Source organism: Ovis aries, chromosome 24 (assembly GCF_016772045.2).
Source record: "Ovis aries strain OAR_USU_Benz2616 breed Rambouillet chromosome 24, ARS-UI_Ramb_v3.0, whole genome shotgun sequence".
NCBI lineage: Eukaryota > Metazoa > Chordata > Mammalia > Artiodactyla > Bovidae > Ovis > Ovis aries.
The window spans coordinates 27,315,265-27,571,857 of NC_056077.1; the positions used below are offsets into that span (position 1 = coordinate 27,315,265).

The 256,593-nt window shown below is 48.9% G+C and overlaps 10 protein-coding genes, 4 long non-coding RNA genes and 3 other non-coding genes across 32 annotated transcripts; 9 read left to right on the top strand and 8 right to left on the bottom strand.

The window, feature by feature from the left end:
- Nucleotides 1–28,240: 28,240 nt before the first annotated feature.
- Nucleotides 28,241–32,050, bottom strand: LOC105604737 (uncharacterized). Its single transcript, XR_006057993.2, has 2 exons — nucleotides 31,489–32,050; nucleotides 28,241–28,904 (listed from the first exon to the last, which is right to left on the bottom strand). It is a non-coding gene; the product is annotated as an uncharacterized LOC105604737 (transcript).
- SRCAP (Snf2 related CREBBP activator protein) lies at nucleotides 31,736–62,756 on the top strand. 6 transcript variants are annotated; one of them, XM_042240532.2, is made up of 34 exons: nucleotides 31,736–32,040; nucleotides 33,474–33,547; nucleotides 34,101–34,363; nucleotides 35,540–35,791; nucleotides 37,879–38,064; nucleotides 38,302–38,442; nucleotides 39,214–39,436; nucleotides 39,552–39,829; nucleotides 40,463–40,553; nucleotides 40,694–40,783; nucleotides 41,272–41,460; nucleotides 41,551–41,879; nucleotides 41,983–42,160; nucleotides 43,022–43,158; nucleotides 43,379–43,548; nucleotides 43,804–43,996; nucleotides 45,496–45,632; nucleotides 45,721–45,907; nucleotides 46,927–47,096; nucleotides 47,464–47,729; nucleotides 47,945–48,232; nucleotides 48,777–48,941; nucleotides 49,217–49,402; nucleotides 49,621–49,887; nucleotides 50,222–51,729; nucleotides 54,604–54,869; nucleotides 55,006–55,208; nucleotides 56,983–57,152; nucleotides 57,310–57,506; nucleotides 57,603–57,717; nucleotides 57,928–58,047; nucleotides 59,125–59,319; nucleotides 59,469–59,552; nucleotides 59,662–62,756. In XM_042240532.2, the coding sequence occupies exons 3-34, from the start codon at nucleotides 34,310–34,312 to the stop codon at nucleotides 62,350–62,352; spliced, it is 9,726 nt and encodes a 3,241-aa protein (XP_042096466.1). In that variant the 5' UTR covers nucleotides 31,736–32,040; nucleotides 33,474–33,547; nucleotides 34,101–34,309; the 3' UTR covers nucleotides 62,353–62,756. The 6 variants fall into 6 exon arrangements, with proteins under 6 accessions (XP_042096466.1, XP_042096469.1, XP_042096468.1 ...); XM_042240535.2 differs by having other exon boundaries at nucleotides 57,931–58,047; XM_042240534.2 differs by having other exon boundaries at nucleotides 31,736–31,814.
- On the top strand, nucleotides 40,246–40,376 carry LOC114110705 (small nucleolar RNA SNORA30/SNORA37 family). Its single transcript, XR_003586946.1, has one exon. It is a non-coding gene; the product is annotated as a small nucleolar RNA SNORA30/SNORA37 family (small nucleolar RNA).
- A 378-nt stretch (nucleotides 62,757–63,134) lies between the features above and the next one.
- TMEM265 (transmembrane protein 265) lies at nucleotides 63,135–66,435 on the top strand. Its single transcript, NM_001304278.2, has 3 exons — nucleotides 63,135–63,337; nucleotides 64,373–64,543; nucleotides 65,951–66,435. The coding sequence occupies exons 2-3, from the start codon at nucleotides 64,376–64,378 to the stop codon at nucleotides 66,110–66,112; spliced, it is 330 nt and encodes a 109-aa protein (NP_001291207.1). The 5' UTR covers nucleotides 63,135–63,337; nucleotides 64,373–64,375; the 3' UTR covers nucleotides 66,113–66,435.
- Nucleotides 66,436–69,782: 3,347 nt separating this feature from the next.
- Nucleotides 69,783–69,889, bottom strand: LOC114110689 (U6 spliceosomal RNA). The gene has a single exon (XR_003586932.1). It is a non-coding gene; the product is annotated as a U6 spliceosomal RNA (small nuclear RNA).
- A 1,716-nt stretch (nucleotides 69,890–71,605) lies between these two features.
- PHKG2 (phosphorylase kinase catalytic subunit gamma 2) lies at nucleotides 71,606–80,900 on the top strand. 2 transcript variants are annotated; one of them, NM_001142889.1, is given in 10 exon segments: nucleotides 71,606–71,711; nucleotides 72,042–72,154; nucleotides 75,597–75,772; nucleotides 76,030–76,084; nucleotides 77,244–77,309; nucleotides 77,393–77,556; nucleotides 79,709–79,799; nucleotides 79,900–80,053; nucleotides 80,126–80,251; nucleotides 80,349–80,900. In NM_001142889.1, coding segments are annotated over 9 exon segments (1,221 nt in total). In that variant the 5' UTR covers nucleotides 71,606–71,711; nucleotides 72,042–72,059; the 3' UTR covers nucleotides 80,643–80,900.
- Nucleotides 76,781–84,831, bottom strand: CFAP119 (cilia and flagella associated protein 119). Of its 2 annotated transcripts, XM_004020911.6 has the most exons (9): nucleotides 84,526–84,831; nucleotides 84,165–84,196; nucleotides 83,525–83,590; nucleotides 83,179–83,348; nucleotides 82,587–82,657; nucleotides 82,276–82,392; nucleotides 82,126–82,195; nucleotides 81,959–82,048; nucleotides 76,781–81,204 (listed from the first exon to the last, which is right to left on the bottom strand). In XM_004020911.6, the coding sequence occupies exons 1-9, from the start codon at nucleotides 84,727–84,729 to the stop codon at nucleotides 81,026–81,028; spliced, it is 999 nt and encodes a 332-aa protein (XP_004020960.2). In that variant the 5' UTR covers nucleotides 84,730–84,831; the 3' UTR covers nucleotides 76,781–81,025. The 2 variants fall into 2 exon arrangements, with proteins under 2 accessions (XP_004020960.2, XP_011959783.2); XM_012104393.5 differs by lacking the exon at nucleotides 82,276–82,392.
- A 423-nt stretch (nucleotides 84,832–85,254) lies between these two features.
- RNF40 (ring finger protein 40) lies at nucleotides 85,255–97,838 on the top strand. Its single transcript, XM_004020912.5, has 20 exons — nucleotides 85,255–85,306; nucleotides 85,415–85,618; nucleotides 86,029–86,196; nucleotides 86,615–86,756; nucleotides 87,408–87,614; nucleotides 88,139–88,260; nucleotides 88,378–88,524; nucleotides 88,623–88,697; nucleotides 89,800–89,919; nucleotides 90,016–90,195; nucleotides 90,383–90,518; nucleotides 91,336–91,457; nucleotides 91,544–91,971; nucleotides 92,058–92,175; nucleotides 92,301–92,450; nucleotides 92,639–92,851; nucleotides 92,932–93,057; nucleotides 94,149–94,289; nucleotides 94,383–94,484; nucleotides 96,572–97,838. The coding sequence occupies exons 2-20, from the start codon at nucleotides 85,487–85,489 to the stop codon at nucleotides 96,746–96,748; spliced, it is 3,006 nt and encodes a 1,001-aa protein (XP_004020961.1). The 5' UTR covers nucleotides 85,255–85,306; nucleotides 85,415–85,486; the 3' UTR covers nucleotides 96,749–97,838.
- A 3,459-nt stretch (nucleotides 97,839–101,297) lies between these two features.
- ZNF629 (zinc finger protein 629) lies at nucleotides 101,298–109,950 on the bottom strand. Of its 3 annotated transcripts, none has more exons than XM_004020915.5 (3): nucleotides 109,790–109,950; nucleotides 107,277–107,384; nucleotides 101,298–107,121 (listed from the first exon to the last, which is right to left on the bottom strand). In XM_004020915.5, the coding sequence occupies exons 2-3, from the start codon at nucleotides 107,347–107,349 to the stop codon at nucleotides 104,588–104,590; spliced, it is 2,607 nt and encodes an 868-aa protein (XP_004020964.1). In that variant the 5' UTR covers nucleotides 107,350–107,384; nucleotides 109,790–109,950; the 3' UTR covers nucleotides 101,298–104,587. The 3 variants fall into 3 exon arrangements, with proteins under 3 accessions (XP_004020964.1, XP_042096471.1, XP_060261825.1); XM_042240537.2 differs by lacking the exon at nucleotides 109,790–109,950 and adding an exon at nucleotides 109,104–109,387; XM_060405842.1 differs by lacking the exon at nucleotides 109,790–109,950 and adding an exon at nucleotides 108,584–108,958.
- Nucleotides 109,017–120,319, top strand: LOC132658564 (uncharacterized). Its single transcript, XR_009598370.1, has 3 exons — nucleotides 109,017–109,087; nucleotides 115,606–115,682; nucleotides 117,090–120,319. It is a non-coding gene; the product is annotated as an uncharacterized LOC132658564 (long non-coding RNA).
- Nucleotides 120,320–132,545: 12,226 nt separating this feature from the next.
- BCL7C (BAF chromatin remodeling complex subunit BCL7C) lies at nucleotides 132,546–172,113 on the bottom strand. Of its 2 annotated transcripts, none has more exons than XM_042240468.2 (6): nucleotides 171,862–172,113; nucleotides 171,240–171,318; nucleotides 170,773–170,881; nucleotides 170,516–170,677; nucleotides 168,333–168,418; nucleotides 132,546–141,492 (listed from the first exon to the last, which is right to left on the bottom strand). In XM_042240468.2, the coding sequence occupies exons 1-6, from the start codon at nucleotides 171,951–171,953 to the stop codon at nucleotides 141,286–141,288; spliced, it is 735 nt and encodes a 244-aa protein (XP_042096402.1). In that variant the 5' UTR covers nucleotides 171,954–172,113; the 3' UTR covers nucleotides 132,546–141,285. The 2 variants fall into 2 exon arrangements, with proteins under 2 accessions (XP_042096402.1, XP_004020965.2); XM_004020916.5 differs by lacking the exon at nucleotides 132,546–141,492 and adding an exon at nucleotides 167,386–167,581.
- Nucleotides 172,114–174,157: 2,044 nt separating this feature from the next.
- LOC121817892 (uncharacterized) lies at nucleotides 174,158–199,005 on the top strand. Its single transcript, XR_006057985.2, has 5 exons — nucleotides 174,158–174,343; nucleotides 186,237–186,403; nucleotides 189,335–197,152; nucleotides 197,995–198,089; nucleotides 198,443–199,005. It is a non-coding gene; the product is annotated as an uncharacterized LOC121817892 (long non-coding RNA).
- CTF1 (cardiotrophin 1) lies at nucleotides 174,517–178,471 on the top strand. 5 transcript variants are annotated; one of them, XM_042240467.2, is made up of 4 exons: nucleotides 174,517–174,706; nucleotides 175,727–175,845; nucleotides 177,225–177,249; nucleotides 177,338–178,471. In XM_042240467.2, the coding sequence occupies exons 2-4, from the start codon at nucleotides 175,820–175,822 to the stop codon at nucleotides 177,800–177,802; spliced, it is 516 nt and encodes a 171-aa protein (XP_042096401.1). In that variant the 5' UTR covers nucleotides 174,517–174,706; nucleotides 175,727–175,819; the 3' UTR covers nucleotides 177,803–178,471. The 5 variants fall into 5 exon arrangements, with proteins under 5 accessions (XP_042096401.1, XP_042096397.1, XP_042096399.1 ...); XM_042240463.2 differs by having other exon boundaries at nucleotides 174,517–174,695; XM_042240465.2 differs by having other exon boundaries at nucleotides 174,517–174,555.
- A 12,596-nt stretch (nucleotides 199,006–211,601) lies between the features above and the next one.
- LOC132658565 (uncharacterized) lies at nucleotides 211,602–215,181 on the top strand. The gene is made up of 3 exons (XR_009598371.1): nucleotides 211,602–212,454; nucleotides 213,305–213,399; nucleotides 213,753–215,181. It is a non-coding gene; the product is annotated as an uncharacterized LOC132658565 (long non-coding RNA).
- An 838-nt stretch (nucleotides 215,182–216,019) lies between these two features.
- Nucleotides 216,020–222,025, bottom strand: LOC114110595 (cardiotrophin-2-like). The gene is made up of 3 exons (XM_042240686.1): nucleotides 222,007–222,025; nucleotides 218,970–219,106; nucleotides 216,020–216,478 (listed from the first exon to the last, which is right to left on the bottom strand). The coding sequence occupies exons 1-3, from the start codon at nucleotides 222,023–222,025 to the stop codon at nucleotides 216,020–216,022; spliced, it is 615 nt and encodes a 204-aa protein (XP_042096620.1).
- A 10,840-nt stretch (nucleotides 222,026–232,865) lies between these two features.
- LOC121817824 (uncharacterized) lies at nucleotides 232,866–235,915 on the bottom strand. Of its 2 annotated transcripts, none has more exons than XR_009598372.1 (2): nucleotides 235,479–235,915; nucleotides 232,866–234,403 (listed from the first exon to the last, which is right to left on the bottom strand). It is a non-coding gene; the product is annotated as an uncharacterized LOC121817824 (long non-coding RNA). The 2 variants fall into 2 exon arrangements; XR_006057875.1 differs by having other exon boundaries at nucleotides 232,866–234,561.
- A 3,830-nt stretch (nucleotides 235,916–239,745) lies between these two features.
- Nucleotides 239,746–244,530, bottom strand: LOC121817918 (cardiotrophin-2-like). The gene is made up of 2 exons (XM_060406325.1): nucleotides 244,316–244,530; nucleotides 239,746–241,481 (listed from the first exon to the last, which is right to left on the bottom strand). Exons 1-2 carry the CDS (start codon nucleotides 244,528–244,530, stop codon nucleotides 240,974–240,976), a joined length of 723 nt encoding a protein of 240 aa, XP_060262308.1. The 3' UTR covers nucleotides 239,746–240,973.
- Between the last annotated feature and the right edge of the window lie 12,063 nt (nucleotides 244,531–256,593).

Below are 256,593 nucleotides of genomic sequence, written 5' to 3' on the forward strand. Positions count from 1 at the left end.
AGGGTTGATTTCCTTTAGGATTGACTGGTTTAATCTCCTTGCAGTCCAAGTGATGCTCAAGAGTCTTCTCCAGCATCATAATTTCAAAGCATCAATTCTTTGACACTCTTCTTTATGGTCCAACTCTCACATCTATACATAACTACCAGAAAAAAACATAGCTTAGACTATACGAACCTTTACTGGCCAAATGATGTCTCTGCTTTTTAATATGCTGTCTAGGTTTGTCACAGCTTTCCTTCCAAGGAGCAAGCATCTTTTAATTTCATGGCTGCAATCACCATCTACAAATGATTTTGGAACCCAAGAAAATAAAGTCTGTCACTGTTTCCACTTTTTCCTTTCTATTTGCCATGAAGTGATGGGACCAGACTAGGAAAGGTCAGTTTTCATTCCAATCCCAAAGAAAGGCAATGCCAAAGAATGCTCAGACTACCACACAATTGCACTCATCTCACATGCTAGTAAAGTAATGTTCAAAATTCTCCAAGCCAGGCTTCAACAGTAGGTGAACTGTGAACTTCCAGATGTTCAAGCTGGATTTAGAAAAGGCAGAGGAACCAGAGATCAAATTGCCAACATCCACTGGATCATCGAAAAAGCAAGAGAGTTCCAGAAAAACATCCGCTTCTGCTTTATTGACTATGCCAAAGCCTTTGACTGTGTGGATCACCACAAACTGGAAAATTCTTAAAGAGATGGGAATACCAGACCACCTGACCTGCCTCTTGAGAAATCTGTATGCAGGTCAGGAAGCAACAGTTAGAACTGGACATGTAGCAACAGACTGGTTCCAAATAGGGAAAGGAGTACATCAAAGCTGTATATTGTCACCCTGTTTATTTAACTTCTATGCAGAGTACATCATGAGAAACACAGGGCTGGATGAAGCACAAGCTGGAATCAAGATTGCCGGGAGAAATATCAATAACCTCAGATATGCAGATGACACCACCCTTATGGCAGAAAGTGAAGAAGAAAGAAGTAAAGAGCCTCTTGATGAAAGTGAAAGAGGAGAGTGAAAAAATTGGCTTAAAGCTCAACATTCAGAAAACTAAGATCATGGCATCTGGTCCCATCACTTCATGGCAAATAGATGGGGAAACAGTGGAAACAGTGACAGACTATCTTTTTGGGGTTCAAAATCACTGTCCTTGGAAGAAAAGTTATGACCAACCTAGACAGCATATTAAAAAGCAGAGACATTACTTTGCCAACAAAGGTCCCTCTAGTCAAAGCTGTGGTTTCTCCAGTAGTCATGTATGAATGTGAGAGTTGGACTATAAAGAAAGCTGAGTGCCAAAGAATTAATACCTTTGAACTGTGGTGTTGTAGAAGACTCTTGAGAGTTCCTTGGACTGCAAGGAGATCCAATCAGGCAATCCTAAAGGAAACCAATCCTGAATATTCATTGGAAGGACTTATGCTAAAGCTGAAATTCCAATACTTTGGCACCTGATTGAAGAACTGACTCATGTGAAAAGACCCTGATGCTGGGAAAGATTGAAGGCGAGAGGAGAAGGGGACGACAGAGGATGAGATGGTTGGATGGCATCACCAACTCAATGGACAAGAGTTTGAGTAAACTCCAGGAGTTGGTGATGGACAGGGAGGTCTGGGGTGCTGCAGTCCATAGGGTCGCAGAGTCTGAACTGATGGGACCAGATGCTATGATCTTAGTTTTTTGGTGTTGAGTTTCAAGTCAGCTTCTTCACTCTCCTCTTTAACCTTCATCAAGAGGCTCTTTCGTTCCTCTTCACTTTCTGTCATTGGCGTGGCGTCATCTGCATATCTGAGGTTGTTGATATTTCTTCCAGCAATATTGATTCCAGCTTGTGCTTCATCCAGCCTTGCATTTCCAATGATCTACTCTGCATATAAGTTAAATAAGCAGGGTGACAATATACAGCCTTGATGTACTCCTTTCCCAATTTTGAACTGTCTGTTGTTCCATGTCTGGTTCTAACTGTTGCGTCTTGACCTGTATACAGATTTCTCAGGAGACAGTGAAGGTAATCTGGTATTCCAATCTCTTTGAAGAATTTACTACAGTTTGTTGTGATCCACAGTCAAAGGTTTTCACGTAATCAATGAAGCAGAAGTAAATGTTTTTCTGGAATTCCCTTGTTTTCTCTATGATCCAAAGAATGTTGGCAATTTGATCTCTGGTTCCTCTGCTTTTTCTAAACCCATCTTGTACATCTGGAAGTTCTCAGTTCATGCACCACTGAAGCCTAGCTTGAAGGATTTGAACATAACCTTGCTAACATATGAAATGAGCACTGTTATATGGTAGTTTGAACATTCTTTGGCATTGTTCTTTTTTGAGATTGGAATGAAAACTGACCTTTTCCAGTCCTGTGGCCACTGCTGACAAATTTTCCAAATTTCCTGACATGTTGAGTGCAGCACTTTAACAGTATCGTCTTCTAGGATGTGAAATAGCTCAGATGGAATTCCATCACCTCCACTAGCTTTGTTCATTGTAATGCTTCCTAAGGCACACTTGACTTCACACTCTAAGATGTCTGGCTCTAGGTAAGTGAGCACACCATCGTGGTTATCTGGGTCATTAAGACCTTTTTTGCATAGTTCACCAGTTCCTAGGATGTTGATGTTTCATCTTGCCATCTCCTGGTTGACATGTCCAATTCACCGTGATCCGTGGACCTAACACTCCATGTTCCTTTGCAATATTGTTCTTTACAGCATCAGATTTTACTTTCATCACCAAACACATCCATAGTTGAGCATCATTTCCACTTAGGCCCAGCCACTTCGTTCTTTGTGGAGCCATTTGTAACCGTCCTCCACTCTTCCCAGCAGCATATTGTACACCTTTGGACCTGAGGGCTCCTCTTCCGGTGTCATATCTTTTTGCCTTTTCGTACTGTCCATGTGGTTCTCCAGGCAAGAATACTAGAGTGGGTTGTCATTTCCTCTTCCAACGGACCATCTTTTGTCTGAATTCTTCACTATGACCTGTCTTTCTTGGGTAGTCCTATGTGGCATGGCTCATAGCTTCACTGAGTTATGCAAGCCCCTTTGCCGTGACAAGGCTGTGATCCATGAAGGGGAAAAACAAACTTACTAATATATAGTTCACATACCATACAAGTCACCTTGTCTTTTACAACTGGCTTCTTTCACTTAGTATTGTGGTCTCAAGGTTCGTTCATGTTCTAGCATGTGTTGGTACTTCATTCCTTTTTATTGCCAAGTAATATTCTCTGTTGTATGAAAATGCCACATTGTGTTATCCGTTCTTCAGCTGATGGATATTTGAGTTGTTTATTTATACTATTATGAATAATCCTGCTGTGAATATCTGTGTACACCTTTTTGTATGAGTGCCTGTTTTCAATTTTCTTGAGCTGAGCTCAGTTGCTTCAGTCATTCCAACTCTGCAACCCTGCGGACTGCAGCCCGCCAGGGTCCTCTGTCCATGGGATTCTCCAGGAAAGAATACTGGAGTGGGTTGCCGTGTCCTCCTCCAGGGGATCTTCCCCACCCAAGGATTGAACCTGGGTCTCCTGCATTGCAGGTGAAGGCTTTACCACTGAGCCACCAGGGAAGCCCTTTCAATTTTCTTAGGTATATCCTTTTTTGGGGGGGATTTTTTGGCTATATATGCTGGAGTTTTCTCTGCTTTGCATGGACTTTCTCTAGCTGTGGTGAGCAGAGGCTACTCTCTAGTTGTATTGCATGGGCTTCTCACTGCAGTAGCTTCTCTTGTTGCAGAGCATGGGCTGTAGGTACTCAAGCTCAGTAGTTATGGTGTATGGGCTTGGTTGCTGGGCTTGGTTGCTTCAAGGTGTGAGGGATCTTCCCAGATCAGAAGTCAAACCTGTGTCCCCTGCACTGGCAGGTGGATTCTTAGCCCCTGGACCACCGGGGAAGTCCTATGTATATAATTTGCGTGGAATTGCTGGATCATACTGTGGTTTTATGTTTAATATTTTGGGGAACTGCCAAACTAGTTTCCAAAGTGGCTGAACTATTTTACATTTCCACCAACAATACATGAAACTGGAGCCTTAATGGGTTTTTTTTTTTAATATTACTCTATGAATTCTCCATGTTAATAAGCACCAAGTTCTGTGCCTGGAACAGGGTACTTGCAGAATGATTGCTGGTGATGGCTTTCTGGTCAGGAACCATAAGAAAGAACTTAAAAACGTTTGTATAACAAAGGAGACCATAAACAAAACAATGAAAAGAAGACCCTCGGAATGGGAGAAAATATTTTCAAACAAAGCAACCAACAAGGGACTAATTTCCAAAATATACAAACCAATCATGCAGCTCAATTAAAAAAACAACCCAATCAAAAAAAAAAAAAAAACAGGACAAATGACCTAAAGAGACAATTCTCCAAAGAAGACATACAGATGGCTAGAAAGCACATGAAAAGATGTTCAACATCAGTAATTATTAGAGAAATGCAGACCAAAACTACAATGAGGTATCACCTCACACCAATCAGAATGGCCATCATTAAAAAATCTACAAACAGCCACTCTCTCTTTTGAAATAGCTCACATTCTGTCTGTAGAGTGTGTTTCTCTCTAAATAAATCCATTTCTTGTCTATCACTTTGTCTTTCACTGAATTCTTTCTGCGCAAAACACAAAGAACCTGATCCTCAGTAAGTCCAGACAGCAGTAGGAACTGAGGCCCCCAACCAGGTGGAGGATGGTAACTTCAGGCTGAGCACAAGATCTCTGAAACACCACCCTGTTACCTCACCACCAACCAGTCAGAAGAAAATCTTCACACAGAGGAAAATAATAAAAACTCTGACCTCCTCCCCAAATGATCTTCCCTTTTAAAACTTTCCAAAGATTTTGGTTGAACAGAATCTTGTGGAGTTGGCTTCTGGACATGAGTTCATGTTCTCCCTGGGTTGCTGGCTTCCTGAATAAATAAACTTTTCCTTTCCATTTATACACACACACACACACACACACACACACACACACACGCACAATTCTGGAGACAATGTGGAGAAAAGGGGACCCTCCTACACATTGTTGGTAGAAATGTAAATTGGTACAGCCACTATGGAGAGCAATATGGAAGTTCCTTAAAACACTAAAAATAGAGCCACCATATGATCCAGCAATCCCATTCCTGGGCATATATCTGGAGAAAACTACAGTTCAAAAAGATCCATGCATCTCCGTGTTCATTGGAGAACTGTTTACAATAGCCAGGACACGGAAGCAACCTAAATGTCCATCAGCAGAGGAATGGATACGGAAGACGTGGTGCACATAGACAATAGAATATGACTCTGCCATGAAAAGAGTGAAATAATGCCATTTGCAGCAACACACATGGACCAGAGATTATTATACTGAGTGAAGTAAATCAGGCAGAGAAAGACAAATATCCTATATTGTTTATTCAAGGAGACTATAAGGGTACAAACGAACTTATCCGCAAAACAGAATAGAGTTACAGATGTAGAAAACAAACTTATGGTTACTGAGGGTAAGGAGGGCGAGGGATAAATTGGGAAATTGGGATGGATATACATACATATTACCATATATAAAACAGATAACTAATAAAGATCTACCGTATAGCACAGAGAACTGGGAAAAGAATCTAAAAAAGAGTGGTTATATGTATATACCTGATTCGCTTTGCTGTACAGCAAAAACTAACGCAACAGTGTAAACAAACATATTCTACTCCAATAGAAATGAAGAAATGTAAGAAAGAGACTTTTAGAGATCGAAGAAGGAGAACGCTTACTTATAAGCAGTTTTTCTGGAAAGGTACGTCTTTCAAAATAGGCTTTGGGATGGGCAGCATCTATTGACAGGCATAAAAGAGTGAAGGAGGGGTCTGAGCCAGTGAAGAACACAAGTTCAGAGCCTTTTACATCAGACACATTAGGGTTTGAATCTGGCTTCCACCAACCAAAGCTCTGTGACTTTGGTCTAGTTGCAGCCTCTTTCCATGAAGAACAAATAAGAAAAGTAACAGTCTCAGCCCAGTTTCATTGTGATGTTTACACGGGGAGAATTCACGTGAAGGGTGCCCAGCATAGTATTTAGTACACAGTGAACACCACTACTAAATGAGAGTGTTGTTCTTTTTTGTTAAGTATTTATTTATCTTGCTGTATTGGGAAGGAAATGGCAACCCACTCTAGTACTCTTGCCTAGAAAATCCCATGGACAAAGGAGCCTGGTGTCCATGGGGTCGCAAAGAATCAGACACGACTGAGCAACTTCACGTTCGTTTATTCGTACTAGGCCTTAGTTGCCATACGGGAGATCTAGTTCCCTGACCAGGAATTGAACCTGGGCCCCATGCATTTTAGAGTGATGAGTCTTAGCCATTGGACCACCAGGGAAGTCCCCGAGACTGTTGTTCTTGATTGTATAATAGTTGGAAAGATTCAAAATAATTTCCCTATTTCAAGATGAGTAAATTGAAGTTGAGAGAAATTATATGACTTACAGAGTTGGGAAAAGGAAGGAGACATACTTATTTGGGGAGGTTAAAAAAGGAACTTTATTATTAGAACAGTTTTATTTTAACAGAAAAATTGCAAAGATCATATAGAGGGGTCCTATATGGCCCTCCCTATTCACTCTCCTCTATTAACATCTTACATTTGTTATGGTTCATGAATCAGTATCGATACATTATTAAGTCCATACTTAATTTAGATTTCTTTAGTTTTTACCTAATGTCCTTCATCTGTCCCAGAATCATTAGGTCTCCTTAGGCTCCTTTTGAATGTGAGTTTTCTAGGTGTCCTTGTTTTTGATGATCTTGACAACTCTGAGAAGCATTGGTCAGGGGTTTTATAAAATGTCCCTTAACTGAGATTTATATATTAGACCAAAAGTTATGGGTTTGGGGAGGAGGCAAAGTGCCATTTTCATCTCATCATATCAAGGGTACCTGCCTTCAGGATGATATCACTTTTTTTTTTTTTTTTAGATTTACAGTTTTTTTCAGGTTGCATTTATTTATTTATTGGCCACACCTCTCAGCATGTGGGATCTAAGTTTCCCAAGCAGGGATCCAACTTGTGCCTCCTGCAGAGTCCTAACTACTGGACCCCCCAGGGAAGTCCCAAGATTATTTATCATTGTTGATGGGTAACCTTAATCACCAGAATGAGGTAGCGCTTGTAGATTTCACTGTGAAATCACACTTTTCCTCCTTCTTTCCATATTCTACTCTTAAGAAGGAAGTTACTTGCACAGCCCATACTACAGGAGTTAAAAAATTATGTTCAGCTTCTTTGAGAGCAAAATATCTACAGAAATTATTGGAATCCTTCTGTAGAGGAAGAACTTATTTATTTGATCATTTATATATATTACATTATGATGGATTCATGGATATTTAATATTTTAGGTTAAATTTCAGTACTACTATAATTATTACACTCCAGTTCTCCTTTGGCTCTTGAGTCTCTTTCATGCTTTTTCATCACTGTGTTTTTTGTTTTGTGGTGAGGAGTGGGGAGAGGGGGTGGCAGTTTAGCAGACTTACTTCTTATCCTTTAGTATCTTTGGATTTTGGTTTCAAGTGTGTGTAAATACTGCTGCTGCTGCTGCTAAGTCGCTTCAGTCGTGTCCAACTCTGTGCGACCCCATGGACGGCTGCCCACCAGGCTCCTCCATCCATGGTATTTTCCAGGCAAGAGTACTGGAGTGGGGTCCCATTGCCTTCTCTATACTATCCACTTCTAAAAGTTGAAAACAATGCCTAGGGTAATTAACATTAAAAGTTAGTAGCTTAATTTAAAAGGTAGAATACAAAGTCATCTTCCTTCCCCTGATCACTCCTCCCCAGGTCCATTTCCCCTTCCCAGAGACATCATGTTGATTTCTTGTTTGTTTCTGCATGACAATTCCTTTTTTCCCCCTTCTTTAAAACAAATATTTACTTACAGTACACACTGTTCAGCATACTACTGTTTTCGTGTAGTAATCTCATGTGGGTTATTCCATTTCAGCACATAGAGATCCATCTCCATTTTAGCCTCTATATAGTATTCCACTGTAAAGCTACACCATATATAGCTTTACTTAACCAGTCTCATGTATTCATACACTTAACCAGTCTCCATCAATGGACATTTATGCTCTTTCTTATCTTTTACTAGAACAAGGAGTGCTGCAGTGAATGTTCACATCTTTGTATCCTTGACCAAATAAATCTGCAGGATCAATTTCTAGACAAGGAATTGCCACATCAAAGAGTATTTCAGTTCAGTTCAGTTCAGTTGCTCAGTCGTGTCCGACTCTTTGCGACCCCATGAATCACAGCACGCCAAGCCTCCCTGTCCATCACCAACTCCCGGAGTTCACTCAGACTCACGTCCATCAAGTCAGTGATGCCATCCAGCCATCTCATCCTCTGTTGTCCCCTTCTCCTCCCGCCCCCAATCCCTCCCAGCATCAGAGTTTTTTCCAATGAGTCAACTCTTCACATGAGGTGGCCAAAGTACTGGAGTTTCAGCTTTAGCATCATTCCTTCCAAAGAAATCCCAGGGCTAATCTCCTTCAGAATGGACTGGTTGGATCTCCTTGCAGTCCAAGGGACTCTCAAGAGTCTTCTCCAACACCACAGTTCAAAAGAGTATTTAGATGCTGCTAAATCTCCCCCCACATACTTCTGACGAACTTTCATCTCACCAACAGTGTATGAGAGGACCTGTTATTCTACACCCTTGCTAACATGGAGAAGTAACAAGTTTTTTGACCTTTGTTAATCTGATAGGTGAAAGATGGTGACTCATTGAAATTTTAATTTGCATTTCCTTTGTTATGAGTGAAGCTGAACATCTTGCCAGTCATTTACAAATCACTTGTGTTCTCCTTTTCTGTGGATTGTCTCTTCAGATTCTCTGCCCATTCCGCCTTCCCCTGCCCTTTAGACTTGTTCTGATCTTTGTTTTGTGCCTCAGTGAAATCTACTCATCTGTTTAATCCATCAGTAAATATTTATTGATTACCTACCGTGGTACAGCAAAACGGCAGTGAATAGAAAGGACAAAGGTATTTTTCTCTGGATGATTAACATTCTAGAGGGGGCAGACAGAGTACAGAAATAAATTTATGAAATTTATGTCAGTTGGTGTTAACTGTTATGGATAAAGAGTAGGATATGGCCTATAAAGTTCTGAGGGGCTCTTCTTTTCTAAAAAATAATTTTGTTTACTTATTTTTCTGGCTGCCCTGGGTCTTTATTGCTGTGCGGGTTTTTCTCCAATTGTGGTTAGTGAGGGCTACTCTCTAGCTGCAGTGCAGGGATGTCTTATGGCAGCAGCTTCTCTTTTTCAGAGCTCAGGCTCTAGGGCACTCGGGCTTCAGTAGTAGGGCACGTAGTAGGGCACGTGGGCTCAATATCTGTGGCTCCCAGGCTCTAGAGCACAGGCTTAACAGTTGTGGCTCTCGGGCTTAGTTGCTCCGCATGTGGGATCTTCCCAGACCAGGGATCGAACCCGGGTCTTGCATTGGCGGGCAGATTTTTTTTTTTTTTTTTTTTAACCACTGAGCCACTAGGGAGGCCATGCATAGAGTATTTCTAGAAAGATATTTGAGAATTTCTCAAGAGGAACATCTAAGGAGTGGAGACAGTTTCACCTTTAAGGATCATGTTCTACTTTCTCTACTTAAAAAAACCCACAAATATTTATATGTATAACTTTTATAAAAACATAAAGTATTTATATGTATAACTTTTATAAAAACATAAAATGGAATTACCACAACAAAAATTAAAAATACAAAAAATTGGGAGAGGAATGCTTTAGGCAGAAGGAGCAGGGGTGCCCAGTCCTAGAGGTGAGAACAGGCTGGGGAAGCTGGAGCCCTCAGCCAGGGGCCCTGTGTGGCGGCTGCCGGCTCCCGAATGAAGAAGAGCCTGGGAGGGTTGTTTGTGGAGCACTTTCCACATGCCAGGCATTTCGTTGTGGGGTTGTGTGTGGGCAGTGGTGGGTAAGACTGACAAATGCCTTCCCCAAGCTCCTGGCTCCTCCCTCCTCCTCCCACAGTTGGTGGGAGGCCCTGCCCTGGCTCTAGCAGAGCATCCTCGCTTGCCTTCCACCCCCTCCCCCTGCTTCGCTCACCTTTTCTTTAGGACCCATCAAATCCAGAGGAGGCAGGAACCTTGAGTTGAGTGACCTTGACTTTACCTCTCTGAACCTTAGTTCCCGCATCTACAAAATGAAAGCCATAATAAAGCGTATCTCAATGGAGCGGTTGTGAGAATTACTGGTGTTCTAAAAATGGTTAGGATCGTTACTAATGTTAGGCTGCCTCTAGCACCAACTTGCTGGAGCTGGTTATTTAATACTAAGAATATAATGCCCACAAAACTTGCTTGCAAGGCAGAGAAGACTGGTCTGAGTGTCCCCATTTTATACTGCAACCCAAAGATGAAAAGGGCCTATCCAAACTCAGTGAAAAATTCAAGATGCACAGACTTTAGGATCAGACAAAATATGAGCTTGAATTTCTGCTTTGCTAGCTGTTTGCTTTGTGATTTTAGGTTAGTTACCCCTCTGAAGCTGAGCTTTAACCACTCCTACCGAAAAAGGGACAAGGCCTTGGACCTCAAAAGTCTGGAGGACTAAAAATTGCTGCAAAAGAAAAAGGCCTCCGGCAGCTCTGGGAAAACAGTCAATGCCCAGGAAATGGCAGCCATTAGGGTAATTATTCTGTAAATATCCTGAATGATAATAACATTTATGGAAGCAGGTGTCAGACTCTATGTTAGGTGCCTAGATCAGATGAACTAGAGACGGGGGTCCTGTGGTCTCTAACTCCCTAATACCAGCTCCTGTCCTCCCACGCCCCACTGTGAAAGAAGAGAAGTCTTCAGTGATGCAAATGAGTGTTGACTTTTTTCACTAGCAAAACAAAGAGCCCTTGATTGAAAAGTTTAGTACTTTGAAAAAGGAGAACTACTGGTTAATAAGTGTTTGTTGATATACTCAGAGCCAGCTTTACTGTCAATAAACATTTCCCGAGGCTGGCTGGGACAACCCCCGTGTGAAGTCCAGTCGAGGCCTCTAAAATGCTGGGTGAACTAGGGCCTCAGTGTCTCAGAACAAAGTAGGAACAGCAGCGAGGTAATGATGCTCACCTCTCAGGGCTGGGCCAGAGTGGGCCAGTGATGAAATGAGTAGGAAGCACTTGACACCCCTTAGAAATGAAGCAATTTTTCTTATCTATCAAAACCACTTTAACTCCAGATCCCCCCCAGCTCACCCCTAGTTTCAGGGGAAGCAATTGTAGACTCTCTAGGGGACCCTGACCTCAATACTTGGGGATCACAAAGCCTCTCTTTGTGTCCTGGGAAGACACAGGGGGAAGGAGATGGAGATAAACAGGGACCAAGAACATCTAGAGCCATCATGCTGGGTGCAGAACAGGTTAAATATAGTTAGTAATAGACAGAGACTGAAAACAAAACTGAACACTTTTTCTTTATGTACATGAAGATATTCACTACAAGTTTGTTCACCAAAATATTATTTCTAGAGCTAAAGAAAAAATACCTGGAGTGTCCAAATTAGGAGATTGATGAAATATATCATTCAACATTCACACACGGTCTTTAAAAATATAAAGTAAATCCCAAATCTGGGATACTGTTCAAGATTTTATTATTAATAGGCAAGTGGGGTTATCTTGTGTTCACAGATAGGAAGATGATAAGGATACAGGTCTCTCGAAACTGATCTGTAACCATCAAGGCAATGTTAATAAAGCTTACAACAGGGTTTTTCCATGAAACTCAACAAGCCAGTTAAAAGAGATATACAGAGGAGCAAAGGGCTAAGAACAGATAGAAATTTCTAAAGAAGAATAAGAGAAGAGACTTGTTCTACCAGAATTGTTAAAAAGCTGTGGCGATGAAGGCAAGATGGTGTTGGCAGTGATAGAAATTCAGCAAAATGAACTCATGAATATAAAAAAATTTGATAAATGACAGGGGTGGCATGGCAGACCTAACAAAGCACTATTTAATAAATGGAGCTGGAAAAAATGTCATCCTTATGGGGAAAATGAAGTTAAATCATTGCCTCACACTATACACAAAAATCAATTCCAGATATAGGGATTTAATTATCAAAGGCAAAACTTTAAAAGTTTTAGGAGAAAATATAAGAAAATTTCTTTCTGACCTTGTTTGAGTAATAAAGAATCTCAAACAACATACAAAAAGGTTAGTTATAAAAGAAAACATTAATAAATAGAACTATAGTAAAATTAAAACAAAATTATAAGCTACAAATTTGAAGATATGTGTAAACCCAAATAACCATTCAAAGATATATGTTGAGATGATTTAAAGACCATCTATAAGCCAAGAAAGGATAATAAGCCAACAGAAAAATGGGTGAAAGACTTGAACATGCATTTCAAAGAAGAGGAAGCACGGCTAAAAAGCTCTTGAAGAGATTTTCAACATCATTCAAGTAAATACAAATCAAGATCATAATGAGATACCCAGTCTACGGCATGAATTAAAATGCCAAGTATTGGATAAGAACAGTAGGTCTTCGATGCTTTGCTGATGGGTATATATACCCATACAATCATTTTAGAAAACAATTTATCATTTCTTTCTTATAAAATTGAACATTTACACACCTTGCTGCTGCTAAGTCGCTTCAGTTGCGTCCGACTCTGTGCGACCCCATAGACGGCAGCCCATCAGGCTCTGCTGTCCCTGGGATTCTCCAGGCAAGAACACTGGAGTGGGTTGCCATTTCCTTCTCCAATTCATACACCTTAAAAACTTAGCAATTCCACTCTTGGGCAAATATCCAGGAAAAGTCTTGCACAAGTGTTCCAGGAGACATGGAGATGAATATTCATAACAGGAGTGAATCAATAGTCATTAACCAGAAAGAACCCAAAAGCTCTTCAATAAGAGAATGGATAAAAACATTAGAGCAGTTTGATAAAAATGAAATATTACACAAGAGTGAAATTGGAATTAACCACAGCTACACCGTATGGACATCATGAATGAACCATTGAGTGTAAAAACAGAAAGTGAGACTCTGAGGACTACCTACAGGAGGGTCAGTTCAGTTCAGTTGCTCAGTCGTGTCCCACCCTTTGTAACCCCATGGACTGCAGCACCCCAGGCTTCCCCGTTCATCACCAACTCCCAGAGCTTGCTCAAACTCATGTCCATCGAGTCGGTGATGCCATCTAAACATCTCATCCTCTGTTGTCCCCTTCTCCTGCCTTCAATCTTTCCCAGCATCAGGGTCTTTTCCAAAGAGTCAGTTCTTCGTATCCGGTGGCCAAAGTATTGGAGTTTCACCTCCTACATCAGTCCTTCCAATGAACATTCAGGACCAATTTCCTTTAGGATGGACTGGTTGGATCTCCTTTCAGTCCAAGGGACTCTCAAGAGTCTTCTCCAACACCACAGTTCAAAAACATCAATTCTCCGGCACTTAGCTTTCTTTATAGTCCAGTTTTCACATCCATACATGACTACTGGAAAAACCATAGCTTTGAAGAGACAGACCTTTGTTGGCAAAGTAATGTCTCTGCTTTTTAATATGCTATCTGGGTTGATCATAGCTTTTTTTCCAGGGAGCAAGTATCTTAATTTCATGGCTATAGTCACCATCTGCAGTGATTTTGAAGCCCAAGAAAATAAAGTCTGTCACTATTTCCATTGTTTCCCCATCTATTTGCCATGAAGTGATGGGACCAGATGCCATGATCTTAGTTTTCTGAATGTTGAGTTTTAAGCCAACTTTTTCACTCTCCTCTTTCACTTTCATCAAGAGGCTCTTTAGTTCTTCTTCACTTTCTGCCATAAGGGTGGTGTCATCTGCGTATCTGAGATTATTGATATTTCTCCCGGCAATCTTGATTCCAGCTTGTGCTTCATCCAGACCAGTGTTTCTCATGATGTACTCTGCATAGAAGTTAAATAAGTAGGGTAACAATATACAGCCTTGATGTACTCCTTTCCCTATTTGGAACCAGTCTCTTGTTCCATGTCCAGTTCTAACTGTTGCTTCTTGACCTGCATACAGATTTCTCAAGAGGCAGATCAGGTGGTCTGGTATTCCCATCTCTTTAAGAATTTTCCACTATTTGTTGCAATCCACACAGTCAAAGGCTTTAGAATAGTCAATAAAGCAGAAGCAGATGTTTTTCTGGAACTCTCTTGCTTTTTGGATGATCCAGTGGATGTTGGCAGTTAGATCTCTAGTTCCTCTGCCTTTTCTAAAACCAGCTTGAATATCTGGAAGGTCATGGTTCCCATACTGTTGAAGCCTGGCTTGGAGAATTTTGAGCATTACTTTACTAGCGTGTGAGATGAGTGCAATTGTGTGGTAGTTTGAGCAGTCATTGGCATTGCCTTTCTTTGGGATTGGAATGAAAACTGCCCTTTCCAAGTCCTGTGGCAGCTGCTGAGTTCTTTTAGGATTTGAAATAGCTCAACTGGAATTCCATCACCTCCTCTAGCTTTGTTTGTAGTAATTCTTCCTATAGCCCACTTGACTTCAAGCCCAGGTTCAGTCCCTGGTCAGGGAACTAGATCCCATATGCTGCAACTAAGACCCAGCATAGCCAAATAAATTAATAAAAGAAATAGATGGCTAAAATTAAACCGTGTATTGTTTAATCATCATAGAAAGGACAAAACTATAAAACTAAAAGCAAGAAACCAATAAACCCAAAGTTCTAGATAATGGTTTCCTGCTTTGGGGAGGGTGTTGCTGTATGAACAGGACAAAGAGAGGAGCCCATTAGAAGATGTGAATTATTGTAATATGAATAAGTAAATATATACTTATATGATAATAAACAAATAAAACCATAAAACAACAAGTAAATAAATAGAAGAGGGTTACAAACAGATAATAACCATATGTCACAGACTGTGGATTTTAATTAATCCAATTCTTAGTATCTGAAGTCTTTTTCTGGGCTTCCCCCAGAGCTCAGTGGTAAAGAAACCACCTGCAATGCAGGAGCTGCTGGAGAAGTAGGTTCGACGCCTGGGTTGGGAAGATCCCCTGGAGGAGGCCATGGCAACCCACTCTGGTATTCTTGCGTGGAGAATCCCATGGATAGAGGAACTTGGTGGGCTACACAGTCCAGTGGGTCGCAAAGAGCCAGACACGACTGAAGCGACCTAGCATGCAGGCATAAAGTCTTTTCTAAACAAACAAACAAACAAACAAACCCATGTACCATATACCACTGTTTGTGTAAGAAACATTAGTGATGGAAATATTATCTATGCCTAGAAAATTTTACTTTATTTTTGATGTTTTTAAAATGTGTTTATTGTTTTGGCCATTTGTGCCCCAACCAGGGATCAAACTCATGCCCTGCAGCTGAAGCTTGGAGTCTTAACCACTGGACCACTAGGGAGTTCCCCAGAATTTCACTCTCATACAACAGGCTTTCACAGGGTAACTAGATTGGATTGGGTAATGGGCTAGGAGGTCATATAGGGAGACTCTCTTTTTATTGTATACCTTTGTATACCGTTTGGAATGTTTGTTTTATCTTGTGCATAGAATATCTTTCAAATAAGTGTTTGTGTCAAGATTAAAAAATTAAAATAAAATCAAAGGTTTTTATTCATAAGAATTGATATTTCACAGCAGATGTTTTTAAAACTTGACAACTAGTGATATTGATGAGGGGGCGGCAAACAGGCACCCTTCGTACACGTTGGTGGCAGTAGCAATTGGTGTAGCACCTTAGGAGGGTAATATTTAGCTATCTACGGAAATCTTACATTCACATTCACATATTCTCACATATTCTTTGACCCAGCAATTCTTTTACACTTTGAGAGTTTACTTGTACAACTCAAGATATAAATGAACAAGATTGTTCATCACAGCATGATACAAAGTTAGACAGACACCATGTTATATGCATACCACTGACTATTAGGTAGCTAACAAAAGTATGAGGTAAATCTGCATGTATTGACCCGGAAAGATGATACACATAGATGAAGTGTAAAAAGGCAAGATGTAGAAAAATATATACAGTATGATATCATTTGTAGGTGTAAAAGACACATACTCATGGAAAATTCCTGAGGAAATATGAGTAATTTAACATTGGTTGCCTCTGGGCAGTGGAATTTAGAAGGTAAAGGGAAGACATACCTCTTGATTTATACTTTGGAATACTGGATTTTATGTTTGATGAAAAGCAAACATGTATTACTGCTATTTAAAAAAAATTTTAAGAGTTCAAAACACAATGTCAATTATATCTCAATAAAGCTAGGGGGGAAGTTAATATATTAAAAGGAAGCGATGTATGCTCACTGCAAAAAAAAAAGTTTTTAAAGAAAATAAAGAAGACTATAAAGAAGAAAAGATCAACAGTTTTTGCCTTCTCATCTTCAACAAGATAATCACATTTAACAGTTTGTTATAGTCTTCTAAAATTTAGTCTGCTTTTTTGTTTGCTTATTTAGATTTATTTATTCTCATGGGAAATAGATGGGGAAATAGTGGAAACAGTTCAGACTTTATTTTGGGGGGCTCCAAAATCACTGCAGATGGTGATTGCAGCTATGAAATTAAAAGACTCTTACTCCTTGGAAAGAAAGTTATGACCAACCTAGATAGCACATTCAAAAGCAGAGACATTACTTTGCCAACAAAGGTCCGTCTAGCCAAGGCTATGGTTTTCCAGTGGTCATGTATGGATGTGAGAGTTGGACTGTGAAGAAAGCTGAAGGCAGAAGAATTGATGCTTTTGAACTGTGGTGTTGGAGAAGACTCTTGAGAGTCCCTTGGACTGCAAGGAGATCCATCCAGTCCATTCTAAAGGGAATCAGTCCTGGGTGTTCATTGGAAGGACTGATGCTAAAGCTCAAACTCCAGTACTTTGGCCACCTCATGCGAAGAGTTGACTCATTGGAAAAGACCCTGATGCTGGGAGGGATTGGGGGTAGGAGGAGAAGGGGACGACCGAGGATGAGATGGAGGGATTGAGGGCAGGAGAAGGGGACGACAAAGGATGAGATGGCTGGATGGCATCACCGACTCAATGGACATGAGTTTGAGTAAACTCCGGGAGTTGGTGATGGACAGGGAGGCCTGGGGTGCTGCAATTCACGGGGCTGCAAAGAGTTGGACACGACTGAGCGACTGAACTGAACTGAACTGATTCTTATGAAATGGAATCATATTCTATATAGGCTGATTTTTTTTTCTACATTTTACCAAGTTAGTAATATACACCAGCAGCATCATTTGTTTCCAAAACCATAGATAATGGTACTTTTTCTTCTGATTGTAAAAGCATGATTCACAAAGGAAATACCTCTGTAACTTTGTTGCTAAATAAGAAATGTAGGTTGTAGAACAACATGTACAGGATCCTCTCATTTCTGTTTAAAGGGAAAGACTGCGTGTAAACTCTGAAAAATGGACAAGAATAGCCATTAAGCTCTGTTTAGAGTGGTTTTGAGTGGGGAGAGATTGGATTGAAGCGGTATGGATTTTTACAGCATGTTGCTTTTATAATAATGATACATGCCTGGGACCAAATCTTTTTAAAAGTTCAGACGAGCTCACAAAAAGTTGAAATGATTCCAGATTCTACCACCCAGAGATAATCTCAGTTAACATACTGGTGAGCAAGCTCACATTTCCTTCTCTGCCCATAAGAATATATTCATCCTCTAAATTTTTAAATTACGATTATACAAAATACTGTACTCTGTACCCTGCTGTTTTCAATATGTTCCATGTCAGTACTTCATTTTAATGACTGCACATTATGCCACATAACTGCTACACTGTAACTTAATCAACCAATCCCTTGCTGTTAAATTTTTTTAAATTGTAAAATGCAACATATACCAGAAGAATATAAAAAGCATATGCACTTCTTAAGAAGTAATTATAAAGCAAACATTTGTGTTACCTCTATCCTAGACACACTTAAAAATTGTTTTAAAATTAAAAACAGAAAAGTATAATAAATACCTGTGTACCATCTCTTAGAATTAACAAACACACACTCTGTTCATTTTTTGCTTCCATTTAAATTTCTTTTTTCACTCACAAGACAACAAAATAGGATATATTTTATTTTATTTACCTTTTTAAAAAGATTACAGTACTCTGTTCACTATTCTGTGACTACTTTAGTGCAACAAGCCGAACATTTTCCTTTGGAGGTTTTAATGGTCTTAGCGTCAGCCAGTGGGAGCCCCATTTCCAAAATTCTCATGTTTTTCCAACAAGACTACGTTAATCTTTGAAAACTTTCTTTCTTCCTGGCTCTACAGGATGTTCCAAGCTTGCCTTGTACCTTTCAGTCCTCTTCTGCAATCAGCCCTTGTTAGAGACCATAATCTGGGTTCTAAGGTGCACTGTTGGTGTGCAGAATTGTTAAATAAAGTGTAACTTTACAGATAATGAAATGGTAATGTTATCACTTTTACCTTTCCCTGATTATTTAGGAGGGTGACCATTTTTTCAGTATATTTATTGATGACTTGAGTTTCTTATCTCCCAACTACTTCTTCATATATTTGTCTTTTGTGTGCGTGTATGTGTGGGGCGGGTGGGGTGGGGTGGAGTGGGAATCTTAGTTCCTTGATCAGGGATTGAACCCCGGGCAGTGAAAGTGCCAAATCCTAACCACTGGACTGCCAGGGAATTCTCTATTTCCTCTTGTTGAGACTTTAGGTCATGCCTTTTTTTTTTTTGCCTTTATAGACAGTGCTGTGCCGGACATCTTTGTCCATGCATATTTGCTCATTTTTCTGACTGATTCCTTAAATAAACTTCTAAAAGCATAATTTCCGGAGGAAAGAATATTTTTAAAATTAATGCTTAAAAAAAGTCTTTTAAAAGATCCAAGTCAAAAAGACTGTGCCCATGTACACTCCCCTCCACCCTGGGGCAGCATGTATGTGCCTGTCTTCCCATGCCTTTCCTAGAATTGGGCATCATTTTAAAGTCCATCTTTTAGGGTTTTATTTTATTTTATTTTATTGGAGTATAGTGGCTTTACAATGTTGTGTTACTTTCTGCTGTGTTGCTAAGTGAATCAGCTATATACATACACATACTCCCTCTTTTTTGGATTTCCTTCCCACTCAGGTCTCCACACAGCATTAAGTAGAGCTCCCTGCACTATACAGCAGGTTCTCCTTAGTTACCTGTTTTATACATAGCAGTGTATATATGGGGTTTACCAGGTGGTTCTAGTGGTAAAGAACCTGCTGGCCAGTGCAGAAGACCAAAGAGACACAGGTTTGATCCCTGGGTCGGGAAGATCCCCGGAGGAGGAAATGGCAACCCACTTCAGTATTCTTGCCTGGAGAATTCCACCGACAGAGGAGGCTGATGGGCTACAGTCCATAGAGTCACAAAGAGTTGGACACGATTGAAGCAACTTAGCACAGTGTGTATATGCCAATCACAATCTCCCAGTTCATCCTACCCAGGTTGGGGATGCTTTTGATCACTGTGTTAAGATGTGCTGGAATCAATCCATAAAGCCTCTGTGCTTGGCTGTGTTCTCATAATTTTCCAGTCCCCCCAGAGAGGAGAGAGGCAGCTCACTACCTTCTCCTAGCCTCCTGGGACCTCAACCACTATACAATTGACTTCTGGAGGCTCCTCTGGGAGGTCCTCCCAGAAGAGTTATTTGTTAAATATGGCAATCCTATCCCCAGGTTCCTATTCTATCTAAAAATTTTGATCTCCATTAACCTCTCACTGAGGTTACAGCAATCAGCTTCTCATCTCACACCCACAGTTCTTTCTCAACACTGGCTTCTGCTCAGAGCCCTCCTGCCACACTTAGACCTCCATCTAAACTCCTTCAAAAAGATCTGAGCTTGACCCTCCTCTTTGGTCTCATCTCCTACTGCTGTCCCGTGCAGCCTCCGGAGCCTCTTGGTTGCTTCCTTTCAGGATAAGCTGGGCAGCCTCTTTGTACTAATTACCTCTGCTTAGAATGTTCTTCCCCCAAAGCATCCTCTGTTCAAATGTCTGCACTGCAGAAAGGCCTTACCAGACTGCCTTATTCAAAAGAGCACCTTCCTGCCCCTCACTCTCTCTGTCCAACCCTGCTTTATTTTTTCATAACACATTTTACCCATCTTTACTTTATACTTTTATTTACTTATATATTTGTTCCTTGTCTTTCTCCATCAGGAATATGAGCTCAATAAGAACCTGACTGTTGAGTTTTCTACTGGTTTTCCCAATACCATCTCCCTGGTGCCGAGAATGGTGCCTGGAGCCTCATAGACCTGGCTTCGATAGGCTGTGTTGCACAGCAGTTGAGGGCACATGTGTGAATCAGTCTCTCTGGGTTCAAGTGCCTGCTCTGCTGTGTTCCAGCTGTGTCATGTGGGACAAGTTATGTAACCATCTTTAAAAAACATTTTTTATTTTATAGTGGAGTGTAGCTGATTAACAGTGTTGTAATAGTTTCAGGTGGACAGCAACAGGACCTATACACATACACGTATCCTTTCTCCCACAAACTCCCCTTCCCATCCAACAATGCCACATAGCACAGAGCAGAGTTCCCTGTGCTCTATCATAGGTCCTTGTTGTAACCATCTTTTTCTTTTACCATCTGTAAAAGCGGGAATGATGATCTGCTCGATAAGGTTATTGTGAGAAATAGGTGAATTAACGTGTAAAAACAAAGGTTGGTGCTTATAGTGTTTGTTACTGTTATAATTTTTTAATTATTTGGCTGTACCAGGTCATAATTTCGGCACATGGGATCTTCGATCTTTGTTGTGGCATGTGAGATCTAGTTCCCTGACCAGGAATTGAACTCAGGCCCCTGAATTGGGAGCATGGAGTCCTAGCCAATGGATCACCAGGGAAGTCCTGTCACTGTTATAATTTGAGTGAATTTTATGCATCTGGGTCATGGCCATCATGTACCCATGTAGACATCAACCAGTCCCTATCTTTTGATATTTAGTATATGTCTGTCTAAGGTCCGTCTAGTCAAGGCTATGGTTTTTCCAGTGGTCATGTATGGATGTGAGAATTGGACTGTGAAGAAGGCTGAGCGCCAAAGAATTGATGCTTTTGAACTGTGGTGTTGGAGAAGACTCTTGAGAGTCCCTTGGACTGCAAGGAGATCCATCCAGTCCATTCTGAAGGAGATCAACCCTGGGTGTTCTTTGGAAGGAATGATGCTAAAGCTGAAACTCCAGTACTTTGGCCATCTCAGGCGAAGAGTTGACTCACTGGAAAAGACTTTGATGCTGGCAGGGATTGGGGGCAGGAGGAGAAGAGGATGACAGAGGATGAGATGGCTGGATGGCATCACTGACTCGATGGACATGAGTCTGAGTGGACTCCGGGAGTTGGTGATGGACAGGGAGGCCTGGTGTGCTGTGATTCATGGGGTCGCAAAGAGTTGGACACAACTGAGCAACTGAACTGAACTGAACTGAACTGATATGTCTGTCACTCTCCAGACAATGGGCATAGACAAGTGCAGGTAAGTGAACAAGGCAGATGTGGCTCCAGTCTTGCCAGGACCCTTCAGGAAATCAAGTAATTGTTTCTAACGTTAAAGTGCCTAAAGGCAAAAAAAAAAAAAAAAAGGCACAGAATGTTCAAGAGATATAATGTAGTCAGAGAACCAGGGAAGGATTCCGGAGGCAGTGATGTACTCTGTGGGTTTGGTTTTGTTTGTATCTATTTTGGGGGTTGTGCCTGTCCTTGCTGTGTAGGCTTTTCTCTAGTTGCAGCGAGCAGGGGCTACTCTTGTTGTGGAGCACAGACCCTAGAAGAGTGTAAGCTTCAGTAGTTGTGGCACATGGGCTCAACAGCTGTGGCTCCTGGGCTCTAGAGCACAGGCTCGATAGTTGTGGCACACAGGCTTCGTTGCTCTGCAACATGTGGGATCATCCCAGATCAGGGATCGAACCTGTGACTTCCGCAATGGCAGGCGGATACTTTACCACTGAGCCACCAGAGAAGCCCCCTCCCCTGTGGGTTTTGAGTAGGTGGAAAGGAAAGAACCATATGTGCGAAAGCCCAGCGTGGAGAAAGAGCCTATAAAGGGACATGAGTGGGAAGACCGGTGTGGCTGGAGTGTGGAGGGCTGGGAGAGATGAGGCTGGAGAATTTGCCAAAAGCCACCAAACAGGGTATTGTGGAACTCAGAAAGGAATATCATGGGAACCATAAAAGGACTTGGAATAGTGACTGTCAGCTTTGCAGTTAAGAGAAGTTTTCCCTAGCTGCTGTGTTGAGGAGAAACCTCTATAGATCTCTGTTCCAGTTGCCACCTCACCGGAGACTAAAATGGCACATTTCCAGGCCCCCATCTCTGACCCCTCCTACCCTGACATCGTCCTACACTCTCCCACGCTTCTCCTTGGTTTGCCCCCACTGGAACAGAAACCCTGCAGGAGCTGGGTCTCCAGTGTGAGGAGACACCAGCCACAGATACAGACTGCTTAGGAGGCTGGTGCAGACAGCCCAAGCCCTGGAATGTTCCCTCGCCAGGAGAGTTAACAGCAGCTGTCTGGCTGGTAGAGGGCAGGAGACCAGGGGACTCTTCTCATCTAGAAGCTTGATTTGCATATAACTTTACATAAGACTGAGAAAACAGTCATTGTCCGCATCAAAGAATAGGGTGGGGAGGCAGTTAGAGATAGTAGTAGTGGTGGGGGAGGACTAAAGGCCCAGCAGTGGGACTTCCGTGGTGGTCCAGTGGTTAAGAATCTACCTCTGGACTTCTCTGGTAGCCCAGTGGTTAAGACTCTGTGCTCCCAGTGCAGGGGACTCAGGTTTGATCCCTGTGAGGGAACTAGATCTCACATGCTGCAGCTAAGACCCAGCACAGCCAAATGGATACATAAGTAAAGTAAAAAATAAAATTCACCCTCCAGTGCAGGGTGTGTGTGTGTTTCATCCCTGGTCCAGGAGTTAAGACCCCACATGCCTCGTGGCCAAAAATCCAAAATGTAAAATGAAAACAATATTGTTATAACAAATTCAATACAGATTTAAAAAAATGGTCCACACCCAAAAAAGTCTTAAAAAAAAAAAAATCCTAGAAGTCTCAACAAGCCAGTTCTTGGTACTGTCACTGATTATGTCATCAAGGGCTAAGAGTCGGGTGTGGGGCTGGAGGGAAATGGACAGAACTATCCATTAGAGAGAAATATCTCAGATGTAATGGAAAAAGAATTGGTGGCTGGATGTGAGGTGTGAGGGAAAGAGAAAGTGATTGCTCTGGTTTGAGCAACTGGGTGGATAATGGTGTACCTCAGAGCAGATTTTGTGGTTCAGATTATGCGTGCAGTCACTGAGTCGTGTCCAACTCTTTGTGACCTCATGGGCTGTATGTAGCCCACCAGGCTCTCTGTCCATGGGATTTCCCCATTGGAGTGGGTTGCCATGGCCTCCTCCTGGGCATCTTCCCAGCCCAGGGGGATCAAATCTGCATCTCCTGCATTGGCAGAGGATTCTTTACCATTGAGCCACCAGGTCTTCCCATCAGATCACAAGTTCAGTTTTAAATGTATGCATCCAAGGTGCCTGGGATGCCTGCACGAAGAATCCAGGAGTTCAGACCCAAGGATAGTCCTCCCAAGTCCTTGGTATAAAAGCCGAGGTGGTCATTGGACTGCAGAATGAAATCACAGCAAATGACTGGAGCCTTAGGGATTACTGTCTTTTTCTTCTGAGATCTCTCTAGGCAAATTAGCAGGGGTGCTTACATGTCAATGCTTTCTGGTTGCCACCTGGCTTTCCCACCTAGATTGTTCTGTATAACCCCTAGATACTTTGAACAATGAAGGGTTCCCCATAAGGGAGGGATCCTGAAGCTTCAAGGGTCATTACCTTTGGGATACCCACTTCTGCCCTTGAGAACGTGTTGGATGAGAGAAGGCAACTGAGGAAAGAATGTTGAGGACCCCCTACAGTTGATGGTGTCCAGGAGAAGAGGCCAGTAAGAAAGACTGAGAAGGAGCATCCAGGGAGGTAGGAGGAGACTGGGAAAGGCTAGCTTCACAGAAGGCTAGAGGAACGGCTGTTTCGAGTATCCTTATCACTAGCAATCAACCGTCTTGCCAAGTTCTGCGAATTTTCTCTGCAGTCTCTCCCTCCATCTCTACTGCCACCTGCTGGCTAGTAGCCCCCATTACAACCTGGTCACTTCCCCTGCCTCTATCTCCGGTCTTACAGCTATTAATATCTTTACAGCTATCCCATTCATTCTGTTGGTTTCTCTGGTGGCTCAGCGGCAAAGAATCCACCTGAAGTTCAGGAGACTCGGGTTCGATCCCTCAGTCAGGAAGATCACCTAGAGAATGAAATGACGACCCCCTCCACTATTCTTGCCTGGGAAATCCCATGGACAGAGGAAGAAGAAAATTCATTTTGTTGGATTGTCCTTTCAAAAGTGGTGGATGAACCATGTCAATTCCTGCTCAACGACTTTCAGTAGTTCCCTGTAACCTCTGAACGAATCCCCTATTACCTAGCCTGGTATGCTGGGCCTTTGACAGCCTGGCCCCAGTTGACCTATCTATCTCAATCTGCTCTGTCATAAAGAAGATAAGCTGATCAATTCTCCTTTAACCCTCAACCTCACTGAGGCCATGTCATTTTCCTGAAGTACCTACTCTTCGTGAATAAATTTTTTCAATGTCAGACTCAAATAGCAACTTCTCTAGGAAGTCTTCCCCATGGGATCTGACAAGACTCTTGACCACTGTGGCATCAAAACACTTTGCCCTGACTTTAACAAGCTCACAAACTCATTCCCCGATGAGACTAAGTTCTTGAGAGCAAGGACTGTGTCATCTTCGTTCTTGTTTCTCCCACTCACGTGTAAGAACAAGCGGTCACAGATTCAGCTGCCTTCAGCAGCCAGGCATATATGACAAATGTGTGAAATTGCCCAGGAAAAGACAATTAAAAATGGGCAGCAGGGCTTCCCTGGCAGCTCAGTAGTAAAGAATCCACCTGCCGACGCAGGAGACACGGGTTCGATCCCTGGTCCAGGAAGATCCCACATGCTGTGGGACAACTAATCCTGTGTGCCACAACTGCTGAACCTGTGCTCTATGGGGCCCGGGAGCTGCAACTACCCAGCCCACGTGCAGCAACTACCGAAGCCCGTGTGCCCTACAGCCTGTCCTCCACAACAAGAGAAGCCACTGCGTTGAGAAGCCCTCGCACTGCAACTAGAGAGTAGTCCGCAGTTGCTACAACTAGAGAAAGCCCACAAGAATCCAAGCCCGTGGCAGTGAGCTCACCAAGTTCTAGCCATTGGACGGCCAGGAAATTCCCCAAGACTTTATTTTCTAGAACAATTTTAAGTTCACAGCATTGAGGGGAAGTTACAGAGATTTCCTATATAGCCCCCTGCCCCCACCCCTCATCTTTAACATCTCTCATGGGAGTGGTACATCTGTTATCACTGATGGACCTACACTGATGCATTACTATCACCCAAAGTCCATAGATTACATTATGGCTCACTCTTGGTGTTGTCCATTTTATGGCTTTGGACTAACGTATAATGACATGTATCCACCATTACGGACTTCCCTGGTGGCTCAGTGGTAAAGAACCCACTTGTTGATGCAGGAGACATGGGCTCAATCCCTGAGTCAGGAAGACCCCTGAAGAAAGAAATGGCAACCCACTCCAGTATTCTTGCTTGGAAAATCTCAGAGGAGCCTGATGGGCTATAGTCCATAGGGTGGTGAAAGAGTCGGACATGACTTTGAGAGTTAACAACAACAACCTCCATTACAGTATCATACAAAAATCCTCTGTGCTCCAATTCGTCCCATCTCCCCACCCTCAGTCTCTAACAACCACTGATCTTTTGACTGTCTCCATGGTGTTGCCTTTTCCAAAATGTTATATAGTTGGAACCACACAGTATGTAGTCTTTTCAGATAGACTTTTTTCACTTAGTACTATGGGTTTAAGATTCCTTCCATGTCTTTTCCTAGCTTGATAGCTCACTTCCTTTCAGTACCCACTGTCCGATGCAGTGGGTACTGCATAGCCCATCAGGCTCCTCTGAGATTTTCCAAGCAAGAATACTGGAGTGGGTTGCCATTTCTTTCTTCAGGGGTCTTCCTGACTCAGGGATTGAGCCCATGTCCCCTGCATCAGCAAGTGGGTTCTTTACCACAGCTTATTTATCCACTCATCTATTGAAGGACATTTTGGTTGCTTCCAAATTCTGGCAATTATAAATAAAGCTGCTATAAACATCCATGTGCAGTTTTTGTGTTGACATAGGTTTTCAACTCCTTTGGGTGTTTAAAGTGATCCTTTGGGCAGTACTGGTTCATATTGTAGGAGTATGTTTGCATTTGTAGAAAAGAAAGAAAGTGAAGTCGCTCCCATGGACTGTAGTCTACCAGGCTTCTCTGTCCATGGGATTTTCCAGGCAAGAGTACTGGAGTGGGTTGCCATTTCCTTCTCCGGGGGATCTTCCTGACCCAGGGATTGAACCCAGGTCTCCTGTATTGCAGGCAGACGCTTTACCCTCTGAGCCACAAGGGAAGCCCAAAGAAACCATCAGATTGTCTTCTACAGCGGCTGTACCATTTCACATCCCAGCAGTGCATAAGAGTTCCCACTGCTCCATATTCTCGTTAGTATTTCGTGTTGTCAATGTTCTAGATCTGGTGCATTCTGATAGATATCTAGTGGAATCTCACTGATGTTTTAATTTGCATTTCCCTGATGACATATGATGTGGACATACACTTATTTGTAATCTGTTTATCTTTTTTGGTGAGGTGTTTTTCTTTGACCCAGAAAGATTGTTGACTGATTTTTTTTTAATCGGGTTGTTTTCTTATTTTCGAGTTTTAAGAGTTTTTTGTATATTTTGAACAACAGTCCTTTACTAGATGGGTCTTTTGCAAACATCTCCCCTCTCTCTGTGGTTTATGCTCTCCTTCCCTTGACGTTGTCTTCCCAGAGCAGTTTTTTCATTTCAATGATACCAAGTTTATCATTTATTTCCTTCATGGATCCTACCTTTGCTGTTGCATCTAAAAAGTCATCATTGCCACATACAAAGTCGCCTGGCTTTTCTCCTATGTTATCTTCTAGGAGTTTCATGGTTTTGTGCTTTATATGTAAGTGTGTGATCTATTTTGAGTTAATTTTTGTGAACTGCATAGGAACTGTGCCTAAATTCTTTTTTGCATGTGGATGTCCAGTTGTTTCAGCACCATTTGTTGAAAAGACTATCTTTGTTCTATAGAACTGCTTTTGCTCTGTTGTCAAAGATCAGTAGACTGTATTTATGTGGGTCTATTTCTCGGCTGTCTATTCTGTTCCACTGACCTGTCCATTCTCTTGCCAGTACTACACCATCTTGATTGCTGTGGCTTTATAATGAGGTCTGAAGTCTGGTAGTGTCAGTCTTCCAACGTTGTTCTCAATACTGTTTTGGCTATTCTGTTCTTTTGACTCTCCATACAAACTTTAGATTCAGCTTGTTGATATGCACACAACAACTTCCTGAGATTCTGACTGGGACTGCACTGAACCTATAGTTCAAGTTGGGCAGAACTGACATCTTGACAATATTAAATCTTGAAACATTTACTTTTCATTCAACCAAAATCTCATTTGTCTAACAGAACAAAAATCTCTTCATCACAGGGTTGTTTGAAATATTTTTCATAGATTAATTATCTAGAGACTATGAACCCTGTTGACAATGTCCCTGCTCTCAAGGAGTTCATCTTTAAGTGGGAACGGGGCAGACAATAAACAAGCATACAAATACATTAATAATTTCAGGTAAGGGTTGTGAAAAAGGCATGTGATAGAGAGACTGGCAGTGAAAGAGCTACTTAATGTCAGGGAATTTCTCTAAGGAGGCAACATTTGGACTAAGACCTTCATGAAAAGGGAGAGCTGGCCATGAGAAAGATTTTTAATTTTTATTTACCTTTATTATTATTATCATTACTTTTTGGCTGAGCCACATGGTTTGTGGGATCTTGGTTCCCCGACTCGGGATTGAACTTGCACCCATGGCAGTGAAAGCACTGCGTTTTAACCGGTGGATCGTCACAGAACTCCAAGAAAAGGTTTTAGACAGAGGGAACAATGGAGATGAAGGCTCTGAAAGCAGAAGTGATGGATGTTTTGGAGAAGAGCGTGGTGGCTATAGTACAGTGAAGGAGAGGTATATGAGGTTAAAAAAAATAGAAGGGATCATATCCTTTAGGGTTACTTTATTGAAAAAGAAAGTAAAAAAATACACGTTGTGAGATATACACAATGTACAATTTTAAAAATTATCTCTTTTTGGCTGTGCTGGGTCTTCGTTGCTGTGCAGGCCTTTCTCTAGTTGTGGTGAGTGGGGGATACTCTGTAGTTGTGGTGTACAGGCTTCTCAGTGCCGTGGCTCTCAGGCACGTGGGTTCAGGAATGGTGGCTCCCAGGATCTAGAGCACAGGCTCAGTACTTGTGGCCCATGGGCTTTGTTGTGCCACCGTATGTGGGATCTTCCTGGATCAGCGATTGACCCCATGTCTCCTGCGCTGGCAGGTGGATTCTTTATCACTGAACCACCAAGGAAGTCCTACAATTTTTTTTTTTTAGATATATTTTTCAAGATGTATTTAGTTTTGGCTGTGCTGGGTCTTCGTTGCTGCGTGAGAGCTCTCTCCAGTTTCAGCGAGGGGGCTACTCTCTAGTGGCGGTGCTCAGGCTTCTCATTGTGTGGCTTCTCTTGTTACTTTGGGCTTCAGTAGCTGTGGTTCATGGGCTCTGGAGCACTGGCTCAGTAGTTGCGGTGCATTAGTTGCAAGTATACAATTTTTACACGGACATTTTAGTGAAGGTTTACATCTGTATTCACCCATGGATGTGACCTTATCTAGATCGAGATATAAAACAGGAGTCAGCAAACATTTTTGGTAAGGTGTCAGACAGAAAATAGTTTAGGCTTTGTAGGCCTATGGTCTCTGGTGCAACTACTCAGCTCCACTATTACAGGAAGGCAGCCCTAGTTGCTATGTAATGAATGGGCATGGTCTGATTCCCATAAATCTTTAGTTACAGACACTGAAATTTGAATTACATGTAATTTTAACATATTACAAAATATTTTCCTTCTTTTTTCTTCAACCATTTGAAAATATAAAAGCCTTTCCTAGGACTTCCCTGGTGGTCCGGTGGTTAAAAATCCATCTGCCAATGCAGGGGACATGGGTTCAATCCCTGGTCCAGAAAGATCCCATAAGCTGTGGAGCAACTAAGCCTATGCACCACAACTACTGAGCCTGTGCCCTAGAGCCTGGGAGCCACAACTACTGAGCAACTACTGAAGCCTGAGAACCTAGAGCCCGTGCTCTACAACCAGAGAAGCCTCCACAATAAGAAGCCCACAAAGTGCAATGAAAGGTAGTCCCTGCTCGCCACAACTAGAGAAAGCCTTCACAGCAATGGAGACCCAGTGCAGCCAAAAATAAAAATATTTAAGAAAACACTTAGCTTGTCAGCTGTACAAAAAACAGGTAGTGTGCAGGACCTGCTCTTTGGGCCATAGTTTACCAACCTCTGATACATTTCTAGTATCCCCTTTGTGCATCTTTCCAGTTAAAACCCTTCTCTCCTACTGGTTATTGTTCTGATTTTTGTTAATTTTTGTTGCTCTTAAACCTTATATAATCTGAATCACATGTATTTATTCTTCAACTCCACATGTCTGTCCTATGGGAATGTTAAGCCATTATACATAATTTTCATGTAAGAGGACTAAGATGCCATTTGGGGATTTCAAGTGTGAGAGCATCATGATCTGATATATATGAAAAGGTCACTCTGGTGGCTGTGCGGAGAACAGAGTAATGGAAAACAGGAGTGGAACTGGGAGGCCCGGGAGTAATCTAAGCCACGGGATGATGGTGGCTGGACCACAGTTACAGCCATGGAAATGGAAGACAAATTTTAGACTTGAGCTCACATAACCAATATTAGTTATTTATTTTTAAAATAAGGTGTGATAATACTATCAAATTTCCTGAATAATCTTTCTGAGACTGGCATTGAGAATTGTCATGTATACACCGTGGCCCTACCTTCAAGGAGTTGACAACAGTTTTGGGGGTGGGGTGCACAGACTGCAAATCCAGATACAATTCAATCAGTGTTTTAAGAAGCCCAGGAGGCTGTGGGAACCAGAAGGGGTATTAAACCAGCCTGATGGTGGTCAAGAGAGATCACCTGAGGGTTGTGGCCTTTGAGCTAAATTCTGAAGGAAAAGTCTTGAAAAAGGATTAAAAAAAATTATATGGCAAGGGTAAGAAATCTGAGACTCTTGGAAGCTCAATGCAGTTCTATGATGGTGTCTCAGAGAATATGTAATCCTGGCTTAGAAAAAACACTTTGAACTGGGTCTAAATAGATGGGCATTTATCTACATTTTCAATCAATCCATCCTGTATGCTTCTGTGTGCCCTGAGGCTCCAGCAAAGAACAGAGGTAGCAAACTGACAGCCTGAATCTGATGTATTTTGGCCTACATTCCTGTAGGGCGACCACAGGAACAGTGGTTTGAACAGAGGTTATTACTTTTGGACAGAGCACATGGTCTCCTGTTCCTGGTATTCCTTATTTGCTCTCTTTGCTTTTACATTACCTTCTTGGCCCTTCTAGGTTTTTGTTTTCAACTCATGGTCTTTACTGTAAGAAAAACAGTACTTTAAATCACTTACACAGAGAGAATCATCAACTCTTCGAGTAGAATGGGGAAGACCTAAACTGAGTGAATGAAGAGAAGTTGAATGAGAGCTTTACCCTGGATTTCTAACCTGGCTTCTAGGGTAGGCTTTAGGTGGTAAATTTTGAGTGTTTGTATCCTTGTGACTTAGGCTGGTTGGCTATGAATTGGGTGAAGATATCAGATTCTCAAAGGGGGTACTCAACCTAGAAAGCTGGCAAACAGCATAAATGCTTAGGAATTATTGGGAATACTATCATAAAGAAGGCTGAGCGCCGAAGAATTGATGCTTTTGAATTGTGATGCCGGAGAAGACTCTTGAGAGTCCCTAGGACTGCAAGGATATCAAACCAGTCAATCCTAAAGGAAATCAATGCTGAATATTCATTAGAAGCACTGATGCTGAAGCTCCAATACTTTGGCCGCCTGATGGCAAGAGCCAACTCATTAGAAAAGACCCTGATGCTGGGAAAGATTGAGGGACGGGGGATAAGGGGGAAGACAGAGGATGAGATGGTTGGATAGCATCACTGACTCAATGAACGTAAGTCTGAGCAAACTCTGGGAAATAGCGAAAGGCGAGGAAACCGGGCGTCCTGCAGTCCATGGGGTTGTATCGAGTCGGTGACAACTTAAGAGACTAAATAACCCTTGTGTGAAATGAAGCAGGTCTACATAAGTGGACTGCCATATGAATCCAGAAGCCCATGCTCCTCCACTGCTAACTAGCTAAAAGTACCTGAGAAATTGCTTTGCACTCCGGGTGATCTATTAAAGTGAGGCGGACTCATCCGAGTTGGCAGCCGCAATGCAGCTCCAGCAGCAGGTTCCGTAGTGGATAAAAACGCTTCGTCGCGGGCAAGCGCTTTCTCCGCGCGGACTACATCTCCCAGCCGGCCTTGCGCTTCGGGCAGCGCCCTACGCTAGCACGCGAGCTTCCTCGCTCCCCCAACCTCCAGTTACTGTTTCTCGCGAGAGGACGGGCCGCGCCGGCGGTAGCGATAGTGAGCTGTGGTGGTGGCGGTGGTGTTGGTGGTGGCGGCCGAGACGGCGGCGGCCATTTTGGTGAGGCCTCGGAAGCGGCGGCGGCGGTTCGCTGCGAGTAGCGTCTTCCACTTTTCCCACCGCCCGCCCGCATCACTGTGCCGCGAGAGGAAGCAGTGGAAGCAAGGCGGTGGTAGTAGCCGCGGGCCCCAGGGGAATTTAAAGGCCGCGAAGGCGGCGGCCAAGAGGGGGCCCTCCCCCCTCCTCGGCGGGAGGGGGGGTGGTGCGCACGCCCCCGAGGACGCAGGTAAGGAGAGGGAGACAAGATGGCGGACGCCTCACAGTTCCCCCTCCCCTGACGGGTGATTGCGCGCGCATCTTTCCGCCACCGCCTCCCCTCCCACCTTCCCGGGATGCTGCGCGCGCACCTTCGGCCGGGGCCCCGGGGCCGGTGCGCGAGGCTGTCGGCGCGCGCCCATAGAGACAGGCTCAGGGGGGCCAGGCTGGCCGGCGCTGAGCCCGGGCGCGTCTCCTCTCCCCTCCCGCCGGTCTGCGCACGCGTACCTGAGCGAGCGAGCGAGCCCTGAGAGGACGGACCCAGGTGCGCTCCTGCCCGCCCACCAACCCCAGCCCCCTCTCAGGGGCGCGCGGGAAGAGGAAGGGGGGCGTGGGGCGAGTAGTCGGGGCGCGCGCCCACCATATCCAGTCAGGAGCTAGGACCTGGCGGCACTAGCCCTCCTTTATCTCAGCCTTTCGCGGTCTGGTGGTGGTGGGGGGTTGCTCCCTGACCGGCAGGGATGAAAGACTGCCTAGCTTTGCGACCCTTGTGTGCGTGGGTTTGGGTTCTGGCGGGAGCCCCCGGGCGGTGCGCGCAGCCGGCTCTCTCCGCCTCCAGGCGCGCACGCGCGGGCCCCTCCCCCAGTGGCTCACGTTGGGTGGGGTGGGAGTCTAGGAGGGGGCGGGGCCATCTTAGGGCTAGTGGCAAGTTGGGGCAGAGGTCAGGGGTCACGCCGGGTCAGGCTGTTGGGACACGCTGGGAGACGGTAATGAAGCCGGGGGTCGGGAGTTCATACTTCTTGATTCTGGTTGTTAGCGCGATTCCAGTGACTTGTGGAACAGGGAGTGAATCAAAGGCTGCGCCGTGGTTAAGGAATTTCCTTAAACACTGGGGAAACACTTCCGGGACTTTTGTGGGTTTACCCTGCCTATTTCCGGAGTATGGTTCTTTGCTTTCAGGCTTTCCTTACCTCTGAGTGCTACTCTAAGGTAGCTCTAGTTCTGGTGTTTGAGGAAGTGTCTTATGGGGCAGGTGTAGGAGTCGAAGGGCTCCCCTGAGGAAGGGTGGATTCTCCTGTGTTCAGTCCTCACTGGAAAGGAGAGCAGGCTGCCAGACAGCCAGCATCTTTTGAGCTTCTGGATGTGACAGCTTTTTTGGCTTTGTTAATTTCAGCGGTTGGAGCCTTTTACCCTTCAGCTTTTTAAACTTGTTGTCGAGGCTTCACTTGCCAGCTTCTCTTCCCCAGCCAGAATCTAATATTCCTAAGAAATTCTGTTTTCACAGCACATGGTTTGTTTTCAATTTTTGGAAATGTGATCTTTTTCTACTACTGTTAATTCTCTTCAGCCTTTGAACTGACTTGGGTTTATCAAAAAAACTTCAAAAGTTGGTGTAAAGAAGGCTTTGATGGGTGTTGGTAGATGTGAATTAGTTCCTCACTGCTGTTTTCCTCCCTGTTTCAGGCCTGATTCCCCTCAGTACGGCGGCACCGTGGAAGTGCAGACTTTCACAGGGGGTGTGGTCTCAGCTCACACAGGTGAGGGCTCAAATACCACTTCCATATACTGATGCTAATGGAGAGATGTTTAAGATAATGATTGTGGTGCAACACAGTACTGAGTCTATGGATAGAGATCTGAATCACAGCCTGCCTCCACCAGGGAGAGTAGCACATTCTTGGGTTTTGACATCAGACTGTCTTAGTCTGTTCTCCTCCTCCTACTTCTTTACTGTGTGACCTTGTGCAAGTCATTTGCTCTGTTTGCATTATGACTTCCTAACTTAGAAATGCTAGAATGTAAGCTTCATTTAAGTCAGCCATCTTTTCTGCATAGCTCTTTTTTTCAGCATGTAGAAGGAACTAAATAAACATTTATCATGTCTTGAAAAGTATCTGGTTTATAAGGAAGATGTGAGAATTATAGAACACATCAAGTAAGTACTAAGTATAGAATTCGATACATAATAGATGCTCAAGAAACTTAAGCTGTAATCACTGTTCAGTTATCTTTGTTAGTGTTATTCCTGGGTTTTAAAAAGATTATTTAATCTTTCTAAATCCACTTTCTACTGTTTTTACCCTACTTTAGGTGCTCCAGAGGCCGGTGGACCTGAGCGGAGGCTGGGACGCCCTAGTGGGCCCCGGGCCCTGGAAGGCGGGTCCCGGTGGCCTGTGGCCCAGAATGAGGCCAGCTCCCAGCATGCCCTGCAGCCGGACGCCAGCCCCTCGGCCAGCAGCAGTGGTGACAACGACCCAGTCGTTCTTCAGGCATCCAAAGAGGAGCCTGGGAGTGGGACCATGCAGAGCTGCCCCTCCCCTGCTCACCCTCAGCTCCCAATCTTGCAAACACAGGTTAGAAAGTGGGGTAGATTCCTTTTCTGCTGCTGCTTTGGGCTGCTGGCTTTGAGGCACAAGGAATGTGGCAGGTTTTAGCCATGTTTCCATGATCCTCGCTAGCTAGGTAGCTGAGTTTGGAGAGTTTTTGATACTCAGGTGGGCTGTCAAGCCTGTTGGATACACATATTCCTCTTTACATTAGTGTTTTGTTGATCACTAAGAGCATGGAAACTGCTTATTACCTGCAAAAGTTTGAATTAGGCCAGGTTGGAAATGAGTTTTGTGACAAAATGCTTTCAAGACTGTGCTTTGAGAATAGCTCAGTTTCTTTTGGAACTGAAAGGAGGTAAGCTTTATAGATGGGGTGTATTGATCTTTTCTTACATTGAGGGAGTGTTGGAGATTGGGGAAAAAAATCATGACTTTTAAAACTGGACAGACCTAGATTTCTGTACATTAGACTTTTGATGGTTATGGGTTTGATATTTATAATTTGCCTGGGAAATTCTGTGGCATAATATCTTTCATAATTCAGTTCAGGTAGGAATTTGAGTGGCATACTGTGAAGCTTGTGTGCCAGAGAGAATTTCATGAGTTCTTCACTATCCGCAATTAAGTCAGACTTTGTTCTCTACTTATTATTGTTTGTGCAGTACCTTGTAATAGGTAGACGTTTGAGAACAGTGACCAACCCTCCCTTTCCCTTCCCACCTCTCCAGTAAAGGAAACTTTAACAAGACTAGTGATGAACATATAGAGGTTTGGGTGATTTGGGGCTTTTTTGTTGCCCTTTAAATTTGGTGGTAGCTCAGATTTATTTGCATTGATGAATCTGCCATACTTGCTGTGAAAAGGAGGGAAGAATAGGGAGTTGTTTATTTGAACGGAATTCATGGAGGTTCTGAAAAAATCATTAAGATTTGAAGTCATGTGCTATCTTAGAATTTTTGAATTGAGGAATTATGTAAATGTCAGGCTATAATTCCTCTTGCATGATAAGTGTTTACTGGAAACTTGGACTTGCCATCCTGAATGCCTTATTAAAACTATCCCAAATGTTGTGTTCATAAAAATAAGGTTGATACCCTACTCCAGAATTTTTTCATGGGAAGATAGAATGAAGTAATGTACTTAAAACCCCTTAGAGTGCTACTAAGCATTCATTTTATCTCTCATTTCTGTCTTTTCTAGATGGTGTCGGACGGCATGACAGGCAGCAATCCCGTGTCCCCTGCCTCATCCAGTTCCCCAGCCTCTAGTGGGGCAGGCGGCATCTCCCCCCAGCATATAGCTCAAGATTCCTCTTTGGATGGACCTCCAGGGCCCCCAGATGGTGCCACAGTGCCCTTGGAGGGGCTCAGCTTACCCCAGCCTACTGACCTGGCTAACAGGGGCCCAAAGTGGGAGAAGAGCCATGCTGAAATTGCAGAGCAGGCCAAGCATGTACGTATTGGAAAGGCCTGTGAAGCTTCTTGGGAGTCGTCTTCCCTGAACTCCTGTGTCCCATGAGTACCTAACACTTCTTTCCTTGTCTTTGATTTAGAATATAGGCTCTGCTTTGACTTACATGATTTTGAGCAAGTTGATTGAACTCTGAGCTGCTTTTCTTTTCTGTAAAATAAGGATGGTGTAATAGCCAATGGGCTACTTAAAAGTTTAAGTTGGCACTTCCCTGGTGGTCCAGTGGTTAAGACTCCAAGCTTCCAGTGTAGGGGGTGATCCCTGGTCAGGGAACTTTGTTCCTGTATGCTGCATAGCCAAATTAAAAAAAAAAAAGACTCCACACTCCCAGTGTGGGGGCCCCAAGTTAGATTCCTATTCAGGGAACTAGGGCCCACATACCACAACTAAAGATCCTGCATGTGGCAGCTGAGACCCAGTGCAGCCAAGTAAATAAATAAAAGTAATTTTAAAACATTTATTTTTAATTTTTAAAAAAGGAGTTAAGTTAAAAGAGAAAATAGACATGAAAGTGCTTTGTAAGCTAAAAAGAAATTTAGCTGGTTTCTAAAATTTACTAGTTTCCACTTTATGTTTGTCTCCTATAATCTCTGTTATACTTAGCAGAGGTAAATGTGATCTCTGGGCCTGCAATATCAGCCTTATTACCTGGAAACATACTAGAAATGCAAATTCTTCACATCTCTTTTCTTCCTACCCATTTAAAACTCTAGGCATGGGGTCCAATACTCTTAAAAGCAGTACAGATGATTCTGATGCATGCTCAGCTTTGAGAGTTGTTGGTCTAATATCCATGTCTTTCTTGGTGTTTCCTTGGTGACCATCAGGCCATTTAATTCCCTGTCTCATATATTGCTGTTAGTTCCTTTGCTTTAACTTTGTCAGGAGAGGACAAAAATAATGAGGGCAGTTGTCCTGAGTTGTCCTGGGTCACTTCCATTAAAGAAAAATTTCAAGTGCTTTCATTTTTCTTAGAAGATATAATCAGTGTAGAAAGTGTCATAATTTTGTTACACTAATCACTGTTAATCTTTTTTGTGTATAATTTTGCAGTAATCTCTACAAAATAAAATAATGTTTTTAAAAAACAGAATCATGTCAGTTGGACTCTTAGCATAAGTATGATTACTCTTGTGTAAGAACTTACCAGCCTTGAAAAGCCCTTGTAGCTAGAGTTAGTAAGGAAGCTAGAGTTAGTAAGGAAGCTTGAGTTCTCTGGGAACCTCCCCTTGGGTTTTGTTTTCCCAAGTCTTGCCTATATTCATAAAGTGTGAAGTGTGAATTAACGGAAAGAGCATGAAATCTGGTGTTTGGACTCATTGGCTGCTGCTGCTAAGTTGCTTCAGTCTGACTCTGTGCGACCCCATAGACAGCAGCCCACCAGGCTCCCCCATCCCTGGGATTCTCCAGGCAAGAATACTGGAGTGGGTTGCCATTGCCTTTTCCAATGCATGAAAATGAAAAGTGAAAGTGAAGTCGCTCAGTTGTGTCTGATTCTTAGCGACCCCATGTACTGCAGCCTACCAGGCTCCTCCATCCATGGGATTTTCCATGCAAGAGTACTGGAGTGGGGTTGGAGTCACTGGGCCTATTTTTAATTCTCAGTCCTTATCACTTCCTACCTGTGTGAAAGTGAAAGTGAAGTTGCTCAGTCGTGTCTGACTCTCTGCAGGCCTGTGGACTGTAGCCCACCAAGCTCCTCTGTCCATGGGATTCTCCAGGCAAGAATACTGGAGTGGGTTGCCATTTCCGTCTCCAGGGGATCTTCCCCACCCAGGGATCGAACCCAGGTCTCCCACGTTGCAGGCAGACGCTTTAACCTCTGCACCACCAGGGAAGCCCTGTATAGTCTCAAGTAAATCACTTCATCTTTCTGAAATTCTTTTTAGTCACCTGAAGAGCATATAAGATCAACTCTTAGAGCTGGTATTGATAATGTTGACTCAAGACAAGCATATAATACTCAGTCCAGTCAGTGCCTATATGTAGTCATAGCCCAAGGATTCAGCCATGGTCATGAGATGAAGTATATGTCCAGTAACTTGATTGATCTAACTCTCCCTTGTTAGGAGGCTGAGATTGAGACTCGAATTGCTGAGCTGCGGAAGGAGGGTTTCTGGTCACTGAAGAGGCTGCCTAAAGTGCCGGAACCTCCCCGCCCCAAGGGCCACTGGGACTACCTGTGTGAGGAGATGCAGTGGCTCTCTGCTGACTTCGCTCAGGAGCGCCGTTGGAAACGGGGTGTTGCCCGTAAGGTATGTCTTCAACTGGGCCTAATACCTTGCAGTTTTGTTTCAGGGTTGCTTTTCCTTGATGGTTAGGTTTGTTGGAAGGGAACCAAACATAATAGTGTAGGGTGCTTAAAAATGCCTCTAGTCTCAAGAGGCAAGCTCTGACTCCACTGGATTCTTGGCTTTGATTTTTCTGTTTGCTCTTGACTTGGGGAGAGGCCAAGGGTCTGGCCTTGGAGTGTTTTCACTTCATTCCCACAGGTGGTGCGAATGGTGATCCGGCACCATGAGGAGCAGCGGCAGAAAGAGGAACGGGCCCGGAGGGAGGAGCAGGCCAAACTGCGCCGAATCGCCTCTGCCATGGCCAAGGATGTTAGGCAGTTTTGGAGCAATGTGGAGAAGGTAGGCAGCAGAGACTGGGAAAGGGAAATGCTTTGGGTTTAATGGGTGGGTAGCATGGTAACAGGAATGATCAGAAATTCTCCTTGAGAGAGTAATTATGATTTCCTGCAACGCTAATGACATTTCTGTTGTGTGTTGGACCTTTCAAGCATTGAGTGCTATGAGAAAGAGAATTACAGTGGAAAAATACAGGCCCTGCCTTTGGCGATTGTTAATAGGACTTTTTGACTTCTCTAGGCCATCTGTCCTTTGCAGGGCATTCAGCATGCTTTTTCTAAAACCTGTCTGTGCCATTTAGCTGCTTAAATAACATCTAAGTTCTCATTAATTGAACTGCTCCCATATATCAACATTAAGTTGTAATTGTTCCTTAAGTATTATCTGGCTTCTGTCTATATTTTTATTCTTGTGTCTTGCCAGTTCCTTTCCTTTCCACTTCAAACGTTGTTTTGTATATCTATGGCCATTTACACATGCTTTTCCTGCTGCTAGGAGTGTCTTTCTCCTCATTTTCACTTAGGGAACACCTACTTAATGTTTATGATTCAGCTCCAGATACATTTGTAAGTCTTTCTCCATCGCCTGAGACTAAGGTGGCTCTTCTCTCTCCTGTACTTCCTTTCTGCTTTCCTTGGAAGCATCCTTAAGGTTGTTTAGCTCTTCCCTCCTGAAAAGCCAGGGCCTAGCATACAGGAGGCTTCTCTAAATGTTAAGTAATAGTACAAAGTAAAAGGTTATTTTGGTGATCCCTCCATTTCCTGTTTGTGGCAGGTGGTGCAATTCAAGCAACAGTCCCGGCTTGAGGAAAAGAGGAAAAAAGCCCTGGACCTGCACCTGGACTTCATTGTGGGGCAAACTGAAAAGTACTCAGACCTTCTGTCACAGAGCCTCAACCAGCCGCTAGCCTCCAGCAAGGCTGGTTCTTCCCCTTGCCTTGGCTCTTCCTCGGCTGCCTCTAGTCCTCCACCCCCAGGTGCCCGGATGGATGATGAAGGTGTGTGTCCTCTTTAGCTCTGTTACTCTTCCTCATGTACCCTTTCCAGAGCTGAAAACCCACCCTGTGGCTTGCAGGGCCCCGTGGACTTTGTGACCTTGTTCTCCTGCTATAGATGGGGACTTCCAACCCCAAGAGGAGGAGGAAGAGGATGATGAGGAGACAATTGAGGTTGAAGAACAGCAGGAAGGCAATGATGCAGAGACCCAGAGGCGTGAGATTGAGCTACTTCGTCGTGAGGGTGAACTGCCACTGGAAGAGCTGCTCCGTTCCCTCCCCCCTCAGCTGCTAGGAGGGCCTTCCAGCCCCTCAGGAACTCCCTCATCTCACGAGAGTGACACCCGAGATGGTCCTGAAGAAGGGGGTGAAGAAGAACCCTCTCAGGTGTTGAAGGTATGGCCTAAGGGGATAGAAGGTGGATTCAGAGTAGGCGCAGAGGAAGAGCCTCAAAAGGACTGAGTTCTTCTGGTCTGTAAAGTTCGTGGTGGTTTTCAGGTGTTCTCCCTGGTCCGAGCAATTGGGCTCTCATTTGAGGATGGATAGGAAAGAATCTGGGTTTGGGCAAGTTACAGCCTGAGATGGGCATATTTCTGATGTGTGGAAGAATATATGCACTCTGCACTCTTCGGATTGCTGTGTGACCTTGAAAAAAAACATACCTTGGCCCTTGTCACTTCTGTGAAATGTCCCTAATACTCACTTGCTGGTTTGGACCTGGGATGGTAACCTTGAAGTCTCTTTTGGACCTAAGCTCTGTTTTTCCATATGTCTGAGTGCACGGGGTTGTTGTTGGGGCCTGTATTTCTTTTCTAGCACTTTCACAGGTCCTCCCCCAGATCGTGGGGCCAGGATTTGGTAGCTGGTGCTAAAATTGAAAACCCTTGATGATATCTTTGCCCTGAGATTGTGTCAGTGGCAACTGTCAATTGATGGGACAGAGAGTATTCTGACATTTTACTCAGTGTTGGGTCTTTCTCTTGCTACTCTAACCATAGACTTTCTCTTTTCTTACCGTTTGCTATTCAGGTAAAGCCCCCACCCTCTGTCACACAGCGCAACAAACAGCCTTGGCATCCAGATGAGGATGATGAAGAGTTTACTGCCAATGAGGATGAAGGTCAGACCTGTTCTCAGTCCTGTTGCTTCTTATCCCTTGAATCATCTGAACCTGATGTTTCGGGCTTTTTCACCTCTTCTACTTGGACTGTATGACCTGAACTTCTGTTCCGCTTGATCTTGTTTCATTCTCTTTCCTAGCGGAGGATGAAGAGGATACCATAGCAGCTGAAGAGCAGTTGGAAGGGGAGGTGGATCATGCCATGGAGCTGAGCGAATTGGCTCGAGAAGGTGACACCAGATGTTTTACTGAGTATCCACTTGGTCTTTCTGTGCAGAATGCCAGAGATAAAGAGATGAATAAGACACTTTTATCCCTCCTGGAGGAACTCCAGATCTAATGACAGATTTATAAGTGAATAGCTATAAATAGAAAATTATGACTGGTTATGGTGGAAATTTGAACATAGTGATGTGAGAGCAAGTGAAGGGAAGAACTATGGGAATATGATAGTGGCCTTGTTTAACCTGAACCTTAAAGGGGAGGTTCATCAGATTGATACCATCCTTCCCAGTGAAGGCAGTGCCATCCATTGTTTTGGCCCATGTTAAGGGACTTAGCTGAAAGTAGCTGGTGCTGAAAGTAAACTCTTTTGCCTGTCCTCTGACCTGGGCCTAGCAGTGTCTGCAGAGCCTGAAGTAAAATGAACTAGCGCCACTCAGACCTCCTGTTTTTCCTCATGAAGCACCTAAAGGCTTACTGTTCACGTCTCTTCCAGGTGAGCTGTCTATGGAGGAGTTACTGCAGCGGTATGCAGGAGCCTATGCGTCTGATGCCTCTGCCCCAGGTTCTGGGAGCAGTGAAGAGGAAGATGAGGATGAAGTTGAGGCTAACAGCTCTGACTGTGAACCAGAGGGGGCCACAGAAGCTGAAGAGGCTCCTCAGGAGGACAGTAGCAGTCAATCAGGTGAATGTGTGGTCATGAGGGACGAACTGGGAAGGGCAAGTACTTGAGGAGCAGGTATGGTGAACACTAAGCCTTGGTCTTGTGCTTTAGACTCTGCTGAGGAACAGAGTGAGGATGAGGATGAGGAACATTCGGAAGAGGAAGAAACAAGTGAGAGCTCGGAATCAGAGGAATCAGAGTCTGAGGAATCTGAGGAGTCCCAGTCACAGAGCCAAGCAGATGAGGAAGAGGAGGAAGATGATGACTTTGGGGTGGAGTACTTGCTTGCCCGGGATGAAGACCAGAGTGAGGCAGATGGGGGCAGTGGACCTCCCACCCCAGGGCCCACCACCACTCTAGGCCCTAAGAAAGAAATTACTGACATCGCTGCAGCAGCTGAAAGTCTCCAGCCCAAGGGTTATACCTTGGCCACTACCCAGGTATATCCAGGCCCAAGCTTCTGCCTTCTCAAATCTTCACTTTCCTGTTTCTCAGTAACAGATGCCTCAGTTCTGTTGTGATACCTCTCTTCCTCCCCACCAGGTGAAGACACCCATCCCCTTGCTCCTGCGGGGCCAGCTCCGAGAGTACCAACACATTGGGCTGGACTGGCTGGTTACTATGTATGAGAAGAAGCTTAATGGCATTCTTGCTGATGAGATGGGGTTAGGCAAGACCATCCAGACCATTTCCCTGCTTGCCCACTTGGCCTGTGAGAAAGGTAATTAGGCAGGGCCCTTCTTGGGTCTCCCTGGCCAATTTCCTGAGAAGCTTGTTTAATGACTTCAGCTGTAGCACCATGAAACCCTCTTGCTGCTAAGTAGCTTTATGGAATCTAATCAGTAATTGTATAGAGAGGTTAGTGTGGGCACTGGGATTCTTTTTTATTTTCTCCTTCAATTTTGATTTAGTTGATTTACAGTTTTGCGTTAGTTTCAGGTGTACAGCAAAGTGATTTGGTTATACATATATACATAATTCTTTTTCAGATGCTTTTCCTTTTAGATTATTGTAAGACACTGAATGTAATTCCCTGTGCTATATAGTAAATCCTTTTAATATGTTTTACTTGTAGTAGTGCATATCTGTTAATTCCATACTCTTAATTTATCCCTCCTCCTGTTTCCCTTTCGGTAAACATAATTTTGTTTTTTGTGTCTGAGTCTGTTTCTGTTTTGTGAGTGGGTTTATTTATATTATGGTGCTATGATTCTTAGGAAGGGACATTGGGGCAGAATGTTCACAGTTTATATGTGAGAACCAGAACTCCAAAGTTTGTATTTCTTAACCATCTTTCGTCATTTAAAAAATTCCTTTGCCCCAAATTTCTTCAAATCTTTATTTTTTAATGAGGTGTAATTAACATTATATTAGTTTCAGGTGTGCAACATAATGACTGAGTATGTATATTCAGTGTAAAATGACAATCTTGTAAGACTAGTTAACATCCATCATCATACATAGTTATAAAACATTTTGGTTTTTCTTGTGATGAGCACTTTGAAGATCTAGTCTCTTGGCAGTACAGTATTATTAACTGAAGTCACTGTGCTGTACATCTCTTAATTCTTTTGCTAAACAGGTAACTGGGGTCCCCATTTGATCATTGTCCCCACCAGCGTGATGTTGAACTGGGAGATGGAGCTGAAACGTTGGTGCCCCAGCTTTAAAATCCTTACTTACTATGGAGCCCAGAAAGAGAGGAAGCTCAAGCGGCAGGTTTGCTCCCCCATTGTGATCACTCCCCTCCACTGTTGATGCCTCCTATACTTTTAGGTCCTGTCCTCAAATGAATTTCTTTTCCTTCCTTTTCTGTTACCCTATTCTGCTCCTGGGACTCTTTTCCCAACCTGACTGCTGTCCCTTGAAGACCTTAGGATGTCTTCTTTTTGTTCATTCTTTTCACCCTACTTTCTGCTACTTTCTCTTGGTACTACAGGGCTGGACCAAGCCCAATGCCTTCCATGTGTGTATCACATCTTACAAGCTGGTGCTGCAGGACCACCAGGCCTTCCGCCGCAAGAACTGGCGCTATCTTATATTGGATGAGGCTCAGAACATCAAGAACTTCAAGTCACAGCGCTGGCAGTCATTGCTCAACTTCAACAGGTGAAGATGGAGATGTCCAGGATTTGTGGGAGAGTGGACTTGTCTTAAACCCACTCCAGTGTTCTTGCCTGGAGAATCCCAGGGACGGGGGAGCCTGGTGGGCTACCATCTGTCGGGTGGCACAGAGTCGGACATGACTGAAGCGACTTAGCAGCAGCAGCAGACTTGTCCTGAAGGGTGGGATGCTTGGAAGGTGAATGCTTGGAGGATGTTTTGCTGATCATCCTCCTCCTCATTCCATTTTCCTCTTTGCAGCCAGAGACGCCTGCTCCTGACAGGAACACCCTTGCAAAACAGCCTCATGGAACTGTGGTCCTTGATGCACTTTTTGATGCCCCATGTCTTCCAGTCTCATCGCGAGTTCAAAGAATGGTTCTCTAACCCCCTAACTGGCATGATTGAGGGCAGCCAAGAGTACAATGAAGGTCTAGTCAAACGCCTTCACAAGGTAGGGTCTATACCAGTTTTTCGAGGGCATGGGGAATAACGAACTAAGGTTAACAGCCGGAAAACCCTTAGGGAGAGGGACGGCAGTGCTGGGCTGAATATACTCAGTTGTCTGCAGTGTTCCAGTGTCTAACCCACAGCCAGATTGAGTGACCTCATCTTATGCATCATTCTGCTTGTTTTTTTTTAATGGTCGCATTTCTCTTTTTATTCCTTGAGTAGAATAATGCTGAACAGTTTCTGGCTTGGATTTCTCTTTACATGACTTGTCACAACTTCATATTTTTGTTGTGTTCCTTTTTTCCTCTTTGGTCTTTTCTGGCTCTTCTCCCTTTTCCAGTGTCTAGCTTTTAAATAACACTTCTCAGCATTCTGATCTTCAGACTTTTTTTTGTCTCTCAATTTACTTATCTCCTTTGCATACTTGTAAATTCCTTGACTATCTAGAACACTTAACCTGTATTTAAATTTCTAATGACGTTTTTAATTGAAAGTTCCTCTTTTTTTAAATTTATATTTTTGTTATCTGCCCCCAACCCCTTGATGATCCCCGTCTCGTGGACATTTTTTCAGAAAATAATAAATGTTTCCATCTCAGCTTGGTGCCATTAGTCTGATATTCTTGGAGTGCAAGAGGGATTTCCCTCTCTCCTTGGCCCCCAGGGCTCACCACCCTGCCTCTCGCCTGGGTAGCTCTTGCCACCCTGCCTGAAAGTTCCTCTTGAACTCACCCCGTTATAAGCCAAATATCTTAAGCTTTATAGCCTGTTATTTCTGTTCATTTTGGTCAGTCATATCGTTATTTTGGTAAATCAAAAAACCACTAAGTTTTTCTTAACTATACCTCCTCCTTTTTAAAATCTTGGAATATTTCAAAAACTATTCTTGTTTTATTGAGTTATAGTTGATATACAGCACTGTAAAAGTTTAGGCTGTACAACGTAATGATTTGACATATATATCATGAAATGGTTACCACACTAGGTTTAGTAGACACTATCACTCTTCACTTCTTTTCATCTCTCTCTGAACTTCTTCCATATCAACTTGATGACTATATCCTAGTCACATTTTCCCTCCTGAGGTCTCAGACTTGCCTTTTGTTTTCTGTGCTTCTGTCAGTGTCACAGATTTATTCTCAGCTTTTCGGCTGGATTTACTTCCATAATCTTGTGAATTTACAGTTACTCCTTTGGAACGTAGTTTGACTCATCCCTTCTGCGTAGTTAGTTGCTCTGTCCTTGGTGTTTCCTTTGTCACATATATTGTGGTTATCATCTTTATGTCTGTTTCTTTCATTATAGTAAATTCCTTGAGAGGAGGGCTTACACCTGACTCATTTTGGGTGGCTGGTTCCCGCTTGCTGCATGGCTGCATGGATGTTTACTAACGGGCTAAGCCAGCGCTCTGCTGGTCATCAGGCCAAGACCCAGGGAGAGGGTTCAGCTGGGACACAGTGCCCGCTCTTCTCCTGTCAGCCTCCTGCTTATTTGCTTTTAGGTTTTGCGGCCTTTTTTGCTGCGCCGAGTTAAGGTGGATGTTGAGAAGCAGATGCCTAAAAAGTATGAGCATGTTATCCGCTGCCGGCTCTCCAAGCGCCAGCGCTGTCTTTATGATGACTTCATGGCTCAGACCACGTAAGGCAGGACTGAGGGTGGGCTTGGGACCCCAGACTGGAGCAGGGGTGACTGCTAAGGTGCCCAGTTTATTTCTCCTTTCTCTCAGAACTAAGGAGACTCTAGCTACAGGCCACTTCATGAGTGTCATCAACATTCTGATGCAGCTGCGAAAAGTCTGCAATCATCCAAACCTATTTGATCCTCGACCTGTTACCTCCCCCTTCATCACTCCAGGCATCTGTTTCAGCACCGCCTCTCTGGTGCTAAGAGCCACTGATGTCCACCCGCTCCAGGTGAGCAGTTGTCCCCAAGATTATTGGCCCTACCCAACCCTGCACCTCTTTTCTTTAGGCTGGAGTCTGACCTTTAGCATCCTTACTTCCCCTGTCACCTCAGCACTGTTCCAGCTTCATTGTTTTCTAATAACGGTGTCTCTTTGGGCAAGATAACTATTAACTTTTAACCCTGAGTTTGCTTGCCCTTCAAAATTGGTGTCGTAAGGCCTATTTTGCAGTATATGTGAGAGAATTGTGTTAGTATTTTTTAGAAGTGCTTTGCATAATAATTAATACTTAAATATTACTTTGTTTTCCTGCTCCTTCCCTCTTTTTGACCACTTCCCCCCAAATTTTTGTTTTTATTACAGTAGAATACACAAAAAGTTTTACCATTTTAACCTTTTCTAAGCGTATGGTACAATTTCATTAATACATTCACATAGTTATACAGTCATCACTATCATCCATCTTCATAAATTTTTTCATCTTCCTAAACTGAAACTCCATATTCATTAAATTATAACTCCTCATTCTTCCTCTAGTCCCAGCACCTGGCAGTCACCATTCTACTTTCTGTCTCTACAAATTTGCTATTCTAGTATTTCATGTTTCATGGAATCACAAAGTATTTGTCCTTTTGTTGCTGGCATGTTTCACTTAGTAGAATGTCTGCAAGCATGTGTTAGAATTTCCTTCCTTTTAAAGTTGGGTAATATTCTTTTGTACATGTTTTTGTGTATATGCCTGTGTATGTTCACATTTATGCACGTTGTTATTTTGTTGTGTTGTAGGACTTTGTGTGTTCTGGTTGTTAGGCTCTTATCAGACACATGATTTGCAAATACTGTAATTTTGGTCCCATTCTATAGGTTGCCATTTACTCTGTTAATAGTGTCCTTTGGTGCAGTCCAGTTTATCAGGTCTTTGCTTTTGCTGTCTGGTATGATATCCAAGAAATAGTTGCCAAGTTTCCAAATCGTTGCCAAATCATTGATCCTTTTGACACTGTGCTTTTGTATTCCTTCTTATGTCAGCGGATAGACATGGGTCGGTTTGACCTCATTGGCCTGGAGGGTCGTGTCTCTAGATATGAGGCTGACACATTTCTACCCCAATACCGCCTTTCCCGTCGGGTTCTTCTAGAAGTGGCTACTGCTCCTGACCCCCCACCCCGGCCCAAGCCAGTCAAGATGAAAGTCAACAGGTACTAAGGCTGAGGAATAAGGGATGGGTTCCTAAAAAAAAAGTGGCTACAGCTGGCTGGGCGGGTGGGGGTGGAAAGTTGGAGGCTAGGCTCTACTGTTTACATGGATGGATGAAAAATGGGGGAGAGAATAACTAGAAGATGGTCCTGGGAGAGGCCCTTGTGTTTGTCACTGATCATTTCCCACCCTCCCTCTGCTTGGTGCCTTTTGGTTATTGGATTTTTCTCTTTTCTCCTTTGGGTCTTACCTTTCCCTTTTTTGCTTTTATAATCGGTCGGTTTTTCTGCCTCATCTTCCTTATTTCTTTCTTTTCCTATTCCTTACTCTCCCTCCTTCCCTACCCATCCCCTTGTTTTTTCCTCATAGGATGCTGCAGCCAGTGCCCAAGCAAGAAGGCCGGACAGTGGTGGTTGTGAACAGTCCACGGACCCCCCTGGGCCCTGTCCCAGTCCGACCCCCTCCAGGCCCTGAACTCTCAGCCCAGCCCACCCCTGGCCCAACCCCCCCAGTGCTGCCAGCACCACTGATGGTGTCAGCCTCGCCTTCCGGGCCCCCACTTATTCCAGCATCCCGGCCTCCTGGCCCTGTTCTTTTGCCCCCACTGCAGCCAAACAGTGGGCCTCTCCCCCAGGGTGAGTTGCAAGGGAGCCAGGATGCTGGGGGGTACTTCAGGCAGATTGTTCGGATTGGGGGAGAAGTAATGAAATTTAGTGTTTGAGGAGCTGGGTTGGAGACAGGGGTGTAGCGTTTGATGGGCTACAAGGGATTATGTATGGAGGCTTCTAGGAGCAGGCTAAAGCTTAATTGGTCAAGTTGTATCTGACAGGTGTTTGCTTTGTGTTTACAGTGTTACCATCCCCTCTGGGGGTCTTAAGTGGGACCTCACGGCCTCCCACACCAACCCTGTCCTTGAAGCCGGCCCCACCTGCCCCTGTTCGCCTGAGCCCTGCCCCACCACCAGGCTCCTCCAACCTGTTGAAGCCGCTTACAGTGCCCCCAGGCTATGCCTTCCCGAACGCTGCTGCCACCACCACCTCCTCCAGCACAGTCACTGCTCCCACTACGGCAGTGCCAGCTCCTGCTCCTGCGCCACAGCGCCTCATCCTGTCTCCTGACATGCAAGCCCGCCTGCCCTGTAAGTCCCCAGGGCTCTGTGAGGGTAAAGGACTTGAGCTAGGAGGAAGGCCTGTCTGTGTACCATGGAGCAAGACAAGAAAAGCTGGGGGCCAGGCATGTGTCATATTCTAGGTAGTTAACGTATATTATGTATTTTGCCAGACGTTGATAATTCATAATCAAATAAGAACCCTGAAGTAATTCACAGTCTCTAGCTGGGGAGGTGACCCATAGATGTGTAAATAATGGTCAGCCTGATAGTAGATAATTATTTGGGGTAAAAGGGCAGCACAGTGGGCAGGTGTGTATGTGTGTGTGATGAGCTCAGGATGGTGGAAGGCTGTTAGAGGATGTAAAGGAGATTGCAGATTAAACAAGCAGGATTGGAAGGAGTAGCATGTCAAAAGCTCAGAGGCTGTAGGTGGAGGCTGAGGTTCTGAGAACATGGTGAATTGAGTAGGGGACGGGTTGGAGAAACTGGAGACTCCCACCTCATGGAGGTGTGTGAAATGACGTTGAGCAGAATGAGCCCCATGTACATTAAGCCTCTTCTTTATTTGTAGCAGGTGAAGTGGTCAGCATTGGGCAGTTGGCCTCACTAACACAACGTCCAGTGGCTAGTACAGGGGGAAGCAAACCTCTCACCTTCCAAATCCAGGGCAACAAGCTGACTTTGACTGGTGCCCAGGTGCGCCAGCTTGCTGTGGGGCAGCCCCGCCCGCTGCAAAGTAGGTAAAACCCACCCCCTGTCCTGCCTTTTTCTTCCTCTTCCTTGTCCCTTTGTTTTTGTGGCTCTTTCCAGATGTCAGCCTTTATGTTTTTTTCCCCCTAGCTTTTGGTGGGTGTGGCCAAGGGGAATGGTTGAAGGGTTCTTTAGATCAAGATAGGTATGAGGTTATTCTGGAGAAGTTACTCCGTTTCTGTTCTTTCTCTTTTCTCTGGCCCCTGCCCTCCTCCGGCTGATAGCTGCTTCTTTCTCTCTTTCTCTTTTCCCTTAACCCAGGGAATGTGGTGCACCTGGTGTCAGCAGGGGGGCAGCACCACCTCATCAGCCAGCCTGCCCATGTGGCCCTCATCCAGGCCGTGGCCCCGACCCCTGGCCCCACCCCTGTCTCTGTGCTGCCTTCTTCGACCCCCAGCACCACCCCTGCCCCCACTGGCCTCAGCCTTCCGCTTGCTGCTAACCAGGGTGAGGCTTCTGGCCTTCCTACTTACTTAGCCCTTGCTGGCCTTGGTCCTTCCAGGCATGCCCTGGGCTACTGTCTGTCTAGCCTTCCCCCAGTGTTGTTTTCCCTTGCCAGTAACTCTGATATCTGTCTGCGACCCTCTCCTGCCCTTGGACTTCTTCCATCCTTTGGGTTTCTTGTTTCTTTTCTACCTTCCCCTCAATGTAGCTTCCTCTTGCAGTGCCACCAACCATGGTGAATAATACAGGCGTGGTGAAGATTGTAGTGAGACAGGCCCCTCGGGATGGACTGACTCCTGTTCCTCCATTGGCCCCAGCACCCCGGCCTCCAAGCTCTGGGCTTCCGGCTGTGTTGACTCCACGTCCCACATTACCCCCTGGCCGTCTACCCACACCTAGTCTGGGTACTGCCCGGGCTCCCATACCCACATCCACTCTCGTGAGGCCACTTCTCAAGCTGGTCCACAGTCCTTCGCCTGAAGTCAGTGGTGAGTCAGGGTGGCTGATGCCAGAAACTTTTGCTGGGAATGGAGATAGGGTGGCCCAGAGGGTATCTTAAGTCACAGTAGATGCTTTCATTATCAGCATACTGGTTTGCAGTGGCCCCCGCTGAGCCCTTGTCTGATTCTAAGATACATTGGTTGGAATCTGGAAGGAAAAGAAATGTTAAATTGTTCGATTCCTTGAATCTTTGACCTCATGGTGTGGGAATGAAGGTCTTCTGGGAAAAGGTGAACCTTGGGGGTAGGGGAATGGGTGGGACAGGGTAATAGAAGGAGCAAGAAAAGAATGTGGGGGCTAACTTATCTTCTGTCTCCACAGCTTCAGCACCCGGAGCTGCTCCCTTGACCATCTCTTCTCCTCTTCCTGTGCCATCCTCACTCCCTGGACCAGCCTCTTCTCCAGTGCCAGTTCCCAACTCCTCTCCCCTTGCTAGTCCTGTGTCCTCTACAGTCTCAGTTCCAGTGTCATCTTCACTCCCCATCTCTGTCTCCACAACTCTTCCTTCCCCAGCCTCAGCTCCACTCACCATTCCCATCTCAGCCCCCTTGCCTGTTTCGGCTTCGGGCCCAACTCTTTTGACTAATGTGACTCCAACACTGGCACCTGTTGTCTCAGCAGCCCCTGGACCTCCTTCTTTGGCACCAGTTGGGGCTTCTCCATCAGCGTCAGCCTTGACTCTAGGTTTAGCCTCAACTCCATCCCTGTCCCCATCTCAGGCACCTGGTCACCCTCTATTGTTGGCTCCAGCCTCTTCACATGTTCCAGGGTTGAACTCAGCCGTAGCCCCAGCATGTTCACCTGTCCTGGTGCCAGCTTCTGCTCTGGCCAATCCTTTTCCGGCAACACCAAATCCAGCTCCAGCTCAGGCTTCCCTTTTGGCTCCAGCACCTACTGCATCTCAGGCTCTGGCCACCTCTCTGGCTCCCATGGTGGCTCCACAGACAGCAATCCTGGCTCCTTCTCCAGCTCCTCCTCTGGCTCCTCTTCCAGTCCTGGCTCCATCACCAGGTCCTACTTCTGTCCTGGCTTCATCTCAGACTTCGGTTCCAGTTCTGGCTTCATCGTCTACTCCAGGAACACCTTTAGCCTCAGCCTCCTCATTGGGTCCAGGCCCAGCTGCTGCGTTGGCTCCATCATCAGCTCAAACTATGGTACCAGCCCCAGTTCCATCACCTCTTCCGAGTCCGGCTTCTACGCAGACACTGGCTTTACCCCCTGCTTTAGCATCCACTCTTGGTGGCTCGTCTCCATCTCAGACACTCTCTTTGGGCACTGGGAACCCTCAAAGTCCCTTTCCAGCTCAGACGTTGTCATTGACTCCAGCATCATCCCTAGTACCAGCTCCAGCCCAAACACTGTCTTTGGCACCAGGACCACCATTGGGTCCATCTCAGACGCTGTCTTTGGCTCCAGCACCCACTCTGGCTCCAGTTTCTCCGATGGGCCCAGCCCCAGCTCACACGCTGACTTTGGCTCCAGTATCATCATCCGCTTCACTCCTGGCCCCAGCTTCAGTGCAGACACTGACTTTGAGCCCTGCCCAAGTTCCAGTGCCCACCTTGGGCCCAGTAGCAGCTCAGACTCTGGCATTGGCCCCAGCCTCAACACAGAGCCCAGCTTCCCAGGCATCTTCCCTTGTGGTTTCGTCATCTGGCGCCGCTCCCTTGCCTGTCACCATGGTATCCCGGCTACCTGTTTCCAAGGATGAGCCCGAGACACTGACATTACGCTCTGGTCCCCCCAGCCCTCCCTCCACTGCTACCTCGTTCAGTGGTCCCCGACCTCGACGCCAGCCCCCACCACCACCTCGTTCCCCTTTCTATCTGGTAAGTTTTACTGCCTCAAAGGAGAGGGGACAGGAAACTGAATTCTTTTGGAGTATTGCTATAGAGTGGATGGAACAAAATAATGTCACTTTTATCTTGGTAAATTACAAAGCCTGTTTTTTTTGGACCTAATACTTGAGTGCCACTGGACAGAGCCCTCCCCTGGGCCTTTGCTCTTATCTGTAAAATGGGAATAATAATTCAGGTCCTACTTTTCACAGAGGAATAGTTGAGGACATAATGTGCTTTTAAAACTATTACTCACTGATGTGTTCAAGGCTTTTTTGTTACATTTGGTCTCTTTGGTTCTTGTTTAATCTTGAGTTAGTGTTGGCATATAATTGCCCCATTTTACAGATGAAACTAGCTCGTTAAATGATGTTTTAAAATTTACACAACTGGTGAGAATACAGATGTGCTGACTCTACTACTTTCTCTTCTGCACAAGAGGCAGTCTCAGAGACAGGAAAATTTTTCTCAGTTGATCACCATCGATATTTGAACTTGTAAGGGATAAAGGACACCATGGAATATAGTTCCCTAAAGATCATGAGCCTTGCTGTAGTGCTTTACCTTCATGGTGGTTAAGTGGGCAATAAAAATGACTTTTTTCTGTCCCTTCATGAGCTTTCTGGTAGCCATTTTTTTTCTGTCATGTGTATAGTTCTATGTATGTTTGGTTAAGTTAAAGTTGCAACACAGTAAGTAACCCAGGACCTAATAAGGAGAAAGATCTAGGGAGTCTCTCCAGGTCCTCTTGTCTTTTTCTCCCGCTGATAGTAGAGCTGCTGCTTATTCTTTGCCTCAGCCCCAGTCCCCCACCCTCCATCAGTGCCACTGACTCTGCCTTTGGTCTTTCTCTAATGCGGCCAGGTTGGTCTGGCTTTTTGGAAGTAGAGAGGAAAGCCTAGATCCTGGCCCAAGAGTGCAACCCCATAATCTGTGTTTTGCTTTCATTGCTCTGCAAGTATTAATAGGTAGCAGCTTCTTGACACTTTTCTAAAGAAGTTTGAGGTATAACTCACATACTATACAGTTCACCTGTTTAAACCATACAGTTTATTGACTTGTAGTATATTCACAGAGTTGTGCAGCTGTGACCATGGTCAACTCTAGAACCGTTTGCATGTTCTGTAAAGAAAACCCCACACTTGCCATCATCCTTAATACTTTCTTTTTCTCCTAAATAACCACTAGCCTACTTAATGTCCTACTTACTGAGTCATATAATATATAGTCTTTTGTGACTGGCTTCTTTCACTTATTTTAATGTTTTTGAGGTTCATCCATGTTATGCTATAACTGAGTTATATGTGTATATACAACAGTACTTCATTTAAAAAAAATTGTTGAATAATATTCTGTTGTATGGGTATACCATATTTTATATATCTGTTCATCAGTTGATTGGGGGACATTTGGTTTGTTTCTTCTTTTTGGCTGTTATGAATAATGCTATGAACATTCATGTATAAGATTTTGTATCTTTTCATGTGTTTTCATTTATATTGGATGTAACTTTAGAAGTGGAATTGCTGGGGTATGGTAACTGTTTGAAGAATTGACAAATTTGTTTTCCAAAGTGGCTGTACCATTTTACATTCCCTAGCACTTGTGGGGGTTCGAGATTCTCTACATCTTTGCCAAAAACTTGTCTGTCTTTTTGATTATATCCATCCTAGTGGGTTTGAAGTGGTGCCTTGTGGTTTTGATTTGCATTTTCCTGATCATTAATGATGTTGAGCATCTTTTCAGAGGTTGTTAGCCATTTGTATATTCTTCTTCAAAGAAATGTCTATTCAGATCCTTTCCCTTTTTTATTTGGGTTATTTTGTTTCTTTCTGTTACTGATATGTAAGATTTCTTTATGTATTCTGGATGCAAGTCCTTTTTCAGATAGATGATTTGCAAATACTGTTTCCTTTGCTACTACTGTTGAAAGCTGGCCTTAATGATTTTTCCCTCTAAGATGCTTTCCTTCCTCACTTAGACCACCAGAAGCCAAGAGGTCAAGCTTAAGATAGCAGTCAGGAAGGGAAATGTGGGACACTGCTTTTTTTCAGGACCATCTTGTAGATTCTAGTCGTCTTCATTATTTGTGCATTCCAGTAGCAGATATTTATTGAGAGCCTACTTTGTGCCAGATAACAAGCTGAATATCAGATGAATACGGTGAGCAAGATCAGATATTTTTCGTGTTATATAGGTCTTACAATTTAGTGGATAGAAGATGTTAAAGAATCATAGCCATGTAAAACTTCCAAGAGTGATAAGTGCTACAAGAGTTAGGTGACTTGATAGCCTGTGAAACTGGAAGCACAAAAGATGGGAAAGGATTGGGTCAGAATCATATAGATTTTCTGCCACTGGGAAAAATCTCCCCTCCCCTTTTCTCTCTCAGGGTGATGGTACCTAGATGTCTGGTTAGCTGTTCCCATCCCACCCCATTCCAGTCTAACCTTTGACAGAGACCTGCCATGGATTTGGTTAGCATCCCTGCATCCTGCTCAGTGCTTTGAGGAGGGATTTTAGTCATTGTTTTGGATCTACCACAAGAAGATAAATTAGGGTATTCTGGAGTTAAGTGTTTTATGGGAAAATCCACATATCCATTCTATAAGTTGATCGAATATATGGATCTTAATTTTGAGTATTCAGACATTTGCTTTGGTAGCATACACGGAAGATCAGTTTTCTCTTTCAGAGAAGTCATTTCATTCAATCTGATGAAAAGAATAATTCCCATATTGACAACTTGGGAAAGCTTAAATAGTGTGTTCTTGAATCTTTGGGTTTCCATAAATTATGTTTTAATTCTGGGAGTTACTGCCAGGTTTTCTGTAAGGATGCTGATGACTCTTTCTATGTTTTTAGGACTCTCTGGAGGAAAAGAGGAAGCGGCAGCGGTCTGAACGCCTGGAACGGATTTTCCAACTTAGTGAGGCTCATGGGGCCCTGGCACCTGTGTATGGGACTGAAGTCTTGGATTTCTGTACCCTGCCCCAACCTGTTGCCAGCCCCATCGGCCCTCGTTCTCCTGGCCCCAGCCACCCCACCTTTTGGACTTATACCGAGGCTGCCCGCCAGGCTGTACTGTTTCCCCAGCAACGACTAGACCAGCTGTCAGAAATCATTGAGAGGTTGGCAGGGCTAAGTGCTAATGGGAAATGGGTCTTGGGGCCTCTAAGTGGATATAGTGGTTAGGGCTGTTAAAGGTGCTGACTTCTGGGGCCATTCAGAGTTCCATATTTTCTACAGCTTGGCTTCTTTTTACAGGTTCATCTTTGTCATGCCTCCTGTGGAGGCACCTCCCCCTTCCTTGCACGCCTGCCACCCACCTCCTTGGCTGGCCCCACGTCAGGCAGCCTTCCAAGAGCAATTGGCTCGTGAGCTCTGGCCTCGGGCTCGTCCTCTGCACCGTATTGTGTGTAACATGCGTACCCAGTTTCCTGACTTGAGGCTCATCCAGTATGATTGTGGTGAGTTCACTGGCTAGTGAGGGTCCCTTGATCTCTTTTCTTGTCTTAGTCTCAAGATGGTTATACCAGAGGGATGCTATACATAAAGTTTCTGTGGGTTTCATTAAACATTAGCTGGTCTGTTAGGTTATATTTATGGGTGAGATGAAATGTAGGCCTTATGATGGATTCTTGGCATTTGTAAATTTGACTTTGATGAAAGTTGAAAGTATTTGCTAACTCATTTATTTAGTGATTATTTTGTGACCATCTACTATATTGTGTATCATTTAGGATACAATGGCAAATGAGATAGTACAGCATGGAGTTTTTAGATTTATGGGGAGAGGCGTGTGCTAGTACAGGACTGCACAGTAAATAGTAGATTTAGGGGAATTCCCTGATGGTCCAGTGATTAGGACTCTTTTTACTTTTTTATGGCTTTTACTGCCAAAGGCATGTTCAATCGGTCAGGGAACTAAGATTTTGTAAGCCACATGGCCAAAAAAAAATGTAAATAGTAGATTTTATTTTGGGAAAGTAGTTGGATGAGGATCCTTTTCTTTTGGTTAGAATCTTATTATTTAGAAGGAATTTGGCTGCAGGTAATAAAACCAACCAAAGGTGGCTTCAAAATCATTTATTGTTTACCAAGTCAGAAATGCTGAGAAAGATGGTATATAACTGGTTTAGCAGTTTACTGGTGTCTTCATGGACCCAAGACTTTGCCTACCATCCTTAGCTTGTATCTTTTTATTCTCATGGTTATTTCCTTGTGGTATTAAGATGATGTTCCAGGGAGCACACCAGTAATCCAAGCAGAGAGCAAGGGGTTGAGACAAAATACTCCTAGCAACACTTCGATTTTTTTTTTTTTCTTCTGGGAAAAAAAAGCCCACCCAGTTGACTTTGATTCAGAATTCATTGACTCAGAACCATATGCCGATCCCTAGAGTAATCACTGACACAGGCAAGTCAAAGAGGAACTGTGGCTTATTTATAATGATTCATCTTCTGGAGTTGGTTTGAGGCATGCCTTCCCTGGGAATCAAGGGATCTCTGCCAGGTGTTCATAGGATTAGTTGGGTTCTGTTAGTCATGAATGATACTAGTGAATAGTTTCTGCTGCAGTTCTGCACAGATACTTCTATAGTAACATAAAATTTGGAGATTTCGTAAATGTTTTAGAACATAAGAAAGGCAGCAGAATTTTTAATAATATGTATTTAGTAGCTATTTTAGTAAAAAAAATTATAATTTTATAACATTTGAAACCATTCAGAATAGGTAAAATGAAAGTCTTTGTTGAAAGTGTTTAAACTGACTGAATCAGAAATGTTACAGAAGTTGTTTTCTGCTTGGTAGGTTGAACTAGATAACCTCATATGATCCTGCCTCAGTGGTCTGATCTTAGTGACCTTCCATTCCCTGTACCCCTTCAAGACATCAGCGGATTTGTTATCTTGTGAATTGCTTTTTTTGTGTTTCAGTTGGTATAACTCAGTGTAGTGCTTGAAGGTCTCTTGCTCATACACCACTAAGGATTTCTTTTTTTACCCCGAGGGGTCTGTATTACCCTTCCCCTAGCCTGAAAGAAGTCAGGTCTAAGACAAGAGCAGACTTAAGAGGAAGAACCCTTAAGGGAAGAAAATATATGTTAAATATTTTTGATCCTCTGGGTTAACCAAAACCCTGGCGTAAAACGTTTCTCTCTGAGTACATAGGCTTCCAGTGCTAAGTGTTCTCCTCACTCCAGCTTATAGCTCGTTCCTTGTACCCCTTCATATCTCTTCAGGAAAATTGCAAACGTTGGCAGTGCTTTTGCGACAGCTCAAGGCAGAGGGCCACCGGGTGCTCATTTTCACCCAGATGACCCGAATGCTGGATGTATTGGAGCAGTTTCTCACCTACCATGGCCACCTCTACTTGCGTCTGGATGGGTCAACTAGAGTTGAACAGAGACAGGTAACCCAGGCACCTGCAACCCTTAGAGGCTCGCCTCAGCTCAGTCTCCTTTTCTAGGGCTCAAGAGTCTCATGAGGGGGTCCCACTAAGCCTTGGTCTGTTTTTGGAGATATGTCTCCCAATACTGTTCTTTTTTTTTTTTCCCTTTTTTCTCTAGGCTTTGATGGAACGATTCAATGCAGACAAACGCATATTCTGCTTCATCCTTTCAACTCGGAGTGGGGGTGTGGGCGTGAACCTGACGGGGGCAGACACTGTTGTTTTTTATGACAGCGACTGGAATCCTACCATGGATGCTCAGGCCCAGGATCGCTGTCACCGAATTGGCCAGACCCGAGATGTCCACATATATAGGTGTTGCCTTGTCTCCCCTTACCTTACTTTTCCTTTGCTTATAGGGTTTTATTGATGTATTTGACTGTTTATACATGTCCTTCATCACCTGCCTAGGCTTATCAGTGAACGGACAGTGGAAGAGAACATCCTAAAAAAGGCAAATCAGAAGAGAATGTTGGGAGATATGGCTATTGAGGGAGGCAACTTCACCACAGCCTATTTTAAACAGGTACTAAGATCTTCAGTCTGTGTAGGAGAGAACTGCTGTGCGTATGGGAATTACTGCTGCTTATTATTAGAAAGGATGTTTTGACCCCCACATACCTGCCTTTTCAACCAGTGATGCTTCTGATACCACTGATAGCTACCAGCTTCATAGCTATAGACCTGAGACCAGCATTCCTTTGGCTCTGACACTCTGTGTATGTTCTTTCCAAAGCAGACCATCCGAGAGCTGTTTGATATGCCTCTGGAGGAGCCGTCTGGCTCATCTGTACCCTCTGCCCCTGATGATGAGGAGGAGACTGTGGCCAGCAAGCAGACCCATATCCTGGAGCAGGTGAAAAAAAGAGTGGGCAGGGACTTCCCTGGCAGTCCAGTGATTAAGACTCTACGCTTCCACTGCAGAAGTTCCATCCCTGGTCAGGGAACTGAGATCCTGCCCTGCAGAAAAAGAGTTGACAGTCCCTAGAGAAGAGCTAATGGTTATAGTGTGTGTCATCTTTCAGTCTCTTGAGCCTGTCCAAGGGGAAGGAACTGTTACTATTGCTTCCCAGATTACAGTTCACCTTTGATACTTGTGAGAAGATTGCTTATTGGTTCACCTGATTTCATAGATAGAACCACGGTTCTAGGTCTGAATTCCAGCAGTGCTTCTTAATAGTGTCTGTTAAGCTACATCCATTTAATCCTCTGAGCCTCAATTCCCACTTCTCTGAAATGCTAAATTAGAAGGAAGTAACTGAGGGTTAAATGGCATAGTGGATTAAAAAGTGCTTTGTATATAGTGTAAAACTCTTTTTCCAAACATTAAAGCATACTAGAATCATTTGGAAGGTTTTGAAAAAGATTGATTCCTGGGCCCTGTTTCACAGTCTTTCTACTTAAATCATGATTTTTAAAGGTGAGGCGTTTATAGTTATTTGGAAGTAGACAGATGTTTAGAAACTACAGGTGTGGATTATCATGGAGAAAATTTTCCCTACCAAGTGCATTCCTCTCATGCTCTAGGCTACTTCCCTCAGTGACTTTGGTGTGATCTCTCTGGATATTCATCTCAGGGGAATGATCAGATAGTCTGTTGTCCTGAGGCATCTCAGTGCAAAAAAGAATTGTGGATTATTTGTATTAAAAAAAACTACTGCTTTAAAAAGATATGAGGCTGACTTAAATGGAAAGTAAGTAGAACTTGAGGTCTCAAAAACAGTTACTTTGTCCCTGCTGGGACTCCTGGTTGAATCTGTTCTATCCTATGTGGACTACTGTGTTGCTTTGGTAATTTGGGTGACCCAGAAGAGAGTTGAGTTATGGTGTAAATCTGCTTTGGTGTAAATCTGGCCTCAAACATTTGCCAGAATCAAATCACAGGATGTAAAGAAAGAACTTCTCATGGTGTTTCTTCCCCACACCCTTGTAGGCATTGTGTCGAGCAGAGGATGAAGAGGATATTCGTGCGGCCACCCAGGCCAAGGCTGAGCAGGTGGCTGAGCTTGCAGAATTCAATGAGAATGATGGGTTTCCTGCTGGTGAGGGAGAGGAGGCTGGTCGGCCTGGGGCTGAAGATGAGGAAATGTCCCGGGCTGAGCAGGAAATTGCTGCCCTTGTAGAACAGGTTGGTGTTGGATCCACTAGTTCTCAGCCTTACCCTCCATAGCCCTTTCCTCTGGACTCTGTGAATGTCTGTCTTTGGTGAAAATAATCACGAGTGATGGGCCCTGGGCACCAGGTTGCTATTTTCATCACCACTGCTCTTTCCCACAGCTGACCCCCATTGAGCGCTATGCCATGAAATTCCTGGAAGCCTCCCTGGAGGAGGTGAGCCGAGAGGAGCTCAAGCAGGCAGAAGTGAGTATTTCTTCAGGGTGGGGATAGAAGTGGAAAGTGACTGCTTTCCACCTATTCCTACGTGCTGCTTGCCTCCCTATGACCAGTCCTTGGGCTCTGTTTTTGATAGGAGCAAGTGGAAGCTGCCCGCAAGGACCTGGACCAAGCCAAGGAGGAGGTGTTCCGCCTACCCCAAGAGGAGGAGGAGGGGCCAGGGGCTGGGGATGAGGTTTCCTGTGGGACTGGTGGAGGCAGCCACCGGCGCAGTAAGAAGGCCAAGGCCCCTGAAAGGCCAGGGACTCGCGTCAGTGAGCGTCTTCGTGGAGCCCGGGCTGAAACTCAAGGGGCAAACCACACTCCTGTCACATCCACCCATCATACCCGCAGCACCTCCACACCCCCTCGCTGCAGCCCTGCCAGGGAACGAGTTCCCCGGCCAGCACCTAGGCCTCGACCCCCTCCAGCTTCAGCTCCTGCTGCAATTCCTGCCCCAATCCCTGTTCCAATCTCTGCCCCAATCCCCATTTCCGCCCCAAACCCAGTAACCATGCTTCCTGTCCATATCTTGCCTTCTCCCCCTCTCCCTTCTGCACAGATTCCTCCCTCTTGTTCTTCTGCCTGTACCCCGCCTCCTGCCTGTACTCCTCCACCAGCTCAAACCCCACCTCCAGCCCAAACTTCTCTCTTAACTCCTTCCTCGCCTCTTCTGCTTGGCCTACCTTCTGTGCCCATTTCGCCGCCAGTCACCAACCTCCCCTTGGGCCTGGGGCCTGAGGCAGAGCTGTGTGCACAAGCAATGGCATCTACTGAGTCCCTGGAGCTGGCTGATATGGCCAGTTCCGAGACTTCCCCAGTTACTCTTGTGCCCCCTAAGGATCTGTTGCCAGTTGCTGTTGAGATCCTGCCTGTGTCAGAGAAGAACCTTTCTCTCACCTCTTCTGCACCTAGCCCAACCCTGGCGGCTGGCAGCGTCCCCAACGGTCAAGAGCAGGAGGTGCCCGAGCCTGCCGAGGCGACCATCCTCTCAGTGCTGCCTGATGGTGAGGAAATGCCCACGTGTCTGAGTGAGAGCAGTAGGCTGGAGCTCCCACCCTCAGCAGCATCTGATGAGCTACTTCCAGAGCCACTGGAGACTGATAAGAACTCAGAAGAGCTGGTGGAGGCCCAGACCCCAACCTCTACTCCAGAGAAACCACAGGAACTTGTTTCAGCTGAGGCCACAGCCCCATCAACTTCGTCCTCGGCCACCTCCACACCTGAGGGTTCTTCACCAGCCCGGCCCCCTCGGCGTCGCACCAGTGCAGATGTAGAAATTAGGGGTCAAGGGGCTGGTCGGCCAGGGCAGCCTCCAGGTCCCAAAGTGCTTCGCAAGCTGCCAGGACGGCTAGTGACTGTGGTAGAGGAAAAGGAACTGGTGAGGCGACGGCGACAGCAGCGGGGTACTGCCAGCACCCTTGTGCCTGGGGTCTCTGAGACTGGTACCAGCCCGGGAAGCCCATCAGCCCCCAGCATTTCGGGGCCAGAATCCTCACCTCCCACCAGCGGTCCCTGTGAAGTTGCTCCCCCATCCACACTGCCCACTCCAACCCAGCAGCCCTTCATAGCTCGCCGTCGCATTGAGCTGGGGGTAACTGGTGGGGGCAGCTCAGAAAATGGAGAAGGGGCACTGCTTGCCATCACCCCTCCTGCTGTGAAACGTCGGAGGGGGAGGCCCCCCAAGAAGAACAGGTCTCCAGCGGATGCTGGGCGAGGGGTGGATGAGGCACCTTCCTCCACCTCTAAGGGAAAAACCAATGGGGCTGACCCAGTCCCTGGGGCTGAGACCCTTATTGTTGCGGAGCCTGTCCTTGCACCCCAGCTTATTCCTGGGCCCCAGCCTCTCGGACCCCAGCCAGTTCACAGACCCGAGCCCATCGTCCTATCCCCTGTGGAGAAAAGAAGGCGTGGGCGGCCCCCTAAGGCCCGAGATCTGCCCCTTCCTGGGACCACTTCCTCTCCAGGGGATGGCAACTTAGAGAGCCGGACACAGCCACTCCCGCCGCCACCACCCCTGCCGCCACTCCCGTCACTCCTGTCCTGTCCCGCTGCTGCGGTCGCCAGCACTGTCACCACTCTCACCATTTCAACGTCCCCACCCAAGCGGAAGCGGGGCCGGCCTCCCAAGAATCCACCATCACCTCGGCCCAGCCAGCTCCCTGTCTTGGACCGCGACAGCTCTTCTGTCCTCGAGAGCTGTGGATTGGGGAAGCAGCGGCAAACCCAGGGCCAGGGGGAGAGTGAGGGTAGTTCATCTGATGAGGATGGAAGCCGCCCCCTCACCCGCCTGGCCCGCTTACGTCTTGAAGCAGAGGGAATGCGGGGACGAAAGAGTGAAGGGTCCATGGTGGTGGCTGTAATTCAGGATGACCTGGATTTAGCGGATAGTGGGCCAGGCGGGTTAGAATTGACATCTCCCGTGGTCTCATTAGCTCCAAAACTGCGCTCGACTCGGCTGCGTCCAGGGTCTCTAGTTCCCCCTCTAGAGACTGAGAAGGTGCCTCGCAAACGGGCAGGGGCCCCAGTCGGCAGTGGTCCTGGGCTGGCAAAGCGGACCCGCCTACAGCCCCCAAGTCCCCTGGGGCCTGAGGGTTCAGTAGAGGAGTCTGAGGCCGAAGCCTCAGGTGAGGAGGAGGAAGGGGATGGGACCCCACGGCGCCGGCCTGGCCCCCGCCGGCTTGTTGGGGCCACCACCCAAGGGGACCACCGTATCTTGCGCAGCAGCGCCCCTCCCCACTTGGCTGGTCCTACCATTAGTCACAGAGGCCGCAAGGCCAAGACGTGAGTGGGCTGCCCTCTTCACCTAGGCTTTCTGCCACAGCCCCTCTCTCTCCATGACCAGGCCTGACTCTGTTAACCACTACTTGAAGTCTTTTGAGGGGGAAATCCTCCAGGGAGACATAGGGGCCTTCTCCCTTCTTTCCACCAAAGTAGGGGGTAGGCATCTGGTTGTCATGGAAACGGGGCTCTTCACACATCCCCTTCCCTTCCATCCCACATGGCTGGGCAGTGTTAAGGGTGGCAAGATAGTCTCTGTCCCCACCCCCTTTGTACTTGATGTCCCCAGCTATCTTTCATGGCCCCCCCACCCTTAGGGGAAGGGGGAGGGGCTTCTCTACAATGAGTTTTTTCTTTTTTTTTTTTTTTTTTAAGAAGAAAAAAATAATAAACTTAGTTTCTGTATGAGCATCCGCGTAAGGAGGCTTCTGATTTTCTGGTCTGGTGGAGGGTTGGGTGGGAACTTGGGTATCGTTTTTCTCCTCTCTTGCTAAGACCCTAGTACTTGATCTCTAACCCAGAATTGTGTGTCTTTGAGGCAGAAGTCGCCACCCAAGAAGAGGGAAGAATGGCAAATCTGATCTGGTAGGGTACCTTTCCCTAAGGTTTCCGTTTTAAGTCATTCAGATTCGTACTACTCTTCCTTCTGTTCCCTTGGTTCCTGGCCTTCCTTTGGGGCTCTCTGATGCCTCAGACTTTCCCCTGCTTTAATCCCTCTTGCTCAGGTGCTTTCTCCCCCTCTTCAGAAGGCAGGCACCCTACCTCCAGTTACTCCATCCTTTGCCTTCCCTTGCTTTTCCTCCATCTAGCCAGACTGGTTTGAATCAGCCACACCCCCTTCCAGCTTCTGGGGATCTTCAGATGGTGGCTGGCCACCCAGCCCCACCCCTGGGCTTGGCTTGGAGCCCTGAGTCAGCTCCATCTCCACCCAAGCCAAACCAAACCTGAAGCAGAGGCCGAAACTCAAACAGTTCCTCAAGGTCTATAGCCAGGTAAGAGACCCAGTTCATTGTTACATTTTCTCTGATCTCAATTCACTGGACCCTCTCTCTGTGTTTTTTGATGACTATCTGTGTATACTGAGTCTGAGTTCTTCCCTCACATCCATTCTGCAGCTTTGTGGTACATGGCATTCTTGGCTCTCTGCTTGTCTTCCCTCTCTCATTCATCCTTCCTATCCTTTGTTACTTGTGTTCAGAGAACTCCAAATGGTTTCATTCTGTCTAGGGTGTGGGGAATAGTTGGGGGTGAAGGTAAAAAGGGGGTTTGATGCCAGAGCTCTGGGAGCTGGGGAAATAGGGAGATGAGAAATGATTAAGTAGGGCATCATTATGCAGGTTTCTGTGTGGGTTATGAGGTCATTTGGACTCAGTGTTTAACTGTATTGTGTAACCTGGGTTAAAATGGGGAGAGGAGGTGGAAGGGAGTCTGCATAGCAAGGGAGGCTCTGATTTGGGGAGGTGAGGTCTTTCTGGTGTTGAGTTTCCTTAGCTATAGAGACAGCTTAAATGATGTTTTTCCTCTCCTTCCCCAATGTCAGGATAATATTTTCATGTGAAGTGACTGACTTCCTTGAGGTGAAGTACAGGGTTTAGGGTGCCATTCTCTGATCCCTCCTTAATATTTGAGGGCAGCCTCTAAGGAACTTCAGGGCCCTTTGAAATACAGTTTAAAATCACTGACTGGGGTAGACTTAGATACCTAGCAGTCTTTTGAGATACTGTGTTTCTCTGCTGCCTCTCAGTGTGTACCTGTCATTTTGCTTTTCCCCACTTGTCAAAACAGTAAGTAATACAGATAATTCTATGTTGACACCACTTTGCCTTTGAAGGCTGGGAACCTTAGGCTGAGGAGAAGATTCCAGACACACATTTCCTCTCTTGCTCACTAGGGGAATTCCCCAGTAAGGCAGCATTCCTGAGAGTTTGGCTAGGCTACAACATGATCAGGGAGAGGGGAAGAGTCTGAGCAAGGCAGGCTGAGAGTTCAGTTGTTGGGCTTACAAGGATCTTGACTATCGCCCACAGGTGATGGAGGACGAGGAGAATGCAGCAGAGAGCCTGGTGTGCAACACGGAAGCTGCTTGTTCTCCATCCCCCATTCGCTGCTGCTGGCTCCGCCTCCGCTGCTTAGCAGCTACTAGCATTATATGTGGCTGCTCTTGCCTGGGAATAGTGGCCCTTGTGTTTGCCATCAAGGTGAGGAATGCAATTCCTGTGGGAGCAGGGGTGTGGATGTAGAAAGGCAGTGGTTCTGTATACCTGATCTGTCTACACTGATGAGTTAATAAGTACCTGCCAGAGCTTGGCTGTGGGCCTGGTGCCAGAAATAAGAATAAGACATGGTCCCTGCCATCAAAGGACCCACAGTCTAGTGAAAGAGATGGCTGTGAAAATGGGTAATTATTAATAGCATACAGCTCATCTGTATTATGATAGAGGAAGCACAGGGTATTCTGGGCACCAGGAGGATATATGTATGTGATTGTATGTACGTGTATAAGAGAGAATAGGTGACAGAAAGGCATCCTACAGGTGTGAAAAGAAAGTAATGTTAAAGGATGAGTGAATAAGGATAAAAGGACATCCTATACAAAGGCAACCTGGACGGTTAGTTCAGTATGACTGAACCAGTAAGGAATAGTAAGAGACGAAGCCAGAGGACCCGGATTCCCAGGAGCTTCCAGTGCTGTGTTTGGCAGTTTTAGTTTTATCTGTGAAGTACTAGGGAGAAATGGCAACCCACTCCAGTGTTCTTGCCTGGAGAATCCCAGGGATGGGGGAGCCTGTTGGTGGGCTGCCGTCTATGGGGTCGCAGAGTCGGACACGACTGAAGTGACTTAGCAGCAGCAGCAGGGAGCCTCTCAAGGATTCTTGCAAAAGAAAATGATATGATCAGATTTGTGTTGCAGTAAGATCCACTCTCAAGGCCTATAAGAGAATGAATTGGAAGGGGCAAGACTCAGGGCCGCTGAGCAGTAATTGGAACAATCTGTAGGTATTCAGAAGAAGCTGTGAAGTTTTAGAATGAGCCTCGCCATTCAAAAACATCTGATAGAAACCGCACATGTACTTTTTGAAAGGCCACACAGGCTAACTTAAATGTCATACTGGCATTTCCTCCATCCCACTTGTATTTTTATCAGAAATTCTTTTCTTATCATCAGAATAATTTGTGGGTTTCATTAGGGCAAAATCATAAAAAGAATCCTTAATGAAAAGATGAGATTAGCCTTTGGGCTAGTGAGAATGGAGTGTTTGATTGGACATGAGTGAAATACTCGTAAGATTGCTCACTGTTTCTTGCCAAGAATTCCAAATTCTGAATGAAACTGAGATGAGTAGAAAAGGATGAGGAATAAAATGATTAAAAAGTACTTCCCTGTATGTGATCTGAGCTAACAACAGCCATCCTGAAAAGGAGGCAGAGTAAAGTTGGGTACCTTACTTTGCAGCTGAGACATGAGGGAGAGAAACTGGAAAGGAAGGTGGAGTGAATGGGTGTGAGATTCTGAGCCATAATGAGGAGGTAGGATTGGAATGGGGCAGTGGGCATTCTGTGGGGAGAAGCAGGGGGAGAACCTAACCAAAAACCTGCCCCCACAGGCGGAAGAGCGGCATAAGGCAGGCCGGTTGGAGGAGGCAGTGCACTGGGGGGCCCGGGCCCGGAGGTTCATCCTGGCCAGCTTTGCCGTCTGGCTCACTGTCCTCGTTCTGGGCCCCCTGCTCCTATGGCTGGTCTCCTACGCCATCGCACAGGCTGAGTGACCCTGGGTGGCCTTTGCTGAGAGTCAGCCGAGACATTCTGGATCCTCCAATGCAGTATTGTGAGGGTCTGGTGCCAACAGTGGTTACTTCCTGGCTGGAAGGATGGTGCCTCTCTCAAAGGGCTTTGGAAGAGCTCTTTAGCCTTTTCTAAAAGGCAGCAGCTGAGACTGATGAGGGGAGGTCAGCCTGCTCTGTTCTTTCAGTGCCCACCAACCCTTATTCCCCCCAATCTACTCCATCCTAGGGGCCTCTAGGAGGGGAGGTTGAAGACCAGGCCTGATTTTATTAGTATTTGTTTTGTAATAAAAATCTTTTTAGTGGTGAAATGTTCCTGTCTAATTGTTGCTCCCCTGCTTTTCCCTGGGCCCTTGGTGAGAGCCAGACTGAACATGTGATCATGGTGGAAGCCTGCCTCTCCCCTTACCTAGGAGTTTCAAGAGGAGGAAAGGATCCTCCCACCTCCCCCAACTTTTTCCTTCTTCTAGAAGTCTCCCTTCTTGAAAAGCCCCACACTTCTCTCTTACCTATCAACAGACTGTGAGGCCAGAAAGCAAGAGTTGTAGCAGCAGCTGCTGTTTATCAAGTGCTAACTATATTCCAGGCTGTGTTCTAAGCATTTTATATTTCTTCACACCTCAAAATCACTCAATGGTAGGTACTGTTGTTCTTATTTTATAGTTGAAACAGGCATGGATTTTCCAAGGTCACACAGCTAGTAAGTGGCATAATTGGAATTCAACGTAGACAGTTTAGTTCCAGAGCTGAGAGAGGTGTGAAAGGATTGGATAACAGCAACCACCACCCAGTATGTGGAGACCTGTATGATTATAATGAATTTTCATACCCTTTATCTTGGGTCTCATGATAATATTTTAAACATTTTTAAAATTGTGAGGTATATAAAAGATCCAAAACAAATATACAACTTCGTAAGTTAACACAAAACATCTAAAAAAAGCGCTATTCAGTCAAGAAATTAAACTCCAAAATCTCCTTTCTACCCCTCCCCATCACTCTGCCTTCCTTTCTTTCCACAGGTAACTTTGTATTTGTTATCCACAGGTATTCTGACTTCTAACAATGTCATTTGCTTTTGCCTGCATTTGAATAGGATATAAATGAAATTAAATGTATTCTTTTTATGTCTTCTTTTACTTAACACTGCTTGTGAGATTCATCCATAGTTGGTGTAACTGTAGTGTTTATTACTCTATAGTATTCCATTATATGACTCCCTGGTAACTCAGTGGTAAAGAGTCCATCTGCAATGCAGGAGACCCAGGTTCAATCCCTGGGTCAAGGAGATCCCCTGGAAGAGGGAATGGCAACCCACTCCAGTGTTCTGGAGGATTCCATGGACAGAGAGGAGCCTGGTAGGTTACAGTCTATGGGGTCGCATAGAGTCGGACATGACTGAGCAACTAACACACACATTCCATTATATGACTATATTACAATTAACACATTTTCTGTAAGTGAACTTTCAGAACATTTCCCATTTTAGGATATTATGAATCATGTTGCTATAGACAATTTTATACATGTCTTTTGAAGTACATATACCCTGGGAATGGAATTTATTTCACCAGTAGAGACCAGCAGAACACCTACAGGAATTATTGATGTTGTACACTGAAGATTAAAGGGGAAAAAGGGGCACATGATTGTGTTTCTCAGTGTTCTAAAGTGTTTCAGGAAAGAAAAAAGAACTCCATTGTCCAGAGATTAGGACTGTAACAATGGGTAGAAGCTATATAGACAAGCAGTGGTTCTGAACCTTGCCTTCAAAATGTAATCTGGGCAGCCTTCAAAAGTAACTTATTCCTGAGCTTTACCACCTGCTCCCTTCCCCCATGTCCCCCCTCCTCCCCCCCACACCAGCCCCAGCCCTGAGTTTCTGAATTAATTCATGTGAGGCACTGCCTGGGCATCAGGAGAACTCATTTTAAGGAGATTTTTCACACACAAAAATTTAAATCTAGTATTTGATTAATCAGCAGCTTCAGTTTACTAGAATATCCCATTCCCCCAAACTGATTACATGAGATCTTGCTACTTTTTAACTCTTTATTTTGAAAAAATTTCAAGTCTATAGAACAATAAAAGAATAGTACAATGAACTCTTGTGTAGCCTTAACCTAGATTTATAATTTTTAACAACCACGTTTGCTTTGTATCTTTCTAAATTTCTTGTTCAGTCACTAAGTCATGTCCAACTCTTACGACCCCATGGACACAGGCGCCTCTGTCCAAGGGGATTCCCCAGGCAAGAATACTGGAGTGGGTTGCCATTTCCTCCTCCAAGGGATCTTCCCAACCCAGAGATTGAATGTGCATCTCCAGCACTGCAGGCAGATTCTTTACCCATGTGCCACCTGGGAAGCCTCTTTCTAAATACTCGTTATTGCTGAACTACTGAGGGAAATACCTTGTGATCTGTATCATACTTTCTCACACAACTATAGTACAATTATATTTAATTCAGAGAAGTTTAACATCAGTACAATATTATCTTCTAATAGTCTATATTCAAACTTGCCAGATGTCCCAGTAACATACTTTATAGCAGTTTCTACTTTATAGAGTCCAGTGTGGGAACATGGATTGCATTTAGTTTGTCAGCTCTTCAGCATTCAATTTTTAGTAGGTTCTCATCCTTTTCTTTCATTTTTCATAACATTTTTGAGGTGAGGCCAGTGTGTAGAATGGCTCTTAATTTGGGTTCTTGTGATTGAATTCAGGCTTACACATTTTTGGCTGAAATATTGCATAAGTTGTAAGCCCTGAATACATCACATCAAGAGGCATGTGTCAGTTGGCTCTTTTATGGCAGATGTGACACTTGACAACTTGGTTCTAAGGTAGTGTCAGATTTCTGCAAGGTAAAGATAATTTTTTTCTTTGTAATTAAAGTTATCTGTTTAAATACCTCACCAAATTTTCCCCAGTAACTTTAATGCCTGTTTTGCCCAAGTCATTTATTACAAAGCTTACAAAATGTTGGTGTTTAACTTTATCATTCTTTCTACACTTATTAGTTGGCATTTTATTCAGTTCAGTTCAGTCGCTCAGTCGTGTCCGACTCTTTTCGACCCCATGAATCGCAGCACACCAGGCCTCCCTGTTCATCACCATCTCCCGGAGTTCACTCAGACACGTCCATTGAGTCCATGATGCCATCCAGCCATCTCATCCTCGGTCGTCCCCTTCTCCTCCTTTCCCCAATCCCTCCCAGCATCAGAGTCTTTTCCAGTGAGTCAACTCTTCTCATGAGGTGGCCAAAGTACTGGAGCTTCAGCTTTAGCATCATTCCTTCCAAAGAAATCCCAGGGTTGATCTCCTTCAGAATGGACTGGTTGGATCTCCTTGCAGTCCAAGGGACTCTCAAGAGTCTTCTCCAGCACCACAGTTCAAAAGCATCAGTTCTTCGGTGCTCAGCCTTCTTCATAGTCCCGTCATTTTTAAGTGTTAGTATGGCCTCAGATTTGTTTTTAAATTCAATTTATTATACCCATTACTACCATTAAACTTTTAAAATAGTTTTGTTGAGGTATAATGGCATGATTTACTTACAGTACACAGATCTTATTGTGCCAATAGGTGAATATATTTTTTTCTTTCTAATTAATTTTTTTATTGAAGGATAATTGCTTTACTGAATTTTGTTGTTAAAAATATGGAACCCTTCACAAATTTGCATGTCATCCTTGCACACGGGCCATGCTAATGTTCTCTGTATCTTTCCAATTTTAGTATATGTGCTGCTGAAGCAAGCACTAGGTGAATGAACATGCCTGTGTAATCAGGTGAATAGAACATTTCTAGCACGTGAGAAGGCTCCCTTATAGCTCTCTCAGTGTCATTATCCTTTTTGTCCCTGATTTCAACCTGGTTCTTGTGTTTAAGTTCCCATCTTTCTTCACTTACTTTCTGGCACAAATTGTTCCAAGCTCATCTTGTACGTTCTCTGCTTTAGCTTTGAAATCAGTATTTAGACACTAGCTGTGCTCACTACTGGACAGGCTCTATTGGTCCTTGACCCTTTCACAGATTAGAGCTAGAAAATAGCTAATGTTATCTAACTTAAATCATTCTTAAAATCTAACCTCCAATTTCAGTCACAAGATTCTCTCCCCATTCCAAATATTCCCACAGTAAGAACCTAGACTGCCAACTACATCAATGTGTTTATTCTCTTGCTCAGTTTCAAAATAATCGTCCCATTATACTACCAAGCAAATCTACCAAGTTAAATACAAGATTTCTTTGAGTTATCTGTCTTTAAATGCTATAAGGTCAAAGTACTCCATTAAAAAGTTACTTGGATTCGCTTTTCTCTTCATTTGGTTGCAATCCGAAAGTTATATTTCTCTTAATAAGATAGGTGTTAAAAAATTAAATGAGTTAATTCTCTGCCTCTATCTGGAATATAACCTCCATGAGAGTAGGGACCTAATTTTTTTCTGTCGCTGTTGTCTAACGCTTAGATGCTCAACAAATATTTATTGAATGACTAAGTGAATGCCAGGGTTGAGCTGCACTAAGAAAACTTGCGGAGCAAGTCGCTCCTGGCAAAGTGATCACCTGGTAAGCTTAGAACAGAGAGTGAGGGACTTCCTTGGTGGTCCAGTGGCTAAGGCTTCATACTCCCAATGCAGGGGGCTCAAATTCATTCCCTGGTCAGGTAACTAGATCCCACATGCCCCAGAACAAAAATCTAACATGCTGCAAAGACCAAGGATCCGACGTGCCACAACTAGGATCTAGCGGAGTCAAATAAAAAAATGTATTTTAAAGGGTGATATTCCTCAAGACTTTGGGGCGGGGGTGGTGGGAAACCGGAAAAAATGGTCTTCCAGATAGCACTAGGGTTTTGGAATCACCGACTGAAGAGATGAGTGAAGGATAGGGAAGCCTAGTGTGCTGCAGTCCATGGAATCGCAGAGTCGGACAAGACTGAGACCCTGAACAAGGGATTTAGAGGTATCCGAGTCAGAGCATCCACAGGATGAGAAAGCCTCTTCTGGCTGAAAGGCCGTGGCTCATACAAGTAGCCAAGTTCAGCACCAGGCTGCATGCTTAAAGCAGGCGCTTTGGACAAGGCTGCTAATATTTTTAACACCCAAGTTCAGACAGTGATTTTGAGCGACTGAGGAGACCATGCCCAAGTCCGGGTGGGAATCGGAAGGCCAAAAAAGCCAACGTACCAGGTACAAGGAGGTGACACTTACCGGTAAACCTAACTTCCGGGTCTGTTTTCTGGCCACTAGGCCAGCTGCTGAACAAGCTGGTCCCGGCAGATACAGTGCCCTGATTGGCCGTATCTGAAGCCCCGCCCTAGCGTCGCAGCCTTAGGTAACTCAGAGCTCGACCTCCGGGGCCAGACTCGGGACTCTCGGCTTCCTATTGGACTACCAGTTTCCAATCCGAAGGATTTTTGAACCTCAGTCTTTGGGTGGCTCTATCCATTGGCGGACAGAATGGGGGCGGGGCCTGAGGTCTTCGCCGGCACAGCCTGCGGGTAAGGTAGGAGGCTAGGGGCGAACCCCGCGACAGGGCGGCCTCTGATCGAGTCTGGCTTCTCTCTCCGCCCCCGCTGGTGAGCCCGCGCGAGACCCTGCGCCCCCTCCCCGCGCCCGCCCAAGTGCGCCTGCGCAGCAACAGCCTCCCGTCCGGGTGCCCCTTCCCCTCTTCCTCCGTACCTTTTCCCTCCCCCTCCCCCGTCCCCTCCCTGCCTTGCCATCCCATCCCAATCCCTAAGGCCCTTTCTTGGGGTCTCCTCTATCCCGATCCTTCCCCCACCCCGTCCCCATCCCCCAGGATCCTGGCTCCCCAGCCACAAGGGCTGCGCCTCCGCGAGCCGCGATGTGCGTCCTTTCAGAGCCTGTGGGCCTCCTTGCCCTCACTGCCCTCCGTTTCCTCCTCACAGGCCCCCACCTCTTTCAGAATGACATTGGACGTGGGGCCAGAGGATGAGCTGCCCGACTGGGCTGCGGCCAAAGAATTTTATCAGAAGTACGACCCTAAAGACGTCATTGGCAGGTAAGGCCACGTCTAGGGAAACAGAGGTCCAGAAAGATCAGGTCCTAGCCAGGATACACATTTCCCATGCTTGCTTGCTTACTTTAGTCACTAAGTCGTGTCCGACTCTTGCGACCCTATGGAGTATAGCCTGCCAGGCTCCTCTGTCCATGGGATTCTCCAGGCAAGAATACTGGAGTGGGTTGCCATTTCCTGCTCCAACACATTTCCCTTGAAAGTTCTAAATGGGAAAGTTCAGTGGTGAGTGGAGAAACATTTGGTGACTAGACTCTTTTTCTGAGTCAGCCCCTATTTTTTCACCAGTTCATTCATGTATGTGTTCAACAAACATAATTCAAGCACCTACTGTTTGCCAGACACAAAGGTAAACATGGGGAGGTTAGAAGAGATGTTTATGCCCTGGAAAGTGAAACTGAAAGTCTCTTAGTCCTGTCCGACTTTTTGTGACCCCATGGACCATATATGCCCTGGAGGTACTCCAAGTAAAGTGATGGAAAGAGACACAGGAACATTCAAGTAGCATTAGGCTGTGTAAAAAGTACTGTTGGGTCTCAGAAAACCACAGCTTCCCAGAAGGAGTGATATTTGGGTCTTGAAGGATGACTAGGAGTTCAGCAGGCATCACATAGAAGGAAAGCTTCACCTGTAAAGGCAGTGGCTAATACGTTTATTCATCAAGGTTTCCAAAGCATGTACAATGTGCTGGGTGCCCTGGAGATGTGAGACCCACATCCTACATCTTATAAAATTTCTGTTCTCCTGGAGTCTATATTAGAGTGTGGAGAGAGACAATAAACATGAAAACAAGTTAAAGTTCAGTGTAAGTGCTAGGGAGAAAATAATAAATAAGGTGATGGAACAAGAGTAATTAATGGAGCTGAGACTTGAAGAATGAGAATGAACAGATGATACACTGAGGCAGGATATATTCCAGGCAGAGGGAAGGGTAGTGCAAAGGCTCAGCACAGCAAAGAACCAATTAAAGCAATAGATAGAAGATTATAGTGGCCAGAGTGTGTTAAGAGTGGGAAAAGTTGGAAGAAGGACTACCCACCTGGCAGTTCAGTGGTTAAGACTATACTCACAAGGTCATGATGACAGAGGGATGTCTCTAGGACCTTGGGAAGCAATTCATTCAGTAAGATATGTTGGCCTGATTTAAGGAGTCATGGGGCAGGAGTGGGGGAAGGTTCCTTGGTGGTCTAGTGGTTACGATTCTGGACTTTCACTGCCATGGCCCAGGTTCAATCCCTGGTTGAGGAACTGAGATCCCACAAGCTGTGTGATGTAGCTAAAGAAAAGGAGGGGAGGGTAGCATCTGGGTATGAATGTTGAAGTCATGGAAGTGGATAAGATTACTGAGAGTGTACGTAGCCTGAGAACAGGAGGGCCAAGGATGGGATCTTGGGGAAGTCTTTACATTTAAGGGGTGGGCAGGGCTTCCCTGGCGGTTCAGATGGTAAGGAATCTGCCTGTAATGCAGGAGACCCAGCTTCAATCCCTGAGTCAGGAAGACCCTCAGGAGAAGGAAGTAGCTACCCGCACCAGGATCCTTGCCTGGAGAATTCCATGGACAGGAGCCTAGAGGGCTGCAGTCCGTGGGGTTGCAAGGAGTTGAACATAACTCAGTGACTAACACTTTCACTTTCAGAGAACAAGATACTAGGCTGTATCAGTAGGAAAAGTTTGGAGTTTGAGTCCAAAGACTCAGGTTTTCCAAGTTGGTGGTCATGACATATAATAGGAAGGCTTAATTAAAAGGGAATGCTCCTACAGGTAAAATACTGTAGGATACCAGAGAAGGGAGTGCTCCCTTCTTCCTGGAGAATAAATGAAGAATTGGTTGACATTGCATTTACTTTGAGTCTTAAAGCAGAGATTCTTCGAGGAATGGCTTCAGAGGATCTTTGACTCATCCCCTGAAATTATAAAAATGTTGGGTATGTGTGGCAGAGGTCTGCAGCTTTTCACAAATTCTCAGAGGTTCATTGAAAGATGAATAATAACTAGACCAAGGACCTGAAACTCCAATGCCCTTACTATTTGGGCAGGAAATTAAAACTGTGAAGTGGCCAAGAGTAAAAGAGTAGAAAGTGGTTGAGCCTTGTGGCAGCTGGAGGGTTCTCAGCCACCTAAGAGATGTGAATTCAGATTTGTAGAGAACAGTGCCCTTGTCACAGTGTAATGTATCTGTGTTAAGCTGGAGGACCAATAGTTTGTATCCATTGATTGAAGCAGAGAGGCAGGTGAGAGGCATTTCAAGCAAAAGAGTTCCATAAATGCAGGGAGGCCCTGGGAACACAGAAATGAGGTTATGTGAAGGGCAGCCAGGGAACCAGAATGTGAAATGTGGTATGAGGACAGATTCTGGAGAGATTTGCACCTTAGCCTGAAGTACTTGTAGGGTCATACGGAGTTGGTAACAGAGCCCAAGCCAGGAAATCCCTGTCTAGGACTTTGTCTCTTCTCTTTTCTTTTGTTTGTGCTATCCGGTTTCCAGGATCTTAATACCCTGACCAGGGATGGAACCTGAGTCCCCTGCAGTGGATGTGTGGAGTCCTAACCACTGGACCACCATTGAATTCCCTAGGACTTTGTCTATTTTTTTTTTGACTGCTCTGGCTCTTCATTGCTGCACCCAGACTTTCTCTTGTGGCAGAGCACAGCCTCTGGAGCATGAGCTCAGTGGTTGTGGCACCTGGGCTTAGTTGCCCCTTGGCATGAGGGATCTTCTCAGAGCAGAGATCAAACCTGTGTCCCCAGCTGTAGCAGGTGGATTCTTAACCACTGGACCACCAAGAAAGTCTCCTAGGGCTTTGTCTTTACAAAGCCAAATGGGCTTTCCTGTCTCTGCTTCATTAATGCCTTTCAGCATCCCTTAAGGATGCTGTTGGCTACATTTCAGAGCTGATGAAGTGGGAGCCCAGAGACCTTATGTCAGGGAGTCACTTAGAGGTTAATTAGTGGCAATTTGGGGCCTAAACCCAAGATCTGCCTCTCAACTTTGGTCTTCTAGTCAATGGCCCAATGTTTATTTCACCTGAGGTATTGTAGGGGAAGTTTGGGATTTAGATGGGATAACCATGGAAGTGCGTAAAATCTGGAGGGGGCCTTAGGTCACTTCTTCCCGCCTTCTCCTTGTGGGGTTCAGGGGCATGGGGCAGGTTTAGGGGCTCAGTGTCTGGGCTCACATCCAGAGGGAGTGGCAGAGCCTGGACCCCTGCCTCCCTGCCCTGTGAGCTCGATGTTGCTCCTTGTGCCCAGGTCTCTGACTGAGGCTGCTGTGAAGCTCCACTGGGCCAAGGTGAGCTCCTTAGGAAGTCACCTTGTCTAGCTGGGTCTCCGGAGTCTGGTGCAGAGGATGTGAGGCTGCCGAGGCTCCACTCTGCATGGAAACGAGAGGGCAGGAGGCCCTGACTCGTGCATTGTCCAACTCTGGCAGAGGAGTGAGCTCTGTGGTCCGCCGCTGTGTTCATCGGGCTACTGGCCAGGAGTTTGCGGTGAAGATCATGGAGGTGACAGCCGAGCGGTTGAGTCCTGAGCAGCTGGAGGAGGTGCGAGAGGCCACGCGGCGGGAGACGCATATCCTTCGCCAGGTCGCCGGCCACCCCCACATCAGTGAGGCTGCTTTCCCCACTCCTGTTAGCCCAGCCCACCGCCCACCTGCCCCAGCACTGCCTCTACACTCTGCTCCCTTGCTCCTGGCTCTGCTGCACCTCATCAAAGTGTGGCCAGCCTTTGGGCCCCTCCTGCCTCCTCCGGTTCTCCTTCCTTCCCAGGAACGGCCCCCTGCTGCCTCAGGGTGGAAGAGGCCCTCTGGTGTGCAGCTGCTCCTTTCCATCTCTGTCTCTCTGCCTCTCTGCCTCTTTCCCCAGTCACTCTCATCGATTCCTACGAGTCTTCTAGCTTCATGTTCCTGGTGTTTGACCTGTGAGTATCCCCCTCCCTGACCAAAAAGCCTCTTCCTCTCCTCCTCGCACTTCCCCAGCCTTACAGCGCAGTGGGCTGAAGACCACCCTGCTCACACCTTCCTCTGCTCCGGCTCAGACCTGCCAGCCCAGGGTGCGGGCCCTTTTTCCTAGGTGCCCTGATTGAGGCAAGTTCTTCAAGAGTCTTAGTGACCAACTAAATATAAAGGGTCTTCATGAGACTCTGTTTTAAGAGGAAGGTGTTCATTCATGAACTGACCATGTATAAACAGACTTTTCCCTCACCCGTCTTTCAATCTTTAACACTCACCACTGGAATCTCTCTGCCCATCGATTCTTTTTCTGGTTGGTCTGAATCTGAATGTCAGATATTATACGGTGCTATAATGCAAGCCAGTTACAAAGGAAATTCAAAAGAGAATGGTTCCGATACCAGATGTTTAAGAAAGGCACTTGGGAGAAATTTACAAAGTCTTCAGACAGAAATGACCTCTGCCAAAGTGGAGGGCAAGTAGGAAGTGTCTGCTTTACCACCATGCAACAGTGTTGCAGAATCTGATGTGTTCTTTATTTCAAGAATTGCTACAGAGTTGCAATTATAACCTCAGTTTTTAAAGAGACATAAAGTAAGCAAAATTCAAAGTAAAGTCCTATTCAACTTTTTTGCTGCTATTAACTGTGAAATTTTGGCCCATGGTCTAAACAGGTTCACTTCAAAAGGCTTTTTTTTTTTTTTTTAATGTATTGTCAGATAACAGGGACTTCCTGTAAATGATCATTTATTGCTAAAATAGCCCCCTTGTGGCACAATGCAGTTTTTTTTTTTTTTTTGTAATGTAGCCACGCTATGCAGCTTGTGAGATTTTGGTTCCTTGACCAGGGATCAGACCTGCAGCCGTTGCACTGGAAGCACAGTTTCTGAACTGCTGAACTGCTAGGGACATCCCACAGTGCAGAGATTATGACCGCTGGCACATTGGACCAAACTGCCCCTGACATCTGGTTCACTCTTGGAGTGCTTTGTCTCTAGGCCCTCTCATTTGCTTACAGAGGGATCTTCCTTGACTGGCCTCTTCCGTGGTATTTGTTGTGAGCACTCGCTTATTTTCTCAGCCTCCGCTGTGAGCTGCACCCATCTCCCAACCCCTCCTGTCCCTTAGGATGCGGAAGGGAGAGCTGTTTGACTATCTCACAGAGAAGGTGGCCCTCTCAGAAAAAGAAACCAGGTAATGGCTGAGCCTGCAGCCCGTGGGATGAGCAGGGGGTGGGGCGGGGCAGGGAGAAGCAGAGGAGACTGCGCCTCCCCCAGGTCCATCATGAGGTCTCTGCTGGAAGCAGTGAGTTTTCTCCACAACAACAACATCGTACACCGAGACCTGAAGCCTGAGAATATTCTCCTAGATGACGATATGCAGATCCGACTTTCAGATTTTGGGTTCTCCTGCCACCTGGAACCAGGCGAGAAGCTTCGAGGTGAAGGGACCTGGTGCTCTGAGGGGCTTGGGAGGGATGGAGGCTCAGGCTTGGGACTGGTTGGCTGAGTCTGAGAACTGGGTCCCATGGAAAGTCAGTGAGCGCTTGCCAGCTACCCACTGGGTGCAAAGCTTAGTGTGCAAATGGAAGTGGGTTCCCTGCCCTGGGGAGGATGGAGTGAATAGATCATGGCACACAGCAGGCAGGGGGCCATGCCGGAGAGCCAGGAGGAAGGAGCACCGATTCAGATGTGGGGACCCACAGAGGAAGGGGCTCGGACCTGGACCTGGGGAGGCTGGGCTTGTCATAGGAAGAAAAAGATGGGGAGAGAGGGACAGTGGGGCTTCCCAGGTGACTCCAGTGGTGAAGAACCCACCTGCCAATGCAGGAGGCATGGGTTTGATCCCTGGGTTGGGAAGATCCCCTGGAGGAAGGCATGGCAACCTACTCCAGTATTCTTGCCTGGAGAATCCATGGACAGAGGAGCCTGGTGGGCTGCAATCCATAGGGCTGCAAAGAGTGGAACACAACTGAAGTGACTTAGCACACACTCAGTGACAGAAGGGCTCAGCTGCACCTTTGGGGTCTGGCAGAGGCAGGGCCACGGTGTGCTGCTCAAATGCCATGAGGAGCCTGATGTGGCCCGACAGTGCTGCTCACTTGATCCCTTGGGACTCAGGGTCCCCTCACATTAACACATTTGTTGTGACAACCATGTCTAAGGCAAGTGGCGAACTAGACAAAATTAACTGCGGGACTCCCCAGAGCCTTTAATAGGCCGCTTCCTCTCTTTCAGTGGCTCTGCCCTGGGCTTCTTAACAGCTAACCTTCACTGGTTAACCTTCATGAGTTTCAGCAAGCTCTGGGAGATTGTGAAGGACGGGGAAGCCTGGTGTGCTTCAGTCCATGGGATCACAGAGTCGGACGCGACTGAGCAACTGAACCACCACCTTCACTGGGCACTTGCTCTGAATCAGGCAGCACATGGAGTCTTTATATGGCTTGTTTCTCTAGATCCTCTTAACTCTGAAATCGTATCTGTGTCTCTCTTTTATAAATGGGCTTAATGAGGTGAAGTGACGTGCCCAAGGTCATGTGTGATTTGAACTTGGGCAGTATGACTCCAGAGCTCATGCTCTTACTCTGTGGACTTACTCTTCCACGTGCAGGTATTTTTCTCCCTTTGGGCTCCCACACACGCTTCTCCATTCTGAATCATTTTTGCCCCTTCCCACTCCACCATCTCCCATGGCTTGGATAATTCAGTTTTTTTACTTGAAAGCTCCAGGTCAGGGTAGAGCCGCTGCTTTTTGCTCTTAGATCTCCCCCCCTTCATGATACACGTCTTACGCTGTTTATGTGCTTCCTGGTAGATGGTAAGCTTACTAAGGGCACGTTGAATTTGCCATTGTGTCTAGTATGGTGCTTGGCACACAGGAGGTGTTCAGTAAATAGTTTATCCAGGAAGGAATTTGCCAAGAGAAAGTCAGTTTCTCAGTTCAGGCCTCTTAAGACCTCTTGGAAGTGTGCCACGGATCACAGTGCACCTGCTAGAGTGGAAGAACTGGTGCCAGAAGTGGTAGAAGAAAGTAAAATACCGGCTTTGATCAAGTCATGCAAGGCTTTGTGCTTTAGGAATCTAGACTTGGCCCTGAGGCCATGATGGAAAGCCAGAGAAGGGTTTTCAACAAAGGACACAGCCAGAATGTGCCTTAAGACATCCCATATTCCTATACACTCCCCTGAGTTGAGTGGTGGTTCCACTAACCGCAGTAGAGATTCTAGGAGGAGGATTAGATTTGGGCAGAAAGGAATGCAAAAGATTTAATTTCAGTTTTCTATGTGTGTATGTATATAAAACATGGTAATAAGTTGTGTGAGGTGAGGGTTGGTGGAGGAAGCAAATGATACAGTTGGATAGTGCTTTGAAGTCAACCTAAACACCAGGTTTTCCCAGGAAGGCCACCAGGAGCCTTGGTAGGTACTTGTTCATCAAAGTGAGGCTCTAACACTAAGACTTGGCAAAAGGCTGGCAGGTGCAGGATGGAAACACCTGTGGCCCTGGTGGTGGTGAGGCTCGAGCAGAAGTCTGGTGTGAAGGGTCCTTGAGGGGGCTGGTGACACCCCATCCATTTCAGGCCTCTCTCCCCAGAGTTGTGTGGGACTCCAGGGTATCTAGCACCAGAGATCCTTAAGTGCTCCATGGATGAAACTCACCCAGGCTACGGCAAGGAGGTCGATCTGTGAGTTTCCCATTCCCTGCCCTTCCCTCCTCCTTTGTGTACTGTTCTTCAACACCTTTGCTTATCACCTGGTCCCCACCTCCCCACTCCTCTTTCCCAGCTGGGCCTGCGGGGTGATCTTGTTCACACTCCTGGCGGGCTCCCCACCATTCTGGCACCGACGCCAGATCCTGATGTTACGTATGATCATGGAGGGCCAGTACCAGTTTAGTTCACCCGAGTGGGACGACCGTTCAGACACTGTGAAAGACCTGGTGAGCTGGGGCTGCGAGTGGGCAAGGAGAGAGGCCCAAGAGCTGCCCCTCATGCTCTGGGGTTTCCCCTAGATCTCCAGGCTGCTGCAGGTGGATCCTGTGGAGCGCCTGACAGCTGAGCAAGCCCTACAGCACCCATTCTTTGAGCGCTGTGAAGGCAGCCAAGCCTGGAACCTCACCCCCCGCCAGCGATTTCGGGTAAGCCTGAGCGTGTCAGGGTCTAGGCCTGCTCCTCTTCCCAGGATTTTTCTTATGGTGACTGTGCCAGTGGAGCTCACACCACCCCCCTTCCTAGGTGGCAGTGTGGACCGTGCTGGCCGCTGGACGGGTGGCCTTAAGTGCCCACCGTATCCGGCCACTGACCAAGAGTGCGCTGTTGAGGGACCCTTACGCGCTGCGGCCAGTGCGGCGCCTGATTGACAACTGTGCCTTCCGGCTCTACGGACACTGGGTGAAGAAGGGTGAGCAGCAGAACCGGGCAGCCCTCTTCCAGCACCGGCCCCCAGGGCCTTTTCCCATGATGGGCCCTGAAGAGGAGGGGGACTCGGCTGCTATCGCCGAGGATGAGGCCATGCTAGTGCTGGGCTAGCACGTCATCCCGGAGGATGCAGAACTCTCCAGGAGAAGGTTCTTTATCATTCCAGCCCCTCTGGGCTCTGGCCACAGGCCACCATTGGCCAGGCCCACCACTAATCATACTATCATAGAGACCAGTGTGGTACACCTATCCCCGCCAGCCAGGGCTTTGAGATCAGAGCTGGGGTGGAAGAGAGCCACCAGGGCGCCACGCCTGGCCTTATCTGTGCTGCCTGCACCACGTATGCAATAAAACCTGCTACATGCCTGAGAGAGCCAGTCCCCTGTGTCGTGTCTGGCTTCAGCAGGGAAGCTCAGAAGGTGTTCAGGAGGGGGTGGGGTGGGGCGTGGTGGGGCCACTTTGGCCCAGGCCTTTATTGGGGAAAACGCAGGGAGTCACTTGGTCTTGTTCTTGCCTTTGCCTGGAGGTAGCTGGAGGGGCCGCTCGAGGGTGGTCAGCTTGCTGCTGAGCCTTTCCTCACTGGCTTTGAGTCGCTCCTCTACCAGTTGTTGGAGCTGCCGCAGCTCCTTGTTCATCTGGGTCTTGATGTAGGCTCGGAGGATGGAGACCTGGCCTGCAGGGGCGGGGAAGAAGGGGCGGGTCAGGGGAGAGGCCATGGGGCTGAGGGACTGCCCCCTAGCCAGGCATGCATGACCTTCAAGGGGGACTACCCCAGGAGTGACCCAGCTGGCAGTGTTTCTTCAATTCAGGAAATGTCAGCCAGCCCTTCTAGAAGAGAAAGATGGGCAGAGGGTTTGTGTACGCTGCATTTCCCAATTGCTCCTTTAGCAGCTGTGTGACCTCAAGCAGGTGATTGAACATTTTTATGCCTCAGTTTCCTCCTGTGTAAAATCCAGTGATAACACTTAGCGACTAGGATTGAGAGAGGAGTAAACGGGTTAATATGTGTAAAATGCAGGAATTCCTTGGTGGTCCAGTGATTAGGATTCCATGCTTCCACTTGGGCCACAGGTTCAATTCCTGACTGGGGAATTAAGATTCCACAGGCCACTTGGCACAGGCAATATATGTATATAAAATGCTTAAAACAAGGCCTGCCTAGCACATAGTATTGCCAGATGTGTGCTGGCTGTTACTGTCGTTGGTTTTATAATCCTTTTCTGGAGCTTCTGCCTCACTCCCAGCAGCTGTGCTTTTTTATTTTGTGGCATCTTGGAACATCTTGGAACATGCATTCTCCATAAGGAATCATTTGGAGAAAGGACACCATGACTGAAACGAAAAATCTGAAGTCCTGATGTGATCTAAACCCTGCATTTCACACCTGCCCAAAGTCACAGGGAGCCCCAACCCCTCCAGGTCCTCACTTGGCTCTGGCTCTGGCTGGACCACTGTTTCCGGTTCCACCTCCTGTGCGATGACTGCCTGCTGTTCCACTTCTCCTCCCTTTTCTTTCTCTGTAAGCCAGAAGCAGGAGGAGGCTTCAGCCCCAGCCCCAGTGCAGTCCAGCTCTCGCCCCGGCATTCTCCCTTACCTGTCTCATCCTCTGACCAGAGGCTGGGTGGCTTTAGCCCCATGTAAGTCAAAGAGAGATCCAGCCGCACCTGGGAAGAGGGAGGAAATCAACTGCACTGGGGAAAGAGGAGAGACGAGGAGTGGCCTCTTGTAGCCCCTAGCCCAGTACCTGGGGTGTGAAGACATATTTGTAGAGCTTGAAATGGCGGAAGTAGGTATTCACCACATAATCCGCCAGGGCCAGCAGCTGTTCCTCCTTAAAGAGGTCAATACTGAAAGGGGGGCGCTGTGGAGATGATTGGGAGTTAGAGGACTGACCACCTCCCGAAACCATCACCTTTTCTCCAAGTGCCTGGCGGTCCAGGAGCAGGAAGAGCCCACTGGGGCCTTCAGAGGAAGATAAGGGTAATGAGTTTGAGAGAGGGTGGGAGGCTGGGCTGGACCTTATGGGGGTGGGGGGATGGGGAGAGTGAAACTGACCCTGACTCCGTGGCAAAAAAGAACACTGGTGAAGTAGCGGTAACATTCCTCCACGTTGCCCAAGGGGGTTTCTGGGAGGGAAAGCAAGATATGACATTGAGTCCCCTCCCTGATAATCACATTTTACTCACTCAGCAGCTACTTACTGATCTTAAGCTTTAGGATCTAGGCAACAAATATTGAGTACCCACTCTGCACTGTTCTAGGCACTAAACAAGACAGACAAGGTCCTGCCCTTAAGAGGTATATATTCCAGTGGAAGTGACAGGAAAGCATAATTTAGCTCTCATTAAACATTCTGTAGAAAATGGGTTTCAGGAATAAAGAGCTGTTTTATTGAGCACTGTGCATATATTTACACATATTACACATAACATTTCTCAGAACAGTTTAATAACTTTAGTGTCGTAGCCTGATTACAGATAAGGAGATAGAGGATTTCAAAGGTGAAGTAACTTGTGTGTGATAACTTCTGTGATGACAGAACAAAGATTCCAGGTGGTAATCCTGCTGTTACTTCCCCTGATCACTTGTGCCAGCCTCCTCCTCCTCTGCCCTGGACTCAGGCCCTCGGGGAGCCCCCTCCTCTTACCAATACAGGCCTTGTGAAGATCTTGGAGCAGGGCACAAGCTGTTGAGGTCTGCTCCAGGGAGAAGCCCTGCTGGCGGCAGAAGATGAGTGCATGGGAGAAGAGGTCCAGAGTGATGGCATCCCGCAGGCTCTTCTCAGGGGAACCTAGTCCCAACAGCTCAGCCAGCACCCTTGGGAGAGAGAGACGGAATCAGTGACAACTAGAGTCTCCCTTCCCTGCTCCACACTAGTGCACAACAGGCTTTGGAGCCAGGCATTCCTCATGCCTTCCCAGCCCACCTCCCCCTCAGCTGTCCCCCAAAGCTAGCTCTTCCCCTCCCTACTCCCCGCCACCCCCCGCCCATACTCCCTCATCTCCTCAGTGCTGGCTGTCTTCTCCAGCATGTGCATGGAATGGATGTCCAGGTACTTCCTGTCATAGGAACAGAGGGAAAAAACGTGTTGGTGTCCATCATGCATTAGTTTGATGATACGACTGTGGTGGTGAGTGCATTGGACTGGGAACCAAGAGACCTGAGTTAGAGGTTTGGCCCTTCCACTAACTTGCTGTGTCACTTTAAGTAGGTCACTTTCCTCTCTGGGCGTCACTTTTTCCATCTGTAAATGGCTTAAATGAACTTTTAGAATCCTCTTCATTTATAAAACCTAGAGTTAGGAAACTTGAGTTCTGGGTTCTGCCTCTCCCGTGCTGTTTAACTGGGCAAATTTCCCTCTGTGAGCCTCGCTGTCCCCATTTGTACAATGCTCCATAGAGGCAACGATACATTTACATTCTCAGTCTTTGGCTACCTTCTTCTCACACTCTGTCTTTGGACTGGGACAGCAGGAGACCTGGCTTATAGTCATCTTAGGTAATTGCATCTCTGGGCCTCAGTTTCCTCATCTGTAAAATGGGGATACCAGTGCTGTTTGACAGGATTGTTGGGAAGCCCTAAAGTAATAATACAAGTGTGAAGGGTAACTTTCCCCCAAAACTTTATACTCACCATATACAGATCCGGGGCTGGGGCAGCGGTGGCTGCGGAGAGAAAGCGAATTGGGAAAGGCAGGGCTGTGTTGTTTCTGGCCCCTAGTTCTTGGCAAGTTGCGAATCTCTTATCGGCCTAAGAACGTGCTAAGTTGCCTTCTCATCTTGAGGACTAGATAGGAGCAATGCTGGCGGGCTGGGCTTCAGCGATCCCTAAGTACTATTCATGAGCATATTAACAAGCGGGGTCACACACCTCTACCTCCTCACCAAAGCAGCCCGGGGAAACTTCTTAAACTTTAGTAAACATAACGTCGGGTGGCGCCCAGACGGGGAACCCTCTTTAAACATCCATGATCAGATCACTGTCCCGTCCTCACCGGGAACAAGTTGGCTGCAGGATCGATATCGACATCCACCGAAGCCACGGTCCCGGATTCGGTCCGCACACCTGTTCCCATACGCGTGGCCGATTCATCCAATGAGCTGAAGTCTTTTTCGGGTTCTCGCCGCAGTTCGTAGTGCTGTACAAGCTCCGACTGCATTTTTAGTCCCTGGAGTTGGCTGGACTTCCGGCAGATCATCTTGTCGCTCTTTTGTGCTGGGGGTCACCACAGAATCTGTCTTGTCTCGGTTCTGGGACAGCCGGTTCTCAGGCAGCCACTGCCAAGGCCTGGCCCTCTATCGACGCTCCAGCCAATTTGCGATGCAGAGATGCCCGGGGCAGCCAATCCGCTGGCGGCGTCTCCCTGGTCTCAACGGTGACCGTTGCTAAGGGAATTCCTGGAGCCGGGGAAAAGTGTATGGCTCTCTCCAATCAGTGAGAAGAGAGTGCGCGAGCGTAATAAGATGCAAGCCCCGCCCTCATAGCCTCCTTTCAAAGTTGCTAATCTGGGGCAGGCGTTGTCTTTAGGACTGGAAAGTAAACCTGTGTTATCGGTTACCATGGGAACTGTTTACTGGCCAATCCCGGAGAGAAGAGGGTTCGGAAGGAAACCCAAACAGACCCGAGAGGCGGGACAAAACGAGACCAATAGAAACAGGAAATTAAGACTATTTCGCCACATCCGGGACTGCCCCTGGCGCCTGCGCTCTGTGCTGGGGAGGCTAGTGACGTCCGGTGGAGTCCAAGATGGCGCCCGTGGGCTGATCCTGCTGCCGGTGAGGGGCTTAGGGCCGGCGGGGCGGGGACCCTCTGGTAGGTGAGGGGGAGTTGCGTGATTGCGGAGCTCTGGCCGCCTCCACATCTTTGCGCTCTGTCTTCTGCAGGTGATAGGAGTGCAGCCTCCACCTGCCTGACGTCCCTCGGGAGACCCTGCTCCTCTCTTTGCTGCCGCGGCCATGTCTGGACCCGGCAACAAACGCGCCGCTGGGGATGGGGGTTCGGGGCCCCCGGAGAAGAAGTTGAGCCGCGAGGAGAAGACCACCACCACGCTCATAGAGCCCATTCGCCTGGGAGGCATCTCTTCCACGGTTCGTGGGTTCCTGCCTCAAAACTTGCTAGAACTCTCATCTGTTTTCCCTCCACGTCGTCCTGAACTTAACTCCCAATTCCCCAAGCTTAGCAAGATCCACTTTACAGAACACTCTGCTGAAGGAAACCGAGGACACAACGTCAGCCTTCCCTTTACAGATAAGAAAACGGGTTCCCACAGGGCGTGTGGTTTGTCAAAAACTTCAGTAGGAAGAGGCAGAAGCAGAACATGATCCGCCTCACAATCGAGACGCTTTCTCTGTGGGTGACTGAGCTTCGTTAAATCCTAATGGCAGTTCATCTGGGGAAGCTCTCCACTCCTGTCCGTTGCATTTGCTTTTCTTGTCTTTGTGATTGGGTCCTTGGGCCCTGCTTGACCCTCTTCTTGGCCCCTTTATTTCCTTGGTAGGAGGAGATGGACCTCAAGGTTCTGCAGTTCAAGAACAAGAAACTTGCAGAGCGGCTGGAACAGAGACAGGCATGTGAAGACGAACTCCGAGAACGAATTGAGAAGCTGGAGAAGCGGCAGGCCACAGATGACGCCACCCTCCTCATTGTCAATCGCTACTGGGCCCAGGTGGATGCCGCTCTTCTTTCGAAGACCTGGCCTTGATCCAGCTGCCAATCCTCAGACCCCTCTACTAGGAATGGAGAAGGCAATGGCGACCCACTCCAGTACTCTTGCCTGGAAAATCCCATGGGTGGAGGAGCCTGATAGGCTGCAGTCCATGGGGTCGCTAAGAGTCCACACGACTGAGCGACTTCACTTTTACTCTTCACTTTCATGTATTGGAGAAGGACATGGCAACCCACTCCACTGTTCTTGCCTGGAGAATCTCAGGGAGGGAGGAGCCTGGTGGGCTCCCGTCTATGGGGTCGCACAGAGTCGGATACGACTGAAGCGACTTAGCAGCAGCAGCAGCTACTAGGAAAGGACTATCAGGCTGGGAAGCACCTGAGGGATTCATAACATTTTTGGTGCTTTCTCCCTTCAGCTGGATGAAACTGTGGAAGCCCTTCTCCGACACCATGAGAGCCAGGGGGAGCTGTCTTCAGGGACAGAGGCACCTGGGACCCAGGAGGGGCCGACACGTGATGAGACCCCTCTCACAGAGCCAGGGACTTCGGAACTGAGGGGTAGGGCCAGAGCCCTAGGATCTGGGAAGCTTAATTAAGGTCTGGGAAAGGTCCTGGAGAGGAGGGGACTTTGATATTATTAGGCTGCTGAATTCCCTGCCTGCTAACACACACAATTGATTTCATATCTAGGCCACAAAGGGCAGTGGGTAAGAACACAGGCTTTGAAATTTGAGTGATATGGTTAAGAGTGCAATTCACATCTTGACACCTATAGTTCGAAAAAGTATTAAATGTTGACTGTGTATTTGGCATTGTTGTAGATTTGGAGGAGACAAAAATAACCAAAAAGAGATAACTTACTGCCCCAACCATTAGCGAAGGAAGTGATTAAAACCACAAGAAAGAAGTGGGGGGGGGGGGGGGGGGGGGAAGCTGAAAGGGAGTTAGTGTGTGTGCACTTTAGTTTAGATAGGGGAAGGCAGAGAAGGCTTCCCCGAGGAAGTGATGTGGTAGCTCTCTGGCCTTAGGGACATTGCCTCCCTGAACTTCCGTTATTTCACTTTTGAGATGGGGATCACACAGTCCTGCAGGTGTTGGTTGTGTTGCTTTAGTAAGCTGTAGAGTGCTGAAGGGTTCAGTCTGGAACTTGGTACAGAGCAGTGGTGACTGTTGCTGTTGTCCTCACGAGGGTCTGTCCGTCCCTCCCAGAACCCCTGCCAATGCAGTTGCGGCCCCCTCTCAGTGAGCCAGCCTTGGCTTTTGTGGTAGCCCTTGGTGCAAGCAGTAGTGAGGAGGTGGAGCTGCAGCTGCAGGGCCGCATGGAGTTCTCCAAGGCAGCTGTGTCCCGTGTTGTGGAGGCCTCTGACCGCCTGCAGCGCCGGGTGGAAGAACTCTGTCAGCGAGTATACAGCAGAGGTTAGTTCTTTATGCCCCCACCCCCAAGGTGCCCGTGGTATCCCCTCCTCAGTGCTCCTAGCCCAGAGGCAGCCACAGTTCCCCAAGGGATAAATCAGCCACGTTCTCAGGAGAAGGGTTAATCTGTCAGTGGGGGATCTGGCTGTGATTTCTGGAGTTGAGATCTAGAGAGATGGGGGAAGGAGTTCTTGATACTGGGGGAGGGGGTCCTCCTCCCTTAGGGCTGGAGACTTCTTGGGAGCACTTTTCACAAATCTTAGTGGCAGTTACTGATCCATCTAAGGCATAGCATCAAGGGCCCAGCCTTAGTTCTGTCAGTCCTGCCCGGGTGTCCTGGGCAGATGGCTCTCCTCTCTGAGCTGGTTTCCTCCTTTGTACAGTGGGGATAAAGACTCCTGGCTTTGTCATGAGAAAGTGGCAAGACAGCTGGTGGATCACACTGGGCATATAGCAGACTCCAGAATGAGTTAGTGCTTTGACCCACTGCCCTGGACTTGGCTCTTACCTGAGCCCTGCCTTCCCAGGGGACAGTGAGCCCCCCGGTGAGGCGGCTCGGGCACGCACCCGAGAACTGGGCCGTGAGAATCGGCGGCTGCAGGACTTGGCCACCCAACTACAGGAGAAGCACCACCGCATCTCATTGGAGGTGGGAGTTGGGATTTTGGGGCGGGATTGGAACCAGGACAGGGTTTGGATTAGTTGGACACCCAAGGATCTCAGCCAAGTCTGTCATCTAAGCCTCTGTCCCCTTCATTGTCCCCAGTACTCTGAGCTCCAAGATAAAGTGACATCTGCAGAGACCAAAGTGCTGGAGATGGAGACGACAGTAGAGGACCTGCAGTGGGACATTGAGAAGTTGCGGAAGCGAGAGCAAAAACTTAATAAGCACCTGGCAGAAGCCTTAGAGCAGGTGAGGCTCAGGCGCTGGGTCAGATGGAGCCTGAACAGAGTACTTGGGGCCCTAACTTCTCTTCTCCACACGCACGTGTCCATCTCTTCTCTCCACAGCTCAACTCTGGCTACTATGTGTCTGGGAGTTCTTCAGGCTTCCAGGGGGGCCAGATCACACTCAGCATGCAGAAGGTGAGCAGCAGCATTCTTCCTGGTCCCTCCTGCAACTTTTTCTCTACTCTACCCTTGAACTTCCCCCTTAGAATTAAGGACAACTGGGGTCTTGGAGGTCTTTGCCTGTCACTCACAGTGTCCTTTGTTTTATTGTTTCATATCTGTATTCAGTAAATAGTTGTTGAATACTGAATGTTAGCTACTGTGTAGAAAGTAGTTATTTTGGAGAGCAAAACAGAAACCTATCTTGGAGCTTAAGTTCTAGTTGGGGCGTTAACAAGAAGTAGGTAAATCGTATATCAGTTGATTAAAAGTCGGTCAGTCAGTAGAGTCCAGTCCAGTCCAGTCCCATCCCTCAGTCGTGTCCAACTCTTTGCAACTCCATAGACTGCAGCACACCAGGCCCCCCTGTCCATCATTAACCCCTGGAGTTTATTCAAACTCATGTCTGTTGAGTCAGTGATGCCATCGAACCATCTCATCCTCTGTTGTCCCCTTCTCCTCTCGCCTTCAATTTTTCCGAGCATCAGGGTCTTTTCAAATGAGTCAGTTCTTCACATCAGGTGGCCAAAGTATTGGAGCTTCAGCATCAGTCCTTCCAAAGAATATTCAGCACTGATTTCTTTTAGGATGGACTGGTTGGATCTCCTTGCTGTCCAAGGGCTTAAAAGTACCACTGAGGAAAGAGGTGTTGGTTGTGTTGGAGGCATTTGGCATTCTCGTTGTGTAGCTGAAAAAGGGCCTTGCTGCCACTGTCCCCTTCCATGTCCTGCTTTTGCTCTCACTTTTGTCGCTGCACATTGTTTTTCTTTTTTCGGTGCTGCAAAGTCATTGTTCCCTGTCCTCCTTTTCTCAGCTTGCTCTTCAGGTCTTCCAGGAAGGCTTCCCTGACCCCCTGTCAGATACAAGCCTTGGTTCCCAGCACTGACCATGCAGTATTACATTTTCTCCTACCTAACTGGGAACACTTAGGAAAGTGCCTGGGTCTGGTTTGTCCTTGAGCCTTCAGAATCCATCACTGCTCCATATAGGGGAGCTTGGGCAGAGTATATGGTGAGGCTGTGAGGGATGCACGCCTCATGCCCTGGCCCTGCCTCCCACTGGTCTCCTCACTCCACAGTTTGAAATGCTGAATGCGGAGTTGGAGGAAAATCAGGAATTGGCCAATAGCCGCATGGCAGAGCTAGAGAAGCTGCAGGCCGAACTTCAGGGGGCCGTGCGGACCAATGAGCGCCTCAAGGTGAGTTGTGTTTGGGGCTGGGAAGGCCTTACCCTGTAGGGTGGGCGCTGAGCTCTCCTTCCTCTTGCTGAGTGAGCTCAGACATCCTGCCCCTAGGTAGCATTGCGGAGCCTTCCCGAGGAGGTGGTCCGGGAGACAGGGGAGTACCGGATGCTGCAGGCACAGTTCTCACTGCTCTACAATGAGTCTCTGCAAGTGAAGACCCAGCTGGATGAGGCCCGTGGGCTGCTGCTGGCCACCAAGAATTCCCACCTGAGGCACATTGAGCACATGGAGGTATGCCCGTGGAACAGGGGTAAGGGTCAGGCCCTCTGGGTTAGGTTGTTCCTGGGTCAAGTGTGTCAGAGCCCGGGGTGCCTGCCAGAGATCCCTTGGGAATAAATTCTTCCTAAGCCTCTGAGGTTGAAGGTGGGCTTGCCATGAGCCCAGGGCTTGTGTGGGTCCTTAATGCCTCACTTCACAGAGTGATGAGCTGGGGCTGCAGAAGAAGCTACGCACCGAGGTTATACAGCTGGAGGACACGCTGGCCCAGGTTCGCAAGGAGTACGAGATGCTGCGCATCGAGTTTGAACAGAACCTGGCGGCCAATGAGCAGGCGGGTATGTGCGAGGACAAGTTTGAGGTGGGGCCTTTTGTGGGATTGCTGGGCTCTGATGTGGCCAGATGCTTGTCCAGAGGTTAGGTCCTTTCCTTTCACAGAGCCTCATCTCTCTGTGAAAAATGGGGACCCCACCACATGGCTCAAAGATGCAGTGAGGTTTACAGCTGCCTGAGGTGGCTGATGGTGCCAACTCTGCCAGAACAGGAGCTGTCAGCCCCATCCATGATTCTCTGGCCTTTAGGGTGCCTCTCTACTAGTTCATTTTACAAAGGTTTATTGAACACCTCTTTTGAGCCAGGCTCAGTTCTAAGCTTTGGGATTATACCAGCAAACAAAATACAAAGAATCCCTGCTGTTGTGGAGCCATGTTACAGAGAGAGAGGACAGACAACAAAGGGAAAATTGAACATGTATGTTGGGTAGTGACAAGTATACCAGGAAAAGTAAAGCAAGCAGGGAAGATAAGGAGGTATTAGGAGAAATGCCAGGGACATGAAACTAAGAAGATGACATTTGTTTAAAAAGCTAAAGGAAGTGGACTAACTTACTTTTGTGAGTTTTCAGTTATATGTTCCTTTGAAGGAAATCTGGAAATATTTGCGAAATCTGCATTAGCAAAAATAACACACAGCATCAGATTACATTTGAGTGAATTTTTTTCAGTTATCTGCTGAGCTCACTCTGTCTGTATAAGGCTTCAGTTTTCTTCTTCTTTGTAGTGAGAGTGACGGCTCTGGCCCTGCCTCTCCCCTCACGGAGGGGTTGGGCCCCTAACCCAGGGACCAGTCTGACCTTGGTTTCCTTTGCTCCTCAAGGGCCCATCAACCGCGAGATGCGCCACCTGATCAGCAGCCTACAGAACCACAACCACCAGCTAAAGGGGGATGCCCAGCGATACAAGCGGAAACTGCGCGAAGTACAGGCCGAAATTGCCAAGGTGAGGAGCGGGCTGCCTGGGGACGGCCATGGCTAGGCCCCAGTGATCATGTCTCACCTCAGCCCTGTTCTCTCTCTGCTTTGCAGCTCCGGGCCCAGGCCAGTGGCTCTACTCACTCCATCCCCAGCCTGGGCCACCCAGAGGACTCCAGCCTCAGTGCCCCAGTCCCAGGGAAAGAAGAGGGTGGGCCAGGCCCTGTTGGTGCCCCCGACACCAGGAAGGAGATGGCTTCCATGCCTGGCGCTGCCCTTACTACCTCGTCAGCGAAGAAGGAAGACCTGGTGCCCTCCGAGGAAGAGACGCAGGCCTTGACCCCGGGGGCCCAGGGACCCTCTTCCCGGGGCCGAGAACCTGAGGCCAGACCCAAGCGGGAGCTTCGGGAGCGAGAAGGGCCTGTTCTGGGACCCCCATCTGTAGCCTCGGCTCTCTCAAGGGCTGATCGGGAGAAGGCCAAAGTGGAAGAGGCCAAGAGAAAGGAATCAGAACTTCTCAAAGGTCTCCGAGTAGAGCTCAAGTGAGGTCCTGTTCTTTTCTCCCTCCCACCCCTGCCCAGTGACCTCCAGCCCTACTCACCCAGCCTTCCTCCTGTGCCTCCCCCAGGAAGGCCCAGGAAAGCCAGAAGGAGATGAAATTGCTGCTGGACATGTATAAGTCTGCGCCCAAGGAACAGCGGGATAAGGTGCAGCTCATGGCAGCGGAACGCAAGGCCAAGGCTGAGGTGAGGACAGGTAGGGTCTGTGGGATGTGCAAAAAGGCTGCCCCAGGGCAGGGAGTCGGTGACCAGAGTTGAGCCCTGGGTTAGCAGGAAGCAGTGATGAGAGAGCTCCCTCCTGGAGGTTATAGGTTGATGAACTCCGGGGCCGCATCCGGGAGCTGGAGGAGAGGGATCGGAGGGAGAGCAAGAAGATTGCGGACGAGGATGCCCTGCGGCGCATTCGTCAGGCAGAGGAGCAGATCGAACACCTGCAGCGCAAGTTGGGTGCCACCAAGCAGGTGCGACCCCCCACCCCACCCCACCCCTCCCCTAGCTTTGAATGTTGGCATTCCTTAAACCTCCTGGTCTAGCACATGGCCTGGGTCCACTCTGGGGGTCTTTGTACAGCCGTGTTTTCCTGCGGTTTCCCCATAGTTGATCTTGTCCGTCTCCCACGTTCCATCTTGCCCCTGCCCACTTGCTGCAGGAGGAGGAGGCCCTGCTGTCAGAGATGGATGTGACAGGCCAAGCCTTTGAGGACATGCAGGAACAAAACGGGCGGCTGCTCCAGCAGCTGCGAGAAAAGGACGACGCCAACTTCAAGCTGATGTCAGAGCGGATCAAAGCCAACCAGATTCATAAGCTGCTGCGGGAGGAGAAGGATGAGCTGGGCGAGCAGGTTCTTGGCCTCAAGTCCCAGGTAGGGCTGCCCCAGGCTTGGTAGGGTGGGACTGGAGAGGCAGGGGTTCCCTAGCACTGAGGCCCCACTCCTGTCCTCAGGTGGATGCCCAGCTGCTGACCGTGCAGAAGCTGGAGGAAAAGGAGCGAGCCTTGCAGGGCAGCCTTGGGGGTGTGGAGAAGGAGCTGACACTGCGCAGCCAGGCCCTGGAGCTCAACAAGAGGAAGGTGAGGCAGATGACCTGGGCCAGGGCCTGGCTCTGCTGCCCTACACAGCCCCGTTCACTCTCAGACACTTAATGTGTGCCAGACCCTGTGCTGAGGACTTTCCCTGTTGGGTCATGTTTCGCCTTAAAGTAATCCTACAGCAGTTTTCATTGTTATCTCCTTTTCTGTGAGGGAGAAGGCTGAGGTTTAGGGAGGTAGTTGACTTGCTCAAGAAAGAGTGGAAGTGGAATTTGGGCCCAGCTCTCCTTGACTCCACAGCCCATATCCTGACCACTGCACTGTTTAGCTGTCTCTGTTACATAGTTGTATTAACCCTAAGAAATGTCTCTAGCTCGTGGTAGTTGTTCTTCTGAGGGGAACAGAGTTAGGAATGACATCACTCCTCCAGGTCATAGTAAAGGCTTAACATGGATTTTCATCTCTTTTCTTCTCCTGGACTTCTCTCTGTTTGGTCCATTCGTTTAAGCAGCATTAGTCATGCTCTTGCTGTGTACCAGTACTGCACTGAGTGCTGGGGAGATCACAAGAACAAATCACCTCTGCTGGAAGTGGGAGCTTCCAGTTAGGAGGGGCAGAGAGCAAGCCGATAATCCCACAGATTAAGTAACACTGTTTCAGATCACAGCATGTCTTTGTTTGGCTGCAATGCACGGCAGCAGTGAAGGCCCGGAATTCTAACCACATAACCGCCAGGAAACTCACAGCATGTCTTATGAAGGAAATAGAACTGTATGAAAGGAAAACAGGAGAGCCTCTCTCAGGAGGTGACATTTGAGCTGAGGCTTCAGGGAACTTCAGAGAAAAAGTCTGTGTGTTGGCGGAGTTGAGGGGAGCAGAGAACCCTGTGGAGGCTCAGAGACAGGAGAGAGGGTTATGCAGGTCAGGAGCCAGAAGTGCTGGGAATGAGGAAGACGAGGAGGTGAGGCTGGTGGGGTCAGGAGACAATCGGTTTCAGTGAACATATTGGGACTACTCCCAAGAGCAGGAACCACTGGACAGTTGACATAAGCCTCTGTGGGCCATGGCTCCACACACTTGATTCCCCAGGCTCAGGCCAGCTGTGCCCCTCCTCCCCATTCCACCCACCTCAGGCTGTGGAAGCAGCGCAACTGGCCGAGGACCTGAAGGTGCAGCTGGAGCACGTGCAGACACGGCTGCGAGAGATCCAACCTTGCCTGGCCGAGAGCCGGGCCGCGCGGGAGAAGGAGAGCTTCAACCTCAAGAGGGCTCAGGTGTGTGGTCGGCAGGGGGTGGAGGCAGGGCCGGGGCCAGCAGGTTTGGATTGAGGACCCTTGCACTCAAGACTGCCCCCTCTCCTGCCCCAGGAGGACATCTCCCGGCTGCGGCGCAAGCTGGAGAAGCAGAGGAAGGTGGAAGTTTACGCAGACGCTGATGAAATCCTCCAGGAGGAGATCAAGGAATACAAGGTAGGGCTGTGGAGCTAAGTTCTGCCCCGTGAACCTGGGAAATCTCAGATTGGGGGTTGGTGAGAGCTCCAGGGGGTAGTCCGGGGAACCCAGAAATAAGGTAGGATAGCAAAACCTGGGCAGAATCCATTGTGGAGAATCAAGAGAGCTCTCAAGTGTGGTGCACATATACTCCATACCAGGTAGAGTGCTGAGTGTGGGAGGAGTGGGACCTATACCTGACCTTGGGTCTCTTGAAACTGACAGTCTGGTGGAGGAGGCAGCCAAGTAATTCTTCCCTCTGAGTGATGAGCAGTGTGATGGCAAAGGCCAGAGGGGTTGGGGGCAGTCAGGGGAAGCCCTTAATAGCCCCTGAGCACAGTGGGGAGTGGGGCACGGTCAGCCAGCTTCCTGAAGGCATAGCCTCCAGGGGAAAACGGAAGAGAGTCAGGGTTGGCCATGAGGGATGGAGATGAAAGGGTCCAGCAAACGGAGAGGTGGAGGTGGAGGCCCCTAGTTGAGCGAGGCGTGCTGGAGGCGCAGCTGGACAGCGGTAGCTAAGAGGACAGAACTTGGGCTTTTGATGAGTCACAAGCCTGGGGGGTGGGGAGGGGCCATCCTGAAGGTTAGTGAGCCAGGTTGAGATTCTTGGTTTATTCAGTAGTCAGTGTGGAGACATCCAAGGGTTTTAGGCTGGAGAGTTATGTCTCAAGTATATTGAGGATGAGGTACTTACTCGTGGGACTTCTGGGGAGGCTGTCTGGGAGGACAAAGCGAAGGGCTGATGTGGAAGACAGAGGCTTTGGGGGATTGTCAGCAGAGGCAAAGGCAGAAGCCACGTGGAACTGGTCACTCAGGGAGGGCCTGTGGCCTGAGACGAAGCAGGGGTCATTTTCCCTGAGCAACCTCAAAGCTTGAATAATGGACAGAGGAGGGATTTCCCTGGTAGTCCAGTGGCTAGGACTCCACACTTCCAATTCCGGGGTCCTGGTTCAATCCCTGATCAGGGAACTAGATTCCACATGCCACAGCTAAGACCCAGCACAGCTAAGTAAATAAATAATTTTTTTAAAAAAGAAGGAAGGAGAGCCACGTAGAGGGAGATGACTGGGGAAGTTTCGAGGAGGCAGGGGTGAGTGAGTCAGAGTGCCAAGAAGGCACATGAAGCAAGTGATGAAAGACACCTTTTGCGTTTGACAGTCTTGGTGGGAATGGTTATTGGGTAGAGGTGAAGGTCAGATCACCTAGACTCACCGGGAGTGAAGAAAGGACGGAGGGTGAGTCAGTAAAAAGACAACCTTTTGGAGCAGTTTGGCCTTGTAGGGGTGGAAACAGCTGAAAGGGGAGAAGGGAAGGACTTTTGGAGAAGTTACAGACTGTGCAGCCTATCAAATCCTGGTGGGTAGGATTCTGAGAGCTAGAGAAGAGGTGATTCTTGTGGGGACTGGCTGAGGTAGTGGACTGGGCTGGGATTTCAGGCAGGACAGAGAAAGATTATTGGGAATGCTGCGTGGAGGGAATTTCCTATCTGGAGTAGGAGGTGAGACCTTTCGACAGGTGGGAATTTTCAAGATAAGAGAGATTTATAAAACCTCCATAGAGAGAAATTAATCAAGTGGCCCAGAGCAGGATCTCTGGGCAGCACCAGGGATGGGCCCAGTTGAGGGTTGAGAACAGCAGATTTCTAGTGGCACTGCTATGCCCAGCTGTGACTTAGCAGGTAGAAGGTAAATAGTCAGCTTAAGCCAGGATTGGGATTTTGCCAAAGAAGGCTAGTGGAGCAAGGTGTGAAGCCCCAGGGCGGAGGAGCTCAGGCTGGAGCCTGTGGGTCATTGACCTTTAGCAGGGATTGACCTTCAGCAGGGACTTGTGACCACTGGCCATCACCACCAGGTTACAGTCTAGACTGTTACTATCTAGTTTTGAAACCTGGGCTCCCCGGCCTGTTTCCTCATGTGGAAAGTGCTTATCCCTACCTGCCAGGGTTATCATTAGAGTTAGGTGCAGCCTGCTGTGGGGTGGTCTGAGTGTGAACCACCTTTTGCTGTCAGCTTGGGATCTGGGCACTGTCAGGACTGTTCCTGAGTTGACACCTTTGCCCGGCCCAGGCGCGGTTGACCTGCCCCTGCTGTAACACCCGCAAGAAAGATGCAGTCCTTACCAAGTGCTTCCACGTTTTCTGCTTCGAGTGTGTGCGGGGCCGCTATGAGGCCCGCCAGAGGAAGTGCCCCAAGTGCAACGCCGCCTTTGGTGCCCACGACTTCCATCGCGTCTACATCAGCTGAACACGTAACTCAGGGGACTTTGGAACACCATGGACCCTGGGGGCTGTGCCTCCAGTCTCACCCCACCCCACATCCAGTGTCCCCCACCTTCCATTCTGGACCCTGTGGGCCCAGCCCCTCCCCACGTGGTTGGTTCAGGGGCCCTAGTGCATGCTAGTGGGTGTGGGATTAGCCAAGCTCAGTTCCACCTTTTCCCCAAGGTCAGAACTCCAGCCTAGGGGGCACTTGCCCTGCAGAAAAGGTCTGCTGTGAGAGCCCTGAGGGGCCCAGAGCACTCTACGAAACTTGCTGGCAGCTGGCCCTAACCCTTTTTCTTAACCCTAACAGCTTTTTCTACAGGCCTGTCCCAGCCAAAAAGTGGAAATTCCCCAGGCTATGACCTCCCACACAAGTGGAGGCTCACTACCTACTTAACACAGCCACAAGTTAGGACCAGGGTTGGGTCAGGTCCCCCGCTCCTTGCTCTGAGACTGGGCCCTGGGACCCAGGGACACTTTCCTTCACTCTCTGCTCACCAGACCTGAGCAGACCTTCCCTTCTGTGGAGTTGCTTGGGCTCTTTGGTCTGGTCTTATGCTAAGAGCATCCCCTTGGTGGGAGCACTGTCCTCTTCTGGGAGGCTCCAAGTTTGCTGCAGTCACCTTGCACTCATCTGGGGATTGAACCAAGATCATCAGTTTCTATCCTAATCAGACCCCTCCTAATCTCTCCTCCCTTCCCAGGCCCGACTTAACACCCACCTCATGTTTCCCAGGTCTCTGCTGGGTCCCTCACCCTGACCCTGCTTTCGTCCGGGTAGCCTTAACTTTAGTGGAGGCAGAACTTCCCATGGGGAAAGGGACAGACTAGCCCGCTGTGCCAACTTCCAATCATTCCAGGTAGAAGAGCTTCATCTAATGCCCTGTGACTGAGCCTGCACCTATATGATGTTTCCTGTGCTGTCTGCCCAAGCAAACTCTATGGGCTATAAGTGCAGTCCGAGGGGGCCCGGGAGGTGGAGCTGCTGGCAGGGGCAAGGGTCCACTCTGACCCACAGCCCCTGCTCTAGAGATGTCTTGTATAGGCTGTTTCGAATAAATGTCCAACCCTCAGCCTATAGTCCGGAGCCAGGCTTCCTGCGGTAAACGCGGGTCCCCGATTTTGGCTGTTATAACTTACTCCCAGCGCCTCCCTGGCTGGAGAGTGAACCTAGAAGGCCTGCACAGATCAGACCCCACTCCCGGCACCTGCTTATTATACTGTTGTCCGTGGCCCAGACTGGGCCCGTGGGAGGGGCATGTCTGCAAGGAGAAAGCGTCGTGGGCAGCACTCAGCCGCCAGCTTGCTCTCCTGTTCCCACCGGGGAGAGCCGACACTCCTTGGATCTCCGCAGCTCCGGCTTGCCACATGCCCCCGCCCCGCCCGCGATCATTGGCTGCAGGGAAGCCGGGAGCTCCGAGCTGCATCCTGGGAAATGTAGTCCTGTTTTCACCTGGTGGCAGGTCCTCGGAGGAGAGCCAGGCCTGTAACACCCAGTCTGGGCCATGTCTCCCCAGCGGCTTCGCCCACCCCTCCCCTTCGGATGGACAGACAGGACACCTCAGCGGGTGACTTCCTTCATTGGGGCTTGCACCGTCCTCTGGCCACGTTGTTGGGAACCGTGTCTAGCGGTGCTTGTGGCTTCAGTGTGCTGTTGGGTCCGCACCCGGACCCTTCACCGAGGCTGTGCCGGGGCTCGCGCTCAGGACGGTGGTGACCAGGCTGGGCGTTGACGCTGTAACTGGAGCCATGGCCACGGGAGCGGCCGACGGTGTGTCAGCAATCAGCGCCTTGCGCGATCCCACGGCCTTATCAGGAGTCGCACCTTCGCTGGGGCTCGCGGCCTTGTTAGCCTTCGGGCTCCACCTGGCGCCCAAGGTTTCGGTGGGGCCGCAGCGGCTGGTCCAGGTCGGACCCGAGACGGAGACGCGGGCTACATTGACTTCCGATGTAGGGCTGCCGGGTGTGGGTGCGCTCGCCGAAGCACGAGCCGCGGCGGGGGATGGCATGGGGCCGCCGAGGAAGTGTCCGCGGCCCCCGGCAGTGGTGGCCGGGGCGGGTGGCGGGGGGGGGCGCAGCATATTGCATCATAGAGATGCCATCTGGCTCAGAAAGGAGCGCTGCAGGTCGGGGTCAGCCAATCCTTTGTGAGCTCTATCTTTCCCAGGAATCACCTTCACGTGGGCTCCTTACCACATCCAAGTGACTACGTCACTTCCCCAAATATCTCTCCTAAGCAGTCTCCATATCCAGGGGGGTCTAAAAACTCCGAGTCCTCATGCTTAATAGACACCAAACCACTTTCTCAAGCTTGCGCCCAAGGGAATGGGATAAAAATCCCAGAATTGTGGGAAGAGCAAGCACAGATGCTGCAGGAGGAACAGTAAGTTCTTCACAAATGTTGGTTTTCGGATGAGCCTGCCCAATACCAGGAAGATCTGCTGTAGGAGTTGGGCAGGCCCTTTCCCCGGAGTGTGCTTGATCCCTTCCAAGCACCAGTAAACTCAATATCTGAGACACCCTGGGCTTTTGGGACGGGGAGGTCAAAGCTCCTGGCCCAGTCCTGATCTTGGCTGGCCTGTGTGGGTGAGCAGATGTTGGCCTTAGTGGCAAAGGTACCTGTTTTAGTCAGGTTCCAGTGAGACTGGCCACAGGTTCCAGTGGAGCATTTGACTTCAATCACTCTTCTTAAAAATTCCCTTGGTGGAGAAGGGAATGGCTACCCACTCCAGTATTGCCTGGAGAATTCCATGGACAGAGCAGCCTGGTGAGCCTACAGTCCACGGGGTTGCAAAGAGTTAGATGGGACTGAGTGACACGCATACATTAAATGTTTACATCTAAAAAAAAGCAAAGCTCTGAAACTTAATTTAAAAAAAAAACAGCACTTCCCTTGGGCTCTCTGGTGCTACAGTCTGCTATATCATTTACCAAATTGCCACCATTTATGGCCAGGGTTGGAGGATGGAGCTAAGATCATGTCACTCCTTAATTCCCCTTTCCCCCAATGGTGTCATCCCCGTTACTCCAACAAGGTACTCCACAGTCCAGCCTCTGCTCTTTTGCCTTTTCTCAGTTCCACCCACTATGCTCTTAAGCTGACACCTGTTCTGCATTCTCTATCTCCCACCCCACCCCTGACCCCGACACTTACTATTTCCTGTTCCTGCCGCCCTCATCCTTCAGGTCACTGCCTCTAGCCAGTTTCCTGCCCCGCTGCTGTGGCAGGTACTATGCCTGGATCCAACCTCTTCTGCTAAGTAAGAACCAATGGGGAACTTGCCTGGTGGTCCAGTGGCTAAGACTCTGCACTCCCAAGACAGGGGGCTCAGGTTCGATCCCTGGTCAGGGAACTAGATCCCACATGCCACAACCAAGAGTTTACCCCCTGCAATTAAGACCCAGTGCACCCCAGTAAACTAAAAAAAAAGGAATCAGTGGGCTCCAGTGTCTTCTTCCTGTGGAGTCCCCTCATTTTACAGAGGACTCCTGTACTGATGGACTTCAGTGTCTCCAGGAAATATAGACTAGCCTTCATTACTCGCTTCTTCATGAAATGCAATTTCTTCTCTCCCTTCCCCATCCCTTGCTTTCCAGATGGAGAAGGGAAAGGAGAGACAATTGAGCCTGCCTTGGGAGTCGGGGTTACAGGGACAAAGGGAAGGTGTGGAGACAGCTTCCTGGCTAGGGCAGGAGGCCCCCAGCAGACTGGGGCAGAGGCAGGCACTGGGTTAGAGCTGCCTCAAGCAGTCACTTGGGCCAGGGCAAGGTCTAGGCCCAGGAGATACATAGTGCTGAGGTAAGCCTGCAAGGAGGATTTGGCGGTGCATCCTCGCCTGACCCAGACAGTGTGGAGCCCAGGCCAGGCCCGGGCAGGCCCAGGGTGGGGGAGGAGAGGCTTGGTTGTACCCAGAGCTTGCTCCTGGTCATTCTGGTTTCCTATACCACCTTGCAGTAGATCTTAGGTAAATGGCAGCCTTCTGTTAGCCTCAGCCTCTCCACACGTTGGGGGCTCATGGGCTACATCCTGAGAGTTAGATGACGAGCTAGGTCTCCACCCACTTCTCTTCAGGGTCTAGGAGGCTCTGGTCCAGAGGAAGGGCTGGACCCAGTCCAGGACCCAGGAGAACCAGGGGAGGCGGCTGCCAGCTTCTGGAACTAGATCTTGGGCGCTGTGCCTCGTGGCAGTCTGCAGAGGGTGTGGGTGTCGTGGCCAGGGAGGGCTCCCTAGGGCAGCACAGCTGGCCCTGAACCAGCCCAGTGCAAGTCACCAGGCTGCCACCCAGAAGTCGGCATGTTGTGCTGCTTGGCTCTGCCACCTTCTCAGCACATTTCTCACCCTGTCTCCCAAGAGGATAGATTTTAAAGCTGTAAACCCTCAGGCTCCCACCAGCAAGCACCAGATGGAGATTTCCGGCCTCTGGGAACAGGGCTGAGCTGAGCTTTTGACTTACATGTGGACCCTGCCCTGGCAGAGAACGGGCTCTCTCAGCTTGCTCTGAGCTTGAAAGAGAAGATAGAAAACACCTGGGAAATCTTATTCCCTTTATTCTCTTCAACTAATCAACATGACCACCGCTGACACAACACTGCTATTGACACACAATACTCAAAAGTGGGGCCTTTCTTCACTCCAAGGGGACAAGTCAGATGAGTGGGGGCAAAAGAGTCGGGGCTGCTCACCTGAGGGGCAGGTGTGATGGAACCCCACCTCTTGGTTGATGGTTTCGAGCTTCCCCACCATTCAGGATTCACGGCAAGTTCTCCCAGGCTCCCTTCTGACCTCCATATCCATAGCAGTTTCAAGTTTCACCCTAAGTTCGATCAGTTTCTACTCTCCCTTCTGCTTTCACCAATGACGCTGACCCTGTGCTGCGCTCCTCCATGAGGGCCTGTCTAAAGAGTCAGGCTTGTGTGGAGTTGGACAGGAGGGTTTGGCTACACTCCGCCTTCCTGACTCACTTCAGGTGGGAAAGTGCCACGATCCCCTGGGCTTTGGCCTGACCTGGTCAGAAGGACTCAACACTGCCGCCTCCCCCACCCAGCCTGCTCCCTGCTTAGTTCCTCCCAAGATGTAGCTCGCTCTGGGAGGAAAGCAGCTGGCTAAAGGAGTTTGGGGAGGTGGGCAACAGAGAACAGGTCATACCCCAAAGGTCTCTGACTCTGCCCCCTTTCTTGCTATGAAACCCCAGACCCCAACTAATTGTGTCCACATCGTCCATTCGGTACCACAGCCAAGACCCCTGGCCCTCACCCTATGACATGCGAGCATCCTACTATGTATGCTACACCCGAAGCCTCGGAAGGTCCTCGGTCAGCCTTGACCACCCATCTTCCCCCTGGACTGGCCCTGAGCCCCAAAAGCTGCTCTCCCAGACCCTTCTGGAGACTGATTCCTCAGGCCTATTTCCAAGAAGATCTGCTTCTAGTTTTACAAGGGGTTTGTCTCTACAACTGATTTTTCTTTCTCCTGCCATCTTAGAGGAAAAAAAAAAAAAACCTGCTTGGAGAATGGTCTCCTCTTCCTCAGCCTGAGGGATGCCTCCTTGGTCCATGCTGTCAGTAGAGGCAGGCAGGCTCCTTCTCCCCTCCTGGTGGTGCTTTCTGACCTGGCACTTGGGTGGGTGGGGCTTTATGCAGGTATTAATCAGGTCTCCTCATAGTCCCCCAAGACCTGCCTTTTCCTTCTCCCCAGCAGGCCTAGGCTTTTCCTCCTACAGTGTTCTAGATTTGAGTCTTTGAATTTGAGGGTCATCCCTTTGGGAACAGGACAGACGAAGGGTGAAGGACTTTCACCTTTTGAACTTTTAGGTAATGGAATCAGAGGTCTCTTCCACAGGTTTGTAGGAAGCCGGGTCACCCTCTCCAGGGACGTGACTCCCCACCTGGCATCTCAGTTCTACTTGTACCACAAGGCATTACTGGGGCCAACGTGGTGTCAGTGTGCACTTCCTCTGGACCCAGCTCTGGACAGGGAGTCCTGTCCTCCTTTAAGGGTCTCTGGGGTTAGGGGGTGGGGTTCTTGTTATGGATGTTTCAAGAGTTTTGGCTCTTCAACCGTTTCAGAGGACAACAGTCTCATTCCCCACCACGGGAGCAGGTTTGGCAGGGTTAATGAAAGTATGTCACTGTTCGTGGTGTGTGAGGACAGGAGACACGCCTGGCCAGGGAGTGTGTTTCTCACCATTCTGTCTCTCTCTGAAGGTTTCTGGCTAAGGAGGAGAGGAGCCAAGTGGGTAGACTCTTGTCTTCTTTCCAAGACCACAATTGGGCTGGGCTGCTGCAACCTCAGAAGGCTCCAGGTACCCAGGTGAGGAAGGTGGTCAGGCCTCTGCGTACTCTTCAGGGATCCACGGTCCAGCCTGTGGGGCATCTGGACACCCATCACTACGTGTCCTCTTGCTGGCTCGTCCTCTCGCAGCCTTGCTAACAGCTCAGATGAGAGAATGAGGTTAAAAACCAGGTTGCTGGCTAATCCAGGCTCTCGATTCTGGCCATTCTGCTGTCCCTTGTTGCCAGGGAATCAAAGGTGGTGCTCTTAAGAGAAGTCTGGCCAGAATTTGACCACACACAGACCTCGTGTCTCTGAAGGGAGTTATTCTTTGGAGGACGACTAGCAAGGCTTCTCCCTCTCTGAGGACAGAATGTAAGGAAACGGGCTGCCACAGTCTCAGGACTGATGGCAGTTAGATTGCAGGAGAAGCCTCCCGATAGTGAGACCTGAGAATGCGGCAGGAGGGACCCTCCATCCCTGGAGGCCTCGCAGTGAAGATGTTCCCCAGCTGGGGAGGGGAGTCCTGCCTGGCTCGGGGATGTGGGGATCTCTGGTGGCCTGAGCTAGGATCTGCTTGTACTTGCAGTTTGACAAGCTTCTGAAACAGGGAAGACTGGCAGCCTGGGGTTTGTTGGGTTCCATCTCGACAGATTCTCCACCTTGGTTCGCTTTCCTCAAAGCACTCTAACAAATTACCCTGCTCTTCCCTCCTAATTTTTGTGGTGGTTTCCTAGTCTCCTTACACTTAAAACTTTTATGCTCCCCAAACTTTGGCCTTTAAACAGGCTGGACATGTTTTTTTCTTCCCATTTTGGGGGTTCTTTCTGATCAGGAGTTCCATGGGCCTCTTCCTCTCTCACACACAATCATCTAAGACTTCCTTCGTCCCCCATGGAACCCCCAGTGCCTTGAACTGGACCTTCTCTTCCTAGTTCCTGGGTCATTTCTCCTCTGGGGAATCAGAAGGTTCCTCCTCATTCCCACGCTCCTCCCCCAGACCAGCATTTTCCTCGGTGTCATCGTCCACGGCTCTGGCAGACGGGCTCCCTCCCATACTCTTGGGGGAGAGAACGCTGTGGAGTGAGTTCATGGGAGGTCCTTCTACACCTTCTAAGGGTCACTCCTCCCAAGTCGACGCCATTGTCGGATTCCCTGTGCTTCCCCGACCCTATAGTTTCACTAGGTTTTCGATACAGTTTTATAGGGTTGTCTAGAGACATATTGGGACCTCTTCCTACAATTAATAGGGCTTTTATCCACTATGGTTTATAGGGTTTTTCTGCTACAGACTTAAAGGGCTTTTTTTTTTCCTACATATTTATAGGGTTTCTAACCCAACAGTTTTTCTCTACTGCCTTATAAGTGGTTCCCACCAACAATTTTAAAGGGTTATTCATCACTGATGTAAAAGCACTACTTTTACCCACAATTCTTTATCCTCTTCTTCTCTACAATCTGATAGGGTTTTCCTCCTTTCCCCACATAACTTTTGGGGAGACCCAGTGTTCCTCTCAGGAGAGAGAGAGGCCTCTGGTCCCCAGACCCTGTTCACAGGGTGACCCCGGGGTGGCAGCTCCTATGGAGGAGGAGGGCTGAGACTTCTGTGAAGCCATCTCCACACTCGGGGCACAAATAGGGCTTTTCTTCCAAGCTGGTTTTGGGGCTTCCCCCTTCCTCATGGCTGCTGCTCTCTGTGGGTGCAGGGGCCTCTCCCTCACCTTCCTGGCTTGTGGACAGGGTGGCTGGCTCTGGGAGGGGGTCCTCGGGTATGGGGGACTTTTCTCGGGTATGGGTCTCCTGGTGCCGAATGAGAGCCAGGCGATCGAGGAAGGAGGCCCCACAATCTGAGCAGCTGTAGGGTCTGGCCCCCAGGGGGCTCCTGAGGTGCTCCAAGAGGACGGAGGAGCTCTTCCCCAGCTCTGGACTCTTCTGGGCTTTCCCGCCGGCATGGACTTTCTGGTGCAGCAGCAGCTCTGAGCTGAGGGCAAAGCTTTTTTTGCATTCGGGGCATTTAAAGGGCTTTCCACTGAGGAAGGGACTGGGGCCCGCCCCTTCCCCGAGGCCAATCCGATAATCGGGAAAGAGAAAGGGCTTTTCATTGCCGTGGGTGACCTGATGCTGGAGGAGCACCGAGCGATCCAGAAAGCTCTCGCCACAGTGCGAACAGATGTAGGACTTGGAGGAGGGCAGCCCCAGCCTGTGGCTGAAACTCTCCTGCCCGTCGGGCATTTTAAAGGGTTGTCCGGGCGGGTCAGCTCTGCCCTCCGCAGCACCGGGAAAGGAATTCCCTCCAAAAGGGAGCCTGGGGGACCGGAACTGAGGCGGCTTGGGAGCAGGGTGGGCGGGGAGGCCGTCCGAATTTTTGTAGGGGTTTTCGCCAATATGGATCCTCTGATGCTGCATGAAGATGCCCTCGTCGTTGAACCCCTTCCCGCAGACCAGACACTTGTGGGGTTTGGCTCCAGGGGGTGGGGTCAGCAGGGCAGGGTCCCCGAGCCCCAGGAGGCCGTCGCCCTGAGCTCTTCGGGCCGGGGTCTTGCCCCTCTCGTGGATCACCCGATGCTGCTCCAGCTCGTGCGCCTCCAAGAAGGCCTTCCCGCAGTCGGAGCACACGAAGAGGTTCTCATCCATGTGCGTGCGCACGTGCGTGATGAGGTTGGAGCTCTGGCTGAAGCTCTTGCCGCACTCGGGACACTTGTAGGGCTTCTCGCCCGTGTGCGTGCGCCGGTGCTGGATCAGGTGCGAGCTGCGGATGAAGCTCTTGCCGCAGTCGGAGCACTTGTAGGGCTTCTCACCCGTGTGGATGCGCTGGTGGCGGATGAGGGTGGAGCTCATGATGAAGCTCTTGCCGCAGTCGGCACAGATGTAGGGCCGCTCGCCGCGGTGGATGCGCTGGTGGTTGATGAGGTTGGAGCTGACGCTGAAGCTCTTGCCGCACTCAGGGCACTTGTAGGGCCGCTCGCCCGTGTGCGTGCGCTGGTGCCGCAGCAGCGTGGCGCTCAGTGTGAAGGTCTTGCCACACACCGGGCACTTGAAAGGGTCCTCGCGCAGATGAGTCCGCTGGTGCTTGATGAGCGTGGAGCTGTGGCCAAAGCTCTTGCCGCACTCCAGGCATTCGTAGGGCTTCTCGCCCGTGTGCGTGCGCTGGTGCTGGGTGAGCTCCGAGCTCTGGATGAAGCTCTTGCCGCACTCGGTGCAGCGGTAGGGCTTCTCCCCGGCGTGGATCTTCTGGTGCTTGAGGAGGTTGTGGTTCTGGCCGAAGCGCTTGCCGCACTCGGGGCACTTGTAGGGCTTCTCGCCCGTGTGGGTGGCCTGGTGCTGGATGAGGTCCGAGCTGCGGTAGAAGGCCCGCCGGCACTCGCCGCACTTGTAGGGCTTCTCGCCCGTGTGCGAGCGCTGGTGCTTGATGAGGTTGGTGCTCTGGGTGAAGGCCTTCTCGCACTCAGTGCACTTGTAGGGCTTCTCGCCCGTGTGCGTGCGCTGGTGCTGCACCAGGTTGGAGCTCCAGCTGAAGCACTTGCCGCAGTCGGGGCACTTGTAGGGCTTCTCGCCTGTGTGCGTGCGCTGGTGCTGCACCAGGTGCGAGCTCTGCGTGAAGCTCTTCCCGCACTCGGAGCAGGTGTTGGGCCGCTCGCCCGTGTGGATGCGCTGGTGCCGCAGCAGCTTGGACCACTGGCTGAAGCTCTTGCCGCACTCGTTGCAAATGTAGGGCTTCTCGGCGCCGGCCGGGCGGCCTTGCACCAGCTCCCGCAGGCTGGGCTCATTGGCTGGGACCACCGGAGGGCTGTTCCAGGTGGTCAGAGTCCCCCACTGCCAACTGGCCTCACAGGCCTTGGTCCAGTCTGACGGGGTCGGGACTACCTCGGGAGTAGGGGTGTCCAGAGGGGTCTGGTGGTCCGAGGGGCTGGAGTGACCCAGCGGGGCGGGGGCATCCTGGGGGCCGGAGGCATCCTGGGAGGGTGTCTCCAGGGGCATCTCTGATGGGTCCTTGAATTCTGGGCTCTGATCTGGATCTCCCAAGATGACCTCCTCCCCAGAACTTTCCTGCTGAGCGTTCTCCTCTTCGTTCCCACTCTCTGCACCTACAGAGAGAAAGGGAGTCTCCAGCCCCCATCTCCTTTCAGAACCCGGGGCAGGCCTCACTTCCCTCCTCCCCAGGTTTTTCCCAGAGCCTGCGCCCCTCCCTGAATGGGGCCACTCTCTCCTCAGGACCGCTGTCCCTTCTTGCGTCCCTCACCTGGGTGAGCATCGTCCGGGCTCTGTCCAGGATCCTGCAGATCTGGGCCCCAGAGCGCCGTCTCAGGTTCCATCCCGGAACTCAGGGCTGTGCAGTGCTCCAGGGACCCTGGGGGTGGGGTGGGGCAGGGAGCTGAGCTCCGGCCTGCTTTGACTCCCCCACCCCCACTCCCCTATCTGCCCCATCCCCAGCCCTTATTCCTCCTGATGTGAACTGTAGTCTCCTACCTCCCCATTTTTCTGCGCCTCGGTTCTCACCGCAACCCCCTCCCCCTGCAGGCCTGCCTTCTGCTCCAGAGCTTAAGATCACCACTAAGCAAGTAGGTGAATTTAAGAGTGTAATTAAAAGCTTGTCAGTCATAACCCTTTGAACCCAGAATGGGGGCTGGAGAAGCATCTGACGCCCTCGGAAAAGGAGGCACTCACCCCACCCCTCGGATGCCCAGAGGCTGGGAAACCTATTTTGTTAATCAGAGGAAGCTCATTAAGACTCTAATTTTCCTCCTTAATGGGGCTGCTAATTGGGACCAATAAACTTTGCTTATGAGCCCCACAGAGAACCAAGACTAGCTGGAACACTTAAAGAGTTAAAAAAAAAAAAAAAGTAATAACCACCCTGATTTCCCTGAGGGGACAGCAGACAGGGCATTCCAAAAGACTGGAGCACTTTCCCGTTATCTAAGCACAGAAAGAAAGAGGAAGCTCCCGCTAGAGGTAGGGAGAAGGGGCAGTTTAAAGCCATCAGGGGCTTCTGCAGAAACTACTTTGAGAGGGAAATGGAAAGGAAAAGAGAGACAGGATGAATGCATGCAGACCACCTGGCATGTGCCAGTAGACGCAGTGCCTGCCATATGATCCTCATCATCTCACCCCCAAGTCCTGTGAGGAGACCCAGGAATCAGGTTGTCCATTTTCCTGGTTAGGAAACCAATGCCCAGTGAGATTTCTTCAAGGTCACAGGATGGGAAGTGGCAGAGCTAAGACCAGAAATGCAAGATTCTGTGTCTGGCATGCCCTGGCCTCTAAGAGAGGGAGATGACCTTGAAAGTCATGTGAAACTCACAAACGTGGGCAGATGGGGAAAGACAGCTCAGTCAGAGCCTACTGGCCATGGGAAAGGGCTGGAGAAATTCCTGGGACCAGAAGGTTTCCCTGGCTATTAAAGAAAGGGTTGGATCCTGACAACCCAGAGCTCTGAACAAGAAACAGAACACTCCCGGCTGAAGCCTTCCACTATGGTTCCATCCTGGCATCCCTTCTAATCCATTTTCTCTTTTGTTGCTGCTGTACTCCATCCCTAACACGTACTGGGTGTTCGGTAAATTCTGGATGAATGAATGAGATGCCCCTTGCTCCTACAGAACCTCTTTGGTCCAGTGCTTTGGAGAGGATGGCAGCAGAGGAACAGGAGCTCAGAGTGAAACACAGGCAGCTCTCACTCCCAAAACGGTGATAAGATTCCGGGATGAAGGAACAGGGCCTCAGGAGCTAAGTGCAAGGAGAACTCCCCACAAAGTTTAGACCCTTAAGAGAGACCCTGTGGGGGCCTGGGCTTTGGGTGGTCATGTGCAAAGACCCCAGAGGAGGCTGTGGGGTGGTAACCAAAGTGAAGCAGGAGCTAGCTGAACCCAGGAGAGACAGGAGTTAGATTTTAGGAAGTAAATGAATTTCTTCATCCCTGCCGCTTCTTAGGCTCTGAGAATCCCCCACCCCCATCCGTAAGCGTCTGTGGGGAGGTGGCAGCCGGGACCTCTGCCAAGCTGGGGGCTGGCTGCCTATTTTGAAGAGGCCTGCTGTGTTTGCTGAGGACAGGTGAGCACTCATGTACCTTGATGTCTCTGGAGAAATTCAAACTCAGCGGTCCGGGGTAGAAGGGAAAGGGTTAATGACAAGGCCGACATGGAGCAGGAAAGTGGGGAAACCGAGGGAGGTGAGAGGTGCTCGGGCCTGCACGGGCCTCGATCTCAGGCCAGCCCCACTGCGAAGGGAGAGGGAGGGCAGAAGAGGAGGAGGCTGCCTCCCAGAGAGGTGTGGAGAGCGGCCCAGGGTGACCCTGACATGGAGGCAGCTGCGGGAATGCAGCCACCCTGGCCCCGGTTCCCCCCACGCCCGCACCGGCCCAGACCCTGGACTCCGGCTCCAGCCTGTCCCCGCGACCCTCCTTCCTTTCTCCAACCCTGAGCCCGGCATCCTCCCCTCCCCTCCACCCCCGGGGGCACCCAAGATTCCCGGCTCCCCCGCGGCGCCCCAGCCCCCGGCCCGCCGGCCGAATTCCCTCTTCCCAGAATGCTCACGCCCTCCCCTCCCCCACAGCCAGACCCTCGCGCTCTTCCCAGAATCCTCGGCCCTCGCGGCCCCTGCCCGGCCCCCACCCCTACCCCGGGCGGCCGGGGGGCGGGGGAGGGGGCTCACGCACGGGCCCGGGCCCCCGGCCTCCCGCGCCCCATTGTTCCCCAGCGGCCGTCCCGGGCCCTCCAGGCCACCCCCCCGGGAACCCAGGCGTCCCCCACTCACGGCTCTGGGGTCTGGGAAAGGCCGGAAGGCAGGATCCAGCCCCAGGGGACTTAACCCCTTGAATGCCCTGCCTCGGGGGGCGGGCTAGATGCCGAGGACTCTAGGGTCCTTCTCAAGGGGTGATCCCAAGCTGAGGACCCGGGGACCAGTTCAGGGTGACTGGGACGGAGCAGGAAGTGACCCCAGCTTCCCGGGCCCCTCTAGCCTGGAGTCAGAGCATCAGCTCTATGGGATTTAACCCTTTGCCTCCCACAGCCTGGGAAAAAAAGGAGGACGGGGAAGCCGGGAGGTTTGGAGACAGCACCCCTCTCTCCGTCTCCAGTGGGAGCTGGTTCTCGGGGGAACCGAGATGCCAGTGAGGGGCTCGGGATTTCTGGCCACCCTTCATCTCGCAGGGGCTCCGCCTGCCGCTCCCAGAAAGCCCGAGCTCTGATTTGGTGGCTGCTGGTCCCCTGGGGCCTGCCTTTGTTGGGACTCAGACCCACAAAAGGGGCTTGGATGCCTGGGTTGTGGGTTGGGAGCAGGGGCTGGCCGGCCACACTTGGAGATGGAACATCTACAGACCAAAAAAAACGGCTTAGTTGAAATAAGTCACAGCAGCAAGCATTTGGGCTGAGGGGACCAGCACAGCCAGGAGGGATTTGTGGCAACCTGTGCCTCCCTGGCAAGTGTGTGCCCACCCCCTTGGCCCCAATTAGCTCTCCTTACAGGAGGGAACTGAGGCCTGGTTGTGGCGGGAGGGAGGAGGGCCACAGCCTTTCCCAGTAGCTCCTGAGGCACCCAGCTCAGAGCAAGAGAAAAACCCATGTGGCCTCCCAAGGCCAGTTTATGTGGGCTCCCAATGTTTATAGCCTTGATCTCTTTTCCTCCTCACTCCAATCCACGAACATCCCCATTTTACAGGACAGGAAACTAAGGTGTGAGATGTGAGGCCATGCCACTATTTCAATTTAACACATTTGTATATGGAAGCCTATTACCTCTGGGCACTGTGGGGAACAGAAAGGTGGGGAGACCTCGGAGCTGAACAAAAGCTGGGCTCTCTACCCTCAAGAACTCAGAAGGTTTGAGTGTGTGTGTGTGTGTGTTAAACACAAAGGAATTACAGGAGAACGTGAGTTCTGTCTGTTCAGAGACGTGAGTGAGCTGGAGAAAGAGGAGGAACAAACTGTCAGAAATTGCTATAGTGGATGCAGCTTCTCTGGGCCTACGTCTGCTGTTTAGAGAGTGTGGCCAGCAGGACAGGAGGCCCCGCTGGGCTTGCCTCTGTTCCTTATCAGCACTGTCATCTTCCACCTTCTCTAGCAGCCATATCTCCATCTTATCCTTGGCTTCCAACACCTTTGATACCTCGCTGTCACCTCAGGGTCTTTGCTCCTCCTGAGCCCCCTTCCCCTGTGTTTCTCGCAGCATGTTTCACCCCAACACTATCAGCCTCTCCTGCACGCATGGGGGTTAAGATCAGCTCCATCCAGGCAGGAGCCTGGCCTCTTGTCATCACTGCCATCTAGAGCAGTAACTGGCAGGTAGTAGGTGCCCAGTGCACAAAGTGAAGTCATCCTCCTGCCTCTTCCATCTGTTTCTGGATCAATCCCCACGCTGGACAGATGGGGCAGAGGTGGGTAGATCCGCCAGGGCACAGTCACATTCATTCGCAGACGTCCCCACTCTCGCCCCCTCTCTCTGAGGGACGTGTGAGAGGGAGGCCCACATGGAATCAGAAAGGCTGGTGGGCAGATCTGACCTCCAAGGCTCTCTCCAGCCCTCCCAGGGCTACAAAAGTCTGACAGGGCCCTGGGGCAATGGTGGACAGGAAAGCTGTACCCTAGAGGCTCACAGAAAGAGGTGAATTTGACCTACAAGGTTTTTTTCTCTCTCTTTTTTTAACTGAATAAATTGCTACCTTTAAAAAATTGGTACATTTCAGGACTTCTCCGGTGGCTCAGTGGTAAAGAATCTGCCTTACAATGCAAGACACTGATCTGGGAAGATCCCACACGCTGTAGAGCAACTAAGCTCGTGTGCTATAACTACTGAGCCTGTGCTCTAGAGCCTGGGGGCCACAACTGCTAAACCCATGTGCTGCAGCTACTGAAGTGCCTGCACCCGAGCCTGTGCACAACAGCAGAAGCCGCTGTAATGAGAAACCCACACACTGCAACTAGAGAGGAGCCCACACAGCAACGAAGACCCAGTGCAACCAAAAATAAATGCACTTTTAAATGATTACCCCCAAATTGGTACATTTCATATAAAAATTCGAATTTTGGAAAATCCAAAGATGTGGCAACATCACCCAAATTTTCACATGGTGACAGCTGGCTGGGTGGTCGGGTCCGTCTTTAGTAGGACATTGACTTTTCAGTTTGTCACAGTCCTTGTCACTCCATTGTGTCCCCAACTGTGAGACTGAAAGGTAGTTTCAATATATTAATCATCTTTCATTGTTGCTCCAGCACCCACATAATAGTAGCTATTAATTCTGTACCCCTTGCTCTAGGTTCACCAGGTTCAGAATAATAAATAGGAGGATGATATCTGCTGACATGGTTGCATTGATGATGCCAGGCACTGTCCCAAGGGTTGACATGTAGTAATTCCACAAACCTTCACAACAACTCATGCAATCATTATTATTATTATTTGAGGATAGAGTGAGTCACTGGGACACAACTTTCTAGGAATGAGATGGATTTAAACCCAGGCATACTGACTTCAGAAACATCATGGCTCTTAACCAGGACTCAGGTTGGCTCTGTGTATGTGTGTGTGTGTCTGTGTGTGTGTGCGTGTGTCTGGAACCACAGGGTAAACCTCTCAACCCCACCATTCTCTCCTCCATTAGCTCCAGAAGCTGGAGAGAGGAATTGGGAAAGGCGGGGCACCCTGGGTGGTTCCCTGTCCCACTTCTAGGGAGGCAAAGGGTGCTCTGAAGGCGGGGGTGTGCTGTTCTGTTGCCTATAGTCAGCTGGCACAGTAGCCACGAAGGAGACCCTCCTGCCAGGGAAATTTATGGAAGGATGAGGACTGACTCCTTGCCTTTCATGGACAGCCCACTGCCATGTTCTTCTTGGCTGCAGCTCACCAGCCTCCCGTGCAGCCCCTTAATACACGGCCTTGTGCCCCGAGGCCCAGGTTACGCTGAGAGCAGTAAGGTCCTGAAGGTGGTTAGGTGTGTGTCTGTGTTCAGTCATGTCCAACTCTTTGCAACCCCATGGACTGCACCCTGCCAGGCTCCTCTGTCCATGGAATTTTCCAGACAAAGATATTGGAGTGGGTTGCCATTTCCTGCTCCAGAGGATCTTCCTGACTCAGGGGCTGAACCCGGGTCTCTTGTGTCTCCTGCGTTGACAGGCAGGTTCTTTATCACTGCTGCCACCCTGTGATTCCCTGGAGGTGGATCCTGGTCCAAACCCTGCTCCATCTTCACTGCCAGTGGGGTCTTGGGCAACTCACTTTGCCTCTTAGAGATTTAGCTACCTCTTCTTTGGAAAGAGGATGAGTCTTGTTTTCCAAGGGACGGGAGGGTTACCTGAGGTGATGCTAGAATTCAGAGCTGACCAACTCTAGCCAGGTCTGCCTCAGTCTTCCTTGTCAGAGTGCCCAGCCCTCAGCCTGGTGGGCAGGAGAGCCAGGAATCTGGAAACCATGTCCTGGGTCATCTGGGAGGATGTGGAGCCATGACTAGACACTCCAGTCCCCTGCTTTGTGGATAGGGATGCTCTCAAGGCAGGAGGCAAGGGCTGGGAAGGTGAAGCCAGAGGAGGCCACTCACCTCACCACCCCAGGCACTTTGCCATGAGGACACCTTTCTAGCCACAGGCAGAAAGGCTGCCAGACGCTGCCACTCGAAAAGGATGGGCCCTTCCACCCCCAAGATATGCATGCTGGAGGCGTGCAGGGCCCTGTGGGGCTCCTGAGCACCAAGCCTTTCTGTGTCTCTGTGTCTTCTTTGATTACAGCAAACAGCTTTCATTCAGCCTCCATGACCTTCCCTCGGTTCCAGTGGGCAGATTCAAGCAGTTATTACTTAGGAAAGGGAGGCGATGGGAGACTGAGGAGAAGCATTCATGAGAAGCTTTGAGAGCAAGGACCTATTTCCCCATCAAGCCCTGGCTGGGGAACAAAAATCCCCAAAGTCATGCGGCCAAACAACAACAAAAAAAATTGGGTGACATGTATTCTCAGAGATGTTCATTAAAGTTTTACATGTAAGAGCACAAAATTGAGGCAATGTAAATATTCAACCAGAGGAAAAATAACTCAGCACAATATGGTATAGGTGGTACGTATGGAAGGAATTGTACATACAGCTATTAAAAGTGTGGCTGTGAACGACTTCCCGCATGGTGCAGTGGATAGGAATCCGCCTGCCAATGCAGGGGACACAGGTTCAATTCCTGGTCTGGGAAGATTTCACATGCAGAGAGCAACTAAGCCCGTGCACCACAACTCCCAAGCTTGCATGCTGCAACTACTGAAGCCCGTGTGCTTGGAGCCTGTGCTCCACAACAAGAGAAGCCGCCACAGTGAGAAACCTGTGCACCTCAGGGAAGAATAGCCCCCACTTGTTGCAAGTAGGGAAAGCCCACGCACAGCCACAAAGACCCAGAGCAACAAAAAATAAATAAATAAAACCATTTTTAAACTATATGACTGTGAAGACAATGAAGAAGCAAAAACTGACAACTATGTTTTTAAAGCTTAGAAAAACAGAAGGAGGAAATATAACAATAGGCAAAAATGGTTGAACTAGGGGCAGGTAAAAAAACGAGTGAGTTAATTTGTTAACTAAAGTACAGTTGACTTACAATACTGTGTGATTTTCAGGTGTATGATTTGATTTTCACATATTTTTTTAGTATGGCTATACTACTTTTCTAGTGCAAAATCCCAACTATAGTATTTCTTGCCTTTTTGATAACAGCCACAAACAGGCATGAGGTGATAGCTCACTGTTGCATTGATTTGCTTTCCGTTAATAATCAGTGATGTTGAACATCTTTTCATGCGCCTGTTGACCATCTGTACGGCTTCTTTGGGAAAATATCTGTTCAGCTCCTCTGCCCGTTGTTTAAATCGACTGGTGTGGGCTCTCTAGTTGTGGCACACAGGCTCTGGAGTGGTGCATGCAGGCTTAGTTTCTCTGCAACACGTGGGATCTTGGTTCCCTGTGTGCGTGTGGTCACATTAGTTGTGTCCGACTCTTTGTGATGCTATGGACCGTAGCTCTCCAAACTCCTCTGTCCATGGGGTTCTCCAGGCAAGAATACTGGAGTGGGTTGCCATTTCCTTCTCCAGAGGATCTTCCTGACCCAGGGATCAAACCCGTTTCTCTTAAGTCTTGTGCACTGGTGGGCGGGTTCTTTACCACTAGCGCCACCCACTAGGGATAAAACCCACAACCCCCACATTGGAAGGCAGATTCTTAATCACTGAACCATGTAGCTTGTCTTTTCATTGTATCAATGGTCTCCTTTGTTGTGCAGAAACTCTTTAGTAGTCCTATTGCTTTATTCTTGCTTTTGTTTTTCTTGTCTGAGGAGTCATATCTAGAAAGATATTGCTAAGACCATGCATGACACCTTTTAGACCAGGGTTCAGAATGAATGAGCACTGTGTCATTGTCAATCCCTATTCTTGTATTCACTGGGTAAGTGACATGAGTGTTGTCTGGTTCTATGGTTCTTTGTGGGCTCCTAATGATCACCACTGTCCTATGGGAACCTTAAGGGTTGAGCTTTGTAAAGTTATTATCACTTGACTGATGCCCTCTTTTTTTTTTTTTTTTTTGGCCATGTTACATGGCATGTAAGATCTTATTTCCCTGACCAGAGATTAAACGCAGGAACTCTGCAGTGGAAATATGGAGTCCTAACCACTGGACCACCAGGTAAGTGAAAGTCCCTAACTGATGCCTTTGGACTGCTGAGAGATCCTTGTTTTGCTCTGTAGGTTTGTTTATTTCCAAATACTGCTTCATGTGGGAGAACTGTGAAATCAGATATGTAACCTTTCTCTAAGATTTATGGCCTCAGATATTAAAACAACATCTTTTTCAAGTTGATACCATAAGAGTTGTTGTTATTGTTCAGTCACTAAGTTGAGTCCAACTCTTTTCGACCCCATGGACAGCAGCATCCCAGGATGCTCTGTCCTCCACTGTCTCCCAGAGTTGGCTCAGACTCATGTCCATTGAGTCAATGATGCTATCTACCAATCTTATCCTCTTCCGTCCCTTCTCCTTTTGCCTTCAGTCTTTCCCAGCAGCAGGGTCTTTTCCAGTGAATCAGCTCTTCACATAAGGTCGCCAAAGTGTTAGAGCTTCAGCTTCAGCCACAGTCCTTCCAGTGAATATTTAGGACTGATTTCCTTTAGGATTGACTGGTTTGATCTCCTTGCAGTCCAAGGAGGTGACAGAATTCCAGCTGAGCTCTTTAAAATCCTAAAAGATGATACCGTTAAAGTGCTGCACTCAATATGTCAGCAAATTTGGAAAACTCTGCAGCGGCCACAGCTTGGGAAAAGGTCAGTTTTCATTCCAATTCCAAAGAAGGGCAATGCCAAAGAATGTTCAGACTACCATACAGTTGCACTCATTTCACACGCTAGCAAGGTTATACACAAAATCCTTCAAGCTAGACTTTGGCAGTACATGAACCGAGAACTTCCAGATGTACAAGTTAGGTTTCTAAGAGACAGAAAAACCAGAGATCAAATTGCCAACATATGCTGGATCATAGAGAAATCAAGGGCATTCTAGAAAAACATCTACTTCTGCTTCATTGACTATGCTAAAGCCTTTAACTGTGTGGATCACAACAAACCATAAGGGAGATAAGGGAATCTGGCAGTTGTGTTTGTTTCTTTATTTGTACCTTGCTTGGTTTCAAAAAAGGACTTGAAGTATTACAGCAGGTGCCTGGCATCTAGTAAGCCTCCCAGCCATTAAAATGCTGGCCATCATTACCAATTGTAGCTGTGGTAGCAGAGTATCATGATCAAGATAAAAAATAAAATGGCAAACGGAAAATAAGTGGAGAAATGATAACATGAATCCAGGCTTGGTGTACAATACATACGTACAAAGTTTTGTTTGTATAATTGCTCAAAGTGGGTTTTAGTACATCAACTCTACTCCAATAAAAATGTTTTTTAAAAGTGGGTTATAGATTTGCTGAGCTTTCTAGAGGCCCCAGCAAATATTGGTTACAAAATTCATATGAGGACTTCCCTGGTGGCACAGTGGATAGGAATCCACCTGTCAGGGCAGGGGACAAAGGTTTGATCTCTCCTCCAGGAAGATTCCACACGCCACGGGGCAACTAAGTCCATGGGCCACAACTATGGAGCCTGTGCTATAAAGCCTGCGAGCTGCAACTGCTGAGCCTGCATGCTGCAACGACTAAAGCCAGGGTACCTAAAGCTTGTGTTCCACAACAAGAGAGGCCACCGCAACGCGAAGCCCTCGCAGCACAATGAAGAGTAGCCCCTGCTTGCCGCAACCAGAGAGAAAGTCTGTGTTCAGCAATGAAGACCCACTACATCCAAAAATAATTTAAAAATTCATATAAGGTTTGGGAGAAAGTTCTCCTGTGAGTGCTCACCAAGGTGACATTTTATGATGCCAAGGGTCATATTACCCTCACCCCATCCGCTAATTCTGGATCCAGTCCAACACAGAGACAGATGGCAAACAAAGCCCCAGTGGGGCAGGATACACAGCATGGCTATTGTAAATTCAACCAGTTTTAAAGACACCGTTACAGATTACACATCCCAGTCATAAACAATCTCAATAAGGGGATTAGCTACAACATGTGCCTTTTGGCTCTTTGGGGTTGGTAGATAGTATCTCTTCCTTGTCAGCTCCAGGGGCCATACACAAAAAATGAAATGGTGGCCCTAGAAATACCTAGCATATAGGGCTTCCCTGGCAGTCCAGTGGTTAAGACTCTGCGCTTCCACTGCAGGGGGGCTTGGGTTCAATCCCTGGAGGGAATTGGGATCCTGCATGCCATGCAGCTTGGCCAAAAGAAAAAAAAAAAAAAGAAATCCTAGCTGATAAGAAGATGGCTTAAAACAAAACCAGTATTTGAAGGGTTGGTTTTTTTTTTTTTCAGTAGTTATTTATTTGGGTGCATCGGGTCTTAGTTGCTGCAAACTGGATCTTTGCTGTAGTAGCTATGGTGCACAGATTTAGTTGTCCCGTGGCATGTGGAACCTAGTTCCCCAGCCAGGTATCGAACCTTCACCCCCTGCATTGCAAGGCAGATTCTTAACAGTTGCACCATCAGGGAAGTCCCTTGGAGGTTTGTTTGTCTGATTTTTCACACTTGAGATCTGATCACTAGATTTGGAAAAAGACTGCCTTTTATAGGGGCAATCAAGTTGTTCTGGCTTCCAGCTACTCAATCTCCAGCTTATCTGTCCAGCCTTCTTCCTCTTTTCTCAGATGTCTGGGGCTCAGGTTTGACCTCTTTCCTTCCATATTAACATGCTTTTTTTTTTTTTTTTGGCCATGGCTTGCAGGATCCTATCTCCCTGACCAGGGACTGAACCCACTGATAGCAGTGCAAGCTCCAAGTCCTAACCACTGGACTGCCAGGGAACTCCCAAGAGTCGGCGCCAAGTATTTCCATGAGTTATTTTAGTTTTTGCCATTGTTCTGGCAGGTGGCTATGGTTGCCCCTATTTTATGCCGAAGAGGTAGAAGTTCAGAAATATATGAAGTAGCTGCCCAAGGTCACCTGGTTAGGTAAGAGCTGTGATTATTGCAGCCTGATGGGATTCAATGTCTTTCCTCTTCCCTACACCATGCCATTGTACTCACAAGTCATCCACTGGATGGTCTGATTGAGAATTCCAGCTGAGTTAAACATCAAGACTGCTGGACTTTGGTTTGTATTATTAACATCTTTTCCCATTTTTGAAAATTGTGATTTCATTCGTCTATCTGTTGTACCTCCTTCTCCAAGGAATCAGGTGGCTTAGAGCTCACTGGAAAATTTTCTCGTTTGCCTTGTTCAAGTGGGATCAGAAGATGTGACTTAGTTCAAAGCAGCAGAATGCTTTCTTAAAATCTCACACCTCCAGTGTCACATTTCCATTTTCCCTTGCCACTGTTGGTTATAAAACAAATTTCATAATGCAAATAAAAACAACCATGAAATAGGAAGAAATCATCAAATATAAATAGTTTGATTATATGATTTGTGAGAAGCCATCTCAAACATGATTAGTAAGAAGATCCATCTCAGTGCCTCCTAGAAGGAAAGGGAAATTGGCTAAACTGATCAAAATTCAAAACACCCACACCCTTTAACCCACCAGTTCCATTTCTAGATCGTACTTGGAGACACATGCGGCACGGAAAAATGTAAGCATAATCATAGGCATTGAAATGTTGTTTCTATAGCAAAAGATTGTATATAATTTACATGTCCAGGACTTCCTGGTTGATCCAGTGGTTAAGAATCCACCTTGCAGTACAGGGCACTCAGGTTCGATCCCTGGCCAGGGAACTAAGATCCCACATGCTGCAGAGCAATGAAGCCAGTGAGCCAGCTACAACAAAAGATCCCATGTGCCACAATTAAGACCCAATGAAGCCAAATAAAAACAACTAAACAAAACAACAACAAAAAACCCTAAATGTCCACCAATAGGGGAGCTGATTAAATAAATTATGGCCTAAACATATAATGGGGCTTCCCTGGTGGCTCAGAGGTAAAGAATCCACCCACAATGCAAGAGACCTGGGTTCAATCCCTGGGTGGGGAAGATCCCCTGGAGAAGGAAACGGCAACCCACTCCAGTATTCTTACCTGGAGAATTCCATGGACAGAGGAGCCTGGTGGGCTACAGTCCACAGGGTCACAAAGAATCGGACACAAATGAAGCGACTTAGCAAGCATCCTGTTTGGTTTCCTCACGGGAGAAAGTGTGTGTGGTCTTTGAACCAGTGTGGCCTCACACTCCTCTTCCTGCCTGGGGTACATGAAGTGAGAATTCATATCCTGTCCTGACTGAACAGTCCTGACTAAATCACTGACTCGTAGAGTGATCCTGGGAAAGCCCAGCACTTTCTCACAGAAATGACAAGATGGACGCTGATGTCCAGCCCTCTCAAACCTTCAGCCAGGCAGAGGGAGCAGCGTGGCTAAGGACATGGTAAGAGAGGGGAAGAAAGATGGTGCCTGCCAACTCTGGATCTTCATCTTCCATCACCCCTCACCCCTTTCACTCACAGCTTCCTGACCCACCCTCTCCTGGGCTGCTCTCCTGTGCGTCTGTCTAGTTGCTACATCCCTAGGGAATGAAAGGACAGCTGCCCACTTCCTCCAGGCTTCCACACTCTCCAAGAACCTTTAGTCGGACTAAGCGCTAGAGCCCAGTGAAAACTGCCCAGAGGGACCCTGAGCAGGAAGGAATGGCCAATCAGACTGGCCCCTGAGGTTTCCACAGGGTGGGTGAAAGGTTGGGCTGGATGGTAATAGTTTTTGAAAGTAAAAGCATGGTTTTAATTTATCCTTAAAATGTATACTCAATGCCTTTCCTCTTTGGATGTCTGCAGCTTCCTGCTGCTGCTTTTTTAAACTTGCTCCTTTTTAAGGTCACAAAAGCCTTTTCTTCAGGTGAGAATGGTGTCCATCCTGGGAGAAATTAGGTGCTTTTGCACAGCCTCCTCAGCCCTGGACTCTCTAGACATTCATGTCTGTGACATCACACACATGGTTTTAGTTTTAATGGTTTCCATGCTTTTAGCTTGGAATTTCCAGAAAAAGTTTTCAAACTCAGAGAGGAAGTGTGAGGAGAAGAGGCACATGACCTGGGGCTTTGAGGGCTTTGAGTTCAAATCAGCCTCTGACCTACATACACTCAGTTACCCATAAAATGGGAGGAATACTCCCCTCACAAAAGTGTCCTATAGCCACTGAGATCAGGTCTACAAGGAACCAAGAAGGTCCATAATCAACAGCAGCCTCTTACTATCCTCTCTATGGTGTTCCTGATGTTCCTGACGCAGGACTGACCTTCTACCAACAGATATTTTTAAAAAGGAAGCAGTAAGGAATCGGCCGGCGCTCCGGAGTTAGAACTCCGCGCCAGTTCAATACTGGGTCGGAGAACTAAGATTCCACAAGCCACACTACCAAAACCGCCGCCACAACAAAAGGTAGCAGTACAAACAAACACAAGCATTTATTGAGCACTTATTATGTGTCAAGCGCACTTAAGGGCTTGCATATGTTAATTCATTGAATCCATACAGAAAGCCTTTGAGCTAGCTTGGTTATGTTTGCAAAGAAAGCCAAGGCTCAGAGAAGAGGAATACCAGCCGAGCTGGTTTAGAAACCCAGGCAGTTGGGCTCTGCTCCTCCCTCTGATCTGGGCACCAGAATCATCAAAACGTCCCCCAGAGTGAACACTAGACAACTTGGCCCTTTCAGGGAGGAAGGGAACTAATTCCTCCAGTTGCAGCTTTCTGCCGGGGTCGAAGGGGTTATTCCCACTGAGACGCCTGCACCCCGGGCTCCTAGAGAGGCCGCGTTGGGGGCGGGCGGAAACTTTGCTTCCGGCGGTGCGGGGGTTTGGGAATCGGGAATCCGGCGCGCTGGCTACCGGTTGCGGCGCTCTGCCCCACCTCGCCCGGAGTCCCACGGTGTGGCGGATGAGCCCTGGGCGGGCAGAGGGGTAGGGCTCCCCGAAAGGCATCCCTGACCCCCGGGGTCTAGAAAGGGGGGACTCTGAATTGGGGTGGCGAAAGCCTGCCTTTCCAGAACAGAGGTCCCCCCGGCGTGCGGGGGGAGACGCCGGTGAATTTGGCCGCCCCGGGAGGCTCCTGATCTCCCCGGTCGCAGGCTGTCACGGGGAGGCGCGGGGCGGGGGGCCGTTTTTCCTGGAAGCGCCAGCCTCCCTGTCCCCCGCCGGCCCCTCCCCGAGACCTCGAACCTTCCAGAGCCCCGGGTAAGAAAGCGCTCGCTCGTTCCTCCCCGCTCCCTAGTGCTGGCCCGTCCCCCTCCTCCTTAACTCTACAGCTGCCCCGAGAAGCCCGTGGTATCGACCCCATCTTGTAGGCGACTGTGTATAAAGTCAGTTTATAAACGGGCTTGTCCCAGACGCTCGGGATCAGGAGCGGAGGCAGGAACGCGCGTTGCGCTTCTCAGGCGCGCGGGCTCCGGACCCGGTCAGCTGAGGCGATGGGTTAGCATCCGGCTACCTTCTCTGAACCAAGCAGGTCTGAAACCAGCCCCTTTGTCCTTTCTGTTTGCGAGATGGCTGGGTCATTCTAAGTCAAGTTGGAAACCCAGTTATCTTTTCTCCTGCCACACCACTCTGCTTCCCTCATCATCTTACCAACTTTTAATATATATTTTTTTAATGTATTAAACTAAAGCTGTCTATGAACTCAGATCTCTGTAAGCATGGCATTCAAGGCCAGTTGAAACTTGGCTTCAGCCCCTCTGTTCGACCTGATTTCTCTTGGTTCCCTAAGTAGAATTCTGAGTAGCAGAGTTTCTTTTCAAAATTCGAATTGATATTTACTTTAACATTGGGAGACTTCATTAAGCACACACACACAGATTTCCAGCTTATGATCCATCAGTAGAGCTGGAAACAGCCGGCCCAGGTTCTTGCCTCCAGCATCTGGTTTGAACCGAGCAGTGCCTGCCCGCTTTTAGGTAGGGCTCTGTTCCCTGTTTACTCTAGTCCCATCCACTCCAAGTCCTCTCTGTCTCGGCCAGAGGATCAGCTGTTGTCCTCACATTGATGTTTTTCCTAGAATGGAGATGCAGGTTTTTGGCTCCTTGGGACTCTGTCAGTTCACTTCAGTTGCTCAGTTCTGTCCGACTCTGCAACCCCATGGACTGCAGCATGCCATACCTCTCTGTCCATCACCAACTCCGGGAGCTTGCCCAGACTCATGTCTGTCGAGTCGGTGAGGCCATCCAACCATCTCATCCTCTGTTGTCTCCTTCTGCTCCCACTTTTAATCTTTCCCAGCATCAGGATCTTTTCCAAGGAGTCAGGTCTTCGCATCAGATGGCCAAAGTATTGGAGTTTCAGCTTCAGCATCTGTCCTTCCAATGACTATTCCGGACTGATTTCCTTTGGGATGGACTGGTTGGATCTCCTTGCAGTCCAAGGGACTCTCAAGAGTCTTCTCCAACACCACAGTTCAAAAGCATCAATTCTTCGGCACTCAGCTTTCTTTATAGTCCAACTCTCAGACCCATACATGACTACTGGAAAAACCATAGCTTTGACTACTTTTTAATATGCTGTCTAGATTGGTCATAATTTTTCTTCCAAGGAGCAAGTGTCTTTTAATTTCATGGCTGCAGTCACCATCTGCAGTGATTTTGGAGCCCAAGAAAATAAACTGTTTCCACTGTTTCCCCATCTATTTGCCATGAAGTGATGGGACCAGATGCCATGATCTTTGTTTTCTGAATGTTGAGTTTTAAGCCAACTTTTTCACTCTCCTCTTTCACTTTAATCAAGAGGCTCTTTAGTTCTTCACTTTCTGCCATAAGGGTGGTGTCATCTGCATATCTGAGGTTATTGATATTTCTCCCGGCAATCTTGATTCCAGCTTGTGCTTCATCCAGTCTGGCATCTCACATGATGTACTCTGCATAGAAGTTAAATAAGCAGGGTGACAGTATACAGCCTTGATGTACTTCTTTCCCGATTTGGAACCAGTCTGTTGTTCCATGTCCAGTTCTAAATGATGCTTCCTGACCTGCATACAGATTTCTCAGGAGGCAGGTAAGTAGTCTGGTATTCCCATCTCAAGAATGTTCCAGTTTGCTGTGATACACAAAGTCAAAGGCTTTGGCATAGTCAATAAAGCAGAAATAGACATTTTTCTGGAACTGTCTTGCTTTTTTTTTATGATCCAAGGGATGTTGGCAATGTGATCTCTGGTTCCTCTGCCTTTTCTAAATCCAGCTTGAACGTCTGGAATTTCACAGTTCACATACTCTTGAAGTCTGGCTTGTAGAATTTTGAGCATTATTTTGCTAGCATGTGAAATGAGTGCAATTGTGTGGTAGTTTGAACATTTTTTGGCATTGCCTTTCTTTGGGATTGGAATGAAAACTGACCTTGTCCAGTCTTGTGGCCACTGCTGAATTTTCCAAATTTACTGGCATATTGAGTGCAGCACTTTCACAACATCATCTATTAGGATTTGAAATAGCCCAATTGGAATTCCATCACCTCCAGTAGCTTTGTTCATAGTGATGCTTCCTAAGGCTCACTTGACTTCATAGTCCAGGATGTCTGGCTCTAGTTGAGTGATCACCATTGTGGTTATCTGGGTCATGAAAATCTTTTGTACAGTTCTGTGTATTCTAGCCACCTCTTAGTATCTTCTGCTTCTGTTAGGTCCATACCATTTCTGTCCTTTATTGTGCCCATCTTTGCATGAAATGTTCCCTTGGTATCTCTAATTTTCTTGAAGAGATCTCTCGTCTTTCCCTCTATTCTATTGTTTCCCTCTATTTCTTTGCACTGATCGCTGAGGAAGGCTTTCTTCTCTCTCCTTGCTATTCTTTGGAGCTTGCATTCAAATGGGTATATCTTTCCTTTTCTCTTTTGCCTTTAGCTTCTCTTCTTTTCTCAGCTCTTTGTAAGGCCTCCTCAGAAAACCATTTTGGCTTTTTGCATTTCTTTTTCTTGGGGATGGTCTTGATCACCGCCCCATGTACAATGTCACAGACCTCCGGACCTCCGTCCATAGTTCATCAGGCTTTCTGTGTATCAGATCTAATCCCTTGAATCTGTTTGTCACTTCCACTGTATAGCACCTAAAGCCACTGATTCTTTGCGACCCCCATGGACTGTAGCCTGCCAGGCTCCTCTGTCCATGGAATTGTCCGGGCAAGAATACTGGAGTAGGTAGCTGTTTTCTTCTCCAGGGGATCTTCCCAACCCAGGGATCGAACCCAGGTCTCCAGCATTGCAGCCAGATTGTTTACCAGCTGAGCTACCAAGGAAGCCCAGGTGTCTATCAAAAGGACTCAAATCAAAAGTAAACCCAGAGGGATCTGTGTGCAAAGAACACAGAGAGGGACTTCCCTGGTGGTCTGGTGGTTAAGACTCCCTGCTCCAATACGGGGGGCATGGGTTCAGTCCCTGGCGGGGGAACTATGGTCCTATGTGCCACATGGTACAGCCAAAAAATAATAAAGACAACAGGAAGTATGTGCCCAGCCTCCTTCACACTTTTCCTTTTCTTGCTTGGACTCCATTTCCATTTGAATTTTCCACTTGCCCCACAGAAACACTCATATCCAACTATTTTGCCTCACAGCCTCTCAGATGAACCATATCTTTGCAGTATCTCCTCCAGTGAGTAGATTCTGTTTAGCAGTGTCCACAGCTAGTCCTATTCCATGAAATCTTCCCCAACAACCAAACATCCAACCACCTGCATCCATCTCATCAGTATTTCTGGAGGCTGGGCACCAGGTTAGATGAGCATGACTAAGCCAGCGCTGTTTCTGCTCCCCTGGAGACTTCTATGGCTGCTCCTGAATCAACATCTCACACATGTTAGGTGGTCAATAAATAACTGTGCTTGTGTTTAGTCATGTCCGACTCTCTGCGACCCCATGGACTGTAGCCCGCCAGGCTCCTCTGTCCATGGGATTCTCCAGGCGAGAATACTGAAGGGGGTTGCTACTTCTTCCTCCAGGGGATTGTCCCAACCTAGGGATCAAACCTGAGTCTCCAGCGTCTCCTGCATTGCAGGTGGATTCTTTACCTGCTGAGCCATCAGGGAAGCCCCAATAAGTAATTATCAGCTAGTAGATGGCCCAGTCATACATGTCTTATTCCCCTGGTTGAACTGTAAGATCTTTGAGCATTGGATCCAAATGGGATCTATCTTCACTGCCCTAGCAACCATTACTGTTCCTGGCACACAGCAGACACGTGGTTATGGTTAAGGAAGTAAGTGCCATAAGGAGGTGCTCCAGACAGAAAATAAGTATCAAATTTCAGCCCAGTCCCAAGACTGGAAGCAGCACCCCCTGCTCCCCATGTCCTAGTGCTGCGGAAGAATGGAGAGGCAGCCCCAGAGAAGAGGGAACAGAAGCTTACTCAGTCCGGACAGGAGTGCGTCACAGACCCCTGGACCAGGAGGCTTTGCTCGAAATTCAGCCAAAGTTACATGTCTAACGGAGCTGTATCCACGTGACCTTGTGCGTGAAACCCAACCTGATTCTGATTCTGAATTCCAAGCTCTAGAATTAACAACAATGGTTCACAGGTACCGTACCTCCCCATGAGTCAAGCCCTGCCTCTCGCTTCACACCCATGGCCTTCCAGCCCCACTAGGGTCATGGCATCAATACTGTATCTCCTCTTTACAGAGAGATGGCAGAGGTTCTAATGCCTGTTTAGCTCGCCTGAAGCCACCCGGTAACAGGCTGAGCCAGGAGCTAAGTCCATGTGGGCTGATTCCAGGGCTTCTGAGCTTAGCACTGTGCTCCTTCCAAACATCTGAGGCTTTATTTAATACCACAGAACTTTACACTTCAGTATAGTTAAAATGGTAAATTTTATCTTATGTGTATTTTAACAGTTTTTAACTGAGGAACCCAGGGACTTGAACAGATGAAAACACCAGGGACATCCCTAGGAGTCCCTGGTGGTTAGAGACCCACTAGGTCACTAACCACATCCCTAGTGGTTAGGACTCCACACTTCACTGCAGGGGGCATGGGTTCCATTCCTGGTCGGGGAACTAGGATCCCACATGCTGCACAGTGCAACCAAAGAAAAATTTTTAATTAAAATAAAACCTGCCCTCACAGAAGTTAAAGTCTAAGGAAGACATAAAGAAATAAAATAAGAAAGTAGGGAAGGGAAACTAGGAAGTGTCCTCATCAGGGAACATGCTGCTGTTTTGTAGAGAGAGGCCAGGGGTATTTCTCCTAGAAGATGAGCTTTTGTGTAAAAAATGGACAGGAAGCAGATGTGTAAAACTGCCTGTCTTTTGCTCCCTACAAAAACTCCAGAAAGAAGACAATTTAGACTGAGGAAATGGACTCAGGTGCTATTTGCTAATTCTTCAAGCATTCCAGGAGGGGAGAAAAAACAAATTTTAGGAGGGGTGAAGTTGATTCTTTAAAAAAAAAAAAAAATATATATATATATATATATATATATATATATATATATATATATTTGATTGTGCTGGGTCTTAGATGTGGCATGTGGGATTTAATTCCCTGACTAGGGATTGAACCCAGGGCCCCTGCATTGGGAGTGTGGAGTCTTAGCCAGTGGACCACCAGGGAAGTCCCAAAGTTGATTCTTTTCCTTCTCAACCTTCCCTTGTTCTTTCTGATTTTGCTGTAGATCATTTCTCACTTCTCCAATCTCCTGCAAGATTCACCTCTGTTCTGCCTTGTCTGTCCTTCCCTTGCCTGGCCAACTCCACCCACAGTGGCCATGGAATGAGGCGGTAGAGGCAGTGGGTGAGCAAGTGGTCAGGGGAACTAGCCTGCTTCCTTCCGTGATAGGGAGCCACGCAGAGCGTGAAGGGAGGTGGGGGCAGGAGGCGGGCAACCCTGGAGGTGACACGCTTGGAGATTCAGGAAACATCTGCGGGGCAGATGGCCTGGGACAGTGGCCCAGATCCCCTCAGAGCGAGTGGGTTAAACACACAGAACCAAGAGAAGAAGCAAAGGCACATGTTGGTTTGTTTTGTTTTGTTTTTTTTCTTGGTATGTCTCTACCGACAGCTGAATTGAGATAGAATTCACATACTATATACTTCACGTACTGAAAGTGGACCGTTCTGTGATTTTTAGTCCAAACACAAAGTTGAGCAACCATCACCTTAAGTTTAGGACATTTTCATCACTCCTCAAATCAACTTCATATCTATCAGGAGTCACTTCTTGAGGCCCCGCTAAATCTCCCGCCCTGCCCTTTCACGCCCACCCCGACCCCCTCCACTCTAGGCATTCACTCATGTACTTTCTGTCTCTGTAGATTTGCCTTGTCTGGACATTTTGTGTAAATGGCCCACTTTGGTTTTGGTTTTATTTAGTTGGCTTTTTTTTTCCACCTTTTTATTTATTGGAAGGTGGGTGGGTGACCACTGAAGAGTCTTACAAAGGTGGGTTTGGAACATTAGAAGTTGAGAAGCTCTTTTGGGGAGACAAAGGTGACAGAAAGGAAAAGCAGAAGAGAGAAATAACTTGCATATGTTTTATTTTTTAAATTTTATTTATTTAATTTTGTGCTGAATCTTTGTTGCTGCGCTGGCTCTTCTCTAGTTGCAGTGAGCGGGGGCCAGTTTTCATTGTTTGGTGCAAGGGCTTCTCATTATAGCGACTTGTTGAAGAGCAAAGGCTCTAGGGTCCACAGGCTTCAGTAGTTGTAGCACGTGGGCTCAACGGTTGGGTTACTGGACTCCACAGCACAGGCTCAGTAGTTGTGACACATGGACTTAGTTGCTCCTCGGCATGTGGGATCTTTCAGGATCAGGGATCAAACCTGTGTCTCCTGTATTGGCAACCGGACTCTTTACCATTGAGCCACCAGAGAAGCCCTGTTTTATTTTTTTTATTGCTCTATTTCTCTCTCTCTTTTTTTTAAAGTCACCTCAAATGTCAGGAAGAGAGAAAACCTAAGTAAATGAAAGTGAGGAATGCTACAAATTAAATTGTCTGCTTTTATTTCTGTGAACAATTTCTTTACCTGTTTTTGCACAGTTATGCTTTCCCTTTGCCAATACTATAACATATAAAGAGACCAATCATGGAGTCAAGTCAGGAAACCCAGTTCTTCCTATTAGCAGCCTGACTCAGCTACTCTCAAGTTCTCTCTTCTGTAAAATGAGGGGGTTAAAGATTATTTCACCCTTTTCTCCAGCATCATCTCCTGAGTGGCAAGCAATCAGCCTTTTTGGTATCTTGACAGTCCCTATTTTCTTTTTAGGTGCCATCATAGACTTTTCCTCCACTCCTGGAATTTCTAGGTACAGAATGTAAGGAGGATGAGAAGATAGCAATGTAACTTGCTTAAAATTTATATACTAGGTCAAACCTTTATGAAGAACTTTACACGTGCTACTTGGGCTGTTTCACAGCTAGTAAGGAACACTAAATGGGACCTTAGAGAACATCTAGTTTAATCCCTTTACTTCAGTATACGGAAACAGGCCTAGAAATAGGATATAACTAGTGAATGCTAGAGCGGGGCCCAGTTCTGTAGCTTTCCGATGCCTATTCATTTACATTAGAGGAAGTCGAAGCCCAGGGACTTCTATGGAGAATAGGGCCTATCAATCGAGGCAGGCTCGTTGATCACCTAGAGTCCACTCCCTCTTTTAACAGGGGTTTAGAAGAGGTGCAGCCCCGGCCAGTTTTCTCGAAATTTACTGGATCTGGATCCAGACCTCCGGGCTTGCACTGTAGCATGAATGAATGTGATCGTAGTGGTTCTGCCAGCAGAGGTACCTCTCCCTGCGTCAGGCCCGGGCGATTACTCCGGGGTAGGATTAGGTGTCCTGGCCTTTGAGGTCCCCTTCCCAGGTAGGCGTCTTCTAGGTCCCCGCGTAACCCCAGCTTGGGGTGCGGCATGGTTGGTTTGGGGGCGTGGCCCGACAGCTGCGAACCAATCCCAGGCCCCACCGTAAGTAGAGGCGGGAGGTCCGCCCCCACCCCGCCCATTTTCCTCTCAACTGCTGGAATGCGGGGTGGTGACCTAGGCAACCGCCCTAGCTTGGCGCCCACCAGCCAAATCCGCTTCGTCCCGCCCCTCTTGGAACAACCAATCGGAAAACGAAGTCCTTTAAGGGGCAAAAGAAGAAAAAGGACGGTGATTTTGATTGGCTAATTGGAAGAGTCAAGTACAATCTCTGGCGTGACCCTGGGGCGAGGCTCCGGGACCTCGCCCAATTTGGAAAAGGTGAGTTAGGGACACACACTTTTGAGCTAGGAGAGAATGAGCTTTGGATAACTGAAAATTCGATGTTTCCAGTTCGGGTAGCTTCTCTCCTAGGTGTAGAAGAAGGTAGTGGGAGTCCAACAGCCACCCCGTATTGTTAGTTATACTTCTTGGTTGTATTGCGGGGAATATAGGGATTTAATGTTTAAATTTAACATTTATTGAGCACCTGCCGGGTGCCAGACACTGGTCTAAATGAACAAATCAGTTTCCTGCCTTCTTGGAGCTTGTATGCTAACGAAGATAACGACAAGGTAATGTGGGGGGAAAGTAGAGCAAGTTAAGAGGGAGCAGGTTGGGGCTTCCCTGGTGGCTCAGCAACTCAGCAACTACTGAAGCCCCTGCGCCCTAGAGCCCGTACTTTGCAACTAGATAAGCCACCGCAGTGAGAAGCCCACACACCAACTAGAGAAAAGGCCTGGCAGCAACAAAGACCCAGCACAGCCAAACTTAAATAAATAAAATTATATTTTAAAAAAGAGGAAGCAGATTACATCGTTAAGTAGGTGGCCAGTTTGGACACCGGTGCCAAAGTGAGATCTGAACAATGAACTGAAGGAAGCAAGAAGGTTAGCCAGTGGGTTATCTGGGAGAGCACCCAAGGCAAGAGGGAACATCTGACTGGTGTTACTGAAAAACAGCCAGGAAAAGAGTGTTGCTGGAGTGTGTGAGTGGCTGGAGAGTGGGGGGGAAAGATTGAGGGGCAAAGGAGTGCAGATCTTACCGGGTCTTGTGTGCTTGGCTTTTGTTTTGAAATAGGGAGCCACTTCTGGGTTTCTAGCAGAAGAGTACCATCACATGGCTTATATTTAAAATAACCCTTCTGGGGAATTCCCTGGTGGTCCAGTGGTTAGGGTCCTGAGCTTTCACTGCTGAGGGCAAGTGTTTTAATACCTGGTTGGGAAAATAAGATTCCTAAGATCCCTTTTAAGCCGAGACGCCAAAAAAACTTAAAAAAACAAAACAATTTTGGCTTCAGTATTGGTAACTAATTGAAGGGGCAAGAATGGAAGCAAGGAGATCTGCTAAAAGGTAACTGCACTAATGAATGTTCGTGTGAAGGAGATGATGACAGTTTGGTCTGGACCAGGGTAGTGGTGGCACAAGAGGTGACTAGTGGTCAGATTCTGGATGTATTTTGAAGGTAGAGCCCAAATGATTTCCCAAAAGACTAGAAATGGAATATGAGATAAAGACAGGAATTAAGAATCACTCTAAGGATTTTGGATTGAATAACTGAAGGAGGACTTGCCATCAGTTTACATAGAAAAAGCCTGGGGTGGAATAGACTTGGGGTCTTGGAAAAATCAGTATTTACAGATGGGGTTTTTCAGTCAGAGAAACAGGTGTGACCAAAGCACATAACAGAATTCCTTAACTAAGTCAAGGGTCAAAAAAGCTTCCTCTCATAACCTATGATGGAAAATAATTTAAAAAATATATATATATATATATATATATATATATATATTTGTATAACTAAATCACCATGCTGTGCACCTGAAACATTGTAAGTCAACTATACTTCAATAAAATATATATATTTAAAGAATGTCCTATGGGGGAAAAAAGCTTCCTCTCACCCCAGTGATTCTCTAATGAACGATAAGGTCATATTAGGATCACTTGGGAAATCTTTTCACTCTAAACCACCAAGGCAGTCTACTCCACCAAATCTTGATTATGGTGAAGGGCAGGGGAAGGAGTGGTGGCTACCAGTCAGTCCAGCAAGGAAAGACTGGGGCTCATAAGACAGAAGGAGGGATGGGTATCTACTCTCTAGTAAAGAGCTTGTCTTGTGGAACAACTATATCCTTCCCTCAGGCTGGAATTTGGCCATCAAGGGATGGGAGCCCTAACCACTGGGCCACCAAGAAATTCCCCACAACGCCTTCTAAAGTTCTGCATGAAGAAGCATCCTGTTTACCAAATGTTTACTGGACAGAGAAAAAGAAAGAGGTTCTTAGAGACCTTTTCTCCACAAGAAAGGCCTCCAATGCCAGGAATGGTCAGCCAGGCAACATAACAATGATTATAACACTGACTTCTGGCTTTATTGAGCACTTACCTTTTTCTAAGCAGCATTCGAAATACTTTGTATTCATCAACTCATTTAAGCCAACAACTATACAAGGGACAGGGAAATACCTTTTTTCTTTTCTTTTCTTTACTGAAGGGCCAACCAAAGAGAACAGGCAGCTTTTGCTTAAAAAACCTGAACTTGAAGATACCATTATTAGCTCCATTTTGTGGGTTTGGAATCTAAGCTGAGAGATGTTGGTTGGGGTGTGAATCCAGATTGTCTGGACTCCAGAATGTGAGCGCTTAATGTCACTCTCTGAAAGCCATAGTTTCAGACTACCCTGGTGGTCACGTGGTTAAGAATCTGCCTGCCAAGGCAGAGGACACGGGCTCCATCCCTGATCCCCCATGCAGAGGAGCAACTAAGCCCACACATTGCAACTACTGAAGCCCGTGAGCCCTAGAGCCTCTGGTCCACAAGAGAAGCAGCCAAGATGAGAAGCCAACAGACCACAACTAGAGATAGCCTCTGCTCACTGCAACTAGAGAAAGCCTGCGTGCAGCAACGAAGACTCAGAGCAGCCAAAAATAAACAGATGAGTTTTTAAAAGGTATAGTTATACAACATAGTAAATCAACTATACTTTGATAAAAAATTAAATAAAAGGTGTATTTCACAGTGAAGGGGCTTAATTTCCTCTGTGTTAAATAATAACAAAGATCCATTCCATAAAATATTTAGTAATACAAGAAGAAACATGAAAAACAATTTTATTGGAAATATTCTAACACGTTTTCTGAACAAATAATCAAAAAATAAATAAGGACATAAAAAGATAGGAACATATGAAATTTTGACCTTGAAAACAAATAGTGTACCTTCATTTCAAGTTTCATGGACAGTGACAAACTGCAATAAATATTAAACTACAGAGGATATTTTGGTAAATTTTGAAAAGTAGAAACTCTAGAAGTCAGTTTCAGATCAAAATGCAGTACAACTAACAGTAATATAAAACACACCACTCAGAAACTGAAAACCATAAATAACATCTCAAATTACCCTTAGGACAAGAAGTAAATCAAGGATAAAAAGCAAACTATTTTGGGATAATGATAATCATAATAAAAGGATACAGTCAAATCTACCTGTAGAGGTGAAATTAATAGCATTCAATGCTTTTAGTGTCAAAAAAAGAGAAAAAAACGAATGAATTAAGCATGCAAGTTGAGATCTCTGGAAAGAGTATAAAATACTCTCCTACTCCCCAAATGGGAAATATTTAAAATAGAAAACAGAAAAAAAAGAATTCCCAGAAGCCTAAGAGGAGAAGAGATGTACCTTCTGGCCTGTGGACAGGGAAGCACCTTGGTGCTCCACGTGAACTTGGTTCTCTGACCTGTGCCCTTGAACATCCCTCTTCTCTCTCCGCCTGACATGCTCATCCACTCCCAAGGCCTCAGCTCCCTTCAGTCCCTTCTCCGTGTCAGCACCGCAGCTCCTAGTGTTGTGCCTCTCGTGGCACCTACACGTGCCCTACAATAAAGTCTCTCCACCTGAGACCCCTTTTCTAGCAGATGTGAGATCTTCAGAACAGGAGCATGTCCTCCTCATCGTCACATCCTCAGGGCCTGGGATGTGGTGGGTCCTTGGCTGAATGGAAGCGTGAGCAGGGGGGCTCAAGCACGGATTCCCAAGTTGCATTTGGTCCCAAGCTGCTTCTGCTCCCCGCACTGCCCCGTCACAGGCCCCAAGCCTATATCATGAGGCCTGGAATGAATTATGCCCGTGGTCAGAGAACTAACAAAGGAGGATCTGCCGGCTGAGCTAGTTAGGCAACCAATAATGACTGTACTGACATTGTCAATAAAACATGAGGATGTGGGGCTTTGATTTTGTTTTTCTTATTTCCTCTTTTTCACTGCATAATCCTCTGTCCTCAAGGCCCGATTCAAACACCATCTTCCCCAGGGGGACCTTTCCTGACTTCTCCAACCAGAAACAGTCTTGCCTTTTCTGGGCTTCCAGGGCACCTGCCCCTCCCTCTGATCTCTTGAAATGTCCGCCTTTGGTTGTCTGTGTCTCCATCCAAACGGGCAGCCGACACCATCTAGGCAGAACTGCAGGTCCTCCACACAGCACCACCCCTGGTAAGAAGAGGATGCACTAAGGTGTTCCTCCAGGCGCAACCCACCTTGCCCTGGATGTGCGGGGGTGGGGAGGGGACAACACACCGGTTTAAATGGGCAGCTTGCCTAGGTGACAGAGACCATACTAAACTCAAAGCAGACTCCCACAAACCTCGGGGACCATGCCCTGCACATTTTACACTGCGCCTGGCTCAAAAGGTTCACCCCCACCCTCACCCCCCCCAGCAAGAAAAATTCTCCAGCCAAAACGAGGCAAGGAGATGGGAGTTTGCCATCACATTACCCAGGGGTTGCTCAGAGCAGCTGGGCAGATGTTTAGATCATCTTGTTTGTGCCCAGATGGGCAAGGAGAGGGCCTTCAGGCACAGGTCTCCATCTGAGTGAGCTCCAGGGGCAAAAGGGAAGCCAATTTACTTTATAAAGAACCACAGAGTTAGCTACAGTCACGACCCTCCAACTCATTCCCACTTGGCTCTCGGAACAAACTTTCTAAAACTCGGATCGTTCCCTGTCACTCAATCCTCTACTTGGAACCCTTCAATGCTTCCCAGGAACCTTCAGGATATGGCCTGACATTCCAGCCTCCATGGGATCTGACCCCAAGGAGCGTCCACTGCCATCTTTGGCTGTGCATCCCTCCAGGCCCCCAAACAGCAAACTCCCTCAGGATTCCCCGGTCTGGTCCCTTTCTCTCCTCCACGTTTTCCTCTCACAGCATTTCATCCAGGACCGTGGATTCAGAAATCATCCATCTGTAGCAGTGACAGATTTTCTTCTGGTCTGGACTGCTCATGTCAGCTCCAGAACAGTATAAGCCACTGTCTCCTGACATCCTCACTTAGATGTCAAACACATCTCAAGCTCAACTGTCTAAAACACCCTTCCCACCTGATCCCCTTACGCAGCTTGTCTTCCCTGCAACAGTAAACTCCACCATCCACTCAGCTGCTTCGGTCACTCCTGACTCTTTCTCTGACGGCTCACTCATTCACCCCACCCCCGCCCCGCTAAGTCCTGTGGATTCTACCAACGAAGTTTCTCAAACATCCATCTATTCTTTTCATCCATCCAGTATGTCACCGCCCCAGTCTAAGCCATATCTCCCTCCTGGATCACACAAGAGCTTCCCCACAGGGTCTCCCTATGTCTGAGCCCCTACAACACACAGTCACACACTCAAAGGTGGTCATCTGTGTAAACAGAAGTACGCTACTCCAGTGCAGTGGGGATAACAACCAGGCTTCTAGTTTTAAGGGGCTCCCACTGGCCAAATCTGGGGCAATCTGAGCACCAAGATAACTAAGGCTCATAACTATAAGATTATTGGAAAAGAAGAGAAATCTTAAAGTCCTTACTGATTATAAATATTAAATAAGTAGGCAGAGGAATGTCAAGTGGAAGGAGTCCTGGAGTTGATGCTACCATTTTGTAACCATCGTGATAAAGATTGACCTGATTCAGGTAAGAATCGGAAAGAGATAGTCAATCTCATCTATTTAATAATCTAGGGAATAGGACGTCAGCATGGTAGTCATGTAGGCTTCCCAAGTGGCTCAGTGGTAAGGAATCTGCCTGCCAGTGAAGGAGACATGAGTTTGATCCCTGGGTCAGGAAGATCCCCTGGAGAATGGCAACTCATTCCAGTATTCTTGCCTGGGAAATCCCATGGACAGAGGAGCCTGGTCTATGGGGGTCACAAGAGTTGGACACGACTTAGCAACTAAAACAATAGTATGGTAGTCATGCATCTCCCTGACGGCTTATCAGTTACAAGAGAAATTTTTTTAACTAGAGATTGGAGAAATAGGACAACATTAAAATCACTAAGGAGGAGCAGACGGACATTGTATGCCTCTTGTTGTCACACTGAGAAGGAAACAACAACATTTATGCAGTCTTCCAGCCAGGAATTCTTAACCCATGTATGATCATGAAGAAACAGCAGACAACGCTCAAATGAGGAACATTCTATTAAAGGGGAAGACTGCATTTTTCCACCATGTCAATGTCATAAAAGACAAGGCTTAGAGGTGGGAGGGAGGTTCAAGAGGGAGGGGACATATGTATACCTATGGCTGCTTCATGTTGCTGTAGGGCAGAAACACACACAATATTGTAAAGCAATTATCCTTCAATTAAAAATAAATTAATTTAAAAAGAATTTTTAAAGATAAAGACCAAGACTACTATTCCAGATTAAAGGAGACTAAAGAGAAATGACAATTTAATACAATACATCGTTTCTAACCTGGATTCTGGACTACAGGGGAAAATACTACATCAAGGACATTATTGAGACAATTGACAAAGTGGATGGTAAATGAGATACCATATTGCATCAGTGTGAAATTTAGTGAAACAGATAACTTTACTGCACAGAGGCAGGAAACACTAAGTATTTAAGGGTAAAGGAGGGCTTTCCTGGTGGCTCAGAGGTAAAGAATCCACCTGCAATGCAGGAAACTTGGGTTCCATCCCTGGGTTAGGAAGATCCCCTGGAGAAGGAAATAGCAACCCACTCCAGTATTCTTGCCTGGGAAATCCCATGGACAGAGAAGCCTGGTGGGCTACAGTCCATGGGGTCACAAAAGAGTCGGAGGAGACTTAGTGACTAAACAATAACAACCACCACGGTAAAGGAACAAGATGTGTGCAACTGAGTCTCAAATAGTTCCGAATAAAAGTCCCATGTATATACTATATATAGAGAGAGAACAAGCAATTTTAACAGAAGTTTGGAGTAAAGGACATACAGATGCTCTTCGTACTTTTCTGTAACTTCAAAATTATTTCCAAATAAAAGTTAAACCAAGAAATCCAGCCTCCTTGCATGGCCCACAAGGCACCTGCCACCGTCCCCAGTCAGCCAGGCCAGTCTTGCGTCAGCCACACGTCCCAGCACACTCAGCTCCATAGACGAGAGTTGCTTTCCGTTTTCCCAATGCACCAAATTCTTGCCCACCTCTGGGCCCTTGTGCAGCACCCTACTGTTAACTTCTAAATGGAATTGTTCCCTCAACTCAATTCTCAGGAATACAGTAACTGTCCCTTTCTCAAAATGACCTTTGAGCTCCCCACCCTCCAACCCAGTATAGAATTACCAGGTTCTTTCATAGCACACTTAAAATTTCTTCATGATAATTGTCACAGTTTGTAAGAGTCTGTTTTTGGGGAGGACTGAGTGAGGTCCATCTTCTCTATGGCCTGAAAGTTCCCTGAAGCTAGGGATCCTGTCTGTTTCATTCATGAATGTATCTTCCACTTCCGTTACTAGACCCTGCCGACTGCCAGGCACTAGCAGACAGTTGATTAAGTGATGCCATCCACCCTCTAAGTTCACCCCCAAACCATCGGCAGCTCTCAGAAAACACACCTCACAGTCTCTCTCTAGCCCCAAGAACTGACTCAAGAGGCTTTGTCTGGGAAGGCTTCTGGGGTTCTTCACCCCCACAACAGTGTTTAAAACTAGGAGGCCATGGTAAGAAGGAAGGAGGACTCAGGAGGAGCGACAGGGTAAGGGGGAGAGGATGAATTCAGTTAGGAGCCTGGAGCATCAGAGAGGTTATCAAGGAGGCAGTTGGCTACATTGCGCTGGTGCTCAGAGGGGCAGTCTAGATTAGAAGGAGATGAAGAATTCCCTGGTGGTCCGGTGGTTAGGACTCTGCGCTTTCACTGCCAAGGGCCCGGGTTTGATCCCTGGTCAGGGAACTAAGATCCCATAAGCCACATGGCACAGCCAAAGAATTAAAAAAAAAAAAATAGAAGATATGATTGGCAGTTGAAGCTGTGGACTTTAAGATCTCTCACAGCTCTGTACAAAAGAAAAAGAGTCCAAGGATGGGGCCCAGAGAACCTGGACTTAAGGGCTAAGCAGAGGAAACCATCTCTGGAAGCAAAGAAACAGTGTCCAGAAAAATAGGCATAATATTGTGAGAGTTGTCACAGAAGGCGAGAGGAGGCCCCTTGAGGCACTGAATCCCACACATCTATGTTTCCTTCTTCATGTTCAAGCTCAGCATCTGGCACCTGGTGAGCTGAGGAAGCCTGGCGAAGGCTAGGGGTTCGGACTGTCTGAATCCTGACTCCACAACGGCTGTATAACTTTGGGCGACAGACTTAACTTTCCCAGACTCCAGGCCCTCAGCTGCAGAACAGGACTCATGCTAGTATTTACTTTATGGGGCTGTTCTCAGAATTTCCCAAGATCATCTTTGGAGAGCCCTTTGATCCACGTTTGGTCTGCCGTCTAGGAATGAATGACAGTAGACACAGCAGGAGCAGGGTGGGTGGTTCTGGCTAATAGGACTGTTTCTTAAGTTCAGCCAATAACAGGGCTTCAGACAATGGTCAAATAGCCTGCTCACCACTTTCTATTACATGTCCCCATCTCTTGATTTGATCCCTATTAAACAAACCCAAGGTGGGGAGGCTTATATACTGTCCTCCTTCTGAAGACTGTCTTTGCCTCCAAGTCCCTATCAGATGACGCTGGAGTTTGCCTACCTGATTGCAACTAAACCTTCTTTTTCAGGTAACCATGGTGATATTGCCACCTCAACACAGCTACCTTCTGTGGGTACAGGTAGGTTCTCAGGCTCCTTCCTGGGAGAAACCACTGAGGTCTGCCAGTAGCTTCTGGTCATCTCAGCTCTGAAGGAAAGGCAAGTGGATGACCATTTCACAGCTTAGGAAGCACTTCCACACCGTAATCTCCCTTTCATCCTCACAACTGCCCTGTGAGGTAGATACAGCAGATAATAACTACACCGGTCCACACGCATCAAGCATTCACAGCTTACCACGCTCTGTGTGAAGTGTTTTCATAGATGATCTCATTGAAACTCACCAAAATCCTATGAAATGGGCTCCATCAGTTTTTTGGGTTTTTTTTTTTTTGCCATTTTACAGAAGAGAAAAAATGGGGCTCAGAGTGGTTAGACCTTGCCCCGGATCAAAGAGGTAGTAAATAACGGATTCAAACCTCAGCCTGTCTGACTCCAAAGCCACATTGTTAACCCTCCATCTTCAGTACTGCCTCACAAGGCAAGTGCATTATCTTCCAGGTATCATTCTATCCATTAGATCAAAGCTCAGAGAGGTAAAGTGACTTGTCCAAGGTCTCACAGCCAGGAACTGGCAGAGCTGGAATCCATAACTGGCTTTTCTGGCCCTAAGACTCCTGAAAGGGTGAAGCTTCATGAGTGGACTTTACTGTATATGAGATAATTATTTCTGCAGCAGATCTGCCTTGCCAGTCCCGCTCAGCTTAGAAGAGTTATTTTGATGCAGAAGTCCTTCCCAATCACGTGAGAACAAATGCTTAACAATAAACATCGATGCATTCCTGGTTTGAAGAACTCCACTGATGTCAAGTAGAAAGCACGAGAAGGTAACTCTGACAGAGTCCAAGGTTAAGGTAGAAATCTCTGGAACTCAGGATGGGAGTACACAGGAGAGAATGGGTCACAGTCTAATGACGTTTTTTTTGGGTAGTTGTTGCCATATTAAAACATATTTGTGGGAATTCCCTGATGGCCCAGTAGTTAGGACTCCATGCATTCACTGCCGTGGGTCTGGGTTTGATCCTTGGCAAGGGAACTAGGATCCCATAAGTCACTAAAAGCAAACAAACCAAAAGAGGTATTCATGGCCCCCATCTACTCTTATCAGTGAGACATTCTCACAAATTAAAGTAAATATTTAATGTGTTTAAATGTATTGTATATCCTATACAAATCCTATGAATGATGTGCTGAGAAAAACTTTTATACACGTCTTTAAATCAGCAATTTCAACACATGTAGTGCAGTTGATCTTGTTGAAGGCTTAAAACATTTTATCCTAACCCTACCCAGTAATGTTTTCTGGTACTTTCCTGGTTTTGAATATTTGCTATAGCCTATAATTCTTTGGAACTGCTACTAAAAGTGTATTTCTTATTTATTAAAAAAAGATATAGAAAGTTAGGAAATACACAGAATGATATGATTTCAGGAGTTCCTAAGATTTCCAGGTTTCCAATCCCCAATCCTAGATTGATATCTGTCAGAAATTTGGAAACTTTAGGGCAGAGAAACTGGATGAATGTCCTTAAGCAACTCAATGGGATGAAAAACTGGGGAAAGGCCATCTTCCTTGGCCTCCATGAAGGTTCTATCCAGGAGCTGGTCCAGGGGCAGAGCGTCCCTGGTCACCACCCCTCTGAAGGCAGAGGTCTGAGAAGAGGGCACCTCAGGTAGCCAGGGGCTGAGCTTGAAGCGTTGGACTTGGCATAAAATTCCTATGATGTCACAAGTCGCATCTCAATCGCTGGTGCAAATGTTCACTTGCATTCCGGTGAGTATCTGCTCACTTTAGTATAAAAAGTGTTTTACATAATCACCAGGAGAAAAATGGATGCTTCACAAACAGATGTCCTGTCAAACGGGCACCCCTCACTCATGTGCCAGCAGAAGAAGCAGAGCCCTCGGTCGGGCTGTGGGGTCAGGCAGGCAGACCTGGGTCTGAATGCTGGTTCGGCCACATTCTGGCTGTGTGACTTTAAGCTGATGCCTTAACCTCTCTGAGACTTAGTTTCTCCTTCTGTAAAATGTAATGAGAACAGCAATGGCCCAGGGATATGGAGAGCATTGAATGAGATCATTCTCATAAATCGCAAGGCCTGGCACGGGGTAAGCCCTCAATCAACCGGAGACGTCGACATTTCCTAGGACAGGCCCAGCAGTGCAGCGAGTGAGCCGCTCAAAGGCCCTAGGCCTTCTCCTGGTGGGGATTTTCCGGTCCGCTGGGGCTGTGCCAGAAGCTCTGGGCTCTCCCTGGCCGCCCAGGTCGGTTTCTTCGTACCCACAGGGGCCTGCGGGGAGGCTGGCCCCTCGGGGAGGTCTTGCTGCTAGTCGTCAGGTGAGGGATGAACCCACCGGCTAGCTTGGCCTCCGGGGAGGCCGGAGGGAGGGAGTGGGGAGGGCATGTGGTGCAGGGTCTCCGCGCGCGGCCTCGGGGCAGAGGGGGCGCGTCCCAGGCTGCCCTTCCCCGGGTGGAGGCCCGGCGCCCCTCCCGCACTCTGGCTGCGATGCGTCCTCAGGCGCTCGACGGGGTCAGATTGTGCCCGGAGCTTTTCCCGCACTTGGGGGGCCGTTGATCCTGCTCTGTGCGGGTGTCGGTGGCGAGCCAGACGGGTGCTGTGACCTTAGGTTCTGGGCAGGCTGGGGTCGTGTGCCCCCGAAGATCCCACGGTGGCAGTGGAGCTGGGAAGCTCTCTGCGCCCTCGGGGGGAGCGGGTGGGTGGCTGGATCTTGGGGCGGCCAAGGGAAGCCTCGGGGCCTCGCCTTGCCTGGGGAGCCGGCTCACCTCCCCTTCCCTTGGGGGATCGTCCGGGGTGCCCTCGGGGCCTTGCTTCCTCCCCCGGGAGCTCTGGGCTCCGGCGGCGGCGGCCCCGCGGAACTGGGCCGGGCGTTTGTCCGGAGGCCTCTCCTGGGAAGAAGCCGCCTGAGAGGCTCTGTTTTCAGGCCTTTCTCGTGAAGGGCTCTCCTGGTCACCCTCACTCCCGAATCCTGCAGGGAGGAAAGAAGAATCTGTTGTGTTTTCTCCGCAGCCCACCCGAGACTAGGAAGACCTTCCCTTGGGAGCCCTAAATCGGGCAACTTGCTGGACAGTCTGTAAACGACCCATTTCTGACAGCGGGCAGAGGGTGAGGCTGGGTCCTGTGGGAACTGTTTCTAAAATCGGATAGAACTGGGCAGCCCTACACTTATTTGCAGTGTGATTTTAGGCAAGTTACATAACTTTTTACAAAGCCTCAGTTTGTTCAGCAATCAGGTGGGGATAATAGTATGGGAAGTATCTTGGGAGCCACAGGCCTTCAGGAAGGCAGGGCCTAGAACTCCTTTGTTAAACTGGAAAGATCAATATAAACCTGTAAAGGGCAATTCCCTGTTTGTCCAGTGGTTAGCACTCAGCAATTTCACTGCCAAGGGCCTGGGTTCGAGTCCTGGTCAGGGAAGTAAGATTCTACACATATCTCCAAAAGGGGGAAAAAAAAAAAATCTCCATATGAAAAGTTTTTTTTTAAAGCATACAAAACAAAGAGAGAGGAAGGAAGAAGATAGAAAGGGAGGGAAGGAGAGAGGGATGGAGGAAAGGAGGGACTTAAAAGCTCCCTGTACATGGTTGCGTGCTTAATCGCTCAGTCATATCTGACTCTTCAGGACCCCATGGACAGGCTCCTCTGTCTATGGGATTTTCCAGGCAAGAATACTGGAATGGATTGCCATTCCCTTCTCCAGGGATCTTCTGGCCCAGGGATGGAACCTGGGTCTCCTATACTGCAGGTGGATTCTTTACCGTCTGAGCCACCAGGGAAGCCCTAGAAGCTCCATAAGAAACAGGAAAATCTTTACGGTGAACAGGTGCTGGGGGCAATGAATGGTCAGCTCAGGTTTGCCTCTTTGGAACAGTGTATCCTGGTCCTATGTCTGACCGGAACTTGCAGCCTTAGCTGATTCTGAGACAGTTGCCTTTTTCTTTTGGATCGAGTAGGATTACCCAAACTCCAAGAAGGTATAAAAATAATAACTGATAGAATTACTGAAACTCTAGAAAGGTATAAAACTGGAACCTCAAGAAGGTGTCAGAATAAGGATAAGACAAAGGTAAATCCATAGTCTTAGCCCTTTTATAACCCGATTTGATGGTGGACTTTTTAGGCAAGTGGCATGTGGGGTCCTTCTGGACCAGAGATCAAACCCATGACCCCTGCATTGGCTGACAGATTCCTAACCACTGGACCACCAGGGAAGTCCTGATGATGGGTTTTAATAAATTCTGTTGTTATTGTATTTGTGTATCCTTAAAGCATATGAAGTAATCAAAATAATCTTTTGACTACTGAATTTGTATTTGCAGTTTAAATTACTTAAGGTAACTTAATTGGTTAAATTTATAATCAAAGCCTAAATCCCTCATAAAAAAATGACTTTCAGTTTTTCCCTTTTTTTGTTTAATGGAGTCTAATAAATTGAGCATTAAAGTAGTAGATATTTCTGCCAGCCCAGAAGCCTCCTGAAATATGAAGTAATCTCATCACACAGCTAGTTCCCCACCCAGGGATTGAACCCCGGGCCACACCAGTGAAAGCCTGGAATCCTAACTACTAGGCCACCAGGGAACTTCCTGGTTCTTGCGTCACTTTAAAGGAGAAAATGTAGATAAAACACTTGCCACAGGGCCTGCAATCTAGGACACTTTCAGATCCAGTTCAGATGCTAACTTATTGTAAAGGGAAGAGGTTGGTAGCAGGAGCAGACGCCAGAGAGACAGAACACAGCGAGGAACTATCACAGGCCTGCTGTCACAGGTGGCTATTCAGTCATTCAGCAGACACTAACTGTGGGCCAACAAGGTGTCAGATATGGGAGGTACCCTGGTGAACAAGACAAAGCCACCATCTTTCCTCCTTCCAAGTCCCACTGGCCATCTCTCTCTTGTAGCCACAAACTACTCACTACCACCCTTTTCCCTGCAGGTCATCCCCATGAATACATATGTGTGTGCATGCTAAGTTGCTTCAGTTGTGTCTAACTCTTCGCCACCCCGTGGACAGTAGCCTGCCATGTTCCTCTGTCCATGGGATTCTCCAGGCAAGAATACTGGAATGGGTTGCCATTTCCTTCTCCAGGGAATCTTCTTCACCCAGGGAATTGAACTCACATCTCCTGCATTAGCAGCAGGAATATTTTTTTACCACTGAGCCACCTGGGAAACCCTTCCTATGAATACAACTAAGACATTCCGCCTGGCCTCTTCCCCATCCCAGACTGGGCCACTGGGCTCACCAGAGGGTATCCCTGGCTTTGATGCAAGAGGCAGAGAGCAAAGGCCTCGATTCAGGGCATAGACACTCAGCTAATTTCCACTAAGTGGTTAGGAGCATGGGCTTTGCATCAATCAGATGGCATAGATCTGAGTTCTGACTCAGCTTCTTTTCATCCTTAACCTTGGGCAAGTAACCAGGCCTCAGTTTTCTTGTCTGTCTGGTGGGGAGAATAATGTCATGCCTAATTGATAGGGTTCCTGTGAAGGTTAAATGAGGTTATGTGTATATATGGGTGCATACATGTTGTGTTTATATATCCAATCTATATCTATCTATATGTATATAGATATGGGCTCTGAGTAATGGTGGCTTCTGTTTTTACCTTAATATTGCTGACTTCAGGGTTTGTTCCTTGGAAGTTCTTGGCTATTTACTTAGATATGACCAAACAGTTTAGATCCAACCAGTGGATAATTTTTTTTTTTTCTGAGTACTAATTCATCACCCTCTTCAAATCAACTGATGACCATTTTATTTTGTATTTCCCACAAATCATCAACAGATAAAAATAAGCCAGTGGAACTTCCCTGGTGGTTGGGAACCTGCCTGCAGATGCAGGGGACACAGGTTTGATCTCTGGTCCAGGAAGATCCCACCTGCCGCAGAGGAACTAAGCCCGTGTGCCACAACCACTGAGCCTGTGTGCCCTAGAGCCTGTGTTCTGCAACAAGAGAAACTACTGCAATGAGAAGCCCATGCACTGCAACTAGAGAAAGCCCCCAAACAACAACAAAGACCCAGTGCAGCCAAAAATTAAAAAAACAAAAACAAAAACACAATGAATGTCAGAAGTGTTCTGGGGGAAAAAATGTCTCTATAGACAACAGCTCGTGTGGGCAGGTGGTTGGGAAGTGCAGTGTATCTGATCCCACTGGGATTAGGGCCACGCTCATAGCAGTACACGTGCACTGTATCACTCTTGGGGAGTGCCACTCACATTGTGGTGAACAGAGATCTGTATAAGGAAAGGGCACCTTTTCCTAATTCACACCAAGTTGCTAAGAATTTATGAACCAGCTGAGGAGCTGACTGGTCTCTCCAGAGGAGCACATGGCCCACATTTTCTTATGTTTGGTGCCAGGCTAGGATCTAAGAGGGCTTCCCAGGTGGCTCAGGTGGGTTGAATCCCTAGGTCACGAAGATCCCCTGGAGAAGGAAATGGTAATCCACTCCAGTATTCTTGACCAGAGAATCCCCTGAACAGAGGAGCCTAGTGGGCTACAGTCCATGGGGTCACCCAGAGTCAGACACTCAGTTCAGTTCAGTTCAGTTCTCTACTTAGTGACAAACAACAACAAGGATCTAAGAAGCCTCTGGCAGAGGGGGACGGCTTTCTCTCAAGGCCAAGACGGGGATTCCTGTCTGGTAGGCAGAATTCTAAAGATAACCCTCTAAAATTCCTGCCCCTTGGTTCTTCAATCAAATGGTAATCTAGGTACTGCTGTGAAGGGATTTTTGGAGGTGTAATTAAAGATCCAAGTCAGCTGAGGTTAAGATATGGAGATTATCAACCAATCAGGTAGCTGTTTAACAGAGGTTTCTCCAGCAGGTGGCGGAAGAGGAAGTCAGAGTGTGAAGCATGAGGAGGACTGGAGCCCTTGCTGGCTTGCTGAGGAAGGGACCCGTGTGATGAGGAATGCAGTGGCCTTTTTTTTTGTCCCTGTGGGATCTTAGTTCCCTGCCCAAGGATCCAACCTAGGCCCCATACAATGGAAGCGCAGAGTCCTAACCAGTGGACCGCCAAGGAATTCCCTGTGGTGGCCTCTGAAAGAGCTGACACCCACCCTCCACCCCGAGAGCCAGCATGGAGACATCCTACACTGTAAGGAACTGAATTTGCCAACAAATGGAATTCACATGGTAGTGGATTTGTCCCCACAGCTTCTAGATAAGAGCCTACCTCAGTCAGCAACTTGACTTGGGCCTTATGAGGCCCTAGACTTCCCTGATATTTCAGTTGGTAAACAATCTGCCTGCAATCCAGGAGACTTTGGTTTGATCCCTGGGTTGGGAAGATCCCCTGGAGAAGGGTAAAGGCTATCCACTGGGTTGCAAAGAGTCGGACACTGAGCTACTTTCACTTTATGAAACCCTAAGCTAAGAACCCAGCCAAGCCCATAGTCTCTGATCAACAAAAATGTGAGATAATAAATAAGCCTCACTTTAAACTCTAAGTTTGGGCTCATTTGTTACAGAGCAAGGGGAAATGAATACACTTGGTTTCATGAAAGAACCTGGCCAGAGGGACCTCCCTGGTGGTCTAGTGGTTAAGACTTTGCCTTCCAATGCAGGGGGTGCAGTTCAGTCCCTAGTGGGGAAGCTAAGATCCCACAAGCCTGGAGGCCAAGAAACCAAAACATAAGCCAGAAGTAGTACTGTAATAAATTCAATGAAGACTTAAAAAATGCTCCACATAAACAAAAAAAAATCTTTTAAAAAAGCCTGACTAAAGAGGTGGGAATCCTTTCAAGGACTCCCTCTTTCCCGCCTTCCTTAGGAAAGAGCTTCCCTTGTGGCTCAGCTGGTAAAGAATCTGCCTGCAACGTGGGAGACCTGGGTTTGATCCCTGGGTTGGGAAGATTGCCTGAAGAAGGGAAAGGCTACGCACTCCAGTATTCTGGCCCGAGTCCATGGGTTTGCAAAGAGTCAGACATGACTGAGCCACTTTCACTTTAGGAAAGAGAAATGTATCTATATTCCAGTTTCTTGATGTTTTTCCACTTGGGAGTTCTGCTTTACTCCTCTATAAACCAGGTTTTACAAGGGGAAGCCTGTCATGGTCCCATCCTACCAGTGACGGTGGATGGATACATCATGAATTCTGGGGTTTAATAACATGGCCTAGAACTCAGGAAGAGGGGCGTCATGGGGGCTCCCTCTTTCCCCCCTGACATAGAGCCCCGGAAGAGCCTCTCTAGTCTGCTCACCTCTGAGGACCTGGAAGGGATCTGTAGAGGCAGACTGACTGGAGAAGATGGCTGCCGTCACTCGAGGAGCCCTGTCAGTGAGGTTTCCTCTTCTTTATGTCTTACAGCAGGATAAGGGTCTTCAAATGTGTTCAGTACTGGTTCCTAAGGGCTGAATTGTGCACCCCCCTCAAATTCATGTGCTGAAATCCCAACACCTGCTACTTCAGAATGTGACTCTGTTGGGAGATAGAGTCTTTTAAGAGGTAATGAAGTTAAAATAAGGTCATGAAGGAGGGCCCTAATCCAACATGACTGGTATCCTTAAGAGAAGAGGAGATGGAGCGACTTCCTGGGTGGTCCAGTGGTTTTAAGACTCACTGCTTCCACTGCAGGGGCATGGGTTTGATGCCTGGTTGGGGAACTAAGATCCCACGTGCCTTGCTGCATCACCAATAAATAAATAAAGCTGTGAGAAAACAAATTTCTGTGGTTTCAGTCACCAGTCTGTGGTCACTTTTTTATGGCAGCCCAAGCAAACTAACACCCTGGCCTGTTCAAGGGAACATTGCTCTCTTATGCTCCTTGCCTCTGAGAGTGGAGAAGGCAACGGCACCCCACTCCAGTACTCTTGCCTGGAGAATCCCATGGACGGAGGAGCCTGGTGGGCTGCAGTCCACGGGGTCCCGAAGAGTCGGACACAACTGAGCAACTTCACTTTCACTTTTCACTTTCATGCGTTGGAGAAGGAAATGGCAACCCACTTCAGTGTTCTTGCCTGCAGAATCCCAGGGATGGGGGAGCCTGGTGGGCTGCCGTCTCTGGGGTCGCACAGACTCGGACATGACTGAAGTGACTTAGCAGTAGCAGCTGTTTGAGAGAAGCTAAAATGCTGTTCTGAGTGGTCAGAGGAAATCAACTCATGAACAGCTAAAGAGAAGCTAACAACCCAATGAGGACTAAGAAACCAGAGGAGAGAAGACAAAGCTGGACCCCTGAATGAAATGACTCCAACTGAAGTACAACTGATTGAGGAAGATTGTTAAAAGAAGGGCTATAATGGACTTCCCTGGTGGTCCAATGGTTAAGACTCATGCTCCCAACGAAGGGGGCCCAGGTTCAATCCCTGGTCAGGGAACTAGATTCCCCGTGCTGCAACAAAGCACCTACATGCTGCAAATAAGAACCGGTGCAAAAATAGAAGGGCTATAAGGACTCAGATTTCTTGTCACCCATCTTCCAATTCTGTTCCTCTCAAGTTCCTGACCAGCCAGCCAAACCTTAGCAACCGTCCATCAATTAATACAGGTCCATACTTCTGGTCATTTCACCCACCAGACATAGTGAAGAGCCAAAGACACAGCTCAAAGCTCTGTCCACGGTGAGGATTTTTCTTCACCAGCGTCCTTCAGGTTCACCCAGCTGGTGGGGGGAGCTGTGGCTGTCCACCGACAGCTCATAACAGCCTATCAGCCAGAGTCACCTGTAAACAGGCTTGAGTCTTTTCTTCGTCAGTCAGCTGGGTGTAAACGGGACACCCTAGAAAGGCACAGCCAGGGATGGAGGGAGAGAAGGTCAAGAAACCACCTGCTCCTGTAAATGGCTTGTAACTTCTGGACCTTTCCAAGGTTGGTCTCGTATCTCAGGTGATGACAGATTGCTGCTGTGTACACCCAACCTCACAGCTGGGTTGGTCAGACAACACCCTTTCATGATGAGTATCTCAGGTTGCTTGGTCACCCGATATCTGCTGGCTACGTGTTCAGTTCCTACCACGTCCCAAGAGCAAGCCAGAGACTGTTTCTTTTTTAAGCTATAGATTTTTTAAAAAATATTTATTTATTTGCGCTGGGTCTTAGATCTAGTTCCCTGACCAGGGATCGAACCCAGGTCCCCTGCATTGGGAGCTTGGCGTCTTAGCCACTGGACCACCTGGAAGTCCCTTAAGCTACAGATTTTTTAAGATATTTATTTGGCTGCATCAGGTGCTGTGCAACGGACTCTTGAGTGCGTGGGCTCAGTATTTCTGCTGCATGTGGGATCTTAGTTACCCTGACCAGGGATTGAACCTGCGTCCCCTCGTAGCAAGGCTGATTGATTCTCAACCACTGGACCACCAAAGAACTCCTCAGAGACTGTTTCTGAAAAGTAGAACAGTTGTCTATAGGAAAGAGCCTACACTTATCGAAAATCCTGGGTCTGTGCTTTGATTCTACTCTTGGTGCCTGCTGGAATGTCACTGGCTTTGCTGGATCATTGGTACAGAGACAGGGCACCTTGAAAGTGTTATGGAACCTTCTCTTGCCCTGCTCTCTACTCAAAACTGGCATCTCCCAGGGGCCTTTACTAACGAGCTACATTGCCTCCAAAATCCATACATGCCTACCAAGCACTGTTCCTCTTTGAGGGAGAGTAGGTTGTATGAGGAGCAACTGGTCTTTCACCTTGGAGGAGATATCTTTACATACTCTAGGCCACTGAATCTCCAGAAACTTCACTGGAGTGACAGTCCCCTGAATCTTTTTTTTTTTTCTTTGGCTGTGCTGGGTCTTCGTTACTACACGTGGACTTCCTCTAGTTGTGATGAGCGGGGGCTACTCTCTAGTTGTGGTGCGAGGGCTCCTCATTGGAGGGGTTTCTCTTGTTGCGGAGCATGGACTCCAGAGCATGGGCTTCACTGGTTGTGGTGCAGGGGCTTAGTTGCCCTGGAGCATGTCGAATTTTCCCGGACCAGGGCTTGAACTCATGTCCCCTGCATTAGCAGGTGGATTCTCAACCACTGAACCACCAGGGAAGTACCCCCTGAGTCTTTAGAGGGCATTTATCTCCCACCTTCTAGTCTGCATATGTCTATTAGGACAATTAAGGTACTTGTTACTTGCTGTTCATCAGATCCAATAACGTTCTCAATATAGTGGACCAGTGTGGTGGTCTGTGGGATGTTAAGATGATTGAGATCTTTGTAGACAATATTACAGCAGATCAGAATTGACAGATCCCTGGAGCATCCTGAAGATATACAGTGGCATTGCCAGCTACAGAGGAAACTGCTCTGGTGGACCTTGCAAGCTGGTCTGGAGAAAAAGCCAAGTCGCTAGTCAATTACCAAATACCAGGGGAAAGGTACTAAATCTGGGACAGCAGATGCAATTGAAATCATTACCCGATTCAGTTCATGCTGGTCCAGTTATTCTCCATCTGACTTCTGAACAGGCCAGACAGGCAGGTTAAATGGGTATGTGATGTCTCACTACCCCTGCTTCTTTCAGTTCTTTGGCATGAATTTCTGCACTTCTCCCAGGGATGTGGTATTTTTACTGATTTGTTGTCTTTGTAGCAAGTGGGACTTTCACTTAGCCTGTCTTGCTATATTGGTCCCCAGTCTGTGGTTCAGAAAGACTATGTGGGGATTCTCCCACTATGCCAGTTTTCAAGTTACTGCCTCTCAGCTCCAAATTCACGCTTTAGTATTTGCTCTGAGATACTGGACTCGACTATGTACACGTTTCTCCTTGCAGTGAACACGATGTTAAGCTTTGTCAGTAGAGGGCGCTGGAGGGACATTGAAAGAGGAAGATGTTCTTCCTGGTTCTGGTACTGTTGAGGCTTTTTTCTTGCTCCTGTTGCACAGTTTTGCTCGGGCACATGTATGTGGGCACATCCAGTGGTTCCCTGCCTTAGAGGTGACAGTGAGGAGTCCTTTGATAAGCTCACAGCTCCCAACTTGCAACCACATTGCCTTACCTCTCTACCTCCATGCAGACACCACTGACCCCAGACCACACACTGCCTTTGCAGTGACTGGACTCAGCGCTGGGACTCCTTTTGTACACCACCAGTCCTGACCCTCACGCAGCTTTCTCTCACACTGATCTGCAGAGCATACTTTTTCCAACACTTGATGACGGGAGCAGTCTGATATTCTCCAGCATTGTGTTTTTACCAAGCTCACTTTCTCTGATGTTGACAGTGCTTGATTCCTTTATCAGTGCCGCTTTCTCCAGCACCTGGCTCTCACTGAGTGTATATTTTCTACCATGTGACTCCGCAGTGGCATGACTTTCTACTGTGCTGATCCCAGTACTTATAAAGCTCTCCAGCACCTGGCTCCTGTAGAGAACACCTCCTGCCATCTTGGTTCTAGCGATGCTCCATGATTAGCAGCTTTACCTGACACCCCAGAGGGCCGATTTCTAGGAAGTCACATAGGTAAGGCAGTTTGTCCACCAGGTCCTTTCAAATGAAGTCTGATCTCAGCCTGGTGGAAAAGGGATCTTTCTTGGGCTCTCTACATCAGTCCTAAGGATAGTAGCTGATCTTAATATCTAATTCTGTATTTTTTTAGAACTCTCTTTAGCCCTTGTTAGCCATTTCCCTATTATTCCTATCAATAGTTCTTTATGTTAAACTTTCCCATGGTAGCTTCTGTCTCCTGGTTGGACCCTGACTGATACAATAATTGTGGGAGTGGTTCTAGGAGAAAGACCCACAGAGATGGGATTTTGCAGTGATACGGTCACAACCTTGAGTGCTGAGCTCTAGTCAATGGGAAATGGGATGCTAATAAACCACACTATGCAGTTGCATCACAGTTAATCAAACTATCACCTGTGGCTGATTGTGATGGGGTGCCAACTAGAGCGTATGCCTTGGGAGTCCAACTGGCTGCTTCTCCTGGCTCCTATAGCAGTAGTAATAACTCTAGACTGTGTGGTAGGATGCATTCTTTGCAGTGCACTTGAGTGATTAGAGAGAGAAAATGACAATTGAATTCACTGTCTTGACAAATTTGTTATGGGAAATCTAGGGCATCAATCAGGAAAGAATAGGGTGCAGAAATTTGGAAGGGCGCATCTGGTTAGAATCAGACAAAGGAGACAATATTGAACTCCCAAGTCATTCTGAGTCTCTTTTGCCATTGGAAGTAGCTTGCTCTCCTGTGTCTAATGAAACTAACTTTTCTCTGTTTGAAAACCCTGTGATAAGTTTACCTGGGGCAAATGCCTTGAAAAGGGGTGCTCATTCCACTCAAAATTCATCTCCCCTGCTGCCTATAAGTCTTTCAGTTCAGCTCAGTCGTTCAGTCATGTCCGACTCATTGCAACCTCATGGACTGCAGCACGCCAGGCTTCCCCATCCATCACCAACTCCCAGAGCTTGCTCAAACTCATGTCCATCGAGTCAGTGATGCCATCCAACCATTTCATCCTCTGTCATCCCCTTCTCCTGCCTTCAATCTTTCCCAGCATCAGGGTCTTTCCCAAGGAGTAAGTTCTTTGCATCTGGTGGCCAAAGTATTGGAGTTTCAGCTTCAGCATCAGTCCTTCCAATGAATATTCAGGACTGATTTCCTGAAGGATTGACTGGTTTGATCTCCTTGCAGTCCAAGGGACTCTTAAGAGTCTTCTCAAACACCACAGTTCAAAAGCATCAGTTCTTCAGCGCTCAGCTTTCTTTATAGTTCAACTTTCACATCCACACATGACTACTGGAAAAACCATAGCTTTGATTAGATGGACCTTTGTTGACAAAGTAATGTTTCTGCTGTCTGGGTTGGTCATAGCTTTTCTTGAAGGAGCAAGCATCTTTTACTTCCAAGGCTGCAGTCACCATCTGCAGTGATTTGGGAGCCCCCCAAAATAAAGTCTCTCATTGTTTCCCCATCTATTTGTCATGAATTGATGGGACCAGATGCCATGATCTTTGTTTTTTGAATGTTGAGTTTTAAGCCTTTAACTAGAGTCAAATATCAACATATTCCAGGGGAACAGGTACACATTATGATCCAGGAAGGAACATCTTACACATTGGAAGAATTGTAATACATTGCTAATATGTGGCAGAAAGTGAAGAGGAACTAAAATACCTCTTGATGGAAGTGAAAGAGGAGAGTGAAAAAGTTGGCTTAAAGCTCAACATTCAGAAAACGAAGATCATGGCATCTGGTCCCATCACTTCATGGGAAATAGATGGGGAAACAGTGGAAACAGTGTCAGACTTATTTTTGGGGGGCTCCAAAATCACTGCAGATGGTGATTGTAGCCATGAAATTAAAAGACGCTTACTCCTTGAAAGGAAAGTTATGACCAACCTAGACAGCATATTCAAAAGTAGAGACATTACTTTGCCAACAAAGGTCCGTCTAGTCAAGGCTATGGTTTTTCCAGTGGTCAGGTATGGATGTGAGAGTTGGACTGTGAAGAAAGCTGAGCACTGAAGAATTGATGCTTTTGAACTGTGGTGTTGGAGAAGACTCTTGAGAGTCCCTTGGACTGCAAGGAGGTCCAACCAATCCATTCTAAAGGAGATCAGTCCTGGGTGTTCTTTGGAAGGAATGATGCTAAAGCTGAAACTCTAGTACTTTGGCCACCTCACGTGAAGAGTTGACTCATTGGAAAAGACCCTGATGCTGGGAGGGATTGGGGGAAGAAGGAGAAGGGGACGACAGATGATGAGATGGCTGAATGGCATCACCGACTCAATGGACGTGAGTTTGAGTGAACTCTGGGAGTTGGTGATGGACAGGGAGGCCTGGCATGCTGCAATTCATGGGGTCGCAAAGAGTCAGACGCGACTGAGCGACTGAACTGAACTGAACTGAATATGTTGACAGAAACCTAAGAAGTGCATGAGAATGGGTTTTAAGGGTGTTAGAGCAATGAGGGTAGATTATAACTCTAGCTAGAGCCACATTCATTTATGGGTATATTTACTAAAGATCCCAGATTTAATGAGCTAAGAAGTTGGCACTAAGAAATCACTTGGTTAGCTAACTGAATTTTGGACCTAATAGCAGTCTACACTTAGTGAAGTCAAGATGCTACAGTGTTCCTGGTATCACATAGAAGAGAGAATCTAAAGGCTTAGTGTGATAGATTAGATTTATCATGTGCAATCTGTCAACTGTATTCCGTGAGAGGACCCAGAAGACAATTTCTTTGCTAAAACATTGAAGGGAGCACCTCCATGCTTATAGAGGATATCACTATTTGAGCAGGGGCTCCCTAATATCAGTGGGTGTGATGGGATCTGGGCTTTCCTGGTGGCTCAGACCATAAAGAATCTGCCGGCAATACAGAAAACCTGGGTTTGATCCCTGAGTCAGAAAGATCCCTTGCAGAAGGGAATGGCTACCCACTCCAGTATTCTTGCCTGGAGAACTCCATGGATAGAGGAACCTGTTGGGCTACAGTCCACAGGGTTGCAAAGAGTCAGACACGGCTGAGCAACTAAAACACACATGAGGGGATCCAGACAAGGTAGACACATCAATTGTAAAGGGCAGCAGGGACCACCAGGCAATCTGATTTCTTGGCTAGCAGACGTCTTTGGCAATGGTACTTGACCATAGTTTCTCGGAATGAAATAGATAGGAAACCTACTCCACTACTGTCGGATTTGTTTCCTTTCTGATCTTCTGTCTCGTTATTTTATCCATTGTCAAAAGTATTGAAGTCTTCAACAATTATTACTGAACTGCCTATTTCTTCCCTCAGTTTTGTCAGTTTTCGTTTCAGGTGTTTTGGGGTTCTGTTTTTAGGCGCTTATATATTTATAATTATTATGTCTTCTAGATAGGTCAACCTTTTTATTATCATAAAATATCTTTTGTCTCTAGTAACAAGTTTTGTTTTGAATTCTGTTTTGTCTAGTAATTAGCATAGCCACTCCACATCTCTTATAGTTACTCTTGTATATCTTTTTCTTTTTAGTTTCAACCTATTTATGTCATTGATTATAAAGATGTCATATAGTTGGATCATGTTGGGTTTTTTAAATTAAGATTTTTTTAAATCTGCCAAATCTCTATCTTTTGACTGCAGTGTTTATTTACACCTAATGTAATTGCTAACAGATAGGATTGACATCTGTCATTTTGCTATTTGTTATCTATATGCCTTTCACTTTTTGTTCTTGTTTTTCCACTACTGCTTTCTTTTTGTGTTAAGTATTTTCTAGTATTCCATTTTAATTCCCTTGTTTCTTTTAGCCTATTCTTTTGAGTTACTTTTTCAGTGGTTTCCTTGGGGATTACAATTAACATCTCTACTTAAAGCAATCTAGTTCGTGTTAATGCCAACTTAATTTCACTAGTATGTAAAAAGTTGCTCCTATATAGCTCCCTTCTCTCACGCCTACTTTGTGCTATTATTGCCAAACAGATTACGTCTTGATTTATTATAAGCCCATAAACCCCACTTTACAATTATTGCATTTTGCAGTTGTCTTTAAAACATATTTAATTATAAACAAAATGTATTTATACTGTCTTTTTCATTTACTTACATAGTTTCCTTTACTGATATTCTTTATTTTCTCATGTGGATTTGTGTTACTGTCTAGTCCTTTCATTTCAGCCTAAAGGATTGCCTCTCTATTTCTTGTAGGGTAACTCTGCTAGGAACAAATTCTCTCCATTTTTGTTGATCTGGGAATGTCTTAATTTCACCTTTTTTTTTTTGAAGGATTGTTTTGCTGGGTATAGATTTCTTGGTTGACAGTTTTAATCTTTCAGCACTTTGCATATGTTATCTCACTGTTTTCCGGCCTCCATAGTTTCTGATAGGAAGTTAGCTGTTAATCTTATGGAAGATTCCTTGTATATGATGATTTCCTTTTTCTCTTGCTGCTTTTAGTACTCTGCCTTTTGACAGTTTGATTATGATGTGTCTAGATGTGAGTCTCTGTCAGTTTATCCTACTTTGAGCTTTGTGGCTGTGTAACTTTTTAAAAAATCAAATTTTGGGAAAATTATTTCTTCAAATACTCTTTCTACACAGTTCTCGTCTCTCCTAGGACTCTCATTATGTGTATATTAGTACACCTGATGATATCCCACAGGTCTCTGGGGACACTTTTCTTTTTTTTTTTTTCATTCTTTTTTTCTTTCTGTTCCTCAGACTGAGTAACCTCAATTGACCTGTCTTCAGTGGTATTGATTCTCCTGCCAAGTCAAATCTGCTACAGAGCCCTGTTAACTGAATCCTTCATTTCAGTTGTATTTTTGTATTGTTAAGCTCCAGAACTTCTATTTCTATTTGATATGTATGTGTCTCATAATTATTTTGTTGTTGGTGAAAATGACATCTCTTTTTTTGGCTGCACTATGTGGCATGTGGGATTTTAACTTTTCAACCAGAGATTGAACCCAGGCCCTCAGCAGTGAAAGCATGGAGTCCTAACCACTGGATTGTCAGAGAGTTCCCAACAGTGACATCTTAAATATTATAATGTGGCAACTCCAAAAGTCAGATTCTACCCCTCCTCAGGCTTTGTTGTTGTTCTTGCTACTATTTATGAACTTTCCTAGGTTAATTCTGTAAAGACTGTATTCTTTGTGCATGGCCACTAAAGTCCGTGCTCAATTAACTTGCTTAGTGGTCAGCTAATGATTGGACAACTAATGCCTTCAACTAGTAAATTTCCTAGTCTTATCTGAGGGACTGTGTATATGTGTGCAACACTGCTTTAACTTCCACTTCTTGCTTGCACAGAGCATTAAGGTCAGCTACAGGTGAGTTTAGGGTCTTCTTAGGTCTTTTCTACATGTGCTTGTGACCTTCTAGGGATACCCAGGAATGTGTCAGAGCTTTTCAAAGCCCTCTATGAATATTTCATTCCCTAGTTTTTCCTTTTGAACTTTTTTGGTTCAGCTTCTCTTTTTTAAAAAAGTTTTTATTTGTTATTATATTGGCTGTGCCACATGGTTTGCAGGATCTTAGTTCCCACAACCAGGGATGGAACCCATGTCTCCTGCACTGCTATGGAAAGTTGCGTTCAGATGCTAACTCCTGGGCCTATCGGGGATTTGAGAGGAAAGTGGGGTATCATGGCATCTGCTCAGAAGTGACTTTACTTAGAAGAAACTGCAGATGTAGCTGCCATGTGAATTAGGAGGACACTTCTCTAGTATAAGGTCTTGAATTCCTTAACTGGAATTTCTCCCACCACGGAATTAAGACTCTCTCTGGCAACAAAACACACATGTCACATCTCTAGTTATCCAGGCAACACCTCTTGGATTCTTGTGTGCCCTTGAGAGAGGAACAAAATCCCATTGCCTCAGATGGAATTTCTGCTTAGAGTCACAAATTACAGTGTGTGTGTGTATGTGTGTGTGTGTGTTTTAATAATTGATTATTTGTTTGAAGGGGCTTCCCAGCTGGCGCAGTGGTAAAGAATCTGCCTGCCAATGCAGGAGATGCAAGAGATGTGGGTTCACTCCCTGGGTTGGGAAGATCCCCTCAAGTAGGAAATGGCAACCCATTGCAGTATTCTTGCCTGGAAAACTCCATGGACAAAGGAGCCTGGCGGGCTACCATCCGTGCAGCCCCAAAGAGTCAGACACGACTGAGAACACACGTACTCTGAAGGTGTACTCAGAACAACTTAACCAGCCTGGTCCCCACATACTTTGGTCTAGTGGCTAGGGTCCTCTATCAAGTCTGCTAGCCCATTTCTCACCCCCAGTTTTACTTTCAAACTTGATTAAAAAGTGGTTGTTGGAATTAGACCTTGGGTTAAATCTAGGTTCTGTCACTAGCTATACGACCTTGGCAAGTTACCATAGTTAACTTTGCTATACCTGTTTCTTCATCAGTAAAATGATGCACTTCTTCTGAGAAATTATTAGGAGAGTGAGATGGAATAATAGGGTGGTTTTCCAACTACATCCTAGAAAGCCTCAAATCAGACAATCTAGTGTTTTCCAAACCTCATTCACTTCCCATCTTGCCAACCTTCAGACATTCACACACCATTTGTATTTGTTTAATCTTGTCATTTAAAAATAACTTTCAAAATGAAAACACATTTATTCATGGACACTACCACAAACAGGAACTTACCCTAAGGTGGTAAAAAATAAATACAACAATGTCAAAATGATGGTATTTAATTCTCACTGGCTATGGTTATAGGCTAAAGCTCTGAGCTCAAGGTCTGGACTTTTAAGATAGGGGATTACCCCAGTCATAAAAGGCCTTATATGGCTGTATATGAAATGTCCAGAATAGGCAAATCTATACAGACAGAACATATAATAGATGAGCGATAGTCTAGGGCTGGAGGAGAATGGGATGATTGCTGATGGGTATGGTTTGAGGGTGATGAAAAATGTTCTAAAGCTGACTGTGGTGAGAATTGCACAACTCTGAACATACCTAAAGAACCATTGAATTGTCTATTTTAAGTGGGCAGATTGTATGGTATATGCTGTGGGACTTCCCTGGCGGTCCAGTGGTTAAGACTCCACACTCTCAATGCAGGGGGCTGGAGTTTGATCCCTGGTCAGGGAACTAGATCCCACATGCCACAATTAACGGCCCTGCATGTGGCAAAAAAGACCTAAGATCCCAAGTGCCACAATTAAGACCTGGAGCAGCCAAATAAATAAATAAATAAATGTGTGTGTGTGTTTTTTTTTTTTTTTAAGAAAGAAAGCTGCTAAATTTTATTTATTTTTTCTCCTTGAGGTAAAGGATGCAAAGATACCGAACCAGGACCACTATTATAACTCACTATTACTTAGACAGATCTGTGAGCACAACTTAGCCAGGTCTATGAGCACCACCCCCCATCATCTCCCTGTGGTAAGCTTTTGCCCCTTTATGAAAAGACTCTAGTTGTAAGCACTCAATATTAGTTAATATTTCCCCAAACAGATCTGCCATTCAAGTCGCAAAAACTTGGTTTATATCCTCCCTACTCGGCCACCGTCGTGCATCATGATTGTGGAGAAAATCGCCCTGAACCTCACTTTTCTTACTTGTAAAATGAGAACATGCTCCCGAGCTGGACTGAGGATAATGGGGATATAGTAGTTTCCCTGGGGTAGGTAATTAAGAAAAAACCCGACTGTGATCGGCTAGTCCCGGGATCCTCATGCCGGCATTACAGCCATGGAGACTAAAGGCCCAGAGTGCCTCACATGCTGCCCCCAGAAAATGCTGGTCAGGAACTCGGAGGAAGGGGACACGTCGGCACGGCTTGGCCTCGGTGACCCTGATCGGCCGCAGCTCAGACAGAGCACCGGTCACACATACCTCCGCTAGTTACTCACAACCCAGGGAGAAACCGCGCCCAGAACGCCGGCGCCGGAAGTCCGCCCGCGGCCTCTCTAGGATGCCGGGCTCTGCGCTCTGTGCCCTTAACCCTTGAGACGCCGCGGCGCACTTTCCTGGCTGTCGGCCGTTTGGAAGGCGTGCTGCCCTCCTTTGTTTCCAGGAAGCTTCACCAAAGGCAGTGAGGGGAGCATGGCCTGTGGATCCAATTCTACAGACAAGGCGACTGAAGTCACCCGGCAGTTGAACCAGACCCCCGGTGCCCCATTTAGGGCTATCTTCATTGATTCCAACCGCCTCGCTCCAGTTCCCTCACCATATCTTAAAATAGATACAGTAAAACCTCAACTGAGGTTATTATCGATACAACGGACTTTTACTTTCTTTTCTTTGGCACTGCATTTCCTAAATTTCCTAGAATGCTTGCAATCCTACCAGTGATTTTAAAACTTAAAGGTTTGAAATATTATTCACTTTACAAAAATTTGGTTTCTATATAGCTTCTCAGAGTACATGATCTGCACTTGGTTCACTCTGCTCCTGGTATATATATAGTAAGTCCCCTACATACCAACCAGATCCTTAGGAGAACTCATTCATAACTCCAATTTGTTCCTAAGTCCAACAAAGTTAGCCTAGGAACCCAACTAACTCAATCAGCTACAGTAGTACTGTACTGTAACAGGTTTTTTTTAATACTTTTCACACACATAATACATAAAAAACAAATACAAAAAAATAAACAAAACATTTTTAATCTTAGAGTACAGTACCTTGAAAAGTACAGTACAGCAGCTGGCATCCAGGGGCTGGCATCCAGTGAACAGGCAGAAAGAGTTACTGATTGAAGGAGGGAGAGGATGTGGGAGATGGTAGAATTGAAGGATCGTCAGCAATAGGAGACGGAGAGCAAGCTGCAATTTCACTCACGCCTGACGTTGATGGCACAGGTTCTGGTTCCTCGTTGGATTCAACTCTGTCTACCCTCTTGAAAGAAAAAATAATCCAGTGATGGATTGGGTAGAAGCTCTTTTTCGCTCATTATAGATGACCGAGTAGTGCTGGATAGTATCCTGAACAACATTCATGTACCATTCTACGTTCAGGCCCTATGCCTCAAAAACTAAAACTGCCTCCTCAAATAAAATCATCTTGTCATTTCCAGCATCGTGAATCGCTTCAGTTCTTCTGTTATTTCTTCTTCCTCTTGTCTCTCTTCGTCCTTCCTCTGGGCCTTCAATTCCATCAGGTCTTCATTAGTACAGTACAGTACAATAATTCCTCCAAGGGTTTCAGGAAGTTCCCAAGCCAGCTACCATATCTGCACTCATGGCCTCACCACTTCTCCGTTGTGAAGGCTGGCTGTAGCCTTGAACCATGGCTGGCATTGAAGATGCGCCCTCTGCTTCTTCGCCCTGTTTCTTCTTCAAGCCTTCATAAAGGCTTTGTAGCTTTCTCTTGAATTAGCATTGAGCTGAGCAGGATTTGACACTGATGCTGATCCTGCATCCACACTCTGAGAAGTTTCTCCATCTCCTCCATCAATTTTCCATGCTTCAACATTATTGTTGACATCATCGGCACAGCAGACTTCACTTCACATGTTCCATGACCTTGTCCTTGTTCTTTAGAATCCTGCTGATGGTTGAATGATTCACATTTTAATCTTTTCACTTCGCTCCACTCAATTATTTTCACTTTTGTTTCCATCGTTATCACTTGGTGCTTCTTAGCAGCTACACTGCTGCTGCTTTTACACTTGCTTCTGGGTATCCTGGGCTTGGAATAAAGATACTGTTCTACTGTACTCTATATAGTACCGTACAGTACAATACACACAAGCACAACCACTTGTAGAAGGTGCGCGTGACCGTGTACACCAGACACGTGAACTAACTTACGTGACTGGACATACGAACACGTTTGCATCGTGGAAAGTTCGCAACTTGAAGGTTCTCATGTAGGGGACTTACTGTATATGGAAAAGATAATATTGGCTCCATGTTTCAGATGAGACCACTAAGGTCTAGATAGGGAAATGACTTGCCCAAGATCACACAGTACAGTCACCTGAATCTGGAATACCTCCATTCCTATGCTGTGTCCTGAACCCTTCACATCACCATAGCTGCATCCCAGAGCTGACTGGCGCAACAAAGGAGGGGACAGGCAGAAAAGTCATTGCCAACAGACAAATATAAGAGAACAGAGTAAGTTATTGTGCTCTGCCCTTGCACTTGCCCTGTGCAGGGACCTGGTCACCAACCAGTTACAGCCCTGCCTTCAACTGACTTGGAGAGTCCACCTGTTGCTGAGTATGCCAATTCCAGATATGCATTCTGAAACTGGGCAAACAACCACAGGATGGTTTTGGGACCCTCTGAGTCCACTGTGAGAAGGACCTGAGCTAAAACTCAATGGATCATTTGATCTCAGTAAAGTTATGAGTCTCCAAGAGAACAGAGTTGAATGCTATAGTAGAAATGTAACAGGAAAAGGAGTAGGATTTGCCAATGGAGAAAGGGAGATGGTCTTTCGTGCACTGACCACTAACAAATGCCTACTACTTACCAATCACTACAGAAGGCCCTGCAACAGAAATGAACAATGTGGCCTTACTTTAGCACAGGAAGTGAGATGTCAAGTGAAAGAGGAAGTATGGTGACTAACCCAGAACCTGACCTAGTCTGAGGATCAAAGAACCTCCCTGAAGGAGGTGAGTGCTAAGCCAAGGCCTGAAAGATAGGTAGGCATTGGCCAGGAAGAAAGAGAAGAAGAGGAAGAGAAGGGTTTCTCTAGCAGAGAGAAGAGCAAGGGCTAAGATGGGAACTAGCTTGGTCAGCTTCTGTGTGTTCCTGGGTCAGATGGTAGAGAGCACTGGCAGAGGGGTGAGAGAGGTGAGTGAGTGAAAGTCGCTCAGTTGTGTCCAACTCTTTGGGACCCCATGGACTATAGAGTCCATGGAGTTCTCCAGGCCAGAACACTGGAGTAGGTAGCCGTTCCTTCTCCAGGGGATCTTCCCAATCCAGGGATCAAACCCAGGTCTTTCACATTGCAGGTGGACTCTTTACCAGCTGAGCCACCAGGGAAGCCCAAGCAAGAGAAGTGGGCCAGGGCCAAATTGAGCAGGGCCTGGTCTGCCACGATATGGAGTTTGATGGGAGAACTGCATGGGCAAAGGTAGGTGGGAAAGAGCACCACGAGGCCCATGTAGCAGGTCAGGAATGAGGTAAGCACCCTGGAAGAAGAAACGAAGAGGCTGAGGAGGTGAGCAAGGACCAGGCTGGAGAGTTCAGACTGGCCTGCTGGCCATGGAAATGAACACGAACAAGCAGAGCAAGGCATGGGGGGTTGATGGGGACTGCGAAGAGTGAAGAACACATGCTCTGCCTCCATGGGCAGCCAGCCCTCTGTTCCCCTGGGTAATGACCATCCTTGTTAGCAGACTCTAAGTCTCGGAGCATCTGCTTTGTCAAAGGAGGCCAGGAGTCCAGATTTTTATATGAAATCACTTCATTTTAAGTGCTGGCAACACGTTCAATACCATGTAAGGCAAGGAAGTCCTAGCCACAGGCCACTGGTTCCCAAACTTTGCAGGATATCAGCATCACCTGTGGAGCCGATGCCCAAGTCATGCCCTATACCACTGAAAATGTCTGGGGCTAGAAGCTAGGCATCAAAAGTTCCCAGGTGGTTCCAACAACCACTGCTGTAGGCTGAGGATATCCTTTGTGTTGCCAGACAAAGCCATGGGGAGCCATGTGAAGTTTTAGAGCTAGGGAGCAGCAGAATGGTTTGGAGTATAAAGAAAATCAGTCCTTAGAAGGAAGGACGTGTAGTGTGTAGTGAGAAAGGGCCTGGGGCTCAAGGGGCAGTGGTGGGATCCTGCTAGGGTGACCAACCATCCCAGCTTGCCAAGGACTGAGGGATTCCTGGGAATGGCACTTGAAGGGCTAACATAGGGGAAAGTCCTGGGCTAACCAGAATGCTTGGTCACCCTAGATTCTACCTCTGATATAGTGCTGTCTGGGGACCGATGCCCCCAGATATTCTAGAAAGGGCCCTGAGAAAAGGCTATCCATCTCTCTGTGATGCCCTTATCCAGGGCTCTGAGCGCCAGCCTTGACATACTTGTACAGGGAGCTAGAAACAGCGAGAGGACTTGGAACCATCTGCTCTCTACCTGGCAGAGCACTCCCGGTCAAAGCTAAGTGTACAGCCTATAACCCAGCAATAGGAAGGAACAAACCACTGATCCAAGCAACAGTGTGGACGACTCTCAAAAACATTATGCTGAATGAAAGGAAACAGACACCAAGGAGTGCCTACTATAAAATTCCATGCATGTGAAGTTCAAGAACAGGTTAACCTAATCAAAAGCAAAATTAGAACAGCGCTGCCTCTAGGGAGTTGGGGACAAGGAAGAGCCAACAGGAAACTTTCCAGGGGGAGACAGTGATGTCATTGATAAGGGCTTGCATTATGCAGATTACATATTTGTTGAAAGACAGTTAACACCTGTGCATTTTGCTATATGGATAGTTTGCCTCAAAGGAAAAGAAAAACCTGGACTCTAGTCAACACTGGACTCTAATGACATATATGGCGAAGTGTTGAGAGGGAAGTATACCATTTTGTGCCGCTTATTTTGAAATGCATAAAGAAAATAAGAAAGACAGACAGATGGGTGGATAAGGATATGTGGTACAGCGAACACAGTAAAATGTTAGAGCATCTGGGTGGTAGGTGTTATCAGTGTTACAAACTCTATATAATAAAATATTAAGGAAAAAAAATCCTCTAAATCTGATCATGTTACTGCTCTGCTCACACCTCAATGGTTTTTCATCTCACCGACAATGAAAGCCAGGTCCTCACAATGGCCTCCAAGAAGGATGACCTTACACTCTAGTTATCCCAGGATTCATCTGTTATCTGGGTATAACTGTTAATACTGGGTTGGCCAAAAAATTCATTTGGGTAAGATTCATAATCCTTAACATTATGGAAAAACTCAAACTTTTTGGCTCAATACATCTCCTTTGGCTCAATACATCTCCCCTGGGATGCCCCGCAGGTCCTCAGCCTCATCCTCCTCCCAACCTGTTCCCAGCATGTATTGAGCCAAAGGAAGACAAGGCTGGGATTGTGGGCCATTTCTGGGGAATCCCAGGGGGGCATGCTGGGAACAGGTTGGGAGGAGGAAGAGGCTGAGACCTCAAAACTCAATATATCTCCTTTTATCCTCAAAGTTTGAATGACACGTTACGTGCCTGACTTGCCTCTGTGGCCCTACCTGACCCGACCTCACTTCCTACCCTTCTCTCCTCCCATCCCTGCACTCCAGAGGCACTGATATCATTTCCAGCCATGTGCCCCCTCAGGGCCTTTGCACTGGCTATTCTCTCTTTCCGGAATGTTCTTCTCCCAGGTAAGCGCAAAGCTCTCCCCTTAACTTCCTTCAAACTTTTCATCAAATATCTCCTCCAAAGGGCTTCCCTTGAATTTCTGATTTCACAATTGCAGTCTCCTCTTTCCCCACCTCCCTTACTCTATTTTTTCTAAAGTACTTGTAATTTCCTACATAAGATCTAATTTACTGAAGATAAGGTCCATGAAGGCAAAGATTTATTTTCCATTAAGTCTATGCTGTATCCCCAGGGCCTAGAATAGTACCAGGCAAACAGTAAGTGCACAATAAATATATGTTGTTATAATTAGCAGCTGGGTAGACAATGGATGGGTGACGGGCAAAAGCAAAGCAGAGAAACTCACTGAGTAGCACCAGCAAAACACCAGGACCCCAAAGAAAGGGCCAGAAGGTGGGAAGATTATTTAGAACAGGGACTTCATGAGACAGAGCGCCTCATCAAATGTTGACTCTGACTTCTGGGTGCTCCCACCTTAGCCAACTCCTGGGATTGTGGGCCATTTCTGGGGAATCCCAGGGGGGCATGCTGGGAACAGGTTGGGAGGAGGATGAGGCTGAGGACCTGCGGGGCATCCCAGGGGAGATGCCTTGAAGGCACGTGGCCCTGAGGCACGTGGGGGCACAACTTGAAGACAGACTTGGGACCTTAATTCAAGGAGTAGGTGGGACCCAGCAAGGAGAGTCTTCATGACGAAAAGAGCTAGGTCAGAAAATGTTCATGAGGGATATTTTAGGGGTTAGGAAAAGGAGAGAATGACAAAGAGGAAAAAGAATGGTGGGGCACCGGAGGCTAGGGCCCAAGAGCCAAGGGTGAAGAATTTCCAAAGAGTGTGGACGTGGGGAGGGGGCAGGGAGGGCATGGCAAGGGGATGGTCATGGGTATGGCTATGGAAGAGGTGACTTTCAAAGTTACGGAGTAGTTACAGAGTAGACTACAGAAAGGGCGCGGGCAGGCTTGGGCCAAGGGACAGATGCCCAGAGCCTGAGGCCTTGGGCCAGGAGAGGGATAGGAATGGGGGAGACTCAAACTTAAGCCTTTCAAAGGCTACTTGGAAATAACTTCTTTCCCAGTCTCACTGGCAAGTGAGTCTCTGCCCTCTACCCCTACTGCTGAACATCCTCATCTATAAAATGGGCTAATAGGGAAAACAAAAGCCATTTATTGAGCACTTACTATGTACCAAGCCGAGAACTCTCTCTCTATGTATCCCTTCATTTAATCCTCACAATCATCTCACCAGGCTGATATTACTATTATCTCCATTGTACAGATAAAACAACTGAGGCACAGAGAGGTTAAGTCGCTTGCTCAAGGTCACAGAGAGAATGAATGGGAATGCTGAGATTCAAACCCAGAGCCTGAATTCTGAGCCTTAATACTGTACTAATCCATACAAAGCACTTTACAGAACACTCTTGTTACCCCATGGGGTGATACATGAGATGACCCACACACCCCGAAAACAGTTGAGATTAGTACCACTTGTGCTGGGCTGAATTGTGGCCCTCCAAAGATGTCCATGCCCTATCTCTGGAATCTGTGATGATGTTACTTTACATGGCAAATAAGATTCTGCTGATGTGATTAAGAATCTTGAGATAGTAAGATTATCCTAGATTATCTGGTAGGTTCAAAGTAATCACCAGAGTCTTTAATAGAGGGAGGCAGGAGAGTCAGAGAAGAAAAGGTAACAATGGAAGCAGAGAGAGAAAGGGAGTTTGGAGGATGCTACTCTTGCTGATGGATTTGAATATGGAGGCAAGGACCACAAAACTTGCAGGTGGACCGCAGAAGCCAGGAAAGGCAAACACACACGCTCTCCCCTATAGGCCCTGGAAGGAACGAGCCCCTGCTGACACTTATTTTAATCCACTGAGAGTAATTTTGGAAATCTGTCCTCCAGAATGCTAAGGTAATAAATCTGTGTTGTTTTAAGCCACGAAAATTGTGATAATTTGTTAGGCGACAACAAAAAATGAATATACCACATCACTGCACACCTGGTTCCCCTGGCCAGCCCGGCTCAAATAGTATTACTACTGCAGCTGCTATCAGGAAATACCCCTAAATTTTTTAAAAAGTTCTTTAAAGTTTCAGTGTGGTCTTCTCTGAACCTCAGTCTCTTCCTTTGTTAAAAACAGGACTCTGACTCTGACTCTCTGGCAGGCATAGAGTAAAGGTTTCTTATGTGATTTGAAGGTTCCCACAAATCATTGCAGCAGATGAGGCCTAGCTATTGTCCCCATTGGTCAGATGAACAAACTACAGCTCAGAGAGGGAAAGGAGCCCAGCATAGAGCCATAGGGCTAGTGAGTAACAGAGCCAGGACTTCTGACTTCAGATCTACCATGCTGAGGTACATGGCTCAGAGTCCAGCTCACCTGCCATCTCCTCAGAGAAGCCTTCCTGGAGAGCCTCAGCTCATTCATTCATTCATCAAATAGTTACTATGATTGTTCTATGCCAAGTGTGCTGCTAGGCATGGCTGGGACCAAGTTCTGCTCTCAGTGGCCCACAGCCTAGTGGATGAGACAGATGCACAAATCCACCATCCCCCAACATCCTGATCAATACTGAGACAAAGGGAGAGAAACACACGGGGTGGTGGTGTGGGGGCCCAAACGGTGGGAGAAACTCACTAAGCCTGCAGTCAGGGAAGGCTTCCTGGAAGAGGTGGCGATTGAGATGAGGACAAGGAAGATTCCACTAGGAGTGTGGGCAGGGGTCCACTGGAGGAATGGCTGACCAGAGGCAGGGAGGCACCAGACGGTAGCTTCCTCGGGGCAGGGAACAGGTTGGGTCATCGCAAGCCCCCAAATCCCTCTAGGCCTCCATGTTCCTGTGTGTGAATGAGACTCACACGCCTAGCAGCCCAGAGCTTTGGTAATTGCTGGGCCTGGGCAGGACTGAGCAGGAAGAAAAGGGGTCCTGGGGATTCCCAAGAGCAGGACAGCCAAAGGGAGGGTCAAAGGTAAGGGGGACAAGACAGAGTGAAGAGAGGGTGGGGCAGGCAGGATCCTGGCTCAAACCCCCCTTCCATGTCTGACTCAGGGTATAGCTATAGGTTGATCCTCTTAGAGCCTCAGTGACCCCCTCTGAGAATTGGAGCATGAGACAAAACTGTCTCCAAAGACCCTCCCCAGCCCTGACGGGGAAACGACATGACACAAAATTACAAAAGGGTCTTTATTTGTAAAAAGCCAAAGGGGCCCCAGGGGCGACAGGACAGGCAGGCCGGCTTCTCAGGGGTCAGGGGCATTTGGGTAGATGCGCTTGAGTGGGGGGGCGCCCTCCGAGTCCTCGGGATCACCCTGGGCTGCCTCAGGGACAGATGGCACGGGCTCAAAGACGGGGTAAGCTTCAGGGGCCTGGAGAGGAAGGGTGGACAGGCGTGAGCTCCACCCCAACCCAGGAGTGCAGGCTCCTAGCCCTGCCTTCTCCAAAGCCTCTACTCCACTCCCTTCCCCGACTCGGGAGTCTAGCCCAGGGCTGGGGCTCTAGGATGCAAAGTGTGTGTATGCTAAGTCGCTTCAGTTGTGTCCGACCCTGTGCGACCCTATGGACTATAGCCCACCAGGCTCCTCTGTCCATGGGGTTCTCCAGGCAGGAATGCTGGAGTGGGTTGCCATGCCCTCCTCCAGGGGATCTTCCCGACTCAGGGATCGAACCCACATCTCTTACGTCTCCTGGACTGGCAGGTGGGTTCCTTACCGCTAGCGCCACCTGGGAAGCAGACTAAGTAAGGCGCCGGAAACAACACTGGGGGAAAGAAGCTGATAATTCTGGAAAACGTATCACACGGTAGTCCTTGTAGGAAAAGTCAGAAGTTTGTGGGAGACTTTTTAAAGCTAAGTTACATACTTAGGATTAAAAAAAAAAAAACTTGAAGGTGCACCATGAGCTTTTCAGGTTTTTAATGGTCTCAAGTCAGCCCCCATCCAGCCTGCAGGATTTTGTTTCTAAAACACCCTTTTCTTTTCAGTCCCAAGAACCCAGCCTTAGCTGTATCCAAGGCCTACATTTCCCACCTTGACCTCAAGAGTGCAGCCCTCAAGCTTTTAGCGACCCCACAGCTCCCCATTTCCTCCAAGACCTGGGAGTCCAGGTGGCCACTCTCACCTCAGCCTCCAACAATTCTGGAACAGGCTCCTCCTTGGTCAGCATGGGGGGTTCATCCGTGCTGCCCGCAGGTACGCCTCCAGGATCTGAAACATGAAATTAATAGGCGTTCCCTGAGCCACTGCAGAGACCAGGAAGGAAACCCACGAGTCACATAAGCCTGTGGGCTGTGAGAGCACTGAGTGGGGAGCCAGATCCCTGCCTGCAACTCAGAAAGAAAACACAGGAAGGACACGTAGGTGGGATCTTGACGGGTGAGTAGATTTGATCAGGTAGACAAATGCGCCGCTGGAGTACATTTCAGGCAGAGGCAACAGAAGCTCGGCAAGCACAGATCTGGGTGTTGGACTCCGTGCGTGGGTGTTAAGTCACTTCACTCGTGTCTGACTTAGTGCGACCCTATGGACTGTAGCCCACCAGGTTCTTCTGTCCACGGGATTCCCAGGCAAGAATACTGGAGTGGGCTGCCATGCCCCCATCCAGGGGATCTTCCTGACTCAGGGATCAAACCCGTGTCTCTTTATGTCTCCTGCATTGGCAGGTGGGTTCTTTACCACTGAGCCATCTGGGAAGCCCGGACTACCTGGGTTCAAATTCTCACCTTGGGCAAGTAACTTTATTTCTCTAAGCCTGTTTTCCTGTCTGTAAAATGGGGATGATTATAGTAATGACTGGGCTCCCTGCTGGCTTAGTGGGTAAAGAATCTGCTTGTAAAGCAGGAGGCACATGAGATGCCGGTTCAATTCCTGGGTGGGGAAGATCCTCTGGAGGAGGACATGGCCACCCATTCCAGTATTCTTGCCTGGAAAATCCCCATGGACAGAGGAGCCTGGTAGGCTAAAGTCTAAAGGGTCGCAAAGAGTTAGATACAACTGAGTGACTACACCACATGCGTAGTAATCACCACACGAGACTGTTGTAAGGATTAAATGAGACAGGAAAAGCTATTAGCACGGGGCCTGGCACAGAGTAAGTGCTCGATAAATGCGAATTATTGTCTTTATATTAGTAAAGGTACAAAAGTGTGTGGAATGATCTAGACATGGAACATAGGCCCAAATCAGGGTGTTCTTGGATGGGAACAATGAGGTCAGTAGGGGACAGTTCATGAAGGGCCCAGAGTGCCAGGTTGAGGAGTCAAAGGTCATAGGGCATCACTGAAGGCTTTGCAGCAGGAAAAGAACCTTGTCAAACTTGTGTTCAGTGGGGGTACAACTGGAGGAGGGAAGATCCCGGAGGCTGGAGCCAGGTGTGGGCGGGAGAGATGACAGAGCTGGGGAGGCAGGGGAAGGCAAACACACCCGGGAAGTGAATCTGACCAGACAGGGGACTGACTCTAGGGGAAGACACACGAGGAGGACTCATGCCCAAGATCCTAGCTCACTGGCTGTGTGTGCTTAGGTAATTTACTTAACCTCTATGAGTTTTGGTTTCTCATCTATAAATAGAGATCATAACCCTCATAGGGTGTAGTGAAGATTAAATGAGATAAAACATGGAAAGTGCTTAGCTCAGTAAATACGAGCAGTTATATTATCACTTATTATTAATCACTCTTATGAGTTTCACAATTGTTTTATCGTGCATGCATGTTCAGTCATGTCCAACCCTTTGGGATCCCATGGACTGCAGCCCACCGGTCTGTCCAGGAGATTATCCTGGCAAGGATACTGGAGCAGGTTGTCATTTCCTCTCCAGGGGATCTTCCCGACCCAGGAATCCAACCAAGGTCTCCTGCATTGGAGGCGGAGTCTTCACCAGCTGAGCTATCTGGCTGCTGTTTAGTCACCCAGTCATGTCTGACTCTTTTGAGACCCAATGGACTGAGCCACCAGGGAAGGCCCAGCAAATACTTATCGAGCACCTACTATGTGTTCCGTGGTGTTCTGAGGATAATACCAGTGAACAAGGTCAACGTGGGCCCAACAGTCAGGAAGCTGACATGAGGGGGAAAGAAAGCTATTTAACTAGTACGAAGCTAAATCTACATGAAAATCTCAGACAGTGATAAGCTGTCCACAGAAGCTAAGAAGCCAGAGAAGGAGAGAGACAGTCCCTAGAGGAAGGGCAGGGACTTTCCACAGAACTCAGGGAGGCAACTTAGGAGGAAGAGCTGGCAGAGGGGCAAGCTGGTGGCTTCCACTTTGGAGTGGAGAGGGCTCCTGCGAGGCGCCTGGTCCTACCTCTCTCCTGGCCCAGCTGTGGGGGCTGAGCATCCTCTGGGACCCCTTCCGGTGGTCCAGCAGGTGACACAGGGCGGCTGGGCTGGGGGGTGCCCCCAGGGCTGGGCTCCGTGCCCTTCTGCAGGGAGCCTTCCGAATGGAAACTCTGGTTACTGTTCTCATCTGTGGGGGAAAAAAGCCAAAAGGGTTGGGCCTGAGGCCCCAGTCCCTTCCCTTAATGCCCACAGCCCCCCCCACATCCCAGCATCCCTACCTACCATTGAGATCCAGCAGGATGAGAGGGCCGCCCCCTCGGGGACTGGCGCCTCTGCCCCTCCGCTCCCGGCCTCGGGATCTCTCTGCCCCTCCACCTGCCCTCCGGCGCTCCTGGGGGTTAGAGAGCTAAGGGTCAGAGGCAGCTTTCTGGTTAGCACTTGCCAAGCCTCCACTGTGCAAATAAAGAAACTGAGGCAGAGAGAAGCGGAAGGCCCCGCATGAGGTGATGGGTTGTGCACGCTGGGTTAGGTCTTGAACCCGGGAAGTGGGGGCGGCGGGGGACCGAGGTCTGGTGATGGGGGGGGAGGGGAAGAGGCGGAGTTGCTATTAATTGTTAACATCTGTCTGTGCTCCTGCATTTGAGCTCTGAGTGGAGACTGGAGGTGGAGGCCAGGGTGGGGAGGGGCTTGCCCGAGGTTACACAGAAGAAGGGCCTGGGACGGGGGTGGAGGGGGGGGGACTTGCTCACCTCCTCCTGGGGGTCCACCACTGGCACCCACTTGAAGATACGAAGGGAAGTGTCGCCCACAGTCACCCAGCGCTTCTCCCTGTGGGATAGTGGGGGGACTGGGTCAGAGAGGCCTGAGGGGAGGGCCACCCCGGGAGTGGGACACATCTGGGGATACCCCGAGATGTGGGGGTGATGCCCTGATGGAAGGGGCACTTTTGCTAAGAGGACATAGTTAGAGGGAGAAAACCTGCAGACCCGAGGGCACAGATTGGCAGGGGCTGGGGGGGAGTTGCTTCTAGAGAGAGTGTGACTTGGGGTCGCGGCTCTGCAGACCCCTGGGGTATACACATGGAGAGCTCGGACTCTGAGGCCGGCTGGGGACCTTAGCAATGAAGATCCCCAGCACACTCGCGGGAGGAGTGTCAAAGCTTCAGGGGGCGGGGCGTAAACGGGGGCTCCAGCTTCTGGAGGGCAGGACTGGGGAACACGCTTTGTAGACCCCAGGGTGTAGCCAGAAGGAAGACAGAGCCCCGCAGCTCGGGCGCGCAGCTGGGCGGCACAGCTGGCGAAGCGCGGGTAGACTTATCTGGGGGAGGAGTGGCCCATCGGGTCCCGTCCCTGGCCCCGGGGCAGCGCTCACCATCTCCGGACCTTCTCGATGGTCGCCATCACCTTCTTGATGTCATCCTTGGCCCGGCTCCGGGTCTCGGCCCGCACGGTCCGGCCGGCCATGCTGGCGGGGCTGGGGCCCAGGCCGAGCCCGCGGCTGGGCCGCCTCCCGTCCGGCGGGCTCAGGCTCGGCGCCAGGCCGGGGCGCCGCTCTCTCGGCCCGTCGTCCCTCCGGGAGTTGGTCGCGCCCTCCCTCGCTCCCCCAACGCCTCCGCGAGTCCCCGCCCCGCTTCCTGCCGCCGCGCCCCGCCCCGGCCCGTCCCCGGAGCGGCCGGGCGGCGCGGGCGGCCAGAGCCCAGGCCTGGAAGTCGGCCGGCCCCGCCCCAACCGGGCCCGCCCCCTCGGGGCACCCGGACGCGCAGCGCCCCCTGCCCGCCGCCGAGAGGCAGGTTGGGGGCAGCTGGGCGACTGGACGCGCGCGGCGGGGCTGCGGCCGTGCGTTCAAGCCACGTGGGCGCCAGGGGGCGAGAGAGGGTCAACGTCCCGTGTGAGACCGCTGCGCGTGGGGACGTCCCTGGGACGCTGTGGGTGTGGGTGTGTGTCTCTCTCGCCAGGCTATCAGGTTCTACACTGTTCTACTACCCCTTCATCCATTCATTCAACAGTCTGAGTGCCAATTACGTGCCTGACACTGCATATAACTGATTCTTCACCCACCAAAACGGCTAAAATGAAAACGACGAAACCTACCAAGTGGAGGCGAGGAAGTAGAGCAACTAGATCCCTCATATTTCTGGAGGAGTGTAAATTGGTAGAGATACTACTTCGAAAAGCTGGCGGTTATTCAGCGAAACTATGATCCAACAGTTCCACTCCTAGGTCGTTAACAGCCGACAGAAATGCGTGGGTATGAGCACCAAGGGGCCTGTCCTGGAATGTTCATATCTCTGTGATAGCCTCAGACTGGAAACAACCCATCGACAGGGGAGCGGAAAGTGAACTGTAGCCTGTTTACACCGTGGAGGACCCAGCAAGAAGGCTGAGGTCCTGCTACCCCCAACAACGGAGACAAGTCTCATGAAAGGAGTAGGATACAGAAGTACACATTGTATGATTTCATTTACATGAAGTTCAGAACCGACAACATCAATTAATGGTGTGAGAAATCAGGAGGGCGGTCACCCATGGGACTGGGAGGGGCTAAGAGGAGGGTTCTGGGAACGGGTCATGCTCTGTTTCTTAATCTGGTGCTGATTCCCAGGGCATGTTTACTCTTGGAAAATTCGTTGAGCTGTACGCTTATGATGGTATGCACTTTTCCCTACTTGAATGAAAAGTTTACTTAAAATGGAGTATGTCTTGGTTGATTTTGTTTGAAGCTGTGTTTATCAGCAGACATGCTAAATTTGTGTGGCTGTGTGTGTGTATTTCAAGGGTGTGGCTACTGTGTCTGTGTGTTTTCCAGTGACTATATTCAGAGGGATTAAGGTATAGGAAGGTGGTTATGCCAACATTTCTGGAGCCAAACTGCTGGGGTAAAATTCTACCTCTGCTTGTCCAGTGACCTTGGACAAGTCACATCTCTATTTCCTCAACTACAACATGGGAATGAGTTAATATGTGTATAACTCTTAGAACAATGGCTTGCACACAGTAAATACCCAATAACAGTCTCTGTTAATAAGTACGATGGCCTCACCTGCTGTGCCCTCTGCCAGTTCATCCCTTTCTTCCTTTATTCTGGCAATTGTCTCTTCATGGCAATATACTCCCACACTCACAGGTCTCCTTCCCAATTTCTTCATTCACAAACCCTACATGCTGTTGTCTATGGTTGCCCCATCAGACTGTGAGCTCCTTAGAGGCCCAGAGACCAAGAATGGATCATCATTTCTGGGTGCCAGAGCCCAGGACAGAATGTGTTCTTGGGAACCACGTGTGGGGATAAGTAAATGCATTAAGACCCTACAGCATTTTTCTGCATCAGGTTAGTGGGTTGACCTTTGGGTATGACTCCCTGTACCCGTCTTTTTAAGCTTGTTTCTGTTTGAGAACTCTTCAGGAGATGCGGGTGTGTCAGAAGTTCTCTTACTGGGCCTGGTCAGGTGTGATGAGTGGTCCCCTAGTAGGTGTGACTGTGAAAGCAAGGGCAGAAGGCATCTGAAACAGGCCAGGAGTGTATATACTGGCAGGTGTGGTCTAAGCCTGAGGGCCCCTACCTTGGCCTCTCAAGCACCCGCCTTTCCCCTCCCCCAGACAAGAGGAAGGGCCAGCACATTCCTGTCCTGCCAGCTGCGCCCTCTCCTACCCTCTCCCTCCCCTCCCCCATCCAACAAGCTTTCTCCGAAAAGCAGCCCGGGCCGCAGATCGGAGCCTGAGCCTTCTCCTCCCATCGGACCTCAGGACTGCCTCCAAGGCCCGGGCACCCCAAGCCTGAGGTCCCGAGTCCACTCTTCAGACAACCTGCTGCCCTCCTCAGGTCCCCTTCGCGACTAGGCCGAGTAAGCAGAGAGGTGAGCTAAGGGCCAAGGAATCCGGCCTGGGACGGCGGGGGTGGGGTGGGGGGTGTGTGTGGAGGGGGTAGATTGTTGGGGTCTGAGCCCTGATTGGCTAGGCCCGGGCCACGCCCCTACCCTTTTCCCCCTTCTCCCCCCTTCGTAAGGGGGGCGTGGAGGCAACCAGGATCAGCCAGGGGCCAGCATGAGCCGGAGGGAGGGCAGTCTGGGTAAGGGGCTGAAGGGTCGGATGCCGAGCGCCCGCGGGGAGCAGGGGCAGAAGGGCTGGAAGCTGGGGTCCGGGTCACCGCCACCCCTAAGTCGGGGAAGGGAGCGGCCTGAACGGGGGAGAACAGGGCAGCGGTGTCAGGTAACGAGCGGGTGAGTTGTGGGTGAGCTGTGGGAAGGGGCAAGGGCCAGAGTTTAGAGCAGGCTTGGGGCTGTGCCTTCAGAGACTTGGGCTCAGGAGATAGATCACCGGTTCGAGTACACGCTGGGGGAGGACTGGGGTCGTGGCTGGAGCAGGACGCCGGGATCCTGAGTATCGGAAAAGAATCAGAACTGGGAGCCAGAGGGGTAAAGTTAGGGGAGGAAGTCTTTAGGCAACAGGGGTAGGTGAATGACAACAAGAGGCGAAAGTTGAGGCTGTTAAGGATAGGGACCCGCGGGGCAAACTCTGACTGGGGGCGGGGCGGAAGTTGCCGGGCCAGGACTACATCCCCCAGTATGCCCTGTGCATGCGCGCTAAGCATCTCGGGAAATGTAGTCTTCCTCCCGGAGCGCCAACCTCTAACTTGTGATGGTTAAGGCGGGTTACTGATTCACTGATGGGGCCCAGTGCCCCGCCCATGGTCTTGCACTGCAGGGCCGTCTGGGAAGGAATGGGACATCAGTCTCCTAATCTGTAAAATGGGCTTAAAGGCTTGTTTCAATTTGAAGTTCTGTGCTTTGATGATGCTGAATTCCACCAACAATCACTGAGGTACAGAGACATGTGAGCCCTGTCCTCCAAGGGCTCCCAGGCTGAGGCAGATTCTCCTAGATAAAGAAGCCAGCAAAAGAACCACCTTGGAAGTATGAACTAATGGCCCTTAGTAGAAAGAAGAAGTTAATTTAAAGGAGTGTATCTGGAGGCTACACTAATGAAGCTGTATGTGAATTTGGCTTTAATAGGACTTCAACAATGGTTTAGGGACAGGGAATGCATTTCAGGTGGAACAACCATTTGGCAAATGTCTGGTGCCCTATTCTCCCTCAGTTGGAATGGGACAGAGCCTGTCTGGCTTAAAAATTGGAGAATTCAGAGTGGGGCCTCTGGGTTCAGGAAGAGTGAGCCTGGAAGAAGTAGTCAAGAAGCAAGGGGTTGGGGTGCTCTCATTCCTCCCCTGCTTTTCCCACCAGAGGACCCCCAGGCTGACTCCTCAGCCTCACCCCTTCCCCACTTGGAGGCCAAGATCCAACAGACACACAGCCTTGCCCGCCTCCTCACCAAATATGCTGAGCAGCTTCTCCAGGAATATGTGAGTGGGATTGGGGGTGCGGGTACCAGGGGCCTGGGAAATGGGGAAGTATAGATTAAGGGGTCTTTGACCATTCATTTTCTCAACATCTCTTCACAACTGCAGAAATTGGGGCTCCCAAGAGGGGTCAGTAACTGGCCATTGGTCATCATCCAGCAAATTGGAGGAGGACTTTCTCTGTGCCTCAAATGCCCCTCCTTAGAGGGTCCCTCCTTGGTGCTTTAAGACAGAGGCAACCTAAGAGAGTGAAGGGGAGTTTGGCCTGGGAGTCAGAAAACCTAGGTTCTAGGCTCTGTGTGTTCTTGTCATATCACCTCTGTAAGCCTGGATCTCCCCAGATGTCAAAGGAGGCAGTTGAATAAGAGGAACTATGAACTCCTATCTGTGTCATGCAGACGGGCCATTTCAATCTAGAGCAGAGGAATGCCATCCCAAGAGGGCACTTTTACAGAGGAGGGGGGTTTGCCAACACCTTTGGTTGACCGGAGAACCTTGACCAAGGAAACAAGGCGGTTCCCCAGATTACTCTAGTATAGTGGAGGGAGCCTGTAGTTTTGAATCATACAGACTACAAGCCTGCCTACTGGTGACCTTGGGCAGTGATGATAACATTAGAAATAATAACTTAATAATTATGACAGCAATAGTAGGGTAATAAAACTAGGTTTGTAGTCCTACCAACCTTGGTTCAGCTTCCAGCTTCTGCCCCTTCCTAGATCTGGGACAGGTCAGCCTGAGTATCCTCATTTATGAAATCATCACCATTGTCAATACATCCATTATTGGGAAGATTAGGAATAGTGTGTTTTAAGCAGGAGACACAGTGCCTGAACCAGAAGCAACATGTTAGCAAAGGATAAATAGTATTGTTATAGCATCTTTACAAATTACAGATCACCTTTATCTTTTCATTTGTTCATTCTCATGACAGTTACTCATGGAGTCCCTGGCTATGTGTTAAGCAGGTAGAGAGGTGGGGGAAGATGGGGAAGGGAGTCAAACGGCCTTGGCCCCTGCGCTATCTTCTGTGATTCTCAAGAGGTCCCTGGTAGGAAGGAAGGACACAGAACTGTCCCTCGTCTTATAGAAGAGACCATTGAGGCTTAGAGAAGGAAAGGGTTTTGCACCTGACTGCACAGCTAGCAAGTGGTGGAGAACAGGATTTGAACCTGGGTCTGTAAGATAGCATTAATAAAAGAGGTAACATTTTGTGTGTGTGCCCTCCCAATGAGTCAGGACCTGCCTTAAGCCTCTTAGCACTCATAAAACTACCTTAAGAAGTGGATACGTTTATAATCTCTATGGAGTAGATGAGAAAACAGAGGCCCCTGTGTAAAGTCCACGGTGGTTTTTGTTCTTTTCTATTCTCTCAAACACAGCCGTCCTGTTGGCAGTGTGTCACTTGTGAGAATGGGGACACTGAGGCCCCAGGAGAGCGGTGGAGGGCTGAGTTCGCAGCCGAGGAGCCGCCCTGACTGCCTCGTCTCCGCAGGTGCAGCACCAGGGAGACCCCTTCGGGCTGCCCGGCTTCTCGCCCCCGCGGCTGCCGGTGGCCGATCTGAGCGACCCGGCCCCGGGCCACGCTGGCCTGCCAGTGCCCGAGCGACTGCGGCTGGACGCCGCGGCGCTGGCCGCGCTGCCGCCGCTGCTGGACGTCGTGCGCCGCCTCCAGGGCGAGCTGAACCCGCTCGCGCTGCGCCTGCTGGGGCGTTTGGAGGACGCGGCGCGCCAGGTCCGGGCTCTGGGCGCCGCGGTGGAGGCCGTGCTGGCCGCGCTGGGGGCCGAGAGTCGCGGGCCCCGGCCTGAACCCGCGGCCGCCGCAGTCGCCGCAGCCACTGCCTCCGCGGGCGTCTTCCCGGCCAAAGTGCTGGGGTTCCGTGTGTGCGGCCTCTACCTCGAGTGGGTGAGCCGCACTGAGGCCGACCTGGGCCAGCTGGCGCCCGGGGGCCCGGCCTGAGCGCCCGCCGCGCGGCCCAACTCGCGGTGCCCTCCCGGCCGTCTCCGTCTGTCCCCATCTCTGTCAGCGTCTCTCTGACCTCCGACTGCTTCTGTCTCTCTGTTTTCTTTGGACGCTTCTCCATCTCTTTTTCTCTCTGGGTCCTTCTTGTCTCCCTCTACGACTTCCCGTATCTGTCATGTCCTTGCTCCCCCGAGTTTCTCCACCGCTTGCGTCTGCCTCTCTGAGCATCTCTGTCTTCCCGTGTCCTGTTTCCTCTTGGCCCGCTGTCGCCTGTGCATATCTCCACCTCATCTCAAGGAAGGGACACCTGTCACTCTGTTTGCTTCTGTCCTTCTTTCTGTCGTGTCCTGGCCAGGAACACACCTGTTGGCCCTGTGGTGGAAGGGCTACTCCAGACAGATTTCAGCCACCTTCACCCAGGGTCACTCTACCTGCTGCTCTCCCTGTCCCCCATCCCACCCCTTGTGGCCCTGCCGCCTCTCCCTTTGATGCCCTCCACCCCTTCCCCTCCCTCTGCCCTAATCCACACCTTCCCTTCTCCTCAAGTCAGGTTTATGGAGACAAAAAAAAAAAAAAAAATCTCACCCCTTTGAAGAGTTTTATTTACGAGAATAAATTAATTTTTTGTAAATAAAATGTTTAAAAATAAAAAGAATATTGAATTTACTAGTATATACAGTCGTTGAAAATGGGAAGACACATTTAAGGAGAATAAGATCCTTGGGGTATGGCCTGGTGCCCCCAGCCATCCGCAAAAGCCACACTATAAATAGGAGCTTCAGGAGAGCCCAGGGCTGGGATGCCATCTGTCATCCGGAAGTGGATGTGTCCTGAGCAAGAAACAGATGTGACTCAGGCCCTTAGCTTTTCAAGAGTCAGACATCCATTGAATAGGAAGTGAAGCACCGTAAGATGGGAAGTTGGAGCAGTGGCCACAATCAGAGAGGTAGTCTAGAGCAGGAAGTGAACTCCAGAAAAAAGAGAGGCCTCCTTGCTCAGAAAGTCTCTATCTTCATACAGGAAGTGAGGTCGATAGAGACAAGAAGGCAGTCCCTGGACCTCCTCTAAATGACAGGAAGGGGACCAACTGTACTCCCCCTGTAGAGTGGGAAGTGAAAGTGAAAAGTGTTTGTCACTCAGATACGTCCCCCTCTTTGTGACCCCATGGACTGTAAGTGAAGCCTCTTCAAAGAGGTATTTCTTTCCACCCAGGAAGTGAGCCACCAGTACCACTGGAATGGGAATTCATGAGATGCTTGCTGTCCATGGAGTCCCACCGAGATCTGGAAGGGAGGCCACAGGATCTGGGCAGGAAGGCCCAGGCATAAGGACTTAGAGGCCTAGTCCCCAGGAAATGTTCCCAGATACGTGGTACACAAGCCTTGCTAGACAACATGAGTCTCCTTTCTAGCCAAGAAGCAAGGAAGAAAAGAATCCCTGGTGAGAAAAAAACAGAACAGGAAAGAATCAGCTGTGAAAGGGAAAGGGTTGCATCCTCTAAGAGGAAGTCCCACCTCCTCTATTGAGAGTATTTATCCTTGAGCTCACCCAAGAAAGTCACAGCTCGGTCTGTCCAAAAGCCATAGTCCCGGATTATTACATATCCTCGACACTTCTTCTGGAAGGCCGTGTCCCCTAAGGGGACAGTACCAAGGGGTATGTTTAATGGGGGGGTGGGCAGGCCCAGGGCAGTCATGATGCCAGCCAAGTTGCCCGTTAGGCCTTTGGCCTTGAGTCTTGCTTCCCAAAGCTGATCCTCCACGATGGAATTGCCAGGGCTCAGGTCACTCTGGTCAGCGATCGCAAGCAGAAGGTGCTGGCTGAAGGACCAGAAGGCCTCATGGGTGAGGCTCAGACGTACTACATCTTCCAGGCCATGCCAGATCGCAAAGGGCATGGCGGTTGGAGGCAGGGTTCTCAGCGAGAGTTCGGGCATTGAGAAGTCAGGATCACTAAAGGGACTGCCTTGGTGTTGGAGCTGCACGAGAGACAGAGACAGATGAGAGTGAGGGGACCCAAACGCTGCCCTAGGGTGCCCCTGAATTCACATCTGCCTTCCATGAGACTGGCCTCTTTCTAGGGGGAGTCGCCATTCCCTGCCTCGGGGAGTTGATGAAAGGTTCTAGCACAGAGCCCCAGTTCTCTTAGGCTTCAACTCAGCCTCCTCCACATACAACTTGTGCAACTTTGAATCACAGCTTCAGTAATTCCCACATGGCGCTGTAATGGTGAAGATGATAAGATGTAATAGACATGAGGCACTTAGCACTTGGCATACGATTAGGGCATTACTATCATTCACTAATGACGTCTTTATATTAATATCATGAACACTATGATGATGATACTTATAACCATATTTGCAAGGTAAATATATTATTGACAATGAGGTTAAAGCCGTATTTTCTTTTTATTCACATTCTTGAGGGGTTAATATTTGTTCACTTTCAAATAATCATTCATATTCAATCATTAATATTGAATTGAACTCTAAGATTATTGAGTATTAACTCAATAAATAAAATAAAATCTATTAATTTAATTTATTAATCATTATTAATGTTATTATTTATTACTTATTGAATTTATTAACTTATTTTTATTTAATTTATTTAAAATTAAATTTATTAAATTTCTCACCTCCACAAACCTAGACCCGCAGAATTTTGGTGCACACTGATAAAGTCTGTACTTGATAGATCACCTAGTCCTACACCCCCATTTTACAAATGGGGAAACTCAGGGTCCTCAAAGCTACCCAGAGGATGGCGGCAGATATGAGACTAGAAATTAGAGGCAGGGACTTCCCTGGTGTTCAGCAGTTGAGAATCTGCCTGCCAAAGCAGGGGATGTGGGTTCGATCCCTGCTCCAGAAAGATCCCCCATGCCGTGGGGCCACTAAGCCTGGGGACCGCAACTCCTGAGCCCTCACTCCTAGAGCACATGCTTCGTGACAGTAGAAGCCACCACAATGAGAAGCCCAAGACTGCAAAGCAGAGGAGGCCCCGCTCCCGAAATTACAGAAAGCCTGTGACAGCCACGAGGACCCAGCACAGCCCCAGAGAAGGAAACTAGATTTTACAGAAGGAAACAAGAAACTAGGTTCGGTAAATTCACGTGGACCTAGAATATAGTACAGTGGAAGAGTCACAAGCTCCAGGGCCTCCAGGGCCAGGTGGGTCCCGTCACCCGGAGAAGAAGCAGATTGGGTTCGGCTGCGGCACAGCGACTGGAGGCCAGCAGGACCCCTGTGCCTGTTTTGGACAGGTTTTCAGGTTCAACATTTGAACAAGCATCACATGGCCTAAACAAAACATCTGTGGGTCAGACCCAGCCAGCAGGCTGCTGCTTTGAACTTCCAGACAGTTTTGGGACCTCAGGTAAATTATTCCCCCTCTAGACCTCAGATTTCTGGCCTTCCCCTTGTGGTCCAGTGGTTAAGACTCTGCCCTGCAATGCAGGGGGTGTGGGTTCAATCCCTGGTTGAAGAGCTAAGATGTCACCTGCCTTGCAGCCAAGAAGCCCAAAGGATAAAACAGAAGCAGTATGGTAACAAACTCAGTAAGGACTTTAAAAATGGCCCACATCCAAAATCAAAAAGAGGGCTTCCCTGGTGGCTCTGTGGATAAGAATCCTCCTGCCAATGCAGGAGACACGGGTTCCTGATCCAGGAAGATGCCACGTCCTAGATCAACTAAGCCCGTGCTCCACAACTACTGAGCCTGTGCTCTAGAGCCAAGGAGTCGCAACTACTGAGCCCACATGCCCCAAGCACTGAAGCCTTGCGAGCCCGAGAGCCTGTGCTCAGCAAGGAGGGAAGCCGCTGCAATGAGAAGCCTGCACACCACAACTAGAGAGGAGCCGCCACTCGGGAAAACTAGAGAAGTGCTCAGTGCTGAGTCACTTGAGGTGTGTCCGACTCTCTGCGACCCATGGACCATGGCCCGCCAGGCTCCTCTGTCCAAGGGATTCTCCAGGCAAGAATACTGGAGTGGGTTGCCATTTCATTCTCCAGCGATAAACTGTGAAGTGAGGGAAGTGAGTGAAGTCGCTCAGTCGTGTCTGACTCTTTGAGACCCCATGGACTGTAGCCTAACAGCCTCCTCGTCCCTGCGATTTTCTAGGCAAGAGTACTGCAATAGATTGCCATTTCCTTCCCCGAAACTAGAGAAGAGCTGAAACTAAATAGCAAAGATCCAGCACAGCCAAAAACAAATACCATAATAAAAACATTAAAAAGTTTTTAAAAAATCTCAAAAAGCCACCTCAGTTCTCTCATCTGTAAAAATGGGTCATAATTTTGCCTCCTAGAGCTATCTGAGGAGCCAGTAAGATAATGAGGCTGAATCTCCCAGCATGGCATCGGCTCACGAAAGCATGGGCAGAGGTGGTCATGGGCAGACTCATGAGCCTGTAAAGCACTTTCCCTAGGTGCTTCCTTTGAATCTTCTGACAGTCCTGAGAGGTCAGCCAAGGCACGATCAGCATCCCATTTGGCAGATGAGGAAGCTAAGACAGGGAGAGAAGGAATGACCTGCCCAAGGTCACCCAGCCATGAGTGACCTCATTCCTGTGGGCGTGTCTCTGGCTGGCAGAGCCCCTGGAGCCCAGGAGCCATGGAGGAGCCTTCTTCCAGCCTCATTCTGCCTCCTTCCCCAGGGCTGGGCCAGGAGGGTGAGAGCCGCCTCCCCTCGCGCCCTGCTCACGGCCCGTCACTCACGTAAGTCTGCAGCAGGGTGGAAGTCTGCGTCTGCATGTGGAGCGCCAGGTTATAGGCTTGCTTGACAGACTCGGCTGTGGACATGGGGGCTCCCAAAGGGAGAGGGGGCAGCAGCAGGGCCAGCAGGCAGAAGGGGGCTGGCAGGAAGAAATCAGAGGTCAGCACCAAGTCCCTGACCTCCCCTGCCAATTCGCTCATTCATCATAACAGCCCCTCATATGGATTCAGCCCTTGTGGCTTACAACGGTTCTGTATGTGCCACTCAGGGCAGAATACCCTGTTAGCAGATTCTTTCTAGCTCAGTATATTCCCTTGGGACTTCTCCGCTGGTCCAGTGGCTAAAGACTCTGAGCTCCCAAGCAGGAGACCCCGAGTTCAATCCCTGGTCAGGGAACTAAACGCACACCACAACTGAGAATTTGCATGCCGCCATGACTAAGAACCAGCACAGCCAAAGAAGACAAATTTTTATTTTTTCTTTTAAAATGCAATTTTATATAAATAAATATTTAAAAGAAAGAAAACATTCGCCTGACCTCCAGACTCATGTATTCAATTTCCCACTTGATGTTTTCCCTTGGAGATTAATGAGCATCTCAAGTCAAAATATCCACTGCTGAGCTCTAGCTGCCCTGTTCCCCTCCTTCCCTGGTATTCCCATCTGAGAAAAGTGCATGTCCATTCTTCCAGGTGCTCACATCAAAGTCACGGGGTCCTCTTGGACGCCTCATTCTCTCTCTCCCACTACGTTCACCCCACACTAAATCCTGTTGGCTCTGTCCTTAAAAGGTGGCCATGAGGTCTGTGGGGTTTTGTATTTGTTTGTGTTCACACCGTGAAGCTTGCAGGATCTCAGCTCCCTGACCAGGGATTGAACCTGGGCAGTGAAAGCCCAGAATCCTAACCACCAGACCACCAGGAACTCCCTGGGTCTGTGTTTCTGCATCCAGGCACTCGTGACAAGAGTACCTAGACTCTGTGAAAGCTCGCTGAGCTGTATACTTAGGACTTGTGCACATCTCCCTGTACCTATCTGATATTTTCAATACAAAATTTTAAAATGTGGATTTCCCTGCTGGGTCAGCGATAAAGGATATACCTGCCAACGCAGGAGACACATGTTTGATCCCTAGTCTGGAAAGATCCCACACACCATGGAACAACCTTTAAGCCCTTGCACAACTACTGAGCCTGTGCCCTAGACTCCGGGAGCCACAACTACTGAAGGCTGTGTGCTTAGAGCCTGCAACAGGAGAAACCACTGCAATGAGAAGTCCACACACCTCAGCTCGAGAGTATCCGCCACTCACGGCAACTAGAGAAAGCTTGAGCACAGCAGCGAAGACCCAGCACAGCCATAAATAAGTAAAAGATGCATCTAGAAGCTATGTCTCTCCCCGCTGCTCTCTCTGCTTCCACGTAGTCTCCCTCTGCCTCCTGGAAGCTCTTCAAGTCCAGCTAGATCCCTCCTTTGTCCAAACCTTCCCATGGCTCCCACCTAACAGGGTGACTATTAAAGTCCTCACTGTGGGCTACAAGGCCTGGCCCCTCTTTTCCACAGCATCCGCTACTCAGACTTTGCCCTTGCTGGGCCCTGCCAGGACCACCTTCCAATCCCACCCAGGGCTTCTCCTTCTGATTCTTCAGGGCTCAACTCAAAAAGGTCTCTGGGGATGTCCTTGGCGGTCCCAGGCCTAAGACTCTGAACTTCTAATGCAGGGAGCTCAGGTTCAGTCCCTGCTCAGGGAACTAGATCCCACCTGCCCCAACTAAGACCTGGTGTAGCCTAATTTAAAAACAAGACAAAAAAAGTAAGGTCATGAGCAGTGATGGAGATGAGAAGCAGACCAGGATGGCTTCGTTAGCTTCCCTGTCTACATTCCTGAACTCCCAGAAGTTCAGAACTTAAGGGGAGGCCTGAGGGGAAGCCCCGTTCATTCATTCATTCAACAAACTTGGATCACTGTATGCAAATTCTGTCACGTCTGTGTGGGTGCTCAGTCCAGTGTGACGCTTGTGATTCTTTATCACTAGCGCTACCTGGGAAGTCACACTGGCATGATAATTTACTTATGATCACATGGACTGTCTGTCTGCAGAAATAAATCTCATTTTTTGTCTGTTTCTTTACTGCTGTGTCCCCAGTGCTTGGGTTTCCCTGACAGCTCAGTGGTAAAAAATCCGCCTGCCAATGTGGGTAATGTGGGTCTGATCCCCGAATGGAGAAGTTCACCCAGAGACTGAAATGGCAGCCCACTCCAGTAGTCTTGCTGGGAAATACCACGGACAGAGGGCCCTCAAGGGCTACAGTCCATGGGGTCCCCAAAGAGTTGGACACGACTTAGCAACTAAACAGCAACAATGACCCCAGTTCTTAGTCTCCTGTGAGTGTGTGCTTAGTCACTTCAGTTGTGTCTAACTCTTGGCTACCCCGTGGACTGTAGGCCAGCAGGAGCCTCTGTTCATGAGATTCTCCAGGCAAGAAAACTGGAGTGGGTTGCCATGCCCTCCTCTAGGGGATCTTTCCAACTCACAGATCAAACCCAGGTCTCTTGTTTCCTGCATTGCAGGCAGGTTTCTTATCACTAGCGCCACCTGTGAAGCCCACCTAGGCTACTACCTAGCACCTAATAGGCACTCCAGAGGTATGTCTTGAATGAATGAATGATGAATGAAGTCTTCAGTGTGTAAGGCTTTGGAGGTTCCCAGCAGATGCAAGAGCAGCCAGGTACCTGAGTCAGATGGGCCAGAGGGTGCAGGCAGTACCCCCTCCCTCCTGGTCTCAGGACCCTGGTTCCCTGTCTCCCTCACTCACCCATCAGATGATAATCCATGGTCTCTCCTGGATCCTTCCTCTCTGCAGTCTCTCAGTGGTTCTACGACACCTGTCTTCTTGCCCCTCAGGTGGCTATATACTTGGGTCTGAGCCCTCGGGCCACCCATGAGGGAGGGAAAGTCATACCTTGGGGGTTGTGGGGGGAGGTGCAGAAGCCCCTGAGGCAGGGGACAACTAAAGACGGGGGCATTGAGGTAACACCCTAGTCCCCTACAGCCCCCCAAATCTGACTTTAACTCGGGTTGCTGGGAGAAAGGGAGCCAGGCAGGGAGGGGATTATCCTGGGGACAAAGGGGCCGCCCTGCTCCCTGCCGTTCTGCACGTCCTAGGATCCAGTTTCCCTCAAGGAGGCGGCCCCCTGCTCCGCCCCATCGGGACCCAGGCATTGGGCCCTGGTTCTGGAGGAGTTTGGAAAAGGGACAGGGGGTGGTGTGTAAGCAACATCACCCACACCCTTAGACCTGGAAGCATGTGATCCCGTGCAGGGCCCTGTAGGGCTCCTTGTCTCAAGGCCTTTGTGTCCTTCATTTCTTTCTTTTTTTTTTTTTTTTTGAGGAGTTTATTTTAAATATAAATGTATTTATTTATTTTGTCTATGCTGGCTGCGTGCGCTTTTTCTGTAGTTGCAGCGAGTGGGGCTACTCTTCGTTGCAGGGCACAGGCTTCTCACTTTGGTGGCTTCTCTTGTTCCTCTAGAGCACGGGCTCTAGGGTGAGGGCTCAGTAGTTGTGGCTCACAGACTTAGTTGCTCTGAGGCATGTGGGATCTTCCGGGATGAAGAAGTGAACCCACGTCTCCCACGTTGGCAGGTGGATTCTTTACCACTGAGCCACGCGGGAAGCACCCACCCACCATCCATTTCTTTGATATTGCAGGTGGCAGCCTTCATTCAGCCTCCATGATCTTCCCTGAAATCCAATGGGAAGCTGTTCATTAACGGAGAGATTGCAAAACCAGGGAGAAATAAAATCAAGAGCAGCCTTGGGACAAGATGCCCATGCCTGAACATGAGATACATACAACATCTTTGAAGCATTTGCAGGTACTGAAACCCCCTCTGGCAGGACAGGCTGTGGTATGCTGCCCTCAAACATGTAGACCCCAGACCCGTTGGACCTGAAGGTTGAATACGTTAATTTCTAGGTGACACCACCAAACATCAGGAAAATGTTCACGAGCCAATCCCATCCTTTTTTACTATAAAACTTCTCAGTATTTTCCCGAGGGGAAACATGGTTTTGAGAGCATAAGCCTGCTGTATCCCCCTTTGCCTGGCAAAGCAATGAAGTTCTGCTTTTCGACTTTAGCCCCATCTTTGTCCCTGAGGTTTGATCCGGCACCAGCGTCCAGAGAAGCTGAGCTTTAGGCATCACCATGTACCTGTCTTGGGTTTCCCTGGTGGCTCAGATGGTAAAGAATCTGCCTGTAATTAGGAGACTCTGGTTCGATCCCTGGGTGGGAATGATCCCCTGGAGAAGAGAATGGCTACCCACTCCAGTATTCTTGCCTGGACATTCCAAGAACAGAGGAGCCTGATGGGTGACAGTCCCTGGGATCTCAGAGTCAGGCATGACCGAGTGACTAACACTATACTGTACTATATGCACAGGTGGGCACGTGGACCCACACCAGATGTGTGTATTCACTTTCATATGTTTATACACTCAAGGATGTATTGACTCAGGCCATGTGTTTGTCCCTGTTCCAGATAGAGTGGGGTAGGGCAGGGAAGAAGTCAGACACAAATCCCTGCCCTTGTGGAGCTGACACCCCAGTGGACATGCCCCCAACTGTGTTACACCACACACCCTGCCAGGGAGTGTCAAACAGGAGTGCACATGCGTCCGTGCTTATGAACACACGGTCATATCCAGAGCCCCCACCATAAGGCAGGGGCTACATCTGTTCATTCATTCACCCATGTAGACCCTGAGTCAGCAGCTGTCGATGGAGCCCCTCCTGTGAGTTGGCACTGGGGTGAATAATAAGGGCCACACAGTCCAGTGGTCCCCCACAACCAACATGTGAGCTCATACAAAAAAGATTTCCTAAAGCTACAAGGTGCTGAGAGGAAGCCAAAACAGGTTGATGTCATTAACTGTGAGGGTAGAGGGGATTTAAATAAGGAGACTGAGGCCCAGAGAGGGGCAGCTACTTACCTGGAGTCACACAGCAAGGCCAGGACAGATCGTAGGCTCTTGCCCTCCCAGTTTAGGACTGACTCTAGGGTGTCCCCAATCTGAGCTGTGAGCTGAAGGAGGGAAGAGGTTGAGGGAAGAGATACGTTCTGAGGTGGGAGATCCTAAATTGGGTCTCTGAGCCTGGGGCCTGTCAAGTCTGCCAGGGAGGGCCTGTGTTGGGCAGGCTGTGATGTCAGAGGATTAGACTAGGCCCATTGAGTGGGTGCACTGAGGCGTGGGCCAGGCCAGGTAGTGGAGGAGGAGGAGGGGGAAGAATAGGAGGGCAGGAGGGGAGGAGGGAGCCAGACACGCGATCTTGTGCTATTCACATGTGGGCAGCGTACCTTGGGCCGAGCCTCACCCCAGAGGGCAGGCTCACCCTGAGCCCACCCCACCATCTCCTCCTCCTCCTGGGAACTTCACTTGCTCTCTGGACCCTTCAGGGGCCCTTCACAGCAGAAGCAATCCACCCCTATCCCAGGCCCAGTTCCGTTTTCCAAGGCATTTGTCTTGGCAGATGTCAGAAACTCTGCCGCCTCATCCTGCCCCACCTCCTAGCCCACACATCGCCATCTCTGTTTCAGTCTCACCGGAAGCTGATGCCTGGGAAATCCTAGCAATTGAAGAGTCAGCAGTACCTGAGTGGGGAAGATCCCCTGGAGCTGAGATTTTGGCAACAGTGTTCCCAAGAGATCAGTTCTGTCTGTCCACCAGGATGCTCAATCATGACCCTATGTCATCCAGCAGGTTCCATCATGAGGCCCATTCAAAACAAATAAACAGGAATTCAAGCCAGAGCCTCTGACTCCAATGTTAAGCCCTATTCAAGCAAATCTTCACTCCTACCTCTCCAGGCAAAGAGAAAAGCCAGTGCAAAGGCCCTGAGTTTGGGAATATCCTTGGCAGGTTTCAGGGACAAACTAAGCTGCTAGACAGAGCAAAGAGATGAGTTGTTGGTGACATATGACAGGATAGGAAAGATCAAGGGTCACCTTGCCCCCTCCCACCACCCCCTTACCTTTCCTTGACGGCCCACTGCCCTCAGGACAAAACCCCAACTCCGTAGTCTGGTTTTAAGGCCTCAGTCCCCTAGTCACTGTCCAGCCTTGAACGTTACTTCTTGCTTTTCCCTACCTTCTGCGTCACCCACGTGTCCTTCTTTGCATGCCTGCTCAGCACTACCCTCTCCTGTGACTCTCCCTGCAGAGAGAGTGAGCCTGCTCCTCCTTTACTTGACAATCCTTCTCATACTTTAACCTTCAACTTGGGTTTCACCTCTCAGGGAAGCTTTCTCTGTCTCCTCTGCCCCTCAGGGCTCCCAGAGCCCCCACCCTTCCCTCATCCACTTCCTTCTCACCATGCACTGTCGTTCTCCATCTCTTGGTCTCTCTTTCCCCCTGACAGGAGGCAGGGTGTTCTCCATAGTCCCAGCAGCGGGCCACCCAAAAAGGAGACACCTGCATGAGCAATGGGTGAAGGCAGGCAGGAACATACTGGTTCCAACTGGGGGGCTCTGGAGTGTGGTCTGCACCTGATCTCCAGGAATGCCTGTGTCAGTGCCTTGTCTTGACAGAGTGATGGGTCAACCGAGCAGTGAGGGCGTGGGGGCCCAAAGCAGGGACCGTCAGAGGGAGCAGCACCGTCTACTCCATTCACTGCATCTCTGCAGCACTGCTACGGCAGCGGGATGGGCTGAACCAGTCCCAGTAGCATCCTGCCTTCCTGGAAGGCACAGTCTGTGGCTCAGCCATCTTCATCATCATCATCTCTAATACTTTTTTTTTCTTTTCCAGCTGTGCCACATGGCTTGCGGAATCTTCATTCTCTGACCAGGGATTGAACCCAGGTCCTCGGCAGTGAAAGCAAGGAGTCCTCATTACTGGACCGCCAGGGAAGTCCCATCACTAACATTGAGCACTGACTGATGGCCTATTCTAAGCTCTTTCCATATAATAACATATCCTTTACAAAACCCCATGGAGTGGCTAGCACTGTTTCCCCATTTCACAAATGAGGAAAACTGAGGCACAGCAAGGTTACGTGATTAGTTCTGGGTCACACAGCTAGGATTAGAATTGGGCTCCAAAGTCAGAGCTCTTTACCATTATCAGTGTCTCTAGCCTCTGGGCCTGATGCTTTCCAACCTGTGAGACTTTCCACAGTTCTTGTCCCCTGGGTTCTCTTCAGGAAACTGACAGGGGACTACATCTCACAGATGAGGTGCAGAGGAAGGAAAGGAATCCCATTTTTTAGCCTCTATTATGTCACTAGTCACTTGATACATAGATATTATCTCATTTAATCCTTGTAATGACCCTGGGAAGCAGGTCTTATAGCTATTATTCCCACTTTTACAGATGACATTCAATGACTTGTCACAATCACACAGAATAAATTGTAGAGGCCTTGGGCTCAGGACAGGCTCTGATATCTGGGCTGGTCCCTGTCATCCCACAGTTGCTTTGGTGTCTCCTTCAGAGGACATGTGGTTGGACACCACAGTGAGAATGGGAGGCACAGAGTCAGCACCGCTCTGTGTCTAGGTTCTAGCCCAGTCCCAGTCTGGTGCCTGGCACCCCGTGGAATCCAACTAACTGTCACCTCTGCTTCTGGAGCAGCCGTGGGCTTGATGAAGAGGGCCAGAGGAAGGGGAAGAGCACAGATGGGAAACTGGGGTGTCGACTTCAAAATGAGAAGTGGAAGTTTCCTGGTCGTCTAGTAGTTTGGAATCTGGGCTTTCGTTACTATGGCCCAGGTTCAATCCGTGCTTGGGGTACTGAGATCCCATAAGTCATGAGACTCAGACAAAAAAAAAAACAAACAAAACAAACCCACTTTGCATTATCCCCAGTGACCTCCTTGGAGAATCTGTGCTCACAGTCTCCCAACTTAGCTCCTGTGAGTCTACAGACTCTAATTCCTAGATTGAGGAGGGACCTTTCTACCAGGGGACTCAGCCAGAATCCCATTAAATTTTGAGGTACATCTGCCACCTGGTCACTTGCATCTCCTCCTGCCAATAGACCAGCAGGCAACAAAAGGACATGCCATACTGTTGCAGGAAGGGGGACTCCTTCCAGGACACAAGAGTGGACTCTTGTGTAACATTCAGGAATGAGTTGTCCAAGGAGACACACGAGCTGATAAAGTGATAGACTGTATTGGGAAGAGGCGCCCAGGCAGAGAGCAGAAATTAGAGAACCCAGAAGAACGGAACTGCCATGTGGCTCCCAGTCTTGGGTTTTATGGAGATGGGATGCGTTTCCAGATTTTCTTTGGCCAATCACTCTGATTCAGCATCATTCCTGGTGGTGCTCGCATGGCGCAGCCAAGATGGATATCAGTAAGAAGGATTCTGGGAGGTGGCAGAATGCATGGCATCTCCTTCTGACCTTTCCTGAACTCTTCCAGTGGGTGGTGGCTTGTTAGTTCCATCTTCTTTTCTAGGACTTCCCATTGTAAAATAACTCACGCAAAAGGTCACTATGGTGTCTGGCTAAGGTAGGCGATTTCAGTCAGTGTGCTTCCCCTAACAATATGGATGGACAGAGGGTAACAGACTATGGTCAGAACAGAAAGTAGGACCAGAGCTATGTAATGGGGGACAGAGGGAATATGCTTACCATTCAGGTGATCCCTTGGAATATCTCCAGCTACCCATGCTGAGGTGTATTTTTTTTCACAATTGTATTTATTTATTATTATTTGTTATTTTGGGCTGTGCTAGGTCTTTACTGCTGTGTGCGGGCTTTCTCTGGTTTCAGAGAGCGGGGGCTGTTTTCCTGTTGAGGCCTGTGGGCTTCTTACCGCGGTGGCTTCTCTTGTTGCAGAGCACAGGCTCTGGGTGTGCAGGCTTCAGTGGTGGCTGCACGTGGACTCCGTCTTGGACTCAGGTGCTCTGAGGCGTGTGGGATCTTCCTGCACCAGGAACCGAACTGGTGTCCCCTGCATTGCCAGGTAGATTCTTAACCACTAGACCACCAAGGAAGCCCCTATGCTGTTTTATTTGTAAGTGGGCACGTACCATTGTCACGGGCTCATGAAGCATGCTAACTAGGGACTCAGACCCTTCAGGAGGGAGGGCCAGGCTCAATCCCCCAGACAAAGTGTAGAGACCAGCAGAAACACTAGCTGAAGCCAGGAACAGAAGGGTAGGGCTGGGCTAGAATGAGTGGATGTAGAGGAGAGAGCTGAGCGATATCAGTTACGTGTCTAGAACTAATCCTCCTTTCCTAAGTTTACCCAGAAATTATGATCAAGCAGAATCCTGCAGAAGTTGTACTGGGATGAAGAGAACTTATTAGGAGAAGAAAGTAGATCTGAACAGTGCCAAAGTGGACTGTAGGACGTTGTTGGTGCCCCACCCAGATGCTTGTGCCAATGGCACACCCATCCCCCGTGTCTCTCTTCTCTGGAGAACTGCCCAGCACCTCTCCTCCTGGAAGAATTTGGCCAGTGGTGAAATTAACTTCGTGATACACTTTTGGCTCCAGAACTTTCTCTAGATCAAATGTGGTCAGTTGAGACCACATTCTTGCTCAGCTTTTTATCACCGACATATCTTGATAACCTTATTCTTCTGAGAACATTTCCCCAGTCGCTTGATCCAGAATTTCCATGATGGGCTACACCAAACTCAAAAGCTTCTGCACAGCAGAAGGACCAATTAACAAAATGAAAAGACAGCCTATGGAAAGGAAGGAAAAGTTTGAAAACCATATATCAACGGGAATTAATATCTAAAAATTTGAAGAACTTAGTATAGACAAGAAAAAATAAAATAAAGAGGAGGGGACTTCCCTGGTGGTGCAGCGGAAGAGAATCCACCTGCCAGTGCAGGGACTTGGGTTCATCTCTAGTCCAGGAAGATTCCACATGCTGAGGAGCAACTACGATCTCACAGCCATAAATAAATATTCACCATTTAAAAAATACAATAAGAATCTTCTCATTCTTCTCAGGTGCGAAAATGCGGTTTCTAAGAGGTGATGTTACATAATGCCCGAAAGCTAGAGATGATGCTGAAAGCTCAACTTCTTTGTACACCAGTGCCAAATAAAATCTCAGAGACAGAGTTTTGGGTAAAATAGGAATGGAGTGCTATATTGCTTTGCCAGCCAAAGCGGGATACAGTGGGTTCATGCCCTCAAAAACATCTGTCCCCTATTTGGGGAAGATAGTGAAAAGTTTTATAGCAATTGTTCAGAGAGGGCATGATCAACTTGTAACATTCTTCTTTTTTCTTTTCTTTTTTATGCTATTGTATTAGCCATACATAAATAGAGTGAACACTCTTCTGATGGGTTGGTGGTGAGGTAAGTAGGGGTTCATGGTCTCAAATCAGGTCCAACTGGTCAGGTGTCTACATGCTTGTGGGCAGGATGCCATTGTTAACCATCAAATTCTCCCACCTGGAGGGGCTTTTGGTATCTGCAAAAGAGCTCAAAGGTATTGTGTGCATCCCTTGATGGGGAAATCAGGCTCTTACCCAGAGGCTACTCTTAATTTTCTTGGCTTCTCCCTGGTTTTGCATCCCTGCATTCCCTGATGAACAACTGCCTGAAGCTGCCCATTAGAACTTAGGGAAGGCCATGGAGCCTGAATGAACCTTGTTTCCTATCATTAAAGAATTGGAGGAGGGGACTTCCCTCATGGTCCAGTGGCTGGGACCCCCCCCACCCCAAGCAGGGGGCACGAGTTTGATCCCTTGTCAGGGAATAGATCCCACATGCTTCAACCCAGTGCAGCCAAATTAATAAAAAAAAAAAAGGGAGGACACGAAGACCTTGTGTCCAGGAGCCCCACAGGGCCCTGCACCGAGGTAAGGCCACATCTCCACACTGAGTCTCATTCTAGATTTCAGTGGAAAAAGAATCCCCTGGGTTACTCTTACAAATATAGATTCCAGATTCCCACTCTCACATTCCATAGGTTCTAAGGAGACACTAGTGGTAATGAACCCGCCTCCCAGTGTAGCAGACTTAAGAGATGTGGATTTGATCCCTGGGTCGGGAAGATCCCCTGGAGGAAGGCACAGCAACCCAGCCCTGTATACTTGCCTGGAGAATCCCATGGACAGTCAAGGAGAATGGGCGCCCTCTAGCAACAGTAATCAGTAGTGGACCCGGAAGGACCCAGATGAGGGGCGGGGTCGGAGGGGGTGCGGCTCCAGATGGGGTAGACTGCCTGGTACAGTTTTCTTCTCACAGGAGCTAACTCCTTCCAGCATGACGGACACCTGGGATCCCAAAACAGCTGGGCTGGTAGGGCCCTCGAGAAACGAACTACCAACACGTGCCCTGTGTCAGGCCCGGAAGGTGGGCTTTTTCCTGAACATTGTCATAACACTCTGCTTCGAGGTAGGAGGTATCGTTATCCCCATTTTTCAGAGGAGAATAATCGAGGTTTGGTGACTTCCCAAGGAGGGGTGGGGATTCTGTATGACTCCAGGCCCTTTTCCCTGGAGCTCTCCAGACTTGGGAGCTACCGATTCTCTGAGGTTTGGGGAACAAGAGTCAGGTGTGAGGCGCCGGAGCTTTCCAAGGGACAACAGCGTGACAGTACCTGGGCAAGAACCACGCCTCCCTTGTCGCCAGAACTGATTACTGTTGCTTTCCTTTAAGAGCCTGCCCCTGAAAGATGAAGTCCTCGCCACATTGGGAGTTGCATATTATAGATTCCTGGATCTCTCCAATGTCTTTTCTCCCTCATCAGCATTGAGCGCCACTGGCGACAGAAATTCTTCCCCTCCACTAGCGAGTGAAGGCACGAGACATTTCCCGGCAGGTCGTCAGAAGCGGGTGGCGAGGAAAGAAGGAAAGACACTCTCCCTTTCCCTCTGCTCTCATTTTGGACAGTTGGTGGAGATGCACATTTCAGCAGCTCATGTTCTTTCTCTGTTGAGCTAAGGAAGGGACTACGTCCCCCAGCAGGCACTGGCACAGAGGATGTGCTAGGCCGCCATCTTATTGTAGTCCTTTCTCCTGTTTCCACAAGCAGTAGCCTTAGCGAATGAACTACAAGTCCCGGGTCACTGTCTCCCGTTTTCTCCAGCGGCCATCTTTGCTGGTAGACGCCGCCCCTTTCCCCTTCCATTGTCTGGTCAAAGAAAAGAGAAGGGAGCCGGGAAGACTGCAACTCCCGTCAAGCTTTGCCCCAACAGGAGGGGAATTTCGATATTACTGGCGGGCGAGGTGCCAAGGTGGTTGAGTGAGGCGACTGCGAGAAGCTAGGTTGCCTGCCATTTTTATGGTAGTCCCCTTAGCCTCTTGACCCTGCCATTCTTAACGAACTCTACAAGGCTCAGTTCAGTTCAGTTCAGGTCAGTCGCTTAGTCGTGTCCGACTCTTTGCGACCCCATGAATCGCCGCACGCCAGGCCGCCCTGTCCATCACCAACTCCCGGAGTTCACCCAGACCCACGTCCATCAAGTCCGTGATGCCATCCAGCCATCTCATCCTCTGTCGTCCCCTTCTCCTCCTGCTCCCAATCCCTCCCAGCATCAGAGTCTTTTCCAGTGTGTCAACTCTTCTCATGAGGTGGCCAAAGTACTGGAGTTTCAGCTTTAGCATCATTCCTTCCAAAGAAATCCCAGGGCTGATCTCCTTCAGAATGGACTGGTTGGATCCCCTTGCAGTCCAAGGGACTCACAAGAGTCTTCTCCAACACCACAGTTCAAAAGCATCAATTCTTCGGCGCTCAGCTTTCTTCACAGTCCAACTCTCACATCCATACATGACCACTGGAAAACCATAGCCTTGACTAGACGGACCTTTGTTGGCAAAGTAATGTCTCTGCTTTTGAATATGCTATCTAGCTTGGTCATAACTTTTCTTCCAAGGAATAAGCGTCTTTTAATTATGTGGCTCAGTCACCATCTACAGTGATTTTGTAGCCCAAAAAAATAAAGTCTGACACTGTTTCCACTGCTTCCCATCTATTTCCCATGAAGTGATGGGACCGGATGCCATGATCTTTGTTTTCTGAATGTTGAGCTTTAAGCCGACTTTTTCACTCTCCACTTTCGCTTTCATCAAGAGCCCTGTTAGTTCCTCTTCACTTTTTGCCATAAGAATGGTGTCATCTGCCTATCTGAGGTTATTGATATTTCTCCCGGCAATCTTGATTCCAGCTTGTGCTTCTTCCAGCCCAGCGTTTCTCATGATGTATTCTGCATAGAAGTTAAATAAGCAGGGTGACAATATACAGCCTTGACGTATTCCTTTTCCTATTTGGAACCAGTCTGTTGTTCCATGTCCAGTTCTAACTGTTGCTTTCTGACCTGCATATAGGTTTCTCTAGAAGGCTAGGAAACTACTGTTCCCATCGCACCTCGTAAGATGGACTGCTAGTCAGGTGTCCGCCCGTCTTCCGCCATCCTGTTTGTAGTCATCGTTCCCACGCCTCTACGCTCTGAAACCCGGAGCCTTGGGGCAACCGGACTATAAATCCCGGCATCCTCCACTCCCAGTTTGGCACGTCCTCCGCCATCTTGTTTGTAGTTCCCACTGACCCCAGCATCCCTTTGATTCCAAGGTAAACCCAGCGTCCACAGGAGTACTACTTCCGCCGTGCCCTGCGCTTGTTAGTTCTGAAAAGTGGAGGTGGTGGGCTAAGACGGGGGCGTGGTGTCGGGTTCCTGTGGGAGAAGGCGGGACTAAAGAGGAGGAGGAGGAGAGGAGGCGGAGGGAGGGGCGGGGAGGGGAGAGGCAGTAGGAGAGGGGAGGGGGAAGAGAGGAGGGAGGAGGAAGGAGCTCTGAAGGGATGAGAGAGGCGGCCAGGGCTCCGGGCCGAAGCAGCGCGCGGCCGGGGACCAGGGGAGCTGAGGCACGGCTTTTGCCCCCTCACCCGTTTTCTGTCCCCTTCCATCCTTTCCGTCCACCCTCCAGCTTGAGGAGGGGATTTATTCAAATTTTATTTAAATCTCTTATCTCCAGAAGGTCGCGCGCTGAGGGGAGGGGGAGAGGGCGGGGGCGCGCGCAGGGTCGGGGGCGAGGCCCAGCAGCTTCCTATATCCCCCTCGGCTCGCCCGGTGTAGTAGCGCAGGGGGCCGCAGACCAGGGGCGGGCCCAGGGGAGGGGGGCAGATTACAGGGACCCCCCCCCCTCCCCGGGAACGGGCGGTGGGCGGGGCTTGCACCCCGGAAACGGTGGGGGTCCCAGGCCTGGCCCTGGACCCCTGGGCATTGGGCATCGGGAAGGGGCCAGTTAAAGGGCCGGGGGCGCTGGGGAGAGGCGGGGCGGTGTGGGGGGAGGGGAGCTGGGACTCGGACCCCCGGACTGAGTGGGGCCCGGGCAGAAGCTGTGCACTCTGCGCCCGAGGAGCCCCCGTTGGCCTGGGGGAACTGAGGGACTGAGCCCCCCAGAGCAGGACCTCCCCCTGGAAGGGCCGCGCCGCAGCCCGTGGGAGGGCCTCGCCCCCGGCGCCCCCCATCTCCACTCGCCGCCGTCCTGGCCTCCGCCGGAGAGAGGGGCCGAGCACCTTCAGGGGGCCGTGGACCCCGTCGTTCTAAGCGTTTCGCGTCCCGCGCCGCCCGGCCCCCTCGCCGCCGATGGCCGCGGCGTGCCGGGAGCTGCCAAGAAGGGAGAGATGGCTCTCAGGACACGTGTGAGGTGGGTTCATGCGGTTCCTCCTCAGCCACAGACCTGGGCAGTTCCCAGTCCAGTTCATCCTCAGCCCGGCCTCTCGCTACCTTGCCCACCCCCAGCCTCACCCTCGGTTTGCTCCAAACTTCGCATCTGCAGCCCTCTTTCCTGTTAGCCCTTAACCCTGGGCAAATGGCTTTCCTTCCCCTTGCGGACCCCCATCCCCGCCTGGAGTTGCAGCCCTCCAAGGCGCCTCACCTGGAGCGCTAGAGGGTTCCTTTCCCCCCCGTGGATTGGTCTGGAAAGGGGAAAGCTGGGTAAGACTCTGGATATGAAGAGTTTCCAGGCCTGCTGAATCTGTGTGGTATCTTAGAGGATCTGGTTTGCCTAGGAAGAGGAGCCCAAGGGATTCCAGACTTTTAGGATGGAAAGCAGCTTGGGAAGCTGAGGGGGGGGGGGGCGGTTAGCGGTGCACATGAACCCATCTTGAGTCCTATGGAGATGTCAGGCTGGTTTCTAGAATCCCAGGGAATCTGGGAGATTGCCCAGGTTGACCTGAGAGACCCATAAGGAGGCTGTGTTGGAGCAGAGGGAGCTCTGTGGGGAACAGAGTTGAAATTTGGGGCCACGGAGGGGTTCTGAAGCAGCCTCTGAAGGAAGGTCTGTGAGCGCTGGGAAGTTGGGCAGCCCGGTGGATCTTTAGGGGTTAGATTGGCTGAGCAGGTTCCCATTGAATCCGAGGAGGAAATCTAGGCTTTAGGGGAAGAGGAGTTGGGTGTTAGTAGCTTCTGAGGGAAAAGAGAGGTCTGGAGTTGGCAATCAGGAATCTGTGGGGATCTGGGAGGTAAATTTGGAGTGTTTTATTTCAGCTTGGGGAGAGCCGGGGATGGAGCACATTTGGAGAACAGGGGAAGAGTTGGGACCTGTTTCAGTTGTTCCACAGACAAGGAGCCCTGGTTTTCCGGTGAGCTTTGCTGTGGGGATGTCGTGGAGAGGCCGTTTTCCCTCTCTGTTTCCCTTGGTCCTCCCTGGGTCAGGCGTGGGAGAATGGAACAAGTGTTAGAGTAGGAGTGAGGTCAGGGAGCTAGTTCTCAGGGCTCCCGGAGGAGCCAGGTGAGCTGCTTCAGGAAGAGGGTGGCCTTGCCTAGAGGGAGGGGAGTTCCTCTGACCCCCCACAGGAGGGGCACCTCCTTGTTCCTTGTCTCCCTGGGTAGGAAGCCAAGCTCTGTCTGCCTAGGAGTGGGGGGAAAGCTGCCAGGAGTCTCGCTGGCCAGGGTCCCCGTGGGCCCCCCTGAGCTTGCCACCCTCCACCCACAGCCCTCGGCGTTGCTGACGCCCCCAATGTCGTCGAGTAGCTGGGCGCCACGGGGCCGGAGCGCGCGGATGCCGAACCTGCTGCTGCTGCTGGGCCTCTCTGCGAACTGAGTGCGGGGACTGCCCCTTCTGCCGAGACATGAAGAAATTCAGGGGGGCCCGGGCACACGAAGCAGTCGTGTCTGCTTCAGCAGTGCACTGCTGTGAGTTCTGCCCCTGCTGCAGGGGTGCACCCTTTCCCAGCTGACCTCAGCACCTATCTGGGGGGCTGGGGGTGACTCCTTCGAGGGTCATGTAAAGTTGCCATAGATTCGCTCCTTCGTTCACTGGCTGGTTCACATATCTGCCAGGCCCATTTCTGTCCTCAGCTTCAAGCTGGGGCCAATGTTAGGGTCCACAGAAGAATTCCTCCCACACCCTACTTCAGGCCTTTCCCAACTTTCAGAGGCAGAGACCCACAGAAAGCTCGGGTTCCCTTGGACACCCTCCCTGGAGCCAAGAATGGGTCCTTGCCTTCTTCGGCCTCCTTTTCACCTGTGAGAGTGGTCTTGGATTTGAAGCTAGTCTTAGCCCAGGGTTGAGACAGTGAAAGCCCAGAATCCTAACTACCAGACCACCAGGAACTCCCTGGGTCTGTGTTTCTGCATCCGAGCACTTGTGGCAAGTGTACCTAGACTCTGTGAGAGCTCACTGAGCTGTATACTTAGGACTTGTGCACATCTCCCTGTACATATGTGATATTTTCAATACAAAGTTTGAAAACATGTGGATCTCTCAGGTGGCTCAGCAGTAAAGAATCCACCTGCCAACTCAGGACAACATGTTGGACCCCTGGTCTGGAAATATCCCACACACCATGGAACAACCTTTAAGCCCTTGCACAATTAGCGAGCCTGGGCCCTAGAGTCAAGGAGCCACAGGTACTGAAGGCTGTGTGCCTAGAGCCTGCAACAGGAGAAACCACTGCAATGAGAAGTCCACGCACCTCAGCTCGAGAGTATCCACCACTCACGGCAACTAGAGAAAGCTTGAGCAGAGCAGCGAAGACCCAGCACAGCCATAAATAAGTAAAAGATGCATCTAGAAGCTATGTCTCTCCCCGCTGCTGTCTCTGTTTCCACCCTGGTCTCCCTCTGCCTCCTGGAAGCTCTTCAAGTCCAGCTAGATCCCTCCTTTGTCCAAACCTTCCCACGGCTCCCACCTAACAGAGTGACTATTAAAGTCCTCACTGTGGGCTACGAGGCCTGGCCCCTCTTTTCCACAGCACCCGCTACTCAGACTTTGCCCTTGCTGGGCCCTGCCAGGACCACCTTCCAATCCCACCCAGGGATTCTCCTTCTGATTCTTCAGGGCTCAACTCAAAAAGGTATTTGGGGATGTCCCTGGCAGTCCCAGGCCTAAGACTCTGCACTGCCAATGCAGGGCGCTCAAGTTCAATCCCTGGTCAGGGAACTAGATCCCACCTGCCCCAACTAAAACCTGGTGTAGCCAAATTAAAAAAAAAAAAAACAACAACAACAAAGACAACTTAAAGTCACCAGCAGTGATGGAGATGAGAGGCAGACCAGGATGGCTTCGTTAGCGTCCCTGTCTACATTCCTGAACTCCCAGAAGTTCAGAACTTAAGGGGAGGCCTGAGGGGAAGCCCTGTTCATTCATTCATTCAACAAACTTGGATCAGTGTATGCAAATTCTATCACGTCTGTGTAGGTGCTCAGTCCAGTGCGACTCTTTGCGACCCCATGGACTGTAGACCACCAGGCTCCTCTGTCCATGGAATTTTCCAGGCAATAATATTGGAGTGGGTTGCCATTTCCTCCTCCAGGGGTTCTTCCTGACCCAGGGATCGAACCCATGTCTCCTGTCTTCTACTTTGACAGGCAGATTCTTTACCACTAGCACTACCTGGAAGTCACACTGGCATAATTTACTTATGATCACATGGACTGTCTGTCTGCTGAAAGAAATCTCATTTTTTGTCTGTTTCTTTACTGCTGTGTCCCCAGTGCTTGGGTTTCCCTGACAGCTCAGTGGTAAAGAATCTGCCTCTGCCAATGCGGGAAATGTGGGTCTGACCCCTGAATGGGGAAGTTCACCCGGAGACGGAAATGGCAGTCTACTCCAGGAGTCTTGTCTGGGAAATACCACGGACAGAGGGCCCTCGAGGGCTGCAGTCCATGGGGTCCCCAAAAGAGTTGGACACGACTTAGCAACTAAACAGCAACAATGACCCCAGTACTTAGACTCCTGTGAGTGTGTGCTTAGTCACTTCAGTTGTGTCCAACTCTTGGCTACCCCGTGGACTGTAGCCCAGCAGGAGCCTCTGTTCATGAGATTCTCCAGGCAAGAATAATGGAGTGGGTTGCCATGCCCTCCTCCAGGGGATCTTTCCAACTCACAGATCAAACCCAGGTCTCTTGTTTCCTGCATTGCAGGCAGGTTTCTTATCACTAGCACCACCTGCGAAGCCCCCTTAGACTACTGCTGCTGCTGCTGCTGCTGTTAAGCTGCGTCAGTCCTGTCCGACTCTGTGCGACTCCTTAGACGGCAGCCCAACAGGCTCCTCTGTCCCTGGGATTCTCCTACCTAACACCTAATAGGCACTCCAGAAGTATGTCTTAATGATGAATGAAGTCTTCTGTGTGTAAGGTTGTGGAGGTTCGCAGCAGATGCAAGAGCAGCCAGGTACCTGAGTCAGATGGGCCAGAGGGTGCAGGCAGTACCCCCTCCCTCCTGGTCTCAGGACGCTGGCGCCCTGTATCCCTCACTCACCCAGCAGATGATAACCCATGGTGTCTCCTGGATGCTTCCTCTCTGCAGTCTCTCGGTGGTTCTGCGACACCTGTCCTCTTGCCCCTCAGGTGGCTTTATACTTGGGTCTGAGCCCTCGGGCCACCCATGAGGGAGGGGAAGTCATATCTTGGAGGTTTTGGGGGGAGGTGCAGAAGCCCCTGAGGCAGGGGACAACTAGGGAAGGGGGCATTGAGGTGACACCCTAGTCCCCTGCAGCCCCCCAAATCTGACTTTAACTCGGGTTGCTGGGAGAAAGGGAGCCAGGCAGGGAGGGGATTTTCCTAGCGACAAAGGGGCTGCCCTGCTCCCTGGCAATCTGCACGTCCTGGGATCCAGTTTCCCTCAAGGAGGTGGCCCCTGCTCTGCCCCATCAGGACCCAGGCATTGGGCCCTGGTTCTGGAGGAATTCGGAAAAGGGACAGGGGGGTGGTGTGTAAGCAACATCACTCACACCCTTACCCGGGAGCATGTGATCCCGTGCAGGGCCCTGTAGGGCTCCTTGTCTCAAGGCCTTTGTGTCCTTCATTTCTTTCTTTCTTTCTTTTTTTTTTTTTGAGGAGTTTATTTTAAATATAAATGAATTTATTTATTTTGTCTATGCTGGATCTTCGTGGCTGCGTGCGCTTTTTCTGTAGTTGCATCGAGTGGGGCTACTCTTCGGTGCAGGGCACAGGCTTCTCACTTTGGTGGCTTCTCTTATTCCTCTAAAGCACGGGCTCTAGGGTGAGGGCTCAGTAGTTGTGGCTCACAGACTTAGTTGCTCTGAGGCATGTGGGATCTTCTGGGATGAAGAAATGAACCTGTGTCTCCCACATTGGCAGGTGGATTCTTTACCACTGAGCCACGAGGGAAGCACCCACCCACCATCCATTTCTTTGATATTGCAGGTGGCAGCCTTCATTCAGCCTCCGTGATCTTCCCGGACTTGATATGCTGCTGCTGCTGTGTCGTCGCTTCAGTCGTGTCTGACTCTGTGCGACCCCAGAGATGGCAGCCCACCAGGCTCCCCCGTCCATGGGATTCTCCAGGCAAGAACAAGGGAGTGGGTTGCCATTTCCTTCTCCAGTGCATGAAAGTGAAAAGTGAAAGGGAAGTCGCTCAGTTGTGTCCGACTCTTCGCTACACCCATGGACTGCAGCCTGGCAGGCTCCTCTGTCCATGGGATTTTCCAGGCAAGATTCCTGGAGTGGAGTGCCATTGCCTTCTCCAGGACTTGATATGGGCAGCTGTTAATTAGCTGTTAATTAAGGAAGGGAGGGATTGCAAAACCAGGGAGAAATAAAACCAAGAGCAGCCTTGGGGCAAGATGCTCATTCCTGAACATGAGATACATACAACATCTCTGAAGCATTTGCAGGTACTGAAACCCCCTCTGGCGGGACAGGCTGTGGTATGCTGCCCTCAAACTGGTAGACCCCAGACCAGTTGGACCTGAAGGTTGAATACATTAATTTCTACCTGACACCACCAAACATCAGGAAAATGTTCACGAGCCGATCCCATCCTTTTTTACTATAAAACTTCTCAGTATTTTCCCGAGGGGGAACATGGTTTTGAGAGCATAAGCCTGCTGTATCCCCCTTTGCCTGGCAAAGCAATGAAGTTCTCCTTTTCAAATTCAGCCCCATCTTTGTCCCTGAGGTTTATCCGGCACCAGTGTCCAGAGAAGCTGAGCTTTAGGCATCACCATGTACCTGTCTTGGGCTTCCCTGGTGGCTCAGACATTAAAGAAACTTCCTGCAATGTAGGAGACTCAGGTTCGATCCCTGGGTGGGGAAAATCCCCTGGAGGAGAGAATGGCTACCCACTCCAGTATTCTTGCCTGGACATTCCAAGGACAGAGGAGCCTGATGGGTGACAGTCCCTGGGATCTCAGAGTCAGGCATGACCGAGTGACTAACACTATACTGTACTATATGCACAGGTGGGCACGTGGACCCACACCAGATGTGTGTATTCACTTTCATACATTTTTACACTCAAGGATGTATTGACTGTAGCCGTGTGCTTGTCCATATTCCAGATAGAGTGGGGTAGGGCAGGGAAGAAGTCAGACACAAATCCCTGCCCTTGTGGAGCTGACACCCCAGTGGACATGCCCCCAACTGTGTTACACCACACACCCTGCCAGGGAGTGTCAAACACAGGAGTGCACATGCGTCCGTGCTTATGAACACACGGTCATATCCAGAGCCCCCACCATAAGGCAGGGGCTACATCTGTTCATTCATTCACCCATGTAGACCCTGAGTCAGCAGCTGTCGATGGAGCCCCTCCTGTGAGTTGGCACTGGGGTGAATAATAAGGGCCACACAGTCCAGTGGTCCCCCACAACCAACATGTGAGCTCATACAAAAAAGATTTCCTAAAGCTACAAGGTGCTGAGAGGAAGCCAAAACAGGTTGATGTCATTAACTGTGAGGGTAGAGGGGATTTAAATAAGGAGACTGAGGCCCAGAGAGGGGCAGCTACTTACCTGGAGTCACACAGCAAGGCCAGGACAGATCATAGGCTCCTGGCACCGCCCCCCCACCTTGTTTGGGACTGACTCTAGGGTGTCCCCAATCTGAGCTGTGAGCTGAAGGAGGGAAGAGGTTGAGGGAAGAGATACATTCTGAGGTGGGAGATCCTAAATTGGGTCTCTGAGCCTGGGGCCTGTCAAGTCTGCCAGGGAGGGCCTGTGTTGGGCAGGCTGTGATGTCAGAGGATTAGACTAGGCCCATTGAGTGGGTGCACTGAGGCGTGGGCCAGGCCAGGTAGTGGAGGAGGAGGAGGGGGGAGAATAGGAGGGCAGGAGGGAAGGAGGAGGAGGGGGAAGAAAAGGAGGGCAGGAGGGGAGGAGAGAGCCAGACAGGCGATTTTGTGCTATTCACATGTGGGCAGGGTACCTTGGGCTGAGCCTCACCCCAGAGGGCAGGCTCACCCTGAGCCCACCCCACCATCTCCTCCTCCTCCTGGGAACTTCACTTGCTCTCTGGACCGTTCACGGGCCCTTCACAACGGAAGCAATCCACCCCTATCCCAGGCCCAGTTCCATTTTTCTAAGGCATTTGTCTTGGCAAATGTCAGAAGGTCTGCTGCTTCATCCTGCCCCGCCTCCTAGCCCACACATCTCTATCTCTGTTTCAGTCTCACCAGACGCTGATGCCTGGGAAATTCTAGCAATTGAAGAGTCAGCAGTCCCTGAGTGGGAAAGATCCCCTGGAGGAAGGCATGGCAACTTGTCCCAGTATTCTTGTCTGGAGAACTCCATGGACAGTGGAGCCTGGGCCGCTACAGTCCATGGGGTCCCAGGGTCTGACTCCACTGAGCGACTAGCACTGACTTTTCTTTCCAACTTGGGTAAAAATCCTCCCTTTGTCCATCACTAGCTTAGGCAAGTTACTTAAACCTCTCTGAGCCTGAGTTTGTTTCCTCATCTGAAGACCAGAAAAATAGTCTTGGCGACTTAGGGTCTTGCTGACTTCACCGACCAAGTGCCTCGACCTTTGCTATGAGACCTCTGCTATGAGAACCCCTCCGTGGCCCCAGTTCAGCTCAGTCACTCAGTTGTGTCTGACTCTTTGTGACCCTATGGATTGCAGCACACCAGGCTTCCCTGTCCATCACCACCTCCCAGAGCTTGCTCAAATTCATGTCCATTGAGTTGGTGCTGCCATCCAACCATCTCATCCTCTATCGTCCCCTTCTCCTCCTGCCTTCGATCTTTCTCAGCATAAGGGTCATTTCCACTGAGTCAGCTCTTCCCATAAATTGGCCAAAGTATTGGAGTTTCAGCTTCAGCATCAGTCCTTCCAATGAATATGCAGGACTGATATCCTTTAGGTTTGACTAGTTTGAGCTCCTTACCTCCACCATAATGCCTCCAACCAATGGCAAAAGCCTCAGTGTCTCACTATCTCAGGCTTGGAGCCCAATCCCAACCAGCCACACTAATGCTAATGCCAAGCAGGGCCCTGTGGGACTCCAGGGTGCAGAGGCGTTTTTGTCCACCGTTCCTTGTAGGAGGGCCTCTGACCTCCACGACCTTCTCTAAGTTCCAAAGGGCAGAGTAAGTAAGTAAGTGAAAGTCGGTCAGTCGTGTCCGACTCTTTTCGACCCCATGGAGTATACACAGTCCATGGAATTCTCCAGGCCAGAATAGTGGAGTGGGTAGCCTTTCCCTTCTCCAGGGAATCTTCACAACCCAGGGATCAAAACCAGATCTCCCACATAGCAGGAGGATTCTTTACCAGCTGAGCCACCAGGGAAGCCCACGAACACTGGATTGGATATCCTATCCTTTCTCCAGGGGATCTTCCCGACCTGGGATTGGAACAGGGTCTCCTGCATTGCAGGCGGATTCTTTACCAACTGAGCTATGAGGGAAGCCCAAAGGGCAGAACAGCTGTTAATCAAAGCAGAAGCAGCAGGTGAGGCAGAGGCTTATTAAGATGAGAGACAGACCTTCTAGGACCCTGCACACACCCTCATCTTGTCCCCATCCTGGGGAAACTGCAGAACAGATACAAGACTGTTACTGCCTTGATCCTTATCACAGACTCTTGCCTGACTGTGTACCTTTTCCCTACTCACCAGGGAGGGTGTGGGACACAGTTCTTGAGGCTTTAGCCTACCGTGCCTGGCAGAGCTCTAAGGCCATGCTTTCTTTCTGCTCCAAAACTCTGTCTCCATATTTCTGTTTGGCATTGGTGCACAGAGAGCCAAGATTCTGGCAACAGTGTTCCTAAGAGATCTATTCGGTCTGTCCACCAGGATGCTCAGTCATGACCCTGTCATCCAGCAGGTTCCATCATGAGGCCCATTCAGAACAAATAAACAAGAATTCAAGCCACAGCCTCTGACTCCAATATTAGCCCTTTTTGAGTAAATCTTCCCTCCTACCTTTCCAGGCAAAGAGAAAAGCCAGTGCAAAGGCATCCTTCCTGGTGGTGCTCGCATGGCTCAGCCAAGATGGATATCAGTAAGAAGGATTCTGGGAGGTGGTAGAATGCATGGCATCTCCTTCTGACCTTTCCTGAACTCTTCCGGTTGGTGGTGGCTTGTTAGTTCCATCTTCCATTCTAGGACTTCTTATTGTAAAATAATTCACGCAGATGGTTACTATGGTATCTGGCTAGGGTAGGCGATTTCGATCAGTGTGCTTCCCCTAACAGTATGGATGGACAGAGGGTAACAGACTATGGTCAGAACAGAAAGCAGGATGAGAGCTATGTAATGGGGGACAGAGGGAATATGCTTACCATTCAGGTGATCCCTTGGAATATCTCCAGCTACCCATGCTGAGGTGTATTTTTTTTCACAATTGTATTTATTTATTATTATTTGTTATTTTGGGCTGTGCTAGGTCTTCACTGCTGTGTGCGGGCTTTCTCTAGTTTCAGAGAGCGGGGGCTGTTTTCCTGTTGAGGCCTGTGGGCTTCTCACCGCGGTGGCTTCTCTTGTTGCAGAGCACAGGCTCTGGGTGTGCAGGCTTCAGTGGTGGCTGCACGTGGACTCCGTAGCTGCGGCTCTTGGACTCAGGTGCTCTGAGGCGTGTGGGATCTTCCTGCACCAGGAACCGAACTGGTGTCCCCTGCATTGCCAGGTAGATTCTTAACCACTAGACCACCAAGGAAGCCCCTATGCTGTTTTCTTTGTAAGTGGGCACGTACCATTGTCACGGGCTCATGAAGCATGCTAACTAGGGACTCAGACCCTTCAGGAGGGAGGGCCAGGCTCAATCCCCCAGACAAAGTGTAGAGACCAGCAGAAACACTAGCTGAAGCCAGGAACAGAAGGGTAGGGCTGGGCTAGAATGAGTGGATGTAGAGGAGAGAGCTGAGCGATATCAGTTACGTGTCTAGAACTAATCCTCCTTTCCTAAGTTTACCCAGAAATTATGATCAAGCAGAATCCTGCGGAAGTTGTACTGGGATGAAGAGAACTTATTAGGAGAAGAAAGTAGATCTGAACAGTGCCAAAGTGGACTGTAGGACGTTGTTGGTGCCCCACCCAGATGCTTGTGCCAACGGCACACCCATCCCCCGTGTCTCTCTTCTCTGGAGAACTGCCCAGCACCTCTCCTCCTGGAAGAATTTGGCCAGTGGTGAAATTAACTTCGTGATACACTTTTGGCTCCAGAACTTTCTCTAGATCAAATGTGGTCAGTTGAGACCACATTCTTGCTCAGCTTTTTATCAGCGACATATCTTGATAACCTTATTCTTCTGAGAACATTTCCCCAGTCGCTTGATCCAGAATTTCCATGATGGGCTACACCAAACTCAAAAGCTTCTGCACAGCAGAAGGACCAATTAACAAAATGAAAAGACAGCCTATGGAAAGGAAGGAAAAGTTTGAAAACCATATATCAACGGGAATTAATATCTAAAAATTTGAAGAACTTAGTATAGACAAGAAAAAATAAAATAAAGAGGAGGGGACTTCCCTGGTGGTGCAGCGGAAGAGAATCCACCTGCCAGTGCAGGGACTTGGGTTCATCTCTAGTCCAGGAAGATTCCACATGCTGAGGAGCAACTACGATCTCACAGCCATAAATAAATATTCACCATTTAAAAAATACAATAAGAATCTTCTCATTCTTCTCAGGTGCGAAAATGGGGTTTCTAAGAGGTGATGTTACATAATGCCCGAAAGCTAGAGATGATGCTGAAAGCTCAACTTCTTTGTACACCAGTGCCAAATAAAATCTCAGAGACAGAGTTTTGGGTAAAATAGGAATGGAGTGCTATATTGCTTTGCCAGCCAAAGCGGGATACAGTGGGTTCATGCCTCAAAACATCTGTCCCCTATTTGGGGAAGATAGTGAAAAGTTTTATAGCAATTGTTCAGAGAGGGCATGATCAACTTGTAACATTCTTCTTTTTCTTTTCTTTTTATGCTATTGTATTAGCCATACATAAATAGAGTGAACACTCTTCTGATGGGTTGGTGGTGAGGTAAGTAGGGGTTCATGGTCTCAAATCAGGTCCAACTGGTCAGGTGTCTACATGCTTGTGGGCAGGATGCCATTGTTAACCATCAAATTCTCCCACCTGGAGGGGCTTTTGGTATCTGCAAAAGAGCTCAAAGGTATTGTGTGCATCCCTTGATGGGGAAATCAGGCTCTTACCCAGAGGCTACTCTTAATTTTCTTGGCTTCTCCCTGGTTTTGCATCCCTGCATTCCCTGATGAACAACTGCCTGAAGCTGCCCATTAGAACTTAGGGAAGGCCATGGAGCCTGAATGAACCTTGTTTCCTATCATTAAAGAATTGGAGGAGGGGACTTCCCTCATGGTCCAGTGGCTGGGACCCCCCCCACCCCAAGCAGGGGGCACGAGTTTGATCCCTTGTCAGGGAATAGATCCCACATGCTTCAACCCAGTGCAGCCAAATTAATAAACATTAAAAAAAAAAAAAAGGGAGGACACGAAGACCTTGTGTCCAGGAGCCCCACAGGGCCCTGCACCGAGGTAAGGCCACATCTCCACACTGAGTCTCATTCTAGATTTCAGTGGAAAAAGAATCCCCTGGGTTACTCTTACAAATATAGATTCCAGATTCCCACTCTCACATTCCATAGGTTCTAAGGAGACACTAGTGGTAATGAACCCGCCTCCCAGTGTAGCAGACTTAAGAGATGTGGATTTGATCCCTGGGTCGGGAAGATCCCCTGGAGGAAGGCACAGCAACCCAGCCCTGTATACTTGCCTGGAGAATCCCATGGACAGTCAAGGAGAATGGGCGCCCTCTAGCAACAGTAATCAGTAGTGGACCCGGAAGGACCCAGATGAGGGGCGGGGTCGGAGGGGGTGCGGCTCCAGATGGGGTAGACTGCCTGGTACAGTTTTCTTCTCACAGGAGCTAACTCCTTCCAGCATGACGGACACCTGGGATCCCAAAACAGCTGGGCTGGTAGGGCCCTCGAGAAACGAACTACCAACACGTGCCCTGTGTCAGGCCCGGAAGGTGGGCTTTTTCCTGAACATTGTCATAACACTCTGCTTCGAGGTAGGAGGTATCGTTATCCCCATTTTTCAGAGGAGAATAATCGAGGTTTGGTGACTTCCCAAGGAGGGGTGGGGATTCTGTATGACTCCAGGCCCTTTTCCCTGGAGCTCTCCAGACTTGGGAGCTACCGATTCTCTGAGGTTTGGGGGAACAAGAGTCAGGTGTGAGGCGCCGGAGCTTTCCAAGGGACAACAGCGTGACAGTACCTGGGCAAGAACCACGCCTCCCTTGTCGCCAGAACTGATTACTGTTGCTTTCCTTTAAGAGCCTGCCCCTGAAAGATGAAGTCCTCGCCACATTGGGAGTTGCATATTATAGATTCCTGGATCTCTCCAATGTCTTTTCTCCCTCATCAGCATTGAGCGCCACTGGCGACAGAAATTCTTCCCCTCCACTAGCGAGTGAAGGCACGAGACATTTCCCGGCAGGTCGTCAGAAGCGGGTGGCGAGGAAAGAAGGAAAGACACTCTCCCTTTCCCTCTGCTCTCATTTTGGACAGTTGGTGGAGATGCACATTTCAGCAGCTCATGTTCTTTCTCTGTTGAGCTAAGGAAGGGACTACGTCCCCCAGCAGGCACTGGCACAGAGGATGTGCTAGGCCGCCATCTTATTGTAGTCCTTTCTCCTGTTTCCACAAGCCTTAGCGAATGAACTACAAGTCCCGGGTCACTGTCTCCCGTTTTCTCCAGCGGCCATCTTTGCTGGTAGACGCCGCCCCTTTCCCCTTCCATTGTCTGGTCAAAGAAAAGAGAAGGGAGCCGGGAAGACTGCAACTCCCGTCAAGCTTTGCCCCAACAGGAGGGGAATTTCGATATTACTGGCGGGCGAGGTGCCAAGGTGGTTGAGTGAGGCGACTGCGAGAAGCTAGGTTGCCTGCCATTTTTATGGTAGTCCCCTTAGCCTCTTGACCCTGCCATTCTTAACGAACTCTACAAGGCTCAGTTCAGTTCAGTTCAGGTCAGTCGCTTAGTCGTGTCCGACTCTTTGCGACCCCATGAATCGCCGCACGCCAGGCCGCCCTGTCCATCACCAACTCCCGGAGTTCACCCAGACCCACGTCCATCAAGTCCGTGATGCCATCCAGCCATCTCATCCTCTGTCGTCCCCTTCTCCTCCTGCTCCCAATCCCTCCCAGCATCAGAGTCTTTTCCAGTGTGTCAACTCTTCTCATGAGGTGGCCAAAGTACTGGAGTTTCAGCTTTAGCATCATTCCTTCCAAAGAAATCCCAGGGCTGATCTCCTTCAGAATGGACTGGTTGGATCCCCTTGCAGTCCAAGGGACTCACAAGAGTCTTCTCCAACACCACAGTTCAAAAGCATCAATTCTTCGGCGCTCAGCTTTCTTCACAGTCCAACTCTCACATCCATACATGACCACTGGAAAACCATAGCCTTGACTAGACGGACCTTTGTTGGCAAAGTAATGTCTCTGCTTTTGAATATGCTATCTAGCTTGGTCATAACTTTTCTTCCAAGGAATAAGCGTCTTTTAATTATGTGGCTCAGTCACCATCTACAGTGATTTTGTAGCCCAAAAAATAAAGTCTGACACTGTTTCCACTGCTTCCCATCTATTTCCCATGAAGTGATGGGACCGGATGCCATGATCTTTGTTTTCTGAATGTTGAGCTTTAAGCCGACTTTTCACTCTCCACTTTCGCTTTCATCAAGAGCCCTGTTAGTTCCTCTTCACTTTTGCCATAAGAATGGTGTCATCTGCCTATCTGAGGTTATTGATATTTCTCCGGCAATCTTGATTCCAGCTTGTGCTTCTTCCAGCCCAGCGTTTCTCATGATGTATTCTGCATAGAAGTTAAATAAGCAGGGTGACAATATACAGCCTTGACGTATTCCTTTTCCTATTTGGAACCAGTCTGTTGTTCCATGTCCAGTTCTAACTGTTGCTTTCTGACCTGCATATAGGTTTCTCTAGAAGGCTAGGAAACTACTGTTCCCATCGCACCTCGTAAGATGGACTGCTAGTCAGGTGTCCGCCCGTCTTCCGCCATCCTGTTTGTAGTCATCGTTCCCACGCCTCTACGCTCTGAAACCCGGAGCCTTGGGGCAACCGGACTATAAATCCCGGCATCCTCCACTCCCAGTTTGGCACGTCCTCCGCCATCTTGTTTGTAGTTCCCACTGACCCCAGCATCCCTTTGATTCCAAGGTAAACCCAGCGTCCACAGGAGTACTACTTCCGCCGTGCCCTGCGCTTGTTAGTTCTGAAAAGTGGAGGTGGTGGGCTAAGACGGGGGCGTGGTGTCGGGTTCCTGTGGGAGAAGGCGGGACTAAAGAGGAGGAGGAGGAGAGGAGGCGGAGGGAGGGGCGGGGAGGGGAGAGGCAGTAGGAGAGGGAGGGGAAGAGAGGAGGGAGGAAGGAGCTCTGAAGGGATGAGAGAGGCGGCCAGGGCTCCGGGCCGAAGCAGCGCGCGGCCGGGGACCAGGGAGCTGAGGCACGGCTTTGCCCCTCACCCGTTTTCTGTCCCCTTCCATCCTTTCCGTCCACCCTCCAGCTTGAGGAGGGGATTTATTCAAATTTTATTTAAATCTCTTATCTCCAGAAGGTCGCGCGCTGAGGGGAGGGGGAGAGGGCGGGGGCGCGCGCAGGGTCGGGGGCGAGGCCCAGCAGCTTCCTATATCCCCCTCGGCTCGCCCGGTGTAGTAGCGCAGGGGGCCGCAGACCAGGGGCGGGCCCAGGGGAGGGGGGCAGATTACAGGGACCCCCCCTCCCCGGGAACGGGCGGTGGGCGGGCTTGCACCCCGGAAACGGTGGGGTCCCAGGCCTGGCCCTGGACCCCTGGGCATTGGGCATCGGGAAGGGGCCAGTTAAAGGGCCGGGGGCGCTGGGGAGAGGCGGGGCGGTGTGGGGGGAGGGGAGCTGGGACTCGGACCCCCGGACTGAGTGGGGCCCGGGCAGAAGCTGTGCACTCTGCGCCCGAGGAGCCCCCGTTGGCCTGGGGGACTGAGGACTGAGCCCCCCAGAGCAGGACCTCCCCCTGGAAGGGCCGCGCCGCAGCCCGTGGGAGGGCCTCGCCCCCGGCGCCCCCCATCTCCACTCGCCGCCGTCCTGGCCTCCGCCGGAGAGAGGGGCCGAGCACCTTCAGGGGGCCGTGGACCCCGTCGTTCTAAGCGTTTCGCGTCCCGCGCCGCCCGGCCCCCTCGCCGCCGATGGCCGCGGCGTGCCGGGAGCTGCCAAGAAGGGAGAGATGGCTCTCAGGACACGTGTGAGGTGGGTTCATGCGGTTCCTCCTCAGCCACAGACCTGGGCAGTTCCCAGTCCAGTTCATCCTCAGCCCGGCCTCTCGCTACCTTGCCCACCCCCAGCCTCACCCTCGGTTTGCTCCAAACTTCGCATCTGCAGCCCTCTTTCCTGTTAGCCCTTAACCCTGGGCAAATGGCTTTCCTTCCCCTTGCGGACCCCCATCCCCGCCTGGAGTTGCAGCCCTCCAAGGCGCCTCACCTGGAGCGCTAGAGGGTTCCTTTCCCCCCCGTGGATTGGTCTGGAAAGGGGAAAGCTGGGTAAGACTCTGGATATGAAGAGTTTCCAGGCCTGCTGAATCTGTGTGGTATCTTAGAGGATCTGGTTTGCCTAGGAAGAGGAGCCCAAGGGATTCCAGACTTTTAGGGATGGAAAGCAGCTTGGGAAGCTGAGGGGGGGGGGGGGGGGGGGGGGGGAGCGGTGCACATGAACCCATCTTGAGTCCTATGGAGATGTCAGGCTGGTTTCTAGAATCCCAGGGAATCTGGGAGATTGCCCAGGTTGACCTGAGAGACCCATAAGGAGGCTGTGTTGGAGCAGAGGGAGCTCTGTGGGGAACAGAGTTGAAATTTGGGGCCACGGAGGGGTTCTGAAGCAGCCTCTGAAGGAAGGTCTGTGAGCGCTGGGAAGTTGGGCAGCCCGGTGGATCTTTAGGGGTTAGATTGGCTGAGCAGGTTCCCATTGAATCAGAGGAGGAAATCTAGGCTTTAGGGGAAGAGGAGTTGGGTGTTAGTAGCTTCTGAGGGAAAAGAGAGGTCTGGAGTTGGCAATCAGGAATCTGTGGGGATCTGGGAGGTAAATTTGGAGTGTTTTATTTCAGCTTGGGGAGAGCCGGGGATGGAGCACATTTGGAGAACAGGGGAAGAGTTGGGACCTGTTTCAGTTGTTCCACAGACAAGGAGCCCTGGTTTTCCGGTGAGCTTTGCTGTGGGGATGTCGTGGAGAGGCCGTTTTCCCTCTCTGTTTCCCTTGGTCCTCCCTGGGTCAGGCGTGGGAGAATGGAACAAGTGTTAGAGTAGGAGTGAGGTCAGGGAGCTAGTTCTCAGGGCTCCCGGAGGAGCCAGGTGAGCTGCTTCAGGAAGAGGGTGGCCTTGCCTAGAGGGAGGGGAGTTCCTCTGACCCCCCACAGGAGGGGCACCTCCTTGTTCCTTGTCTCCCTGGGTAGGAAGCCAAGCTCTGTCTGCCTAGGAGTGGGGGGAAAGCTGCCAGGAGTCTCGCTGGCCAGGGTCCCCGTGGGCCCCCCTGAGCTTGCCACCCTCCACCCACAGCCCTCGGCGTTGCTGACGCCCCCAATGTCGTCGAGCAGCTGGGCGCCACGGGGCCAGAGCGCGCGGATGCCGAACCTGCTGCTGCTGCTGGGCCTCTCTGCGAACTGAGTGCAGGGACTGCCCCTTCTGCCGAGACATGAAGAAATTCAGGGGGGCCCGGGCACACGAAGCAGTCGTGTCTGCTTCAGCAGTGCACTGCTGTGAGTTCTGCCCCTGCTGCAGGGGTGCACCCTTTCCCAGCTGACCTCAGCACCTATCTGGGGGGCTGGGGGTGACTCCTTCGAGGGTCATGTAAAGTTGCCATAGATTCGCTCCTTCGTTCACTGGCTGGTTCACATATCTGCCAGGCCCATTTCTGTCCTCAGCTTCAAGCTGGGGCCAATGTTAGGGTCCACAGAAGAATTCCTCCCACACCCTACTTCAGGCCTTTCCCAACTTTCAGAGGCAGAGACCCACAGAAAGCTCGGGTTCCCTTGGACACCCTCCCTGGAGCCAAGAATGGGTCCTTGCCTTCTTCGGCCTCCTTTTCACCTGTGAGAGTGGTCTCAGATTTGAAGCTAGTCTTACCCACTGTGTGACCTTGAGCAAATCACTGTGACCCTCAAGGTACCTCCTCCGTGAAATGTTTCCTTTGTTGAGTTGTAAAGGTCAAACAGCATGGATAAGAAGGTACCTGCTGCCAGGTGTAGCACACAGTAGGTATCCAAGAACCATGGGGTTGTGCTCACCTTCCTCATCCTTAGTGCTCCCCAGGGCTCCCGAGAGTGGGCCTTTCCCAGTAGCCGAGGGCCCAGCTCGCAGTGCCCTCCCGGCCGTCTCCGTCTGTCCCCATCTCTGTCAGCGTCTCTCTGACCTCCCACTGCTTCTGTCTCTCTGTTTTCTTTGGACGCTTCTCCATCTCTTTTTCTCTCTGGGTCCTTCTTGTCTCCCTCTACGACTTCCCGTATCTGTCATGTCCTTGCTCCCCCGGGTTTCTCCAGCTTGCGTCTGCCTCTCTGAGCATCTCTTTGCCTTCCCATGTCCTGTTTCCTCTTGGCCCGTTGTCGCCTGTGCATATCTCCACCTCATCTCAAGGAAGGGACACCTGTCACTCTGTTTGCCTCTGTCCTTCTCTCTGTCGTGTCCTGGCCAGGAACACACCTGTTGGCCCTGTGGTGGAAGGGCTACTCCAGACAGATTTCAGCCACCTTCGCCCAGGGTCACTCTACCTGCTGCTCTCCCTGTCCCCCATCCCACCCCTTGTGGCCCTGCCGCCTCTCCCTTTGATGCCCTCCACCCCTTCCCCTCCCTCTGCCCTAATCCACACCTTCCCTTCTCCTCAAGTCAGGTTTATGGAGACAAAAAAAAAAAAAAAAAAAATCTCACCCCTTTGAAGAGTTTTATTTATGAGAATAAATCAATTTTTTGTAAATAAAATGTTTAACAAGAACATTGAATTTACCAGTATATACAGTCGTTGACAATAGGGAAACACATTTAAGGAGAATAAGATCCTTGGGGTATGGCCTGGTGGCCCCAGCCATCCGCAAAAGCCACACTATAAATAGGAGCTTTCAAGAGAGCCCAGGCCCGGGATGCCATCTGTCATCCCGAAGTGGATGTGACCTGAGCAAGAAACAGATGTGACTCAGGCCCTTAGCTTTTCAAGAGTCAGACATCCATTGAATAGGAAGTGAAGCACCGTAAGATGGGAAGTTGGAGCAGTGGCCACAATCAGAGAGGTAGTCTAGAGCAGGAAGTGAACTCCAGAAAAAAGGGAGGCCTCGTTGCTCAGAAAGTCCATATCTTTATGCAGGAAGTGAGGTCGACAGAGACAAGAAGGGTATCCCTTGACCTCCTCTAAATTGCAGGAAGGGGACCAACTGTACTCCCCCTGTAGACTGGGAAGTGAAAGTGAAAAGTGTTCCTCACTCTGTTGCATCCCACTCTGTGACCTCATGGACTGTAAGTGAAACCTCTTCAAAGAGGTATTTCTTTCCACCCAGGAAGTGAGCCACCAGTACCACTGGAATGGGAATTCATGAGATGCTTGCTGTCCATGGAGTCCCACCCAGATCAGGAAGGGAGGCCACAGGATCTGGGCAGGAAGGCCCAGGCATAAGGACTAGACGCCTGGTCCCAGGAAATGTTCCCAGATACGTGGTACACAAGCCCTGCTAGACAGCAAGGCAGAAAAGACTCCCTGGTGAGAGAAAACAAAACAAAACAGGAAAGAATCAGCTGTGAAAGGGAAAGGGTTGCACCTCTAACAGGAAGTTCCACCTCCTCTATTGAGAGTATTTGTCCTTGAGCTCACCCAAGAAAGTCACAGCTCGGTCTGTCCAAAAGCCGAAGTCCCGGATTATTACATACCCTCGACACCTCTTCTGGAAAGCCGTGTCCCCTAAGGGGACATTACTGAGGTGGGTGTTTGCTGGGGGTGTGGTCACGCCCAGGGCAGTCATGATGTCAGCCAAGTTGCCCGCTAGGCTTTTGGCCTTGAGTCTTGCTTTCCAAAGCTGATCCTCTACGATGGAATTGCCATGGTTGAGGTCATCCTGGTCAAGCATCACAAGCCGGAGGTGCTGGCTGAAGGACCAGAAGGCCTCCTGGATGAGGCTCAGACGTACTTCATCTTCCAGGCCATGCCAGGTCTCGAAGAACATTTCGGTATCAGGCAGGGTACTGAGCGAGAGTTCAGGGAGTGAGAAGTCGGGATCACTAAAGGGAGTGCCTTGGTGCTGGAGCTGCACGAGAGACAGAGACAGATGAGAGTGAGGGGACCCAAACGCTGCCCTAGGGTGCCCCTGAATTCACATCTGCCTTCCATGAGACTGGCCTCTTCCTAGGGGGAGTCGCCATTCCCTGCCTCGGGGAGTTGAAAGGTTCTAGCACAGAGCCCGAGTTCTTAGGCTTCAACTCAGCCTCCTCCACATACAACTTGTGCGACTTTGAATCACAGCTTCAGTAATTCCCACATGGCGCTGTAATGGTGAAGATGATAAGATGTAATAGACATGAGGCACTTAGCACTTGGCATACGATTAGGGCGTTAATATCATTCACTAATGATATCTTTATATTAATATCATGAACACTATGATGATGTTACTTATTACCATATTTGCAAGGTAACCACATGACAATGTGGTTAAAGCTGTATTTCCTTTTTATTCACATTCTTGAGGGGTTAATATTTGTTCACTTGTAAATACTTATTAATATTGAATTGAAATATAAGGTTATTGAGTTAATGCCTTCTCCATTAAATTTCTCACCTCCACAAACCTAGACCCACAGAATTTTAGTGCACACTGATAAAGTCTGTACTTCATAGATCACCTAGTCCTACACCCCCATTTTACAAATGGGGAAACTCAGGGTCCTCAAAGCTACCCAGAGGATGGTGGCAGATATGAGACTAGAAATTAGAGGCAGGGACTTCCCTGGTGGTTCAGCGGTTAAGAATCTGCCTGCCAAAGCAGGGGATGTGGGTTCGATCCCTGCTCCAGAAAGATCCCCCATGCCGTGGGGCCACTAAGCCTGGGGACCGCAACTCCTGAGCCCTCACTCCTAGAGCACATGCTTCGTGACAGTAGAAGCCACCGCAATGAGAAGCCCAAGACTGCAAAGCAGAGGAGGCCCCGCTCCCGAAATTACAGAAAGCCTGTGACAGCCACGAGGACCCAGCACAGCCCCAGAGAAGGAAACTAGATTTTACAGAAGGAAACAAGAAACTAGGTTCGGTAGATTCACGTGGACCTAGATATGGTACAGTGGAAGAGTCACAAGCTCCAGGGCCTCCAGGGCCAGGTGGGTCCCGTCACCCGGAGAAGAAGCAGATTGGGTTCGGCTGCGGCACAGTGACTGGAGGCCAACAGGACCCCTGTGCCTGTTTTGGACAGGTTTTCAGGTTCAACATTTGAACAAGCATCACATGGCCTAAACAAAACATCTGTGGGTCAGACCCAGCCAGCAGGCTTCTGCTTTGAACTTCCAGACAGTTTTGGGACCTCAGGTAAATTATTCCCCATCTAGAGCTCAGATTCCTGGCCTTTCCCTCGTGGTCCAGTGGTTAAGACTCTGCCCTGCAATGCAGGGGGTGTGGGTTCAATCCCTGGTTGAAGAGCTAAGATGTCACCTGCCTCGCAGCCAAGAAACCCAAAGGATAAAACAGAAGCAGTATGATAACAAACTCACTAAGGACTTTAAAAATGGCCCACATCCAAAATCAAAAAGAGGGCTTCCCTGGTGGCTCTGTGGATAAGAATCCTCCTGCCAATGCTGGAGACACGGGTTCCTGATCCAGGAAGATGCCACGTCCTAGATCAACTAAGCCCGTGCACTGCAACTATTGAGCCTGTACCCTAGAGCCAGGGAGTCGCAACTGCTGAGCCCACATGCCCCAAGTACTGAACCCTTGCGAGCCCGAGAGCCTGCGCTCAGCAAGGAGGGAAGCCACCACAGTGAGAACCTGCACACCACAACTAGAGAGGAGATGCCACTCAGGAAAACTAGAGAAGTGCTCAGTGCTGAGTCACATGTGGCATGTCCAACTCTCTGCGATGCCATGGACCATGGCCCGCCAGGCTTCTCTGTCCATGGGATTCTCCAGGCAAGAATACTGGACTGGGTTGCCATGTTCTTCTCTGAAACTAAAGAAACTAAATAACAAAGCCGAAACTAAATTTAGCTGAAACTAAATAGCAAAGATCCAGCACAGCCAAAAACAAATACCATAATAAAAATAGAAAAAAGTTTTTTAAAAATCTAAAAAAGCCACCTCAGTTCTCTCATTTGTAAAAATTGGTCATAATTTTGCCTCCTAGAGCTATCTGAGGAGCCAGTAAGATAATGAGGCTGAATCTCCCAGCATGGCATCGGCTCACGAAAGCATGGGCAGAGGTGGTCATGGGCAGACTCATGAGCCTGTAAAGCACTTTCCCTAGGTGCTTCCTTTGAATCTTCTGACAGTCCTGAGAGGTCAGCCAAGGCACGATCAGCATCCCATTTGGCAGATGAGGAAGCTAAGACAGGGAGAGAAAGAATGACCTGCCCAAGGTCACCCAGCCATGAGTGACCTCATTCCTGTGGGCATGTCTCTAGCTGGCAGAGCCCCTGGAGCCCAGGAGCCATGGAGGAGCCTTCTTCCAGCCTTGTTCTGCCTCCTTCCCCAGGGCTGGGCCAAGAGGGTGACAGCCTCCTCCCATCGCGCCCTGCTCACGGCCCATCACTGACGTAAGTCTGCAGCAGGGTGGAAGTCTGCCTCTGCAAGTGGAGTGCCAGGTTATAGGCTTGCTTGACAGACTCGGCTGTGGACATGGGGGCTCCGAAAGGGAGAGGGGGCAGCAGCAGGGCCAGCAGGCAGAAGGGGGCTGTCAGGAAGAAATCAGAGGTCAGCACCAAGTCCCTGACCTCCCCTGCCAATTCGCTCATTCATCATAACAGCCCCTCATATGGATTCAGCCCTTGTGGCTTACAACGGTCTTGTATGTGCCACTCAGGGCAGAATACCCTGTTAGCAGATTCTTTCTAGCCCAGTATATTCCCTTGGGACTTCTCCGCTGGTCCAGTGGCTAAAGACTCTGAGCTCCCGACACAGGAGGCCCCAAGTTCAATCCCTGGTCAGGGAACTAAACGCACACCACAACTGAGAATTTGCATGCCGCCATGACTAAGAACCAGCACAGCCAAAGAAGACAAATTTTTATTTTTTCTTTTAAAATGCAATTTTATATAAATAAGTATTAAAAAGAAAAAAATATTCCCCTGACCTCCAGACTTATGTATTCAATTTCCCACTTGATGTTTTCCCTTGGATGTTAATAAGCATCTAGCTGCACTGTTCCCCTCCTTCCCTCATCTTCCCCATCTGAGAAAAGTGCATGTCCATTCTTCCAGGTGCTCACATCAAAGTCACGGGGTCCTCTTGGACGCCTCATTGTCTCTTTCCCCCTACGTTCACCCCACACTAAATCCTGTTGGCTCTGTCCTTAAAAGGTGGCCATGAGGTCTGTGGGTTTTTGTATTTGTTTGTGTTCACACCGTGAAGCTTGCAGGATCTCAGCCCAGGGATTGAACCTGGGCAGTGAAAGCCCAGAATCCTAACTACCAGACCACCAGGAACTCCCTGGGTCTGTGTTTCTGCATCCGAGCACTTGTGGCAAGTGTACCTAGACTCTGTGAGAGCTCACTGAGCTGTATACTTAGGACTTGTGCACATCTCCCTGTACATATGTGATATTTTCAATACAAAGTTTGAAAACATGTGGATCTCTCAGGTGGCTCAGCAGTAAAGAATCCACCTGCCAACTCAGGACAACATGTTGGACCCCTGGTCTGGAAATATCCCACACACCATGGAACAACCTTTAAGCCCTTGCACAACTACTGAGCCTGTGCCCTAGAGTCAAGGAGCCACAGGTACTGAAGGCTGTGTGCCTAGAGCCTGCAACAGGAGAAACCACTGCAATGAGAAGTCCACGCACCTCAGCTCGAGAGTATCCACCACTCACGGCAACTAGAGAAAGCTTGAGCAGAGCAGCGAAGACCCAGCACAGCCATAAATAAGTAAAAGATGCATCTAGAAGCTATGTCTCTCCCCGCTGCTGTCTCTGTTTCCACCCTGGTCTCCCTCTGCCACCTGGAAGCTCTTCAAGTCCAGCTAGATCCCTCCTTTGTCCAAACCTTCCCACGGCTCCCACCTAACAGAGTGACTATTAAAGTCCTCACTGTGGGCTACGAGGCCTGGCCCCTCTTTTCCACAGCACCCGCTACTCAGACTTTGCCCTTGCTGGGCCCTGCCAGGACCACCTTCCAATCCCACCCAGGGATTCTCCTTCTGATTCTTCAGGGCTCAACTCAAAAAGGTATTTGGGGATGTCCCTGGCAGTCCCAGGCCTAAGACTCTGCACTGCCAATGCAGGGCGCTCAAGTTCAATCCCTGGTCAGGGAACTAGATCCCACCTGCCCCAACTAAAACCTGGTGTAGCCAAATTAAAAAAAAACAACAACAACAACAACAAAGACAACTTAAAGTCACCAGCAGTGATGGAGATGAGAGGCAGACCAGGATGGCTTCGTTAGCTTCCCTGTCTACATTCCTGAACTCCCAGAAGTTCAGAACTTAAGGGGAGGCCTGAGGGGAAGCCCTGTTCATTCATTCATTCAACAAACTTGGATCAGTGTATGCAAATTCTATCACGTCTGTGTAGGTGCTCAGTCCAGTGCGACTCTTTGCGACCCCATGGACTGTAGACCACCAGGCTCCTCTGTCCATGGAATTTTCCAGGCAAGAATATTGGAGTGGGTTGCCATTTCCTCCTCCAGGGGTTCTTCCTGACCCAGGGATCGAACCCATGTCTTCTGTCTTCTACTTTGACAGGCAGATTCTTTACCACTAGCACTACCTGGAAGTCACACTGGCATAATTTACTTATGATCACATGGACTGTCTGTCTGCTGAAAGAAATCTCATTTTTTGTCTGTTTCTTTACTGCTGTGTCCCCAGTGCTTGGGTTTCCCTGACAGCTCAGTGGTAAAGAATCTGCCTCTGCCAATGTGGGAAATGTGGGTCTGACCCCTGAATGGGGAAGTTCACCCGGAGACGGAAATGGCAGTCTACTCCAGGAGTCTTGTCTGGGAAATACCACGGACAGAGGGCCCTCGAGGGCTGCAGTCCATGGGGTCCCCAAAAGAGTTGGACACGACTTAGCAACTAAACAGCAACAATGACCCCAGTACTTAGACTCCGGTGAGTGTGTGCTTAGTCACTTCAGTTGTGTCCAACTCTTGGCTACCCCGTGGACTGTAGCCCAGCAGGAGCCTCTGTTCATGAGATTCTCCAGGCAAGAATAGTGGAGTGGGTTGCCATGCCCTCCTCCAGGGGATCTTTCCAACTCACAGATCAAACCCAGGTCTCTTGTTTCCTGCATTGCAGGCAGGTTTCTTATCACTAGCGCCACCTGCGAAGCCCCCTTAGACTACTGCTGCTGCTGCTGCTGCTGTTAAGCTGCGTCAGTCCTGTCCGACTCTGTGCGACTCCTTAGACGGCAGCCCAACAGGCTCCTCTGTCCCTGGGATTCTCCTACCTAACACCTAATAGGCACTCCAGAAGTATGTCTTAATGATGAATGAAGTCTTCTGTGTGTAAGGTTGTGGAGGTTCGCAGCAGATGCAAGAGCAGCCAGGTACCTGAGTCAGATGGGCCAGAGGGTGCAGGCAGTACCCCTCCCTCCTGGTCTCAGGACGCTGGCGCCCTGTATCCCTCACTCACCCAGCAGATGATAACCCATGGTGTCTCCTGGATGCTTCCTCTCTGCAGTCTCTCGGTGGTTCTGCGACACCTGTCCTCTTGCCCCTCAGGTGGCTTTATACTTGGGTCTGAGCCTCGGGCCACCCATGAGGGAGGGGAAGTCATATCTTGGAGGTTTTGGGGGAGGTGCAGAAGCCCCTGAGGCAGGGGACAACTAGGGAAGGGGGCATTGAGGTGACACCCTAGTCCCCTGCAGCCCCCCAAATCTGACTTTAACTCGGGTTGCTGGGAGAAAGGGAGCCAGGCAGGGAGGGGATTTTCCTAGCGACAAAGGGGCTGCCCTGCTCCCTGGCAATCTGCACGTCCTGGGATCCAGTTTCCCTCAAGGAGGTGGCCCTGCTCTGCCCCATCAGGACCCAGGCATTGGGCCCTGGTTCTGGAGGAATTCGGAAAAGGGACAGGGGGTGGTGTGTAAGCAACATCACTCACACCCTTACCCGGGAGCATGTGATCCCGTGCAGGGCCCTGTAGGGCTCCTTGTCTCAAGGCCTTTGTGTCCTTCATTTCTTTCTTTCTTTCTTTTTTTTTTTGAGGAGTTTATTTTAAATATAAATGAATTTATTTATTTTGTCTATGCTGGATCTTCGTGGCTGCGTGCGCTTTTTCTGTAGTTGCATCGAGTGGGGCTACTCTTCGGTGCAGGGCACAGGCTTCTCACTTTGGTGGCTTCTCTTATTCCTCTAAAGCACGGGCTCTAGGGTGAGGGCTCAGTAGTTGTGGCTCACAGACTTAGTTGCTCTGAGGCATGTGGGATCTTCTGGGATGAAGAAATGAACCTGTGTCTCCCACATTGGCAGGTGGATTCTTTACCACTGAGCCACGAGGGAAGCACCCACCCACCATCCATTTCTTTGATATTGCAGGTGGCAGCCTTCATTCAGCCTCCGTGATCTTCCCGGACTTGATATGCTGCTGCTGCTGTGTCGTCGCTTCAGTCGTGTCTGACTCTGTGCGACCCCAGAGATGGCAGCCCACCAGGCTCCCCCGTCCATGGGATTCTCCAGGCAAGAACAAGGGAGTGGGTTGCCATTTCCTTCTCCAGTGCATGAAAGTGAAAAGTGAAAGGGAAGTCGCTCAGTTGTGTCCGACTCTTCGCTACACCCATGGACTGCAGCCTGGCAGGCTCCTCTGTCCATGGGATTTTCCAGGCAAGATTCCTGGAGTGGAGTGCCATTGCCTTCTCCAGGACTTGATATGGGCAGCTGTTAATTAGCTGTTAATTAAGGAAGGGAGGGATTGCAAAACCAGGGAGAAATAAAACCAAGAGCAGCCTTGGGGCAAGATGCTCATTCCTGAACATGAGATACATACAACATCTTTGAAGCATTTGCAGGTACTGAAACCCCCTCTGGCAGGACAGGCTGTGGTATGCTGCCCTCAAACTGGTAGACCCCAGACCAGTTGGACCTGAAGGTTGAATACATTAATTTCTACCTGACACCACCAAACATCAGGAAAATGTTCACGAGCCGATCCCATCCTTTTTTACTATAAAACTTCTCAGTATTTTCCCGAGGGGGAACATGGTTTTGAGAGCATAAGCCTGCTGTATCCCCCTTTGCCTGGCAAAGCAATGAAGTTCTCCTTTTCAAATTCAGCCCCATCTTTGTCCCTGAGGTTTATCCGGCACCAGTGTCCAGAGAAGCTGAGCTTTAGGCATCACCATGTACCTGTCTTGGGCTTCCCTTGTGGCTCAGACATTAAAGAAACTTCCTGCAATGTAGGAGACTCAGGTTCGATCCCTGGGTGGGGAAAATCCCCTGGAGGAGAGAATGGCTACCCACTCCAGTATTCTTGCCTGGACATTCCAAGGACAGAGGAGCCTGATGGGTGACAGTCCCTGGGATCTCAGAGTCAGGCATGACCGAGTGACTAACACTATACTGTACTATATGCACAGGTGGGCACGTGGACCCACACCAGATGTGTGTATTCACTTTCATACATTTTTACACTCAAGGATGTATTGACTGTAGCCGTGTGCTTGTCCCTGTTCCAGATAGAGTGGGATAGGGCAGGGAAGAAGTCAGACACAAATCCCTGCCCTTGTGGAGCTGACACCCCAGTGGACATGCCCCCAACTGTGTTACACCACACACCCTGCCAGGGAGTGTCAAACACAGGAGTGCACATGCGTCCGTGCTTATGAACACACGGTCATATCCAGAGCCCCCACCATAAGGCAGGGGCTACATCTGTTCATTCATTCACCCATGTAGACCCTGAGTCAGCAGCTGTCGATGGAGCCCCTCCTGTGAGTTGGCACTGGGGTGAATAATAAGGGCCACACAGTCCAGTGGTCCCCCACAACCAACATGTGAGCTCATACAAAAAAGATTTCCTAAAGCTACAAGGTGCTGAGAGGAAGCCAAAACAGGTTGATGTCATTAACTGAGGGTAGAGGGGATTTAAATAAGGAGACTGAGGCCCAGAGAGGGGCAGCTACTTACCTGGAGTCACACAGCAAGGCCAGGACAGATCATAGGCTCCTGGCACCGCCCCCCCACCTTGTTTGGGACTGACTCTAGGGTGTCCCCAATCTGAGCTGTGAGCTAAAGGAGGGAAGAGGTTGAGGGAAGAGATAAGTTCTGAGGTGGGAGATCCTAAATTGGGTCTCTGAGCCTGGGGCCTGTCAAGTCTGCCAGGGAGGGCCTGTGTTGGGCAGGCTGTGATGTCAGAGGATTAGACTAGGCCCATTGAGTGGGTGCACTGAGGCGTGGGCCAGGCCAGGTAGTGGAGGAGGAGGAGGGGGGAGAATAGGAGGGCAGGAGGGAAGGAGGAGGAGGGGGAAGAAAAGGAGGGCAGGAGGGGAGGAGGGAGCCAGACAGGCGATTTTGTGCTATTCACATGTGGGCAGGGTACCTTGGGCTGAGCCTCACCCCAGAGGGCAGGCTCACCCTGAGCCCACCCCACCATCTCCTCCTCCTCCTGGGAACTTCACTTGCTCTCTGGACCGTTCACGGGCCCTTCACAACGGAAGCAATCCACCCCTATCCCAGGCCCAGTTCCATTTTTCTAAGGCATTTGTCTTGGCAATTGTCAGAAGCTCTGCCGCTTCATCCTGCCCCGCCTCCTAGCCCACACATCTCTATCTCTGTTTCAGTCTCACCAGAAGCTGATGCCTGGGAAATTCTAGCAATTGAAGAGTCAGCAGTCCCTGAGTGGGAAAGATCCCCTGGAGGAAGGCATGGCAACTTGTCCCAGTATTCTTGTCTGGAGAACTCCATGGACAGTGGAGCCTGGGCCGCTACAGTCCATGGGGTCCCAGGGTCTGACTCCACTGAGCGACTAGCACTGACTTTTCTTTCCAACTTGGGTAAAAATCCTCCCTTTGTCCATCACTAGCTTAGGCAAGTTACTTAAACCTCCCTGAGCCTGAGTTTGTTTCCTCATCTGAAGACCAGAAAAATTGTCTTGGCGACTTAGGGTCTTGCTGACTTCACCGACCAAGTGCCTCGACCTTTGCTATGAGACCTCTGCTATGAGAACCCCTCCGTGGCCCCAGTTCAGCTCAGTCACTCAGTTGTGTCTGACTCTTTGTGACCCTATGGATTGCAGCACACCAGGCTTCCCTGTCCATCACCACCTCCCAGAGCTTGCTCAAATTCATGTCCATTGAGTTGGTGCTGCCATCCAACCATCTCATCCTCTATCGTCCCCTTCTCCTCCTGCCTTCGATCTTTCTCAGCATAAGGGTCATTTCCACTGAGTCAGCTCTTCCCATAAATTGGCCAAAGTATTGGAGTTTCAGCTTCAGCATCAGTCCTTCCAATGAATATGCAGGACTGATATCCTTTAGGTTTGACTAGTTTGAGCTCCTTACCTCCACCATAATGCCTCCAACCAATGGCAAAAGCCTCAGTGTCTCACTATCTCAGGCTTGGAGCCCAATCCCAACCAGCCACACTAATGCTAATGCCAAGCAGGGCCCTGTGGGACTCCAGGGTGCAGAGGCGTTTTTGTCCACCGTTCCTTGTAGGAGGGCCTCTGACCTCCACGACCTTCTCTAAGTTCCAAAGGGCAGAGTAAGTAAGTAAGTGAAAGTCGGTCAGTCGTGTCCGACTCTTTTCGACCCCATGGAGTATACACAGTCCATGGAATTCTCCAGGCCAGAATAGTGGAGTGGGTAGCCTTTCCCTTCTCCAGGGAATCTTCACAACCCAGGGATCAAAACCAGATCTCCCACATAGCAGGAGGATTCTTTACCAGCTGAGCCACCAGGGAAGCCCACGAACACTGGATTGGATATCCTATCCTTTCTCCAGGGGATCTTCCCGACCTGGGATTGGAACAGGGTCTCCTGCATTGCAGGCGGATTCTTTACCAACTGAGCTATGAGGGAAGCCCAAAGGGCAGAACAGCTGTTAATCAAAGCAGAAGCAGCAGGTGAGGCAGAGGCTTATTAAGATGAGAGACAGACCTTCTAGGACCCTGCACACACCCTCATCTTGTCCCCATCCTGGGGAAACTGCAGAACAGATACAAGACTGTTACTGCCTTGATCCTTATCACAGACTCTTGCCTGACTGTGTACCTTTTCCCTACTCACCAGGGAGGGGGTGGGACACAGTTCTTGAGGCTTTAGCCTACCGAGCCTGGCAGAGCTCTAAGGCCATGCTTTCTTTCTGCTCCAAAACTCTGTCTCCATATTTCTGTTTGGCATTGGTGCACAGAGAGCCAAGATTCTGGCAACAGTGTTCCTAAGAGATCTATTCGGTCTGTCCACCAGGACGCTCAGTCATGACCCTGTCATCCAGCAGGTTCCATCATGAGGCCCATTCAGAACAAATAAACAAGAATTCAAGCCAGAGCCTCTGACTCCAATATTAGCCCTTTTTGAGTAAATCTTCCCTCCTACCTTTCCAGGCAAAGAGAAAAGCCAGTGCAAAGGCATCCTTCCTGGTGGTGCTCGCATGGCTCAGCCAAGATGGATATCAGTAAGAAGGATTCTGGGAGGTGGTAGAATGCATGGCATCTCCTTCTGACCTTTCCTGAACTCTTCCAGTTGGTGGTGGCTTGTTAGTTCCATCTTCCATTCTAGGACTTCTTATTGTAAAATAATTCACGCAGATGGTTACTATGGTATCTGGCTAGGGTAGGCGATTTCGATCAGTGTGCTTCCCCTAACAGTATGGATGGACAGAGGGTAACAGACTATGGTCAGAACAGAAAGCAGGATGAGAGCTATGTAATGGGGGACAGAGGGAATATGCTTACCATTCAGGTGATCCCTTGGAATATCTCCAGCTACCCATGCTGAGGTGTATTTTTTTTCACAATTGTATTTATTTATTATTATTTGTTATTTTGGGCTGTGCTAGGTCTTCACTGCTGTGTGCGGGCTTTCTCTAGTTTCAGAGAGCGAGGGCTGTTTTCCTGTTGAGGTCTGTGGGCTTCTCACCGCGGTGGCTTCTCTTGTTGCAGAGCACAGGCTCTGGGTGTGCAGGCTTCAGTGGTGGCTGCACGTGGACTCCGTAGCTGCGGCTCTTGGACTCAGGTGCTCTGAGGCGTGTGGGATCTTCCTGCACCAGGAACCGAACTGGTGTCCCCTGCATTGCCAGGTAGATTCTTAACCACTAGACCACCAAGGAAGCCCCTATGCTGTTTTATTTGTAAGTGGGCACATACCATTGTCACGGGCTCATAAAGCATGTTAACTAGGGACTCAGACCCTTCAGAAGGGAGGGCCAGGCTCAATCCCCCAGACAAAGTGTAGAGACCAGCAGAAACACTAGCTGAAGCCAGGAACAGAAGGGTAGGGCTGGGCTAGAATGAGTGGATGTAGAGGAGAGAGCTGAGCGATATCAGTTGTGTGTCCAGAACTAATCCTCCTTTCCTAAATTTACCCAGAAATTATGATCAAGCAGAATCCTGCAGAAGTTGTACTGGGATGAAGAGAACTTATTAGGAGAAGAAAGTAGATCTGAACAGTGCCAAAGCGGACTGTAGGACATTGTTGGTGCCCCATCCAGATGCTTTTGCCAACAGCACACCCATCCCTCATGTCCCGCTCCTCTGGAGAACTGCCCAGCACCTCTCCTCCTGGAAGAATTTGGCCAGTGGTGAAATTAACTTCGTGATACACTTTTGGCTCCAGAACTTTCTCTAGATCAAATGTGGTCAGTTGAGACCACATTCTTGCTCAGCTTTTTATCACCGATATACCTTGATGCTAGTAAAGTAATGCTCAAAATTCTCCAAGCCAGTCTTCAGCAATACATGAACCGTGAACTCCCTGACATTCAGGCTATTTTTAGAAAAGGCAGAGGAACCAGAGACCAAATTGCCAACATCTGCTGGATCATGGAAAAAGCAAGAGAGTTCCAGAAAAATATCTATTTCTGCTATATTGACTATGCCAAAGCCTTTGACTGTGTGGATCACAATAAACTGTGGAAAATTCTGAAAGATATGGGAATACCAGACCACCTGACCTGCCTCTTAAGAAATGTATGCAGGTCACAAAGCAACAGTTAGAACTGGACATGGAACAACAGACTGGTTCCAAATAGAAAAAGGAGTACGTCAAGGCTGTATATTGTCACCCTGCTTATTTAACTTATATGCAGAGTACATCATGAGAAACGCTGGACTGGAGGAAACACAAGCTGGAATCAAGATTGTTGGGAGAAATATCAATAACCTCAGATATGCAGATGATACCACCCTTATGGCAGAAAGTGAAGAGGAGCTAAAAAGCCTCTTGAAGAAAGTGAAAGAGGAGAGTGAAAAAGTTGACCTAAAGCTCAACATTCAGAAAACGAAGATCATGGCATCCAGTCCCATCACTTCATGGGAAATAGATGGGAAGCTGTGGAAACAGTGTCAGACTTTATTTTTTGGGGCTCCGGAATCACTGCAGATGGTGACTACAGCCATGAAATTAAAAGACGCTTACTCCTGGAAGAAAAGTTATGACCAAGCTGGATAGCATATTCAAAAGCAGAGACATTACTTTGCCGACTATGGTCCGTCTAGTCAAGGCTATGGTTTTTCCAGTGGTCATGTATAGATGTGAGAGTTGGACTGTGAAGAAGGCTGAGAGCCGAAGAATTGATGCTTTTGAATTGTGGTGTTGGAGAAGACTCTTGAGAGTCCCTTGGACTGCAAGGAGATGCAACCAGTCCATTCTGAAGGACATCAACCCTGGGATTTCTTTGGAAGGAATGATGCTAAAGCTGAAACTCCAGTACTTGGCCACCTCATGAGAAGAGTTGACTCATTGGAAAAGACCCTGATGCTGGGAGGGATTGGGGGTAGGAGGAGAAGGGGACGACAGAGGATGAGATGGCTGGATGGCATCACGGACTCGACGGACGTGAGTCTGAGTGAACTCCGGGAGATGGTGATGAACAGGGAGGCCTGGCGTGCTTCGATTCATGGGGTCGCAAAGAGTCGGACACGACTGAGCAACTGAACTGAACTGATACCTTGATAACCTTATTCTTCTGAGAACATTTCCCCAGGCACTTGATTCAGAATTTCCGTGATGGACTACACCAAACTCAAAAGCTTCTGCACAGCAGAAGGACCAATTAACAAAATGAAAAGGCAGTCTATAGAAAGGAAGGAAAAGTTTGAAACCATATATCAACGGGAATTAATATCTAAAAAGTTAAAGAACTTAGTGTAGACAAGAAAAAATAAAATAAAGAGGAGGAGACATCCCTGGTGGTGCAGCGGATAAGAATCTGCCTGCCAGTGCCGGGGACTTGGGTTCATCTCTAGTCCAGGAAGATGCCACATGCCGAGGAGCAACTACGATCTCACAGCCATAAATAAATATTCACCATTTTAAAAATCTTCTCATACAGGTGAGAAAATGGAGTTTCTAAGAGGTGATGTTACACAATGCCCGAAAGCTAGAGATGATGCTGAAAGCTCAACTTCTTTGTACACCAGTGCCAAATAAAATCTCAGAGACAGAGTTTTGGGTAAAATAGGAATGGAGCGCTATATTGCTTTGCCAGGCAAAGTGGGATACAGTGGGTTCATATCCTCAAAAATATCTGTCCCTCATTTTGGGAAGATAGTGAAAAGTTTTATAGCAATTATTCAGAGAGGGCATGATCAACTTGTAACATTCTTCTTTTTTCCTTCATTTTTTCTGATATTGTATTAGCCATACATAAATAGAGTGAACACTCTTCTGATGGGTTGGTGGTGAAGTAAGTAGGGGTTCATGGTCTCAAATCAGGTCCAACTGGTCAGGTGTCTACATGCTTGTGGGCAGGATGCCATTATTAACCATCAAATTCCCTCACCTGGAGGGGGTTTTTGTATCTGCAAAAGAGCTCAAAGATATTGTGTGCATCCCTTGATGGGGAATCAGGCTCTTACCCCAAGGCGACTCTTAATTTTCTTGGCTTCTCCCTGGTTTTGCATCCCTGCATTCCCTGATGAACAACTGCTTGAAGCTGCCTATTAGAATTCAGGGAAGGCCATGGAGCCTGAATGAACCTTGTTTCCTATCATTAAAGAATTGGAGGAGGGGACTTCCCTCATGGTCCAGTGGCTGGGACCCCCCAAGCCGGGGGCATGGGTTTGATCCCTTGTCAGGGAATAGATCCCACATGCTTTAACCCAGTGCAGCCAAATTAATAAATATTTAAAAAAAAAAAAAAAAAAGGGAGGACACGAAGACCTTGTGTCCAGGAGCCCCACAGGGCCCTGCACCGAGGTAAGGCCACATCTCCACACTGAGTCTCATCCTAGATTTCAGTGGAAAAAAGAATCCCCTGGGTTACTCTTACAAATATAGATTCCTGATTCCCACTCACACATTCCATAGGTCCTAAGGAGCCACTAGTGGTAATGAACCTGCCTCCCAGTGTAGCAGACTAAAGAGATGTGGATTTGATCCCTGGGTCGGGAAGATCCCGTGGAGGAAGGCACAGCAACCCAGCCCAGTATACTTGCCTGGAGAAACCCATGGACAGAGGAGTCCAGTAGGTTGCAGTCCATAGGGTCAAAAAGAGCTGGACACGATTGAAGCGACTTACAAACATGCCCCAACCACTAATGCCGAGGAAGCTGAAGTTTACTGTTCTATAAACACCCACAAGATTTTCTAGGCCTAAAACCAAGAGCAAAAAAAAAAACCGAAAAGAGATGTGAAAATGTCCTTTTCATCATGGGGTATTGGAATGCAAAATAGGAAGTCAAAGGATATCTGGAGTAACAGGCAAGTTTGGCCTTGGAGTACAAAATGAAGCAGGGGAAAAGCTAACAGACTTTTGTCAAGAGAACACACTGGTCATAGCAAACACACTCTTCAAATAACACAAGGGGCAACTCTACACATGGACATCACCAGATCTGAAATCAGATCGAGTGTATTCTTCTCAGCCAAAAATGGAGAAGTTCTGTACAGTCAATAGAAAACAAGTCCTGGGGCTGACTGGCTCAGATCATTGCTCCTTATTGCAAAATTCAGGCTTAAATTAACGAAACTAGGGGAAACCCCTAGGCCATTCAGCTGTGACCTAAATCAAATCCCTCATGATTATACAGTGAAAGTGAAAGTCGCTCAACAGGTTCAACTCTCTGTGACCCCATAGACTGTACAGTCCATAAAATAATACTGGAATGGGTAGCTTTTTCCCTTCTCCAGGGATTTCTCAACCCAGGGATTCAACCCAGGTCTCCCGCATTATGGGCAGATACTTTACCAACTGAGCTATCAGGGATGATACAGTGGAGGTGATGAATAGATTCAAGGAATTAAGATCTGGTAGACAGACTGCCTGAAGAACTATGACAGAGGTTTGTAACATTGTACAAGAGGCAGTGACCAAAACCATCCCAAAGAAAAAGAAATGCAAGAAGGCACAATGCTTGTGTGAGGAGGCTTTACAAATAGCTGAGGAAAGAAGAGAGGTAAAAAGCATGGGAGAAGAGAAGGAAAGATATACCCAACTGAGTGCAGACTTCCAGAGAACAGTAAGAAGAGATCAGAAGGCCTTCTCAAATGAACAATGCAAAGAAATCAGAGAACAATAGAATGGGAAATACTACAAAGATCTCTTCAAGAAAACTGGAGCGATCAAGGGAACATTTCATGCAAAGATGGGCACGAGAAAGGACAGAAACTATAAGGACCTAACAGAAGCAGAAGAGATTAAGACCAGGTGGCCAGAATACACAGGAGAACTACAAAAAGAGTCTTAATGAACCGGGTAACCACGATGGTGTGGTCACTAACCTAGAGCCAGACATCCTGGAGCCTGAAGTCAAGTGGGCCTTAGGAAGCATGCCTATGAACAAAGCTAGGGGAGGCGACTGAATTCTAGCTGGAGCTATTTAAAATCCTAAAAGATGATGCTGTTAAAGTGCTGTACCCAATATATTAGAAAATTTGGAAAACTCAGCAGTGGCCCCAGGACTGGAAAGAGTCAGTTTTCATTCCCATTCCAAAGAAGGGCAATGCCAAGGAATTTTCAGATTATCACACAATTGCACTCATTTCATGTGCTAGCAAACTCATGCTCAAAATCCTTCAAGCTAGCCTTTGGCAGTTAGTGAACTGAGAACTTCCGATGTATAAGTTGGGTTTAGAAAAGGCAGAGGAACCAGAGATCAAATCGCCAACATTAGCTGGATCATAGAGAAAGCAAGGGAATTCCAGAAAAAAAAAACATCTATTTTGGCTTCATTAATTACTGGAAAGCCTTTGACTGTGTGGATCACAGCAAACCATGGAAAATTCTTAGAGGTGGGAATACCAGACCAACTTACCTGTTTCCTGAGCAACCTGTATGAGGCTCAATTAGGAACAACCAAGTGGTTCAAAATTGGGAAAGGAACACAACAAGGCTAGATACTCTTACTCTGTTTATTTAACTTTATGCAGAGTACATCATGCAAAATGCAGGCTGGATGACCCACAAACTGGAATCAATATTGCCAGGAGAACTATCACAAACCTCAAATAAGCAGATAATAGCACCCTACTGGCAGAAAATGAAGAGGAACTAAAGAGACTCTTCGGAGAAGGCAAAGGCACCCACTCCAGTACTTGTGCCTGGAAAATCCCATGGACGGAGGAGCCTGGAAGGCCGCAGTCCATGGAGTCGCTGAGGATTTGACACGACTGAAGTGACTTAGCAACAGCAGCAGCAAAGAGCATCTAGATGAGGGTGAAAGGAGAGCGAAAAAGCTGGCTTAAAACTCAACATTCAAAACACTAAGATCAGGGCATGCGGTCCCATCACTTGATGGCAAGTAGAAAGGGGAAAAGTGGGAGCAGTGACAGATTTTATCTTCTTGGGGTCCAAAATCCCTGCGACTGTATGGACTGTAGCCTGCCACGCTCCTCAGTCCATGGGATTCTCTAGGCAGCAATACTGGAGTGGGTTGTCATGCCCTCCTTCAGCAGATCTTCCCCAAAGAGGGGTTGAACCCGTGTCTCCTGCATTACAGGCAGAATCTTTACCACTGAGCCACTGGGGAAAGCTGTTTTAAGTATATACAAATAATATCTGCTCATGGTAAAACTGTCAAACTGCAGAGTAGGTTACAAAGTGAAAAGCAAAAGTTCTCCATCTCTGTATGCAGTCACAATCAGCCGTCTCTCTGTCCAGCCAGCGAGGCGTGCAGGTATACCATCCGGCCCTGAGGTGCTCTATAGAGTGTGAGAAATGGCTTTGACCTTCAGTAGGCTTATATTCGGGTCTCAGTTAATGAAGTGGGGCCAGTAGTGTTTCTGCTAGGACTGAAGCAAGCCGGATGGAGACTGTGTGGATCTAGGAGTACTTGTCTTATCCCAAAGGGGCAGCCACAGTTCTGCACCAGCTCTTTCTTGTTCAAGGAAACAAAGATTGCAGACTCAGTGTTGCTGGATTCCAAGCGAAAGAAATGAGTGGTTGCTGTGCCAAACTTAACACACAGAGGATGGACATGATCAACTGGCAGATGCTATCGCTCTGAAGGTGGGCTCTGAGGCCTTGGGAATACTAGCAGTTTGAAAAAAATTATGTTATGATACTAATTATTTTTCTTTATAATTCTATATTGCTTTCTAAACCGTATTCATTTATTCAAGTATTACTTGTTTTCGGCCATGCTGGGTCTTTATCGCTGCGTGCAGGCTTTCTCCACTTTTGGCGCTGGGTACTCTTTGTGGGGTGTGCAGGTTTCTCGCTGGGGTAGCTGGTATAGGCAGGGAGCACAGGCCCTAGGTCCTGGGCTCGGTAGTGTAGCGCTCGGCTTTTGTTTCTCTGCATTATGTGGGATCTTCCCAGACCAGGGTTCAAACCCGGGTCTCTTGCATTAGCAGGCGAATTCTTTACCGCTAGACAGACCTCCAGAGAAGCTCTGAATACTAGCTTTATCACTCAGTCATTCCCAGGTTCCTCATCTATAAAATGAGAATGGTATACAGGATTCTTAGGAGAATCAAATGAGATGCTGAAAGCACATAAGAGACAGACTCTTCATAAGGCTTATATCTCAGGGAAGAGTCAAATGACTCTCATCTGGGAATGACACATATGAAGGCTTCTTTGGGACACAAACCTGAAAGATGAACAGTTAACTGGGTGAGGCGGTGAGAAGAGTGGAAAGGAAGAACCTAATCGGTAGAGGGACTGGCTCCATAAAAATCCCTGGGGAATCATGCAAGGCAAACTAAAGCAGTGAGGAGGAAGAGGAAACAATCTTCCAGGAGTCAAGGATTTCCTAAATACACTGTGAGCTAGAAGGAGCCTGAGGCCAGTCCCTGCAAATTTAGGACTTCACATCACAGCAGCCAGCCTGCGTTCAATTCCCTGCCAGAAAAACCACACTCCCCAAATCTTCCACAGGGCCCTCGAACCACAGGGGTGGTAAGTGAATAGGTTTGCAGGCAGAGGAGGAAGATTAAGAAGGCAGGTAAGAAGGTACAGTGGTAGGAAGCAGCCCCGTTTGCCTTGGCAGCTGAGGTGTCTAGAGCGGAGGGGGAGGGGGGCGCGCCGAGGGAATGGAGGTGCCTCCAAGACTGTTTGGGCTATTGGCAGCGCCCACAACTTCAGGATGAGGAATCCGCTCAGGTTGTTGAACCTCAGTCAAAGGAGAATGCGCGCCCCCTAGCAACAGTAATCGGTAGTGGACCCCGAAGGACCCAGATGAGGGGCGGGGGCGGAGGGGGTGCGGCTCAAGATGGGGTAGACTGCCTGGCACAGTTTTCTTCTCACAGTAGCCAACTCCTTCCGGCATGACGGACACCTGGGATCCCAAAACAGCTGGGCTGGAAGGGCCCTCGAGAAACGAACTACCAACACGTGCCCTGTGTCAGGCCCTGAAGGTGGGCTTTTTCGTGAACATTGTCATAACACTCTGCTTCGAGATAGGTATTGTTATCCCCATTTCTCAGAGAAGCAAAATCGAGGTTTGGTGACTTCCCAAGGAGGGGTGGGGATTTTGTATGACTCCAGACCCTTTTCCCTGGAGCTCACCTGACTTGGAAGCTACCGATTCTCTGAGGTTTGGGGGAACAAGCGTCAGGTGTGAGGCGCCGGAGTTTTCCAAGGGACAACAGCATGACAGTACTTTCGGCAAGAACCACGCCTCCCTTGTCGCCAGAACATTGATTACTGTTGCTTTCCTTTAAGAGCCTTCCCCTGAAAGATGAAGTCGTCGCCACACGGGGAGGCGGATGTTACAGATTCCTGGATTTCTCGGACGTCTTTTCTCCCTCATCCACATTGATCCCCACTGGCGACAGAAATTCTTCCCCTCCACTAGCGAGTGAAGGCACGAGACTGCATTTCCCGGCAGGTCGTCAGAAGCGGGTGGCGAGGAGAGAAGGAAACAGACTCTCCGTTTCCCTTCACTCTGAATTTGGACTGTTGGTGGAGATGCACATTTCAGCAGCGCATGTTCTTTCTCTGTTGAGCTAAGGAAGGGACTACGTCCCCCAGCAGGCACTGGCGCAGAGGATGTGCTATGCTGCCATCTTTATTGTAGTCCTTTCTCCTTTTTCCACAAGCAGTAGCCTTAGCGAATGAACTACAAATCCTAGGTCATCGTCTCCCTTTCCTCCAGCGGCCGTCTTTGCTGATAGACCCCGCCCCTTTCTCCTTCCATTGTCTGGTGGAAGATAATAGAAGGAGCCGGGAAGACTGCAACTCCCGTCAAGCTTTGCGCCGACAGGAGGGGAATTTACAGGCGGGCTAGGTGCCAAGGTGGTATAGTGAGGCGACCGCGAGAAGCTAGGTTGCCTGCCACTTTTATGGTAGTCTTCTTATCCTCTTGATCCTACCATTCTTAAGGAACTCTAGAAGGCTGCTACTGCTGCTTCTAAGTCGCTTCAGTCGTGTCCGACTCTGTGCGACCCCATAGACCGCAGCCCACCAGGCTCCCCCGTCCCTGGGATTCTCCAAGCAAGAATACTGGAGTGGGTTGCCATTTCCTTCTCCAATACATGAAAGTGAAAGTGAAGTCGTGTCCGACTCCTAGCGATCCCGTGGACTGCAGCCTACCAGGCTCCTCCATCCATGGGACCTTCCCGGCAAGAGTACTGGAGTGGGAAACTACTATTCCCATCGCACCTCGTAAGATGGACTACTAGTCACGTGTCCACCCCTCTTTCGCCATCTTGTTTGTAGTCATCTTTCCCCGGCTCAACGCTCTGCAACCAGGAGCCTTGGGGCAACCGGACTACAAACCCCGGCACCCTCTACTCCTGGCTTTTCACGTCCTCCGGCTACTTCTTTGTAGTTCCCACGGACCCCAGCAACCCTTTGATCCCACGGTAGCCCCAAGCGGCCGCAGGACTACTACTTCCGACATGCCCTGCGCATGTAAGTCCTGAAAAGTGGAGGTGGTAGGGAAGGAGGAGGCAGGGGGCGGGGTTCTTCTGGGAAAAGGAGTACAAAGGAGGAAGAGTGGAGCAGGAGGGCGGGGAAGGGAGGAGGAGCAGGGAGGGGAGGGGAGTGGCAAGAAGGAGAGGGGAGGGGGAAGAGAGGACGAAGGAGCTCAGGAGGGATGGGGGAGGCGGCCACGGCCCCGGGCCGAAGCAGCGTGGGGTCGGGGACCAGGGAGGCTGAGGCAGGCCGATTTTCCCCTCACCCTTTTCCTCTTCCCTTCCAACCTTTTCTTCCACCCTTCAGCTTGAGGAAGGACATTTATTCAAATTTTATCTAAATCTCTATCTCCCGAGGGTCGCGCGCTGGGAGGAGGGGGAGAGGACGGGGGCTAGGGGCGGGGAACGAAGCCCAGCAGCTTCCTTCACGCCCTCTGCTCGCCCGTAGCTGTAGCGCAGGGGCTGGTTCAGGGGAGGGGAGCAGGTTACAGGAATCCCGGACCCTCTCCGGGAACCGGCGGTGGGCGGGGCTTGAGCCCCTGAAACGGGGTGGGGAGGGTCCCAGGCCTGGCCCTGGACCCCTGGGCAGTGGGCGTCGGGAAGGGGCCAGTTAAAGGGCCGGGGGCGCTGGGGAGAGGCGGGGCGGGGTGGGGGGAGGGGAGCTGGGACTCAGACCCCCGGACTGAGTGGGGCCCGAGAGCTGTGCACTCTGCGCGCGAGGAGCCCCCGTTGGCCTGAGGGGACTGAGGGACTGAGCCCCCCAGAGCACGACCTCCCCCGGCAAGGGCCGCGCCGTCGCCCGTCGGAGGGCCTCGCCCCCGGCGCCCCCCATCTCCACTCGCCGCCGTCGGAGGGAGGGGCCGAGCGCCTTCGGGGTGCCGTGGACCCCGTCGTTCTGAGCGTTCCGCCGCCCGGCCCCCCCGCCGCCGATGGCCGCCGACCCGCCGGGAGCTGCCGAGAAGGGAGAGATGGCTCCTGGGACACGTGAGGTGGGTTCATGCAGCTCCTCCTCACCCCCAGACCTGGGCAGCTCCCAGGTCCATTCATCCTCAGCCCGGCCTCTCTCTCTACCTTGCCCACCCCCAGCCTCACCCTCTGTTTGCTCCAAACTCGTCATCTCCAGCCCTCTTTCCTGTTAGTCCTCAACCCTGGGCAACTGGCCTTCCTTCCTGGACCTTGCTTCCCTTTGCAGACCCCTATCCCCGCCTGCTGTTGCAGCCCTCCAAGGCTCCTCCCCTGGAGCGCTGGAGGGCTCCTTTCCCCCCATGGATGGGTCTGGAAAGGGGGAAGCTGGGGTGAGACTCTGGATATGAAGAGAGCCTCCAGGCCTGCTGAATCTGTGTGGGATCTTGGAGGATCTGGTTTGCCTGGGAAGAGAAGCCCAAGGGATTCCAGACAATTAGGGATGGAAAGCAGCTTGGGAAGCTGGGAGGCGGGGAGGGGTGCACATGAGCCCATCTTGAGTTCTATGGCGATGTCAGGCTGGATTCTAGAATCCCAGGGAATCTAGGAGATTGCCTAGGTTGACCTGAGAGACCCATAAGGAAGCTGTGTTGGAGCAGAGGGAGCTCTGTGGGGAACAGAGTCGAAATTTGGGGCCGCGGAGGGGTTCTGAAGGAAGGTCTGTGAGCACTGGGAAGTTGGGCACCCCAGTGGATCTTTAGAGGTTAGATTGGCTGAGTAGGTTCCCATTGCATCCGAGGAGGAAATCTAGGCTTTAGGGGAAGAGGAGCTGGGTGTTAGTAGCTTCTGAGAGAAAAGAGAGAGATCTGGAGTTGGCAATCAGGAATCTGTGGGGATCTGGGAGGTAAATTTGGAGTGTTTCAGCTCGGGGAGAGCTGGGGATGGAGCACATTTGGAGAACAGGGGAAGAGTTGGGACCTGTCTCAGTTGTTCCACAGACAAGGAGCCCTGGTTTTCCGGTGAGCTTTGCTGTGGGGATGTCGTGGAAAGACCCTTTTCCCTCTCGGTGTCCTTTGGTCCTCCCTGGGTCCGGCGCGGGAGTATGGAAGAAGTGTTAGAGTAAGTAGGAGTGAGGTCAGGAAGCTGGTTCTCAGGGCTCCCGGAGGAGCCAGGTGAGCTGCTTCAGGAAGAGGGTGGCCTTGCCTAGAGGGAGGGGGGTTCCCCTGGCCCCTCACAGGAGGGGCACCTCCTTGTTCCTTGTCTCCCTGGGTAGGAAGCCAAGCTCTGTCTGCCTAGGAGTGGGGGAGAGCTGCCAGGAGTTTCGCCGGCCAGGGTTCTGGTGGGTCCTGCTGACCTTGCCATCCTCCAGCCACAGCCCTTGGCGTTGCTGACGCCCCCAGTGTCGAGCTTGGACCCCCTTGGCCGCCCTCCCCAGAGCCAGGAATGGGTCTTTGCCTTCTTCGGCCTCCTTTTCACCTGTGAGAGTGGTCTCAGATTTGAAGCTAGTCTTACCCACTGTGTGACCTTGAGCAAATCACTGTGACCCTCAAGGTACCTCCTCCGTGAAATGTTTCCTTTGTTGAGTTGTAAAGGTCAAACAGCATGGATAAGAAGGTACCTGCTGCCAGGTGTAGCACACAGTAGGTATCCAAGAACCATGGGGTTGTGCTCACCTTCCTCATCCTTAGTGCTCCCCAGGGCTCCCGAGAGTGGGCCTTTCCCAGTAGCCGAGGGCCCAGCTCGCAGTGCCCTCCCGGCCGTCTCCATCCCCCCCATCTCTATCAGCGTCTCATTGTCCTCCGTCTCTCTGACCTCCGACTGCTTCTGTCTCTCTGTTTTCTTTGGACGCTTCTCCATCTCTTTTTCTCTCTGGGTCCTTCTTGTCTCCCTCTACGACTTCCCGTATCTGTCATGTCCTTGCTCCCCCGAGTTTCTCCACCGCTTGCGTCTGCCTCTCTGAGCATCTCTGTCTTCCCGTGTCCTGTTTCCTCTTGGCCCACTGTCACCTGTGCATATCTCCACCTCATCTCAAGGAAGGGACACCTGTCACTCTGTTTGCCTCTGTCCTTCTCTCTGTCGTGTCCTGGCCAGGAACACACCTGTTGGCCCTGTGGTGGAAGGGCTACTCCAGACAGATTTCAGCCACCTTCGCCCAGGGTCACTCTACCTGCTGCTCTCCCTGTCCCCCATCCCACCCCTTGTGGCCCTGCCGCCTCTCCCTTTGATGCCCTCCACCCCTTCCCCTCCCTCTGCCCTAATCCACACCTTCCCTTCTCCTCAAGTCAGGTTTATGGAGACAAAAAAAAAAAAAAAAAAATCTCACCCCTTTGAAGAGTTTTATTTATGAGAATAAATTAATCTTTTCTAAATAAAATGTTTAACAAGAACATTGAATTTACCAGTATATACAGTCGTTGACAATAGGGAAACACATTTAAGGAGAATAAGATCCTTGGAGTATGGCCTGGTCCCCCCAGCCATCCGCAAAGGCCACACTATAAATAGGAGCTTTCAGGAGAGCCCAGGCCCAGGATGCCATCTGTCATCCCGAACTGGATGTGTCCTGAGCAAGAAACAGATGTGACTCAGGTCCTTAGCTTTTCAAGAGTCAGACATCCATTGAACAGGAGTAAGCACTGTAAGATGGAAAGTTGGAGCAGTGGCCACACTCAGAGAGGTAGTCTAGAGCAGGAAGTGAACTCCAGAAAAAAGAGAGGCCTCGTTGCTCAGAAAGTCCATATCTTTATGCAGGAAGTGAGGTCAACAGAGACAAGAAGGCTGTCCCTGGATCTCCCCTAAATGACAGGAAGGGGACCAACTGCACTCCCCCTGTAGACTGGGAAGTGAAAGTGAAAAGTGTTTGTCACTCAGATACGTCCCCCTCTTTGTGACCCCATGGACTGTAAGTAAAGCCTCTTCAAAGAGGTATTTCTTTCCACCCAGGAAGTGAGCCACCAGTACCACTGGAATGGGAATTCATGAGATGCTGTCCATGGAGTCCCACCGAGATCTGGAAGGGAGGCCACAGGATCTGGGCAGGAAGCCCAGGCATAAGGTCTAGAGGCCTGTCCCCAGGAAATGTTCCCAGATACGTGGTACACAAGCCCTGCTAGACAACGTGTGTCTCCTTTCTAGCCAAGAAGCAAGGCAGAAAAGAATCCCTGGTGAGAAAAAAACAAAACAAAACAGGAAAAAATCAGCTGTGAAAGGGAAAGGGTTGCAGCCCTAACAGAAGTTCCACCTCTATTGAGAGTATTTGTCCTTGAGCTCACCCAAGAAAGTCACAACTCGGTCTGTCCAAAGGCCATAGTCCCGGACTATTACATATCCTCGACACTTCTTCTGGAAGGCCGTGTTCCCTAAGGGGACAGTACCGAGGGGTGGGTTTGCTGGGGGGGTGGGCAGGCCCAGGGCAGTCATGATGCCAGCCAAGTTGCCCGCTAGGCCTTTGGCCTTGAGTCTTTCTTCCCAAAGCTGATTCTCCACCATGGAATTGTCAGGGTTCAGGTTACTCTGGTCAACGATCGCAAGCAGGAGGTGCTGGCTGAAGGACAAGAAGGCCTCGTGGGTGAGGCTCAGACGTACTGCATCTTCTAGGCCATGCCAGTTCTCGAAGTGCATGGCAGTTGGAGGCAGGGTTCTGAGCTTGAGTTCGGGGAGTGAGAAGTCGGGATCACTAAAGGGAGTGCTTTGGTGCTGGAGCTGCACGAGAGACAGAGACAGATGAGAGTGAGGTGATCCAAACGCTGCCCTAGGGTGCCCCTGAATTCACATCTGCCTTCCATGAGACTGGCCTCTTTCTAGGGGGAGTCATCATTCCCTGCCTCGGGGAGTTGATGAAAGGTTCTAGCACAGAGCCCCAGTTCTCTTAGGCTTCAACTCAGCCTCCTCCACATACAACTTGTGCGACTTTGAATCACAGCTTCAGTAATTCCCACATGGCGCTGTAATGGTGAAGATGATAAGATGTAATAGACATGAGGCACTTAGCACTTGGCATACGATTAGGGTGTTAATACCATTCACTAATGACATCTTTATATTAATATCATGAACACTATGATGATGTTACTTATTACCATATTTGCAAGGTAACCACATGACAATGTGGTTAAAGCTGTATTTCCTTTTTATTCACATTCTTGAGGGGTTAATATTTGTTCACTTGTAAATAATTATTAATGTTGAATTGAAATATAAGGTTATTGAGTTAATGCCTTCTCCATTAAATTTCTCACCTCCACAAACCTAGACCCGCAGAATTTTGGTGCACACTGATAAAGTCTGTACTTGATAGATCACCTAGTCCTACACTCCCATTTTACAAATGGGGAAACTCAGGGTCCTCAAAGCTACCCAGAGGATGGCGGCAGATATGAGACTAGAAATTAGAGGCAGGGACTTCCCTGGTGTTCAGCAGTTGAGAATCTGCCTGCCAAAGCAGGGGATGTGGGTTCGATCCCTGCTCCAGAAAGATCCCCCATGCCGTGGGGCCACTAAGCCTGCGGACAGCAACTCCTGAGCCCTCACTCCTAGAGCACATGCTTCGTGACAGTAGAAGCCACCACAGTGAGAAGCCCAAGACTGCAAAGCAGAGGAGGCCCCGCTCCCGAAATTACAGAAAGCCTGTGACAGCCACGAGGACCCAGCACAGCCCCAGAGAAGGAAACTAGATTTTACAGAAGGAAACAAGAGACTAGGTTCGGTAGATTCACGTGGACCTAGATATGGTACAGTGGAAGAGTCACAAGCTCCAGGGCCTCCAGGGCCAGGTGGGTCCCGTCACCCGGAGAAGAAGCAGATTGGGTTTGGCTGCGGCACAGCGACTGGAGGCCAGCAGGACCCCTGTGCCTGTTTTGGACAGGTTTTCAGGTTCAACATTTGAACAAGCATCGCATGGCCTAAACAAAACATCTGTGGGTCAGACCCAGCCAGCAGGCTGCTGCTTTGAACTTCCAGACAGTTTTGGGACCTCAGGTAAATTATTCCCCATCTAGAGCTCAGATTCCTGGCCTTTCCCTCGTGGTCCAGTGGTTAAGACTCTGCCCTGCAATGCAGGGGGTGTGGGTTCAATCCCTGGTTGAAGAGCTAAGATGTCACCTGCCTCGCAGCCAAGAAACCCAAAGGATAAAACAGAAGCAGTATGGTAACAAACTCACTAAGGACTTTAAAAATGGCCCACATCCAAAATCAAAAAGAGGGCTTCCCTGGTGGCTCTGTGGATAAGAATCCTCCTGCCAATGCTGGAGACACGGGTTCCTGATCCAGGAAGATGCCACGTCGTAGATCAACTAAGCCCGTGCACTGCAACTACTGAGCCTGTGCCCTAGAGCCAGGGAGTCGCAACTGCTGAGCCCACATGCCCCAAATACTGAAGCCTTGCGAGCCCGAGAACCTGCGCTCAGCAAGGAGGGAAGCCACCACAGTGAGAACCTGCACACCACAACTAGAGAGGAGATGCCACTCAGGAAAACTAGAGAAGTGCTCAGTGCTGAGTCACTTGTGGCGTGTCCAACTCTCTGCGATGCCATGGACCATGGCCTGCCAGGCTCCTCTGTCCACGGGATTCTCCAGGCAAGAATACTGGAGTGGGTTGCCATTTCCTTACTCCAGTGATAAAGTGTGAAGTGAGTGAAGTCGCGTAGTCGTGTCTGACTCTTTGAGACCCCATGGACTGTAGCCTAACAGCCTCCTCTATCCCTGGGATTTTCCAGCAAGAGTACTGCAATAGATTGCCATTTCCTTCCCCGAAACTAGAGAAGAAACGAAACTGAATAACGAAGATCCAGCACAGCTCATGGAGAAGGCAATGACACCCCACTCCAGTACTCTTGCCTGGAAAATCCCATGGATAGAGGAGCCTGGTAGGCTGCAGTCCATGGGGTTGCGAAGAGTCAGACACGACTGAGCGACTTCACTTTCACTTCTCACTTTCCTGCGTTGGAGAAGGAAATGGCAACCCACTCCTTTGTTCTTGCCTGGAGAATCCCAGGGACGGCAGAGCCTGGTGGGCTTCCGTCGATGGGGTCGCATAGAGTCGGACACGACTGAAGCGACTTAGCAGCAGCAGCAGCAGCACAGGCCAAAAGAAATACAATAATAAAAGTATATACAAGTTTTTAAAAAATCTAAAAAGCCACCTCAGTTCTCTCATCTGTAAAAACGGGTCATAATTTTGCCTCCTAGAGCTATCTGAGGAGCCAGTAAGATAATGAGGCTGAATCTCCCAGCATGGCATCGGCTCACGAAAGCATGGGCAGAGGTGGTCATGGGCAGACTCATGAGCCTGTAAATAAAACACTTCCCCTAGGTGCTTCCTTTGAATCTTCTGACAGTCCTGAGAGGTCAGCCAAGTCATGATCAGCATCCCATTTGGCAGATGAGGAAGCTAAGACAGGGAGAGAAGGAATGACCTGCCCAAGGTCACCCAGCCATGAGTGACCTCATTCCTGTGGGCGTGTCTCTGGCTGGCAGAGCCCCTGGAGCCCAGGAGCCATGGAGGAGCCTTCTTCCAGCCTCATTCTGCCTCCTTCCCCAGGGCTGGGCCAGGAGGGTGAGAGCCGCCTCCCCTCGCGCCCTGCTCACGGCCCGTCACTCACGTAAGTCTGCAGCAGGGTGGAAGTCTGCGTCTGCATGTGGAGCGCCAGGTTATAGGCTTGCTTGACAGACTCGGCTGTGGACATGGGGGCTCCCAAAGGGAGAGGGGGCAGCAGCAGGGCCAGCAGGCAGAAGGGGGCTGGCAGGAAGAAATCAGAGGTCAGCATCAAGTCCCTGACCTCCCTGCCGATTCGCTCATTCATCATAACAGCCCCTCATATGGATTCAGCCCTTGTGGCTTACAACGGTCTTGTATGTGCCACTCAAGGCAGAATACCCTGTTAGCAGGTTCTTTCTAGCCCAGAATATTCCCTTGGGACTTCTCCGCTGGTCCAGTGGCTAAAGACTCTGAGCTCCCAAACAGGAGGCCCCGAGTTCAATCCCTGGTCAGGGAACTAAACGCACAGGCCACAACTGAGAATTTGCATGCCGCCACGACTAAGAACCAGCACAGCCAAAGAAGACAAATTTTTATTTTTTCTTTTAAAATGCAATTTTATATAAATAAATATTTAAAAGAAAGAAAAATTCGCCTGACCTCCAGACTCATGTATTCAATTTCCTACTTGATGTTTTCCCTTGGAGGTTAATGAGCATCTCAAGTCAAAATATCCACTGCTGAGCTCTAGCTGCCCTGTTCCGCTCCTTCCCTGGTCTTTCCCATCTGAGAAAAGTGCATGTCCATTCTTCCAGGTGCTCACATCAAAGTCACGGGGTCCTCTTGGACACCTCATTCTCTCTCTCCCCCTACGTTCACCCCACACTAAATCCTGTTGGCTCTGTCCTTAAAAGGTGGCCACGAGGTCTGTGGGTTTTTGTATTTGTTTGTGTTCACACCGTGAAGCTTGCAGGATCTCAGCTCCCAGACCAGGGATTGAACCTGGGCAGTGAAAGCCCAGAATCCTAACCACCAGACCACCAGGAACTCCCTGGGTCTGTGTTTCTGCATCCGAGCACTTGTGGCAAGTGTACCTAGACTCTGTGAGAGCTCACTGAGCTGTATACTTAGGACTTGTGCACATCTCCCTGTACATATGTGATATCTTCAATACAAAGTTTGAAAACATGTGGATCTCTCTGCGGAGAAACATGTCTCTGTGGAGAGACATGTTTAATCCCTGGCCTGGGAAGATCCCACACACCATGGAGCAAACTTTAAGCCCTTGCACAACTACTGAGCCTGTGCCCTAGAGTCCGGGAGCCACAACTACTGAAGGCTGTGCGCCTGGAGCCTGCAACAGGAGAAACCACTGCAATGAGAAGTCCACACATCTCAGCTCGAGAGTATCTGCCACTCACGGCAACTAGAGAAAGCTTGAGCACAGCAGCGAAGACCCAGCACAGCCATAAATAAGTAAAAGATGCATCTAGAAGCTATGTCTCTCCCCGCTGCTGTCTCTGCTTCCACCCTGGTCTCCCTCTGCCACCTGGAAGCTCTTCAAGTCCAGCTAGATCCCTCCTTTGTCCAAACCTTCCCATGGCTCCCACCTAACAGAGTGACTATTAAAGTCCTCACTGTGGGCTACAAGGCCTGGCCCCTCTTTTCCACAGCACCCGCTACTCAGACTTTGCCCTTGCTGGGCCCTGCCAGGACCACCTTCCAATCCCACCCAGGGATTCTCCTTCTGATTCTTCAGGGCTCAACTCAAAGGCCCTCTGGGCACGTTTCTGACGGTCCCAGGCCTAAGACTGCACTGCCAATGCAGGGCGCTCAGGTTCAGTCCCTGCTCAGGGAACTAGATCCCACTGCCCCAACTAAGACCTGGTGTAGCCTAGTTTAAAAAGAAGACAAAAGAAGTAAGGTCATGAGCAGTGATGGAGATGAGAGGCAGACCAGGATGGCTTCCTTAGCGTCCCTGTCTACATTTCTGAACTCCCAGAAGTTCAGAACTGAAGGGGAGGCCTGAGGGGAAGCCCTGTTCATTCATTCATTCAACAATCTTGGATCACTGTATGCAAATTCTATCACATCTGTATGGGTGCTCAGTCCAGTGCGACTCTTTGTGACCCCATGGACTGTAGCCCACCAGGCTCCTCTGTCCATGGAATTTTCCAGGCAAGAATGTTGGAGTGGGTTGCCATTTCCTCCTCTAGGGATTCTTCCCGACCCAGGGATCGAGCCCATGTCTCATGTCTTCTACATTGACAGGCAGATTCTTTACCACTAGCACTACCTGGAAGTCACACTGGCATAATTTACTTATGATCACATGGACTGTCTGTCTGCTGAAAGAAATCTCATTTCTTTGTCTCTTTCTCTACTTCAGTGTCCCCAATGTTTTGGTTTCCCTGATAGCTCAGGGGTAAGGAATCTGCCTCTGCCAATGTGGGAAACATGGGTCTGATCCCTGAATGGGGAAGTTCACCCGGAGACTGAAATGGCAGCCCACTCCAGTAGTCTTGTCTGGGAAATACCACGGACAGAGGGCCCTCAAGGGCTACAGTCCATGGGGTCCACAAAGAGTTGGACACGACTTAGCAACTAAACAGCAACAATGACCCCAGTACTTAGACTCCGGTGAGTGTGTGCTTAGTCACTTCAGTTGTGTCCAACTCTTGGCTACCCCGTGGACTGTAGGCCAGCAGGAGCCTCTGTTCATGAGATTCTCCAGGCAAGAATAGTGGAGTGGGTTGCCATGCCCTCCTCCAGGGGATCTTTCCAACTCACAGATCAAACCCAGGTCTCTTGTTTCCTGCATTGCAGGCAGGTTTCTTATCACTAGCACCACCTGCGAAGCCCCCTTAGACTACTGCTGCTGCTGCTGCTGCTGCTAAGCCGCGTCAGTCCTGTCCGACTCTGTGCGACTCCTTAGACGGCAGCCCAACAGGCTCCTCTGTCCCTGGGATTCTCCTACCTAACACCTAATAGGCACTCCAGAAGTATGTCTTAATGATGAATGAAGTCTTCTGTGTGTAAGGTTGTGGAGGTTCGCAGCAGATGCAAGAGCAGCCAGGTACCTGAGTCAGATGGGCCAGAGGGTGCAGGCAGTACCCCCTCCCTCCTGGTCTCAGGACGCTGGCGCCCTGTATCCCTCACTCACCCAGCAGATGATAACCCATGGTGTCTCCTGGATGCTTCCTCTCTGCAGTCTCTCGGTGGTTCTGCGACACCTGTCCTCTTGCCCCTCAGGTGGCTTTATACTTGGGTCTGAGCCCTCCGGCCACCCATGAGGGAGGGAAAGTCATACCTTGGGGGTTGTGGGGGGAGATGCAGAAGCCCCTGAGGCAGGGGACAACTAGGGAAGGGGGCATTGAGGTAACACCCTAGTCCCCTACAGCCCCCCAAATCTGACTTTAACTCGGGTTGCTGGGAGAAAGGGAGCCAGGCAGGGAGGGGATTATCGGGGTGTGGGGGACAAAGAGGCCGCCCTGCTCACTGGCAATCTGCATGTCCTGGGATCCAGTTTCCCTCGAGGAGGCGGCCCCTGTTCTGCCCCATCGGGACCCAGGCATTGGGCCCTGGCTCAGGAGAAGTTTGGAAAGGGACAGGGGGGTGGTGTGTAAGCAAAATCACCCACACCCTTACCCAGGATGATGTGATCCTGTGCAGGGCCCTGTGGGGCTCCTTGTCTCAAGGCCTTTGTGTCCTTCATTTCTTTCTTTCTTTCTTTTTTTTTTTGAGGAGTTTATTTTAAATATAAATGTATTTATTTTTTTGTCTATGCTGGATCTTCGTACTGCGTGCGCTTTTTCTGTAGTTGCAGCGAGTGGGGCTACTCTTCGTTGCAGGCCACAGGCTTCTCACTTTAGTGGCTTCTCTTATTCCTCTAAAGCACGGGCTGTAGGGTGAGGGCTCAGTAGTTGTGGCTCACAGACTTAGTTGCTCTGAGGCATGTGGGATCTTCTGGGATGAAGAAGTGAACCCGTGTCTCCCACACTGGCAGGTGGATTCTTTACCACTGAGCCACGAGGGAAGCACCCACCCACCATCCTTTTCTTTGATATTGCAGGTGGCAGCCTTCATTCAGCCTCCGTGATCTTCCTGGACTTGATATGGGCAGCTGTTCATTAGCTGTTAATTAAGGAAGGGAGGGATTGCAAAACCAGGAAGAAATAAAATCAAGAGCAGCCTTGGGGCAAGGTGCTCATGCCTGAACATGAGATACATACAACAATATCTTTGAAGCATTTGCAGGTACTGAAACCCCCTCTGGCGGGACAAGCCAGTGGTATGCTGCCCTCAAACATGTAGACCCCAGACCAGTTGGACCTGAAGGCTGAATACGTTAATTTCTAGGTGACACCACCAAACATCAGGAAAATGTTCACGAGCCAATCGCATCTTTTACTAGAAAACTTCTCAGTATTTTCCCGAGGGGGAACATGGTTTTGAGAGCATAAGCCTGCTGTATCCCCCTTTGCCTGGCAAAGCAATAAAGTTCTCCTTTTCGACTTCAGCCCCATCTTTGTCCCTGAGGTTTGATCCAGCACCAGTGTCCAGAAAAGCTGAGCTTTTGATATCACCATGTACCTGTCTTGGGCTTCCCTGGTGGCTCAGACAGTAAAGAATCTGCCAGCAATTAGGAGACTCAGGTTCAATCCCTGGGTGGGGAAGATCCCCTGGAGAAGAGAATGGCTACCCACTGCAGTATTCTTGCCTGGACATTCCAAGGACAGAGGAGCCTGATGGGTGACAGTCCCTGGGATCTCAGAGTCAGGCATGACCGAGTGACTAACACTATACTGTACTATATGCACAGGTGGGCACGTGGACCCACACCAGATGTGTGTATTCACTTTCATATGTTTATACACTCAAGGATGTATTGACTCAGGCCATGTGTTTGTCCCTGTTCCAGATAGAGTGGGGTAGGGCAGGGAAGAAGTCAGACACAAATCCCTGCCCTTGTGGAGCTGACACCCCAGTGGACATGCCCCCAACTGTGTTACACCACACACCCTGCCAGGGAGTGTCAAACAGGAGTGCACATGCGTCCGTGCTTATGAACACACGGTCATATCCAGAGCCCCCACCATAAGGCAGGGGCTACATCTGTTCATTCATTCACCCATGTAGACCCTGAGTCAGCAGCTGTCGATGGAGCCCCTCCTGTGAGTTGGCACTGGGGTGAATAATAAGGGCCACACAGTCCAGTGGTCCCCCACAACCAACATGTGAGCTCATACAAAAAAGATTTCCTAAAGCTACAAGGTGCTGAGAGGAAGCCAAAACAGGTTGATGTCATTAACTGTGAGGGTAGAGGGGATTTAAATAAGGAGACTGAGGCCCAGAGAGGGGCAGCTACTTACCTGGAGTCACACAGCAAGGCCAGGACAGATCGTAGGCTCCTGGCACACACACCCCCACCTTGTTTGGGACTGACTCTAGGGTGTCCCCAATCTGAGCTGTGAGCTGAAGGAGGGGAGAGGTTGAGGGAAGAGATAAGTTCTGAGGTGGGAGATCCTAAATTGGGTCTCTGAGCCTGGGGCCTGTCAAGTCTGCCAGGGAGGGCCTGTGTTGGGTAGGCTGTGATGTCAGAGGATTAGACTAGGCCCATTGAGTGGGTGCACTGAGGCGTGGGCCAGGCCAGGTAGTGGAGGAGGAGGAGGGGGGAGAATAGGAGGGCAGGAGGGGAGGAGGGAGCCAGACACGCGATCTTGTGCTATTCACATGTGGGCAGCGTACCTTGGGCGGAGCCTCACCCCAGAGGGCAGGCTCACCCTGAGCCCACCCCACCATCTCCTCCTCCTCCTGGGAACTTCACTTGCTCTCTGGACCCTTCAGGGGCCCCTCACAATGGAAGCAATCCACCCCTATCCCAGGCCCAGTTCCGTTTTCCAAGGCATTTGTCTTGGCAGATGTCAGAAGCTCTGCCGCCTCATCCTGCCCCACCTCCTAGCCCACACATCGCCATCTCTGTTTCAGTCTCACCGGAAGCTGATGCCTGGGAAATCCTAGCAATTGAAGAGTCAGCAGTCCCTGAGTGGGGAAGATCCCCTGGAGGAAGGCATGGCAATTTGTCCCAGTATTCTTGCCTGGAGAACTCCATGGACGGTGGAACCTGCTCGGCTACAGTCCATGGGGTCGCAAAGAGTCTGACACGACTGAGAGACTAGCACTGACTTTTGTTTCCAACTTGGGTAAAAATTTTCCCTTTGTCCATCACTAGCTTAGGCAAGTTACCTAAACATCTCTGAGCCTGAGTTTGTTTCCTCATCTGAAGACCAGAAAAATTGTCTTGACGTCTTAGGGTCTCACTGACTTCACCCACCATGTGGCTCTGCTATGAGACCTCTGCTTTGAAAACCCCTCTGGAGCTGCTCAGGAGTTGCTGCAGTGGTTCTTAATGCCTCCAGTTCAGCTCAGTCACTCAGTTGTGTCTGACTCTTTGTGACCCTATGGACTGCAGCACACCAGGCTTCCCTGTCCATCACCACCTCCCAGAGCTTGCTCAAATTCATGTCCATTGAGTTGGTGATGCCATCCAACCATCTCATCCTCTATCGTCCCCTTCTCCTCTTGCCTTCAATCTTTCTCAGCATAAGAGTCATTTCCACTGAGTCAGCTCTTCCCATAAATTGGCCAAAGTATTGGAGTTTCAGCTTCAGCATCAGTCCTTCCAATGAATATGCAGGACTGATATCCTTTAGGTTTGACTGGTTTGAGCTCCTTGCCTCCACCATAATGCCTCCAACCAATGGCAAAAGCCTCAGTGTCCCACTATCTCAGGCTTGGAGCCCAATCCCAACCAGCCACACTAATGCTAATGCCAAGCAGGGCCCTGTGGGACTCCAGGGTGCAGAGGCCTTTTTGTCCACCGTTCCTTGTAGGAGGGCCTCTGACCTCCACGACCTTCTCTAAGTTCCAAAGGGCAGAGTAAGTAAGTAAGTGAAAGTCGGTCAGTCGTGTCCGACTCTTTTCGACCCCATGGAGTATACACAGTCCATGGAATTCTCCAGGCCAGAATAGTGGAGTGGGTAGCCTTTCCCTTCTCCAGGGAATCTTCACAACCCAGGGATCAAAACCAGATCTCCCACATAGCAGGAGGATTCTTTACCAGCTGAGCCACCAGGGAAGCCCACGAACACTGGATTGGATATCCTATCCTTTCTCCAGGGGATCTTCCCGACCTGGGATTGGAACAGGGTCTCCTGCATTGCAGGCGGATTCTTTACCAACTGAGCTATGAGGGAAGCCCAAAGGGCAGAACAGCTGTTAATCAAAGCAGAAGCAGCAGGTGAGGCAGAGGCTTATTAAGATGAGAGACAGACCTTCTAGGACCCTGCACACACCCTCATCTTGTCCCCATCCTGGGGAAACTGCAGGAGAACAGATACAAGACTGTTACTGCCTTGATCCTTATCACAGACTCCTGCCTGACTGTGTACCTTTTCCCTACTCACCAGGGAGGGGGTGGGACACAGTTCTTGGGCACTAGCCTACTGTGCCTGGCAGAGTTATAAAGCAGTGCTTCCTTTCTCCTCCATCACTCTGTCTCCATATTTCTGTTTGGCATGGGTGCACAGAAAGCCAAGATTTTGGCAACAGTGTTCCCAAGAGATCTGTTCTCTCTGTCCACCAGGATGCTCAATCATGATCCTGTCATCCAGCAGGTTCCATCATGAGGCCCATTCAGAACAAATAAACAAGAATTCAAGCCAGAGCCTCTGACTCCAATATTAGCCCTTTTCGAGCAAATCTTCACTCCTACCTCTCCAGGCAAAGAGAAAAGCCAGTGCAAAGGCATCCTTCCTGGTGGTGCTCGCATGGCTCAGCCAAGATGGATATCAGTAAGAAGGATTCTGGGAGGTGGTAGAATGCATAGCATCTCCTTCTGACCTTTCCTGAACTCTTCCGGTTGGTGGTGGCTTGTTAGTTCCATCTTCCATTCTAGGACTTCTTATTGTAAAATAACTCACGCAGATGGTTACTATGGTGTCTGGCTAGGGTAGGCGATTTCGATCAGTGTGCTTCCCCTAACAGTATGGATGGACAGAGGGTAACAGACTATGGTCAGAACAGAAAGCAGGACGAGAGCTATGTAATGGGGGACAGAGGGAATATGCTTACCATTCAGGTGATCCCTTGGAATATCTCCAGCTACCCATGTTGAGGTGTATTTTTTTTTCACAATTGTATTTATTTATTATTATTTGTTATTTTGGGCTGTGCTAGGTCTTCACTGCTGTGTGCGGGCTTTCTCTAGTTTCAGAGAGCGGGGGCTGTTTTCCTGTTGAGGTCTGTGGGCTTCTCACCGCGGTGGCTTCTCTTGTTGCAGAGCACAGGCTCTGGGTGTGCAGGCTTCAGTGGTGGCTGCACGTGGACTCCGTAGCTGTGGCTCTTGGACTCAGGTGTCCGAGGCGTGTGGGATCTTCCCGGACCAGGGAACGAACTGATGTCCCCTGCATTGCCAGGTAGATTCTTAATGCTAGACCACGAGGGAAGCCACCATGCTATGTTTTCTTTGTAAGTGAGCAAGTACCATTGTCACGGGCTCATAAAGCATGTTAACTAGGGACTCAGACCCTTCAGGAGGGAGGGCCAGGCTCAATCCCCCAGACAAAGTATAGAGACCAGCAGAAACACTAGCTGAAGCCAGGAACAGAAGAGAAGGGCTGGGCTAGAATGAGTGGATGTAGAGGAGAGAGCTGAGCGATATCAGTTGTGTGTCCAGAACTAATCCTCCTTTCCTAAATTTACCCAGAAATTATGATCAAGCAGATCCTGCGGAAGTTGTACTGGGATGAAGAGAACTTATTAGGGGAAGCAAGTAGATCTGAACAGTGCCAAAGCGGACTGTAGGACATTGTTGGTGCCCCACCCAGATGCTTGTGCCAACGGCACACCCATCCCCCGTGTCTCTCTTCTCTGGAGAACTGCCCAGCACCTCTCCTCCTGGAAGAATTTGGCCAGTGGTGAAATTAACTTCGTGATACACTTTTGGCTCCAGAACTTTCTCTAGATCAAATGTGGTCAGTTGAGACCACATTCTTGCTCAGCTTTTTATCAGCGACATACCTTGATAACCTTATTCTTCTGAGAACGTTTCCCCAGTCGCTTGATCCAGAATTTCCATGATGGACTACTACTACTACTACTACTACTACTACTACTCCTACTACTACTACTGCTACTAAGTCACTTCAATCGTGTCCGACTCTGTGCGACCCCATAGACAGCAGCCCACCAGGCTCCCCCGTCCCTGGGATTCTCCAGGCAAGAACACTGGAGTGGGTTGCCATTTCCTTCTCCAATGGATGAAAGTAAAAAGTGAAAGTGAAGTCGCTCAGTCGTGTCCAACTGTTAGCGACCCCATGGACTGCAGCCTACCAGGCTCCTCCTTCCATGGGATTTTCCAGGCAAGAGTACTGGAGTGGGGTGCCATTGCCTTTTCCAATGATGGACTACACCAAACTCAAAAGCTTCTGCACAGCAGAAGGACCAATTAACAAAATGAAAAGACAGCCTATGGAAAGGAAGGAAAAGTTTGAAACCATATATCAACAGGAATTAATATCTAAAAAGTTAAAGAACTTAGTGTAGACAAGAAAAAATAAAATAAAGAGGAGGAGACATCCCTGGTGGTGCAGCGGATAAGAATCTGCCTGCCAGTGCCGGGGACTTGGGTTCATCTCTAGTCCAGGAAGATGCCACATGCCGAGGAGCAACTACGATCTCACAGCCATAAATAAATATTCACCATTTAAAAAATACAATAAGAATCTTCTCATACAGGTGAGAAAATGGGGTTTCTAAGAGGTGATGTTACACAATGCCCGAAAGCTAGAGATGATGCTGAAAGCTCAACTTCTTTGTACACCAGTGCCAAATAAAATCTCAGAGACAGAGTTTTGGGTAAAATAGGAATGGAGTGCTGTATTGCTTTGCCAGGCAAAGGAGGATACAGTGGGTTCATGCCCTCAAAAACATCTGTCCCTCATTTTGGGAAGATAGTGAAAAGTTTTATAGCAATTATTCAGAGAGGGCATGATCAACTCATAACATTCTTCTTCTTTTTTTCTTTTATTTATTTATTTTTTCTTTTATTTTTTATGATATTGTATTAGCCATACATAAATAGAGTGAACACTCTTCTGGTGGGTTGGTGGTGAGGTAAGTAGGGGTTCATGGTCTCAAATCAGGTCCAACTGGTCAGGTGTCTACATGCTTGTGGGCAGGATGCCATTGTTAACCACCAAATTCTCCCACCTGGAGGGGGTTTTGGTATCTGCAAAAGAGCTCAAAGATATTGTGTGCATCCCTTGATGGGGAATCAGGCTCTTACCCCAAGGCGACTCTTAATTTTCTTCGCTTCTCCCTGGTTTTGCATCCCTGCCCTTCCCTGATGAACAACTGCTTGAAGCTGCCCATTAGAACTCAGGGAAGCCCATGGAGCCTGATTGAACCTTGTTTCCTATTATTAAAGAATTGGAGGAGGGGACTTCCCTCATGGTCCAGTGGCTGGGACCATATGGTCCCAAGCAGAGGCCCCAGATTTGATCCTTTGTCAAGGAATAGATCCCACATGCTTCAACCCAGTGCAGCCAAATTAATAAATATTAAAAAAAAAAAAAAGAGAGAGGGGAGGACACAAAGACCATGTGTCCAAGAGCCCCACAGGGCCCTGCACCGAGGTAAGGCCACATCTCCACACTGAGTCTCATCCTAGATTTCAGTGGAAAAAAGAATCCCCTGGGTTACTCTTCCAAATATAGATTCCTGATTCCCACTCACACATTCCACAGGTCCTAAGGAGCCACTAGTGGTAATGAACCCGCCTCCCAATGTAGCAGACTTAAGAGATGTGGATTTGATCCCTGGGTCGGGAAGATGCCCTGGAGGAAGGCACAGCAACCCAGCCCAGTATACTTGCCTGGAGAAGCCCATGGACAGAGGAGTCCAGTAGGTTGCAGTCCATAGGGTCAAAAAGAGCTGGACACGATTGAAGCGACTTACAAACATGCCCCAACCACTAATGCCGAGGAAGCTGAAGTTTACTGTTCTATAAACACCCACAAGATTTTCTAGGCCTAAAACCAAGAGTAAAAAAAAAACAAAAAGAGATGTGAAAATGTCCTTTTCATCATGGGGTATTGGAATGCAAAGTAGGAAGTCAAAGGATATCTGGAGTAACAGGCAAGTTTGGCCTTGGAGTACAAAATGAAGCAGGGGAAAAGCTAACAGACTTTTGTCATGAGAACACACTGGTCATAGCAAACACACTCTTCCAACAACACAAGGGGCAACTCTACACATGGACATCACCAGATGGTCAATACTGAAATCAGATCGAGTGTATTCTTCTCAGCCAAAAATGGAGAAGCTCTGTACAGTCAGTAAAAACAAGTCCTGGAGCTGACTGTGGCTCGGATCATTGGCTCCTTATTGCAAAATTCAGGCTTAAATCAAAGAAACTAGGGGAAACCCCTAGGCCATTCAGCGGTGACTTAAGTCAAATCCCTCATGATTATACAGTGAAAGTGAAAGTCGCTCAACGGGTTCAACTCTTTGTGACCCCATAGACTATACAATCCATGGAATAATATTGGAATGGGTAGCTTTTTCCCTCTCCAGGGATTTCACAACCCAGGGATTCAACCCAGGTCTCCCGCATTATGGGCAGATACTTTACCAACTGAGCTATCAGGGATGATACAGTGGAGGTGATGAATAGATTCAAGGAATTAAGATCTGGTAGACAGATTGCCTGAAGAACTATGACAGAGGTTTGTAACATTGTACAAGAGGCAGTGACCAAAACCATCCCAAAGAAAAAGAAATGCAAGAAGGCACAATGCTTGTGTGAGGAGGCTTTACAAATAGCTGAGGAAAGAAGAGAGGTAAAAAGCATGGGAGAAGAGAAGGAAAGATATACCCAACTGAGTGCAGACTTCCAGAGAACAGTAAGAAGAGATCAGAAGGCCTTCTCAAATGAACAATGCAAAGAAATCAGAAAACAATAGAATGGGAAAGACCACAGAGATCTCTTCAAGAAAACTGGAGCAATCAAGGGAACATTTCATGCAAAGATGGGCACGAGAAAGGACAGAAACTGTAAGGACCTAACAGAAGCAGAAGAGATTAAGACCAGGTGGCCAGAATACACAAGCGAACAAAAGGGGTCTTAATGAACCGGGTAACCACGATGGTGTGGTCACTAACCTAGAGCCAGACATCCTGGAGCCTGAAGTCAAGTGGGCCTTAGGAAGCATGCCTATGAACAAAGCTAGGGGAGGCGACTGAATTCTAGCTGGAGCTATTTAAAATCCTAAAAGATGATGCTGTTAACGTGCTGTACTCAATATGTCAGCAAATTTGGAAAACT

What these genes read in the sequence shown, in the direction of transcription:
- LOC121817918 (XM_060406325.1), bottom strand. Translation starts at nt 244,530, where the DNA reads ATGAATGAGCGAATCGGCAGGGAGGTCAGGGACTTGATGCTGACCTCT. An exon ending in ACTTACGTGAGTGACGGGCC is followed by an intron (nt 241,482 to 244,315) that starts GTGAGCAGGGCG and finishes GGGGCACCCTAG; the next exon opens with GGCAGCGTTTGGATCACCTC.
- CFAP119 (XM_004020911.6), bottom strand. Translation starts at nt 84,729, where the DNA reads ATGATCTGCCGGAAGTCCAGCCAACTCCAGGGACTAAAAATGCAGTCG. An exon ending in CAGCCCCGGATCTGTATATG is followed by an intron (nt 83,591 to 84,164) that starts GTGAGTATAAAG and finishes TTCCTATGACAG; the next exon opens with GAAGTACCTGGACATCCATT. An exon ending in TTTTTTGCCACGGAGTCAGG is followed by an intron (nt 82,393 to 82,586) that starts GTCAGTTTCACT and finishes TCATCTCCACAG; the next exon opens with CGCCCCCCTTTCAGTATTGA.
- BCL7C (XM_042240468.2), bottom strand. Translation starts at nt 171,953, where the DNA reads ATGGCCGGCCGGACCGTGCGGGCCGAGACCCGGAGCCGGGCCAAGGAT. An exon ending in CATCCTGCTGGATCTCAATG is followed by an intron (nt 170,678 to 170,772) that starts GTAGGTAGGGAT and finishes TTTCCCCCACAG; the next exon opens with ATGAGAACAGTAACCAGAGT. An exon ending in CAGAATTGTTGGAGGCTGAG is followed by an intron (nt 141,493 to 168,332) that starts GTGAGAGTGGCC and finishes TCCTCCCTGCAG; the next exon opens with GATTCGGGAGTGAGGGTGAC.
- TMEM265 (NM_001304278.2), top strand. Translation starts at nt 64,376, where the DNA reads ATGGAGGACGAGGAGAATGCAGCAGAGAGCCTGGTGTGCAACACGGAA. An exon ending in CCCTTGTGTTTGCCATCAAG is followed by an intron (nt 64,544 to 65,950) that starts GTGAGGAATGCA and finishes CTGCCCCCACAG; the next exon opens with GCGGAAGAGCGGCATAAGGC.
- ZNF629 (XM_042240537.2), bottom strand. Translation starts at nt 109,176, where the DNA reads ATGTCGGCCTTGTCATTAACCCTTTCCCTTCTACCCCGGACCGCTGAG. An exon ending in ATTTCTCCAGAGACATCAAG is followed by an intron (nt 107,385 to 109,103) that starts GTACATGAGTGC and finishes CCCCACCCCCAG; the next exon opens with GGTCCCTGGAGCACTGCACA. An exon ending in CCCGGACGATGCTCACCCAG is followed by an intron (nt 107,122 to 107,276) that starts GTGAGGGACGCA and finishes TTCTCTCTGTAG; the next exon opens with GTGCAGAGAGTGGGAACGAA.
- LOC114110595 (XM_042240686.1), bottom strand. An exon ending in CCACCCTGCTGCAGACTTAC is followed by an intron (nt 216,479 to 218,969) that starts GTCAGTGATGGG and finishes TCTCTCGTGCAG; the next exon opens with CTCCAGCACCAAGGCACTCC.
- CTF1 (XM_042240462.2), top strand. Translation starts at nt 175,468, where the DNA reads ATGAAGCTGTATGTGAATTTGGCTTTAATAGGACTTCAACAATGGTTT. An exon ending in AGCAGCTTCTCCAGGAATAT is followed by an intron (nt 175,846 to 177,337) that starts GTGAGTGGGATT and finishes TCGTCTCCGCAG; the next exon opens with GTGCAGCACCAGGGAGACCC.
- RNF40 (XM_004020912.5), top strand. Translation starts at nt 85,487, where the DNA reads ATGTCTGGACCCGGCAACAAACGCGCCGCTGGGGATGGGGGTTCGGGG. An exon ending in GGACCAATGAGCGCCTCAAG is followed by an intron (nt 89,920 to 90,015) that starts GTGAGTTGTGTT and finishes TCCTGCCCCTAG; the next exon opens with GTAGCATTGCGGAGCCTTCC. An exon ending in AGGAGATCAAGGAATACAAG is followed by an intron (nt 94,485 to 96,571) that starts GTAGGGCTGTGG and finishes TGCCCGGCCCAG; the next exon opens with GCGCGGTTGACCTGCCCCTG.
- PHKG2 (XM_042239694.1), top strand. Translation starts at nt 72,060, where the DNA reads ATGACATTGGACGTGGGGCCAGAGGATGAGCTGCCCGACTGGGCTGCG. An exon ending in CAGACACTGTGAAAGACCTG is followed by an intron (nt 80,054 to 80,125) that starts GTGAGCTGGGGC and finishes GGTTTCCCCTAG; the next exon opens with ATCTCCAGGCTGCTGCAGGT. An exon ending in CCCCCCGCCAGCGATTTCGG is followed by an intron (nt 80,252 to 80,348) that starts GTAAGCCTGAGC and finishes CCCCCTTCCTAG; the next exon opens with GTGGCAGTGTGGACCGTGCT.
- SRCAP (XM_042240532.2), top strand. Translation starts at nt 34,310, where the DNA reads ATGCAGAGCTGCCCCTCCCCTGCTCACCCTCAGCTCCCAATCTTGCAA. An exon ending in CGAGATGTCCACATATATAG is followed by an intron (nt 57,507 to 57,602) that starts GTGTTGCCTTGT and finishes TCACCTGCCTAG; the next exon opens with GCTTATCAGTGAACGGACAG. An exon ending in CCACAGCCTATTTTAAACAG is followed by an intron (nt 57,718 to 57,927) that starts GTACTAAGATCT and finishes TTCTTTCCAAAG; the next exon opens with CAGACCATCCGAGAGCTGTT.